Genomic DNA, 288,358 nt, shown 5'->3' with positions numbered 1-288,358 from the left:
TCACACTGTACAGTAGCACTATTGTACACACACGGGACTATTCACAATATACAGAGGACAGTACAAACTGCATACAGACAGCATCCAAGGTCAGGATCGAACCAGTGTCTCTGGCGCTGGGAGGCAGTAACTCCACCGCTGCGCAATCATTTCTGGTGGCAATTTGTTTGTGCAGAAACCTTGACTGAGGCCAAAGTCTGTAACACCTGGCACACCTCCTGCAGACTCTAGCAACTTTCAATGTAGTAGAAAGCATCAGACACTTACAATTACATTAACAGCCGGTGGGAATCAATCAGCAACTATCCTGAAAATGATTGATGACCCCTTTAAGTTGTGACACTCGAGGCTGTGAGCAGAGTATTGTTCCCCCTGTTGCTGAATTTATCTTTGACTGCCTGAGGTTAAATGAGGTGCCAGTTCAAGGGTCAAGAGCGTTTTATTGTCATATGTCCCAGATACCGAATTTTCTCCGGATTAAAGGGGGGGAGGAGGAGGGGGGAGAGCACCAGTTGCTGGTAAATTGGTAGTGGACGTAGATGATTTGATCATGTCTTGCCTCTTGACATGTATTTTGTTGCAGGAGTTATTCATAAGTTGCTTGTTTGTCTCGAGTTACAGTGGATTTCTCGACAACACTTTGGATTTCTTTGGGATGTAAAAGTGCCATGTAAATACCAATGTTTTTTTTTAAATTATATTTTGAATCATCTATTGGATGCTCATAAAGATTTATCAGTCTTGCCCCTGAAATAAATAAGCTCAAATTGCTGGGACTATGAAACTAAGAACTTTATCCCAGGGTGGGAATGCCCAACACTAGAGGGCGTAGTGGGTAAGTGAGAGGGGGTCAGTCTAATGGGTCTGTGTGGGACAGGTGTTTTACACAGAGTCGCTGGAACATTGCCTGGGGAGGTGGTGGAGGCAGACACGATAGTGGCGTTTAAGAGGCTTTTAGAGAGGTTCAGGAATGGAGCAAGGAATAGAGGGAAGATACAAAATGCTGGAGAAACTCAGTGGGTGAGGCAGCATCTATGGAGAGAAGGAATAGGTGACGTTTTGGGTCGAGACCCTTCTTCAGACTGATGTCAGGGGTAGGACAAGGGGTAGGACAAAGGAAGAAAGTAGGTGGAGATAGTGGGACTAGTGGGAGGACTGGGAAGGGGAAGGGGGAGAGAGAGCGAGAGAGAGAAAGCAAGGGCTACCTGAAATTAGAGAAGTAACCGTTCATACTGCTGGGGTGTAACCTACCCAAGCAAATACACAAGGAATAGAGGGATATAGATCATGTACAGGCAAATAAGATCAGTTCCACCTGACATCATGTTCGGCACAAACATTGTGGGCAGTAGGGCCCGTTCCTGTGTTTTGTATTTAGTTGTAGAAACACAGCACAGAAACAGGCCCTTCGGCCCATCGGGTCGGCACTGACCAGCGATCCCCGCACATTAACACCACCCGACACACACTGGGGACAATTTACATTTATACCCTACCCAAGCCAATTGACCTACCAACCCGCACGTGTTTGGAGTGTGGGACGAAACCGATGGTCTCGGGGAACACCCACGCGGTCACGGGGAGAACGTGCAAAACCGACAGCGCCCGTGGTCAGGATCGAACCCGGGTCTTTGGCGCTGTGAGGCAGCAACTCTACCGCTGCGCCACCTTGCCGCCCTGTACTGTACTGTTCTACGTTCAACGTTAGGAAATGTTTGGTGCAAGGAAACAGACAAAGTTAATCTTCTTCTTCCTCGTGTCCTGTCACGTCTTTCCGGTCGGTCAGTGATGGTGGTTGCAGAATTGGCTACGTCAGTCAGTCACTGTGGTCCAGTTTCTGATGTCAGCATCGCCCGGTGTGCGCCACGTGGAGGCTTCTGCTTGCTTCCCACAAAGTTAATGGTAGAAGAAAAATAATTAACTTTAATCCTAATTGTTTAGATATGTCAAAAGGACAAGGTTGTATTGTGACCTTGTAAACTGGATCCTTTACTATTCAACTGTGTTCAAGACTTCCTGATAAGTATTAAGTCACACACAGAGATTATATCATCTATAATCCATCTGTTGTTGTATTGAAGGCCAGTTCACTGCTCAGGTGATTGCTCTTCCCTTGGATGCCTGTCCTGAGGGTTTGTTCCATTGCACCCTCCCACTCAGCTGATAGTTACCTATGAAAGTGGACATTAAATCTGCCAAATTATCAGCACTCACCTTGCAGTCACCATCTTCCTCCAAAATAATTATTAAGTAAACATGTCCGTCTGGTTGTGTATCATTCAACACGGGGCAGTGAGATGAATTGGCAGTTCATGTTCATTAGGAGCAGAATTAGGCCATTCGGCCCATCGAGTCTACTCCGCCATGCAATCATGGCTGATCTATCTTTCCCTCCCGATCCCCATTCTCCACCCAGGACCGTAAGAAATTACAGCGAATTGTGGACGCAGCCCAGCCCATCGCACAAACCACCCTCCCTTCCATTGACTCCATTTATACCTCACGCTGCCTCGGCAAGGCCAGCAACATAATCCATGCGAGTCACACCCCGGCCACTCCCTCTTCTCCCCTCTCCCATCGGGCATAAGGTATAGAAGTGTGAAAACGCACAGCTCCAGATTCAGGGACAGTTTCTTCCCAGCTGTTATGGCAACTGAATCATCCCACCACAACTCCTGAACTATTATCTACCTCTTTGATGTCCCTCAGACTACCCTTGGCCTGACTTTGCTGGCTTTACCTTTCACTAAACGTTATTCCCTTCTCATGTATCTATACTGTAAATGGATTGATTGTACTCACGGACCTTTCTGCTGACCGGTTAGCACGCAACAAAAAGCTTTTCACTGTACCTCGGTGCATGTGACAAAAAACTAAGCTGAAACTGATTCTCCTGCCTTCTCCCCATAACCTCTGACACCTTACTAATCAAGAACCTAGCTCTTCCTGCTTTAAAAATACCACATGGAAGGACTGTAGACTATGGAAGAGTTTGCCACCACGGAGTTTAGCTGCCATGTGCCAAAAGGGGCCCACTCACATAATGCTCCTCAATGGAACAATATGTTACAACGTCTGCTTCATTGAGCACTGCTCACTGTCATTGTATAGGAAAGGTTTAGAGGTGTTTGGGCCTAGTGCAGGTTAATGGAACTAACGTAATAATTCAACAGTTAAATGGTGCTTTATTTTTTCACATGTGCGACTGCACAGTGAAATTATTTTTGCATTTATTACTCGTGTGGACTCCGCCACGTTATTCAAAGTCCAATGTCTGGTCGGCCCGATGTACTGGAGCAGTTCTCATGAACTACCATCGCTCTCCTCGCCTCGCCCGGCCATCTTTCTGTTTGAGGCATCTTGGTCGGCATGGACAAGTTGGGCTGAAGGACCTGTTTCATGCTGCCTGAATCTGTGATCAGACCTTCTGCAGCCTCACGGGTACTTGGATTGCTTGTACGACTGTAAGTCGCCATCATTCACATCCTGAGATAGACACAAAATACTGGAGTAACTCAGCGGGACAGGCAGCATCTCTGGAGAGAAGGAATGGGTGATGTTTCGGGTCGAGATCCTTCTTCAGTCCGGAGCAGGGTCTCGACCCGAAACGTCACCCATTCCTTCTCTCTAGAGATGCTGCCTGTCCTGCTGAGTTACTCCAGCATTTTGGGTCTATCTTCGGTTTAAACCAGCATCTGTAGTTCCTTCCTACACAGATCATTCTCATCCTTTTAGCCTGTGCATTGTTCCAGGCCACTGCCAGTGATCCTGCCAATACTTTGCTCTCTGCATTCGGTGAGGGAGTCGCTGAGGGAGTGTGAATACGGTTGCCAACTGTCCCGTATTAGCCGGGACATCCCGTATATTGGGCAAAATTCATTTATCCCATACGGGACCGCACTTGTCCCGTATTTGACTGCTGCTACTCGGGTCGAGGGGACTGTTGGGTTGGAGCGCAGAGTCTGGCCCCACCTCGCCCGTCCCGGCGTAGTGCAGCCCATGGAGTGCAGCAGCAGCGCCTCGCCCGTGGCCCTGTCAATCGGCACCCGGCCAGCTGCCCGACCTTCGGACCTTCGCTTACCGCCAACACCACCACCACCACCCCTCCTTCTCATGGCCGACCATCGGTTCATGAGTTGGATGGGGTGCCGGACTATGGGCGTGACAGAACACAAAGCCCAGTCGGCGGGCTAGCTGAGGCGTTTTGGCCCCGGCTGCGTGACGTCATGCGCAAAGTCTGGCGCCAGGGCCAACTCATCATTCACCCAGCCACGGCCGAGTCGGTCAACGAATTGCTGTTTGGAATTTGTCCCTTATTTTGACCGTTTGTCCCTTATTTAGAAGTGAATTAAGTTGGCAACCCTAAGTGTGAATGGGAGATACACTGCAAAGGGAATGGCAGAGGATAGACATAGACATAGACATAGACATAGACATAGAAAATAGGTGCAGGAGGAGGCCATTTGGCCCTTCGAGCCAGCACCGCCATTCATTGTGATCATGGCTGATCATCCCCTATCAATAACCCGTGCCTGCCTTCTCCCCATTACCCTTGACTCCACTAGCCCCTAGAGCTCTATCTCTCTCTCTCTTAAATCCAGGGTTGTTAGCCCTGTGCTCAACCTCCAACTTGGAGGACCAGTGGATCGCTCTTCGTCTGGCCTCTACCCTTTGACCTGTCCAGCATGGGAGACCCTAACAGGAGACGAATCTCCCGCTGGCGTAGCTCTAGGGGTCACTGAGACACACAAGCTCCCCGACCACGACAAGGTTGCAACCTAACGGGGGAGAAACTAAACGAAACCAAAATTATATTAATTCCCTGGCCGTGAGTAACACTGGCCATCACAGGGTTGCCTTGGAGCTTGTCTCTGAAGTATTTGGTTTGGAAGTGGGTTTGTTTGTGACATTACACTCCAAAACTAACTGTGTTTCTCATCAATCTGTTCCACAACAGTTACAGCACAATGTGGAAACTTACCCCAGTTGTCTCGAGTAGGGGCATTTTACACTTAGAACCGATCCAATTAACTTACAAACCTGTACGTCTTTGGAGTGTGGGAGGAAACCGGAGATCCTGGAGAAAAACCACGCAGGTCACGTGGAGAACGTACAAACTCCATGCAGACAGCACGTCAGGATCGAACCCGGCTCTCTGGCGCTGTAAGGAAGCAACTCTACCGCTGCACCGCCGTGCCAACTGTGCCACCGGGTTACTCCAGCATTTTGTGTCTTTCCTATGTTATGTAGGGTGTTCTAACAGCAATGTGGTCAACAATGTAGAAATTTGAGATCATATTAACTCATTATCGTTCAACGACCAAATCTGTCTTACCGAATGTCAACTCTAATTCCAGTATTGACTATGTTTGTGAATGATAATCCTTTATCCACTTATAGTTCCATCTGAAGGTTCTTCTGCTGTTGATTGTTGTCACGGGAATGGGAGGAACATTTCAGCATGGACTCAATATGTCTCTCATTAACGCACCATCTATTGTGAGTAGCCCCTTATATGAGTACCTTTATATGAGTGGGAGCAAGACAATGATATTAATGGCATTGGCATTAACTTGTTGGTGAAGTGGTCTTAGATTCAGGTCTAATCCTCCCTTTATTGTCAAACCCATTAGATTTGGGGATGACTTGCTTGTTCGGAGTGGAAAGATGAGAAGAATAGATCAGGTAGCACAGAGCCTCTTGCCCAGAGTGGGGGAATCAGGAGCCAGTGGACATAGATTTAAAGTGAGGGGGGGAGAGATTTAACAGGAACTTGTGGAGTACCTTTTTTACACAAAGGGTGGTGGGTGTATGGAACGAGCTGCCAGAGGAGGTAGTTGAGTGTGGGACTATCCCATCGTTTAAGAAGCAGTTAGACAGGTACATGGATAGGACAGGTTTAGAGGGATATGGACCAAGGTGGGACTAGTGTTGGCCGGTGTGGGCAAGTTGGGCCGAAAGGCCTGTTTCCACACTGTATCTATCACTCTATGATTCTATATATTTTTTATTCCAAATAAAGTATATTTTGATTTAACCTGTTCAGTGCCACCCCTGAGTATACTCATTTTGGTTTAGTTTTGGCTAAGTCAAGTCGTCCTTGCTCTACAAAATACTCGGCACTGGGTGACCAATAGTGAAAAAAAAAGTTGCCAGTGAACGGGTAAAAAAAAAAAAACCGACATTGATTTTTCATAATCAATCCTTTCCAATTCCAGTACATTAAGTATTTTATCAACGAGACTTGGCTGGAGCGTCATGGGACAGCGATGGAAGGGCAGGCAATAAAGGTGTTGTGGACGGTCATTGTATCTGTCTACCCAGTCGGAGCTGTGTTTGGAGCGTTGATCGCTGGACACCTGGCTGTTAGATACGGAAGGTAAGATCAGAGGCGATCAGGCTTTGCAACCATTACTTGCTTTTACCAGCGGTAGAGCTGCTGCCTTACAGCGCCAGGGACCCGGGTTCGACAGGTGCTGTCTGCACATTCGCCCCGTGACCTGCGTGGGTTTTCTCCGAGATCTTCGGTTTCCATTCACACTCGGAAGGCGTACAGGTTTGCAGGTTAATTGGCTTGGTGTAAATGGAAAATTGTCCCTAGTGTGTGTTGGATAGTGTTAGTGTGCGGGAATCGCTGGTTGTCGCAGACTCTGTGGGCTGAAGGGCCTGTTTCCGAGCTGTATCTCTAAACTAAACTAAACAAAACATCCCACCCATTGCAAAGATGCCATCATTACCATCCCACCCATTCTTCTTCTTGCGTATGGCGTGCACAGCCTAAAGTTGTAGGACAACTTGTTCTATTTGATCTTATTTGATTGTGCACGCCGGGTTGATTGCATTCGTCGAAACAGGGCGGACCACGTGAAGGTTGCAGTCTCCCACCCCATCCTACCCGTTGCAAAGACGCCACCATTAACCACCTACCCAGAGTGAGAACAGCACCCTGACATTGCACCCAACATGAGGTTACCATCGGACCCAGTGCAGGGTCTCCACCTGCAGCATCCCACCGAGAGCACTGACTCCCTCTCCCCGACTCTCAGTCTGAAGAAGGGTCTCGATTCAAAACGTCACCCACTCCTTCTCCCCAGAGATGTTGCCTGTCCCTGCTGGGTTACTGCAGCATTTAGTGTCTATCTTTGGTGTAAGCCAGCACCTGCAGTACCTTCCTACATGTGGCATCTTACTGTGAGAGATTAGCTGCTGAGCCGTTTCTACCATCGTTATGATCCTTTCGCTCAGTAGTAGAGCCCTTCTTCCAACAACACAGTACTGGACTATCATTTTCTCATCTGCAGTTATATTTCCTTTCTGCTGCTTGTTCAAAGCAGATGTGACCAACGGCAGTTCAACTCGTTTCTATTGACATCTGCCGAGGTGGTATTAGAGTCACAGACTGATACAGTGTGGAAACAGGCCCTTCGGCCCAACTTGCCCACACCTGCCAACATGTCCCAGCTACGCTAGTCCCACCTGCCCGCGTTTGGTCCATATCCCTCCAAACCTGTCCTATCCAGAATGACATTACGGTACATTGTGATGGGAGGTGACACTGTGGTCAATGTGAGGGGGGGGTGGGGGTCTGTGATGTATTCAGTCTGCTGAATGGACCCTTTCAAAATCCAATGCATTGCCTTGCAGGAAGAACTGTCTGGTATTCAACAATCTTGTGGCAATAGTGGCAGCTTTAATAGTGGCTTTCAGCAGGATGGCCAGGTCTTTTGAGATGATCCTGGTGGCCAGGTTCCTGTATGGAGTCAATGCAGGTACTGGCCACATTACATTCACTTTGCAAGACTTTGAATCATGCTATTTCTAATGCAAACGTTAATGTGTGTAGAGTCGTGGAGTGATACAGTGTGGAAACAAGACCCTTCGGCCCAACTTGCCCACACCGGACAACATGTCCCAGCTACACTAGTCCCACCTGCCCACGTTTGGTCCACATCCCTCCAAACCTGTCCTATCCATGTACCTGTTTCATAAATGTTGGGATAGTCCCAGCCTCAACTACCTCCTCTGGCAGGTCACCAAAAATGCTGGAGAAACTCAGCGGGTGCAGCAGCATCTATGGAGTGAAGGAGATTGGCAACGCTTCGGGCCGAAACCCGGAAGGGGTTGATGGGCCGAATGGCCTAATTATACCTCTTTCATTTATGACCTTATGATCTTATGACTCCAGGGCCACTTTCTTTCCAGTGTCGCTTTTTTTCCTGTGTTAAGGTCTGTCCACATCCCTGACCATCGCAACTCTCCATTCAGGTTAGGCCTCTGCTACAGGCAGTCACAGCTCTAACACTACAGCAACTGGCCGCTAGTACTGATGCCAGGTTCAATTCAACAAGCCGACAAGACAAGTGTTTTATTTCCAAAGATAGACACAAAATGCTGAAGTAACTCAACGGGTCTGGCAGCATCCCTGGAGAAAATGGACAGGTGACGTCTCGGGCCGAGATCCTTCTTCAGACTGCAGGAGGGACCCGACCCTAAACGTTGCCTATCCATTTTCTCCAGAGATGCTGCCAGACCCGCTGAGTTACTCCAGCACTTTGTGTCTATTTGTGGTGTAAACCAGCACCTGCAGTTCATTTTTAATGTATGTTTTATTTCCTCTCCACCTGAAGGAAATGGCATGAACATTCATTGCATGTACCTCATGGAATGTTCCCCGAAGAAGTTGCGAGGGCTTGTGACCATCACCACGGCGATATTCATATCCCTGGGTAAATGCTTAGGACAGATTGTTGGACTCAGGTCAGTCTCTTTGTGTTGCTTCAGTACGTTCAGCTGCGTAGGATTACATTGCCATCAACAGTGTGGGTGGGAGCAAAGTTCATTCACAAACTAAGGGGCTTCTGGAAGTTTCTGCCTCACAGCACCAGCGACCTGGGTTCCATCCTGACCTTGGGTGCTGTCTGTGTGGAGTGTGAACGTTTTCTCTGTGATCACATGGGTTTCCTCCTGGTGCTTCAGGTTTCTGCTCACATTACAAAGACGTGCGGGTTTGTAGATTGAGTGGGCGCTGCGCTTTGCCGCTAATCTGTAGCGAGTGGATGAGAAAGTGGGATAGCATAGAGCCAGTGTGATCAGATGGCCGACCTGGACTCGGTGGGCCGAAGGGTCTGTTTTCACGCTGTATCTCTAAACATAAAAACATAGAGACATAGAAAATAGGTGCAGGAGTAGGCCATTCGGCCCTTCGAGCCTGCACCGCCATTCAATATGATCATGGCTGATCATCCAACTCAGTATCCTGTACCTGCCTTCTCTCCCCTGATACCTTTAGCCACAAGGGCCACATCTAACTCACTCTTAAATATAGCCAATGAATTGGCCTCAACTACCTTCTGTGGCAGAGAATTCCAGAGATTCACCACTCTCTGTGTGAAAAATGTTTTTCTCATCTCGGTCCTAAAAGATTTCCCCCTTTTCCTTAAACTGTGACCCCTTGTTCTGGACTTCCCCAACATCGGGAACAATCTTCCTGCATCTAAACTAAACAGTGATACATCAAAATGGTGGTTCAGAGCAATGCGTGAATTCCTGGGCATTTAACGCCGGTTACTCCAGCGCTTTGTGTGCAGTTTTGTAAACCAGCACTTGCAGTTACTTGTCATCCCCAGACACCGATGTTTTTTTTTGTCAGAATACTACTTTCCCAACTTGTCTATTTTCCCTCCCTACTCCCCGCGGTTGGTGGCTCCTTTGCCCTCAGGAGAAGGTCACGAATGGTGACAAGTTACACGCTCCATGGATCAGGATGGCCCAACCTGGCCAGATCCATGCCCAGTAACAAGGCATTCAATGCCAGGCTCATGGAGAGCCAGTGAAAGGTACCATCTTCCCGGTTAATGGGATCATCTCCAGCCTTCTCCCTCAATGATCTGACTTCCTGCCTGGCACAGTTGCTTAATTTAGTTTATTGTCATGTGTACTGAGGTACAGTGAAAAGCATTTTGTTGCGTGCTAACCAGTCAGCGGAGAGACAACACAAGATGGCAATCGAGCCGTCCACAGTGTACAGATACATGATGAAGGGAATAACATGAATAACGTTTTGTGCAAGAGAAAGCCAATAAAGTCCAATCCAAGGTGTCTAAGGGTCTCCAATGAGGTAGATGCCAGCTTAGGACACCTCTCTAGTTGTGGTTGTTGTCTCCTTTATAACACCTGACCCAGCAGTCACACAGCAGCTGAAGAATTTAGTCTTAACTTCTAATGCAGCACGTGTTTGAAGCCACTCTGTATGTGTATGTTGAGACAAAGTTCAGAGCTCACAACCTCACCTTAGTAAGCTGACCTTCCTAAATACAAGGACGGCTAGGATGCTGCCATGCCAAGGAGGCGGTGGTGAGTGGAGCATAAATCCTCTGACCCTGACTGGGGATGACAGACTTTGGACTTTAGAGATACAGGTACAGGTAACAGGCCCTTCGGCCCACCGAGTCCGTGCCGACCAGCGATCACACTGGCACTAACACCTGCACATTAGGGACAATTTACAATTTGCTGATGCCAAGCAACCTTCAAGGCTGCACATCTTTGGAGTGTGGGAGGAAACTGAAGCACCCGGAAAAAACCCACCGAGTCACAGAGAGAGAGCATGCAAGCTCCGTACAGACAGCACCCGTGGTCAGGATCGCACCCGGGGCTCTGGCAATGTACGGGGGGGGGGGGGGGGGGGGGGGGGTGATCGGCGCGGACTCGGTGGCCCAAAGGGCCTGTTAACAAGCTGCAACTCTGAAGTCTAAATTCCCAAAGTCTAAAGAAATGGGTGCCTGGGGCAGCACTCAGTAAGTACTGTCACAGCTTAACGTTTCATGTCTTTGCCAATGTTGGTTTCACTTGAACAAGAAAATCTTCTGTGGATAGAAATGTCTGCAAAAAAAAAAAACTATTCGAGTGGTTAAATATATCTCAACCTTGTGTTGTTTGCTCTGTTTGTTTCTCCAGGGAGATTTTAGGCAGTGAAAGTGTGTGGCCTTTCTTGATGGCCTTCAATGCCATACCTGCCTTTATACAGCTCGTCATCCTGCCCTGGTTTCCAGAGAGCCCCAGATACCTCCTGATTGACAAAGGAAACAGGGATTTGTGCACAAATGGCAAGTGACAACAAGTTATCTCCTGAACCATACTTGTAAAGTCCATTACTCGACCTATCAACGGCCAAATGTTCCTACTATTCAGCATTACAGTTGAATTTGTGGTAGTCGGTGGCAAGCAGGGTGAAGTAACATTGCATTGATTGAGATTCAGTGTTTCAGGCTGCTGTGAGATTCTAGCGTCACGGCGGTGCAGCGGTACAGTTGCTGGCTCACAGCGCCAGAGACCCAGGTTCGATCCTGGCCACGGGTGCTGCCTGTACGGAGTTTGTACGCTCTCTCCGTGACTTGCGTGGGTTTTTTTCCGGGTGCTCCGGTTTCCTCCCACACTCCAAAGACGTACAGGTTTGTAGGTTAATGGGCTTGGTAAAATTGTAAATTGCCCCTAGTTTGTAGGATAGCGTTAGTGTGCCGGGATCGCCGGTAAGCATGGACTCAGTGGGCCGAAGGGCCTGCTTCCACGCTGTATCTCTAAACTAAACTAAAATTAAATAGTATTCAAAAGTGGAAACTTCAGCTCTGCTATTACCTACTAGTGCAGACTGAGTATCCAAAGATTTATTTGTAGGAAGATTGGCATTACTGATTATCTTCCAAAATCAGTACCCCGTTCCTGCTTTCTCCCCATATCCCTTGATTCCATTAGCTCCAAGAGCTAAATCTAACCCTCTCTTGAAAACATTAACTGTTAGCATCCGATGGGGTTTCCAGGAAGACTCGGGTACAGTGAAAAGCTTTTTTCTTGCGTGCTATCCAGTCAGCGAAAAGACCATACATGATTACAACCAAGCGGTCCACAGTGTACAGATACAGGATAAAGGGAATAACGTTTAGCGCAAGATAAAGTCCGATTAAAGATAGTCTGAGGGTCTCCAATGAGGTTGGTGGTAGTTCAGGACCGCTCTCTAGTTGGATGTTGCCTGATAACAGCTGGGACAAAACTGTCCCTGCATCTGGAGGCGTGAGCTTTCATACTTTTGTACCTGATTGGAGAGGAGAAAGAGGGAGTGTGAAATAGGCCTTTACAATGATAGGATGAGTCGACCATAGACACCAAAGGCAAAGAACATGTAATGTGAGTAGTTCACCATTCACCATTCTCCGTGAGAAGAAGTTTCTATGCAAGAATATATCCCTGTCTCCCTTCATACAAACTTGACACTGCAGCGGTAGATGTCATAAGGAATGGGAGTAGAATTAGGCCATTCGGCCCATCAAGTCTATTCCACCATTCAATCATGGATGATCTCCCTCCCAACCCCATTCTCCTGCCTTCTCCCCATAACCTCTGACACCCGTACTAATCAAGAATCGATCAATCTCTGCCTTAAAAAATATCCACTGACTTGGCCTCCACAGCCTTCTGTGGCATAGAATTCCACAGATTCACCGCCCTCTGACTAAAGAAAATGCCTGTGTGCCGCCACGCCAGACTCACGTCCACCTTGTCTCCCATTTGTTTCACCCGCAGCGCTCCAGAGACTGTGGGGCAAGCGGGATTTTACCGAGGAGCTTGAAGAGATGCAGGCGGAGCGCTCGGCGATAAGGGGGGAACGATCGCGGAGCGTGTGGGAGCTGTGCAGGGACCCCGCCGTTCGAAGCCAACTCGTTATCAACATGATGATGTCGTTCTTCATACAGCTCAGTGGCATTAATGCTGTAAGAACAAAGGGTGAATCTGGCACGCTGGGGGGAGGGGGGGGGGGGATTTGTGACTTTGTCAGTGCCCTTTATGGGTGACTATTTGCATACCTTGGCCAGGAATTCAACCAAAGAATTTCACTGTGACTTGTCCAAAGTATTCAATTTGAACAATTCAATTCAAGTATTCAGAATAAAAGGGAAAAGGATATGTTGCAGATTAGCTCAGTTCCGTTTATTATTGCCACGTGTACTGAGGTACAGTGAAAAGATTTTTGTTGCCTGCTATCCAGTGAGCGAAAGCACTGTACATGCTTACAATCAAGCCACCCACAGTGTACAGTTACGGGGTAAAGGGTATAAGGGTATAACGTGCAAGATAGTGCAAGATAAAGTCCAATAAAATCTGATTAAAGATAATTCAAAGGTCTCCAAAGATGTCGATGGAAGGGCAGGACCTCTGCAGGGTTGGTGGTAGGATGGCTCAGTTGCCTGATAACAGCTGGGAAGAAACTGTCCCCAAATCTGGAGGTGCATGTTTTCAAACTTCTGTACCTCTTGCCTGATGGGAAAGGGGAGAAGTGGGAATGATCGTGGTGAGACTGATCCTTGATTATGCTGGGGGCCTTGCCAAAGCAGCGTGAAGTGTAGATGGAGTCAATAGAAGGGAGGTTGGTTTGTGTGATGGTCTGGGCTGCGTCCACAATTCTCTGCAATTTCTTGCGGTCTTGGTTGGAGCTGTTCCCAAACCATGCTGTGATGCATCCTGATAAAATGCTTTCCACTGCGCATCTGTAGAAGTTGGGGAGAGTTGTTGTGATCATACTGAACTTCTAAGCCTTCTCAGGAAGTAACGGCATTGGTGTGCTTTCTTGGCCATGGCTTCGATGTGGCTGGAAGACGTTGCCTATTTCCTTCGCTCCATAGATGCTTCCTCACCCGCTGAGCTTCTCCAGCATTTTTGTCTACCTTAGTTTAGTTTAATTTAGTTTAGTTCTTCTTCTTCTTATCGAGTCCACACACAAGATTAGAAGCTGTCCAGCCAGAGCTGAACACACTTCTCGGCATCGGCATACAACGGTGTCAGTCTTGTCACTTCTTGTGCTTCTTGTGCGTGCTGGTGGAAAGATTGGTGGAAACAGAGCCGCGACGTGAACACTCTTTCCTTGACCCCAGTTTAGTTTAGTTTCGTTTAAAATAAAATATGAATGAAAGGAATAAAATTTGGAACAGTTTTCAGTTTATTTTAGTTTAGTTCAGTTTACATTAGTTTAATTTAGTTTAAATAAGTTTTGTTTAATATTATCACGTGTACCGAGGTGCAATGAAAAACTTTTGTTTGCATGCTATCCAGTCAAAGAAAAGACTATACATGGTTACAATCAAGCCGTCCACAGTGCACAGATAAAGGATACAGGTACAGCATTTAGCGCAAGCTATAACATTGAAGTCTGATAAAATGCAATCAAAGATAGTAAGTTCAAGCATTTCCAATGTGGTAGATGGGAGGTCAGGACCGCACTCGAGTTGATCAATACTGGAATCTGCAAAACAAACGCCATTTTTTGCTGTGCTCAAATATATTGTCACATTTTTAACATCACAACATAATGTAATCTAACAATACTAGCTTCTTCTTCTTCTTCTTCTTGCGTATGGCGTGCACAGCCTAAAGTTGTAGGACAACTTGTTCTATTTGATCTTATTTGATTGTGCACGCTGGGTTGATTGCATTCGTTAAAACAGGGCGGACCACGTGAAGGTTGCAATCTCCCACCCTGCTACTAGCTTCTCTGTAGGTAACAATATAATCTGTGTTTTTTGAATAATGTAAAAGGAAGGAGATGAGGAGGAATTTATTTAGCCAGAGGGTGGTGAATCTGTGGAATTCATTGGCACAGAAGGCTGTGGGGGCCAAATTAATGGATATTTTTAAGGCGGAGATGGATAGATTCTTGATTAATAAGAGTGTCAGGCGTTATGGGGAAAAGGCAGGAGAATGGGGTTAGGAGGGAGAGATAGACCCACCATGATTGAATGGCGGAGTAGACTTGATGGGCCGAATAGGCTTAATTCTTCTCCTATCACTTATGACCTAATGACCTAAAGAGGGAGAATGGGGGAATCGAAGGTTGAGAGAATTACTTTAAAAATATTTAGTGGTGATTTCCCAATGCTGTTGCAAATGATAGGAAAAGCCAAAGATGATGGTTCGTTCAATGTTTACAGCAAAAGGCATTACGGCAGAGTTTTCACTTCAAAGTATTTTATTTGTCTTTGGGTCAAGGTGTCGGGGAGAAAGAATCGTGAATATTACGAAGGAAAAACACACGACGGGCTGCAAAATAAGTGGTAGACAGTGAGGGGAGTTTGTTGTGGAAACGAGGAACTGCAGATGTTGGTTTACAAAAAAAAATGCTGGAGTTTCTCCCTGGGTCAGGCAGCATCCCTGGTGACGTTTCGAGTCGGGACCCTTCTTCAGACTGTATCCCTCTTGAGATCACTCACACCATCCCAAGCCACCAATGGCCCTACCAGGGCCCCACCCTGACGGAGGTTATCAGTTGCCTGCTCTGATCAGACCTGGTCTTTTCTCACCCCCAGCTCTACCCCCCACCACTCACTCCCACTCCCAACTTCCAGTCTGAAGAAGGGTCCCTGCCCGAAACGTCACCCACCCATCTTTTTTCTCCAAAGATCTCCTGGGGCATCTTTAGTTCGGCTCAGTTTAGTTTAGAGATACAGCACGGAAACAGGCCCTTCGTCCCGCCGAGTCCGTGCCGACCAGCGGTCCCCGCACATTAACACCACCACCGACACACACTAGGGACAATTTTACATATATATCAAGCCAATTAACCTACAAACCTGTACGTCTTTGGAGTGTAGGAGGAGAGCGAAGATCTCGGAGAAAAATCACGCAGGTCACGGGGAGAACGTACAAACTCCGTACAGACAGCACCAGTAGCCAAGTTCAAACCCGGGTCTCCGGCGCTGTAAGGCAGCAACTCTACCGCTGCGCCACTTTGCCACCCTCTGGAGAAAATGGATAGGCGACATTTCGGGTCGGAACCCTTCTTCAGTTGATTTACCCCAGCACTTTGTGCCTATCTTTGATGTTTATCTTTGTAGTTTATCACCAGTTTCAACGAGCTGAGCTGTCTATACTTCAATGAAAGAGATGGCTTGAGAAAACAATAGGTTGCTGTTTGCCATTGAAAGTCTGGGTGGCCTGACGCCATTAAAAGAGCAATTTCATTAAAATTGCTACATTTCCGAAATAATCTTAATATGATTTTTGTTTTCCAGATCTATGCCTATGCCTTTGAGATCTTCTATGCAGCAGGAATTCATGAGGCGACCATACCGTATGTATCCATTGGAACGGGGCTGATTGAAACACTTACATTGCTGATCTGTGTACGTACGATGCTGATCTGGATAACTGGTGATGAGGAAGGATAGAAGTAACCTCATACGGGTTTGTAGTCTATGATTATGAGCTGTAGGAGCTGGACTCAAGTATGGCACGGTGGCGCAGCGGTAGAGTTGCTGACTCACAGCGCCAGAGACCCGGGTTCCATCCTGACCTCGGTTGCTGTCTGTACAGAGTTTGTACGTTCTCCCTGTGTCCGAATGGGCTTCCTCTGGGTGCTCCGGTTTCCTCCCACATCCCAAAGACAGGCTTGCAGGTTAATTGGCTTCTGTAAATTGCCACTAGTGTGTAGGGCATGAAACTGGGATAACATAGAACTAGTAACCATAAACTTGATGAGGTCCAACTCGTTAGTTTATCGCTTTTGTTTTAGAAATGCAGCGTGGAAACAGGCTCTTCGGCCCACTGAGTCTTTGCCGGTGATGGTTGGTCGGCGCGGACCTTGCCAGTGATGATCCTTGCCGGTGATGGTTGGTAGGCACGGACTCGGTGGGCCAAAGTGCCTGTTTCCACGCTGCGTCTCCAAAACTAAAACAAAATGCGTTGGACCTCGTCAGGTTTATTGTCATGTGCACTGGTACAAACGATGTGTTGAGGGCCCTGGGCATATGTTCCACATGCTTGTGTTGCCCGATACATGGTGATACTCTGGCGGTACTGTCAGCATCCATTTTGTTTTTAAAATGGGCCCATTCTACCCAGCTTGAAGGTTGGGCGGCACGGTGGCGCAGCGCTAGAGTTGCTGCCTTGCAGCACCGGGGACCCGGGTTCAATCCCGACTAAGAGCGCTGACTGTACGGAGTTTGTATGTTCTCCACGTGACCACCTGGGTTTCCTCTGGGTGCTCCGGTTTCCTCCCATACTCCCTGTGACCGTGCGGGCTTTCTCCGGGTGCTCCGGTTTTCTCCTGCGTTCTAAAGAAGTGCAGGTTTGCAGGTTAATTGGCTTCTGTAAATTGTCCTTAGAGTGCTGTATAGAACTAGTGTACAGGCTGATCGCTGGTCGGTGTAGCCTCGGTAGGCCTAGGGGTCTGTTTCCACACTGTATCTCTAAACTAAACTAAACTAAAAACACCTTCAAAGCTCCACAAGATTAAGGAACAATTATTTTAACACAAGCCATGTATGAACATAGAAACATTGAAAATAGGTGCAGGAGTAGGCCATTCGGCCCTTCGAGCTATCGCCATCATTCAATATGATCACGGCTAATCATCCAAAATCAGCACTCCATTCCTGCTTTCTCCCCCTATCCCTTGATTCCATTAGCCCTAAGAGCTATATCTAACTTTCTCTTGAATACATCCAGTGAATTGGCCTCCACTGCCTTCTGTGGTAGAGAATTCCAAAGATTCACAACTCTCTGGGTGAAAATGTTTTTCCTTATCTCAGTCCTAAATGGCCTTCCCCCTTATTCTTAAACTGTGATGCATGGTCCTGGACTCCCCCAACATCGAGAACATTTTTCCTGCATCTATCCGGTCCAATCCCTTAAGAATTTTATATGTTTCTATAAGATTACCCTCTCATCCTTCTAAATTCCAGTGAATACAAGCCCAGTCGACCCATTCGTTCATCGTATGTCAGTCCCGCTATTCCGGGAATTAACCTGGTGAACCTACGCTGCACTCCCTCAATAGCAATAAGGTCCTTCCTCGACTGAACACTGAACATCTCCCCAAGCCGTAGGACTAAGGCAACCAAAAGCAGATTCTCACTGACGCTCAGTGCTTTATTCTGTAAATCTTATTACACAGGGATTCTTCGTTGAACGAACAGGAAGAAAAACTCTTCTCTGCGGAGGATTAGGGTTCATGAGTCTGTGGACGGGACTTTTGACCATTACCTTTTCACTGCAGGTAAGCAACCTCCTGTGGGGCCCAGAGACAGGGAGACACCCATGTATAGACTGATCCTTTCAACTGGCATTCATAATTATTCACGTTTGTGAACTGTGAACTTTAATAAAAGAGCAAAAAGACAGCTCTTTTATTAAAGTAGAGAGTAGAAATAAAGATTAAATTAACATTTTATTTTATGGAGGTCATAAGGTCATAGGTGATAGGAGTAGATTTAGGCTTTTCGGCCTATCAAGTCTACTCCGCCATTCAATCATGGCTGATCTATCTCTCCCTCCTAACCCCATTCTCCTGCCTTCTCCCCATAACCTCTGACACCCGTACTAATCAAGAATCTATCTACCTCTGCCTTAAAAATATCCACTGATGGCCTAAGAGTTACATTATAGGGACTTATAAGGAGCTAAGATCGCCGTGGGTTTTGCATATTGAAGAAGGATCTAATGATTGAGTGTAGGGGGTAAAGCTGTAAACCTCAAGGCAAAAGGTGAAAAAGAGATGAGGATGGTTTGGAAATTCAAGTCCTGGACTGGTGGACTTCAAAATCAGAACCAGCACCTGCCAAATATGGACTGAGAACTGAAGAAGGGTCTCGACCCGAAACGTCACCCATTCCTTCTCTTCAGAAGTGCTGCCTGGCCCGCCGAGTTACTCCAGCTCTTTGTGTCTATCTTTGGACTGAGAACTGTTATTTGTCGGTATGTTAGTATCTAACAAGAGGGGGGTCAATCAATAGTGAAACGGTGAGCGTTCAGTTCAGTTTAGTTTATTGTCACGTGTACCGAGGTACAGTGAACAGGTTTAGTTGCGTACTAACCATTCAGGGCCAACAAGTAAGGATGAATGGTGACGGTAACTAGTGCAAGGAACCCAGGATGTCTGTGGGTATAGAAGGTGGAATTAAAAAAAAAAAATGGGGGATACAGAATTCATGAGTTAAGATTCAAGAGTGTTTAATTGTCATATGACCCAGACAGAACAATTAAATTCTTACTTGCAGCAGCACTACAGAATATGTAAACATAGTACACTGTAAACAATATAATAAATGAGAAAAAAGTTCAGTATTTATGCATATGTATATAAACACTCCTATATATATATATGTGTGTGTGTGTGTGTGTACACTATGAACGCTCTTTCCTTGATTCCTATATATAAATATAGTGGCAAGTAGAATTTTGAGGGATTGAGGAGAATGTGAGGAGATTAAAATGGATTAAATTAGGTTTAGTATAAAAGAGTACCCGATGATCTTTCAGTGGGCCAAAGATCAGTTTCCTTGCTATATGACTCTTTAAGGAACATAGAAATTTTAGGGGGGGTGGGGGGTGCACACTTTTCTCTGGGATCTCCAGTGTTTGGAGCGATGGGGTGAATGAGGTCGAGCAAGGGTAGGAGGGGGGAGATGTGCCTTTTCACCCATTTGGATGCTAATCCTGTCTCCCCTCTGCAGCATCTCGTCAGCTGGATGCCCTACTGCAACCTGGTCATCATCTTCGCTTATGTCCTCAGCTACGGACTTGGCCCAGGTAAGCTGGGATGGACACTGACTCTTCCCCTTCCAACCCACTCCTGAAGCACAACCTCCAATTTGCAGCGCCGAATATTGACATACATGGCGGCCACGATCAAAGGCACATTGACACTTTGAGGGTAGAAATCCATTCTTCGTTGCGTGACATACGGTAGATCATGCATTACTTATTTTACTTAAAAGTGGATCTGATTTCAGAAGAGAAGTCTATTGTGTCAGGATCAAGAATAATTGGTGGTCTGATTAAGTTTGCAAGTTCAAGTTCCGAATTTAGAAACTTTAGTAAAAAGTTCGGCCCATCAAGTCTACTCCGCCATTCAATCATGGCTGATCCACCTTTCTCTCTCAAACCCATTCTCCTGCCTTCTCCCCATGACCTCTGACACCAGCACTAATCAAGAATCTATCTATCTCTGCCTTAAAAATATCCACTGACTTGGCCTCCTTAGCCTTCCGTGGCAAAGAATTCCTCCCTCTACCTAAAGAGATTCCTCCTCATCACCTTTCTAAAAGTATGTCCTCTTATTCTGGGGCTCTGTCCTCTGGTCCTAGACTCTCCCACTAGTGTAACCATCCTCTCTGCATTCACTCTATCCAGGCCTATTAAGGAAGGAGTTAGATTCTCCCAGACCATTAATTGAATCGTTGAAAGATACAGCATGGAAACAGGCCATTCAGCCCATTGGGTCAACACTGGCCATCATAGAAACATAGAAACATAGAAAGTAGGTGCGAGAGTAGACCACCAGGTCCGTCGAGCCCGCACCGCCATTCGCTCATGGCTGAACACTAAACAGACACACTTACCCACAAACAGTAGACACAAGACACAGAACACAAGACACTACCCTCCCCTTTATACCGCTATCACCCCTCTCCACCCCAAGAACCTCGTGATCTCCTGGGGGAGGCAAAAAACCGGATAAAAACCCAGGTCCAATTCGGGAAAAAAATCCGGGAAATTCCTCTCCGACCCCAATCCAGGCGATCGACACTTGTCCAGGAGATCACTCAGGTCTTACTATACTAACCATACCTAGGTCCATATCCCTGCCCTCTCCCCGTAGCCCCTTATCCCCTTGGCAGCTAAAAAACCATCTATTTTAGTCTTAAATATATTTAAAGTTTCTGCTTCCACTGCTCCCTGGGGCAGTGAATTCCATAAATTAACCACCCTCTGGGTGAAGAAGTTCTTCCTCATCTCAGTTTTAAAAGAGCCCCCCCTTATTCTGCAACTATGTCCCCTAGTTCTGGTTTCCCCGATCATTGGGAACATCCTCGGTGCATCCACCCGATCAAGGCCCCTCACGATCTTATATGTTTCAATGAGATCGCCTCTCATTCTTCTAAACTCCAAAGAGTAGAGTTCCAGCCTACTTAACCTTTCCTCATATGTCAATCCCCTCATTGCAGGAATTAATCTTGTAAACCTTCGCTGCACTGCCTCCAGGGCTAGTACATCCTTTCTTAAGTATGGACCCCAGAACTGTACACAGTATTCCAAATGTGGTCTCACTAATACTGTGTACAGCTGCAGCAAGACCTCCGTGTTTTTATACTCAATCCCCCTAGCAATAAAGGCCAAAACTCCATTGGCCTTCCTGATTGCTTGCTGCACCTGCATACTAACTTTTAGTGATTCATGTACTAATACCCCTAGATCCCTTTGCGTTGCATTACAACGCAGCTCCTCCTCATTTAGAAAATAACTTGCCCTATCATTTTTTTTCCCAAAGTGAATGACTTCACATTTATTAGTATTAAACTTCATCTGCCAAGTTGTTGCCCACTCACCTAGCTTATCTATATCCTTTTGCAGACTCTTCCTATCCTCCTCATCCCCTACTTTTCCTCCCATTTTTGTATCGTCCGCAAATTTTGATATATTACACTTGGTTCCCTCCTCCAAATCATTTATATAAATTGTGAACAACTGGGGTCCCAGCACCGACCCTTGCGGAACCCCGCTAGTTACCGGTTGCCATCCCGAGTATGAACCATTTATCCCCACTCTCTGCTTCCTATTTGTTAGCCAATCCTCTACCCATGCTAATATATTACCCCCAATCCCATAATTTTTTATTTTTAGCAATAGTCTCTTATGTGGCACCTTGTCAAAAGCCTTTTGGAAGTCCAAGTATACCACATCCACCGGTTCCCCTTTATCCACCCGGGTTGTTACTTCCTCAAAGAATTCGAGCAGATTCGTTAAACAGGACTTCCCCTTCACAAAACCATGCTGGTTCTGTCCGATGAAGTCATGTTTATCCAAGTGCCCCGTTAGTGTTTCTTTAATAATTGTCTCTAACATTTTACCCACCACCGATGTTAGACTAACCGGTCTATAGTTACCCGCCTTCTGTTTACTTCCTTTTTTAAATATAGGTGTTACATTGGCCATTTTCCAATCCACTGGGACCGTTCCTGCCTCCAGGGAGTTTTGGAAAATTATCACCAATGCATCCACAATCCCCACCGCTATCTCCCTCAAGACCCTTGGATGTAATCCATCAGGCCCAGGGGATTTATCCTCCTTCAGTCTCATTAATTTCCCTAATACCACCTCCTTGGTGATCTTAATAGTATTTAGCTCCTCCATTCCTACCGCCCCCTGTTTATCCAGCGTTGGAATATTTTTTGTGTCTTCTATGGTGAAGACTGATACAAAATACTCGTTTAATGCCTTTGCCATTTCCATGTTCCCCACCAACAACTCTCCAGTCTCACCCTCCAATGGACCAACGTTCACCTTAGCCACCCTTTTTCTTTTTATATAGCTATAAAAACTCTTACTATTAGTTTTTATGTTGTTCGCTAAATTCCTTTCATAGTCTATTTTCCCCGTCTTAATTAATCTCTTAGTTATTTTTTGCTGACCTTTAAATGCTTCCCAATCCTCTACCCTCCCACTATCTCTGGCTACCTTATATGCCCTTGCCTTCAGCCGAATACTATCCTTTATAGTTTTACTGAGCCATGGCTGACTGTTCTTACCCTTACCCCTTTTTTTCTTCATAGGAATAAATTTTTCTTGAAGGTTATACAGTATACCCTTAAACGTACACCACTGCTCATGTACCGTCTTATTCTTGAGTCTGCTATCCCAGTCAACTTTGATCAGCTCAGTCCTCATACCTTCATAATCCCCCTTATTTAGACTAAGCACCCTAGCCTGAGTTTCAACCTGCTCCCCTTCTATTTGAATATGGAATTCGACCATATTGTGGTCACTTGTTCCCAACGAGTCCCTAACTATGACATTTTTAATTAATCCTGCTTCATTACACAGAACCAGATCCAAGATTGCCTCCCCCCTTGTCGGTTCTGTGACATACTGTTCTAGGAACCCGTCTCTAATACATTCTATAAACTCTTCCTCTAGTCTACCCTGCCCAGTTTGGTTTGCCCAATTAATATGAAAATTGAAGTCCCCCATGATTACAGCAGTTCCCTTTTTACATGCGTCAACTATTTGCAGATTTATGTTCTGACTAACAGCGTCACAGCTATTTGGAGGTCTATAAATTACACCCACTAGTGTTTTTTTCCCCTTATTATTCTCTATCTGTACCCAAGCTGTTTCACTATCCTGATCCTTCAACGCAATATCCTTCCTCTCTATTGCCGTTATTCCCTCCCTTATTAAAAGGGCCACCCCTCCTCCCTTTCTTTCCTGTCTATCTTTCCTAATTGTCGAGTACCCCTCTATATTTAACTCCCAGTCCTGATCCCCTTGCAGCCATGTCTCCGTAATGGCCACGATATCATAACTATATATACTTAATTGCACCATCGATCACCCGTTCACACTAGTTCTATTTATCCCACTTTTTCATCAACTCCCTTCACACCAGGGGCAATTTTCAGAGGCCAAATAAAATCAGTAAAAAGATGGTGCAACTTATCAGTCTGATAAGTCTGCAGAAGGGTTTCGGCCTGAAACGTTGCCTATTTCCTTCGCTCATAGATGCTGCCTCACCCGCTGAGTTTCTCCAGCACTTTTGTCTACCGTGCAACTTAAACCATATTTATTTTTCTGTGGGGTCTCATCGAGGCTACAGAGTTGACAGAGAGAGCCCTTATCTGGAATCTGAATCCTTGGTTCAACTTGGACAGTAGCTCTACTGGCTCGGATTGGGCTGTTGAGGTTGAGGTTCAGTCCTCCAGTTGCTCTCTTCCTGCACTCTGCCGCGGTTCATGCAGAAAGAACATCCTTCCTCATTTCCCCTTTCCAAATGGAAAATTAAAAGGAGCTTTCATCAAATTGTATGATTTTATTTTTGACCGTGTCAGGCAAGCTTTTTTATCCCTTGAATCAAATTGAATGGAAAGAGACTAAACGGAAACAGGCCCTTCGGCCCACCGAGTCCGCGCTGACCAACGCACTAGTTCCATGTTATCCCACTTTCTCATCCACTCCCTACTTATTTTTTACAGTGGCATATTAACCTACAAACCCGCACGTCTTTGGGATGTGGGAGGAAACTCTTTTAGTTAGAAGAGCGCTCTTTTAGAAAGGAGGTGAGGAGGAACCTCTTTGGTCAGAGGGCAGTTAATCTGTGGAACTCATTGCCACATTGGGTTGTGGAGGCCAAGTCAGTGGATATTTTTAAGGCAGAGATTGACAAGTTCTTGATCAGAACGGGTGTCAAGGGTTCAGGGGAGAAGGGAGGAAATTCGGATTATCAGGCATGAATCAGCCATGATTGAATGGCGGAGTAGACTCGATGGGCCGAATGGCCTAATTCTACTCCAATAACTTGTGAACTTGTGAACATGGCCACAGGGAGAACGTGCAAAGACCATGCGAGACAAAAGGAGCATTTAAACGACGGAGGTTTGTGGTGAGAAGAGAAAGATATAATGGGAAAGAGAGGGCAAATGTTTTCACTCAGAGGGTGATTGGTGTATGGGATGAGCTGCCAGGCGGTAGTTGAGGCAGGAGGTATCACAGCATTTGAAAGACAAGAATGTACAAGGATAGGAAAGGTTCTTGTGAAACCGGAGCACCCGGAGGAAACCGAGGTGGCCACAGAGAGAACGTGCAAACTCCACACAGACAGTAGCCGAGGTCAGGATCGAACCCGGGTCTCTGGCTCAGCAGGGAAGGGGCTCTCTCAGCTGCGTGACTCTTCCATTCTATACTAATAAAAGAGAGGCTGTTTTTCCAGGGGGAGTAGCTCTCATATTACCTTCGGAAATATTTCTCCAGTCCGACCGACCCGCCGGCTTTGTCATCAACGGCTTCCTCAACTGGTTTGGGCTCTTCCTCCTCAGCATGCTTTTCTCCTTCATGGTGGTAAGTATCCTTGTTGCCGGGCCGTGGAACTGCTGAGAACTATATTCTGCATCTTCCTCCTTTGCTCTCTCTACCCTACTTGAGTTTGGCCTGACTGTATTTAACTCTCCATAGCGTTTGATGTGGAGAGGATGTTTCCACTCGTGGGAGAGTCCAGGACCAGGGGGTCTAGACCCACTCACTCACTGACTCTCCTCTCACTTCACTGACAGAGAACATTTACGAGGATGTTGCTGGGACTCGAGGGTCTGAGCTAAAGGTAGAGGATGAGCAGGCTGGGTCTCCATTCCTTGGAGCGCAGGAGGATGAGGTGATCTTAAAGAGGTGTACAAAATCACGAGATAAATAGATCGGGTAGATGCACAGTCTCTTGCCCAGAGTAGGGGAATCGAGGACCAGAGGGCATAGGTTTAAGGTGAGGGGGGGGGAATGATTTAATAAGATATGAAGGGTGGTGGGTGAATGGATCGAGCTGCCAGAGGAGGTAGTTGAGCAGGGACTATCGCAGCGTTTAAGAAAGAATAAGACAGGTACATGGATAGGACAGGTTTAGAGGGGTATGGGCCAAACACAGGCAGGTGGGACTAGTGTAGATGGGACATGTTGGTCGGTGTGGGCAAGTTGGGCTGAAGGGCCTGTTTCCACGCTGTATCACTCAGTGACACTCCCCCCCCCTCTCCCAGTCTCTCCATGTGCTGCACACTGACCTTTTCTTAATGGTAGACAGAAGTGCTGGAGAAACTCAGCGGGTGCGGCAGCATCTATGGAGCGAAGGAAATAGGCAACGTTTCGGGCCGAAACTGTGGGGGGGCATGTCTGGGAGTGAGAGGGGGGAGGGGGAGGGGGAGGGGGAGGGGGAGGGGAAGGGGGACAAGGAGGGGTAGGAGGAGGGGGGGCGGAGAACACAGAAAGACCCACATGGGGGACCGTCGTAAGGGGGAAGGGTCCGGGGGGGGACGAAAAAAGGTGGACCCGGAGCGAGGGGGAGGGGGGAGAACAAAGGGGGATCAGGCGTGGGATACTTTGTAACTTTGTCAACGCCCTTAATGTGGTGATTATTCGCATACCTTGGTAACGCAAAACAACGAATCTCACTGTGACTTGTTGCCCGTGACAATAGACAATAGACAATAGGTGCAGGAGTAGGCCATTCGGCCCTTCGAGCCAGCACCGCCATTCAATGTGATCATGGCTGATCATCCCCAATCAGTACCCCGTTCCTGCCTTCTCCCCATATCCCCCGACTCCGCTATTTATAATAGCCCTATCTAGCTCTCTCTTGAAAGCACCTGCCTCCACCGCCCTCTGAGGCAGAGAATTCCACAGACTCACCACTCTCTGTGAGAAAAAGTGTTTCCTCGTCTCCGTTCTAAATGGCTTACCCATTATTCTTAAACTGTGGCCCCTGGATCTGGACTCCCCCAACATCGGGAACATGTTTCCTGCCTCTAGCGTGTCCAAGCCCTTAACAACTGTAACAATCTGGACATTGAAGTGTCCATTCATTGATTGATTCATTGATTGAGCCATTTTACTGACTGACTGCCGTTGTCCCTCCCTGGTGCAGGACGGACTGGGCTACCTCTGCTTCCTGATCTTCAGTGGCGTGTGCCTGGTGCTCACTATCCTGAGTTACTTCATCGTGCTGGAGACGAGGGGGAAGACGCCGCTGGAGATCAGCGAGGAGTTCAAGAAGAGGAAGTTCTTCAAGAGGGCGACGCTCCGCGCCCCGCCCAACGGGGCCCTCCCGCAGAGCACGGTGGACATCATCATGTCCACCGCCTTCTGATCTCCAGGACCAGCGAGGGTGGACAACCTTCCCCAACTGAGCTGCAACTTGACCCCCCCCCCACCCCACCGCCCACCCACCCACCGCTACAAACACAGCGAGAGTCTTCACTTTGTTAAGAACTGTATCGATCGCTTCCTCTGCTGAATGGTGGATATCAAACCAAGGCCAACACATGGGGGAAGAGTTCTACCCATCTGTCCTACCATGTGGTGTAGTTGTATTTATCAATGTTTTTTAACATAGATTTTTATATGATAGATTTTATAAGAGGGGTGGCACGGTGGCGCAGCGGTAGAGTTGCTGCCTCACAGCGCCAGAGATCCGGGTTCGATCCCGACCACGGGAGCTGTCTGTACGATATTTGTACGTTCTCCCTGTGACCGCGTGGGTTTTCTCCGGGTGCCCCGGTTTCTCCCACACTCCAAGGACATGCGGGTCTGTCGGCTAATTGGCTTCAGTAAAGGGCCTGTCCCACGAGCATGCGACCTGCATGCGGCAAGCGCGACCAAACCAGAAGCGGGGGCCGCGCGGAGGTCGGGACCAGCTCCGCACAACTCCATACGGCTCCGGCGATCGAAGTGGGACCGGCCCCGCGAGGCCGTACGGCTCAAGCGACCACGTTAGGTCGCGCTTGCCGCATGCAGTCGCATGCTCGTGGGACAGGCCCTTAAAGATTGTAAATTGTCCCTAGTGTGTAGGATAGTGTTAGTGTGGGGGGGATCGTTGGTCGTGTAGACTGAATGGGCCGAAGGACCTGTTCGCGCACTGTATCTCTAAAATAAACTAAACCAAAATCAAGTAGTCGTTCACAGGTCTGTTAGAATAGTGGCAGGGATCTGTGTTGGGCCTGTTGCCTTGGTGACTGTGGTGTTTTGCCATATTTTATCACAACGTTCCAAGAATAGCCTCATTCCTGACGAATTACTCCCGCTAAAGCAATACTTGCCGACAAATGCATCAGGAGTTGCTTTATGTCTTAACATTTAAATAGGAGCAGGTAATATATATATACATCCCACCGCTGGCATTATTCTCATTTGTTAAATACGTGCAGTATAAATGAAGGGGCAGCACGGTGGTGGTGCAGCGGTTGAGCTGTTGCCACACAGCGCCAGAGACGTTCTGCCAGTGGCAGCGGGCAAAGATCCTATAGCGAGCAAGATAGTCCACTCGACGAAAAAGACGTAGTACGGTCATGGGCAGATTCATGGGTAATTTAAGGCCCCATTTCCATAACCGGCTTCCGTCTCCTCACCAAAGATCCCATAGGATAATAGTGCGGAGACGGAAGCCGGTTACGGAAACATCCTCGTAAAAATAAAAGTTATTTGGTAAAAATGTTCATCTCATTTTCAGAATTTAAATTTATTAACACAAACTGTTCCCCCGCAATGTTGATTACACTGCGAGTCGGGTCGGGTCGGGTCCGGTTACAGAAATGGATGAAAAAAAGGCCCACGTTCCGTTCCGTTGCGTACTACACGTCAGCCCATTGCATCTAGCAGGTGGTCTATCTTACTCCGCTATAGGATCTTTGGGCTTCCTCCGGGTGCTCCAGTCTCCTCCCACATCCCAAAGACGTACCGGTGTTGCAGGTTCCTCTGTAGACTTGCCCCTGATGTGTAGGGAGTGGGTACGTGAGTGGGACGTGCGGAACTAGCGTGAATGGGTGATCATGGGTCGGCCTGGACTCGCTTGGCTGAGGGGCCTGTTTCCATGCAGCAATCAATCAATCAATCAATAATCACATCATGTGTCGGAAGGAACTGCAGATGCTGGTTTACACCGAAGAGAGACACCAAAAGGTGGAGTTACTCAACGGGTCAGGCAGCCTCTCTGGAGGAAAGGAATAGGCGACGTTTTGGGTTGAGACCTTTCTTCAGACTGAGCCTCAGGGGAAAGGGAAAGGTGATATAGAGAGACGTAGAACAAATGAATGAAAGATATGCAAAAAGCAACGATGATGAAGGAAGGGTGGAGCCCACAATGGTCCATTGTTGGCTGTGGGGTAGGTGATAACGAGTTCTACAGACAGTGAAACTGTAGTGAATCTAGTACAACGACTAGGGTGGGGGAGGGATGGAGAGAGATGGGATACAAAGCTTTCTTTGATCACCATTGCTTTTCGCAAATCTTTCATTCATTTGTTCTATGTGCCTTCTATATCTCTCGTTTTTCCCTCCCCTCTGACTGTCAGTCTGAAGAAGGGTCCCTACCTGAAACATCACTCACGCCTTTTCTCCAGAAATGCTGCACAACCCGCAGAGTTGCTCCAGCTTTTTGTGTCTAATAACCACACCTTGGTCGTTTTGGCGGCAGGGCTGGGCTCCAAAGCTTCCGGTGAAGTCTCTTCATGGTTCGATGTGTTTGTCACTCTGTCACAAGCTCAGCCCAGCGGCTGCTTGCTGACAGTTGACAAGTGCACCACCACCAACATGTTGAAAAATGTCCACGAGAGCCCCAAGTACCGACGAGTGGCCAATACCGTAAATCTCCCAGTTCGAATCAGGGCAAACTCCGGGGAGCTCTTGGAATGAACTCGTACCGTGGGACAGGACTTTAAGTCAGCATCTGTGGTTCCTTCCTGCTGATTTGTCCCATATCTTTAACACTTCGAATGTTATCAATGGCCAGACACTTAAGTGGATCATTGACACCAGCGCAATGGTCACAAGAGCAGGGTAAAAGCTTGCTACTTCGATATGAAACACCTGATTTCTCTGAGTCTCCCCACTCTCTGCCAGGCAAATGCCAGCAAAGCAGAGAATATTCATCATCCATGTACATTTGTTTGTGTGGTTTGTTTGTTTGGAGATACAGCACGAAAACAGGCCCTTCTGCCCACCGGCTCCAGGCCGACCAGAGATCCCCGCACATTAACACAGCCCTACACACACCAGGGACAATGTTACATTTTTACACCAAGCCAATTAACCTACAAACCTGAACGTCTTTGGAGTGTGGGAGGAAACCGAAGATCTCGGAGAAAATCCACGCAGGTCACAGGGAGAATGTGCAAACTCCGTGCAGATAAGCACCCGTAGTCGGGATCGAACCCGGGTCTCCGGCGCTGCATTCGCTGTAAGGCAGCAACTCTACCGCTGCACCACCGTGACCGTGATATTGGAACAAATGCAATCAAGAAGACCAAAGTCATCTAGAACAGAGTTGTCCATTAGACTGTGTGTCTCTGCTTCTGAGCAAATTCTCCACCACTGTTAACCCTTGTCCTGGTCTGCACTCTGGATTGTAGAGATGGAGCAGGAATTTAGACTTTATGAATGCAAGTCTTGTCATGACACACATCACAGGTAACACACAGGAAACCAGGCATGAAAGCCGACAGGAGACGCAAGGAACGGCAAATGTTGGGATCTTGAAGCACAATGTGTTGAAGGAACCTGAGGGTTCTTGGTCCTCCAAAATATTCCAAATGGTATTTAAACTGGAGGTGGTGGAGGGAGGACCTAAGCCAGAAAGGGTTATTGGGAAGAAAGAGCTACTTTAAATTTAGTTGCATCTGGTTGGGTAACTATAGTTGGGTGGAGATTATTCCATGCTTTAATTGTGCGGAGGAAGAACGAATTGCTGTATACATCTGTCTTTGTAACTGGGATCACAAATTGGATCGAATGCCCTCGTCTGCTCCTAATTGGTTTGGGTTTGGTGTAGGTCTTGTAGTCTATGTCGAGCTGACCATTTAACATTTTGTAAAAACAGGTCAAACGGTGAGCTTCACGTCTGTCTTGGAGAGGGTTCCACCCCAGAGAATTCAGGAGTTTGGTGACACTCGCTTCTCTCTCATAGGTGTTAGTAACAAATCGAGCTGCCTGTCTTTGGACACGTTCGATGGAAGAAAAGGGTGTCAGGGGTTATTGGGAGAAGGCAGGAGAATGGGAGTTGAGGGAAAGATAGATCAGCCATGACTGAATGGCAGAGTAGTCTCGATGGGCTAATTCTGCTCCAATAACCCTGCTCCAATGTGGGGCGAGTCCAGAACCAGGGGCCACAGTCTTAGAATAAAGGGGAGGTAATTTAAGACTGAGGTGAGAAAAAACGTTTTCACCCAGAGAGTTGTGCATTTATGGAATTCCCTGCCACAGAGGGCAGTAGAGGCCAAGTCACTGGATGGATTTAAGAGAGAGTTATATAGAGCTCTAGGGGCTAGTGGAATCAAGGGATATGGGGAGAAGGCAGGCACAGGTTATAGATAGGGAACGATCAGCCATGATCACAATGAATGGCGGTGCTGGCACGAAGGGCTGAATGGCCTCCTCCTGCACCTATTGTCTATGTTTCTAATAACCTCTGAACATATGAATACTAGGTCAGGCAGCATCTATAGAGGGAATGTACAGACAATGTTGGAACGGAATAGAATGGAATATTTTACTTTGTTGTCACATGTGACAAGGCACAGTGAAAGTCTTTGCTTGTCTACTCAATGTATAGAAATAGTGGTCACCTACTGCCACTGACACAGTTACAAACTACCCCACCTCCTCCTTTTGTTCTCCCCCACCTTTCCCTGACGGGACAATATAGACCTGACACACAGAAACCTTCCGTTCCAGATGGATTTAACACTGATTGCCAAAGCCATCAATGATGTAGCGCATTGACTCTGAGGCATCCACTGACTGGAACTGATTATAAATGGATCTGACGTTGGTGCCAATCTGTTACCACAGACACACTGACCCCACTCTCTGTAGACATGGAATTCAAGTCATTAGATCACTTTGGAGTGAAAAGCAAATGGAGAGCATGAAACCGCTAGATTCGCGAGTGATAGGAGCAGAATTAGGCCATTCGGCCCATCAATTCTATTCCGCCATTCAATCTTTCCCTCTCAACCCCATTTTCCTGCCTTCTCCCCATAACCCTGACACCCATACTAATCCAGAATCTATCTATCTCTGCCTTAAAAATATCCATTGACTTGGCCTCTGCAGCCTTCTGTGGCAATGAATTCCACAGATTCACCACCTCTGACTAAAGAAGTTCCTCTTCACCCCCTTTCTAAAAGAGCGCCCTTTAATTCTGAGGCTATGACCTTTAGTCCTAGACTCCCACCAGTGGAAACATCCTCTCCACACCCACTCTATCCAGGCCTTTCACTATTCGGTAAGTTTCAATGTGTCCCCTCATCCTTCTAAACTTCAGGGAGTTCAGGCCCAGTGCCATCAAACGCTCATCATATGTTAACCCAGTCATCTCTGGGATCATTCTCGTAAACCTCCTCTGGACCCTCTCTAATGCCAGCACATCCTTCCTCAGATACGGGGCCCAAAACTGCTCACAATTCTCCAAATGCGTTCTCACCAGTAAAGCCAATAACCCAATCTAGTGGGCGGCAAGGTGGGGCAGCGGTAGGGTTGCTGCCTTACAACACCTACAGTGCCAGAGACCTGGGTTCGATCCTGGCTACAGGTTCTGTCTGTACGGAGTTGTACGTTCTCCCCGTGACCTGTGTGGGTTTTTCCCGAGTGCTCTGGTTTCCTCCCACACTCCAAAGACATACAAGTTTGTAGGTTAGTTGGCTTGGGTAAATATTGTAAATTGGTCCTAGTGTGTATAGGATAGAGTTGGTGTAACAGGGAACAGTGGACTTGGAGGGCCGAAGGGCCTGTTTCTGCACTGTATCACTAAACTAAACTAAACACGGAGATCGGTACACCTCCTCTCCAGGAAGCCCAGGAAACCTTCCAGGTGCAGCAGAGGATCACGGCATCTCTTCCAACTCACCCACCACATCTCGTGCTCCTGACGTTGCCTCCTTTCCATCAGCTAGACCATCTTGTGCGGGGATCACTGGTCGGCAGGGTCTCGGTGGGGCGAAGGGCCTGTCTCCGCGCTGTGTCTCTAACTAAACTAAACTAACCTCAGAAGATCAGGACATAGCACCAGATTTGTTGGAGGTAATGTCAAGCATAACAAATAGATGACGGATGGGAAGTGGACCATGGGCCCTCTAGCAGTCACTACACTATTGGGCAGAGTATATATTAAGAAGGATGCGGACTTTGCAAGCAAGGTACTGCTAACCATTTTAACTTCCCTTCTCACCCACATACGCTGTAACCCCTCTGACCCTGGCTCCTCGTCCATTGCCATAGTGAACCCACGCACAGACGGAGGAACAGCACCTCATTTTCCGCTTGGGCAGCTTACAACCCAGCAGCATTGAACATTGAACTCCCCAATTCCAGTTCTGTTCTGCCTGCCCTCTTCCCTGGTGATGCTGGTTTATACCAAAGACAGATACAAAGTGCTGGAGTAACTGCGGGAAAATGGGTTTTGCAATCCGTATTCCCCATTCAGTAAACAATGATCCATGGGTATTCTTCGCAGATAGAAGCCGTCAATGCCATCCCCAATACTCTCTTGTCTTGAGCAATTGGTGCGTAAGAAAGGAAATATTTATTGATTATTTATTTATTCCCTTCACAGCACTAAATATCCCAGAGTACTTTACAGGCAGTGATTAGTCCAAGCGACATGAAGCACTTCTAGCCTTTTACAGCCACGTGGGTTCAAGTCACTGAAGCTAGTTGTCCCACTTAACTTGACAGACTTAACATGTACGAAACAGACCAGAACTGGGGTGCCTCTGTTAATAGAGAATGAAAACAGTGCAGTGGTGAGAAATCTTCTCAGGGGTCGACCCTGACCACGGGTGCTGTCTGTACGGAGTTTGTACGTTCACTCCGTAACCTGCGTGGGTTTTCTCCGGGATCTCCGGTTTCCTCCTACACTCCAAAGGCATACAGGTTTGTAGGCTAATAGGCCTGGCAAAATTGTAAATGGTACCCGGTGTGTGTAGGATAGCGTTAGTGTGCGGGGATCGCTGGTCCGCAGGGTCCCGGTGGGGCGAATGGCCTGTATCTCTCAACTAAACTAAACTCAGAAGATCAGGACAAATCAGGAGATAATTTCAAGCATAACAAAGAGATCACGGAACAGTCACTACACTGTTGGGCACTGCATGTGTTAAGGAGTGTGATGACTTGGCAAGAACGATACTGCAAACATTGCAAGTAACTTTAATCTCAATGTAAAGACATCTAATGTTGACTGTGTTGTCCTATCACAAGGGATTAGAAGTGGTCTTCCTAATAAACGTTTCTTACCTCTCTGGTTATCTGCGTAATGTATCATTGAACAGGAATAGCTGCGTCAGATCAGGCAAAGGAGGCTTGTTGGAGGAATAGGTAAAGAAAACTTTGAGGATTGAACGTTTTCAGGATAATTTCTTGGAATATTACAATATGGAACCTACCAGGGAATAGAAGATAGGAGTTCAACCCCTGTCTCACGGTGCCAGTTGACCCACGAGGTACCCCGATTTAAAACAAATTTAACTTGTGGTAACTACGTACAATTAACGCAGCGGGAACGTCGGAACTCGTGGACGCAACTTAGCGACTCGTGGCGCTAACGGCAGGTACCCGTGAAACTTAACTCAGAGGGACAGGCAGCATCTCTGGAGAGAAGGAATGGGTGATGTTTCGTGTCAAGACCCTTCTTCAGACTTAAACCAGCATCTGCATTTCTTTCCTACACTACCAGGGAATAGGCTATTTTATGGTCATGAGACAGGATTGATTGAACCCTGGTCTCTGGCGCTGTTTTAAACTCTACTGCTGCGCCACCGTGCCGCCACAGATTAGGAGAACCCTGGAAAATATGGATGCTCTCCAGTACTTTAGAAGGTATCTCTCAGCGAAGGCAGCCATGACATTCATCATGATTTATCGAAGCCCAGTACAGACCGAGGACAAATGTGTTTGAAGGTCACGTATAGAGCCTGAGTCGAACCTTTCACATCAGTCAAAGAAAAAAACTGTACATGAGAGATGAGAGATGAGATGAGAGGTGATCTTATAGAGGTGTATAAGATCATGAGAGGAATAGTAGATGCCTCTTGTCCAGAATAGGGGAATCGAGGACCAGAGGACATAGGTTCAAGGTGAAGGGGAAAAGATTTAATAGGAATCTGAGTGGTATCTTTTTCACACAAAGGGTGGTGGGTGTATGGAACAAGCTGCCAGAGGAGGTAGTTGAGGCTGGGACTATCTCAACGTTTAAGAAACAGTTAGACAGGTACATGCATAGGACAAGTTTGGAGGGATATGGACCAATTGGTTTAGAGACACAGCGCAGTACAGGCCCTTCAGCCCACTGAGTCCATGCCGACCAGCGATTCCCATACACTAGCACTATCCTAGTGTGTAAGATTGTGTTAATGTACGGGGTGATCGCTGGTCGGTGACTCGGCGGACCGAAGAGCTTGTTTCTACACTGGTACACAAAAGAGCTGGAGGAACTCAGCGGGTGCAGCAGCATCTATGGAGTGAAGGAAATATGCAACGTTTCGGGCTGAAACCCTTCGGTGCAGCAGCATCTATGGAGCGAAGGAAATAGGCAACGTTTCGGGCCGAAACCCGGCCCGAAACGTTGCCTATTTCCTTCGCTCCATAGATGCTGCTGCACCCGCTGAGTTTCTCCAGCATTTTTGTGTACCTTCGATTTTCCAGCATCTGCAGTTCCTTCTTAAACACTGTTTCTGCACTGTATCTCTAAACACAAAAAAACCATAAAGCTAAACTGAAGGACTCGGTACTGTGGATTAAACTGGAGCCACGATTTAATCACCTTTACATTTGTTCTGCATTCTTATACTGATTAATTCGGTCACTGTGCTCCCACTTGGTTGGGCAACGATGCGCTGTAATAAAGATTCATTCCTGGTAAGGGTTATTGAATGAACCCTGATCACTGTTGGTCAAAAGCTTTGGCTGTGATCCGTTTGCCCGCGATGATTGTGCGTGCGGTAAATGTCAGGGATTGCTGCCTCGTGGACTGTAACTCATTGAAAGACGTTCCTGGGTCAGTGTTCCCCTTGGTTGGGCAACTCGGGCCCAGAGAGAGTCAAGAGTCAAGAGTCAAGAGTGTTATATTGCCATATGTCCCAGGCTTGGATAGAGTGGATGCAGAGAGGATGCTTCCATTGGTGAGAGAGTCTAGGATCAGAGGTCACAGCCTCAGAATTAAAGGACGCACTTTTAGGAAGGAGATGAGGAGAAATGTCTTTAGTTAAGGGGTGGTGAGCCTGTGGAATTCTTTGCCACAGAAGGCTGTGGAGGCAAAGTCAGTGGATACATTTAAGGCAGAGATAGATAGATAGATTCTTGATTAGTATGGGTGACTGAGTTTATGGGGAGAAGGCAAGAGAATGGGGTTAGGAGGGAGAGATAGATCAGCCATGATTGAATGGTGGAGTAGACTTGATGGGCCGAATGGCTTAATTCTACACCTAAGAAGGGTCTCGACCCGAGAGGTCACCCATTCCTTCTCTCCAGAGACGCTGCCTGTCCCACTGAGTTATTCCAGTATTTTGTGACTATCTTCGGTGGGCCGAGGGGCCTGTTTCCTCGTTGTATCTCTAAACAAAACTGAGCATGCATCTACCGTGGCAATTCCCATATGTGCTTTGTCAGTTTCACTTTCACTGTAGTTCGAAGTCAGTTTATGAATGCGGAGAAACTATGGTCAGCACCGACTGATGCCCCGACGTTCTTGCCCTGAGCGTCGGTAACGGTTCACCACACCCATCTGATGCACAGGTTAACCGGATGAGAAACCTCACTGCATGGTGTATGCCCATGTCAGCCCGCTTGCAATCCGCAACATGCCGAGAATGATGCTCTTGGCAGCTTCTGAATATCAGAGTCCAACGAATGACTCTGTAATCCTTGGCTGATGTGCAGCCAGACAGGAGGCTGGGCTGAATCCTGGTCTTGTGACTTGGCTTTATTCCACATGCCAGCTGAGCTTCGGCACGATGATCTCCCGGTGGCCAAACACTTGAATCTCCCCTTCCCATTCCCACACTGACCTCACACACCAAATGCTGGAATAACTCGGCGGGACAGGCAGCCTCTCTGGAGAGAAGGAAGAACGTACAAACTCCGTACAGACAGCACCCGCAGTCAGGATCGAACCTGGGTCATCGGCGCTATAAGGCAACATCTCTATCGCTGCGCCACCGGGCAGCCCTTAGCACGTATAGTGTGATGTTGGGTGACCTTGTTCCTTAGACCGCAAGAGGCATGAAATCATGAGGGGAATAGATAATATAAATGCAGAGTCTTTTTAGTTTAGAGATACAGCGAGGAAAAAGGCCCTTCGGCCCACCGGGTCCGCGCCGACCAGCGATCCCCGCACATTAACACTGCCCTACACACACTAGGGACATTGCCACATTTACCAAGCCAATTAACCCACAAACCTGTACGTCTTTGGAGTGTGGGAGGAAACCGAAGATCTCGGAGAAAAACCCACGCAGGTCACGGGGAGAACGTACAAACTCCGTACAGACAGCACCCGTAGTCGGGATCGAACCCGGGTCTCCAGCGCGGTATTCGCTGTAAGCAGCAACTCCACCACTGCGCCACCTTGCCGCCCTTGTACTTTTATCAGAGTAGAAGAGTCAAAAAAGTAAAGGTATAGAGAAGAAAAGGTCTGGTCTGGTCTAGCCTGGTCTGGTCTGTCTGGTTTAGTTTAGTTTAGTTTAGTTAGTTTAGTTTAGTTAGTTTAGTTTAGTTTAGTTTAGAGATACAGCGTTTAAAACAGGCCCCTCGGCCATGCGGACTACATGCCAACCACCAATCACCCATTCACACTAGTTCTACATCATCCCACTTCTGCATCCTACATACTAGATGCAATTTACCCAAGCCAATTAACTTACAAACCTGCAAGCCTAGCGATGTGGGAGGAAACTGGAGCACCTGAAGAAAACCCACTCGGTCACAGGGAGCACGGGCAAGATTCACACAGACAGGTTTGATCCTGACTACGGGCTGCTGTCTGTATGGATGGTGTGTATGATAGTTTCTAGTGTACGGGGTGATCGCTGGTCGGCACCGACTCGGTGGGCCGATGGGCCTGTTTCCGTGCCGTATGATCTAAAAATCGATTGGCCTCTGGAAATTGCCCCCTAGTGTGTAAGGTGTGAAAGTGGGATAACATGGAACTGGTACAAGGGTGATCGCTGGTCTGCACGGACTCGGTGGGCCGAAGGGCCTGTTCCGTGCTGTATCTCATAACAAAACCAAAATAAAACTAAACTAAACTAAACTAAACTAAACTTAAGTAAACTGATATAATATAATATAAAGTTTATTAATATAAATTAAACCAATATAATATTCTTCTCTGAAGAAGGGTCTCGACCCGAAACGTCACCTAATTCTTTTCTCCAGAGATGCTGCCTGACCCACTGTTACTCTCAGATTTTTGTGTCTATCTTTAATATAATGTATTACATTTTATGCATTTAAATAGGTAACATATTAGACAGGGTGCAGAAGACACTGTTGTGCTCCTGGGTCTTTGGAACCAGCTTACATACTGTTTAAAGCAGGGTGAGCTCTGGTGTTGCCTCACAGTGCCTGGAGGCTGAGCTTGGAGATCAGGCTGCACTATGCTGAAGGAGCGGGTATGACCCATTTGCAATGTGACTTCTCACTTCGATTAGTTTTAACCTGGGGCGGGACGCAGTACAAGGGGAATCTCAGCTGTTCTTTAGCTCGCGGCTATTGGACGAGCGTAACATTTGCAACACCAAGTCAGGAGCAGTTCACGGTTCCGGGGATCTCGTTCAACAAGGTTTGATATCGCTACAGATTGCAGGAGAGACGGGGGGGGGGGGGGGGGGGGGGGGGGGGGGGGGGGGGGGGGTGAAGTTTGTTCCTTAACTGATTTCAGGGCCGTGTGATAGAAGGGAAGAGATTTGAACTTATGTTTCGCCTTCTATCACAGTGAGGAATGTGGAGGAGTCACTGTGGTGGATGTTTATGTTAAAATGTATTTTGTGTGTTCCGTTGATTTTTATTCGTATGACTGACTTGGCAAATTAAATTCCTCGTATGTTATAAACATACTTGGCTAATAAAGTGTTATTGTGATTGCGATTGTGATTGTTGAGATGTTGGAACTGCATTTATCTGCAAAGTAAAACTTTATCTAAAGGAGAACTTTCTCATCGAGTGATAGAGTGATACAGTGTGGAAACAGGCCCTTCAACCCAACTTGCCCACACAGGCCAACATGTCCCAGCTACACTAGTCCCACCTGCCTGTGCTTGGTCCATATCCCTCCAAACCTGTCCTACCCATGTACCTGTCTAACTGCTTCTTATATGTTGGGGCAGTCCCAGCCTCAACTACCTCCTCCAGCAGCTCGTTCTATACACCTACCACTGTGTGAAAAAGTTACCCCTCAGATTTCTATTTCCCCTTCACATCAAACCCATCTCCACTGGCCCTCGGTTCCCCTACACTGGGCAAGAGATTCTGTGCATCTACCCTAATCTATTCCTCTCATGATTTTATACATGATTTGATGGGATGGTCCACCTTCAAGCGGAGTCCTCAAAGTGAAGTGGGTGCCAGTCTGAAGAAAGGTCTCGACCCGAAACGTCATCCATTCCTTCTCTCCAGAGATGCTGCCTGACCCGCTGAGTTACTCCAGCATTTTGTGTCTATCTTCTGTGCTATCAGAAGCCCAGCTATCCCGGTGAACAAGCTCGTAGGCCGATTTGGCAGGAGTCTTGAGAACACTGTCCATCTATGTTCCTCAACATAAATCAACGCCCATCCAATACCATGCCAACGGTTGACTTTAGATCAACAAACAAGCTGGCAAATGTCCTCAGAAAAATGTTACCGTAACTGTGGAAGCCCAGACCAGAGGGAGATACACCACCTCTCTGGCAACTTGCAATTCCATGTTAGTTTCTTCTCTATAAACTGTTCATATCGGTCATGGCAACATCAGAGAATTGACTTCAAAAAGGAGTTGTGACTCAGCAGGACAGGCAGCATCTCTAGAGAAATGGTATAGGTGACGTTTCAGGTAGAGACCCTTCATCAGACTGGATAAGAGTCTGATAAAGGATCTTGACCCGAAACATCACCTATTTCTTCTCTCCAGAGATGCTGCTTGACCCGCCGATTTACTCCAGCATTTTGTGCCTATTATCGGTGTAAACCAGCACCGGCAGATCCTTCCAACACAAAGGAGGTGGTCAGGAAAGGATTAGAAACATAGAAACATAGAAAATAGGTGCAGGAGTAGGCCATTCGGCCCTTCGAGCCTGCACCGCCATTCAATATGATCATGGCTGATCATCCAACTCAGTATCCTGTACCTGCCTTCTCTCCATACCCCCTGATCCCTTTAGCCACAAGGGCCACACCTAACTCCCTCTTAAATATAGCCAATGAACTGGCTCAACTACCTTCTGTGGCAGAGAATTCCAGAGATTCACCACTCTCTGTGTGAAAAATGTTTTTCTCATCTCGGTCCTAAAGGATTTCCCCTTTATCCTTAAACTGTGACCCCTTGTCCTGGACTTCCCCAACATCAGGAACAATCTTCCTGCATCTAGCCTGTCCAACCCCTTAAGAATTTTGTAAGTTTCTATAAGATCCCCCCTCAATCTTCTAAATTCTAGCGAGTACAAGCCGAGTCTATCCAGTCTTTCTTCATATGAAAGTCCTGACTTCCCAGGAATCAGTCTGGTGAACCTTCTCTGTACTCCCTCTATGGCAAGAATGCCTTTCCTCAGATTTGGAGACCAAAACTGTACACAATACTCCAGGTGTGGTCTCACCAATACCCTGTACAACTGCAGTAGAACCTCCCTGCTCCTATTAGAGGGGATGTTATCCATAAGTAAGTCACTTGAGCCACCTGTATCTGGGGCAGCACAGTGGCGCAGGGGTAGAGTTGCCATTTTACAGCACCAGAGACCAGGGTTCGATCCTGACTATGGGTGCTGTCAGTACGGAGTTTGCAGGATCCCCCCGCGACCTGCGTGGGAAACTGTGACATGGGGGGGAGAGAACATAGAAAGACTCAGATCTAAATCAGCTGAAAAGATACGACTTGAAATATGTAATAAAGGACAGAACTAAAGCTTTGTATTTGAATGCATGCGGTGGATGGACTGAAACCTCAAATCAAAATAGATATACAGATATATTTATGATTTAACAGCAATTAGAGTCACATAGAAACACAGAAACATAGAAAATAAGTGTTGGGGTAGGCCATTCAGCCCTTCGAGCCAGCACCGCCATTCAATATGATCATGGCAGATCATCCAAAATCAGTGCCCTGTTCCTGCTTTCTCCCCACATCCCTTGATTCCATTCGCCCTCAGAGCTATATCTAACTCTCTCTTGAAAACATCCGGTGAATTGGCCTCCACCGCCTTCTGTGGCAGAGAATTCCAGAGATTCACAACTCTCCCTCATAACCATATTCTCCTGCCTTCTCCCCATAACCTCTGACACCCACACTGTTCCACACTGGAATTTAAGGGATGATCCATGGATATGAGTGGATCCTGTCTCCGCCATCTCCTGTATTCAATGGACATTTTCCCATCTGGTTGGTACGGGTGTCAGAGGTTGTGGGGAGAAGACAGGAGAATGGGGTTAGGAGGGAGAGATAGATTGAATGGTGGAGTGGACTTGATGGGACAATTGGTCTAATTATACTCCTATCACTTATGACCTTGTGATCTGCCTTGGACTGGAGTCAAATTCAATCTGAAGCCACTTGAAGGCTAAGTTATCAATGTTTACCAGGGGCTGGTTATTGAGTGTTTAAACATTTACAACTGGCTTGGAATAAAGTGCCGTTTTCCTGGTATCACGTTTGAGCAAGAGTTCGTCAACTGCTAACAAGATGCAGCATGTGCCAAGTATACGTGGCCCGTGATTGGCTAAAATGTGGGGGGTGTTCACTGCCATTTTGCTCAGGTCACATGACCCAGATCCAGGCACAGTGGTGGCGCAGCGGTAGAGTTGCTGCCTCACGGCGCCGGGGACCAGGGTTCGATCCCAACCGCGGACGTTGTCTGTACAGAGTTTGGTACGTTCTCCCCGTGACAGAGTGGGTTTTCTCCGGGAGCTCCGGTTTTCTCCCAATTTCCAAAGACACACTAATGGTTTGTAGGTTAATTGGCTATGGTAAAAATTGTAAATCCCCCTCCAGTGTGTGTAGGATAGTCTTTGGTTGCCGGGGATCGTTGGTCGATGCGGACTCGGTGGCCCGAAGGGCTCGTTTCCATGCTGTATCTCTAAACTAAACTAAAAGGAAGCCTGACCTGCTGTGCTCCTGAACAAGGCGATGAACTGCGTACAACACTCCATATGTTCATGGGTTAAATCCATGAATGTATGATGAGTGTTTGACAGTACTGGGCCTGTACACATAGGGTCATCCAGTGTAGAAACAAGCCTTTCACCCAACTTGCCCACGCGACCAACATGCTCCATCTACGCTAGGCCCACCTGCTTACATTTGGCCCATATCCCTCTAAACCTGTTCTATCCATGTACCTAATGTGTAAGAAAGAACTGCAGATGCTGGTTAAAATCGAAGGTAGACACAAAATGCTGGAGTAACTCAGCGGGACAGGCAGCATCTCTGGAGAGAAGGAATGGGTGACATTTCGGGTCGAGAGCTTCAGAAGTCTGGAGAAGGGTCTCGACCCAAAACGTTGCCAATTCCTTCTCTCTGCCTGTCCCACTGAGTTACTGAAGCATTTTGTGTCTACATATCCATGTACCAGTTTAATTGTTCCTTAAACATGGTGATAGTCCACTCCCTCCTCCTGCAGCTTGTTCCAAACACCCATCACCCTTTGTGTAAAAAAACTTACCCCTCAAGTTCCTATTAAATCTTTCCCTCCTCACCTTAAATATATGTCCTTTGGTCCTCAATTCCCGTACTCTGGGCAAGAGACTCTGTGCATCTACCTGATCTATTTCTGTCATGATTTTGTACATCTTTATAAGATCACCCGTCATCCTCCTGCGCTCCAAGGAATAGAGTCCCAGCCTGCTCAACCCTTGAGCAGGGTCTCAAGGGTCTTGAGCTCAGACCCTTGAGTCTTGGCAACATCTTCGTAAATCTTCTCTGCACCCTTCCCAGCTTGAAAGTGTTTAGTCTTCTATGAACCCAGCGTTCCCAACATAAGCCTGCAAATTAATTCCCTACAGCTTCTGAATCTATTGTCTTTTAGAACAATTTAAAGTATTTATTCCTTGTTTGGGATCTGGGAGTTTAGTGCCCATTTAGTGCTCATCTAATTGCCTTGGAGATGGTGGTCATTGAGTTGCTCTCCTGAACTGCTGTTGTGCCTCTGGTGAGGGAGACGGTTCCAGGATTCACAGCTAATGAATGTGTTTGGACTTTACTTCCACTGAGTCATGCATTTCAGATCGATACAAACCTCTCCCTGGAATAATATCTTTGCCTCTCCTCAGGGATGTTTACCAATTATTTCAGATTCACAACCTTTCAACCATATAGTCAAAAGTTAATTTTAATGAGGAAACAAGGAACTTCTTTGTTTTCTTCCTTCTCTGCTTTCCTTTTGGTTGGAAGATTCTGCGCGTGATCAATGGATTTCTTGCTCCTTCTTTCTCATTGAATGGCCTCTTGATGATTGAGGTAGAATGCACAGAGTATTAGTGCCTGGTTCACGGAGTATTAGTGCCTGGTTCACAGAGTATTAGTGCCTGATTCACAGAGAGTATTAGTGCCTGGTTCACAGAGAGTATTAGTGCCTGGTTCACAGAGAGTATTAGTGCCTGGTTTACATAGAGTATTAGTGCCTGGTTTACAGAGTATTAGTGCCTGGTTTACAGAGTATTAGTGCCTGGTTCACAGAGTATTAGTGCCTGGTTTACAGAGTATTAGTGCCTGGTTCACAGAGTATTAGTGCCTGGTTTACAGAGCATTAGTGCCTGGTTTACAGAGTATTAGTACCTGGTTCACAGAGTATTAGTACCTGGTTCACAGAGAGTATTAGTGCCTGGTTTACAGAGCATTAGTGCCTGGTTTACAGAGTATTAGTGCCTGGTTTACAGAGAGTATTAGTGCCTGGTTTACAGAGAGTATTAGTGCCTGGTTACAGAGAGTATTAGTGCCTGGGTCACGACTGGTTTACAGAGCATTAGTGCCTGGTTTACAGAGTATTAGTGCCTGGTTTACAGAGAGTATTAGTGCCTGGTTTACAGAGAGTATTAGTGCCTGGTTTACAGAGAGTATTAGTGCCTGGTTCACAGAGAGTATTAGTGCCTGGTTTACAGAGAGTATTAGTGCCTGGTTCACAGAGCATTAAGGGGCTGTCCCACTGCGGCGACTAATTGGCGAATTTAGAAGAGTTTAAGAGAGTTTGAAAAAATGTCATGTTGAAGACCTCCTTCAACTATGTTGAAGACCTCCTTCAACTATGTTGAAGACTAGCTACGACTAGCTTCGGGAAAATTGGACACCGAATAGTGGAGAGTGAAGACGACCTCCTTCGATCTTCTTTGACCTCCCTTCGACTATGTTGAAGACTACCTTCGACTACCCTCGATTACCTTCGACTACTCTCGATTGCCTACGAATAACATGCCGACTTACTACGACCTACTTCGACTAAACCTACGAGTAAATAAAATATTGATTTTTTTCCATGGCGACCTTTTTTTACTTGCGGGCATTTTTCAGCATGTTGAAAAATACGCCGCGACCTAGCTGAGGCCTCGAGTACGCGGAGACCACTCTTGAGCATGAAGGAGAGTTACAAAGACCTCCAAGGACCTCGTGTCGACCATGCTGCGAGTATGAGGCGAGGGCAAACTCTTCTAAACTCGCCGCAGTGGGACAGGCCCTTTAGTGCCTGGTTTACGGAGAGTTTTCGTGCCTGGTTTACAGGAGAAGCTATTAACGGTTATTGTTTTCGACTAGGTCTTGTAAGGGTGGTGAATTAATTAGAACGGCCTTTGCCCCAGTGAAGCTTCAGGTTCAGTAATTTCCTTGGAAAGGGATCCCTTGATGAGCTTATTAGTCACTATTTAAATTACAATAGCAAACTGTTGACAGACCAGTGGGCGTCCACACGGATCCTCAGCCAAAAGTTCAGCCTGTTTCTGAAACTGTTTGGCATGTACTTTACACAGGGATAAAGAGACACAGGTGGGAGCTAGGCCCTTTGACCCACTGAGCCTACACACAGACCATCCAAACCCATTTTATTGTCATCGACATAACCTACCCCCATTCCACCTGCAGGTTTTGTAACTCATCGACACACTGGATGAAGACACAAAAAGCTGGGGTAACTCAGCGGGACAGGCAGCATCTCTGGAGAGCTGCAATGGGTGACGTTTCGGGTCGAGACCCTTCTTCAGACTGGTCTTCAGCTGTGCCACCTTGTTTACTCAGCAAGAGCTACCTACGATAAAGGATGTGCAGCGCTGACTTGAACTTTACAGTGGACGCCAGTAAACGATTAGGGACTCAGGAATCCGCAGTTCCCGCCTCTCAGTAAATGTAGCAGATTGGGAATTGTGCGATGGATGATGAGAATCCACTGGGATTTCATTGAAGCAAGATGGAGCTCCCAGGATCAGCAGCGAAAACAAATGGCGACCCGGCGTAGGGGGGGGGCGGCGCTGAGAACAAAGGAGGGGGGGGCAGCGTAGGGGGCATCATGAGACCAAGAGAGACCCAGCAGGGGAGGGGGGGGTGACAACATAGGGAGACCCAGCTTGTGGGGGGGAGGGGGGTGGCGCAGAGAACAATGAGGGGCCCGTGGGGGGGGGGGGAACGAAAGAGGGATGAGTACTTTTTGTAACTTTGTCGGTGCCTTTGTAGCGACTCTTTTGTGCACTTTGTATGAAAAATAAAGAATTCCTCTGCCCCTAGCTGGGAACAAGTGACAATAAAGTATCAGTATCATCATCATCATCATCATCATCCATCGCCCTGTCCCACCACCCCTAACTCAATGCCTTGATGAAAATCGGGGCGTTCCTTTACGGAAAAAGTCTTGCTGATGAGAATCCTGCTTTAGATGGGTCCACGCTGGTTATTAAATTAGCAAGCAATGTAATCTTCAGACATGTCACGGCTTCAGTCTGAAGAAGGGTCTCGACACGAAACGTCACCCATTCCTTCCCTCCAGAGATGATGCCTGTCCCGCTGAGTTACTCCAGCTTTTTGTGTCATGTTTTAGACTCGGGATCAATGATCCATCAGCAAATCCTATTTAAGTGCAGATAATTTAATGCTCATTGAATTAGATGCCACAGAAAGAGCACATTCAGCTCAACCCTTTGATAGATTACAATTTCCTGGCCCTCGGATTTAGGACATTTTTACCTTTGCCCATATTTGGTTTTTCTTTTGAAATTTAAAGCCAAATTTAAAGTTCCTGCTCCCCCTTTTCTGGCGGTCCGTCCCGGATCACAACGTTTGATGTGCAGGAAGGAATTGCAGATGCTGATTTACACCGAAGATAGGCACAAGTTAGGCTGGAGCAACTCGGCGGGACGGGCAGAGGAAGGGTCTCGACCCGAAACGTCACCCATTCCTCCCATCCGCAGATCCTCCCTGTCCCGCTGAGTTACTCCAGCATTTTGTATTCTTCTCAACATTTGATGCTGGGGAAAGGCTGTGAATAGTGCGACCCTGCACACATGGCGCACCAACCACAGCCATTCACCACCCGTATCGATAGTTTGGCTCAGAGAATCAAACCCTTTTCACACAGAGGACGGTGGGCGTATGGAACAAGCTGCCAGAGGAGGTAGTTGGGGCTGGGACTATCCCAACCTTTAAGAAACAGTTAGACAGGTGAATAGGACAGGTTTGGAGCGATATGGACCAAGCGGAGGCAGGAGGGACTTGTGTAGATGGGACATGTTGGCCGGTGTGGGCAAGTTGGGCCGAAGGGCTTGTTTCCACACTGTATCACTCTATGACTCTATGATGACGTGTCCAAGTCCACTGTCCACATTAAACTAGGCTGGATTGTGACTACACAGGAGGATATAAACATTTCAGGGGGGTCTGAGTGGGGTTAAATGACTAAAGATTGAGTGATGCCGATATCCAAATGGACGTTGTGCTTCTACCCATGTCGCAGAGGCCAACATGTTGGTACATAAGAGATACGGGCGGCACAGTGGTGCCAGCATTAGAGTTGCTGCCTTGCAGCGCCAGAGATCCTGGTTCAATCCTGACTATGGGCGCTGTCCGTGCGGAGTTTGCACGCTCTCCCTGTGACCACGTGGGCTTTCTCCGGGTGCTCCGGTTTCCTCCCACACTCCAAAGACGTACAGGTTTGTAGGTTAATTGGCTTTGGTAAGTTGTAAATTGTCCCTATTGAGTAGGATGGTGCTAGTGTAGAGATGATCACTGGCGGTGTGGACTCAGTGGGCCCAAGGGCCTGTTTCCGCGCTGTATCGTCTACACTAAAGTCTAGAGGTTGGGAGGGCAAATGGTTTGTTCGCCTTTCGTTATGAGATGGTTTGATGACAGTCAGGAAATCTTAGCAACACCTGGAACTGTAAATGCTGACATCTTGAGCAAAACGCAAAGTGTTGGAGTAACTAAATCAGTTTTAGTTTTCTTTAGTTTAGTTTAGTTTATTATTGTCACATGTACTGAGGTACAGTGATTCACCACCTTCTGACTCAAGAAATTCCTGCTCATCTGCTTTCTAAAGGTACGTCCTTTTATTTTGGTCACGTCCACTCTATCCAGGCCTTTCACTATTCGAGGGATGAGGGCCGAGGCATGAGGAGAGCTAGAGTATTCATTCATCATCGTTAGAAACATTAGCGGCGCAGTGGTGCTGGTCCCCAAAGGGAACTAAGATAGAGTAGATCGGGGCTATCCCCTTTATACTTTAGAAGCAGGAGCAATTCTACACGATTCTTAAAGGGCTTTACAGGCTCAATACGGGTTGAATGTCACCTGGACTGAGGAATGCAGGACACATTCTGAACATTAGGAGCGGTTTGTTAACGACTGTGATGAGAGTAAATTCTTCACTCAGAGAGTCATGAGCCTGTGTTTCTTTTTAAATAGCGATGAATAAATCACTGGGCATTAAGGGAATTAAAGGAACGTGAGGGGATTTCAGGAAAATGGTGCTGACACCGAAGATGGAGTGCCATATTGATGGATGGCGGAGCAGGTTCAAAAGGCCACATGCTGGTCTCAGCACTGGTTTATCATTGCCTGTTTTTATTCGGCTCTCAGCAACAGCCAGTTTTGTTTTAATTTGCAGTTTCTGCGAGGGAGGTTTTTCCTGTTCATCTTCGTGGTGGGAATCGGTGGAAGCTTCCAGTTTGGATTCAACGTCTCTGCCATCAATTCGCCGTCAGAGGTAAGAAGGGCGTTTGGTAAGGTCACAGGTAATAGGAGCAGAATTAGGCCATTCGGCCCATCAAAGTCTACTCTACCATTCAATCACGGCCGATCTATCTCACCTTCCTAACCCCATTCTCCTGCCTTTTCCCCCCTAACCCCTAACACCCGTGCTAATCAAGAATGTATCTACGCATTAAAAATATCCATTGACTTGGCCTCCACAGTCTTCTGTGGCAATTAATTCCACAGATTCACCACCACACGTGTACTCTCCTACTGACATCCTCCACTGGTTTAGTTTAGGTTAGTTTCGAGTCCGCGCCGACCAGCGATACCATACACTGGCACTGTCCTATACACACTAGGGCCAATTTACAATTTTACCAAAGCTAATTAACCTACAAACGTGATCACTAAACAAAACTAAACTACTGTCATATCGCAAAAAGCCATTTTGGTTGAAGTGCATCATTTAGGAACAGAGGCTGTCCACTGTGAGAACACGCAAACTCCACACAGACAGCATCCAAGATCACGATTGAACCCGGGGTCTCTGGCGCTGTGAGGCAGCAGCTCCACCAGCTGTGCCACTGTGCCGCAATTAGCTCAGCTTAAATGTTTTTAAAAATCGGTAAAATACAGATGTCGGAAATGTAAAACCTGCAAATGGTGGAAACACTCCGCAGATCAGGTATTCAGTGTCTTCAATAGAGACTTAAACTCTTCTTCTGATTTTAGAAGAATGTGGGGGGACCTCATTGAATCTTACCAAATAATGAAAGGCCTGGGTAGGGTAGAGTGGATGTGGGGAGGATGTTTCCACTAGTGGGAGAGTCTAGGATCAGAGGCCACAGCCTCCGAATAAAAGGACGCACGTATAGAAAGGAGATGAGGAGGAATTTCTTTAGTCAGAGGGCGATGAAACTGTGGAATTCATTGCCACAGATGGCTGTGGTGGCCAAGTCACTGGGTATTTTTAAAGTGGAGATTGACAAATTCTTAGGTACACAAAAAAGCTGGAGAAACTCAGCGGGTGCAGCAGCATCTATGGAGCGAAGGAAATAGGCAACGTTTCGGGCCGAAACCCTTCTTCAGACTGATCGGAGGTGGGGAGGGCGGGGAGAAGAAAGGAAAAAGGAGGAGGAGCCCGAGGGCTGGGGGATGGGAGGAGACAGCAGGAGGGCTGAGGAAGGGGAGGAGACAGCAGGAGGGCTGAGGAAGGGGAGGAGACAGCAGGAGGGCTGAGGAAGGGGAGGAGACAGCAGGAGGGCTGAGGAAGGGGAGGAGACAGCAAGGACTAACAAAATTGGGAGAATTCAATGTTCAAATTGACAAATTCTTGATTAGTACAGAGTGTCAGGGGTTATGGGGAGAAGGCAGGAGAATAGGGTTGAGAGGGAAAGATAGATCAGCCAAGATTGAATGGCTATGATTGATTGATGGGCCAAATGGCCTAATTCTGCTCCATGAACTCATTAACATGATATTTCTAATACTGATACCCTCACCAATAATCATAGTGGTCTTAGAAGGTGCCTGAAATTATATTGCCGTTTAATGGAGGACCCGGCGGGTGGGGGGGGGGGGGGGGGGACCGCGGTGAGGGAAGGTGGGAGAACAAAGGGGGGGCCGGTGTGTAGGGGGGGGGGGGGGAGGGGTTGACTCTGGTTTTAGAATCCTCTGCCCAGGGGATAAGTCTGTGTTTGTTTGTTTGTTCGTTCGGGTTAAGGCGCTGTGCACACGGCAGCCAGCCAACACTCGCTTGACTTTTCCTCTTTCTTTTTTCTCCTCACTTTTAATTTAATTTTAACGTCAAGTTTTCGTGTACCTTGCTGTGTGTTGTGACTGTTGGCAGACCAACTTTCCTCCGGGGATGAATCAAGTTTGATCGCGACGCATCGTATCGTAATGTCGATCTCCTGTGCCTTCTTACCTCTCCTTCCAGTATATTAAGAACTTCATCAATGAAACGTGGATCGATCGATATGAAACTCCGCTGCCGGAGTATTCATTAATGCTCCTGTGGTCCTTCATTGTAGCTGTGTACCCAGTTGGAGGATTGGTGGGGGCACAATTTGCTGCCGTTTTAACGGTGAGATATGGAAGGTAAGATCACCAGTTGTGAGGCCATGTGGCCGGTCATGGCACCACATGCTCTGAATTTGTCTCCTTTTAAAACCCACCTTCGTTTAGTTCGGGCCGGCATGGCACGGCGGCGCAGCGGTAGAGTTGCTGCCTTGCAGCGCCAGAGACCCAGGTTCGACCCTGACCACGGGTGCTTGCCTGTACCGAGTTTGTACGTTCTCCCCGTGACCTGCGTGGGCTTTTCCCCATGATCTTCAGGTTCCTCCCACACTCCAATAATAATAATAATGGATGGGATTTATATAGCGCCTTTCTAATACTCAAGGCGCTTTACATCGCATTATTCATTCACTCCTCAGTCACACTCGGTGGTGGTAAGCTACTTCTGTAGCCACAGCTGCCCTGGGGCAGACTGACGGAAGCGTGGCTGCCAATCTGCGCCTACGGCCCCTCCGACCACCACCAATCACTCACACACATTCACACACAGGCAAAGGTGGGTGAAGTGTCTTGCCCAAGGACACAACGACAGTATGCACTCCAAGCGGGATTCGAACCGGCTACCTTCCGGTTGCCAGCCGAACACTTAGCCCATTGTGCCATCTGTCGTCCCAATGACTAAACTAAACCAAACAAAGGTCTTCATCAGGTGCCCGGCACAACTTGCCCACACCGGCCAACATGTCCCAGCTACACTTGTCCCATCTTGCCTGTGTTTGGTCCATATCCCTCCAAACCTGTCCTATGCATGTACCTGTCTAGCTGTTTCTTAAACGTTGGGATAGTCCCAGCCTCAACTACCTCCCCTGGCAGCTCATTCCATGCACACACCACCCTCTGTGTGTAAAAGCTACCCCTCAGATTCCTATTTAATCTTCAGTATGTAATCAACCTAAAACATGTGCCTTTCTGCTTCAGGAAGAAATCGCTGCTCTGTAATAACCTAGTGGTGATTGCATCAGCACTCATAATGGGATTCAGCAAGATGGCTAGATCATTCGAGATGATTGTAGTTGGACGGTTTCTCTATGGAATTGGCACAGGTAATGGCCTATTTTGTTTACGGTTCTAAAAAGCTTTGTCTTCAGAAAGCACAACGATAGCCATCAAGTGTTATAAGGTTATAAAATCATAAGTGATAGGATAAGAATTAGGCCATTCGGCCAATCAAGTCTACTCCGCCATTCAATCATGGCTGATCTATCTCACCCTCCGAACCCCATTTTCCTGCCTTCTCCCCAGAACCTCTGACACCTGTAATAATCAAGAAATTATCTAACTCTACCTTAAATATATCCACTGACTTTGCCTCCACAGCCTTCTGTGGCAAAGAATTCCACAGATCCACCAACCTCTGACTAAAGAAATGTCTCCTCATCTCCTTCCTAAAAGAACGTCCTTTAATTCTGAGGCTATGACCTCTTGATCCTAGACTCTCCCACTAGTGGAAACATCCTTTCCACATCCACTCTATCCAAGCCTTTCACTATTCTGTAAGTTTCAGTGAGGTCCCCTCTCATTCTTCTAAACTGTAGCGAGTTCAGGCCCAGTGTCGACAGTGTTGAGAAGGGAGACAGGAGACTCTGTCTGGGTCACCGGTGCTCAGCCTCACGTGGCTGCCTCACGATCTTGTGATGTACTGTACTTCAACCCGCGGCATCTTCGGGTAAGGTTAGAGTCGGTGGGGTCTGCTTTCTAATCAATACCTCTCAGCGCTCAGACACGCCGATCCTGGCGAGCTCCTGCTCCCTGTACCTGGGGCACCTGACTGTGAAGTGCCGTCCCTACTACCTTGGGCGGCACGCTGGTGCAGCGGTAGAGCTACTACCTCACAGCGCTAGAGACCCGGGTTCAATCCCGACTAGGGCTGCTTGTCCGTACAGAGTTTGTACCTTCTCCCCGTGACCTGCGTGGGTTTTCTCCGAGATCTTCGGTCTCCTCCCACACTCCAAAGACGTACAGGTTTGTAGATTAATTGGCTTGGTTTAATTGTATGAATGTTAAATTGTCCCTAGTGTGTGTAGGGTCGTGTCAATGTGCGGGGGGTCGCTGGTCGGCGCGGACTCGGTGGGCTGAAGGGCCTGCTTCCGCGCTGTACCCCTAAACTAAACTAAACCTGCTGAGGGAATTCACCTCTGCTATCCCTCCCCAAACAGACACAAACAGCTGCAGTAACTCAGGCAGCATCTTTGGAGAAAAGGAATAGGTGACGTTTCGGGTCAGAACCCTTCCTCAGAGTCTACGGAGTTGGAAGAAGGGCCTCGACCAGAAACGTCACCTATTCCTTTTCTCCAGAGATGCTGCTTGACCCGCTGAGTTACTCCAGCACTTTTTAAACCAGCACCTGCAGTTCCGTCCTATACTAAACACTCCACACTTAACACGGCATATTCCTTTGGATATGTAGAAGCCATTTGGTGGCACCAATGTTCAATATTGCGGATGTACCATTGCCCACTCTGTTTCTTTGTGAAAGGTATTGGGTTGGTTGCCCACGGCTTGTACCTTGGAGAAACGGCACCAAAGGAATTTCGAGGAGCTGTGTGTCTGACCCGCGCTGTATTTAACGCCATTGGGAAGTGCACGGGCTTGGTGGTTGGGCTCAGGTAAGTCTTGAACCATTGGTTTAAATGACCTCACCGTGCATGACTTGGCATTGGTATTGTATTGGTGCATCATTGTCACGTGTATCAGGGGCGGCGCGGTGGCACAGCTGGTAGACCCACAGTCTCACAGCACCAGAGACCCAGGTTCGATCCTGACCTCAGCCCCTGCCAGCATTCCCTTTGCACATTATCCTGATGGCCGTGTGGGTTTCCTCTGGGAGCTCCGGTTTCCATCCACACCCCAAAGACGTGTGGGTTTGTAGGTTAATTGGGCCTCTCTGTACATTGTCCACAGTGGGTAAGGAAGTGGGGTAATATAGAACTAGAGTGAAGCAGTGATCAATGGGCACCGGAGATCCGGATTTGATCCCGACTACGGGTGCTCTCCGGACGGAGTTTGTACGTTCTCCCCGTGACTTGCGTGGGTTTTCTCCAGAATCTCCCGTTTCCTCCCACACTCCAAAGACGTGCAGGTGCAGTGCGAATGGCCAACTCCTGCACCTATTTTCTATGTTTTTATGTTTCTATGTGTGTAGGTTAACTGGCTTGGTACGATTGTAGTGAGTACATGAAGGGGCGGCATAACACACAGCGGTAGAGTTGCTACCTTACAGCGCCAGAGACCCGGGTGCGATCCTGACTACGGATGCTGTCTGTACGGAGTTTGTATGTTCTCCCCGAGACTGCGTGGGTTTTCTCTGGGTGCTCCGGTTTCCCCCCCACACTCCAAAGACGTACAGGTTTGTAGGTTAATTGGCCTTGGTAAAGATTTTAAATTGTCCCTCGTAGGGTGTTTAGGATAGTGTTAGTGTACGGGTATCGCTGGTTGGCGTTTGTACGTTCTCCCTGTGACGCGACTGGTATTTGATGGTCGGTACAAGCTTGGTGGGCCGAAGGGCCTGTTTCCATGCAGTGCAACTGTGACAACAATGTCAGATACTCATCTCCTTTCCTTTAATATTTTCTGTTCACTGTTAGCTGTAATGGAATGAATTTGCTTTAATTCTCTGCTCTGTAATATGCATTTGCTGCAGGGTTATGCAATTTCAAATGTGCAAAGACAGCTCCCCTCCATGTAGAGGTTTGCTCTAATGAAGACTTTCCCATAATGAAGGTAGACGTGATAAACAGGGACGTGCGATATCATGTAAAGTGTTTGTGGGAGTATTGATGACCAGAATGTAATTCCACTAGTGAGATCATGAAGGCTGAGTTGCACTTTCCTTGGTGAGATATATGCCATGGGACAGAGGCCAAGATTTTAAAATGTTTGGAAGAATGGAAGGTTGAATTTTGTTTATTTTCAGATGTATATTCCCTCAAGCCAACATAACCTCAACATAAACTGAAGTGGACAATAGACAATAGACAATAGGTGCAGGAGTACGTCATTCGGCCCTTCGAACCAGCACCGCCATTCAATGTGATCATGGCTGATCATCCCCAATCTAAATGGTGGCCGACTAGGAAAAGGGGAGATGCAGCGAGACCTGGGTGTCATGGTACACCAGTCATTGAAAGTGGGCATGCAGGTGCAGCAGGCAGTGAAGAAAGCGAATGGTATGTTAGCTTTCATAGCAAAAGGATTTGAGTATAGGAGCAGGGAGGTTCTACTGCAGTTGTACAGGGTCTTGGTGAGACCACACCTGGAGTATTGCGTACAGTTTTGGTCTCCAAATCTGAGGAAGGACATTATTGCCATAGAGGGAGTGCAGAGAAGGTTCACCAGACTGATTCCTGGGATGTCAGGACTGTCTTATGAAGAAAGACTGGATAGACTTGGTTTATACTCTCTAGAATTTAGGAGATTGAGAGGGGATCTTATAGAAACTTACAAAATTCTTAAGGGGTTGGACAGGCTACATGCAGGAAGATTGTTCCCGATGTTGGGGAAGTCCAGGACAAGGGGTCACAGCTTAAGGATAAGGGGGAAATCCTTTAAAACCGAGATGAGAAGAACTTTTTTCACACAGAGAGTGGTGAATCTCTGGAACTCCCTGCCACAGAGGGTAGTCGAGGCCAGTTCATTGGCTATATTTAAGAGGGAGTTAGATGTGGCCCTTGTGGCTAAGGGGATCAGAGGGTATGGAGAGAAGGCAGGTACGGGATACTGAGTGGATGATCAGCCATGATCATATTGAATGGCGGTGCAGGCTCGAAGGGCCGAATGGCCTACTCCTGCACCTAATTTCTATGTTTCTATGTTTCTATCAGTACCCCGTTCCTGCCTTCTCCCCATATTCCCTGACTCCGCTATTTTTAAGAGCCCTATCTAGCTCTCTCTTGAAAGCATCCAGAGAACCTGCCCTCTGAGGCAGAGAATTCCACAGACTCACCACTCTCTGTGAGAAAAAGTGTTTCCTCGTCCCCGTTCTAAATGGCTTACTCCTTATTCTTAAACTGTGGCCCCAGGTTCTGGACTCCCCCAACATCGGGAACATGTTTCCTGCCTCTAGCGTGTCCAAACCCTATACAATCTTATATGTTTCAATGAGATATCCTCATCCTTCTAAACTCCAGAGTGTACAAGCCCAGCTGCTCCATTCTCTCAGCATATGACAGTCCCGCCATCCCGGGAATTAACCTTGTACTGACCTTGTACTGTAACCTTGAACCTTGGAGCCACTCTACGGACCTGTAATTCATTAATACAAACACTCTCAGGGATTTCCAATCAACTTATCCTCACCTGTATCCACCTATCACTCGCCCAGCTTTGTCCCCCCCCCCCCCCCCTTCCAGCTTTCTCCACCTCCCCAGGTTAGATTTTTTTTAGTTCAGAGATACAGCACGGAAACAGGCCCTTCGGCCCACCGAGTCCCCGCTGACCAGCGATCCCCGCACGCAAACACTATCGTACACACACTGGAGACTATTTATAATTTGACTGAAGCCAATCAACCTACAAAACTTGTACGTCTTTGGAGTGTGGGCGGAAACCGGAGCACCCGGAGAAAACCCCATGCAGTCACGGGGAGAACATACAAACTCCATACAGACAAGCACCCGCAGAATGGATGGAACCCGGGTCTCTGGCGCTGTGAGGCAGCAACTCTACCGCTGCGCCACCGTGCCGACCTCAAGCAGCTGGTTTTCGTGCTGTGATCATATCTCATCGGTTTTGAAGTATCATGGAGCAATCTCAAGTTATAGAGTCATAAAGAGACACAGCGTGGAATCAATCCCTTTGGCTCTCCCAGTCCATCACACTGACTCAGTTACACTAATTCTACACTAAATAAATCCAATGTTGTCTCCATTTTGTGAAGGATGCTTCATTAGCGGAGTTGATAATCGCAACCTTAACAATCCCCTTATATTTTGTCCCAGGGAAATTCTAGGTGATGAAAACAAATGGCACTTGTTGCTGGCCTTCAGTGGACTACCTGCCCTCATTCAACTGGTCAGCCTGCCCTGGTTTCCAGAGAGCCCCAGGTATCTACTCATGGAGAAAGGGGACAAAGCTCTCTGCATAGATGGTGAGTGACAATGCAGCAGATCAGACTTTGTAGACCTATTGACATGGTGGGCAAACCTCCATTGTTTTATGTAGGAAGGAACTGCAGATACTGTTTAAACCAAAGATAGACACAACAAGCTGGAGTAACTCAGCGGGACAGGCAGCATCTCCGGAGAGAAGGAATGGGTGACGTTTCAGACTGAAGATCCGAAACGTCACACTTTCCTTCTCTCCAGAGATGCTGCCTGTCCCACTGAGTTACTCCAGCTTTTTGTGCCTATCCCAATCGTTTTCTCACCTTCAAAGAGTGGTTAACGTAAGAGGAGAAAGATTTAATTGGATTTAGAGGGGTAACATATTTGCACAAAGGGTGGTGGATGTATGGAATGAGCTGCCGGAGGAGGTAGTTCCTATTAAATCTTTCCCCTCTCACCTTAAATCTATGTCCTCTGGTTCTCGACTCTGCTAATTTGGACAAGATACACCATGCATTTATCCGATCTATTCCTCTCATGATTTTGTACACCTGTATTGCACATCTACACAACTAACTCAAAAACCCCAATTCCAAATTAAAAACCTTTTTTTCCCATATATATAAACATATAACAATTACAGCACGGAAACAGGCCATCTCGGCCCTTCTAGTCCGTGCCGAACACTTATTCTCCCCTAGTCCCATCTACCTGCACTCAGACCATAACCCTCCATTCCTTTCCCGTCCATATACCTATCCAATTTATTTTTAAATGATAAAATCGAACCTGCCTCCACCACTTCCACTGGAAGCTCATTCCACACAGCTACCACTCTCTGAGTAAAGAAGTTCCCCCTAATGTTACCCCTAAACTTCTGTCCCTTAATTCTCAAGTCATGTCCTCTTGTTTGAATCTTCCCTATTCTCAATGGGAAAAGCTTATCCATATCAACTCTGTCTATCCCTCTCATCATTTTAAAGACCTCTATCAAGTCCCCCCTTAACCTTCTGCGCTCCAAAGAATAAAGACCTAACTTGTTCAACCTTTCCCTGTAACTCAGTTGCTGAAACCCAGGCAACATTCTAGTAAATCTCCTCTGTACTCTCTCTATTTTGTTGACAACTTTTGTTCCCTCGCTTTTTTCAGCAAAGAATTGAAAGGTTAGGCTTTTTCTTTCAATCAATGTGAAAATGTTACTGGTGGAAGGTCAGCAAACAGCTTATAAACATTTGTCAAAGGAACTATAATGAGGAGTTATTGTTCACTCAGGAAGAAAGCATCACAGATTGGTTTGGCAACAGTTCTGTCAAAGACAGCAAGAAATTTCCGAGAGCTGTGGATGTAGCCCAGTCCATTACAAAAAAATGACCTCTCCCCCACCGACTCCAATTACCCTTCACTCTGTCCGAGGAACTCAGCCAACATAACGGCAGCACGGTAGAGATGCTGCCGAACAGCGCCAGAGACCCAGGTTCAAACCTGACTACGAGTGCTGCCTATACAGAGTTTGTACTGTGCGTTCTCCCCGTGACATGGGTTTTCTCCGGGAATTCCGGTTTCCTCCCACACTCCAAAGACGTGGAGGTTTTTAGGTTAATTGATGTGGTATAAATGTAAAATTGTCCCTCCTGCGTGTAGGGTAGTGCTAGAGTACGCGTTTAGCTGGTCGGCATGCCAAAGGGCCAAAGGGCCAAAGGGCCAAAGGGCCAAAGGGCCAAAGGGCCTGTTTGTATCTCTAAATCTCTAAACTAAATTAAAATAAAGAAATTAATCAGGGGCCATTTACACTCCCCATAATTCCCTTTACTTCCCCTCTCCCAACCAACAAAAGATAGAGGGTGGTGAATCTGTGGAATTCTTTGCCACAGAAGGCTGTGGAGGCCAAGTCAGTGGATATTTTTAAGGCAGAGATAGATAGATTCTTGATTAGTGCGGGTGTCAGGGGTTATGGTGAGAAGGCAGGAGAATGGGGTTAGGAGGGAGAGATAGATCAGCCATTATTGAATGGCGGAGTAGACTTGATGGGCCGAATGGCCTAATTCGGCTCCTATCACTTAAGATCTTATGATACATAATACTGCAACACTATAATTGCACTCTGGCATTTTTCTCTTTTGCACTGTTGTGCTTGTGTTCGGCGAGATTGTGTTGTATGATTTGACTGGATAGCATGCAAACAAAGTTTTCACAGTACCTTGGCACACGTGACAATAATAAACCAATAAACCAGTAATACGCTGCCTGAAATGGCAACTTTTGGACCATGTTACATGAGGAACAGATTGTCTCCCTCAAACCTGTACGCCATTCATCTTGGAATGAAATACTGGATTGGTACTTGAAGAATGAATTTTTGGACCATTACGGAAGAGAGGGTGGCATGGTGGCGCAACGGTAGAGCTGCTGCCTCACAGCGCCAGAGACCCGGGTTCGATCCTGACAATAGACAATAGGTGCAGGAGGAGGCCATTTGGTCCTTCGAGCCAGCACCGCCATTCAATGTGATCATGGCTGATCATCCACAATCAGTACCCCGTTCCTGCCTTCCCCCCATATCCCCTGACTCCGCTATTTTTAAGAGCCCTATCTAGCTCTCTCTTGAAAGCATCCAGAGAACCTGCCTCAGAGAATTCCACAGACACACCACTCTCTGTGAGAAAAATTGTTTCCTTATCTCCGTTCTAAATGGCCTACTCCTTATTCTTAAACTGTGGCCCCTGGTTCTGGACTCCCCCAACATCGGGAACATGTTTCCTGCCTCTAGCATGTCCAAGCCCTTAATAATCTTATATGTTTCAATGAGATTCGCTCTAATCCTTTTAAACGTCTGACTACGGGCGCTGGTCTGTACGGAGTTTGTACGTTCTCGATGTGACCTGGGTGTTCTATGGGATCTCCAGTTTCTTCCCACACTCCAAAGTTGTAGGCTAATTGTAATTGTAAAATTGTCGCTAGTATATGTAGGATGGTGCTAGTGTATGGGGTCAGCTGGTCGGCACGGACTCGCTAGGCCGAAGGGCCTGTTTCTGCACTGAATCTCTAAGCTAGGCTAAAAGGAAGGATTGAACTAAGTGCATGGCCGCTATAAAGATTCAATATGGCCATGTTGGCCTATGTTATATAATCAGCCATTAACATGCCTTCGCTTGGAGCAAACTGCCCATGCAGATGTGAAGCAAAAGAAGTATCCCTTCCACTACATGCAGCACTCCATGTTCACTCCCATTTACCTTAGTAACAGTCTGGTATAGTGACGTGAGAAGAATTGGTCTTCAAAGGCTAAAACATCTCACTCAAAATGCATTTCCTATAGATGAAGAATTAATCGGGCCTATTTTCAGGGTTCAATCTCATCTGTGGATTTAGATTAATACATCTATTAATCTAAACTTCTCCAAACTTTCACCATTATTTATTAATTCATGGTTCCTTGTTCCGCTTATAGCTTTTTTTTCTCTTTGTGACAATATAAACAGTATCATGAATGTAAACAAGGTTCCAGGTAAGGTACTACCAAAGCAGAGTGCACTACTGTATATATGGAGATCAGATTAAACCATGTCTAAAACCATAACGTACTAACAATTCTTTAAATTGCTTTGTCGCAGATATTAAAATTAAATGAGAGATGCCTCTCTTATTCCCTGTCTCTGTGGAAGTTTAGTTTAGTTTAGTTTAGTTTAGTTTAGTTTAGTTTAGAGATACAGAGCATAAACAGGCCCTTCGGCCCACCGAGTCCGTGCCGACCAGCGATCCCCGCTCACTAACACTATCCTACACACATGAGGAACAATTTACAATCTTTACCAAGGCCAATTAACGTATTTGGAGTGTGGGAGGAAACCGGAGCACCCGGAGAAACCCCACGCGGTCACGGGGAGAACATACGAACTCCGCACAGACAGTACCCGTAGTCAGGATCGAACCCGGGTCCCCGGCGCTGTAAGGCAGCAACTCTGCTGCTGTGCCACCGTGCCAAGTCTCTGTACTATTTCACTTACTTGTTGTGAATATTATAAGTAGATCACTTATACTTTGTTTTGTCGGTTCAGTTGTTGAACTGATTTGCCAGGTCTTTGCCCAAATTGTACGGGCACTAAGGTCGTGGATATTATTTTAGTTTAGTTTAGTTTAGTTTAGTTTGGAGATACAGCGCGGTAACAGGCCCTTCGGCCCATCGAGTCCGCACCGACCAGCAATCCACGCACACTAAAACCCCTGTCTTAAGGTGCGAGTCCACCCACGAGTGATCCCCAGTTAAAAACAAATCAAACTCGTGGTAATCACGTAGAATTAACGTAACGGGAACATCGTAACGCTAACAGCAGGTACTCAGGAAACTTGTTAACTTGTGAACATTTTTCAACATGTTGAAAGATTTCCAAGAGTCAAATTTACTCCTGACACTACCCTACACGCACTAGGAACAATGGTACATTTATACCAAGCCAATTAACCTACAAACCTGTACGTCTTCGGAGTGTGGGAGGAAACCGAAGATCTCGGAGAAAACCCACGGGGAGAACGTAGAAACTCCGCACGGACAGCACCCGTAGTCGGGATCGAACCCGGGCCTCCGGCGCTGTGAGGCGGCAACTCTACCGCTGCGCCACCGTGCCGCACAATGCATAGTAAAAGTTGAAGGATACTGCATCACAATCCTGATTGCCCGCGTAGTTTGTTATTGAATGTGCTAGTGCCTTGTAGAAAAGCGCTCGCTGCAGTCCATTCACCGCATGGTTTCTGTTCCTTGAAGCTCTCCAAAGATTGCGGGGTCCGGGTGATTTCACTGAGGAAGTTGATGAAATGATGGCGGAACGAGCTCAAGTACAAGGAGTTACCAAAAGCAACCTTGTACAGCTCTTCTCAGACAAAGCGGTGCGGTGTCAACTCCTAACTGGTATTGTGGTCAGCGTAGGCATGCAGCTGAGTGGCATCAACATTGTGAGTATCTTAACAGCTTCATTTGTTTTTTTCACCAAAAATAATTTTGATCAACTATTTACAAAAATGATACGTACAGTACAAAAATACAAACAAACCCGCCACCACAATACAAAATAAAGCAAATATTCTTAAATACTGAATATTAAATCACTATTTCCCCATCCTGATTGAGGGTGCATTGCACTCCCCGCGATGCCCAGCGGTCCTGGAAATCCCCGTGGACAGTGTGTAGTCCCTCTCTAATATCACCCGGGCACGGACGTAACCCTGGAAAAGGGGCAGGCAGCCGGCTCGGGCAGAGCCCTCTTCCGCATGGCGCCGTGACTAGCGGATGGCCAGCTTGGCCTTCTCTGCTTCACGTGTGGGCTCCAAGCAACAACCACTTCAGTCAATTCTGTTTAGTTTAGCATCAAGAAAATAGTGTTACAGTGTTAAAAATCATTTGTATCTTTTCCCGGATGGGAGAGGGGAGTAGAGGTAATGACAGGGGTGTAAATGGCCCTTGATTAATTATTAATTTAGTTTAGAGATACAGTGCAGAAACAGGCTCTTCGGCCTAGCACTATCCTATGCACACTACAGGCAATTTACAATCTTTACCCAAGCCAATTAGCCCATCCCCGTACATTGACACCATCTTACACACACTAGGGACAATCTTTACATTTACCAAGCCAATTAACCTACAAACCTGCACGTCTTTGGAATGTGGGAGGAAACCGGAACACCCGGGGAAAACCCACAAGGTCACGGAGAGGATGTACAAACTCCGCACAGACAGCGCCCGTAGTCAGGATCGAGCCAAGGAACTCTAGCGCTACACCTCCACTAAGTTCGCAATAACCAACCTGATCTCCCGGTGGCTCAGCACTTCAACTCCCCCTCCCATTCCGAATCCAACCTTTCTGCCCTGGGCCCCCTCCATGGCCAGAGTGAGACCCACCATAAATTGGAGGGGCAGCACCTCATATTTTACACCCCAACGATATGAACATTGACTTCTCCAATTTCAGGTAGTCCTTGCTTTCTCCCTCTTTCCCCTCCCCTTCCCAGCTCTCCCACAGCCTACTGTCTCCGCCTCTTCCTTTCTTCTTCCCGCCCCCACCTCAGTCTGAAGAAGGGTCTCGACCCGAAACATCACCTTTTCCTTCGCTCCATAGATGCTGCCTCACCTGCTGAGTTTCTCCAGCATTTTTATCTACCTTCAATTTTTCCAGCATCTGCAGTTCCTTCTTAAACTAAAGTACCAATGACCCCCTACAATTTGCTCACAAGAAAATGGTTCTGAATTGAGGACGGCACACAAAAAAAGTAGCGATCTCTATAACCAGAAAACATGTTTAATCCAGAGGCTATTTATGAATAACAGGATCAATTCTTCAAACCTGGCTAAGCTCTAACTAATGAAGCTCATATCACTAGATCTGAAAAACAAACAGATTAAGGAAGTGAACCCTTAACCTACTGCCAAATTAAAAATAATAATGATAAAGATGACGATAAAACTGTATTCATCCCCGGAGGGAAATTGTTCTGCCCACAGTCACAACACACAAGGTACACAAAAACTTGCCATTAAAAGTTAAAACTAAAAGAAAAAGACAAGCGAGTGTTGTCTGGCTGCCGTTCGCACAGCACCTTCAACGGACCAATTGAATGAACAAACAAACACAGATTTATCCCCTGGGCAGAGGGTTCTAAATTAGAGTCCCCCTCCCCCATCCCACACTGGGTCCCCCCCCCTTTGTTCTCCCACCATTCCTCAGGGCGGTCCCCCACACACCGGGTCCTCAATGTCTTCCCCTCCCCCCTCACACTCATCGACCGCGAGGCCAAAACGTGGCCAATGAGTAATATTTCCGTTTATTTTGGTTTAGTTTTGAGATGCCGTGCGGGAACAGCCCCTTCGGCCCCACTGAGTCCGCAACAAGCAGTCATCCCGCACCCGAACACTATCCTACACACCCACGAGGGACAATTTTACATTTATACCGAAGCCAATTGACCTACAAACCTTGTACGTCTTTGGAGTGTGGGGGGGAAACCGGAGATCTCAGAGAAATCCCACGCAGGTCACGGGGAGAACGTACAAACTCCGTACAGACAAGCACCCGAAGTCGGGATTGAACCCGTGTCTCTGGCGCTGTAAGGCAGTAGCTCTACCGCTGCGTCACCGTGCCGTCTAAGGTAGTAGGGGCGGCACATCACAATCAGGTGACCCAGGTACAGGGAGCAGGAACTGTAGTCAGGATCGAACCCGGGTCTCTGGCGCTGTAAGGCAGCAACTCTGGCGGGCCGCCCATTTTGTTTAAAGGAGTGGTCTAAAGCTGCATTTTATGAGTTCTTGAACAAAATATTTTAATCGACCTTCCTATTTTCCAGATCTATTTTTATGCAAATGAAGTTTATCAGCAGCTGGGGATTCCCAAGGACAAGATTTTATACGTGGGGATAGCAGCGAGCGGAATTGAAATAGTGACTTCAGTAATATGCGTAAGATCAGCCTCAATCTTATTTGTGCCTCATCAATGGTTGAGCCTATTTCTGTATGCCAAAGAAATACCAAAGGCACTCTGAGGACATTTACTCCAGCATTCTGTGTTCTGCACAGGATTGCAGCATCTGCAGTTCCGTGTGTCTCTGAGATAGTTAGAGACTTCAAGGGGAGCAAAGCCTGGTGAACTGGACACACACACACATGGTAGATGCAAGCTCATGAGGCTAAGTGTTAATCCACGGGATGGTGGGACTGACATATGATGAAAGAATGGATCGACTGGACTTGTATTCGCTGGAATTTAGAAGGATGAGAAGATCTTGTCGAAACATATAGAATTCTTAAGGGATTGGACAGGCCAGATGCAGGAAAAATGGTCCCGATGTTGGGGGAGTCCAGGACCAGGGGTCACAGTTTAAGAATAAGGGGTTGGCCATTTAGGATTGAGATGAGGAAAAACCTTTTCACCCAGAGAGTTGTGAATCTGTGGAATTCTCTGCCACAGTTGGCAGTGGAGGCCAATTCACTCGATGTATTCAAGAGAGTTAGATTTAGCTCTAAGGGCTAACGGAATCAAGGAATATGGGGAGAAAGCAGGAACGGGGTACTGATTCTGCATGATCAACCATGATCATATTGAATGGTGGTGCTGGCTTGAAGGGCCGAATGGCCCTATTACTGCACCTATTTTCTATGTTTCTCTGACACACTTTGGGAGAAACAGCATGAAGAGACAACAGGCAAAACACAGTCTGAAGAAGGGTCCCAACCCGAAATGTCACCCATCCTTTTTCTCCAGAGATGCCAGCACTTTGTGTCTATCTTCATAAAGAGACAAGGTTTAGTTTAGTTTGGAGATATAGCGCGGAAACAAGCCCTTCGGTCCGCCGAGTCCATGCTGACCAGCGATCCACCACACATCAACACTACCCTTCACGCACAAGGGCCAATTTACATTTATGCCAAGCCAATTAACCTACAAACCTGCGCGTTTTTGGACAGTGGGAGGAAAATAAAGATCTTGGACAAACCCACGCAGGTCATGGAGAGAACGTACAAACTCTGTACAGACAAGCACCTGTAGTCAGGACCGAACCCGGGTCCCTGGCGCTGTAAGGCAGTAGCTCTACTGCTACGCCACCATGCCGCCCAATGTTGTCGGGAATATTGAAAATCATAAGGAAGATGAGTTGTTTGCAATGTGTTTAACCTTGGAGCTTATAGACTGGGGAAGCATGAGAGGAAAAATGGTCAAAGAGGGAACCCATGGATGTTACTGAGGCAATAAGTAGATGTGTCCTGGTGCCAAAGGTGTGCCAAAGATCTCGGAGAAAACCCACGCAGCTCACAGGGGGAACGTACAAACTCGGTACGGACAAGCGCCCGTGGTCAGGATTGAACTCGTGCCTCTGGCGCTGTGAGGCAGTAGCTCTACCGCGACACTACTGTGCCGCCCACTTTGTGGCACAACTGTGTCCACCGCACTTTACTGAGGACATCAAGCCTTAAGGCTGTCCCACGAGCATGCGCCTGCATGCGGCAAGCGCGACCAAACCGGAAGCGGGGGCCGCGCGGAGGTCGAGTGATCCCCGTACAGGGCCGGTCTCACCAGCATGTGCCTGCATGCGGCGAGCGCGACTAAACCAGAAGCGGGGGCCGCACGGAGGTCGAGTGAGTGACGTGAAGTTCGAGCGAAGTCCGCGGAAGTTCGCGCGTGACGTACGGCATCAAGACGCTGCGTACTGCGTCGAGACGATGTGCAAGGCGTTGAGGCGGCTGCAGGCCGGCAGGCCGTTGCCGCGCGGAATTTTTGAACACGGTCAGTTTTTCGGAGCCCCGCGCGATGTTGGGACCAGCTCCGCACAACTCCATACGGCTCCGGCGATCGAAGTGGGACCGGCCCCGCGAGGCCGTACGGCTCAAGCGACCACGTTAGGTCGCGCTTGCCGCATGGAGTCGCATGCTCGTGGGACAGGAAGAAAGGAAACCGAGGGTTGCCTGATGTCAGAAATGGGACAAACTTGCAAAAGCTGAAGGCCGGTGAAAGTGACAGGACACACAAGGGAAACGTTCAATAGAATAAGCCTATTTTTGAAAGGTCGTGAATCTGAAATAATTGGCAAACATTCCAGTGGAGAGGCAAAGATATTATTCCACGGAGAGGTTTGTATCGATCTGAAATGCGTGACTCAGTGGAAGTAAAGTCCAAACACAATCATTAGCTGTGAATCCTGGAACCGTCTCCCTCACCAGAGGCACAACAGCAGTTCAGGAGAGCAACTCAATGAGCACCATCTCCAAGGCAATTAGATGAGCACTAAATAGGCACTAAACTCCCAGATCCCAAACAAGGAATAAATACATGAAAATTGTTCTAAAAGACAATAGATTCAGTAGCTGTAGGGAATTAATTTTCAGGCTTATGTTGGGAACGCTGGGTTCATAGAAGACTAAACACTTTCAAGCTAGAAAGGGGGCAGAAAATATTTACGAAGATGTTGCCAGGACTCGAGGGCCTGAGCTATAGGGAGTTGAGCAGGCTGGGACTCTATTCCTTGGAGCGCAGGAGGATGAGAGGTGATCTTATAGAGGTGTACAAAATCATGAGAGGAATAGATCGGGTAGATGCACAGAGTCTCTTGCCCAGAGTACGGGAATCGGGAACCAGATGATATAGGGGTAAGGTGAGGGGGAAAGATTTAATAGGAATATGAGGGGTGACTTTTTCACACAAAGGGTGGTGGGTGCATGGAACGAACTTCCGGAGGAGATTGTTGAGGCAGGTGGTATCGCAATGTTGAAGAAACATTTGGATGGGTACAGGGTTAGAGAGATATGGTCCAAATACAGGCAGGTGGGATTAGTGTAGATGGGACATGTTGGTCAGCATGGGCAAGATGGCTGTAGGTCCTGTTTCAATGTTGTGCCAGTCTACGACTGTATGACCAGTTATACAGCGTGGAAATAGACCCTTTGGCCCATCTTGCCCATGCCGACCAACATGTACCATCCACACTAAGGTTGTGGGAATAGACTGGGCAGTTTTTGCAAAGGTTTCACACGGCCACATTGGGCCAATTGCGTGAGATTTACAGCTTTATGTTGAGAACCTCGTGGATTCAGAATTCATCCACGAGCAGCGGTTAGTGGCAGATTCAAAGTCTGAACTTGGAAGTTCTTGGATTGAAGCTCTCTCTCTCTCTCTCTCTAATAATTCTTTTGCACAGGGATTCATTATTGAACGAGCTGGAAGGAAGGTCCTGCTCTGGAAAGGGTACACCTTCATGGCCATGTGGATATTACTGTTGATTATTACACTCAGTGTGAAGGTGAGCTTCATTGAAGACCTGTCCGCCATTTGTAAGTATGACCATGCAGAGGTCCAATATGCTGTTTCTGGTGGGTGTGGATTCCCTATGTGGCATTTGATTCACTTTAATGGATGGATGCATGTTTTAGCACATCCCCACGGCTCGCAACATCTACACATGACCCGTACAAAGCATTTGATCGGGGACGCACCACAACATGGTTTAGGAACAGCTCCACCCGAGACTGCAAGGGCTTGCAAGGAGTTGTGGACGCAGCCCAGACCATCGCACAAACCAACCTTCCCTGCACTTCACGCTGCCTCGGCAAGGCCCCAACCATTCTAGAAAGGCGCTATATAAATCCCATCCATTATTATTATTATTATAATCAAGGACCGGTCTCATCCCAATCACTCCCTCTTCTCCCCTCTCCCATTAGGCAAGAAGTTTGAAACCACACACCTCCAGATTCAGACCCAGTTTCATCCCTGCTGTTCCATCCCATCCCGTCCTCTCTCCGGCTAAAGAGTGGCCCTGACCTTCCATCTACCTCACTGGAGGCCTTTAAACTATCTTGAATCCGACTTTATTGAACTTCACCTTGTACTAAACGTTATGCACTTTATCCGGCATCTGTACACTGTGGACGCCCTGATTGTAATCATGTATATCTTTCCGCTGACTGGATAGCCGTGCAACAAAAAGCTTTTCACTGTACCTCGGTGCACCTGACAATTCTAAACAAAGACTTTGTAATGGAGCAACATTGGGTTGCTTTCACAGTCAACCTCATATTGACGGAGAAATTCCAGCTGTTTTTTATTGAAGACCACTGTTGGAGTTGGTTAATACTTCCCAATTGGGATATAGTCCATGACCTGCGCGGAGTCAGTATATCCCACAACAGAAGGGGGAGGATTTGTACGGTTTGATAGCCACAGAGGAAACAGATCTCCTGTGGCGTTCTGTGCTGCATCTTGGTGAAACCAGTCTGTTGCTGAAGGTGCTCCTCAGGTTGACCAGTGTGTCATTGGAGGGGGTGAGCTGTATTGTCCAAGATGCTCTACAGTTTGAGGAGCATCCCCCCCTCCAACACCAACCTCCCATGAATCCAGCTTTCCTGATGAGATTGTTGATCCTGTTGGCGTCCGCGACCTTTGCCCTGCTGCCCCAGCACACGGCAGCGAAAGAAGATGGCACTGGTACCACCGATTGGTAGAGCATCTCTGTGTGGGGATGGGCAAGTGGGGCCAAAGGGCTTGTTTCCATGCTGCATGACTACATGACTCCTCAACTCCACGAGAAAGTCTTGGATAATCAGGTCTTCCTTCATGAGGGTAACAGTTTGATACAATAGAGATCTTTACAAGCAGAGACCGAAGTTTGGTTCCTGTGGTCAATAGGTTTTCAACATGGAGTTACAAATGTGAGTAATCTAGTATAGAGGCAGGGGTTCAAGAATTGAAAGCCTGCGAAACGGTTGAAATTTTAGTTTAGAGATACCACGCGGAAACAGGCCCTTCGGCCCATCGAGCCACCCGGACACTAACACTATCCTACACACACTGGGGACAATTTACAATTTTACCAAAGCCAATTAGCCTACAAACCTGTACGTCTTTGGAGTGTCGGACGAAACCGGAGATCCTGGAGAAAAACCCACGCAAGTCACGAGGAGAACGTACAGACTCCGTACAGACAGCGTCCGTAGTCAATATCGAACACGGGCCTCTGGTGCTGAGAGGCAGCAACTCTACCACTGCGCCACCCTAACATGGAACCTGACGAGATATTTAGATGACTATTCCCTAGACTCCTACGTGAACCACGGAATTGTGAGACTTAATCTGCATTGTTCTTCCTGTTTTCTGCGCGAAAGCTCAATGTAACGGACCATTGAGCCTATCTACTCCTGTGCATCTTTACATGACCCCACAGCATCAGTGAACTCCAGAGGCTGCAACTCCAAGGCCATGTTTGGTTGAAAGTGAAATGCTGTCACGTTCAAGATAACTCCAAAGACGTACAGCTTTGGTAAAATAGTTAGTCGTCCCTAGTGTGTGTAGGACGGTGCTGGCGTGCGGGGATCGCCGCTCAGCATGGACTAAGTGGGCCGAAGGGCCTGTTTCCACACTGTATCTCTAAACAAACAGCAAACTAAACCAAACTGGTGTAAATGTGTGAACCTGAGAGTGAATATGAGCAAGACAAAAAAATAAGCCTGCACTAAAACATGTGCAGCCCGTCTATCTTTATATATCATCAATACTAGTTCTATTTAATTATAACTTAAACTAAATAGAACTTGCATAGACGATATACCTACCAGTACATCATTTATACTTATTCGATTTAGTTTATGAATGCCTTAAATGTGTGTTTCCCCATCAACATCTCTTTGTTCACACATCTAATGTCTCTTCTTTCAGGAATACTTCACCTGGATTCCATATTGCAGCCTGGCCTTCATCTTCGCTTACATCTTCACCTTTGGGATCGGCCCAGGTGGGTACCATCCACCGACCCTCCTTAAACCCTGCTTGCTACCTGCTCGAGCTTTGACATTTGAGTTTTGAGTTTAGTTTCAGCGAGATGGCGAGGAAACAGGCCCTTCGGCCCCACCGAGTCCGGACCGACCAGCCAGCCATCCCCGCACACTAACACTACCCTACACACAATTTGACATTTTATACCGAGCCGATTAACCTACAAACCTGTACCTGTCTTTGGAGTGTGGGAGGAAACTGAAGACCCCGGGAGACGGGGAGAACGTGCAAACTCCGTACAGACAGCACCCGTAGTCAGGATCGAACCCGGGTCTCTGGCGCTGTAAGGCAGCAACTCTACCGCTGGGCCACCATGCCGCCCATAGAGCAGTGAGTTTTCATTTCCCCCTGCGGCTGAGACTTACGTTGGTGAGAAACAAATTCCATCGTTGGTTTTACACCAATATTTTCACGGAAGCCGGGTATTAAGGTATTAACTTCCCTGGTTCCAGGGGGCATTTTCCTGACATTGTATCTGGGATTAATCATGTATAGTCTTTCCGCCGACCCGATAGCACGCAACAGCACAGCGGCGCAGCGGTAGAGTTGCTGCCTTCCAGCGCCTGAGACCCGGGTTCGACCCTGACTACGGGTGCTGTCTGTACAGAGTTTATACCTTCTGTCTGTACAGAGTTTATACCTTCTCCCCATGACCCGAGTGGGTTTTCTCCGAGGCCTTCGGTTTCGTCCGACACTCCCAAGGCGTGCAGGTTTGTAAGCTAATTGGCTTGGTAATTGGATAGAGAACTGGCTGGCAAACAGGAAGCAAAGAGTAGGAGTAAACGGGTCCTTTTCACAATGGCAGGCAGTGACTAGTGGGGTACCGCAAGGCTCAGTGCTGGGACCCCAGCTATTTACAATATATATTAATGATCTGGATGAGGGAATTGAAGGCAATATCTCCAAGTTTGCGGATGACACTAAGGTGGGGGGCAGTGTTAGCTATGAGGAGGATGCTAGGAGACTGCAAGGTGACTTGGATAGGCTGGGTGAGTGGGCAAATGTTTGGCAGATGCAGTATAATGTGGATAAATGTGACGTTATCCATTTTGGTGGCAAAAACAGGAAAGCAGACTATTATCTAAATGGTGGCCGACTAGGAAAAGGGGAGATGCAGCGAGACCTGGGTGTCATGTCATTGAAAGTAGGCATGCAGGTGCAGCAGGCAGTGAAGAAAGCGAATGGTATGTTAGCTTTCATAGCAAAAGGATTTGAGTATAGGAGCAGGGAGGTTCTACTGCAGTTGTACAGGGTCTTGGTGAGACCACACCTGGAGTATTGCGTACAGTTTTGGCCTCCAAATCTGAGGAAGGACATTATTGCCATAGAGGGAGTGCAGAGAAGGTTCACCAGACTGATTCCTGGGATGTCAGGACTGTCTTATGAAGAAAGACTGGAAAGACTTGGTTTATACTCTCTAGAATTTATGAGATTGAGAGGGGATCTTATAGAAACTTATAAAATTCTTAAGGGGTTGGACAGGCTAGATGCAGGAAGATTGCTCGATTTTGGGGAAGTCCAGGACAAGGGGTCACAGCTTAAGGATAAGGGGGAAATCCTTTAAAACCGAGATGAGAATAACTTTTTTCACACAGAGAGTGGTGAATCTCTGGAACTCTCTGCCACAGAGGGTAGTCGAGGCCAGTTCATTGGCTATATTTAAGAGGGAGTTAGATGTAGCCCTTGTGGCTAAGGGGATCAGAAGGTATGGAGAGAAGGCAGGTACGGGATACGGAGTTGGATGATCAGCCATGATCATATTGAATGGTGGTGCAGGCTCGAAGGGCCGAATGGCCTACTCCTGCACCTAATTTCTATGTTTCTATGTTTCTATGTATAAATATAAATTGTCCCTACTGTGTGTGGGATAGTGTTAATGCGCGGGGATCGCTGGTCGGCACGGATTCAGTGGGCCGAAGGGCCTGTTTCCCGCATTGTATCTCTAAACCAAACTAAACTGGACAAAAGAGATTTTCACTGTACCTTGCTGGGTACACACGTGACAAAACACTGACGTCAAGTGTCAAGTAAGCTGGACATTGCTTCTGTTAAAAGTTTATCCACGTGTCCTGCCTCGTAACGTGCAATATGATGATTCATGGTGCCTTTGTTCTTGCCCCCAGGTAGTGTTAGCGGAGTCTTGCCATTGGAGATATTCACTCAGTCTAACCGCTCGATCGCCTTGGTGGCGGCAAACAGCCTCCAGTGGCTGTCTCTCTTTGTCCTGGGACTCGTGTTTCCCTTCATTGTTGTAAGTACGGGTTCGAATCTTAAGAGTGAACAAGAAAGGGCACCAGGGAGGCGCAGCGGCGGAGTTGACGCCTCACAGCGACAGAGACCCGGGTTCCAGTGCTTGTCTGTGCGGAGTTTGTATGTTCTCCCCATGAACTGCGTGGGTTATCTTTGCGGGCTCCATCTACACCTCGTGCTGCCTCGGCAAGGCCAGCAGCATAATCAAGGGCGAGTCTCTCCCCGGTCACTCCCTCCTCTGCCCTCTCCCAGCAGACATGAGGTACAGAAGTGTGAAAACGCACACCTCTAGATTCTGAAGTCTGAAGAAGGGTCTCGACCCGGAACGTCACCTTTTCCTTCGCTCCATAGATGTTGCCTCACCCGCTGAGTTTATCCAGTATGTCCCTCTAGATTCAGGAACAGTTTCTTCCCAGTTGGCATCAGGCAACTGAACCATCCTACCAACCAGAGAGCAGTCCTGAGTTAGTATATACCTCATTGGAGACCCTCGGTTTCCTCCCACACTCCAAAGACGTGTAGGTTTGTAGGTGAATTGGCTTGGTATAATTGTAAATTGTCCCTAGTGTGTGTACGATAGTGTTAGTGTGCGGGGATCGCTGGTCGGTGCTGTCTTGGTGGGCTGAAGGGCCCGTTTCTGCTCTGCATCTTTAAACTAAACTAAACTAAAAAAAGGTGATGGGCAGGGCACATCAATGTGGAGAGGAGGGGGTGGGCTAGAGAGAGATGGATCCACTGACTTCATCTGGTACACATCTTCACAAGTAATTACACCTTTAGTTTCATGGAGATCTAGCGTGGAAGCAGGACCCTCGGCCCACCGAGTCCGCGCCGACCAGCGATCACCCGTACACTAGTTCTGTCCTACACACTAGGGACAACGTACAGAAGCCAATTCACCTGCACGTCTTTGGAATGTGGGAGGAAACCGGAGCAACCGGAGAAAACCCACACAGGTCACGGGGAGAACGTGCAAACTCCATACATAGAAAATAGGTGCAGGAGTAGGCCATTCGGCCCTTCGAGCCTGCACCACCATTCAATATGATCATGGCTGATCATCCAACTCAGTATCCTGTACCTGCCTTCTCTCCATACCCCCTGATCCCTCTAGCCACACTGGGCCACATCTAACTCCCTCTTAAATATAGCCAATGAACTGGCCTCAACTACCTTCTGTGGCAGTGAATTCCAGAGATTCACCACTCTCTGTGTGAAAAATGTTTTTCTCATCTCGGTCCTAAAAGATTTCCCCCTTATCCTTAAACTGTGACCCCTTGTTCTGGACTTCCCCAACATTGGGAACAATCTTCCTGCAGACAGCAGCCGTAGTCAGGATCGAACCCGGGCCTCTGGCGCTGTAAGTCAGCAACTCTACCACTGCGCCACCGTGCAGGTCTCTCAGACGGAGATTTCGGATGAAATTTAAACTTCACCTGAATCTGTGTTTTGCTTGTGTCCTGGAATCTAAAGGTTTAGCGATGATTTAATCAAAGTTTTCAAGAAGAACTTCTCTCTGCACTCGTTGGACAGCATTGGGCCCGTACTCACTGGAATTCAGAAAAATGAGGGGGGGGGAACCGCATTGAAACGTACAGAATAGTGAAAGGCTTGGATAGAGTGGATGTGGAGAGGATGTTTAGGACTAGAGGTCACAGCCTCAGAATTAACGGGCGTTCCTTTAGGAAGGAGATGAGAAGCAATTTCTCTAGTCAGAGGGTGGTGAATCTGTGGAATTCATTGCCGCAGACGGCATTGGAGGCCAAGTCAATGGATATTTTTAGGGCAGATATAGATAGATTCATGATGTGTGCGGGTGTCAGAGGTCATGGGGAGAATGGGGAGATAGATCAGCCATGATTGAATGGTGGAATTGAATTGATGGGCCGAATGGCCTAATTCTCCTCCTAGGATGGAGGCCAATTTACCACAATTGGCGTACTGCGCATATTGTTCCATTGTTTAAAAAGGGTTCTAAGAGTAAACCTAGCAATTATAGACCTGTTAGTCTGACTTCAGTGGTGGGCAAATTAATGGAAAAGATACTTAGAGATAATATATATATAAGCATCTGGATAAACAGGGTCTGATTAGGAACAGTCAATTCTTCTCCTACTTATGACAAACGCTGAAGTAATCTCCCACTTTCCCTTTGCAGGAGGTCCTGGGACCATTCTCCTTCTTCCTGTTCTTTGGAAGCTGTGCCTCGGTGGCAATCTTCATGTTTTACATCCTCCCCGAAACGAAAGGAAAAACCCTTCTCCAAATCAACGAGGAGTTCAGCACCCTGCGCCAGGCGAGGAGGGGAATGTGCCCCTGCCTCTGGAAGGCAGCCGCTCCGAACCACACGGCGGCTCTGTCTACAAGACTGTAATCCAACGGGTGAGGCAGCAGCCTCCAGACAGTGTAGGCCCAGGGTACCTTCCACACTCGGGCCAATCCTCACATTTACACCAAGAACACCGTGCTGGAGGTACACAGCGGGCCGGGCAGCATCTCTGGAGGACGTTTTGGGTCGGGAGCCTTCTTCAGAATGATTGCACTGTGGTGGGGAGAAGCTGAAAGAGAGGGGGGTGGGTGAAGCAGGACAAGTGATAGGTGGATACAGTTCATAGAACGACAGTGTGGAAACATGCCCTTCGGCCCAACTTGCCCAATACCGGCCAACATATCCCAGCTACACTAGTCCCACCTGCCTGCGTTTGGTCCATATCCCTCCAAACCTGTCCTATCCATGTACCTGTCCAACTGTTTCTTAGTCGAGTTGAACTGTTGACGGCAGATGGGTGGAAACCCCCGAGAATGTTTGTATTAATGAATCACAGGTCCCGTACAGTGACTCTATTTCAATTCATGTTGAGGTTATGTTTGCTTTGGGGAATATGCACCTTCAAATGAACAAAATACAGACTGTTTGCGAAGTTACTCCAGCACTTTGTCTTCTACGCAAGATTCCAGCATCTGCAGTTCCTTGTGTCTCATTTTCCGCTTGGTCCACCACGTCAGGGGAAGGGTCCTCTTTGACACTGCAGGCTGAGCATCAGCAACAACTTTAGTCCCACCGCCTCCCTCCATGGCTGGCCAACGGACACAAGAGCAAATTGGAGGGAGCTGAGCCAAGAACGTGTAAAATTATAAAACGACTGGACAAGTTAGATGCAAGAAAAATGTTCACAATGTTGGGGGGGGGGGGGGGGGGGGGGGGGGGAGAAGAGTCCAGAACCAGGGGCCACAGTCTAAGAATAAAAGGGAGGCCGTTTAGAACTGAGATGAGAAAAAAACTTTTTAACCCAGAGAGTTGTGAATTTGTGGAATTCTCTGGCACAGAAAGCAGTAGAGGCCAATTTACCACAATTGGCGTACTGCGCATATTGTTCCATTGTTTAAAAAGGGTTCTAAGAGTAAACCTAGCAATTATAGACCTGTTAGTCTGACTTCAGTGGTGGGCAAATTAATGGAAAAGATACTTAGAGATAATATATATATAAGCATCTGGATAAACAGGGTCTGATTAGGAACAGTCAACATGGATTTGTGCCTGGAAGGTCATGTTTGACTAATCTTCTTGAATTTTTTGAAGAGGTTACTAGGGAAATTGATGAGGGTAAAGCAGTGGATGTTGTCTATATGGACTTTAGTAAGGCCTTTGACAAGGTTCCTCATGGAAGGTTGGTTAAGAAGGTTCAATTGTTGGGTATAAATGCAGGAGTAGCAAGATGGATTCAACAGTGGCTGAATGGGAGACGCCAGACAGTAATGGTGGATGGCTGTTTGTCAGGTTGGAGGCCAGTGATTAGTGGGGTGCCACAGGGATCTGTGTTGGGTCCACTGTTGTTTGTCATGTACATCAATGATCTGGATGAAGGTGTGATAAATTGGATCAGTAAGTATGCAGATGATACTAAGATAGGTGGTGTTGTGGATAATGAAGTCGATTTCCAACGTCTACAGAGAGATTTAGGCCATTTGGAAGAATGGGCTGAAAGATGGCAGATGTAGTTTAATGCTGATAAGTGTGAGGTGCTACATCTTGGCAGGACAAATCAAAATAGGACGTACATGGTAAATGGTAGCGAATTGAGGAATGCAGTTAAACAGAGGGATCTAGGAGTAACTGTGCATAGTTCCCTGAAGGTGGAATCTCATGTAGATAGGGTGGTAAAGAAAGCTTTTGGTATGCTAGCCTTTATAAATCAGAGCATTGAGTATAGAAGTTGGGATGTAATGTTAAAATTGTACAAGGCATTGGTGAGACCAATTCTGGAGTATGGCGTACAATTTTGGTCGCCCAATTATAGGAAGGATGTCAACAAAATAGAGAGAGTACAGAGGAGATTTACTAGAATGTTGCCTGGGTTTCAGCAACTAAGTTACAGAGAAAGGTTGAATAAGTTAGGTCTTTATTCTCTGGAGCGCAGAAGGTTAAGGGGGGACTTGATAGAGGTCTTTAAAATGATGAGAGGGAGAGACAGAGTTGATAGAGTTGATGTGGACAAGCTTTTCCGATTGAGAGTAGGGAAGACTCAAACAAGAGGACATGACTTCAGAATTTAGGGACAGAAGTTTAGGGGTAACATGAGAGGGAACTTCTTTACTCAGAGAGTGGTTGCTGTGTGGAATGAGCTTCCAGTGGAAGTGGTGGAGGCAGGTTAGATTTTATCATTTAAAAATAAATTGGATAGGTATATGGATGGGAAAGGAATGGAGGGTTATGGTCTGAGTGCAGGTAGATGGGACTAGGGGAAAATAATTGTTAGGCACGGACTTGTAGGGCCGAGATGGCCTGTTTCCGTGCTGTAATTGTTATATGGTTATATGGGGAGAAGGCAGGCAAGGGTTACTGATTGTGGATGATCAGCCATGATCACAATAAATGGCGGTGCTGGCTCGAACGGCCAAATGGCCTCCACCTATTTTCTATGTTAACAGCAACTTCAGAAGCCAAAGAAAGTAGTTGAGGCAGGTGTGATAATAGCATTTAAATGACACTTGTACAGGTCCATGGATAGGCTGGGTTTAGAGGGATGTGGAACAAATGCGGGCCAATGGGAGTAGCTTATTTGGGGCATCTTGGTCGGCATGGGCAAGATGGGCTGAAGGGCCTCTTCCCCTGTTGTTTGCCTTAGTCAATAATTCCAGCCCCACGTGATGGCATCTGCAGCAAAGCCAGCTTTCTCCACATTGGGAAGCACTGATATAAGAAGAATAAGTACAGTTGCTGCCTTACAACACCAGGTGTGATCCTGACTACTGGTCCTGTCTGTACGGAGTTTGTACGTTCTCCCTGTGACCGTCTGGGTTTTCTCCGGGAGCTCCGGTTTCCTCCCACACTCCAAAGACGTACAGGTGTGCAGGTTAAATGGCTTCGGTAAGAATTGTAAATTGTCCATAACGTGTAGGACAGTGCTAGTGTACAGGGATCACTGGTCGGCACGGACTCAGTGGGCCAAAGGGCCTGTTTTCGTGTTGTATTGCTAAAAAATCCATATAAGAAAGAGAAAAAAAAGAGTAATGAGAGAGCAGATTGGTCCCCTAGAGAATCAGCTTGGTCATTTATGTGTGGAGCTACAGAAGATGGTGAGGTGTTAAGTGAATATTTCATGGGAATATTTACCATGGATTATGTGCTGGAAAGGAAAATCACAATGATCCATTGGAAAGTATCCACATTCCGATGTGGGAGGAGCTGGCAGTTTTAGAGCAGATTAAGGTGGATAAATCCCCGGGGCCTGATGAATAGTTTAGATTAGATTAGTTTATTATCATCGCGTATACCGAGTTACAGTGAAAAGAAAAGACTAGACATGATTACAATCAAGCCGTCCACAATGCACAGATAAAGGGCGGCACTGTGGCGCAGTGGTGGAGTTGCTACCTTATGCCCCTGTCCCACTTAGGAAACCTGAACGGGAACCTCTGGGGACTTTGCGCCCCACCCAAGGTTTCCGTGCGGTTCCCGGAGGTTGCAGGTGGTTGCCGGAGGTTGCAGGTAGTGGAAGCAGGTAGGGAGACTGACAAAAACCTCCGGGAACCGCACGGAAACCTTGGGTGGGGCACAAAGTCTCCAGAGGTATCCATTCAGGTTTCCCAAGTGGGACAGGGGCATATTATATTACAGCGCCAGAGAACCGGGTTCGATCCCGACTACGGGCGGGTAGCTGCGGGGATTCACAAGGTATGCAGAGTTGCCACGCATAGGGCGCAGACAAAGTTGCAAGCGTTCAATGTAGTCCCCAAATAGTCCCTCTTTGTTCTCCGCAGCCCCCTCCCCTCCCCCACACCGGGCCCCCCTTTGTTCTCTCGGCGCCCCCCCCCCCCCCCTCCCCCCCACACAGGGTTCGTCTTTGTTATCAGTGGTCCCATCCCCCACCTTATTGGAATTGTTCCTGACTGGAATCAATGCTGAAAGGTGCATGCAAAGTAACAACTGTGCAGGAGAAACAAGGAAGACTATTTTATGTAATCACCACATGAAATTATTATTATGTACTTTATTCCAATCAAAAGTTTGAGATCTACTGCTATCAACATTCAGCAGATGACGAAGCATCTCATCTGTGGAGCAGGAAGACTCTAGTCAGAAGAGGCACTACTGTAGCAAGGAGATAATCAGGTTTAGAAAAAGGCTGAAATTGTTCTATTTTTTAACTGCGAACCTAACAAACAAAGCTGTTCCAAAACACGTGGAGTGGCCGTGAGACGTCTACCGCCGCTGGTCACTGGAACAAGCTGCATCCGGCCCTGCAGTCCCACCTCAAACCAAGATGGCCGCCGGCAGCAACATTAAGGTTTCCTCACAACGGCCAACGTCACACCTGCCATAATTCCGTCCGCAGGCGCAAACGGTAACCTGCACCGCAAATTCCGAGCCCAAAATTCCTTCTCGATCTCCACGAAGGTCTTGTTCTTAGTCTCGGGTAAAACCACGTAGACAAACAGCGAGACAAGGAGGCACGCAACGAGGAAGATGAGGAAGCAGTAGTGCTGCATGGTCTCTTGGCAACAAAGACAATGGTTCAACGGTGTTGTTATTGTCACATAGTCATAGAGTTAGACAGCGTGGAAACAGGCCCTTCAGCCCAACTTGCCCACACCGACCAACATGTCCCAGCTACACTAGTCCCACCTGCCTGCATTCGGCCCATATCCCTCTAAACCTGTCCTATTCATGTACCTGTCTAAATGTCTTAAATGATGCAATAGTCCCCGCCTCAATTACCTCCTCCGACACCCACCACCCATTGTGTGAAAAATGTACCCTTCAGGTTCCTAGAAAGTTTCTAGTAGAAACATAGAAAATAGGTGCAGGAGGAGGCCATTCGGCCCTTCGAGCCAGCACCGCCATTCATTGCGATCATGGCTGATCGTCCCCTATCAATAACCCGTGCCTGCCTTCTCCCCATATCCCTTGACTCCACTAGCCCCTAGAGTTCTATCTAACTCTCTCTGAAATCCATCCAGTGTCTTGGCCTCCACTGCCCTCTGTGGCAGGGAATTCCATAAATTCACAACTCTCTGGGTGAAAAAGTTTTTTTCTCACCTCAGTCTTAAATGACCTCCCCTTTATTCTAAGACTGTGGCCCCTGGTTCTGGACTCGCCCAACATTGGGAACATTTTTCCTGCATCTAGCTTGTCCAGTCCTTTTATAATTTTATATGTTTCTATAAGATCCCCCTCATCCTTCTAAACTCCAGTGAATACAAGCCTAGTCTTTTCAATCTTTCCTCATAGGACAGTCCCGCCATCCCAGGGATCAATCTCCTATAATCTTCCTATAAAACTTTTCCCCCCCTCACCTTAAACCCATGTCCACTGGTTTTCAATCCCCCTACTCTGAGCAAGAGATTCCGTGTGTTTACCTGATCTAATCCTCCCATGATTTTGTGCATCTCTATAAGATCACCCCTCATCCTCCTGCGCTCCAACGAATGGAGTCCGAGCCTGCTCAACCTCTCCCCATAACTCAGAGCCCTCGGGTCCTGGCAACATCCTCGTAAATCTTCTCTGCACATCCTCGTAAATATTCTCTGTACTGAGTGTTAACACAGTGAAATTCTTTATCTTACAAGCAATCCAGCAGAATATTGCCAGACCCCATGATCCCTGAAGGATGTGCTGGCTCTGGAGAGGGTCCAGAGGAGGTTTACAAGAATGATTCCAGGAATGAGTGCGTTAGCATATGATGAGCGTTTGACAGCACTGGGCCTCTACTCTCTGGAGCTTAGAAGGTTGAGGGGGAACCTCATTGAAACTTACAGAATAACGAAAGGCATAGATAGAGTGGATGTGGAAAGGATGTTTTCACTAGTGGGACAGTCTAGGACCAGAAGTCACAGCTTCAGAATTAAAGGGTGCTCTTTTAGAAGGGAGGTGAGGAGGAACTTCTAGGTTAATCTGTGGAACTCATTGCCTCAGAGGGCTGTGGAGGCCAAGTCAGTGGATATTTGTAAGGCAGAGCAAGACAAATCTTTGATTAGAACTGGTGTAAAGGGTTATGAGGCGAAGGCAAGAAAATGGGATTAGGAGGCAGAGATCAGCCAGGATTGAATGGCAGAGTGGCCGATGGGCCGAATGGCCTAATTCTACTCCTATGACGTGTGAACTTGTGAACATTAGCGAGTGTACAGTCTACTGGGCCCCGCATGTTTTGGCGCTCCTGTTCTAACGGGTGGTGCCTGTCCCAGGCCAATCCCAGGCTGTTGCGGGGCTTCCAGCCATCACCATCCTTGGACGCCATGTCCCACTGCTCACCCATCCACCTTTGTTCCCCGTGGAGCTGAGGTCAGACACTGGTTGGGACAGAGGGCAGAGGCAAGTCCGCCCTCCCGCTCAAGTGCAAACCCTTCCCTTCCTCACTACACGGGTTGGGTGGGTGGAACGTTGGTGGGGACGGGGGATGCATTGGGTTCACTGGGCTAACAGCAACTTACCACAATCAGGGGGAAGGTCATACTGACGAGGAAGAAGCTGAGCCAGCTAATGGCGCCACTGGCCATGTAGGCTGCTGGCCGGGCCTTCTGTGTGAACAGCTCCCCCGTCATCGTGTTGGTCACTCCCCCTGGAGACAGACAAGCGACTCGGTGAAGCGCACATGTGGGAAGGAACTGCAGATGCTGGTTTAAATCGACAGTAGACAAAATGCTGGAGTAACTCAGCGGGACTGGCAGCATCTCTGGGGAGAAGGAATGGGTGATGTTTCGACCCGAAACGTCACCCATTCCTTCTCCCCAGAGATGCTGCCTGTCCCGCTGAGTTACTCCAGCATTTTGTGTCTATCTTCAGTGAAGCACATTTAGATTTCCCTCCCCTCCCCCCCCTAGTCTCCAAGACGTATTGACCTGGCTTTACATTGCTGGAGACCTTCAGTGAAGAGCTACCGTTCCCTCCTGTCCCCATTATAACCAGGCGTTCAGGGAACCAAGAGCTACAGGAGGAATCCAGGTGGGGCCAGCTTAAATTGAATTCCAGACTCCACGAAGTATGGGGAAACCATATCACGAGATTAGTTTAGTTTAGAGATTCCGCCCACTGAGTCCACACCGACCATCGATCGCCCATTCACACACGTGCTGGTGCAGGATTCACAAACGTCAGTTTGCAAGTCGAATCGGTAGTAAGGAAGGAAAATGCAATGCGAGCATTTGTTTTGAGAGGATTAGAATATAAAAACAGGGAAGTAACGCTGAGGCTTTACAAGGCACTGGTCAGATTGCATTTCTTCACAAGTAATTACACCTTTAGTTTCATGGAGATCTAGCGTGGAAGCAGGACCCTCGGCCCACCGAGTCCGCGCCGACCAGCGATCACCCGTACACTAGTTCTGTCCTACACACTAGGGACAACGTACAGAAGCCAATTCACCTGCACGTCTTTGGAATGTGGGAGGAAACCGGAGCAACCGGAGAAAACCCACACAGGTCACGGGGAGAACGTGCAAACTCCATACATAGAAAATAGGTGCAGGAGTAGGCCATTCGGCCCTTCGAGCCTGCACCACCATTCAATATGATCATGGCTGATCATCCAACTCAGTATCCTGTACCTGCCTTCTCTCCATACCCCCTGATCCCTCTAGCCACAAGGGCCACATCTAACTCCCTCTTAAATATAGCCAATGAACTGGCCTCAACTACCTTCTGTGGCAGTGAATTCCAGAGATTCACCACTCTCTGTGTGAAAAATGTATTTCTCATCTCGGTCCTAAAAGATTTCCCCCTTATCCTTAAACTGTGACCCCTTGTTCTGGACTTCCCCAACATTGGGAACAATCTTCCTGCAGACAGCAGCCGTAGTCAGGATCGAACCCGGGCCTCTGGCACTGTAAGTCAGCAACTCTACCACTGCGCCACCGTGCAGGTCTCTCAGACGGAGATTTCGGATGAAATTTAACCTTCACCTGAAGCTGTGTTTTGCTTGTGTCCTGGAATCTAAAGGTTTAGCGATGATTTAATCAAAGTTTTCAAGAAGAACTTCTCTCTGCACTCGTTGGACAGCATTGGGCCCGTACTCACTGGAATTCAGAAAAATGAGGGGGGGAAACCGCATTGAAACGTACAGAATAGTGAAAGGCTTGGATAGAGTGGATGTGGAGAGGATGTTTAAGACTAGAGGTCACAGCCTCAGAATTAACGGGCGTTCCTTTAGGAAGGAGATGAGAAGCAATTTCTCTAGTCAGAGGGTGGTGAATCTGTGGAATTCATTGCCGCAGACGGCATTGGCTGGGCAAGTGATAGGTGGATACAGTTCATAGAACGACAGTGTGGAAACATGCCCTTCGGCCCAACTTGCCCAATACCGGCCAACATGTCCCAGCTACACTAGTCCCACCTGCCTGCGTTTGGTCCATATCCCTCCAAACCTGTCCTATCCATGTACCTGTCCAACTGTTTCTTCGTCGAGTTGAACGGTTGAGGGGAGTTGGACGGCAGATGGGTTGAAACCCCCGAGAATGTTTGTATTAATGAATCACAGGTCCCGTACAGTGACTCTATTTCAATTCATGTTGAGGTTATGTTTGCTTTGGGGAATATGCACCTTCAAATGAACAAAATACAGACTGTTTGCGAAGTTACTCCAGCACTTTGTCTTCTACGCAAGATTCCAGCATCTGCAGTTCCTTGTGTCTCATTTTCCGCTTGGTCCACCACGTCAGGGGAAGGGTCCTCTTTGACACTGCAGGCTGAGCGTCAGCAACAACTCACGACCACACCAATAAATAATAATAATGGCTCTTACTTGCTTTAGTTGTGACCCGCCTTCACTATGAGTTGTGGCATCATTAGTCCCACCGCCTCCCTCCATGGCTGGCCAACGGACACAAGAGCAAATTGGAGGGAGCTGAGCTAAGAACATGTAAAATTATACAAGGACTGGACAAGCTAGATTCAGGTAAAAATGTTCACAATGTTGGGGGGGAGAGTCCAGAACCAGGGGCCACAGTCTAAGAATAAAGGGGAGGCCGTTTAAAACTGAGATGAGAAAAAAACTTTTTAACCCAGAGAGTTGTGAATTTGTGGAATTCTCTGGCACAGAAGGCAGTGGAGGCCAATTTACTGGGTGAATTTAGAAGAGTTAGATAGAGCTCTAGGGGCTAGCGGAATCAAGGGATATGGGGAGAAGGCAGGCAAGGGTTACTGATTGTGGATGATCAACCATGATCACAATGAATGGCGGTGCTGGCTCGAAGGGCCAAATGGCCTCCTCCTCCACCTATTTTCTATGTTAACAGCAACTTCAGAAGCCAAAGAAAGTAGTTGAGGCAGGTGTGATAATAGCATTTAAATTACACTTGTACAGGTCCATGGATAGGCTGGGGATAGTTTAGTTGGGGCATCTTGGTCGGCATGGGCAAGATGAGCTGAAGTGCCTCTTCCCCTGTTGTTTGCCTTAGTCAATAGTTCCAGCCCCACCTGATGGCATCTGCAGCAAGCCAGCTTTCTCCACATTGGGAAGCACTGATACAAGAAGAATAAGTACAGTTGCTGCCTTACAACACCAGGTGTGATCCTGACTACTGGTTCTGTCTGTACGGAGTTTGTACGTTCTCCCTGTGACCGTCTGGGTTTTCTCCGGGAGCTCCGGTTTCCCCACACACTCCAAAGACGTACAGGTCTGCAGGTTAAATGGCTTCGGTAAGAATTGTAAATTGTCACTAACGTGTAGGACAGTGCTAGTGTACAGGGATCACTGGTCGGCACGGACTCAGTGGGCCAAAGGGCCTCCTTTCGCGCTGTATCACTAAAAAATACATATAAGAAAGAGAAAAATAAGAGTAATGAGGGAGAAAATTGGTCCCCTGGAGAATCAGCTTGGTCATTTATGTGTGGAGCTATAGAAGATGGTGAGGTGTTAAGTGAATATTTCCTGGGTCTTTTTACCATGGAGAATGTGCTAGAAAGGAAAATCACAATGATGCATTGGAAAGTATCCACATTCCGATGTGGGAGGAGCTGGCAGTTTTAGAGCAGATTAAGGTGGATAAATCCCCGGGGCCTGATGAATAGTTTAGATTAGATTAGTTTATTATCATCGCGTATACCGAGTTACAGTGAAAAGAAAAGACTAGACATGATTACAATCAAGCCGTCCACAATGCACAGATAAAGGGCGGCACTGTGGCGCAGTGGTGGAGTTGCTACCTTATGCCCCTGTCCCACTTAGGAAACCCGAACGGAAACCTCTGGGGACTTTGCGCCCCACCCAAGGTTTCCGTGCAGTTCCCGGAGGTTGCAGGTGGTTGCCGGAGGTTGCAGGTAGTGGAAGCAGGTAGGGAGACTGACAAAAACCTCCGGGAATCGCACGGAAACCTTGGGTGGGGCACAAAGTCTCCAGAGGTATCCATTCAGGTTTCCCAAGTGGGACAGGGGCATATTATATTACAGCGCCAGAGAACCGGGTTCGATCCCGACTACGGGCGGGTAGCTGCGGGGATTCACAAGGTATGCAGAGTTGCCACGCATAGGGCGCAGACAAAGTTACAAGCGTTCAATGTAGTCCCCAAATAGTCCCTCTTTGTTCTCCGCAGCCCCCTCCCCTCCCCCACACCGGGCCCCCCTTTGTTCTCTCGGCGCCCCACCCCCCCCACTGGGTTCGTCTTTGTTATCAGTGGTCCCATCCCCCACCTTATTGGAATTGTTCCTGACTGGAATCAATGCTGAAAGCGGTTGGTGCATGCAAAGTAACAACTGTGCAGGAGAAACAAGGAAGACTATTTTATGTAATCGCCACATGAAATTATTATTATGTACTTTATTCCAATCAAAAGTTTGAGATCTACTGCTATCAACACTCAGCAGATGACGAAGCATCTCATCTGTGGAGCAGGAAGACTCTAGTCAGAAGAGGCACTACTGTAGCAAGGAGATAATCAGGTTTAGAAAAAGGCTGAAATTGTTCTATTTTTTAACTGCGAACCTAACAAACAAAGCTGTTCCAAAACACGTGGAGTGGCCGTGAGACGTCTACCGCCGCTGGTCACTGGAACAAGCTGCATCCGGCCCTGCAGTCCCACCTCAAACCAAGATGGCCGCCGGCAGCAACATTAAGGTTTCCTCACAACGGCCAACGTCACACCTGCCATAATTCCGTCCGCAGGCGCAATCGGTAAACCGCACCGCAAATTCCGAGCCCAAAATTCCTTCTCGATCTCCACGAAGGTCTTGTTCTTAGTCTCGGGTAAAACCACGTAGACAAACAGCGAGACAAGGAGGCACACGACGAGGAAGATGAGGAAGCAGAGGTGCTGCATGGTCTCCTGGCAACAAAGACAATGGTTCAACGGTGTTGTTATTGTCACATAGTCATAGAGTTAGACAGCATGGAAACAGGCCCTTCAGCCCAACTTGCCCACACCGAACAACATGTCCCAGCTACACTAGTCCCACTTGCCTGCATTCGGCCCATATCCCTCTAAACCTGTCCTATTCATGTACCTGTCAAAATGTTTCTTAAATGATGCAATAGTCCCTGCCTCAATGACCTCTTCCGACACCCACCACCCATTGTGTGAAAAATTTACCCTTCAGGTTCCTAGAAAGTTTCTAGTAGAAACATAGAAAATAGGTGCAGGAGGAGGCCATTCGGCCCTTCGAGCCAGCACCGCCATTCATTGCGATCATGGCTGATCGTCCCCTATCAATAATCCGTGCCTGCCTTCTCCCCATATCCCTTGACTCCACTAGCCCCTAGAGCTCTATCTAACTCTCTCTGAAATCCATCCAGTGACTTGGCCTCCACTGCCCTCTGTGGCAGGGAATTCCATAAATTCACAACTCTCTGGGTGAAAATGTTTTTTCTCACCTCAGTCTTAAATGACCTCCCATTTATTCTAAGACTGTGGCCCCTGGTTCTGGACTCGCCCAACATTGGGAACATTTTTCCAGCATCTAGCTTGTCCAGTCCTTTTATAATTTTATATGTTTCTATAAGCTATATTATATGTTTCTACAGCTATATTAATAGCAAAAGGATAACGAGGGATAAAATTGGTCCATTGGAGAAACAGAGTGGGCAGCTATCTGCAGAGCCAAAAGAGATGGGGGAGATATTGAACAATTTATTTTCTTCGGTATTCACCAAGGAGAAGGATATTGAATTATGTGAGGTAATGGAAACTAGTAGAGTAGCTATGGATACTGTGAGTTTCAAAGTAAAAGAAGTACTGACACTTTTGAAAAATATAAAAGTGGATAAGTCTCCAGGTCCTGACAGGATATTCCCTAGGACATTGAGGGAAGTTAGTGTAGAAATAGCCGGGGCTATGACAGAAATATTTCAAATGTCATTAGAAACGGGAATAGTCCCCGAGGATTGGCGTACTGCGCATGTTGTTCCATTGTTTAAAAAGGGTTCTAAGAGTAAACCTAGCAATTATAGACCTGTTAGTTTGACTTCAGTGGTGGGCAAATTAATGGAAAAGATACTTAGAGATAATATATATAAGCATATGGATAAACAGGGTCTGATTAGTAACAGTCAACATGGATTTGTGCCTGGAAGGTCATGTTTGACTAATCTTCTTGAATTTTTTGAAGAGGTTACTAGGGAAATTGACGAGGGTAAAGCAGTGGATGTTGTCTATATGGACTTTAGTACGGCCTTTGACAAGGTTCCTCATGGAAGGTTGGTTAAGAAGGTTAAACTGTTGGGTATAAATGCAGGAATAGCAAGATGGATTCAGCAGTGGCTAAATGGGAGAAGCCAGAGGGTAATGGTGGATGACTGTTTGTCGGGTTGGAGGCAGGTGACTGGTGGGGTGCCTCAGGGATCTGTGTTGGGTCCTTTGTTGTTTGTCATGTACATCAATGATCTGGATGAAGGGGTGGTAAATTGGATTAGTAAGTATGCAGATGATACCAAGATAGGGGGTGTTGTGGATAATGAAGAGGATTTCCAAAGTCTACAGAGTGATTTAGGCCATTTGGAAAAATGGGCTGAAAGATGGCAGATGGAGTTTAATGCTGATAAATGTGAGGTGTTACACCTTGGCAGGACAAATCAAAATAGGACGTACATGATAAATGGTAGGGAATTGAAGAATACAGTTGAACAGAGGGATCTGGGAATAACCGTGCATAGTTCCTTGAAGGTGGAATCTCATATAGATAGGGTGGTAAAGAAAGCTTTTGGTATGCTAGCCTTTATAAATCAGAGCATTGAGTATAGAAGCTGGGATGTAATGTTAAAATTGTACAAGGCATTGGTGAGACCAAATCTGGAGCATGGTGTACAATTTTGGTCGCCCAATTATAGGAAGGATGTCAACAAAATAGAGAGAGTACAGAGGAGATTTACTAGAATGTTGCCTGGGTTTCAACAACTAAGTTACAGAGATAGGTTGAATAAGTTAAGTCTTTATTCTCTGGAGCGCAGAAGGTTAAGGGGGGACTTGATAGAGGTCTTTAAAATGATGAGAGGGATAGACAGAGTTGATGTGGACAAGCTTTTCCCTTTGAGAATAGGGAAGATTCAAACAAGAGGACATGACTTCAGAATTAAGGGACAGAAGTTTAGGGGTAACATGAGGGGGAACTTCTTTACTCAGAGAGTGGTAGCGGTGTGGAATGAGCTTCCAGTGGAAGTGGTGGCGGCAGGTTCGTTGGTATCATTTAAAAATAAATTGGATAGGCATATGGATGAGAAGGGAATGGAGGGTTATGGTATGAGTGCAGGCAGGTGGGACTAAGGGAAAAAAGTTGTTTGGCACGGACTTGTAGGGCCGAGATGGCCTGTTTCCGTGCTGTAATTGTTATATGGTTATAAGATCGCCCTTCATCCTTCCAGCCATCACCATCCTTGGACGCCATGTCCCACTCCTCGCCCACCCACCTTTGTTCCCCGTGGTGCTGAGGTCAGACACTGGTTGGGACAGAGGGCAGAGGCAAGTCCGCCCTTCCGCTCAAATGCAAACCCTTCCCTTCCTCACTACACGGGTTGGGTGGGTGGAACGTTGGTGGGGATGGGGGATGCATTGGGTTCACTGGGCTAACAGCAACTTACCACAATCAGGGGGAAGGTCATACTGACGAGGAAGAAGCTGAGCCAGCTAATGGCGCCACTGGCCATGTAGGCTGCTGGCCGGGCCTTCTGTGTGAACAGCTCCCCCGTCACCGTGTTGGTCACTCCCCCTGGAGACAGACAAGCGACTCGGTGAAGCGCACATGTGGGAAGGAACTGCAGATGCTGGTTTAAATCGACAGTAGACAGAAAATGCTGGAGTAACTCAGAAACGTGTCGAAACGTCACCCATTCCCTCTCCCCAGAGATGCTGCCAGTCCCGCTGAGTTACTCCAGCATTTTGTGTCTATCTTCAGTGAAGCACATTTAGATTTCCCTCCCCCCCCCCCCCCCCCCCCCCGTATTGACCTGGCTTTACATTGCTGGAGACCTTCAGTGAAGAGCTACCGTTCCCTCCTGTCCCCATTATAACCAGGCGTTCAGGGAACCAAGAGCTACAGGAGGAATCCAGGTGGGACCAGCTTACATTGAATTCCAGACTCCACGAAGTATGGGGAAACCATATCACGAGATTAGTTTAGTTTAGAGATTCTGCCCACTGAGTCCACACCGACCATCGATCGCCCATTCACACACGTGCTGGTGCAGGATTCACAAAACGTCAATTTGCAAGTCGAATCGGTAGTAAGGAAGGCAAATGCAATGCCAGCATTTGTTTTGAGAGGATTAGAATATAAAAACAGGGATGTAATGCTGAGGCTTTATAAGGCACTGGTCAGATCGCATTTGGGGTATTGTGAGCAGTTTTGGGCTCCATATCCGAGGAAGGGTGTGCTGGCTTTGGAGAGGGTGCAGAGGAGGTTTACAAGAATGATCCCATGCATGACTGGGTTAACATATGATGAGCGTTTGATGGCACTGGGCCTGTAGTCGCTGGAGTTTCGAAGGCTGAGGAGAGGGAGGACCTCATTGAATTTTACCAAATAGTGAAAGGCCTGGATAGAGTGGGTGTGGAGAGGATGTCTCCACTAGTGGGAGAGTCTAGGACCAGAGGCCACACAGCCTCAGAATAAAAAGACGTACCTTTCGAAAGGAGATGAGGAGGAATTTCTTTACAGAGGGTTTGGTGAATTTGTGGAATTCATTAGGCTGTGGAGGCCTAGTATATGTGAAACTACACACACACACACACAGCACCGGGGGTCGGGTTTGAATCCAGGGTTCTGGCACTGTGAGGCAGCGGCTCTTTCAATTGAGCCACTGTGTCGCCCCTAGCTGAAGCACTGTGGTGCATCTAAACAAGATGTTGCTTCTAAATCCTAAACCTCTGCTCCAGTGGGATTGGGAACTTAATAACAAGCAGACTCTGAGACACCCCGACATTCTTGAAAATGAACACAGATTATTTGAAGTTGTTTAGTTTAGTTTACAGTTTAGTTCAGAGATACAGCGCGGAAACAGGCCCTTCGGCCCTTCATGTCTGCGCCGGCCAGTGATCCCCGCACACCAACACTCTCCTATACACACACTAGGAACCAATTAGCCTACAAACCCGTACGTCTTGGGAGTGTGGGAGGAAACTGAAGATCTCGGAGAAAACCCACGCGGGTCACGGGGAGAACGTACAAACTCCGTACAGACCGCACCCGTAGTTGGGATCAAACCCGGGTCTCTGGCGCTGTAAGGCAGTAGCTCTACCGCTGCCCCTTCGTGCCCCCATTTTGCTAATATAATATTGTATCATACTGTAAGTACCATATTGATAATTGAACAAGACCGATTTCAGAGGTGTAGTCAGATACACAAGGACATCTGCTGGAGATATTAAATGGACTGCAGAATCAAACTGATGGAGAATAAAAGGTAGATGACCCAAAGTTATCAAACGGAAACAGTTGTATGTCAACACTTTTTAACTTGAGGTTTAATATAAATATACTTACCTGGTCCCAGGCCAAAGCTCAGAATAAATGCAAACAAAAACGTCATTGTCATATAGGGCACCAAGAAATAGGAATCCTGCAAACACAAATGTCAAATCATGTCAAAGGCAGATCATGCAACGTGATACTGGAGAATCTCTGCACAGGTTCGAGTCGGGGATCCCAATCTCTACTGGATGTTTATTTTGAGTCTAGTTTAGAGATACAGCGCAGAAACAGGCCCTTTGGCCCACCGAGTCCGCACTGACCAGCGATTCCCACACAATAGCACAATTACACACAGTAGGGTCCATTTACAATCTTTACCGAAACCAATTAACCTGGAGTGTGTGGGGGAAACAGGAGCATGTACAAACTCCGCACAGAAAGCACCCGTAGTCAGGCTCACACCCGGCTCTCTGGGGCTGTGAGGCAGCAACTCCACTGCTGCACCACCGTGCCACCCATGTTCTATCTTGTGTCTGTGTCTATCTGCACTGGGCCACAAGCAAAGCCAGATTCAGGGTACTGCTAGAACACTACATTCCTTCCCACACTATCTATGAATTGTTGATGTCAGTGGTTTATGGGAAGGACATGTCGGCTCACGGAAATGAAGATGCAATGGGGTTCATAAGGTCATAAGGAATAGGAGTAGAATTGGGCCATTCGGCCCATCAAGTCTACTCCGCCATTCAATCATGGCTGATCTATCTCTTCCTCCGACCTAACCCCATTCTCCTGCCTTCTCCCCATAGCCCCTGACACCTTGCGGTTGTGGACGGTGGTTTGATTCTTAGCATTGAAGATGCAGAGGAGTCTGTTTCCACGCTGTATCACTAATCTAAACAAAACTAAACTAAGATATAAGGAGTTACCAGAGAGACTCGTGCAACTCACTGCTGGCCCACATCACGTTAATAGGTTAAAAGTCCAGCTTTGCCAACTTTCAAATGATCAGAAAGATTGATACTGAGAAACTCCAGTCCCAGAAAACTGATACCCATGCATGGGTAGAGATTGATTAATGTTGATATTTGTCATATACAGGTCATTCCTAAGACACCTCACGTTATAGAAAATGGTTATAAAAGCAATAATATCAATAGGGAAAGAAAAGGTGGTTAGGGTGAGAGTTTCTGACTCGCAATAAGAAATTTATGTTTCTTGCAGGGATTTATATTCAGGTACAGGTTTAGGTTTATTCTATCACAGGCTACCAGAGGCCGATGGCTACCTAAAGTCCCTCCGGGCAACCTAAAAGCCATGTCATTTTGCCAGGCTTGGCCCCACTCTCTATCTCTCTATCTCTCTCCGTCTCCGCCTGCCATCTGTGTCCGGGCCGCCGAGTCTCCGCTCTCCGGCCGTTCCTCATCCGCCAGCACGGCTGGCCGCCCTGCACATGCGCACAACCCCCCCCCCCCCTGCACACGCGCACTGCCGCAGCCAGCCACATGTCTTGATTGGTGAATATGTTTAGTTTGTGACTTCATTTGATGCAGAAATAATATGTGAATGCTTCGTTGAGCATAATTCCGACTGGTAACTACGCACTTCGTCCGAGCAGATTATCGTACCTGGCATGCAAGCCGTCTTAAATGACCACCTAAACTGTCATTTGGCAACCTAAAAAGCTGCCTAGGTTGCCCGGCTGGCATCAGAGAAAAAAAGTTAAGTGAGAGCCCTGAGTGCACGTCGACCAATCGCTCGCTAGCTCTGTTTTACCCCACTTTTGCATCCACTTCCCACACATCAGGGGTGATTTTTCAGAGGCCGATCAACTTAGAAACCTGCACGTCTTTGAGATGTGGGGTGAAACCGGAGCACACGGTCACAGGGAGAATGTGCAAACTCATCACAGACAGCACCCGAGGTCAGGATCAAACCCAGATCTCTGTCTGAGAGACAGCAGATCCACTAGATGCGCCTCTGTGCCACCTCTTAATTCTACCTCATTGAATTATTCCATGATTGTACTTTACTAATATTCTTTTGTACTGTTCAGATTTATTTTTGCACGACAATCATGCACCATTCTTCTCTCTGCACTCATCATTGTGTATTGTTGTATTACTGTAAGTAACTGTTTACTCGGGGAGCTTCATGTGAATAGGGATTTCACTGCACTCTGGTGTATACGATAATAAACTAATTTGAATCTGAGCTTGGAGTTTAGGTTATTGTCACGTCTATCAAGGTATAGCAAAAAGATTTAGTTGCGTGCTAACCAGTCAGTGGAAAGACAATACATGATTACAATATTTGCAGATACATGTCAAAGGGAATAATGTGAATAACGTTTAGTGCAAGACAAAGTCCAGTAAAGTCTGATCTAAGATAGGCCGAGGGTTTCGAGTGAGGTTGATAATAGCTCAGGACTGCACTCTGGTTGTTGGTAGGATGGTTCGAAGAAACTGTCCCTGAATCTGAAGGTGTGCGTTTTCACACTTCTATATCTTTGACCCGATGGGAGAGGGGAGGACCCTAACCCTTGATTATGCTGCTGGCCTTGCCGAGGGGGCGTGCGGTTTTAAAGGGGAGGGAGGTTGGAATCTGAACCAATAGACAAGCCTTCTTACCTGGTAGGTTAGTGTAATGGTTATTACGGCACACCACACAGCCATGAGGAAATAGCCACCGATGATGAGGACCCGCCTGCCGAGCCATTCAATCAAAAGGCTCTGGAAATGAATGACACCATTAACAGTGTCTCAGAGAGACTCGGGAAGACTCAACACTCAGTGTACTCAGGTACATTTAAGCTGGAAAGGTGCAGAGATTGTAGGGTTTGGCCATTAAGCAGGGAATTATGGCGCGGTGTCCAGCAGTCGTTTAGTTTAGAGTTACAGCACAGAAACAGGCCCTTCGGCCCACGCCGACCAGCGATCCCCGCACATTAACACGATCCTACACCCACTGTGGACAATTTTTTTAATACATTTTCCAAGCCAAGTAACCTACAAACCTGTACTTCTTTGGAGTGTGGGAGGAAACCGAAAACCTCAGAGAAAACCTGCGTAAGTCATGGGGAGAACGTACAAACTCCGTACAGACAGCACCCGTAGTCGGGATCGAACCCGGGTCTCCGACGCTGCATTCGCTGTAAGGCAGCAACTCTACCGCTGCGCCACCGTGACACCCTAGTATTGCTGCCTTACAGCGGCAGAAGCCCTGGTTCGATCCTGACCGCAGGTGCTGTCTGTACAGAGTTCGTATGTTCTCCCCACGACCTGCGTGGCTTTTCCCCGGGTGAACCTGCTTCCTCCCAAAGACGTGCAGGTTTGTAGGTTAATTGGCTTGGTGCAATTGTAAATTGTCCCTAGTGTGTGTAGGATAGCGTTAGCGTGCGGGGATCGCCAGTCGGCGCGGACTCGGTGGGCCGATGGGCCTGTTTCCGCGCTGTATCTCTAAACTAAACTAAACTAAAGATTTACGAGGATGTTGCCTTTAAGCTGGAGAGGGTGCACAGCAGATTTATGAGGATGTTGCCCGGACAAGATCCTGATTTATAGGGAATTGAGCAGGCTAGGACTTTATCCCTTGAAGCGCAGGAGGATGAGGGGTGATGTTATAGAGGCGCCTTGGCCTTCATCAGTCAGAGTATTGAGTATTGAAGTTGGTAAGTCATGTTGCAGTTATACAAGTCGTCGGTGAGGCCATATTTAGAATATTGTGTTCAGTTTTGATCACCATGTTATAGGAAATATGTTGTCAAGATGGAAAGGGTGTAGAGAAGATTTACAAAGATGTTGCCAGGACCCGAGGGCCTGAGCTATAGGGAGAGATGAAGCAGTCTAGGACTCTATTCCTTGGAGAGCAGTAGGATGAGCGGTGTGGGAGGAAACCGGAGCACCTGGAGGAAACCCACATGGTCACAAGAAGAAGGTGCAAACTCCACACTGACAGCAACCGAGGTCAGGATTGAACCCAGTCAATGTATTGAAGACCTCCTTGACCACCCTATTTACCTGCGATGCAACCTTCTGGGAACTATGTATCTGCACTCCTAGATCTGTCTTCTCTACAACACTCCCTATGGTGCTACCATTCACTGTGAAGGTCCCATCCTGGTTTGACTTTCCAAAATGCAACACCTTGCACTTATCTCCATTGACCTCCATAATCTGCATTAACCTCCATTGACCATTCTTCAGCCCACTTTCCCAGCGTCCCGCCTCACAGGAATAATGAACTTTTATCATCCGCACCTCTTCACACACAAGCAAACAGCATTTGACATTGGCTTAAATCTCGTCGCAGCCCGAGGCCGTTCAGCCCATCTTTGACATTTCAGCCCACCCTTCACTGCGTTTGGTAACTTGTTCTCAAGACCTTAGTAATATAAAATGCAGGGCTTCGCTAATTAGAAGCTTCCTCGTTAACACGTGAGGTTCAAGGGGCTGCACGGTGGCGCAGCGGGGGAGGGAGGGAGAACGTGCAAACTCCGTACAGTCAGCACCCGTAGTCAGGATCGAACCCGGGTCTCTATTGCAGCAAGGCAGAGACTCGGGTGCTGGAAGGCAGCCATTCTACCGCTGCACCACTGTGCCGCACTTGTCCTGCACATCTCCTTTAAACTTTCCCTCTCTCACCCTAAAGCTATGCTCTCTAGCTTATGACATTTCCAGCTTCGGCAGACAATCTGGCTGATCACCCTATCTATGCCTCTGATAACTTCACAAACTTCTATCAGGTCTCCTCTCAGCCTCCGACACTCCAAGGAAAACAATCCAAGTTTGCTCAACTTCTAGAGTCATAGAGTGATACAGTGTGGAAACAGGCCCTTCGGCCCAACTTGCCCATACCGGCCAACAATGTTCCAGCTACACTGGTCCCACCTGCCTGCGTTTGGTCCATATCCCTCCAAACTTGTCCTAACCATGTACCTGTCTAACTGTTTCTTAAACGTTGGGATGGTCCTCCTCTGGCAGCTTGTTCCATACATCCATCACCTTCTAATAAGAATAAGGGGTAAGCCATTTAGGACTGAGATGAGGAAACACTTTTTCACCCAGAGAGTTATGAATCTGTGGAATTCTCTGCCACAGAAGGCAGTAGAGGCCAACTCACTGGATGTTTTCAAGGGAGAGTTAGATTTAGCTCTTAGGGCTAACGGAATCAAAGGATATGGGGAAAAAGCAGGAACGGGGTACTGATTTTGGATGATCAACCATAATCATATTAAATGGCGGTGTTGAGTCGAAGGTCCGAATGGCCTACTCCTGCACCTATTTTCTATGTTTCTAATGCGGGCAACATTCAGGTCAACCTCTTCTGTACCAATCTGCAATGAAAATAACCTCGCTGTTAGCTGCTAGATTGATTTGGTTTTGGTGGGTTTGCAATTATCTTCTACTTACACAACATAACGCTGAGAAACACTCACAGACTCCCGTCCCCATGGTAACATAGGGGATGTAGGCCGGTGCTATTCCAGCAGCACTGAATATATAAGTGGCATAGAAGTAGATCTGAAACAGAAAAACAACTTTCTCATACAACAGCCATCAACTGAAAGGTAGTAAGTAACATGCTGTAAATACACTTTCTGATGTCGTTCATCAATGCTATCATTGGAGTCATGTGTTTGATTGTGGCACCTTGCACTGAAAAGATATTTCAAGTTCTAAGTAGGCGAATGCTGCAAACAGGCTAATTCACTGTTTCCAAAGCAGTAGAGTTGTTTTTCATACAATGACTATAAACTAAAAGGCACTACGTAGCTGCAGGGGAAATGGTCCCAATGTTGGGGGAGTCCAGAACCAGGGGTCACAGTTTAAGAATAAAGGGTTAGGCCATTTAGGGCTGAGATGAGGAAAAACTTTTTCACCCAGAGAGTTGTGAATCTGTGGAATTCTCTGCCACAGAAGGCAGTGGAGGCCAATTCACTGGATGTTTTCAAGAGAGAGTTAGATTTAGCTCTTAGGTCTAATGGATTCAAGGGATGTGGGGAGAAAGCAGGAACGGGGTATTGATTTAGGCTGATCAGCCGTGATCATATTGAATGGCCGGTAGTGGGTCGAAGGGCCAAATGGCCTACTCCTGCACCTATTTTCTTGTTTCTAACATGTTGTAAATTATGGACTTCCATTTCACCATCGAGATAAGTTCTCTTTTAATACCAAAACTCCTCAGGTGCGGCACTGTGACACAGCGTTAGAGTTTCAGCCTTACAGTGCCAGAGACCAGGGATCGATCCTGACCAGCAGGGCTTGTCTGTACGGAGTTTGTACCTTCTCCCCGTGACCGCGTGGGTTTTCTGAGATTTTCGGTTTCCTCCCACAGTCCAAAGACGTACAGGTTTGTAGGTTAATCAGCTTGGTATCAATGTAAATTGTCGCTAGTGTGTGTAGGATGCCGTTAAAGTGCGGGGGTCGCTGTTCGGTGCGGACTAGCGATGCACGTGGCACTGGGCAAACCTAGCACTGGCACAGTGGTACAGCTCGTAGATCTGCTGCATCTCGGATTCGGTGACCTGGTTCAATCGTGACCTCTGATGCTGTCTGTGTGGAGTGTGCACGTTCTCCCTGTGAGTGCGTGGGTTTTCCCCAGGTGCTCCCTACTCCTGCAGACATGCTGGTTAGTCGGTTAGTCGGGTACCAGAATCGCAGCGTGTGTGGCAGCATCATCAGGAAGGAGGGGAAATGATATGAATGTGGCGGAAAATAAAATGGGATCAGGGTCAGATAAATGCAAATTGGAATGATTGCTCGATAGAACGATTCAGCATCAAGTTCAAACCAGCCATCAGTCACCAGTTTACACAAAGATAGACACAAAATGCTGGAATAACTCAGCGGGCCAGGCAGCATCTCTGGAGAGAAGGAATAGGTGACATTTTGGGTCGAGACTGAGAGTCAGGGGAGAGGGAGACACAGAAATAAGGAAGGGTTAGGTGTGAGAAAGGAAACATCAAAAGAGTTATCACACAAGTTCTATATTATCCCACCTTCCCAACCAGTCCCCACACACCAAGGGGTAACGGACAGAGGGCCATTAACCCTACTGACCCGTGCGTCCCTCTGCAAGACACTCACCCCAGGGGAAACGCAGAGGGTTACAGAAAGAACATGCAAATTCCACACAGACTGCAGGATCAAACTCAGATCACTGGAGCCATGGAGGAGCAGCGTTTCCATGCAGCTTTTAACAGGCCTACTATCCATTGCAGACAGGCATGAAGATTGTTCCCGATGTTGGGGAAGTCCAGCTTAAGGATAAAGGGGAAATCCTTTAAGACGAGATGAGAAAAACATTTTTCACAGAGAGAGTGGTGAGTCTGTGGAACTCTCTGCCACAGAAGGTAGTTGAGGCCAGTTCATTGGCTATATTTAAGAGGGAGTTAGATGTGGCCCTTGTGGCTAAAGGGATCAGGGGGTATGGAGAGAAGGCAGGTACGGGATACTGAGTTGGATGATCAGCCATGATCATATTGAATGGCGGTGCAGGCTCGAAGGGCCGAATGGCCTACTCCTGCACCTATTTTCTATGTATTCTATGAAAAGGTAATTTGGATAAAATGACCCTTTGGACCCATGAATTTCAAATGCAAGCTGATATAAATAGACCCACCGTGATCTCATGGACACGCGACTAGTTTAACGATTAACACTGGGCCACGTCTGGTTCAATGGTCAACCTTACCTTATGATTATACATTTACTTTTAATCTAATTCCAATGTTAAGGCTGCAGCCCATGAGGTAATGTGCAGGAAGGAACTGCAGATGCTGGTTTAAACCGAAGATAGACACAAAAAGCTGGAGTAACTCAGCGGGACAGGCAGCATCTCCGGAGAGAAGGAATGGGTGATGTTTCGGGTCGAGATGGGTCTGAAGAAGGGTCTTGACCCGAAACGTGATCCTGCTATCACAATTCACCAAATAAACCGCCACTGTTATTGCCAACCGATGGAAAGACGTTTAGTTTAGTTCATTGTTATGTGCATCGAGTTGCAGTGAAAAGCTTTTGTTGTGTCCAGTCAGCAGAAAGACAATACATGATTACAATCGAGCCGTTTACAGTGTTCAGATACATGGTCAAAGGGAATAACATGAATAATGTTTAGTGCAAGATAAAGTTCAGTAAAGTCCAATTAAAGATAGTCCAAGGGTCTCCAATGAGGTAGCTCAGGGCCGCTCTCTGGTTGTTGGTATGATGGTTCAGTTGCCTGGGAAGAAACTGACCCTGAATCTGGAGGTGTGCTTTTTCACACTTCTGTACCTCTTGCCTGAAAGGAGAGGGGAGAAGAGGGAGTGGCTGGGGTGAGACTAGTCATTGTTTATACTGCTGGCCTTGCCAAGGCAGCCTGAGGTGTAAATGGAGTTGATAGAAAGGAGATCGACACAAAGTGTTGGAGTAACTCAGCGGGACAGGCAGCATCTCTGCAGAGAAGGAATGGGCGATGTCTCAAGGGAGGTCGGTTTGTGTGATGGTGTGGGCTGCGTCCACAATTCTCCGCAATTTCTTGCGGTCTTGGATGGAGCTGTTCCCAAACCATGCTGTGATGCATCGCGATAAAATGCTTTAAAATGTAGAAGGTTTGTTGGGAAGTGAAGAGTCAAGATTGTTTAGTAGTCGTGCATACTGCAAATGGAACAGTGAAATTCTTGCTTGCAGCGGTCACGGTGGCGCAGCGGTGGAGACCCGGGTTGGATCCCGACTACGGGCGCTGTCTGCACGGAGTTTGTACTTTCTCCCCGTGACCTGCGTGGGTTTTCTCCGAGATCTTCTTTTTCCCCCCACACTCCAAAGAAGTACAGGTTTGTAGGTTAATTGGCTTGGTAAATGACAAAATGATCCCTAGTGGGTGTAAGATAGTGTTAATGTGCGGGGATCACTGGTCGGCGCGGACCCTGGTTCACTAAACTAAACTAAACATGACAGATCTGTAAAGTCAGTGCTCAATGACAACACAAGAACAAGTTCAATCATTTTTTTTAAATAGTGCAAAATAAAAGCCCCAAGTCCCTAGTGCAACCAAGATAGTCCGTAACTCGTAGTAAACCCTTAGATTCATGTAGCAGTAAGATAATGTCCTGAGCCACAAGTAGCAGCAGCAGAATGCGGACAAAGGTACTGTACTTTGTTGAATACCAACACTTGTAAGAAGAAAAGACACAAAGTGCTGGAGTAACTCAGCAAGTCAAGGAACATCTTGGGTGAAGATGGATAGGTGACATTTCGGGTCGGGGCGTTTTTTCAGATTAATTGTGGAGGCCACACACAAAGTAAAGGAAAAGAGGGACAGTGTCGGGGGGGGGGGGGCGGGGTGGGGCCCGAAAATAAAGGGGGTCCATTGGGGATTACTTCGTAACTTTGTTAGCGCCCTATATGATGTAAGACGTCGTCTTGCCGAGCCTGTCGTTCGCACTTACAACATTGATGCCGCTGAGCTGCAGACCTGCGTTCATCACCATCACAGTGATGAGCTGCCATCGAGTCAAGCGGTCTTTGAGGAGGCCCCACAGCCCCTTTGACGGCTGCAGATGTATCACCATCCACTCTTTCTCCATGTCCTCTAATTCACTCAAATAAGAATTAGCACCGTGCAATTGTTTGAGGCCTGAGGAAGGGAAAGGCAGCAGTTATTTTCCAAATAGACTTCATATAATACGTTAGATTGATGAGGAGGGACCTCATTGAAACTAACCGAATAGTGAAAGCCTTGGATAGAGCGGATGTGCACAGGATGTTTCCACTAGCGGGAGAGTCTAGGACTAGAGATCATAGTCTCAGAATTAAAGAACGTTCCTTTAGGAAGGAGATGAGGAGGAATTTATTTAGTCAGAGGGTGGTGAATCTGTGGGATTATTTGCCACAGATGGCTGTGGAGGCCAAGACAATGGATATTTTTAAGGCAGAGATTGATAGATAGATTCTTGACTAGTACAGGTGTCGGGGGTTATGGGGAGAAGGCAGGAGAATGGGGTTAGGAGGGAGAGATAGATCAGCCATGATTGAATGGCGGAGTAGGCTTGATGGGCCGAATGGCCTAATTCTGCTCCTGTCACGTATGACCTCATGAGCTCAAGCCAGACCATCTTATAAAATGGCCAAAAACCCAGCTTGCAAAGTGGACACAGCAGGCAATTAATCTCAACAGAAACTCAGAGGTGAAATTAAACCCTAACGGGCCGATACGATGAGCCAGTCAGAATGGCAATGCAATCAATACACAAGGATTAAATCAGCAGTGTTGGTGAAACACCCATAGCAATTAAATGGAGCAAAGAGTACAGCACAGGAACAGGCCCTTCAGCCCACAGAGTCCATGCTGAGCATGATGCCAAATTGACCTCATCTTTCTGACTCCAAGTAATCAAAACCATATAACCATATAACAATTACAGCACGGAAACAGGCCATCTCGGCCCTACAAGTCCGTGCCGAACAACTTTTTTCCCTTAGTCCCACCTGCCTGCACTCATACCATAACCCTCCATTCCCTTCTCATCCATATGCCTATCCAATTTATTTTTAAATTATACCAACGAACCTGCCGCCACCATTTCCACTGGAAAAGCTTGTCCACATCAACTCTATCAACTCTGTCTATCCCTCTCATCATTTTAAAGACCTCTATCAAGTCCCCCCTTAACCTTCTGCGCTCCAGAGAATAAAGACCTAATTTATTCAACCTTTCTCTGTAACTTAGTTGCTGAAACCCAAGCAACATTCTAGTAAATCTCCTCTGTACTCGCTCTATTTTGTTGACATCCTTCCTATAATTGGGCGACCAAAATTGTACACCATACTCCAGATTTGGTCTCACCAATGCCCTGTACAATTTTAACATTACATCCCAGCTTCTATACTCAATGCTCTGATTTATAAAGGCTAGCATACCAAAAGCTTTCTTTACCACCCTATCTATATGAGATTCCACCTTCAAGGAACTATGCACGGTTATTCCCAGATCCCTCTGTTCAACTGTATTCTTCAATTCCCTACCATTTATCATGTACGTCCTATTTTGATTTGTCCTGCCAAGGTGTAACACCTCACATTTATCAGCATTAAACTCCAGATCATAGGATCATGAGACATAGCTCCTTACAGCTCAGAAAGCTGGAGTAACTCAGCGGGACAGGCAGCATCTCTGGAGAGAAGGAATGGGTGACGTTTCAGGTCGAGACCCTTCTTCACACATCTCGACCCGAAACCATCACCCATTCCTTCTCTCCAGAGATGCTGCCTGTCCCGCTGAGTTACTCCAGCTTTTTGTGCCTATCTTTGGTTTAAACCAGCATCCGCCATTCCTTCCCACTCTTCTCCTTAGAGCTAATACCGTCTGGTATTAGCTCTACCGCTGGGTCTGCGTCGACCAGCGATCCCCGCACATCGACACGCTCCTACATTTACATTTACCAAGCCAATTAACCTACAAACCTGTACGTCTTTGGAGTGTGGGAGGAAACCGAAGATCTCGGAGAAAAACCCACGCAGGTCACGGGGAGAAGGTACAAACGGCGTACAGACAGCACCCGTAGTCGGGATCGAACCCGGGTCTCCGGCGTTGCGTTCGCTGTAAGGCAGCAACTCTACCGCTGCGCCACTGTGACCGCCCAATAATGGGGCGAGCAGACGTGAACATGAATCTCCAAACGTAGCCTCTAAACCAGAGCCCGACAAAGCTGCAACATTTCTTCCCGGCTCTTATACACCATGCCCCGAATGATGAATGCAAGCAATACGTACTCTGGACGGCTTCAGCTTCCAGTCCTTTGTCAATGAAGAGGTAGCGGGGACTCTCAGGGCACCATGGCAGCATCAGGAGCTGGATCAGAGCTGGGATACAGATGGTGGAGAGTAGGATATGCCAGTAATGTTCCCCGCCCAGTAACTCCCTGCGAGCACCAGAGGCAACAATCAGAAAACCAGCACACCATGAAAAGCACAATGCGTCAGGCCAAGTGTGCCTTATTTTTAGTTTCGTTTAGAGTTACAGGGTTTAAACAGGCCCTTCGGCCCACCGAGTCTGGGCCGACCAGCGTCCCCGCACATTAACACTACCCTACACACACACTAGGGACAATTTACAATGATACCAAGCCAATTAACCTACAAACCTGCACATCGTTGGAGTGTGGGAGGAAACCGATGATCTCGGAGAAAACCCACGTGGTCATGGCGAGAACGTACAAACTCCGTACAGACAGCGCCTCTGGTTGGGTTCGAACCGGGGTCTCCGGTGCTGCAAGCGCTGTAAGGCAGCAACTCTACCGCTGCGCCACCGTGCCGCCCACTATATCAAGATCGTTCAGCAGCTAGCGCCACTTGGGCACCAAACCATCCATTATCATTCAGGGTTTTTATGCCAGGTACATTTTATTCATTGAGAAACAAGAAACTGCAGATGCTGGTTTACATAAACAAAAAGACACAAAGCACTGGAGTAACTCAGTGGATCAGGCAGCATCTCTGGAGAACGTGGATAGGTGACGTTTCGGGTTGGGACCCTGGTTCCAACTCAGGTTCTTCAGAGAAGGCCGTCTGTAGAACAGAACCAACCCAAAGTGTCGCCTCTCCATGTTCTCCAGAGATGCTGCCTGACCCACTGAGTTACTCCAACACTGTGTCTTTATTTTACATGTGTTCAGTATCATGGTTAATCTCAATTCCCTAGCACCTCTACGGCTTTTCCAAGTCAATATCTGGGAGGATTAAACTAAAAGGTCTCGACTCATCTTCCTAACCAGTCTGGTAGAATAATTGAATGCGTACTTTCAAAGTCAATATCAGGTTTTGGTCTTAATATAAATTAACAAAATGTTCCATAAAATGTGATATACGGGTAGAACATGAATGGTTGAAGGGTGACCGGACAGAGTCTTTTAAGAAGGTTTTCTAAAGTTGACTTGAGGCGGTTATTTAAACCCACAGAAGAAGAATAAACCTGGAGGCCATTCATTTAATATGTGTAGGAAGGAACTGCAGATGCTGGTTTAAACTGAAGATAGGCACAAATGCCTAAAAAATGCCTAAGATAGACACAAAAAGTTGGAGTATCTCAGCGGGACAGGCAGCATCTCTGGAGAAAAGGAATGGGTGACGTTTTGGGTCGAGACCCTTCTTCAGACTTTTTCTATTCTGACTTTTTTTAAGAAGGGTCTCGACCCGAAACCTCACTCATTCCTTCTCTCCAGAAATGCTGCCTGTCCCGCTGAGATACGCCAACTTTGTGTGTCCATCTCTGGCCATTAATCTAAGATGACCATCAAGAAATCGGGAATTCTAGCGACTTGCAAGAAATCTGAGGATGGGTTCCGACCTGAAATGTCACTACTCCAAGGATGCTGCTTGACCTGCTGAGTTACTTCAGCTGTTTGCGCCTAATTTGAAGGGTAGACATTTTTGTTGAGCTAATTTCAGTGTGAACATCATCACGGCATCTGCCGCACTTATAATAAACTTACAATAAATGTAATAGGGGACTCAGAAATAATAACAGAAACAGTCGTCATGTCAGGCATCGTCTGTTGACAGAGGTTTTAGTTTAGTTTAGTTTAAAGATTCAGCGCAGAAACAGCCCATTTGGCCCACTGAGTCCGCACCGACCAGCAATCCTCGTACACTAACACTATCCTACACACCAGGGACAATTTACAATTTTACCAAAGCCAATTAACCTACTAACCTGTACGCCTTTGGAGTGTGGGAGGAAACCGGGGCACCTGGAGAAAACCCACGCAAGTCACGGGGAGGATGTGCAAACTTGGTACAGGCACTACCTGTAGTCAGGATCGAACCTGGGTCTCAGGCGTTATAAGGCAGCAACTCTACCACTGTGCCACCATGCCTTACCAAAAGGTCTGGGACCCTCCATTATAACAAAATCAAAGTGCCGCAGTAACTCAGCAAGTCAGACAGCATCTCTGGAGAATATGAATAGGTGACGTTTCAGGTCGGGACTGAACAAGGGTCTTGACATGAAACATTGCCTATCCATGTTTTCCAGAGATGCTGCTGAGTTTCTCCAGCACTTTGGGGCTTTTTCTGCCCAAGATTCCAGCTTCTGCAGTTCCTATGTCTACTTCATCAGAACTGTTGTTTAAGTGTATTTCAAGGTGCAGGGAGGTGGAGATGGGGAGGTGCAGGGTGAGATCAGTAATGAGATATTCATTGGTAATGAGTCTTTGGGATGTGGGAGAAAACCAGGGTACCTGGAGGAAACCCACGTGGTCACAGGGAGAACGCCCACCTCCAGATTCAAGGACAGTTTCTTCCCAGCTGTTATCAGGCAACCGAACTGTTCCATCACCAACTAGAGAGCAGTCCTAACCTACCATCCACCTCATTGGAGACCCAAAAAAACAATCTTTAAGCGGACTTTACCTTGCACTAAACCTTATACCCTTTATCCTGCATCTACATACTGTGGAGGACTTGAGTTTAATAATGTATGGCCTTTCTGTGAACTGGATAGCAGGCAACAAAAAAGCTTTTCACTGTACCTCGGTACACGTGACAATAAACTAAATTAGACTATCTAAACTAAACTAAACGTGCAAACTCCACAAAGACAGTACTCAAGGTCAGGATCTTTGTGTTTTGATCAATGAGTATGTGGAATAGGTAGGAATCTCACATCAGATTCTGAGATTCACTAATATATTTAGAACGGCACTGTGGCGCAGCAGTAGAGTTGCTGCCTTACAGCGCCAGAGACCAGGGTTCGATGCTGACTACGGATGCTTGTCTGTACAGGGTTTGTACGCTCACCCCGTGACCCGTGTGGGTTTTCTCTGGGCGCTCCGGTTTCCTCCCACATTCCAAAGACGTACAGCTTGCACGCGAATTGGCTTCGGTATAATTGTGAATTGTCCCTAGTATGTGTGTAGGATAGTGTTAATGTGCGGGTTTCGCTGGTCGGCACGGACTCGGTGGGCCGAAGGGCCTGTTTCCGCGCGGCATCTCTAAGCTAAACTAATTGCCTGAAAATGATCTTGCCATTAAAATATATGATGACAGGGTCAAATGTTTAGTCTTACCTCAGTCCCATTATCTGTCCAACGAGGATTCCTAAAGTAAGGAACAGGGAGGTTCCCATGGAGATGACTCCTCTCCAGACCTTGGGTGCGATCTCTCCCAGGTACATGGGCTGCACACACAGGCTGGCACCTGCACACAAGCCCAGGAAAAAGTAACTGTTAGTGTTTGATCAGTGAATGGGTCTTTCTCAGTCGCTGCTGTATCTATCATTATTCTCCGGAAACGCTGCCCAGTCCAAACTCTGCATCAGTTTAGCTTTCGTTTAGAGATACAGCACGGAAACAGGCCCTTCGGCCCACCAAGCCCGCAACAACCGCACATTAACACTATCCCACACACACACACGAGGGTCTGTTTTACATTTATACCAAGCCAATTAACTTACATACCTGTATGTCTTGTGAGTGTGGGAGGAAGCCGAAGATCTCGGAAAAAAACCCAGGTGGATCACGGGGAGAACATACAAACTCCGTGCAGCCAAGTATGTTTTGCAACATACGAGATATCCTCTCATCCTTCTAAATTCCAGTGAATACAAGCCCAGTCTTTCCAATCTTTCCTCATATGTCAGTCCCGCCATCCCGGGGATTATCCTCGTGAAACTACGCTGAACTTCATTAATAGCAAGGATGTTCTTCCTCAAATTAGGAAGGACATTAGTGGTCTCACCAGGGCCCTGTGCAACTGCAAAAGGACCTCTTTACACCTATACTCAAATCCTCTGGTTATGATGGCCAACTTGCCATTAGCTTTCTTTACTGTCTGCATGTTTACTTTCAATTCATGTTTAGTTCAGTTTAGAGATACAGCGTTGAAACAGGCCCTTTGACACACCGGGTCTGCACAGACCAGTGATCAACCCATGCACAAGCACTATCCTTCACATTAGGGACAATTTTACTAAGTCATTTAACCTACAAACCGGCGCACGGCTTTGGAGTGTGGGAGGAAACCGATGCACTCGGAGAAAACCCAAGCAGGACACAGGGAGAACGTACAAACACTGTACAGACAGCACCCGTAGTCAGGATAGAACCCGGGTCTCCGGCGCTGTAAGGCAGCGACTCTAACGCTGCACCACCGTACCGCCCCTATTGAGCATGAATGCAGTCCCCCACTACCACAAGTCTTGCCGGCGAGTTGGTGAGGTGGTGCAGTGGTAGAGCTACTGCCTCACAGCGCCAGAGACTCAGATTCAATCCTGACCGGATATCTACACTTAACCCCCTTAGTGTGGTTCAGTCAAACTCTGGTTCCAAAACCTCACTTTATTGAAGAACAAACTGCATGGACGGTTGCCGATCCACCCACGCAAGACAACAATATCACGTGCGAACAGAACAGAGGTCACATTCAACCGACACACCCCAAAGAATTACACACCCTCTTATACCCCTCCAAACTAAGGGCGTGACATTACTTGGGGGGAGGCAACCCCAACAAACCAATCACACATATTAATTATAACAGTACAATATTGAGTTCCTAACCCAATAATACATTGTATAAGAAAGAAAGCTCCAGAAGGCAGCAAACAAGAACAAATGTTGAAACATGTGCCCTGAGATTCAAAGTTTCTCCAAGGCTCAACAGTTCGACCAATCATCGATTAACAGGATGACCGCATTTACAATTATTTACAAAGTGTATGTCTGGTTTGCATTCATTCAATCCTTTCTATGCATTTTGCACCTAATTGACAGGGTCTGCAGAAGTTCCCATGCCCTTCCTGCAGCTTGGATCTAGGCTGTAGACAAACTGGCATCACTCTGCAGCTTGTCGCAGTTCCACAGAGAGCACTTTCAAATTGACCAAATATCCCAGCAGCCCTGAAGCCTTTCCCAATTTTAATAATAATAATAATAATAAATTTTATTTAATGGGCGCCTTTCAGACATCTCAAGGACACCTTACATAGTAATCGGAATAACATATAATCGGAATATAACAAGTAATAAAGACATCAGAGACACAAATTAAAAACAGAATTCAATCCAAAAACAGAAAATCAAAAATACAGTGTGAAGAGGGAGCAGCGGCAGCCAAAGCGCGCCAGCGTCCACTCTCTCTTCACGGCAGCCATCTTGGACACAGACCTACAGGACTACAATTAGACAAAAAAATCATCCCCCCACAGTGGATAGCACTGTGGGGGAAGGCACAATGTCCAGTCCCCACCCCATGTTCACCCCAAAGTCAGGCCTATTGAGGCCACCGCAATTGCCTCTACGGAGGCCTGATGTCCCTGGCCGTTCTCACCGGGTGGTCTTGCCCCGGCGTCGGGAGAGTCCTTTCGGCGGCTGGGCCACCTGGAACGGCCGCTTCCTGGTTGGATCCCGCGGCTGCCGAAGCCGACAAGGCCGCGCCGGTTTGGAGCTCCCAAATTTCCCAATTTTAGAGTCCTATCCCCTCCAAACTGGCCAGGATTAACGTTCCTTCCTTTTATCATATATGATAACCCATAATTTATGATAACCAAATAGTCCAATAATCAGCTAACCAGATATACATAAGTGTGTCCATTACATTTCCCATCTATCAGCAACACAAGATATCCCAGAATCTTATCAAGCTTCCCGAGTTTTCGAGGGTGCAAATTCCCTCCATCCGTATTGTTGCCCATTCTTCCATCCCTTTTCATTGTCGAACCTATAACCTAAAATTCCTGAAAAACTTGGGACAAAGCAAGTTACCATCATGCACCCATGCTTTCCCATACAATAGACAATAGGTGCAGGAGTTTGGCCATTTGGCCCTTCGAGCCAGCACCGCCATTCAATGTGATCAAGGCTGATCATCCCCAATCAGTACCCCGTTCCTGCCTTCTCCCCATATCCCCTGACCGCTATTTTTAAGAACCCTATCTAGCCTTCTCTTGAAAGCATCCAGAGAACCGGCCTCCACCTCCCTCTGAGGCAGAGAATTCCACAGACTCACCACCCTCTGAGAGGACGAGTGTTTCCTCGTCTCCGTTCTAAATGGCTTACTCCTTATTCTTAAACTGTGGCCCCTGGTTCTGGGCTCCCCCAACATCGGGAACATGTTTCCTGCCTCTAGCGTGTCCAAGCCCTTAACAATCTTATATGTTTCAATGTGATCCCCTCTCATTGAAACAAAGCTACATTAACTTTGATGTCTTCAGCCCGTTCTCAAGGGGTCTGTTTATTCTTTACCTCACTCCCCAGATGATGTTGTTGATAGGTAACACTGTCCTGGAGGCCTGATAAAACTCAACAACATTTCAGTTGGATATATTTGCTCTAATTGTTCGGGTCTGCCACAATAATTGCCCGTCTCCACTATTGCTCCTAATAGTCTCCTTCCTCTGCTGGTTCTTACCGGTACCTCAGTGAATCCTACAGCTCCCTCCTCTTCTCTCAACTAGTGCCAAATTCATATTCCCATCGAGTTCCGTTATTACTCCTTGATTTCTCTTACACTCTGCTCTACTTTGTCTTCTTGCTGGGCATTCCTTGCTCCAGTCACCTTGCAGGCCACCATTAAAGCAAGCGTCCAACGTTACTATTCTGCTGACTTTAAAAGGTGGTTTGGGGGAGACATAGGGTTGGCTGTAATTGCTCCATGGTTCTGGGGCACCTCTCGGTACCTCCTTCCGTGCGACATATTCAGTCTTTATCACAACTACTGGCTGCTTCTCTTGTTCTCCAATATCCCTCCAGTGATACCTCCCGGAAGTGGCGGCGCTGCCCTGGCAGCAGCGGCTCACCTGCAGTCCCGTTTGTTTGTGTTTTTTTGTGTTGTTTTTTTCGTTTTGGTTAGTCTAGTTTTTGGTTTTTAGTTTGTGTTTTGAGGGGGGGGGGGGGGTTGAAACAAGGCTTGCTGTCTCTCCCTGCGGGGGAATGCGACTTTTTTGTCGTATTTTTTTGTCGTATCTGCTTCCTGTCTCTTCATTGGTCATATATCTAGGATTCTGGCTCAGTATCGACTTCTGAAGAGAACTTGCAAGGGCAGTTTTAACCTCTTCCAATGTTGTCTCCACAGATCAATGAGTTTCCCATTATCAAAAACTCCTAGGACTTAACAAGTTTGCTCACAAAATAATGGCAAGATTCCTAACAACTAGCAAGTCTCCCATACAAATCTAACTTCTTTCAAACGGGTGCCCAAGAACCAGTCACACAAATCCTACAGGTGTCCTTGAGACTCTTGAAAGGCGCCCATAAATAAAATTTATTATTATTATTATTATTATTAAAGACACAGAGATCCACACAGACTTTTTAAAGCGGTAAACACACTTTGAATCCAGGTGGGTACACAAAAAAGCTGAAGAAACTCAGCAGGGGCAGCAGCATCTATGGAGCGAAGGAAATAGGCAACGTTTCGGGTCGAAACCCGGCCCGAAACGTTGCCTATTTCCTTCGCTCCATAGATGCTGCTGCACCCGCTGAGTTTCTCCGGCTTTTTTGTGTACCTTCGATTTTCCAGCATCTGCAGTTCCTTCTTAAACACTTGAATCCAGGTGGGACCACCTTCACAAAAGTACAAGCAAACGCAATACAGCAGCACTTATACATTTGGATTCAAACAAGAACAACACAAGGGCAACATCACACTCTAACTAGAAATAATAAGGCTAATAGTTATAATGCATAAACACACTGTAATATGAAATATAAGCATTCAATTAAAATACAATTCTAAGGTAAATACTAGATCACACAATTCAAGCAAACAGTTCTAACAATACAGGAGCCGAATTAGTTACATTACCAGAACAAAATCAGTTACATTGCAAGTACGTACGTATATTACCAGAACAAAATCAGTTACATTGCAAGAACAGAATATCACAACTCAAATAAGGCAGAGAAGTACAATTTAAGCAAACAGTTTTTTAAAGAAAAGTATTTACACAATTCTAAGCAAGTCGTAATTATACAGTTATATAGGGAGGTTTCACGGCAGTCGGGTCACGACCCATGACCCGTACTGTTGCTACGCTACGCCAAGTGGAGTACACGCGATGAATTGCAGGTAGGCACTTACCATTGTTTCCAGTGTAGCGGGCCCGTTAAAACTCGCCGAAATGGTCATTTTTAGCGCTGTAAATAATTATGGAAATCGGGATAAGCGTGTGAGACATTTATCCGACTTCAGAATTCCAAAAGTGAGGAGAAATGACGGTAGATAGAAGCGAGAGCTGAAGGGCCAACAACAGTCAAAGTGCTTGGCGAATATTGGCCATGCAGATATCTAATTGAAAATATTGGGAATTATCACATTTGCTCACTGCATTTCATCAACAGTAAGACATTATTTGTGTATTTTCTTGATTCCTTTGGCATCTAAAAAGTTTCAGAAGTGATAAATCTGGCTGTAAAATTTTAAAACCGCCCATGGTTCTCAAGTGGGTTTTCACATACAAAAAGAAAACGCCTCTGAAGCAAAATTTATCATTTAAAAAAAAAAAAAAAAAAAAAAACAATTTTTTTAAAATCGCAAATCATACGTGGGTTTTGAATTACATTTTACTCAGATGTAAGCCAAGGAATGGCATAATTGTTAGCTGTTAATTGGACATAATCAACCTCAGCAAATTGACAATATCCTATTGAAAGGGAGTGGATGTTTAAGCTGTCAGGACATTTTATTATTTGCCAAAATATACATCTCAATAGCATAATGATAGAAAACGTACTTTTCCACACACCACTCCTAAGTCTGGAGATTTTTTTAATGATAAAATTTAGCTTCGGAAGCGTTTTCTTTTTGCATGTAAAAACCCACATCACAATTATTTTTTTTAATTTTACAGCCAGATTTATCACTTCTGAAACTTTTTAGATACCAAAGGAATCAAGAAAAAACACAAATAATGCCTTTCTGTTGATGAAATGCAATGAGCAAACTAGAAATGTACGCCAAGCACTTTAGCTGTTGTTGACCCTTCAGCTCTCGCTTCTCTTTACCTTCATTTCGCTTCACTTTCGGAATTCTGAAGTAGGATAGATCTTTCTCACGGTTACCCCGACTTCCACAATTTTTTACAGCGCAAAAATTCACCATTTTGGCGTTTTTTAACAGGTGGGAAAGTACGCGTTTCGCGTATTAACAACACATACCGGAAGCTACGATGTCCTCCAGATGGATTGAGCGGCTCTGTGCGTCAAGCCCTGTGACCCGGTGACCTTACGTGCAACCCCCCTATACAATTACGGAGCTATTTTACATTTTTAACAAGATCTAGATCAAAACGGATATTCAATGTGAACACCTCAAATTTAGATCACGGTTCAGTGACTTAATAACCTGTCAGTATTGTACTTTAAGGTAAGTTGCCAATGGCTTACCACAATACTCAGCCCTCATATATTGACCCAACCCTCATATATTGACCCAACCCTCATATATTGACCCAGCCCTCATATATTGACCCAACCCTCATATATTGACCCAACTCTCATATATTGACCCAACCCTCATATATTGACCCAACCCTCATATATTGACCCAACCCTCATATATTGACCCAACCCTCATATATTGACCCCCAATAATACCCTCATAATTGACCTGAATACCGTCCCCAGAGACTCGAACCAGCTGCTGACATATCCACAGACAGCTAATCAACCCTCCCCAGAGATTCGAACCCTCACGAAACCAGAGTCTGCCAGGCTACTATTCTCTTATCTCGTCGGGATCCCCAACACAAGTATGCCAATGATTGATTCGTCCTGATAAGCGAAGCGGGTGAAATCAATGCGAAAACCGCACCGCGGTGCCGATTTCACCTCTCGCAATCTGGAACGACTCAACTCCCTGACCGCAAACTTATGTCTGGGGCTCCGTTGAGATCCTGGACGACACCCCCAATGTAAATTCCAGTATCTGCACTTACCCCCTTAGTCTGGTTTAGTCAAACTCTAGTTCCAAAACCTCACTTTATTGAAGTACAAACTGCATGGACGGTTGCCGATCCACCCACGCAAGACAATAATATCACGTGCGAACAGAACAGAGGTCACATTCAACCGACACACCACAAAGAATTACACACCCTCTTATACCCCTCCAAACTAAGGGCGTGACATTGCTTGGGGGAGGCAACCCCAACAAACCAATCACACATATTAATTATAACAGTACGTTATTGACATTTCCCTAACCCAATAATACAGTAGCTAATACATTGTATAAGAAAGAAAGCTCTAGAACCTGGGACGGAGACCGAGAAGGAGTCGCAGGCTATCCATGGAGATAATTGCAGATAAAAGACATGCAGACCTTTCTTTTGTTGACATTAAGAACCTGAAGTAGATTAAAAGCTGCACGCTGGAGTAGTTAACCAGCCTTGCGTCGATAGTAACTGACTCTGTAGTCCCAGTGACCAGGGTTGTGGCATTTAATAATGCAGTTTAATTCTCTGAAAGGGCTTTCTGGAAATCTGTGCTCAATATTCTGCACGCTGTTGAATAACCGCACTAACAGTTGGCTTTCAACAATTGCAGGGATACCTTCATCCACACCGCACGCTGCCTCGTCAAGGCCAACAGCATAATCAAAGACAAGTCTTACCCCGGTCACTACCTCTTCTCCACTCTCCGATCAGGCAAGAGGCAGAGAAGTGTGAAAACGCACACCTCCAGATTCAGGGAGAGTTTCTTCCCGGCAATTATCAGGCAACTGAACCGTCCCATCACCAAGTGGAGAGCGGTCCTGACTTACCGTCTACCACATTTGTGGCCCTCGGACTCATCCTTAATCGGACTTCGCTGGAATTCATCTTGCACTAAACGCTATTCCCTTTATCCTGTATCTGTACACTGGGGTATGGTTTGGTTGTAATCATGTATTGTCTTTGTGCTGACTGGAGAACACGCTACAACAATGCTTCTCACTGCAGTTTTGTACACGTGACAATAAACTAAACTAAACTGAACGAAACAGGGTGGGAGATTGCAACCTTCACGTGGTCCGCCCTGTTTCGACGAATGCAATCAACCCGGCGTGCACAACCAAATAAGATCAAATAGAACAAGTTGTCCTACAACTTTAGGCTGTGCACGCCATACGCAAGAAGAAGAAGAACTAAACGAAACTAAACTAAATTAAACTAACCTGAACTGAACTGAACTAAACTACAAGAAAACCTTGAAACCACAAAGTCGCTGAAACGCAGGAATTTGTCGACAGCAGATAATTTAAAGCTTTGAAAAACCGTGAAACTGATTCAAACGAAATAAAAACCCGACTCAAACACCACACAGGGGACAAATAGTTCTGAAACCATGGAGGGAGTATCACAGTTTTCCCAGTACCTGCATGTAGTCCCACAAGAAACCTGCCCACTATTAGAAGCTCAAAGATGCCGGCCGGTTTGCTCGCTCCCATGAAGACAGATCCAGCCAGGGTGAAGACGTTGGCAAGCAAGAGGGTCCCTTTCCTGAAACACAGAAACAAATTGCATCAAGACTCCAACATCTGCGGTCTCGTTTAGTTTAGAGAAACAGCGCGGTAACAGGCCCTTCAGCCCTCCGAGTCAGCACCGATTAGCAGTTCATTCACACTAACACTTTCCTACATACACTTCTTCTTCTTCTTTCGTGTGGCGTGCACAGCCTAAAGTTGTTGGACAACTTGTTCTATTTGATCTTCCGTTTGTGCACGTCGAGTTGATTGCATTAGTCGATACATGGCGGACCACGTGAAGGTTGCAATCTTCCACCCCCTACACACACTGGGGACAATTTACACTTATACCAAGCCAATTAACCAACAAAGCTGTAGGTCTTCAGAGTGTGCGTGGAAACTGAAGATCTCAGAGAAAACCCACGCGGGTCACAGGGAAAATGTACAAACTCCGTACAGACAGCACCCGTGGTCAGGAACGAACCCGGGTCTCTGGCGCTGTGAGGCAGTCGCTCTACCCCCGCTCCACCTTGCCGCTGCCTTTGTATCTCTAAACTAAACAAAACTAAAAGGGACTGCAGGTGTTGGAGCCTTGAGCAGAAAAACTAATTGCTGGAGGAAGTCGTACAGCTACTATAACAGCATTGCCTGCGTGTTTCCCACCCTAACGCACAGGATGCAGGTCTACTCAATGGAATAATCACCAAGTTAAAACTATGCGCTCCCAGCACAAGTGGGGGGAATGTGGAATGAGCTAGCGGAGGAGGTAGTCGAGGTGGGGACTACTGCAACAATTAAGAAACTATTAGACAGGTACATGGCTGGTTGAATGCCATGTTGTCGTTTTCCCCTCACCCAACAAGAAACTATTCCACGTTTCCTTATCTACCTGCTTTGATCTGTCGTTTTCACACCTGACCCTTCCATATCTCTAGATTCCCTCACCCCTGACTCTCTGCCTGAAGAAGGGTGAGAAAGTTATCAAAATGGATTCAGCTGTAGATTTAGAAGCAATAAAATGAATGCTTTCACCTATTACACTAGCAAGGCTACAGCATCATCACTAAAATATTTTTGCCCTTCTTCCATAACACTAGCGAGATAACAGCACAAATACATTCATGCATTCATGTTTTTGCTCTATGATATAAACAATCAGAAGAATGCTCAGACAACAGTTCTTTCCCTCTGCTCTACAGATTGAATCTGCAAAAAAAAATCAGCTTTTTCAGCATAACCACATATGGGCTAACCTTTCCTCTAACAGAAGAACCTGTCAACCCTAACTGTAAGATAAAGTATTGCTGAATTGCTGAATATTGGGGTATAAATATATCTGATTGAACAGTACATCTTTGTGTGGGGATAGAGTGAATCTATAGCCTGTATATTACATACTGTAAAAGTTTACTGCCACACCCACCTGGGCGAAATAAAGATTTTAATGCGTTTTTACTAATTTATGTGTTGTTATGTTTGAAGTGAAAACAAACCTTTACATGGGTCTCGACCCGAAACGTCACCTATTCCTCTCCCGAGATGCTGACCGTCCCGCTGAGTTACTACAGCATTTTGTGTCTATCTTAGGTACATGGATAGGACAGGTTTAGAAGGATATGGGTCAAAGGCAGGTAAGTGGGACTATTGTAGGTGGGACATGTTGGGCCGAAGGGCCCGTTTCCCCACTGCATGACCCTGTGACTTTATGACTGTAAGATTGACACAGCAAAATTGTGGAGACTTACCGACCAAATTTGCCAGCCATGTATCCTCCTAACCACGTCCCGAGGAATCCACCAAGGGTGAAAACGGAAACGATTACAGACCACAGGAGCTTGAGCAGCCCGCTCTGCAGATTGGTGCCGTTCCGAATGGTCCACGTTTCATTAATGAACGCCTGCACCTCCTGCCGAGTAGACATGAAGCAGCAATTGAGAACAAGATCCAAAAACAGCTAACCGACAAAATTGCCCACAAACTATGGAGGCAAATTAGTAGCTGGAGTCTGCCTGTCAGTTCCACAGTTCACAATGATGTACCTCCCCCACCCGGACTCACACCTGTCTCTAGCCAACAATCGGACCGTCAGGGAACCTCCTCACCCCAGGTCATCTGCTGCCAGCACTGATTGTCCTGGATTTTTGTCTTGGCTTCCAGCCTACAATGCCTGTGCCAAGCATGATGCCAAGTTAAACTCATGCTGACTAAACAGCTCATCAACACTTGGGAAATGAATGCCACATTGTCCAGGCACTGGAGGGTGACCAGTTGGCATCTAGGAATCTCCAGCTGACCAAGGAAATGGGCAATAGTGTCACTTGATGCCATTGGACTGCACAAGGTGATGGGAGGCGATGATATACATCAAGGGAGAACGCACACTAGGGACAATTTACACTTACACCAAGCCAATTAACCTACAAACCTGTACGTCTTTGGAGTGTGGGAGGAAACCGAAGTTCTCGGAGAAAACCTACCCGGTCCCGGGGAGAACGAACAAACTCCGTACAGACAGCATCCGCAGTCGGGATCGAACCCGGGTTTCTGGTGCTGCAAGCGCTGTAAGGCTGCGCCACCGTGGCCCTCCCCCGGCACATCCTGCAGCATCAGCCGAGATTAAAATAATTTGATTCACATTCATACGTGGTCATAGAGGATAAAGCACAGAAATAGGCCTTTCGGCCCGTTGAATCCACACTGACCACCAGACACCCATTTACACTCATCTCACCCATTTTATTCTCCCCTCGTTCTCATCAACACACTCATTGACACACGAGGGGTACGTTACTGTAGCCAGTTAACCGACCCACCCGCACGCCTTTGGGATATGGAAGGAACCCACATGGTCACAGTGAGAACGTGCAAACTCCACACCAACAGCACCCGAGGTCAGGATCGTCACAGGTCTCTGAAGCCGTGAGAAAGCGGCTCTACCTGCTGCATTACTGTGGTTACAGCACATTTACTGGGGGTTTTAAGTGAATGAGACAGCAGGAAAAGAGTAGGCAGCTAATCTTCTGACACTCTTGGGCTATTTAATCTTCTAATTTATTGTTCTGTCAGTCCCTAACTTCATGCTGGCAGTCGGGCCCCTCTCCTTCACATTGTAAGTGCGGCAATGTCCAAATTCAAACTCGCTGACCCAATGATCGTGTGACAACCAGTGAAGGCAGTGTTGGCCAGACCCATCGCCCATCCCACCCCCAACCCACCCCATCCCACCCAACCCCCACCCCACCCATCCCACCCAACCCCCACCCAACCCCCACCCAACACCCACCCCATCCCACCCAACACCCACCCCATCCCACCCAACCCCCACCCCACCCATCCCACCCCACCCAACCCCCACCCCACCCCACCCCCACCCCACCCACCGCACCCCCACCCAACACCCACCCCATCCTGTCCCTACCCACTCCACCCCGTCCCACCCATCCCATCCCATCCCGACCCCACCCCCACCCACCCACCCCACCCCACCCATCCCATCCCACCCTACCCTGTCCCACCCAGTCTCACCCCAAACCTGTCCCACCCACCCTATCTTGTGCCATCCCACCCAACCCCAACTCCAACCCACCCCAATCCAATCCACCCCACCCCACTCGTGGACAACAGCTATGGAGCATCTCCTGATCTGGTGCCCTGACCTGGGTAACTCAAACATCAGCAGCCTGACATCTTCAACGTGTGCAAGTGAGGTGAATGGAAAGGCAGCACTCACCATGGTGGGAGCATTAATGATGGACGTGTTATATCCAGTCTGAAACGATCCTCCAATCCCTGCAGAAAACATGGCCATCACAATGGTCAAGGAGGGCAGCTGTGAAACAAACACCGGTCTGGTTATTTCCAACATCTATGCAAGGTGATGTCCTGGACCAACCTCTGTATGTTCCAAGAATATTCTCAAAATGGTTCTCAAACAACCTACGACCGTACACCCAAGACAGACACAAAGTGCTGGAGTAACTCAGCGGGACAGGCAACATCTCTGGAGACAAGGAATGGGTGACATTCCCAGTCGAGACCCTTCTTCAGATTGAGAGTCAGGGGAGAGGGAAACTATAGATATGGAGGTTTAGTTCAGTTTAGAGATACAGCGCAGAAACAGGCCCTTCGGCCCATCGTGTCCGTGCCGACCAGGGATCACACTAACACTATCCTACAACGTGGGAGGAAACCAGAGCACCCGGAGAAAACCCACACAGTCACGGGGAGAACATACAAACTCCGTGCAGACAGCCACCGTTGTCAGGAACGAACCTGGGTCTCTGTCAGCAACTCGACCACTGCGCTGCCCACTGTGGAAGGTTGCAAAGGGAATATAAGGTGTGAAAAGTACAGATCAACACAGGTGATGATCAAGGAAATGTAGAACGGTTCATTGATGGCTATGGGGAAGGTGACAACGAGGCCTACACACACACACACTGTAAAATTAATCAGGAGGAACGTGAAATTGGTCAGAGAACGAGGGTGGGGGAATGGACGGAGAGAGAGAGGGAAAGCAAGCGTCACTTGAAGTTGGGGAAATGTGGTCTTTACACCACACTCTTCCGTGTGTCCCGGGGGTCCCAGATTCTGAACATCCTCATGCATTGAATCGTGCACAGACTACAATTCTGATGAACATTCTCGTAGAACTCTTGCTGAAATAGTAATGCAGAATTTGAAGACATTCTGAGGACATTCAGAATTCAGGGGTAATGGGGAGAAGGCAGGATAGTGGAGTTAGGAGGGAGAGATAGATCAGCCATGATTGAATGGCGGAGTACACTTGATGGGCCAAATGGCCTATATCTGCTCCTATCACTTACTTATGACATTAACATCTTGTGCTTCTCACCCAAATGTTGTCAGTTCCACTGATAATGATTGGGCAGCTCACAACCTAATGGTATCAAAATTCAATTACCTAAATTGGTACCTCAACCCTCCCTGAGATCACACCTTCCCTTGTCAACAATCCTACGAGGCATCGCTCTGCCTGAGGTGACCCGGTTGGTCCCGGTCTTTACTCCCTTCCAGCTCTTCAACCGCGAGCCCCTCCCACCCCCCAAACCCCCCCCCCCCACCTAACCCCCCACCCACCTCTCACTCCTCACCTCCGACTTTCATTCTGAAGAAGAATTCCGACCCAAAACGTCACCACTCCTTTTTTCTCCACAGATGCTGCCTGACCCGCTGAGTCACTCCAGCATTTTGTGTTTTTTTGTTTGTAAACCAAATCTGCAGTTCTTTATTAAGTGACCTGCGTGAGTTTTCACCGAGATCTTCAGTTTCCTCCCTCAAATCGAAAGACGTGCAGGTTTGCAGGTTAATTGGCTTGGTATAAATGTAAATTGTCCCTTGTGTGTGTAGGGTAGCGTTAATGTGCAGGGATCGCTGGTGCCTTGTGGACTCGGTGGGCCTGTTTCCATGCTGTATCCCTAAACTAAATTAAACTGTCACTGTCCTACACATTCGGGACAATTTACAATTCTTACCGAAGCCAATTAGCCTACAAACCTGCGCTTCTTTGGAGTGTTGGTGGAAATGGAGCACCCGGAGAAAACCCACACGGTCACGGGGAGAACATACACACTCCGTACAGACAGCACCTGTAGTCGGGATCAAACCTGGGTCTCTGGCAGTGGAAGGCAGTAAAGCCCCTGTCCCACTTAGGAAACCTGAACGGAAACCTCTGGAGACTTTGCGCCCCACCCAAGGTTTCCGTGCGGTTCCCGGAGGTTTTTGTCAGTCTCCCTACCTGCTTCCACTACCTGCAACCTCCGGCAACCACCTGCAACCTCCGGGAACCGCACGGAAACCTTGGGTGGGGCGCAAAGTCTCCAGAGGTTTCCGTTCAGGTTTCCTAAGTGGGACAGGGGCAATACTCTACTGCTGCGCCACCGTGCCACCATTAACAAACTCTTGCCACTAGGCTGTCTCAATGCTCCGGGCCAGTGCAGTGACTGAGCTGGTCAAGCTCTGTACAGATGCTTACAGACGTCACTCAGACGCTGCAAAGTTGTACGACTATCACCTCAAAGGAACTTGAAGTTTTCATGTTGTACCCGGGTTCAAGACCGCTGGGTGGAAGGTGAGGCGCGCCAAACATTTTCCACGTTAAAGAGTAAACAGAGGGTAAACAAGTCAGCTGGTGGTCAGCGAGCTGGAGAAGAGCATGACCATCTCCTGTTTAACATTTAACCAGCTCCAAGCTTGGACTTTGTCCCTGGGTCACGGGGACAAGTTTTTAGTTCAGTTTCGTTTATTGTCACCTGTACCGAGGTACAGTGAATAGCCTTTTGAGGCTGGCTATCCAGTCAGCGGAAAGACAGTACTCGATTATAATCGAGCCGCTTACAGCGTGATAAAGGAATAACGTTTAGTGCAAGGTAAAGCCAGCAAAGTCCGATCACCAATGAGCTAGAGAGTACTTCAGCACTGCTCTCTGGTGGGATGGGAAGGTGGCCATGCACTGTGGCTGCCTACATTGTCAGAGTCTGCACTATCCAGCCCAATGGTTTCTTAGCGACAGTGGCTGTAAATGGAGATGTCTCCTTGCCCTCTCTGCCCCTTGCTCCACTCCTGCTTCCAGTGATTAGCGAAACATAGAAAACAGGTGCAGGAGTAGGCCATTCGGCCCTTCGAGCCAGCATCGCCATTCAATATGATCATGGCTGATCATCCAAAATCAGTGCCCCGTTCCTGCTTTCTCCCCACATTCCTTGATTCCGTTAGCCCCAAGAGCTAAATCTAATTCTCTCTTGAAAACATAGAAACATCAGAGAGAAACATAGAGCAATACAATGTGGAAACAGGCCCTTCGGCCCAACACGCCCACACCAGCCAACAATGTCCCGGCTACCCTAGTCTCACCTGCCTGCGCTTGGTCCATAGCCCTCCAAACCTGTCCTATCCATGTACATGTCCAACTGTTTCTTAAACGATGGGATAGTCCCAGCCTCAATTACCTCCTCTGGCACCTTGTTCCATAGACCCACCACCCTTTGTGTGAAAAAGTTACCCCTCAGATTCTTCTATTAAATCTTTCCCTTTCACCTTAAACCAGTGGTTCTGAACCTTTTTGGCCCCACGACCCCATCAGACATTCTTGGTCAGTACCGTGACCCCCGAAACAAAAATTGAAGAAAAAACCAGCCCGATTTATTAAAACATGTCTGCCAATACACAGTCAATGTAACGGCTGGAATTGCTTTGCAGCCATCAGGCGATCAAAATGAGGAGGAATGCTGGACAGGCCACACCTCACGTCAGCATCGGTCACAAGCCTATTGTGTGCCTTCGCTTTCAGCGTTACCATGGTTGAGACTCCAGCCTCACAGCGAAAGGTTGAGGGAACTGGACCAATTGGGTCAGGGCCCTCTTCGAAAGAGACCTAGCCCACTCAACCTCTCCCTAAAGGGCCTGTCCCACGAGCATGCGACCTGCATGCGGCGAGCGCGACCAAACCGGAAGCGGGGGCCGCGCAGAGGTCGAGTGAGTGACGTGAAGTTCGAGCGAAGTCCGTGGGAAGTTTGCGCGTGACGTACGGCGTCATGACGCTGCGCATGCCCGTCGAGGCGGTGTGTACATCGTGGAGGCGGCTGCGGGCCAGCAGGCCGTTGCCGCGCGGAATTTTTGAACGAGGTCAGTTTTTCAGAGCCCCGCGCGGTCGGGACCAGCTCCGCACAACTCCATACGGCTCCGGTGATCGAAGTGGGACCGGCCCCGCGAGGCCGTACGGCTCAAGCGACCACGTTAGGTCGCGCTTGCCGCATGGAGTCGCATGCTCGTGGGACAGGCCCTTAAAGCTCACACCCTCCAGTCCTGGCAACATCCTTGTAAATTAATAGTGATTCATTGTAGAAACAAAGAACATGCAGATGTTGGTTAACAAAAAAAGTGCTGGAGTCAGGCAGCTTCACTGGAGAACGTGGATAGTTGATGTTTCCGGTCGGGGCCCTTCTTCATTCTGTAGACCCGTAACCTCACTTATCAATGATCGCCAGAGATGGTGCCCGACCTGCTGAGTTACTCCAGCACTTGGTGTTTAAAAAAACCTAGTTCATATGTGATAGGAGCAGAATTAGCCCGCTTGGCCCATCAAGTCTACTCCGCTGATAGACACAGAAAGCTGGAGTAATTCAGCGGGTCAGACAGCATCTCTGAAGGAAAGGAATAGGTGTCATTTCAGTACGAGACCCTTCTTCAGACTCCGCTATTCAATCAAGGAGTTGTTTCAACCAGAGCATCATTATACTTTGAAAAAAGAGGTCTGCATTTATGTATCTCCTTTCACAGCCTCTAGACTTCCCAGCACACAATTCACACCCATTGAAGCATTGCGAAGCTCAATCACCACTGCATCATTGGAGAGAAGGCAGCTCTCTACATCGCCACATTGACCAGGTATCCATGATTTGTGCTGTGTAGACTTGCTTCTTTAATAGATGAAGCTATGATGCTTACCCGAGCAGTTTATGTAACGTATTCTGTTTGTGGCAAGGCTCCGTTGTGACTAGCACAAGACGACACGTTCACACCGAGTTAGAGTTCAAGAGCAAGAGCCCGTTTATTCTGCAATCACTGCCTTTTATCTTGAAGGTCACTTGACCTCAGTCACGAGGCTCATGCACGGGTTTCTGTTACATATATCACATTACAAAGACATCACATCTCCCTCTTTACTTTAAAGACTTTACAGGCACTTGTATTTACATTATATACATATTACATTTATTACATAACGTACCAAGACATCACAGTTTAGTTTACTTTAGTTTAGAGATACAGCATGGAAACAGGCCCTTCGGCCCACCGAGTCCCCACTGACCAACAATTACCTTACGCTAGTTCTATCCTACACACTCAGGACAATTTACAGGAGCGAATTAACCCACGAACCCGCACGTCTTTGGAGTGCAGGAGGAAACTGGAGCACCTGGAGAAAACCCATGTGGTCACAGGGAGAACGTACAAACTCCGTACAGACAGGACCCGTAATCAGGATGGAACCCGGGTCTCTGGTGCTGTCAGGCAGCAGCTTTACCGCTGTGCCACCGTGCCACTCAGCAGCTAGCACGGATAGTACTGAGATTATATACAGTAAGTTCCAATGTTGTAACGAGTTGGGTGGCACAGCAATAGATTGCTGCCTAACAGCGCCAGAGACCCGGGTTCGATCCCTACTACGGGCGCTGTCTGTAGGGAGTTTGTACGTTCTCCCCGTGACCATAACATTAGAAGATATTTTTGTCAGTGGAGTTATCCATGTTTAAATATGTCTGATGCTCATTTAAGGAAAATACATCAAATGTAGTCACATGACATGAATCACACGTTGACTGAAGCACGAGGTACGAGAAATCTTTTAGGAACGAGATGAGAAAAACATTTTTTACACAGAGAGTGGTGAATCTCTGGAATTCTCTGCCACAGAAGGTAGTTGAGGCCAGTTCATTGGCTATATTTAAGAGGGAGTTAGATGTGGCCCTTGTGGCTAAAGGGATCAGGGGGTATGGAGAGAAGGCAGGTACAGGATACTGAGTTGGATGATCAGCTATGATCATATTGAATGGCGGTGCAGGCTCGAAGGGCCAAATGGCCTACTCCTGCACCTAATTTCTATGTTTCTATGTTTCTACATGGATGAAACTGTTCACAGGTTCCAAAGTTAGATAGACACTAAAGATAGACACAAAAAGCTGGAGCAACGCAGCACCTCTGGGGAAAAGGACTAGGTGGCGTTTCGGGTCGAGACCCTTCTGCAGACTGAGAGTCAGGGGAGAGGGAAGCGAGGATACACTGACGATCATTGTAGAGTGATATAGAACAAATGAAGGAAGGATGTGCAAAAACATAACGATGATGAAGGAAAGGTGGAGCCCACAATGGTCCATTGTTGGCTGTGGGGTAGGAGATAACGAATTATGCAGACAGTGAAACTCAACAGGACGACAGCGAAACTAGCAGAATGACTAGGGTTGGTGAGGGATGGAGAGAGGGGGCTACCTGACATTAGAGAAACCAATACTCATATCACTGGGTTGTAAGCTGGCCAAGCGAGGTGAAATCTTTATATCACCGTCTATATCACACGTTCTGACTTTTCCCTTTCCCCTGACTCTCAGTCTGAAGAAATGGTCTCGACCGGAAACGTGCTCCAGAGATGCTGCCTGACCCGCTGAGTTACTCCAGCGTTTTGTGCCTATCTTTGGTTTAAACCTGCATCGGCAGTTCCTTCCAACACATTTACAAGTTCACAAGTTATAGGAGTAGAATTCGGCCCATCGCATTTACTCGTCCATTCAATTATGGCTGATCTCCATTTTCCTGCCTCTCCCCATAACCCTCAACACCCATTCTAATCAAGAATGTGTCTATCTCTGCCTTAAAAATATTCACTGACTTGGCCTCCACAGCCCTCTGTGGCAATGAGTTCCACAGATTAACTATCCTCTGACTAAAGAAGTTCCTCTTCACCTCCCTTCTAAAAGAGCGCCCCTTAATTCTGAGGCTGTGACCTCTAGTCCTAGACTCTCCCACCAGTGGAAACATCCTCTCCACATCCTTTGCACGTAGGCACAAATGACATTGGGAAGAAGAAGGTTCTGCAATGTAAATTCAGAGAGTTAGGAAGACTGAAAAGCAGGACTTCTAAGGAGGTTATCTCTGGATTGCTTCCAGTACCTTGTGCTACTGAGGACAGGAACAGGGAGATGGGGGATATGAATGTGTGGCTGAAGGGCTGGTGCAGGGAGCAAGGATTTAGATTTATAGACCACTAGGATCTCTTCTGGGGTAGGGGTGACCTGTACAAAAGGGACGGGTTACACCTTAACTGGAGAAACATTCTGGCAGGCAAGTTTGCTAGGGCTACACGTGTGGGTTGAAACTAAATAGTGGGGGGGATGGAATGACAAATTGGGAGTATAAAGATGGAGTTGAAGGGGAAGTGAGTACAGGAAAAGTTACAAAAGATTCCAGAATTAATGGGAAGGAAAGTTCGAGAAGGGATAAGAGAGTAAAGTCAAGGCCAAGGTGCGAGCGGTGCGGGAGGTGAATACCGAGGTCAAAGTGTTGTATATGAATGCGCGAAGTATAAGAAATAAAGTGGACGAGCTTGAGGCTCAGTTAGAAATTGGCAAGTATGATGTTGTGGGAATTACAGAGACATGGCTGCAAGAGGGCCAGGGCTGGGAACTGAATATTCAAGGATATAACTCCTATCAAAAAGACAGACAGATGGGCAGAGGGGGTGGGGTAGCTCTGTTGGTGAGGAATGAAATTCAGTCCCTTGCAAGGGGTGACATTGAAACAGGAGATGTGGTCAGTATGGATAGAACTAAGGAATTGTAATGGTAAAAAGACCCTAATGGGACTTATCTACAGGCCCCCAAACAGTAGCCTGAATATAGGGTGCAAGTTGAATCAGGAGTTAAAAAGGTAATGCCACGGTTGTTATGGAAGATTTCAACATGCAGGTAGACTGGGAAAATCAGGTTTGCACTGGGCTCCAAGAAAAAAGAGAAAATGCAGAGAATTGTGGACGCAGCCCAGACCATCACACAAACCGACCTCCCTTCTATTGACTCCTTACACACCACTTTGCCTCGCAACGGCCACCAGCATAATCAAGGAAGAGTCTCACCCAGGCACATCCCTCTTCACCCCTCTCCCATCAGGCAAGAGGTGTAGATGTGCGAAAATGCACACCTCCAGAATCAGGGATAGTTTCTTCACAGCTGTTATCAGGCAACTGATCTACCATCTACCTCATTGGAGACCCTCAGACTATCTTTAATCGATTTGACCGGACTTTATCTTGCACTATTCCATTACTTGCATTACATTATTCCCTTTATCATACATTTGCACACTGTGGACTGCTTGATTGTGATCATGTCTGCTCTTTACGCTGACTGGATAACATATACCAAAAAGCTTTTCACTGTACCTTAGTACACGTGACAATAAACTAAACTTTAAAAAAAAACTAAGACTGTCTAGTCAAGTCAAGTTTATTCGTCACATACACATACGAGATGTGCAGTGAAATGAAAAGTGGCAATGCTCGCGGACTTTTGTGCAAAAAGACAAACAAACAACCAAACAAACACAATCACATATTCTTTTACATTTTAAATATTGTGGGCGGAAGGAAAAACGTTCAGTAAAGGTAGTCCCTGGTGAGATAGGAGTTTACAGTCCGAATGGCCTCTGGGAAGAAACTCCTTCTCAGCCTCTCCGTTCTCACAGCATGGCAACGGAGGCGTTTGCCTGACCGTAGCAGCTGGAACAGTCCGTTGCTGGGGTGGAAGGGGTCTCCCATGATTTTATTGGCTCTGGAGTTGCACCTCCTGATGTATAGTTCCTGCAGGGGGGCGAGTGAAGTTTCCACAGTGTGTTCGGCCGAACGCACTACTCTCTGCTTCTTGTCATGGGCAGAGCAATTCCCAAACCAGATGGTAATATTTCCGGACAAGATGCTTTCCACCGCCGCTGAGTAGATCTACATGTGGTTTCAAAAAACTTTCTTAGATACCTGGATAAACTTAAATCCTGTCCCATCTAATCCCATTACCACCAAGGCATGCTCAAGTCAATGTTCGGGTTATTCAAATCCCTTATGATCACAACTCCATAATTCCTGCACCAAGCTGTGCTTTCTTTATAATATTTTCTCCTCTAATTTCTGCTAACTATTGGGGAGGCCTACAGTATAATCCCCTCAAAGTGGCGCAGCGGTAGAGTTGCTGCCTTACAGTCTCGGGTTCGATCCTGACCTCAGCCAGCGCCTGCCTGCCTACCTTGCACCGCTGCTCTTTACACCGCGGCAAGAGACGCTGTACTTCCATTCCTACAGCTGCTGCAATCCGCCCCTGCGCTTCTTCATTTTATCAGGCGCCCGATATCACGAAGCGATCTAACTTCGATCTTTATTGGACGGGAAAAAAACCCATCCAGCTCAATTTATTCGCGTCCGGGACCTTTTTTTAAGGAAAAGAATCGCTCCATTCATTACTCTACGCAAGGACACTTAATTTCATCAGGAACTGGGAGACATGAGCTAAAAGTCGGATGAAATATTAAAATTTCTGTCCTACTGCCAACCACTTCATGGGCTTTAACTGTCCAGTATTTTTGTGTCTATCTTAGGTGTAAACCAGCATCTGTAGTTGCTTCCTGCACGTTTAACGGGCTTTGATTGTTAGTGCAATTAGACATTAACCACCAGCTACCGTGGCCAGTTGCTCTCTCTATGTGAATGCACTGGTACAAATATATTGGCCGCTTCCCTCCCCACATACCTTTATGTCGCGGAGATTCTCAGCACTTTCTGGAGAGTCCATCTCCGAAGAGAATGTTCTGTACATCACGAGCGTAACCGGTTTACATTGATGCTCCTGAACTTTTGATCTGAACTTGGCCGCGGAAAAAAACCCCACCCTGGGTTCCACTAATTGGCGGAAGCTGACTTTTGCCACATAATAATACGTAGCGATTAAGAATCAACTCTGTCCTCGACTGGAATTTTTTTGGGGGGGGGGAAATTACCATATTGTGTGCTCTCTGTTGGATAATGCTCCCGTTAACAAAAAGCTTTTTCACAGCAGGGTGCGCGCTATACTGGTCATGCCTCACGGCCACTGAGAACAGTTCGATCTATAGTGCACTCCATCATATTTTGGACAAAGGTAGCAATGTTACAACATTTTGAGATTTTAAAAATCAAGCCTGTATTTTATCCCATCAGATAAAGCATAAAAATAAGTTTAATTTGACACCTAATTCATTTTCATATCTTCAGTATTAAAAAAGTTAGGCCATTTTCATACTCGGAAATTAGCATCTTGTTCCCTATTGCTTTTCCATTAACTCAAAAGCTGTGATCAAGGACAGTCAAAAGCCCATAACTTTCTTAAAAATTATGAGAACTGAATGAAATTTTCAGTTATTATAGATTGAAGCACTCTGAAACAAATATGAAACAATCTTACTTGGATGACCTGAAATTAAAGCATATAATTTACCTAATTGTAGCTAATTACATAATTCAATTACTGGATCTAAACATCTATCAATTTCTTAAGAAAAGGTTAACATTTTTAAATAGCCTAAGTGTCCAAATAACATTCACATAAGAATTCACAATATAACATGATTTTTAAATCTCATTGTCATTAATTTATACGCCAATTGTGTTTAATTCCCGTAAATTAATGGCCATTTAAATCATCTTGCGAGTGGGATTTTGTGAAATGCGATCGTTTGGAACGTTGCGGTTGCGGTAAATTTAAACCCCATATCGGCAGGAAAAATACTGCCGGTTCGTATGGGTCCTAAGTCACCTTTTCGCAACGTAAAATTTTGATTAAAGGCATCCTAAGAAGCACGTTTATATGTAAAATAAATGGCTTTCCTTTATCTGTCCCGTACGTGAGATCCGTCCCCGTTGTCGGTGTTGACGGCTTTAGAAGTTGATTTTAAAATTACTCCAGCAATTAAAATATCCAGTGCAGTTTAAAAAAACGTAATAAAACCGATGTTGGAGCGATTATTCTTCAGCAGCTAAACAGCCTGACATAAATCGATTTCATCAGGCTGGCAAAAAAACGCATTTTAAACCCGCCCCCCTCTCAAAGGTGCCAAAGTCACGCACACGGGCAGTGGCAGAACTGCAGCGCCGCTGAAGGTAAGTTTTGTATAGTACCTAACAAAGGCCCATCATTTATTTATTTGCCTCTATTATACTCCACAATTTGAGATTTGTAATAGAATAAAATCACATATGGTTAAAGTGCACATTGTCAGATTTTATTAAAGGCCATGTTTATACATTTTGGTTTCACCATGTAGAAATTACAGCAGTGTTTATACATAGTTCCCCCCATTTCAGGGCACCATAATGTTTTGGACACATGGCTTCACAGGTGTTTGTAATTGCTCAGGTGTGTTTAATTGCCTCCTTAATGCAGGTATAAGAGAGCTCTCAGAACTTAGTCTTTCCATCACTTTTGGAAACTTTTATTGCTGTTTATCAACATGAGGACCAAAGTTGTGCCAATAAAAGTCAAAGAAGCCATTATGAGACTGAGAAACTAGAATAAAACTGTTAGAGACATCATCAGCCAAACCTTAGGCTTACCAAAATCAACTGTTTGGAACATCATTAAGAAGAAAGAGAGCACTGGTGAGCTTACTAATAGCAAAGGGACAGGCAGTCCAAGGAAGACCTCCACAACTGATGACAGAGGAATTCTCTCTGTAATAAAGAAAAATCCCCAAACACCTGTCCGACAGATCAGAAACACTCTTCAGGAGTCTGGTGTGAATTGTCAATGACCACTGTCCACAGAAGACTTCATGAACAGAAATACAGAGGTTACACTGCAAGATGCAAACCACTGGTAAGCTGCAAAAATAGGATGGCCAGGTTACAGTTTGCAGTTTTTCAAAGCTAAAAAATGGTCAATTCTTGAGTGGCCAAGTCAATCACCCAAACTGAACCCAATTGAGCATACCTTTTAAATGCTGAAGAGAAAACTGAAGTGGACTAGCACCCAAAAAGTTAAAGATGGCTACAATACAGGCTTGGCAGAGCATCATTGGAGAAGACACCCAGCAACTGGTGATGTCCATGAATCGCAGACTTCAAGCAGTCATTGCATGCAAAGGATATGCAACAAAATACGAAACATGACTACTTTCATTTACATGACATTGCTGTGCCCCAAACATTATGGTGCCCTAAAATGGGGGGACTGTGTATAAACACAGCTGTAATTTCTACATGGTGAAACCAAAATGTGTAAAAATGGCCTTTATTAAAATCGGCCAATGTGATCCACATGTGATTTTTTTTCTATTACAAATTGTGGAGTACAGAGGCAAAGAAATAAACGATGGGTCTTTGTCCCAAACATTATGGAAGGCACCCTAGGATCTCAGATTTTGAACAGAGCTGGGTTCATACAGTAACTTATGCTATTTGCGTGTCTGTCGTGAGGATAAAATAAAACCAGACAATTTCTATGTAAAGATATGTAAATTGATGTTAAATTTATTTAAGCATTTTCATGGAAAATGAGTCACCAGAAATGCGACTCAAATTTTATTCTCGTGAGTCGCATATTCACAGAAAGCGGTACAAAGAGAAAAATACAGGAATATCACAAAAGTAGGAACACTTCAAAACTGGCGATGTTCGACGCAGGTCATTGAAACAATATACAAAAATCTGCCGTAAACTGTGTTTGAATGAAGGTCTGTACATTAGGGCAAAGCAGCAGTGCAAGACAGCAGAGAATAAAGATTAAATCGCCACGGGCTATAGATTGTTACAAAATATATAAAGTTCTGCTGCAATTCCACGTTCAGTTCCTCTTCATAACCTTTGTATAAAATTTAAGTAACGAACTGTGCGCAGTTAATAACCAATACATCTCTGGTTCAAACTAGCATATCCTTTGACTATCTACACAATCTTCACTGGGGAAAAAATTAAAAGAATCTGCAAGATGAACAATCTTGAAAAATGCAATGAATTTTCTCCAGTTTTGTACAATTAATTTTGCACCCACAAATCTTACCCCCACAAATGAATGCACAAATCACATTCCCTTTCGTCAATCTTAGATTGCGAGCAGCATTTAGATTATAATTAATGCCCCACCCTCCCATTCCCTTTGTGACGAAAGCAAATAAATGTGCGACGTTTTAATTTCCTTAGCCCGAGAGGCATCTCCTTCTGTTGGAAAAGTGGATGCACATGCCTCTTCATCTGGAAGACATCGGTGGCTCATACAGCAGACTGGTCCCAGGGCTGTTAAATACAAACAGTTTAGTGTTAATGCCCAAGGATAGACACACAGTGCTGGAGTAACTCAGCCAATCAGGCAGCTTCTCTGGAGGAAAAGGACCTTTCTGCCCTCGGCCTCCTCCACTGCCAGAATGAGGCCACACGCAAATTGGAGAAACAGCACCTTGTATTTTGCTTGGGTAGCTCACAACCCAATGAACATTGAATTCTCTAATTTTAAGTAACTTCTACCAACACTTTCCCATCCCTCCGTCCCCGCCCCTAACTCCAGGCTTGAGTCGAAGAAGGGTTCCAACCTGAAACCTCACCTATTTCTCTAGGTGGGCCAATAGTTGGCTAGGGGAGGTGTGATCTCAAGAGGGTTACAATGTGGTGAATTATGGAACTGGTTAAACTACTTGGGTGAAGGGAGGAGGAGAGGGGAGTGTTCGTGGCAGTTATTTAAAATAAGAGAATTCAAATCGTACCGTCGGATTGTACCCAAGCAAATTATGAGATGTTGTTCCTCCAATTTGCATGTGGCCCTGGAGGAAGGCCTGGGACAGAAAAGTCAGTGTGGGAATGTGAAGGGGAGTTAAAATGGTTGGCAACCGGGAGATGTCAAAACAGGAATGGGAAGGGGAGTTGTCAGTATGGGAATGGGAGTTAATGCCAATCGCAATGTAGGTAAGACTAAGAAGAATTAATATATGGATATGATTAGGTAATCTTAAATTCCAACCAATATTTGGAAGGTACCTTTGTAACTGGAGCTCTTGTGGACCCTGCTGGTAACCGCATGCCACCTCCTCTGCCCTCGTCCAACATTCTTCCTGGTGACCTCTCCCTGCCGCTGTCCAGAGGTCTGCCTGGAGACTTCTCCCTCTCCAAGGCTCGCCGTGGCGATTTGTCCCTTCTCGTCTCTTGCCTCCCTTCTCTGTACCTCACCGACCTGTTCAAATCCTGTGGCGAATTTTCTCTTGGGCAAGGCGCCAACTTCTTTGACATGTGCTCATTGTAGGAGGGAAGTCCTCGCTTGTTCGGACTGCTGCTGGCCACATGGAAGGGAAAAGAGAATTGCTCAGGCATTTAAACTAGTTAGTTTTAACAACATGGCATTGAGAGTATTTACACCATTAGATCCCCCTTTTCAAACCTTTGACTTCTCTGCGACCCCATAGCTAGAAGAAAAGGTGACTAAAGCCCAAATCAATTTCAGTAAAACTGTCACTTCACTTTCACGATCAATGGCATCAATGTTGAGACTCGTCATGAGATGCTGCCTGACCAACTAAGTTAGTCCAGCACATTGTAGGAAGTCGTGATGCAGCTTCATATGATTTTGATAAGCCACATTGGAGTAATGCGTACAGTGCTCGTTGCAGGAAGGTTGCAATTACGGGAAGGGTGTTGAGGCTTTGGACAAGACGCAGAGGTGGTTTATCAGAGTGATGCCTGGATTAGTAGGTATTAACCACAGGGAGAGGTCGGACAGACTTGGATTGTTTTCTCTGGAACGCTGGAGGTTGTGGGGAGACCTGATAGAACTATATAAAATGATGAAAGGCACAGATAGTGTAGGCAGTCAGACCTGATTCCCAGGATGGAATAATCAAAAGCAAGAGGACATAGCCTTCAGGTGATGTGCGGGACAGGTATTTTTTTTAAACACAGAGGGGGAACACATTTTAACACATGAAGGGGAAGCCTGATCAGGAACTAAAAAGGAAACTATGGAAGCAGAGGGCTGGTGGAGACGATGGTATGAGTATATCAACAAAGAATGCCGCAATGGCAATAACAAATAGAATAAAATTAGATCAAGAGATGGCATTTGAAGAATTGACAGCCTTCATGCAGAAGTATCGCCTGCACTAGATTTATCTGAGATTATGGAGGAAGTTGTGAGCAGGATCTTCCACTCCTTGTTGCAGTTAGATGGATGATGCTAGGACATTGGGCTGTTGGGAATGTTGGGCTGGATAATCCAACCCTCGTTCCTGCAGTGCCTAGGAGAACTGCTGAGGTCTACCTTTGGTGTACAGATTGGTGGCGGGGCTTGCCAATGGCCGAGTTGGACAGCTTTGGCTTGCTGATGAGCACAGTCTCGTGCCCCGCCACCAGACCACTGCAAACTCTATCTTTTACGTTGGCGGGCAGCCTCCATCACTTAGCGATCCTGTTGATTTTGTTTGGGGTGAAACGGGACAGCTGAATAGTGGGAGGTCTCTGACATTTTATCCATGGTATTGATTCCCTTGGAAACAAAGTGATATAATCAGTACATGTGCGAGTTGGGCAAGTCACTTCCCCCATTCACTGATCAATACTGAGTGCTGCAGGGGGGGGCAAGCAATTGACCTTCAGTACAATGTTCTAATATAGTGATCATTGTTCTCTGCAGGAACTCTTGACATGTGCTTGAAAAAGGTTCCATTTAACCATTTTACTCAAAGAACGAGGAAGACTTTATATTAACGAACTTTCTGAAGAGGGGTTTTGACCCGACATGTCACCTATGGCTTTGCACCAGTGATGCTGTCTGACCCGCTGAGTTACTCTAGCATTTTGTGTCTATCTTTGGTGTACTCCAGCATCAGCTGGTCCTTCCCACACATTACATTTATTGCAGATGTAATAACAATATTTAACATTTAGAGACAGACAAGCCTCTGGTTTAGAGGCAGCATTCTTGCCTTACAGTCAGAAGGTGCACAGTTCAAAGCCCCACCAGACAATCCTTGCAAAAGGAGCTCCATTTCTGAATCCTGCATTGTCATGCTGTTGTAACCTGTATCTGATGGATGTGGGTGACACTCAACCACATCATATGGATTGTGGGCATACATAAAACTAAAACTTCTGTTGATCTGAGACAACGAAGGTGAGGAGAATTCATGTGGTGCTTGTCACACTATTAATTAGCCCATTCCCCTTCACTATTCTTTAAAGAAAAATCACAGTGGCACGAAACACCAATCAACAACACCAGCCATTTGCACAGACGTTGCTTGTCTGTACAGAACATATATGCTATTATACATATATATGTAGATGTTACATATATTCTACATATTATTCACATCCTCATGGGATTCCAAAGAATTAGAGTGAATCAAATACTGGGAAATAAAGTCATTATTGTTTGTTAATCAATCTGTTGGTTGAATGATGCCAAACTAATGTTTCAGGGCTCTATGGAAGTTGAAAATGTCAGAACATTAACAGAATACGAACAAATTCACTAACGAATAGTGAAAGGCTTGGATAGAGTGGACGTGGAGAGGATGTTTCCACTAGTGGGAGAATCTAGGACTAGAGGTCATAGCTGCAGAATTAAAGGATGTTCCTTTAGGAAGGAGATGAAGAGGAGTTTCTTTAGTCAGAGAGTGGAAAATCTGTGGAATTCTTTGCCACGGAAGGCTGTGGAGGCCAAGTCAATGGATATTTTTTACGGCAGTGATAGATAGATTCTTGATAGATAGATTCCCATTCAATAAAATTACCATCACTTGACTATCTTTAACTTCATTTGAATCCATCTTTAAGGCAGAGGCAGAAAGAGTCTTGATTAGTACGGGTGTCAGGGGTTATGGGGAGAAGGGGAAGGTAGGAGAATTGGGTTAGGAGGGAGAGATAGATCAGCCATGATTGAATGGCAGAGCAAACTTGATGGGCTGAATGGCCTAATTCTGCTCCTATCACATGACCCTGTAATACCATGCTCCTCTTGGTACAGAATATCGGCGCCTGCATGTGTAAATATGCAAAACATATTTCACTGAGCAGTTGAATGTGACAAGGAAAGCACCGTTGAACCATTGAATTACATTCAAATGGAAACACAGAACATTATACTCTGACAGACAACACCTCCAACAGTGTGGCACTCCCTCAATTGTACAATTTAGACTCTGGTCAATTCCTGTGGTAAGGCTTGAATCCACATCTTTTTCAGAGAAGATCTCACATTGTGATGCAAACATAGATCTTGTAGTCTCCAATGTAAACAGATTAGAGGTGGGGAGAAAAAGGTTTGACTGGGAAATCAGCCCTCGGGAACCCATCATTATACAAACAAATAAGCAAAGTAGAGTATAATGAAGAAAACACTGAGCGCCACATGTCATTGGGATTGGCACTAACGCACACATTATGATGGTGGATGGTGCGAGACAACTGCAGGCACATATATGCCAAGGACACGCTTTCACACAAAGAAGCAGTTACTGCCTTGTGCACTCACGTTGCTGCTTGTTGAACGGGATCCATGTTGTGAGAAGGGGACCTAGAAGAGAAAGAGAATATGCGCTGCACATATCTCAGATACTGCTACAGTCATTAGAGATAGATAGAGATAGAGAAAGAACATGCTCGGGATCTTTTTGCAGTAATTGGATCAGCCTAGGTCAACTCGGTCTCAGAAACTGATCACAGCCCCGGCCCGAACGGAAGAAAAGCAGGAAAACTAACAACCCCAAGATTCCTCCCACTCCAAAGACGTAAAGGTTTGTAGGCTATTTGGCTTGGCATAGTTGTAAATTGTCCGTAGTGTGTGCAAGATAGTGATAGTGTGCGGGGATTGCTGGTCGGCGCGGACTCGCTAGGCTGAAGGGCTGATGGCTGGTGATACAACTGCTGATGGTAGTAGCATATTGAATTCTGAAGTCTATAAACACATCCCATCTGCTCGTTCAAACAAATGCCTCAATTGGCCGGCGGTTCATTCTACAGCAAGACAATGACCCCAAACATACTGCTAAAGCAACAAACTAGTTTTTCAAAGCTAATAAATGGTCAATTCTTGAGTCAATCACCTGATCTGAACCCAATTGAGCATGCCTTTTATATGCTGAAGAGAAAACTGATGGGGACTAGCACCCAAAACAAGTGTAAGCTAAAGATGGCTGCAATACAGGCCTGGCAGAGCATCATCGGAGAAGACACCCAGCAACTGTTGATGTCCATGAATCACAGACTTCAAGCAGTCATTGCATGCAAAGGATATGCAACAAAATACTAAACATGACTACTTTCATTTGCATGACATTGCTGTGTCCCAAATATTATTTTGTCCTGAAATGGGGTGACTATGTATAAACACTGATGTAATTTCTACAAATTGTGAAACCAAAAATTATAAAAATACCCTTTATAAAAATCTGACAATGTGCACTTTAACCACGTGATTTTTTTCTATTACAAATCTCAAATTGTGGAGTACAGAGGCAAATAAATAAATGGTGGGTCTTTGTCCCAAACATTATGGAGGGCACTGTGGATAAAAATGCACATCAGCATTATTACTTATTATTTATCTTTCTGACAAGCGAAGCGTGTGATTTTGTACCTTCACACTGAATATGCACAGTGAATATTTGATTAATTAGCAGCCAAGGTCAACCATAAATCAACGACATAAACCAAGGAAGATTGCTCGAGTTTTCTTGTTTGCTTCAGTTTTCTGGTACACTAGGAAAGGTGGATAGATTGCACCTGATCTGGAATTGGAGGAACGGACAGTCAAATTGCATCTATTTTAGTGCAGGACGATTAAAGGAGATAAACTAAGAGTTTATCACAAATGCTGTGATTTTAGTTTAGTTTAGAGACACGACATGGAAACAGATCCTTTGTGCACTAGTTCAATGTTATCCCAGTTTCGCATCCTACACACTAGGGGCAATTTGCAGAAACCAATTGACCTACAAACCTGTACGTCTTTGGAGTTGGGAGGAAATCGGAGATCCCGGAGAAAACACACATGGTCAAGGGGAGAACATACAAACTCCATATAGGCGACAACCGTAGTCTGGATTGAACCCGGGTCTCTGACGTTGTAAGGCAGCAAATCTTCAGCAACCATGCCACATTTAATATCTAATTCCAAACCCAGATTTCAGCATGCAGCTCCAAACAGGAATGGCATAGGTCCCACTGGAGTGCGTGAAATGGTGTACAAAAGACCATTAACATCACTAAAAAGCTGTTGATGCTTAACCCAGTACACATTTAGCAACTCAAAAGAGGACAAACTCTACTTTCTAAGCAGATGGATTAACGGCTTATTTACCTGCGGCTGGAGATTGCACTTTGCACGTCATTGCTCGCCTCCTTCACCAAGTTGCCTTTACAGCAGATGATTCGCTGTTTATTCTGATAGGACGAGGCTAAGTAAATGGCTCCAGATGACATTGCAGGGCCGAGATACCTGGGATTCGGGATGTCCAGGTGAGCATGACTCAAAACGCTGCCAATAAAGGATTAGATGAATGTTAACTTGTTGAACATGGTTTCATGGAAATGTGCCGTTCAGTTTAGTTTATTGTCACGTGTACCGAGGTACAGTGAAAAGCTTTTGTTGCGTGCTATCCAGTCAGTGGAAAGACAATACATGGTTACAATCGAGCCATTTACAGTGAATAGATACATGATAAGGGAATAACGTTTAGTGCAAGGTAAAGCCAGCAAAGTCCGATCAAGGGTAGTCCGAAGGTCGCCGAAGAAATAGATTGGTAATTAGATTCAGAATTTGTAATTAGAGAGCTTGCCAAAAGTCTGATCTGCTATTCCAATGAATTGTTAGTCTGATCATGCAAAACTCAGCATAAAGATTGCATGCAATACCTATGTTTCCCAACCCACTAAATTATTTTTCATTTCTTTGTGTGAAGATTGTGGAGACAGTAACTATGCATTAATCGTGCTACCCATTAATTGAATTGTTTAAGTCCTTTCCTGAGTGCACTAAGAGCTAGCCATGTTCGTTGGAATTGTGTCTATGAGCCCTGCCTAGTCAACCCCTCTGCCTCAGTTTCTCCTCATTCCATTCCTCCACCACAGTGCCGGTACAATTTCATAAGTTCATAAGTCATTAGAGCAGAATTAAGTCACTCGACCCATCGAGTCTGCTCCGTCATTTAATAATGGCTGATCTATCTTTCCCTCTCGACCCCATTCTCCTGCCTTCGTCCCACAACCCTGACACCCGTACTAATCAAGAACCTGTCAATCATCACTTTAAAAATACCCAATGTCTTGGCCTGCGCAGCAATGAATTCCACAGATTCACTGCCCTCTGACTAAAGAAATTCCTCCTTATCATCTTTCTAAAGGTACCTCTTTTTTATTATGAGGCTGTTCCCTCTGGTTCTAGACTCTCCCATTAGTTTAACTACTCCCCCTGACAAATACGCCAACAAGAGCGGCCATAACTGCACCATCCAAAGTCAGTCTGAAGAGGACCCAAACCGAAACGTCACCAATCCAGATTCTCCAGAGGTGCTACCTAACACACAAAGTAACTCCAGCAATTTGTGTCCTTTCACAGTCTAATTCCCTCACTAACATTCCCTTCTTAAATATCTCTGCCTCACTTTTCTTCTTCACATTCCTTCGAACTGTATGCTCATGTTTATCTTGTCATAATAACTCCGTACATGGGAAACTAGTAGATCCAAGACTTACCTGACTGTGTTATGACCCTGGATCTCAATAACCTCCAGAGAGTTGAAGTGAGTTACAAATAGGTACGGCTCTCTATAAACTGAAACAATCACAAATAAAACACAAATTGAAAATTAAGCTCACAAGCAGGTTAGCAGAATGATGATCCTGAAATCACATGTATTTTGGTGTGAAATTTTGGATTATCACCATTACATAACTAATTTCTGACAACTATCAATCTATATATAAATTTGCATCCAATAGCTTTGAATTCCTTCTCTCCAGAGATGCTGCCTGTCCTGTTGTTACTCCAGCATTTTGTGTCTAGCTTTGAATGCTTATTGGATACAGACTGCGATGTTTATACAACAGTGCATGCAATTACTATTAACTATGGGGTAAAACTGATAGTTATATATCTTCATATAACAATTATTTTTACTTTATAACTTGATTACCTATTTACATAGCAAATATTTAAATCTGGCTACAAAGCGTGGCATCTTGAGCATGTTACTGTACAGCAGTGAAGCTTGGATGACTTATCTACATCAGGAACAGAAATTGAACTATTTTCATTGCTGCTGTCTTCATCGCATCCTAGGAGTCTGGGGACAGGACAAAATCACCAATGAATCCGTCCTCTTCCTGACCAACATGCCCAGCATCCTTGCGATCCTCAAGCAGGAGCATCACTGCTGGCTTGGACATGTACACAAGATGAAAAATGGACGCATCCCGAAAGATGTGCGCCAAGGGGAGATCGCCAATGCAATCTCCCTTTATAATGGAAGATAAGAGGGAAACTATAACAGACCTGCTTCTATTTTAATTACATGTTTGAGGTCAAACAAGTAACCTACTCCAGAAAGATGGGGTAGTGATTTATAATAAATTAATAAAACTATGATACCCAGTATTTCAGACCTTTAATTGGTCTGGATCAGATTTATTTTTAAGCAAAATAAAATTTATTCAGAATCAAAAATATATTCAAAACAAGAACTGTGCAAAAATTCTTCCGACGTTCTCAGCAGCGATACATACATTCATTAGCGTTTTATATGGAAGTTTTCACAGAAATATCATTATACCTGGCACCCTTGCCACTCATGTGGCCCCCAGGGATGATATCCCTTCCCTTGTTTGAGGGGCGTCTCCACCGCGCCCTGTCCCCCATGTCCAGCAACAAAGGTTCCCCAGACTGTGGTCCTCCCCCACAGAGCCTTGGCGTTGGCTGCACTGAGCTTCAGCGTGTCCCTCAGCACGTACTCCTGCAGTCTGGAGTGGGCGAGTCAGCACCATTTTTAAGGCAGAGATTGACAGATTCTTGATTAGTATGGGTGTCAGCATTTATGGGGAAAAGAATGGGGTTGAGAGGGAAAGATAGATCAGCCATGATTGAATGGTGGAGTAGACCTTTTGGGCCGCCGAATTGCCTAATTCTGCTCCTATAGCTTATGAATAAACTTCAGAAGTACTTCACTGGGTGTAATGTATTTTGGGATGTCTACAAAACTGTAACTCCTTCATTTAATCTGACAGCTATAAGGAGGAAATAGGGTATCAGATTGTGCAGGCTGCCTGCATTCATAGCCACTGGGCCTTCCCTCCATCCTTGTAAATATCTGGGTCATGCAGTCTGAAGCCCAGAAACAGGTCATTTGGCCAATGGTAGTTCCATGTTTAATGCTCTAATTGCGCTGTAATCAATCCTGTCAGTATATCCTTCATGTGTTTACGAGGAAGCTAAATAAACAAATTTGTATTATTCCCACGCAGCAATTCCACAAACCACTCTCAGCAAAGACATTTCAGCTGGATTCCTTTTCTATTATTAACACCAACCCTTTCCCAGTGATTCCTAATTTTGGTCTCCTTGACAATCGGTGCCATCTCCTTTACGCCTACCTTATGAAATAAAGCTTCATCCTGTTGTTTTTCCTGAGCCTTTTAGCTTCAGAGTTCAGTTATATTACAGATTTCTTGTGAATTTATACCAGTGGTTCTGAATCCTTTCATAATATGGAGAGCTGTAACATGCACAGAACTCTATGTGTGGTTCAGCCTGTGGTTCAATGCACTGTAATTATTAGCCTGTTCTGCATATTTATTAACTTGAATTGTATTACAATCTTCTTTATAATTTATAATTATCGCAATTTTAAATTGGAAGCAAATTTTAAAAGGATGCGTACATCCAATTTTCAAGTCAAAACCATTATAGTAAAATCAGACTAACCTTTGAATGCCTCCAATTTATGGAAATCTGTTCCAACAAAATTGAATGCAGAAATGCAAAAAGATGCTGTAGGCTGTACTTACCAAATGCCAAGGGCAAACGTTTCCACTTCAAGTCGTCAGTGCGACTACGTCTTCCGTACGAATCAACAATAACTCCAAATTCTGTTGCAGCCAAAGATAAAAAAAAATAACGTCAAAAATGATGAAATTGTCCCGTGATGCTGTTAAAGGCAGGCAGTAGAATATAAGAAACATTAGACCTCAGATGAAACAGAATACCACATTATGTTCATGCCTATCTATAGCCTTAACAAATGTTGATTATTCAGATGTATCACCAAGTAAACTGACATCTTGGAAAGTCAACAGAAGACTCAAAGTGCTCCAGTAACTCAGCGGGCCAAGGAGCGTATTTGGAGAACATGGATAGGTGAAACGTCACCTACCCTTGTTCTCCAGATGCTGCCTGACTTGCTGAGTTTTTCCAGCACTTTGCATTATATTTTTGTAAACCAGCATCTGCAGATCCTTGTGTCCCCGTGTTGAACGGTCATGTCAGCAGTAAATTGTACATTCAATAAGCCACACATCAGCTTCATTGGTGTGTGAGATGTGGGCCAGGTGCATTAAATTAATACAGCATTTAAGGAAATATTTGCTTCCCAAGGATGAACACCTATAGTTTTGCTTCAGCAGAAATGTTTCATTAATCTATTTGTTTGGAAGCTGGTTGGACTTGTCACATAAAAGGAAAACAACTTCAGGAATATAAATATAAACCATGTCATAAAATATTAAAGGCAGCCATCATTACACGCAGGCAATGGCTATATTACAAGCTCGTTACTTACCATGGAAGCAGAGCAGAAACTCATCCGTTTGCCCACTGCTATTCACCTGGGCAATGGCAATTGGGAAACTGTAGGATGAAGCAGCAAAAATAGCAGAAGCCAACGTCATATCGTTCTTATCCAGAAATTCTGCAGTGCGAGAGACAGAGGCACCTGAGATTGGTAACTTTCAATGATACGGTCACATTGCCAATTACATTAGGTTAACGGTGAGCAGGTTCAACAATATATACAAGCTTATCAATGGTCTCAAGTCAGAACATTTGGTAGTTTGCTAATATAAACATCCACTAGTTTACTTTTAAATATTACTCAAGTACACAAGGGTTTACTTTAAACTCAAAATGTTTAAATAATTAGCTTACAGTCCAGAATTTACAACCCATCAGTGGTAATCTCTTCCCCAGTGAAAAATGGGCCATTCTGGGCTCTACCTGTCCTCAGTCATCTGTTGCTGGCCCTGTTTGTTCTGGTCTTTTCGCACCTCCTGATTCTCCCCCCCCCCCCACACCTCTACTTTTAGTCTGAAGAAGGGTTCTGACCCAAAACGTCACCTATTCCTTGTCTCCTGAGATGTTTCCTAACCTGCTGAGTTACTCCAGCACTTTTATGTCTATCAACCTATCTGTGGTACTTTTATCCACTTGAGTTAATCCTTTTCTTCTCACTCCATGTAATTTTTTTCTCAGCTGTGGGAGCTTCCAAATGATTTCCTGAGGTTGGGAAATAAACAGAAAGAAATGCAGGCAGGAACCCTCTTCATAGCATTTCTTGCATGCCCTGTGGAAAGCAGCTGTCAGCTTTGACTATGATGTTCCATAAGGGGAAATAGTCTGCCAGTAGTCATAGTCGAAACCTGACAGCGGCCACTTGTCACAGATGTGTTTCTGGTGCTCAAGTCCTGCATTGTAGAATTAATTTGCAGTTGCATGTGAGAAGGCAGGCAAATGTAAGGCTTGATACTTTTCATCAAAAATGTACAAAGAATGGGAGATAGATAACAAAATAAAAATAATATTTCAGTACATTAAGTATTCATGTCAGTATCAATCACTCCGTAGTCGGGCATCATACAGGCAAGATGCAACTGAGACCACCATGATGGGCGGCACGGTGGCGCAGTGGTAGAGTTGCCGCTGTACAGCGCTAGAGACCTGGGTTCGATCCCGACCTCGGTTGATGTCTGTGACCACTTGGGTTTTCTCCAGGTGCTCCACTTTCCTCCCACACTTAAAAGACGTGCAGGTTTGTAGGTTAATTGGCTTCTGTAAATTGTCTTTCGTGTGTATGATAGAACGAGTCACAGAGTGATACAGTGCGGAAACAGGCCCTTCGGCCCAACTGGCCCACACCGGCCAACAATCTCCCATCAACACTAGTCCCACTTGCCTGCGCATGGTCCATATCCCTCCAAACCTGTCCTATCCATGTACTCAACTCCCCCTCCCATTCCCAATCCGACCTCTCTGTCCTGGGTCTCCTCCATTGCCAGAGTGAGCACCAGCGGAAATTGGAGGAACAGCACCTCATATTCCGTCTGGGGTCCTTGCGTCCCCTTGGCATCAACATTGAATTCTCCCAATTTGGCTAGCCCGTGCTGTCCCCTCCCCCCCTCCCCTTCCTTCACCCTCTAGCTGTCTCCTCCCATCCGCCCGCCCTCGGGCTCCTCCTCCTCCTCCCTTTGTCCTTCTTTCTTTCCCCACCCCCTATCAGTCTGAAGAAGGGTTTCGGCCCGAAACGTCGCCTATTTCCTTCGCTCCATAGATGCTGCTGCACCCGCTGAGTTCCCCCAGCAATTTTGTGTACCTATCCATGTACTTGTTTCTTAAACAATGGGATAGTCCTAGCCCCAACTACCTCCTCTGGCAGCTTGTTCCATACACCCGCCACCATTTGTGTGAAAAAGTTACCCCTCGGATTCCTATTAAATCTTTCCCCTTCATCTTGAACCTATGTCCTCTGGTCCTCAATTCCCTTACTGTGGGCAAGAGACTCTGTGCATCTACCCGATCTATTCCTCTCATGATTTTGTACACTTCTATAAGATCACCCCTCATCCTCCTGTGCTCCATGGAATAGAGACCCAGCCTACTCAACCTCTCCCTATAGCTCACACCCTCTAGCCCTGGCAACATCCTCGTAAATCTTTTCTGAACCCTTTCAAGCTTGACAATATCTTTCCTATAACATGGTGCCCAGAACTGAACACAATATTCTAAATGCGGTCTCACAAACGTCTTATACAACTGCAACATGGCCTCCCAACTTCTATACAGTGTACAGGTGATCACTGGTCGGTGTGGAATTGGTGGGCTGAAGGATCTGTTTCCACGCTGTATCTCCAAAACTATTCAATGCTCCTGTTTTCCAACGACTGTTCTTACCGTCCAGTGTGTAGTTTTTCATTTCTATCTCATAGAACTTGTTGGTACCTATGATGATACTGTATGTCGTAAACTGTATACAGCTACAGGGCTCTGATGTGTCAATTTCCTGTGGGAGATATTGAAGCGGATGATGTTAATGGCCCAATTCACTGTGACAGATTACACACACACACACACCCATAAATAAAATGCTGGTGGTTCTGCCATTACACAGATTGGTGTAGATTAGAGGACACCTATTGAAGGTAAATACAGCCCATCTTGCTGTAATGAGACTTTCTATCATGCAAAGGTTCTTGGCAATGTAACTATTGCATTATAGCAGAACTACCTGTATTTTGTTAGACTTACCTCAAGTGTATAGCACTTGGGCCAATTTTGATAATTCTATGTAATACAGATATTCTAAATCATACACCATAGCATAAATCAGCCATTGTGTTACAGGAAAACACTAAAGAATAGTAGGTAGCGAAAGGCGAGGTAAATGAAGTAATCAGTTCTATTCTAAACAGGTGTTTGTGTGCACTGCATGATCACACTCACCTTGCGTATGCCAAAGCTGTCAAGCCCATCATTATAACGGAGGATGCAGACTTTATTTGACATTGCTGCACAGGTACAAGGTATACCCTCAATCTATGAAAAAAATACCACAACTGTTAGTGTCATAAATTGATATTGTGGATTTTGTGGTTGATCGTGTGTCACCCATGCTCACTACTGACCCATAGGAAATCTTTGTTAACCTTGTGTGGATTTCCTGAGGACAATTCAAAGGTGGTTCAAGGTGGTGGGAGGCCCTTTGTCATGACAAGACCTTCAGTTTGCAAACCCCTATATTCACTGGAATTTAGAAGGATGAGAGGGAATATTTTAGAAACATATAAAATTCTTAAGGTGTTTAAGAATGTCTGAAGAAGGTTTTCGGCCCGCAACGTTGCCTATTTCCTTCGCTCCATAGATGCTGCTGCACCCGCTGAGTTTCTCCAGCATTTTTGGGTACCTAAAAATCTTAAGGGATTGGACAGGCCAGATGCAGGAAAAATGTTCTCGATGCTGGGGGAGTCCAGAACCAGGGGCCACAATTTAACAATATGGGGTAGGCCATTTCAGACTGAGATGAAGAAAAATGTTTTCATCCAGAGAGTTGCGAATCTGTGGAATTCTCTGCCACAGAAGGCAGGGGAGGCCAATTCACTGGATGTTTTCAAGAGAGTTAGATATAACTTAGAGCTAGGAATCAAGGGATATGGGGAGAAAGCAGGAACGAGGCACTGATTGTGGATGATCAGCCATGATCATATTGAATGGCGGTGCTGGCTCGAAGGACCGAATGGCCTACTCCTGCATCTATTCTCTATGTTTCTACGTTTTAAGGAGGGATGTGCAGGATATATAAATGCTTACATTTTTTGACAGCAAGCCTAAATTACATCCTATTGTTTGGTCAGATGCTTCTGACTCGCAAAACATCTAAAAATACAAAAGCTCAAATACTGAAATTTTTCAAAATGGTCACAAATCATAAACACGTTTAAATGTGCTTGAAAATAACTAATAACATTTAATTTAAAGAGTTTGCAAAAACGGCAATGATCTAAACCTGGTCTTGGTTCCTTCGCCATATGAATGGGTGGAGATGCTGTCCGAGCACAAAGGTTTACTGTGGTTTAAGTACACAGGTGAATGATGTGGAAGTGGCATACCTTCACACTCAGTGTGAATGGCACACTGCCGTTCCTTGTTTCCCCAAAGAATAGTGTCAGGAAGTTGGCAAATTTTATCACGGAACTGAGAATGATATGTGAACAGGCAATATTACCAGGAAAACCCAGTCTGTTATATTCTGGGGAACTTATTAAATTAGGTAACAACGATTTCCATTCTCAAAACACTGCTGCAGAGAATCCAAACCACAAACTGGCAGGACAATCTTTAAATATAAGAAACTTGGAACATGTACAGTGACCTCCATGATGTTTGGGACAAAGACCCATCATTTGTATAAATGTATATGACCAAAATGTATAAAAATGGCCTTTATTAAAATCTGACAATGTGCACTTTAACCACATGTGATTTTTTCTATTCAAATCTCAAATTGTGGAGTACCGAGGCAAATAAATAAATGATGGGTCTTTGTCCCAAACATTATGGAGGGCACTGTAAACACTGAGAAGCAATGTCTCGTCTTTGAAGAGTTACGACTGGGCTAACCTTAGCGTTCAACAGTAGCAACATCACAGTTTAAATTAAAAATTGATTTCAATTTGTTCATTTTCATAAAGGAGCAATGAAAAAATATTGAAACAATCCCTCTAAATCTAGTCTGTCCAAATTGATGTCCAGGTTAAACCATGAAAGGCTAATAATTTAATAGTTTCAGTACATATTTTAACTAAATCGATTTTGCCACTATTATTATGACAGCAAGTATTGAAGATATGAAGGGAAAGTCTTATTTCACTGTGCAGTTTGTTATGAAACATGGAATCAAATGTAAAACTATCTTATAGAATTACAGTACTCGCGTACAAAAGGCATTTGTTAAATGAGTATGACAAGCAAGACGCAATTAGAAATACATAAAATATCCTATGATTTGGCATGCACTGGGCCTGATGTTCACGAGGTAGGGCACACAGTTTGGGAGCAGATGGAGGAATTCAATGCTTCTTTCATGTTTAATAACTGACCTCAGTATGATTATTTTTCCATTCTCTACTCGATCAACCAACTTGTAAAGCTGGCTAACTGCCAATTTGGGGGAATTTAGCCTCAGGAGGCTACAGCCAGGGATCCTTTGGAAAGTTGCCAGCCAGGGGGAGGAAGAAATGAAACGGCTAGGATTTGACCAGGGAGTTTGCTGATCACAGAAGGGAGGTGGTCAGATCGGTATTGTGGGTTATTGATGGCGGTGGCCATGATTGGCGAAAGGGAATATGATGATGATTTTGAGGGCATCTGCTCACCCTTCTCCCTTGCAATGATATGGCACTTACTTTGGAAGCTCCTCCCTTCCTTTTGATTTAGACATACAGCGCGTAAACAGGCCCTTCGGCCCACCCGGGTCCGTGCATCCATCGATCACCCCGTAAACTAGCACTATCCTACACACTAGGGATAATTTACAATTTACAGAAGTCAATTAACGTATAAACCTGCACGTCTTTGGAGTGTGGGAGGAAGCCAGAGCAACTGGAGAAAGCCCATGCGGTCACATGGAGAACATACAAACTCTGTACAGACAGCACCAGTCAGGATCGAATCAGGGTCTCTGGCACTGTAAGGCAGCAACTCTACCTCTGTGCCACTGTGCCACCCTATATTGCTGCCGAGCTTTCCCCCGTGCTGATATTTAAAATATATAAATCTGGTCCTCAATTATCAAGTGAGTCATACATCTGTTGCTTGCCACCCTTGCCTTAAAAACTGCAAAAGACACATGAAGTGCTGAGACTAATTCTCTATTTAAATTTTCTCTTCCTTATTTGAACATGAGGGAAAACATAATTATGGACAAAAAGGATAACTTGATGTTATTTGATTTACCATTGTATATTGTGGTTCTGGATTTTGAACTAAGTGGAATAACCCAGCATACAAGAAGATTTCAATGCTACTGATTGTGGTAAAATTCACATCCTCAAACAGTGAACATTTAACACAGAGAGCTAACACTGATTAAAGACTGTTGTTGTGCTCACTTTCCCCGTTGCAAACAGGTGACATCCTTTCAAGTTGTCGAAAACTGTAGGTACAAGGTCTGGCTGGCCAGGCAGGTGGGATTGGGCTAATGACAGCTTCACCTTCTTAATATCCACATAACAGAAGGCTCGCTCTTCTCCTGTCAAATAGATAATGAAATGCCATTCACATTGACTCTGACATGAAGTGTCCCCAGAAAGCACAACAATGTGAACGTCTGTAGCAAAAAATAAATCTACATTTCAATCACTTCCAAAGGAAGCTATAAAATTAGACCCTTCAAATGAAAGATGTTATGGTGCAATGGCAGTTATTGCTGGTAAATACATTTCAGCAAGTCCATAATAACCTGCAATCATGACGAGTCGATCAAGCTCCTTTAGGATATGAAGCTGGAACACTGATCCCACACCTGGGATGTGCACAAGGGAGTTCTTCACGACATTTAATGCATATAGGCCTTCCTCTGTCCCAACCAGCACAATCTGTAGATGCATAAAAGTGAGCTTTCCTCAGATATAATAATATTATAAATAGATACTCTGATAATTTAATGTGTCCTGCACAGGTATAATCACATCATTGGCAAGAATGTGTACAAAACCTTGTGTGCTTCAGATTCATCAACACCCCCCCTCCCCCAATAGAAAACCATGTTTATGGACACAAGCTACATGCGTGCATCCACAATGGGATAATACATACAATAATATATAAAATCCCTCACACCTTTTTCAATATAGTGTGAAATAATAGCCGATGGACAATCTAAAGCAATATATCAGCCTTTGTTCCATGCGATGGATAAAAACCTATCAATGTGAGAATTAAAATTACGGCAGCTCTTCCTTCAAACATAAACACTCGCTAATTCAATTGAGGCAACCATATCATTGTAGTGCTTTCAAATTATCCTTCTATCTTCTCGGCATATGACCAAGGTAATATTTATAAATTGAGTTTGGGGTCCCTAAGCCATTGTACAATCATTCTGGAGAGGTTTCATTTGAACAATATTGCCATTGAAACTGTACCGTCAGGATGTGACAGTGCAGTCCATTGATTGATCTGGGTTACTGCAGTCATGTGCCGAGGAGGATTTGATTCTCCAGTGAGCATTAACTGGCTACATTTCCCATGTCCTGCTCAGAGCCTTTTATATCTGCCTGTGGTATTTTGAGGCTGAGGAACCACAAGGAGCTTTGTTGCTGGTCTTGGTCAGACAGTGCTTTTGGCCAGAGGATTGCAAATATTTTTGGAAACCAGCAAGAGGTTAAAAAAAAGATTTATAAAGGGGGAGAATGAAAGTGTATTAAATAATACAAAAAACACAGAATGACACAGCATTCAACACCATAAATGCTCATTCTCTTCAACACTGGTGCAACACATTCCACCGGGTGGCGATGTCAGCTTCGCCAACGGTCTGTCTGTCTTTTCGGTTTTTTTGTTATTTTAGTGTGTTAATGTTCTCTGGCTTGTTTTATGTGGGGGGTGGGGAGGGGGAGGGGGAAACTTTATTTCAATCTCTTACCTTGCCGGAGATGCGATTGTTTTCCGGATCGTATCTCCGGTCGCTCTGGGGCCTAACATCATGGAGCTGGAGGCCTTGTTTGAGACTGACTTTGAGCCCCACCGCGGGGCCGTGGACTTACCATCGGAGCTTGCGATACCTTGCCTGGAATCGACGCTCCAACCGCAGCCTGCGCATTCCATCCTCGAGGAGCTTGCAGGCTCGGATAGAGACTTATGTCGGGAAGCTCCAAAGTCGCAAGAGGTTTGCCCAGTCCCGACTCGGGGTCCGATCGCCCGGCGTGGGGGAGCTGAGATCCCCTCCCCCCGATGCGGGAGCTTGATCACCCCGAACCGGAGGGCCCGACCAGGAGCCAAGATCGCCCCGTCAACGGAAGGCTCGAGGCCCCCGACCGCGGGAGAACAAAGAAGAGAAGAGATTGAACTTTTTTCCCGCCTTCCATCACAGTGAGGAATGTGGAGGAGTCACTGCGGTGGATGTTTATGTTAAAATGTTACACTACCACCACTTTGAAATACATTTCAATTCCTCTGTTTTCCTTGGTTAGAAAACCTGGAACACCCTCAACAGCTTAGTTGGAGTACCTTCACCTGAAGTGCCTGCACTGGTTCCAAGGGAGGTGACCACAATCTCATGAGGGTAATTAGAGTCGCCCAAGTAAGTGCTGACCTTGCCTGTGATGTGAACATTGCAAATTATGAATAAATAATAAAAGCATTGATTTCCACCGTCTTAATTATCGAAAACCTCACACTCTATTATCCATGTCTGTGAATTCAATTAAAATGTTCATTATGTCAGCATTGTGTAATTGAGAATTGATTTTTTCCATGAGCAAAACCTGATACCAACCACTTCTCTGTCATTTGATGTTACTTGGAAAATTTGACAGGGTACTTCTTGTCCTTAGTTCCCTTTACAATCTTGGTAAAGTAACTAAGTCAAGGATGTATGAGATAATATAATTACACACAAGGCCGGATTTACGTATAAACTAGGCAAGCTTAAGCTTAGGGCCTCGAGATCTAGGGGGGCCTACTCACCTCGCTGCCTCACCGGACCCGTCGAACCTCACCGCCCCACCGACCATCCGCCCACCGGGACCTCCTACTCTTAGCCTGCTGACCTGGCCACTCCACAGCCATCCAGCAGCCCGCAGCCACCGCCTTACCTGCAGCCTGGACTCAGCACTGGGCCTGAAGCTTCCACGCTGCAGATTCCCACTCCACTGGGCAGGGCCGGATTTAGATGAAGAGGGGCCCTAAGCTATTTCACTTGTGAGGGGTAGTCATGGTCCTCTAGTCGTGGGGGTGAGGGATTGGGAGGGGGGGGCCTCACAAGTGAAATAGCTTAGGGCCTCTCTGCATCTAAATCCGGCCCTGATTACACACGGAGTGTTCTTTTTAAGCATTTGCAGGAACACTTGTAGTACGTTGTGCTGGAGAAGGCCATTGTTGGCAGCCCAGAGACTCATGCAATGCTCATATAAGATCCCAGAAACACATTTATCCACACGCTTTGATTCATAGAGACAAGTACCGTAGTCAGGATGAACCTGGATCTCTGGCACTGCATGGCAGCAAATCTACCGCAGCGCCACTGCACTGCCCCAAAAACACACCATCTCTCCACAATCCCAGGAAGGCACACTTGCCATTGCTTAGCAAGTGGGCCACTGATCAATGAGGGAAATTCCATTCATTTCATTTTCCAACATACCTGCTCAGTGAGTGGTAATGTGCAGTTTATATCCAAACGGTCATCTCCCTCCAGCTTCAGCAATGAATTTCCCAGTAATTTCTGCAGAATTAAAGTCATATTAGGGTGTGGACACAGTGAAATGCTTCTTACTGCATACAATGAATTTGCGCAAACTCAGCTTACAATTTTAGTTATGGATTTTCTTCTTAATTAATCATTCATTCCAACATTGACAACAAGACTACACATATTCAACATTATAGGACTATTAAATGTAAAATAGTTAATTTTGAGTTTGATGGCAAGCAATGGTTAGCAAAGCTTTCCGATGCATGTGTCACTACAAATGTGGAAAGCATCAAAGTACGAACATTGTAGCCTTTAGGACTAGACAATCTAGAATCATTCTACTTTAAACTGTGAAGGTTACAGGGATTTTATGGCAGTGTCCAACATCATGAAGAGTTTTGATGGAAAGGATAGGAATTTACGTTATTTTTACGGACAGGAGAGTCATTAGTCAGTGAACAGGAATTTCAGATAGATACATAGAAATAAGTGTTGTCATTTAGTTCCTCAAGCCTGTTCCACTCCTCAAGAAGACTATGACTTCAGATTCATATCCTTTCATTAACAAACATCAATACACGATTTTAAATTGACAACTGGCCTGCTGTAATTAATTCCTCGAAAGAGTTCCAAACACTAATTGTTACCAGTCATTAATTGGAAAACTGTTTCTACATTAGGCAAGAGTCAAGAGTGTTTTATTGTCATATGTCCCAGATGGGACAATTCCTGAAAAGCAGGCACTAAGTTATTGCTTATTGCTAACGTTGTACTGTCATTTACGAAGGGAATCAAGGACAAGACCTGCGAGGCTGACGTCAGTTGTGGGAATTCTGAGGGAACGGATCTACCGGCATTTGGATAGGTAGGAGCTGATTAGAGGAAATCAGCATGACTTTGTACACAGGAAATCGTGTCACATAAATCTGACAGTGTCTTTTTGAAGACTGATGAGGGTAGGGCAGTGAACATTCTCGACAAGGACTTTAGCTAGGTTGCGTGCCATGGGCTGGTATGAACGGTTAGATCACACAGAATCCAAGGTGAGCTTGCAAATTATATTCAAAACTGGCTTGGATGAAAAATTCAGAGGGCAGTTATGAAAGGTCGATTGGATTGGTGCTGGATCCACTGTCGTTTGTTATCTACATTAACAGATGGCAATGACAACATGGTTAACATTGTGGGTACATTTGTACATGACATCTAAATTGGTGTATACTGGATGGTGTGGAAGAATATCTAAGCTTATAATAGGATCTAGATTAGTTGCGTGGGCGGATCAAGGAATTGAAAATTGAATTTAACTCTGACAGGTATGAAATGTTGCATTGATATGTCAAATGAAGGCAGGACTTGCTCAGTAAATGGTAGATCTAGGAGTATAGGTGATACAAAAAGCTGAAGTAATGAGTATAGGTGCATGGTTACCTGAAATCAGCAGTGCGGGTAGACGGAGTTTGGCAGGCTTGCCTTCATTTGGAAAGGTATTGATACAAAAATTGGGACATCATGATACAGTTGTCCAAGTCATTGGTGAGACCACTCTTGGAGTACTAGATGTAGTTCTGATTTCCCAGATATAGGAAGAATGTCATTAAGTTGGAAGGAATGTAGAGAGATTCACCAGGATATGAACCAGGCTTGAGTTTATAGGGAGATGCTGGATAAACTTTTTTCTTTGGAACATATGAGGCTGAAGGGAGACCTTACTGAAGTTTACAACATCATGAGTGACTTGGATAAAGTGAACACTCGCAGTCTTTTCCCCAGAGTAGAGGATTCTAAAACTACAGGACATAAACTAAGGTGAGAGGAATGATACATTTAAATGGGATTGCAGAAGCAACCATTTCACTCAGAGGGTAGTTCTTATCTGGAACGAGCTGCAAGAGGAAGCTATAGAAGTGGATACTATCACAACTTTTAAAATACATTTGTATACATAGGTGGATGGTTTAGTGATATGGGTCAAATGCAGGCAAATGGGACTAGCCCAGAATGCAAACTTGGTCGCCAGAGATGATTTTGGCCAAAAGGTCTGTTTCTGTGCGGTATGTCTCTCTGATTCTCTCTACTCTTGATGTTCAATAACATCATCATGACTGAGTCACTCTTTATCAACATCCTGAGAGTTACCATTAATGAGAACCTAAACAGATTGGACACATTGGTCTTGTGACTGACTACAAGAGCGGATCAGTGGCCGAGAATCGTCATGGATGACTCACTTCCTAGCACCCCAAAATCTTTCCACCAGCTACGAGACACAAGTGTGACAGAACTCTCTCCACTTGCCTGGAGTAGTGCGCATACAACAACACTCAAAAGGTTCAACACCATCCAGAGCAGAGCATTAAGAATGAATTGTAAATGAGCCTGTTTTGCATTTCTACTTGTAGAAATGGAAACCATTTACCACCATTTGCTCGTCATTCTGCTTGCATAGCCTTCAGCTTTGTGGTTTAGTGTGGATGCTTCTAAATCCAGATGTAGTTTGCATAGCATCCACAAACAAATGAGAATATGGCAAACATTTGCAAACAAAAGTGATTGATGTTTGGCAATGCCTCAAATCATCTGCAGCATAAATTAAGAGAAAGAAAACCCACTACTTTCTTTAGAAGATTCTTTAGACTTTAGGAAGATACAGCACGGAAACAGACCCTTCGGCCCACTGAGTCCGCGATGTCCAGCGATCACTCCATTCACTCGCAATATCTTACACACTAGGGACAATTTACAATTTTACCAAAGCCAATTAACCGGCAAACCTGTACGTCTTTGGAGTGTGGGAGGAAACTGGAACACCCGGAGTGAACCCACGGGGTCACAGGGAGAACGTACAAATTCCGTACAGACAGCACCCATAGTCAGGTTCGAACCTGGGTCTTTTGTGCTGCAAGGCAGCAACTCTACTGCTGCAAGGCAGCAATTCTACAGCTGCACCGGCTCAAAGTCCTGGATCCTAGATGCCCAGGCACAATCTGGAGTTTGCACATGGTTTCTTAGAAAGATGAAACTTTTTCCAGATGTGTAAAGCATATATGTGCTTGAGTAAAGCTCAAGAATGGGTATTTTATTCCATTAATTTGGGATGGTTAGAGGACCTGGATGTTTCATTGAAGCTACAATAATTAATGTTAAATGTGCCATGTGAAACACTTGAAAACAAACGATTTATTTCTGAACATTTTGCTAGGCAGGAATTTTAGGTTTTGCCATCGTGAAAGCTTGTGTGTTAATAAGGCCCAAAAGATGAAAAGCAAGTCTGAAAAACACGCTCTGCAGTAGCATGCAGCTCAAGCGCAGGACAAACATAGTTAATTGTGTAAATGTTTTACCTTCACCAACAGGGCAAGATTATCGCTCTGGGCCACTTCAGCCTATCATATGTTGACAAGAGGAGTCATTTCAGGCTATAGCACATGCTTAGTTAGAAATATGAACTACCAATGGCAAACAAGTCAAGTTACACAGATCACAAAGGACAAACTGTATCTCAGGGTATTTTGGATAAAACTAAAAGTGGACGTTGTGTCATCTAAATACTGGCACTTACGGCAGCTGTCTCTGCTTTTTCACACGATTTTCGCCCACAAGCTGCCACGGTCTCCAGCACATTGACCCAGCGCTGTTTGTCAGGGAAGCTTGGAGCAAGCATGTAGAGTGTCTGGCCAGGCCAGCAGGTTGTGTGCGGCTGTGATTCCAACTTCAGCACATAAGGCACATCTATGAGGAGAGGAAAGAGATCAACAGTGGAATATGAGAAAAATCGCAGACCACTGTAATGTCAAAATTATGGCCATCAGCTTTAAAATACTACCAAGCCATTACGAGGGAACAAAAACGCTGATAAAATCATGATGTATGGGATCCCCTCTTTAGACCATTTCCCCCCAAAAAGTGAAACATTTATACTCTACATCTTATAGTTACCCACCTCTTTTGAAAATAATCATCCTTCACATATCAGCAGTGAGAAAGGTCATAGATACCAGTCTAGTTTGTTTGTGCCTTGACATGTGTATTGATCAATAGTGCCTCCATTGATCAAGAGTTGATTTATTAGAAGATGCAACTTTATAAAATCTTTGACAATTAGGATCTTAAAGATTTAGGTCAAAGGAGAAGGTCATCCAAGCCATTGTGACGGTGCAGACTAAGAGTAAAGCAACTTCCAAGTTCAAAATTCATGGTCTTGCAGTTTATAGCACCTAGTGTATTTGGGCATACTTAGAGACTTTTGAGATACAGCGCCGAAACAGGCCCTTCGGCCCACCATGTCCATGCCGACCAACGATCACCTCATACACTAACACTATCCTACATACTAGCACCAATTTTACAACCTACCAAAACCAATTAACCTACAAACCAGTGCGTCTTTGGGATGTGGGAGGAAACCGGAGCACCCGGAGGAAACCCACGCGGCCACAGGGAGAACGTACAAACTATGTACAGATAGCACCCATAGTCAGGTTCGAACCCGGGTCTCTGGCACAGAGGCAGCAACTCTACCATTGCGCCACTGTGCCTTTAACAGCGATGTGGATTTCTGCTATGGTCTTTCACTCGGGTGGTAATTTTCAAATTCTCAACATTTCACAATCCTTTTACTTTAAATCTATTTTCTTCCCTAAGGGAAATAGATCTTTCTATTTACTTGGCTGAGGCCTTTCACAATTTTATATATTTCAATTACATTCCCACTTGGCCTCCTCTGCCCCAAGGAAATGAACGGCAGCTTATCAGATGCAGCTAAAATTCTGGCAATATCCTTTTAAATCTCCTCTGTGCCCTTGCCAGAACTACCCCATCCTATCTATCATTACGTGTGGGAAAGAACTGCAGATGCTGGTTTAAATCGAAGGTAGACACAAAATGCTGGAGTTACTCAGTGGGACAGGCAGCATCCCTGGAGAGAAGGAACTCTAGCTGTGGTCCCATTTGCTTTGTACAACTCAAGCATAAAATCCCTTTGCTCTTCTGTGGTATGTCTTGGTCATTAAAGTAGCTAATGCCTGCTTAGATTGATAAAATATCGACTGTTTCTCTTTTCCTTTTAATATTTTTGGTAACCTCCTTACCTCATTTGGTTGGGTTGTCTGGAATCTAGAACTAATTGCAGAAATTTCAGATAAAATCACAGTGGCACCCTGCTGGAGTGCATTACTAATGACCCCGCTCCTAAGATGTTCTGTTTTTGAAATAACTTACAATCAATGTTCACTTCATGCTAAATGCTGAGGATTAAATCAAAAAATCAAACTTGTGCCAAAAGTTTTTTCCTTACAGATAATAATGGTCAGCAAAGATGTTGATAATGGCAAGTCAGATTCCAGGGTGGATTAGTCAATGCTCTAACCCTGCATGGCGAGGCCCATGAAAAGCATCTTCCTCAAACGCTTCCATTGCGGCACGCTGCAGCCTTCTAGACTCGACAATCAGCGAGTTCATTCATGGTATTGACAACGTCTATACGGAATGGCCAACCTCACATCCCCACACCACCACCCCAACCCCACCCCGCCCCCTCCCCTAAGCGAAAATTCACCTACCTTAAGGAATTGAGGGACTGCTGCTAGCTCCGCTTCAGATGTGGGTCACATATTCAAGATGCCGGCAACGAGGGAGAGAAATGGTACCGGTACGTGGGCTGGGGGCTCACCTCCCGCAACCTTGGAGGCGCTCATTTGTTACATATTCCACCCTCTGCCAATTACCCCACCTCCCTGTAACCACTCATTATTTGCCAGGCTTTGCCCCACCTCTGCCCCTCTTTTCCAGCTCCCCCACCCCCACTACAATCAGTCTGAAAGAATCCTGACCCAAAACATTGCCTGTTCATTCCCTCCAGAGATGCTGCCTGACCCACTGAGTTCCTCCATGATTTGTTTTCATCTTATTTCAAACTCACCCCACTTGTTTCCCCTTTCCAAATGCACCCGTTCATATTTGCCCACTTTGAATTGTATCTGCAGTATTTCTCTTTCCAACCAATTTGCTAATTAATATCTTTGAAAAAAAATGTATTCCTCACTATTAACCACCTACATTTATGTTTAATAATATGCACTATATGGAATAAACACGTGATCTGGCACTGAGCCGCACAGAAGCCCAATGTAAACAGCTTTGCCGATAAAACACTTGTTGACCATTCTCTTTATACTCTGTCACTAAGCCAGTTTTGGATCCTGCTTGAACTTTGCTTTTGATTCCATAGCTAATACTGACAGAACAGTCTATTACATAGGACTTGGCACAAACTATTTTAAAACAAAACAGATACGGTAGTTATCACCTTGCAGGCCTCTCCAGCTGGCCACTAAATATGGGTGTGTAATAAGATAATTTGCCAACATCTAGTATCTTACTCGCAGTCATAGAGTTACACAGGTCATACAGGCCGTTTGGCACAACTTGCCCATGCTGATCAAGGTGTCCACCTGACCTTGCCCCATTTGCCTGCATCTGGTCCATATCACTCTGAACATTTTCCATACATGTACCCACCCAAATATCTTTTAAACATTGTAATTGTACCCATCTCTGCAGCTTCCTCTGGAAGCTTGTTCCATATTCCCATCACTACTGTATGGAATTGTTGTCCCTTAGCCTCTTTTAAATCTTCCCCCTCTCATCCTAAATATGCGCCCTCTAGTTTTACACTCCCCTATCTAGGGGAAGAAGACCGACTTTATCTTCATTTTAGATAGCTCAATAAGGTTACCCCTCATCCTCCTATCATGCTACAGGGAGATAAGTCCCAGCTTCCCGCAATGTCTTAGGATAAACTTGATCAGGCTCCGGGGATTTATCCACCTTAACATGCCTTAAGATCGCCAGCACCTACTGTACTTTTTTCTAATGTGAACATGCTCCCACACATCACTATTTGTTTTCCTTAATTTCTTAGCTTCCATGATCTTCTCCAAAGTAAATACAGATGGGAAATATTCATTTAATATCATACCCATCTCCTGTGGCTCCTCACAAAGACAACCACGTTGATCATTAAGAGGCCATTCTTTCCCCCGTTACTCACTTGCTCTGAATACACCCGTAGAATTTCTTAAGATACACCTTCATCTAATTTGTCACGCTATCCCATGTTCTCTTTCTGCCCTTCTGATTTCCCTTTTCACATCCCTTATACTCCTTGATCCCAGTTGCATGTACTTCCCCCTTTATCTTAACCAGTGACTGAATATCCCTCATCAATCAGGGTTCCCTACTCCTACCAGCCTTGCCCTTCACCTGAACAGAAATTTACAGTCCCTGAACCTTCCTGTTTAAATTTAAAAGCTTCCCACTTGCCAGACCTCTCTTCACCTGCATAGAGTATCTCTTAATCAACCTTTGCAAGTTTCTGTCTGATACCTTCAAAATTCTTTCTGAAACTAGAGACCCACTTTGAAGAAAATGCCAATATATTTTGAGCCGGTTGGTAAAATATAAGCCGCGCCCTCATACATATGTTTTGTTAGACTCCCTCTCCGGTACATTTACAAAATATTTTAATCAGTTAATATTATTACAGGGTTGATATAAAATTGAGTTTTATGTTTTTTCTCAACCATCACAATTCAGTTCTACCTGTCTTTGCAGTGTTTGCAAGTTCAGAGGCTCCAACAGCCCCATGCACAGTCACATCCCCATCGGGCAGGCACAGTTCAAACTCATCAATCGGTCTTTGCCCTGTCAAAAATGAAAAACAAAATCATTTGTTTAGTGTAGGAAGGAATGATCGACTCGGCGATCATTTCGCTGAACACCTCCGCTCGGACCACCTAAACCTCCCTGATCTCCCGGTTGCTAAACACTTTAACTCCACCTCCCATACCCACACTGACCTTTCCGTCCTGAGCCTCCTCCATTGTCAGAGTGAGACGCAGCTTAAATTGGAGGAACAGCACCTCATATTTCGCTTGGGTAGCTTACAACCCAGCGGTATGAACATTGACTTCTCTAACTTCAAGTAACCTCTCTCCCCATCTCTCCCCCTTCCCAGTTCTCTGACCAGTCTGACCGTCTCTGACTGTTTTCACACTTCCTAATCTCTGTATTTTCCTCTTCCTTGACATAAGTCTGAAGAAGGGTCTCAACCCGGAAAGTCACCCATTCCTTTTCTCCAGAGATGCTGCCCGTCCTGCTGAGTTACTCCAGCATTTTTGTGTCTATCAGTTTAGTTTAGAGGTACAGTGGTGAAACAGGGCCTTCGGCCCACCGTGTCCACATCAGCAAGCGATGCCCGCACACTAGTACTGTCCTACACACTGGGAACAATTTACAAACTTTACCGAAGCCAATTAACCTATAAGCTTGCAGGTTGAGTGTGGGAGGAATCCAGGTACTTAAAAGAATAAGAAGGCTTTTAAAGGCAACATATTAAGTATCGGTGCTGCTATGAGTGAATTTAGTATTATTGATCAGGAATGAATTTCCAGACATTAAAATTTAACATATAGTATAATACAATAAATCATAAAGTTTTGGCCTCCCCTCAATCTGAGGACAGATTTTGCCTGAATTAGGTAAAAATAGCATGTCTTTTTTTCTTTCAGTACCCTCTAAATGCATTACAGTGACTTAACGAATTAGATTAGATTGTTGGTACACAAAAATGCTGGAGAAACTCAACGGGTGCAGCAGAATCTATGGAGCGAAGGAAATAGGTAACGTTTCGGGCCCAAAACGTTGCCTATTTCCTTCACTCCATAGATGCTGCTGCATCCGGAGTTTCTGCAGCATTTTTGTGTACCTTTGATTTTCCAGCATCTGCAGCTCCTTCTTAAACACATAAATAAATAGATTAGATTGCTCTTCCCCAGAAATCCCATCAGGAATTAGTAACAGCTACAGGATGAAGTATAACCCAGGTTGTATATTAATATGCCTAGAACATTACTCACAATGTTTATTACTTACCATCTATTGAATCATTCTCATAAAGGAGAACTTTAGATCCTTCCAGGACGATATACTTCCGTTCCCATCCCTGTTGCCCTCGTTTCCCATTTCTACCAAAGGATAAAACTATAAGATGACAGAATACGGAGAACAGCCACAGACATAAGACATTATTTAGAGATGACATATTAATAAACCATTTGAGAGCCAAAATGTACGTGGCTCAATAGTTAACCATCTCCTGGAGACAGCCGAGTTGTCAGAAAGAATAAGCGACTGTGCGAAGGACCCATGAGTGATCTCTAAAGAAGAGGGGGGTTTGGGGGGCGAACGGCGAGTAACGTCGTGATGTTTGAAATTAGAATTGAAGGATTGTAATGGCAAAGGAGGTGGCCATTCAGCATTTTGAGACCGCAGCATTTCCAGGTAGAATAGCTTATTCCTCTATTCTTCCTCGAACAATGAGAAGACAAAGTAAAGGAAGGAGAAAGAGAGCTCAGTAACATGGTATCAAAACACCAGCACCCCCTCAATGTCAGCAAGACGAAGGAACTAGGTTACTGACTTCAGGAGGAGAGGTGGATAACACGCCCCAATGAACATCGATGGTGCTGAAGTGGAGATGGTCAAGAACTTTAACTTCTTGAGGGCCTGTCGCCAGGTTGAACAACTCTATGGTTCTGCACTAGTCCATTGAAGAACGTTCACCTGGGAACTTTCATCCAGCCTTCCAGCCGCACGTTTGATGTGGGATCCTTTAGTTGCAAGCCAGGCGAGTTCATTTTGTCGCGGCAAAATGCTTTTGTGAAGTGTGTAGCATATTCTGCAGGGAGCCCACATGTTGCTGGTAGACACGAAGAGCATTTAGGATGGCAGATCACTTGGCATTCTAGGTAGAGAAAATATAAAATATTTAATAATCTCAGATAAATCATCCAGAACCTAAATGGAGCTAATACAGAGTATTGAGGGCAAACTAAATGAGCCTGCATTTCTAACACAAAAATGTACCAGCATGAAAAATATGCTGATGAACGGCTATGATGACTTTTTGACTGTGCTGGTAACTCAAGATGGTGAATTCATGATGAGGTTGCAATATGGATTAGGGAGTTAGGACATTTACTTGTATAGCTCTACTTTATTATGCTGCTGTACATACTTTGGCATTTAAAAAAACAATTGTTCCATTTTAAATGTATTCTACAAAATTAAGGCATCAGCTTAAAAGTATATTGGCCGGCACAGCTCACCTGCACACTTTGCTGCTTGGCGTCCAAAATGTACCGTGTCCAGACAAACGGCACATTTTATAGCCCTCATGTTCAGGCCCACGGTGAAACGATGTGGAATATTATGATGCATGCGTTCCTTCAACTGCCGACCAAATTCTGGGGGAGAAAACGGAAGACGGAAATGTGACCATGGCTATTTACTGCTGTGTCCATTATCACTGGAGACACAGACAAATTCCCCAGCATACTATCATCCCACCTCATAATCAACCATCCTTTCAGTTCCACATAGCCATTCCACACAAATGCATTACACTTTCACCTATGCTGATATTGGAACATAGAACAGCACAAGTTTAGGCCCTTCAGCCCACAATGTCTGTGCCGTCCAAACCTGATGCCAGGACCATCACTTGGGTTCCATAACATGGGTTTGGTGCAGGTGGGTAAGTTCCGTGCATATTAACAGCCTATCCCAACCTTTCAAATGCCGCTAACTGGTCTGTTTCAATCACCAGTTGCACATTCCAGGCACTCATCACCTTCTGTGTAAAAAACTTGCCTCGCACATCTCTTTGAAACGTTGCACCCATCACCTTAAAGCTGCCCTGTCTAGTATTTGATTTTTCCATCGTAGGAAAAAGAATCTGACCATCTACCTTATCAATGACTCTCATACTTTTACACACATCTATCAGGTCTCCCCACAACCTCAGTCGTTCCAGAGAGAACTATCCAAGTCTGTCCAAACTCTCCTTGTAGCTAACATCCTCTAATCCAGGAACTATTCTGATAAACCTCCTCTTCACACTTTCCAAAGCCTCTGATCATTCCTGTAGTGAGGTGACCAAGACTGCACTGATGCTTCAAATGCAGCCTAACCAAAGTCTATTAAAGCTTCTTTATGACTTCTCGACTCTTATACACAATGCCCAGACCTATGAAAGCAATCATATTGTTAAATCAATCCAGTTCCAAGCAACATGGGGTGAGGAGGGCGAGATTGATCAACCATGATTGAATGGCGGAGTAGACTTGATTGGCCGAATGGCCTAATTCTGCTCCTATCACTTATGAAATTATGAACATTCAGGCACCCTTTGTAACTTTGCCTGTCATATCCAAGTAAGATCATTGAAACAGCCAAGATTTCAAATACTGTAGCTTTTTCATACTCCAGGGTTTGAAAGTCACTTATTCTGAAAACTACTGTCAAAAGTATTAATTTTCACTCAATTTGGCTTTCAATATCATATGCTAAATATACATTTAACTCACTCTTTCTGGTAATACTTTAACCTTTCTTAGAGCTTATATTTGAAAGGTGGTTACAATTACACAATTATATTAGTCACCACTTCTTTACCCTCAGGAGTAGAAGATTCCTTCCGGTTGCTGGAGGGCGCAGCGAGCAGGCTGATAGGATTTGGTTGATGCTCTGGGGAGCGAACAATTGCAGACATGAGAATCTGGTGCCTGGCTGTAGCTGGCGTTGATTGTGGCTGGTGATCCACGGTTTTTAAATGAGCAGCTTCAAGAAAAAAGGAGAGAATTAATTGCTGAGAGTTTCAGGAGGATGATTAGCTAAGGGGGGCTATTAGCACTCGAGTCAGTATCAACGTAGTGCAATAGACATTGCTTGAAATACAGAATTTTATTACCAGCAACATAAGCCCCTGTCCCACTTAGGAAACCTGAACGGAAACCTCTGGAGACTTTGCGCCCCACCGAAAGTTTCCGTGCGGTTCCCGGAGGTTTTTGTCAGTCTCCCTACCTGCTCCCTCTACCTGCAACCTCCAGCAACCACCTGCAATCTCCGGGAACCGCACGGAAACCTTGCGTGGGGCGCAAAGTCTCCATAGGTTTCCGTTCAGGTTTCCTAAGTGGGACAGGGGCATTACTTCTTGCCCCAACTGAAGCCATTAACCATAACACGTTAACCAGTAAAGATCAGTGAAAGCATGAGGGTCATCAAAGCATCTTGCAAGTAAAGTCAAAGATAAATCTTTAATATTATTCTACAAGAAATAGAGATGATCCTAGACTCAAATATATGTCCCTGATAGCCTCACATTGGTTTGTTTATTATTTGTTATAAGCAACGATACAAATTTATCTCTCTAGGCCATCACAATGATCTAATAGCAGCAAAGCAATTAAACAGAAGTGAAAAATCCATTCACTCAGACACATGGCATCAGTTTCAAATACAAAATAATGTCATGCAGATTTACTGTATCTTCTCCTCTCTTGATTCCTAAGCTGTGTATCAATTGTCAATCTGTGCAGCATTCAGTATAGGATAAGCAGAAAGTTTGAGAAAACTGAACAAAATCAAACCACATCACAAATTCCATTCCCACTCTGTCCCTCAATCCCACAATAAAGGAGACCATTCAATCCATCGTGCCTAGGCCAGCTTCGCCTAAATGAACGATCTCGACCTGAAATGTCAACTGTTCAATTCCCTCCATAGATGCTGCCTGACTTGCTGAGATTTTCAGCTACTCTTTCTTTTGCTTCCCAGTACCAATTCCATTCAACAATTCAATATTTATTCTCTTATTTCCCTGCAGCTCTGCCACCCATTATTTCTCACGTTTGGTGGAAGAATAGACAAAGACAGATCTGAAACCATTACCGGTCCTTGTGGTACAACACCAGCAATAGGGAAGCTTTTCATCCTGTTCTGTTGATGTCTAAATTAGCCTCATCATCTCCAAAAGATTTCCATCCAGGTCTCCCTGCTTAGCAATTAATCACACTGACAGATCTCACTGTATGAGGCTTTTCACTGTACCCCGGTGCACATGACAATAAACTAAACATAGAAAATAGGTGCAGGAGTAGGCCATTCGGCCCTTCAAGCCTGCACCGCCATTCAATATGATCATGGCTGATCATCCAACTCAGTATCCTGTACCTGCCTTCTCTGCATACCCCCTGATCCCTTTAGCCACAAGGGCCACATCTAACTCCCGCTTAAATATAGCCAATGAACTGGCCTCAACTACCATCTGTGGCAGAGAATTCCAGAGAATCACCACTCTCTGTGTGAAAAATGTTTTTCTCATCTCGGTCCTAAAAGATTTCCCCCTTATCCTTAAACTGTGACCCCTTGTTCTGGACTTCCCCAACATCGGGAACAATCTTCCTGCATCTAGCCTGTCCAACCCCTTAAGAATTTTGTAAGTTTCTATAAGACACCCTCTCAATCTTCTAAATTCTAGCGAGTACAAGCCGAGTCTATCCAGTCTTTCTTCATATGAAAGTCAGTCTATCCAGTCTTTCTTCATATGAAAGTTAAGATGGTCTCATGTTTAGAAAAGTAGTCAGTTGAAGAAGGGTCTCGACCCAAAACGTTATCCATTCCTGCTCGTCACCCAGGATGCTGCCTGTCCCGCTGAGTTACTTCAGCTTTTTGTGCCTACAGTTGAAAGATTGTCCCTCAGACTAATTAAGCTGCTTCTTTTTCATTTTTTCTTACAGCCCAATGACTTGTGATGGGGTTTCCTGCTGCGGACAAATACGACTCTACACATTTTCAATAATTTCCTTTAGTATTTCAACCGTGACCATCTACCATTTCATTGCCCCTACCTTCTTCGCGCACACATTTCAGCTCGACACGGATTTTCTGTAATGCATCTTCGAGCTCCATATTTCGACATTTCTCCTTATCCAAGGCCACTTTCAAGTCATTATACTGCAGGGGAATCTGGGCAGGAAGAGTAGGGTCCTCACGCCGGCGTCCAAATAAACTCTGCGTGCAAGGAATGGCTTCTTGATCAGAACAACCTGCTCAGCAGCTGAACACCACATTAAATGTGCAGAGATCGAAGGAAATGCAAAACTGATGAAATCAAACCGTGGCAGTTTCTGTAATAAATTGTAATCCTCAGACGGATTTCTGGCACTGAAATCAACAACAGCCGAAGACCATTTACAAAAGAATACATAGTGTGAAGGAGTAATCGATTGGAAACAAAATAATTTCCATACGGAATATAAACAATCAACTCCTTTGCTAAGGAGTGATAATTGGTAACCAATAAATTCCAGTCACTAATTTTATTAGTGGAATGAATGACTCCAATTCAGAAGATGGCCAAGGCATGGGAGAATAATTTTATATATGCAGAATGGAAAGATCGATGAGGTTGTGGTACAGTTATGATTGGGGAGAGGATGGGTTGGGGGAAAGGAGTCTTGGGAGATGATAGGATAAAGGAGTTGAAAAGGAACCATGAATTTGGGTGTTTTTCATTGTAACTGTATCTCACCCTACTTGTGCATTTGGTAATAAACCCAATTTGATTGTATGTTTATAAATCTGCCAAATCAAAGACAGCATTATAAAACAGAAATACACGACAAAATGTATCAGCAAAACACAATTATGTGGACGCACGCAGTTGCACAACAGGGCCTTTGAAACAGCTCTGGAATGTTCATAGATGACGTACTAAACACAAGTTAGGTACTTTTCTGTTTAATCAATTGCAACCCTACTAGATTTCAATCTTTAATGTAGACTACATTTGTTTCATCTGCCTTAAAAATCAGATTTGTCTCCCATGGCAGTTGAGAATTATCACATTACAAATGCAGCATCCTTAAAAAAACTGAATTTTCAATCCTCAATGAAATCAGTCATGTTTAAGTGCCATTTAACCACTCATTCTAGTGTCTAAAAGAATTTAGTTTGTCTCAAAACATCCTGAACATAGAACAGTGCGATGGAGAAAATATATACACTGATTTTATATTTGAAAACAAGATTATTTCTTCAAAATTTGACTCTGAAATAAATCTACCTTTTACCTTTGGCTGTGTTGAGACCCTCCCAGATAATTTTGTAGATTTCACAAGGGTCGAGGAACAAAATCATTCAAGTGAGCTAGATAGTAAGAGAATCAAGGGAAATGGGTTTTGTACTGGAAAGCGATGCTGTTTGGAAGGCAGCACAGTAGCGCAGCAGTAGAGTTGCTGCCTTACAGAGCCAGACACCTGGGTTTAATTCCATACGGAGCTTGTACATTCTCCCTGTGACTGCAAGGGTTTTCTCCAGGTGCTCTGGTTTCCTCCCACACTCCAAAGATGTATAGGTTTGTAGGTTAATTGGCTTAAGTAAAATTATGAACTTGTCCCTAGTGTGGAGGATAGTGTGATCGCTGGTTGGTGCAGACTTGGTGGGCCGAAGGGCCTGTTTCCGCGCTGTATCTCTAGTCTAAAGTTGAAAGAAAGGTGAAGGAGTGAAGGAGCTACGATCTGTTTTATTTTTATAGTTTTTTATTCTTATGGCCTGCTAAAAAAATGTTAAACAGATATTTTGTTTGCATGATGCGAACAACCAGCTAGAGTTTGCATTCACATTTAACTACCTTCTTCTTTTTAATTGACTGGTCCATCTTTGATTGGAGGAAATCGATCAATTTAGACTGTTGAGAGATAGTACCTTCCAGCTTCACTCGATCATGAGAGAACACCATCTGTGAATGGAAAGAATGAAAGCACATCGGGTTCTTCTTCAACTGTCTCAATACAAACCCCAATCAAATGTTATTTCATCAAGAAATATTTCACCTTTGAAAGAATATTTTTTCTTTGATCTTCCAAGAATACTTTCATGTTTTTGGCTTAGAACCACCTAATTTTTCTTCAGACAAATACACATGTTTATTTGTCAGATCATTTTTAGATTGCTCCCTTTGTAAAATTACCATAATAATAATAATAATTGTCAGTAATACCAAATTGGCTGAGTCATTTTCCTTCCCAAAACAACTCTGCCAGTGAGAAGCATTGGTGTAGAAACTATAATACATAGCTGGTAATTGCAAATCATGCGAAAAAGGCCACGTTTTGGACCTTATGCTACAAACCTGTGGGACTGGTGGTACAAGATCTGAGTGCAATTGAATGGGCGTTATTGAACAAAATATGACATTTAGAAATGAAGCTGAACCTGGAGTGGTTGATGGGAGGACTGGACATTGGTCCATTTGCGCCCTTTGGCGGGGTTTAATTTAGTTTATTATTGTCACATGTACCGAGGTACAGTGAAAAGCTTTTTTGTTGAGTGTTACCCAATTAACGAGAAGACTATACATGATTCCAATCAAGCCATCCACAGTGTACAGATACAGGATAAAGGATTTGTTATTTAGTGCAAGATAAAGTCAAATAAAGTCTGTTTAAATAGTTCAAAGGTCTCCAATGAGGTAGATAGTAGGTCGGGACCGCACTCCAGCTGGTGAGAAGACAGTTCAGTTGCTTGATAACAGCTGGGAAGAAACTGGAGCTATGAGATTTCAAACTTCTTCACCTCTTGCCTGATGGGAGAGGGGAGAAGAGGGAGTGAGACTGGTCCTCGATAATGCTGGTAGACTTGTCAAGGCAGTGGGAGGGAAGGGGAGTGCAATAAGATAATCGGGTCTGGGGTGGGAAGTGATCTAGGTTTTCATTGGTGTTAATACAGGGCACAATATAAATGAGGGCCTGAGAATCATATGTAATGAAGAAAATACAGAATCAGGACAGACTTTAATCTGCATGTAGACCAGAAAAAAACAAATTACCAATGCCAGAGAGGATAATTGATAATACAAACATAAGATGGTTTTCTAGATAATATGTTGAGAAACCAAGTCTAGTTGTCCACCATTCGAATGGTTAATTAATAATCTTGTGGTTAAGCAGTTCTTCAGGATGATTAGTATTTTAGGATACAAAAAAAAAAAAAATGTCAATTCACAAAGTCAGGGACCTAATATAAACAATGATAATTATGAAGGAGGCGTAAGCTGGTGATGGTGGATATTATATTAAAAGACATGACAATAAATGACTAATAGCTAATGTTTAAAGAATCAATAAACCTTTAAAACAAATGTATGATTCATTTTAAGAGATAAATAAAACAAACAGATCATAGGTAGCAAATAGGTGCTGGAGTAGGGCATTCGGCTCTTCGAGCCAGCACCGCCATTCAATATGATCATGGTTGAGCATCCAAAATCAGTATCCCCTGGCTTTTTCCCCCATATCCCTTGATTTCCTTAGCCCTAAGAGCTAAATCTAACTCTCTCTGGACAAGAGAGGTCATTAACAAGGAGAATTTAAAGATAGTATTAGATCGAATTAAATTAAAAATTAATTTAACGTAATAAAACTGAACCAAAAAAAGTGTCAGAGGTATTAATAGAAGCATCATCCAATAATCCAGAAAATCTGCTAGTCCATCACCACCAGAGTCACAAATGTGCCCTATTATCGGAGTTTAAATGCAACATGAAAATTGGATCTGATTTTCTTTGTACTTAATGCTCACCTGCATGTTTGCAATCTGATACTCCAAATCACTCTGCTCTGTCTTTAACAGATCAGCCTGGTCCAGGGCTTCTTGTAGTCCTTGAGTTAGACGGAAGATGTGTGTCTTATGCATGTCCAACTGCTGCTGCAGTTTTGTTTGCTGAGTTAGGTGAATAACCACAAACACATACAAATTTAGAGACAGACCAAAAGAATAAAATGAATTATGTAAGTTCAGTTGGTTATTAATTTCATTCAGTGTTCCCAACTGATTGGGAACAACAACTTTGACTAACACTGTCAAAATGCTAAATCTCTGTTCAATTTAGGAGTGCAACAAATGATCACCTGATATATTTCTCCAGGAACAACATTCTTCACTTTGGTTTTTAGCTTGACATAATCTCTTTTAACATGGAATTGTTAATGCTGATATATGATGTGTTCCATCAGACTTCCATTTTTGAAAAATAATTGCTTACAGGATCAAAGCATTACTGACACGGGCTGTATTTATTGTCCTTTGAATGGACTGACTTATTAGGCCATTTCAGAGACAAGAATTAAGCAAATTGGATTCAACCATATGTGTTACTCACAAGTAGATTTCTTTCCTGATCCTGATTATTTTTTAAAAAAACTAGGCGCTTCATGACAACTGTTAGTGACATTAACTTCAACATAGAAGTTGGCAATTTTCACCAAAGAACTAATGACATTTCATTTGATTTTAATCTAACAACAAACATTTAACTTAACAGCCAAGTATTTTACATAAGAAAAATGTCCAGTGTTTCGAGGAATGATCTCTAATATTTGTTTACCTCTTCAATTAGTCTGTGTTTTAGCTCTCGCTCTGTCTCCAGTTTCTGCTGTAGGCCACGTGCATTCATCTCCAGCATTGTGTGTTTTTTCTCCAGGTCACTAAGCTGTGAGCAAGAATAAACAAAAAGAAAAACTGATGCAATTGCATTGTACAGTGCTGTACTGCTGCAGTTTTGCAGTGCATCTGATTGAATGAATAATCTTGTAATTCATGCAAAAAAAGGTTTTAAGATAAGGCAGGCACGGGTTATTGATTGGGGACGATCAACCATGATCACAATGAATGGCGGTGCTGGCTCGAAGGGCCGAATGGCCTCCTCCTGCACCTATTTTCTATGTTTCTATGTTTCAATTACACAGCTCCCACTTGTTATTTTCATGACCTTACAGCATCCAAAAAGGGCCACACTGCCAATGTGGTATTCTGAAGTGTAGTTATTGTTATTGTATAAGAGAACAACAACAGTCACTTTAGCAGTTTTGCTGGCGAATTAGATATTAGGTTAACAAATCAAATAATTTCAAGTCATTAGAGTCCTTCCACGGTAAGACTGACATGATATGCTACAACACTGGCTATTTATCTTTGCTGCTCCATGTACATATTTGCCTCCCATGCTGCCTAACTATCATTAAAATGCTCTGTAGGAGTTTCTGTAGGACAAGTCTCCTCTGGCCAGGATATTCACCAGAATCACTCTGGGGGTAGAAAGCAACTCAAAAAGGCAAGTGGCAATGACGAAGCAGAAACAGAAACAGAAATATATAGCAAGTCATGGAGATCGGTGCGGAGCGTAAGAGTTCATGTTTTGGTTGATAATCTTTCATTTTCTGTTTATATTCTAGATACACATTTACAGTCATTTTATTTTGAAAAATTGTTTTTATAAAAGCATAATGGATTTATAATTTCATTTGGTGATCCATTGGGTTTATGCTCCCCTTTGAGATCACAATTTACGGACAATTATTTTTCATGAAGTTACAAGAAGCATATATTTATATTCCTGAAGGAATTTTTGTTGGCAAATATTAGCTTATTTGCTTTTGTTCATTTTGCACAATCATTTCTTTTCATATACTACAGACTAAAAATGTTTTTATCAGACCAGACATTTTTAATGTTTTTTAATAAATTATGTATTATGTATAATATTGCACAATAAATATTTTAAGTTATAGGACTGCTTTGTAACTGGATGTTTGAGTGGACCCAACTTGCAGTTAACCAACACATGCAACTTCCTGCTGTTATTTGCCTAGAGAAGGCAAATTATCTTGCCTTAATAATTTGCAGGGTACGATTTTCACAGTAATTGCGAAAAGTTACTTTTCACAGTAACTATCAAGAAATGTGTACGAAAGAACTGCAGATGCTGGTTTAAATCGAAGATAGACACAAAATGCTGCAGTAACTGGTCCAGTCTGAAGAAGGGTCTCGACCAGAAACGTCACCCATTCCTTCTCTCCAGAGATGCTGCCTGACCTGCTGAGTTACTCCAGCATTTTGTATCTATCAAGTAATAGTTTTTTACTTGATCAAGTAATAGTTGATTACTTGATCAACTATCACAGTAATAGTTGATAGTTTTATCAACGATCACAGTAATAGTGATACTGCTACTGTAACAATCAAGTAATCCGCTATGTGGAATATCTTTAAATGAACCTGTCACCACCAAAAAATAATATTCAATTTTAAGATCATATCTTATAATCACCTATCTAATGGATAGATTATGAGAAGAATGACTCGTATCACACAATTATTGCGCAAATTAGGCTATTTATTAATCTGCTCAACTGAAGCACAATGATAAGAGTCAGTTGGGATGAACATCCTGCTTCTGCGCTGCACATTCTATATACAGTAACATTTCAATAATTCATTATCAGATTACTCAGAAATCAAGATATCTGTCTCCTGAGGTGATACTTGTCACTCTCCCTTTCTGCTCATTGGAGTTCCAGACTCTTCAATCCCTGAGGCTCCAGTTTCTCTGTTCTGTTTCCACTCATTGGGGCCCTGGCTCCTCTGTTCCCTTTCAACTCCCTAGGACTCTTGCATTTCCTTGCCACTTCCTTCCAGCAAGTTGGTGCCAGAGCACAGCAACTATTGTGTGCTGCCTCCCAGAAGAGGATCTACTATCATCCATTACAATCGCTCAGCTCTTTTACATCTCTCATCCAAGTCTAGATCTATCATGATTTCTAACAATATTCTCCTTAATCTAAGGGTGTAATCACAATCTACTTGTAGCCCATGTACTTTTTTTTAAATCTGCACTTTCTCTGTATGTAACGCTATATTATGCACTCTGTTTATTTTTCTCATGGTGCGATCTGGTCTACTTATGTATGGTTTGATTGTACTCATGTAGGATAATAATAAACCAATAATAAATTAATAATGAACCCAGCTGGCTCACTGGAAAATTTATCAAAAATACTGTGTTACATCTAAAAAAAGTGTGTTCGGGGATGAATAAAAATAACGTCCAACAGTCCAGTAAATATACCAATAGTCCAGCTGCACCAGCATCTGCGGTTCCTTTCTACACAGTCCTGTACATCTGTCAGACTAGCACCGATCTTCAAGGTGCTGGATTATTGGGGTTTTGCTGTTGCTATTAATGATGGTATTTAATGTTTCTGCCTGTTATAGCCATGTTATTAGCCATAGTCAAAGAGGAACAATGAATGCATGGTATTGATTATTACAAAATAAGCCATCTGTAAGTTGCATAATCATTTGAACAGTCTTGTATAATTCCACCACAGCATTTGCCATTCAATTACATACATTTTTGATCTAATTTCTACTAACCATTTGCTGTCAAAGGGCACCGTGTTACAATATTCAATTTCCTGTCTCACTGTTTCCATTTCAGAGATTAGATACAACCAAGGAAGAACAACCAATGGGGTAAATTCAGCATAACCTTTATAATGAACTGAAATATTACACTACAAATAAGAGAAATTAAAATAACCTGCAACAAGTTCTATTACAAGTGCAGTATTCACTGTAATCATCAAATAGTTATACAGCATGCCAACAGGCCTTTCGGCCCACCAACATGCCCCATCTACACTAGTCCTTGCATGAAACTCATCTGCTCTTTAATCTGTTGCCTCACTCCCTGTATTCTCCCTATCTAAGACCAAGGTAGAGTCAAAAAAAGAAAAACAGACTTTACCTTATCTTGCCGTCATCCTCAGGAGTCGAAGCCTCTACACTTACCCTCAAACACAGCACCATCTCTACACACAGGCTGATCTGCTGGTGCTTGGCTTCCTTTTATACACCACCAGGAGCAGTCACTCTGGGACACTAATCTCTCACATTGCTTCTCCCCTCAGCTGCTCGTTCGCAGCTGAAACTAACCTGATTCGTTGTAGTAAGGCAAGTCAAACTTTGCCTCTCAGATACACCTGAGATTAACTTAATCCTGACATAAGAAATAACCCCGGTTCCCATCACTAAGGAGAAAAGTTGTGGACTAATTTGTTTGTAGGTGAGGGAAGAAGTGTGAGGTTGTTGAATATATGAGTGCATGCTGTGAGCGAGATCTCGGGACTACTCCTGGGAACGGGATCTGGAGCTGTGCCAGGCTCCTCGTGTACTCTACGCCAGACCGCTGTTAAGGAGTCCGCAGTATGCAAAAGAAATGAGTGAGGCTCGTTGCTACCAGCTGCTCGTATCAGTGAAGACCCAACAAGTCGCACACTGTTCTGCTTATTTCATTTGTTACTGATCCTTTTACTGCCATTCACTAGACTTGAGTACACTTCGTTTCTGTGTAACCTTGAAGTAAAGAGAAGTGGAATTTTCAGGCACACACTAACCGTATCAGAAAGGCTCTCTGCCTTCAGTTTCTGTTCCTTTAAACAGTGTTGTAAGGATTGAATTTCAGACTTATGTTCCTTCACAGCCAATTCCACAGCCTGGCGGGATTCATTTCCACGCTGGTCCGCACGCATTCTGTGAAATTAAGAGAAGTTATTTCAGTAAAAAGTGTGGCTATTTTATTATATACATAGCAAAGCCACGTTAAACATGGAGTTATTATAAATAATGAGAGGCATAGTAATAGACTGCAACAGATATCAATATCCCAGTAGTGTGAGTATCAATGGGCGGATGAAATTTAATGGAGAGAAGTGTAATTCAATAGAAAGGTAATGATATTTGTCAGAAAAAGATCGAGGTTTGTTGTGCATGCATATGGCTCATGGATCAGATCCAGCAAAAAGCATAGATTCTTGTTTGTGAGCTCTTATTATCCTATCTGGCCATTGACATACCCTTACGATGTTGACATAGACCTGCCAACGGTATAACCACAACAACTTAAAAGAAGCAGCCTGTGACAGAAACACACAAGATGCTGGAGTAACTCAGTGGGTCAGGCAGCTTCTCTGGAGAACATGGATAAGTGGCGTTTTAGATCGGGACCCTTCTTCAGACCCAAGTCAGAAACATGCTCACCAAGAAAGATTTTACTTTTTATCCAACCCATGTCTTGCTGCCTCTCAGGGTTCTGGAACCCACTCAATTCTAGATTCAGGAACTAGACAATGGGCGAAGGTGGATGGCTTGATTGGAATCATTTGTTGAGTTGAGTTTAGCTTATTGTCATATTACAGTGAAAAGCTTTTGTTGCGTGCTAACCAGTCAGTTAAAAGAATACATGATTACAACCGAGCCATTCACCGTGTACAGCTACATGATAAAGGGAATGACGTGAATAACATTTAGTGCATATTAAAGCCAGTAAAATCCGATCAAAGATAGTCCGAGGGTCTCCAATGAGGTAGACAATAGTTCAGCACTGCTCTCTAATTGTAGTAGGATGGTTCAATTGCCTAATAACAGCTGGGAAGAAATTGTCCCTGAATCTGGAGGTGTCCGTTTTCACACTTCTATACCTTTTGCCCGATGGGAGAAAGGAAAAGAGGGAGTGGCCAGGGTGCGACTCGTCCTTGATTATGCTGATGGCCTTGCCAGGGCAGCGTGAGGTATAAATGGAGTCAATGGAAGGGAGGTTGGTTTGTGTGATGGTTTGGGCTGCGTCCATATTGTCCACGTATTGTCTTTCTGCTGACTGGTTAGCGCGCAACAAAAGGTTTTCACTGTACCTCGGTACACGTGACAATAAACTAAACTCAAACTCAAATCAGCAGCATTTGATTCAGTGGATTGCTTTACAGATGGCTTGCATCAATGTGATAAGCCGAATAGCCCCCTTCTGTGCCATAATGTTTTTATGATCGCACAGGATAAATGTATTTAATTATTTCAGCTCCAAAAGCTGTACTTCAACAACCAACAATGACTGTCATTGTGACCGAGACTTTTATGCAATTTCAACATAAAGGAAAACTCATGAGCAGAGATTTATTCATGAATCACGACCAGACACGATGTAATCTATTTCTAACAGTACTATCAGGATTTGATTTGAAAATAATAATAGTAAATTATTGCTCTTGCATTTTTGAGTTGAAAACAATCAGTTGAATCATTCAAGAGATGTCATCGTCAGGCCCACCAGCTTTTAAATTCATTTCTCACAATCTGGGTGTTGTTGACAAGGTCAACAGTAATAGTCCATCAATAATTGCTCTCGAGAAGGTGGTGGTGAGCAATTCTTCTGGCGAGGGAGCTTGCACGATGCCAGTGGGGAGTTTGTTCCAAGATTTAGACCCAACAATATACTTTCACATCAGTGGGGTGTGCAGTTTGGAGCAACACCTGCAGGACATACTCCATATGTCCAATACTCTTTTTCCTTGATTATTGTTTTGAAAGTACTCCTAACACCGAACTAAACTGATTGGAGTTTAGCTTTGTAAATGTCTATGGCTAAATGCCCTGAAGAAAGCAATCCCCGTTTTAAAGCTAATTAGGGTGTGAGAGGATTTCTGCCTAATGTGGACTTAGGAACAATGATATACTACCTAATGCATGTGAAGGAATAATGATATATATTTTCAACTCAGGGCAATATGGGAAGTTACCATAAAGAGCAGGTGGCAATGGTCCAATGTGCCTGTTGTGCTTATTTGTCTAGCTGGTAGAAGTCATCGGTTTAGAAGTTGCAGCTGAAGAAGACCTGGCAAGTTCCTACAATGCATTTTCTACATAGTACAAATTGCAGCCTCATGTGTTTTAGATTCTGGTGATGTGCCATTCATGCAAGATGTTTGGCCTCAATGGAGTGAAGTTCAAAAGTATTGTTGGAGACAGGTAAATGGAAAACAATCCTTCACACTCTCGACTTTCTTTACAGGTGATGGGAAAGCTTTGGGGGAAATCAGCCTGCAAATCACACAAGGTAGAATAGTTATCACCTGATCTGGCCTTGTAGCCAGAGTTACTATGACTCATCTAATTAAGTCTGTGCTCATCGGTGTCCTGCAAAGTTATGGTTGATTAAGTGACAGGGATGATGGTGATGGAGTTAAATACAATAACGGCATTTAAAAGGGTTTTAGAAAGGCATATGGACATGCGGTGAATGGAGAAATATGGATAGTGTGCCGGCTGATGAGATTAGCTTAGCTTGGCATCATGTTCGGCATAGACATTGTGAGCTGAAGTCCCCGTACCTGCGATGTTTTCTATGTTCTTGGTTACACAAATACCAGGGACCAACCATCTCCAATGGGAGAGAGCTTAACCAGCTTATCTAGCCATTCAAGATCAATCCCTAGCAATGTTACAACATTTTGAGATTTCAAAAATCAAGTCTTTAATTTATCCCATCAGATAAAGCATAAAAAGAAGTTTAATTTGACACCTAATTCACTTTCATATCTTCAGTATTAAAAATGTTATGACCATTTTCATACTCGGAAATTGGCATCTTGTTCCCTATTGCTTTTTCATTGACTTAACACAAAAGCTGTGATCAAGAACATTCAAAAGCCGATAACTTTCTTAAAATTTAAGAGAACTGAAATAAATTTTCAGTTATTATAGATTGAAGCATTCTGAAACAAATATTAAACAATCTTACTTAGATGACTTGAAATTAAAGCATATAATTAGTTAGTTACCTAATTGTAGCTAATTACAAAATTCAATTACTAGATCTAAACATCTATCCATTTCTTAAGAATAGATTAACATTTGGGATTTTCTGGAACTGGACCATTTGGAACGTTCAGGTGCGGTGAATTTAGTCCCCCATATCGGCAGCAAATACACTGCCGGTTCTTCGGGGGGAAAAATCACTAAAAGTATCCTAATTTGTATCAGCTACGACACTATTCTGTGGAGCGTTTTCCCTGCTAACTCTTCACTGATGTCTTCATCTTTCACCCTCTCCTGTAGAACACATTTCTTCTTTCCTATATTTGGCCTAAGGACATAATGCTGCCTGGAACCAAGTGGAATTCAAAATGAGTATGGTGAGCATGTAAGTGGCGTTTAAGTGGTATAAATGACACCTCGCTATCACTTTGCTGATTTGCTCTGGTTTGTATGACTGGACAAAACAGTATTCTTCCACTTGTCAGGATAGATGGCTTTCTGATCGATGGTGTCATCCTGTGAATTATATTCTGTGACATGAATTTCACTTACCTGGTTCTGATGGCTAATAATTATCACAGAATCTATTGTATTAATTGATATAAACATAGTATTGGTTCCTTGGTGCGGCACCGGCATATTCACTTCCCACTTTAGTACTTAGTTATTCAACGCCCTGCACTATCAGTCAACACTTTTTCCTGCAGTTCAGTACCTGCTCTGCTTTTCTATATCTAGCAGCCTCTTCATTTCTTGGACTCGCCGCTCATGTTGCGCTTTCTCTTCTTCAAATTCTGATCTCCAGTTTTCCCATTGGCGTTCTTTCTCTAAGAGTTCATCGTTCAGCGTCTCCAGGTCCATTACCTGCTCTTCCAGCATTGAACAAGTTGTCTTTAATGTCTCTATTGTCTGAAATAGGAATGAGTTACAAAAGAAAAGGTTAAGCATCCTGATCAAATGAGGCTACAAGTGCAGGCTACAGTAAAGGAGACACAGAGTGTAACAATTTTCAACGCTCAAGTATTTCAGGATATCAGCCTTAAAATGTTTCATTACTTCCAATTCCCACTCTTCAGTCAGAATTAATACAACACTAATGAAAACCAGATTGATTGGCATGGAATTCATAAGTCTTAGGAGCAGAGGTAGGCCAATCGGCCCATTGAGTCCACTTCGCCATTCAATCTATCGAACTGATAGCTGATCTATCTTTCCCTCTCAACCCCATTCTCCTGCCTTCGTCCAATAACCTTTGTATACCTTACCAGTCAGGTATCTGTCAATCTCTGCCTTTAAAATACCCAATGACTTGATCTTCACAGCAGTCTGTGGCAATGGATTCCACAGATTCACCACCCTTTGACTAAATATATTAGTTAGAATTCATTAATTGTTCAACTTCATAAATATCTCCAGTTGCTCTGCATCATTGCCAAGAGCTCCTCAATACTTGTGCAGAAGAACTCTGGGTCTGCCCAAATCGGATTGAAATATATTACTGGAACACATTTCAAAAATATATGTATAAACGTAAATTAAAACTTTGGTGGACAATGTAAACATTAGATGATTTGAAGATGAGTTTGAGGCTAATTGTTGACTGACAGGGTTGTACTTACCTGTTTTTGGTTACTAAGCTGAAGCTCTTGGTCAGATAGTTCCTGGCGCATTCTCCCCATTTCCTGGCGAAGATGGGCTCGTTCATCGCCGATGCAAGACAACTCTTCGACCTGCTTAGTCAGGAAATAGTTTTGGCTGTTCATCTCTGCATTTTCCTGACCCAGCTGGTTTAACTGGTCCTCCAGGTCAGAGATAACCTGTGCAAGGGCAATAAGAACACACAATCCAAATCTGTTGTTTGTTGCATACAATACCTAAACAATCGCTCCCAGTGCCTCAGCACGTACATTATGAAATTGGATCAGATAATGCTTTCCATCACTATGAAAATGTTCAATATTAGTGGGAACTGACATGACATATACTCAAACACACAGTATATATATTTCAGCTGCTTAAATGCATTTTATTAAAATGTAAGTTCTTAATCAATGCGTAAGGATGTTTTACATCTGCGCACACAGCAATAAATGCCATGCAAGTATGAGGGTACAGTAATCATAGTACCGAATAAGCAGACCAGGTAGCCAGACACAATCAGGAGAATATTACTGCAACAGTCATAGAAAATGCAAGATGTAGCTTGAACGCACAAAACATCCATAGCTGATACAGTTTTCTTGCGATGTTGTGGGGTTGGAGGGGGGGGAATAAATATTGTAAAGACACCAGTGTTAACTCATGCTCTTAGAATGATTCAGCAAGGAAAAAGGCTCTAAGACTTGTCATCCTTACCGACCAAAATGTCCCATCCCATCCAAACTAGTACAATTTACCCGCATCTGTCCTACATCGCTCCAAACCTTTCCTATCCATGTTTCCGGCTTAATGGCATCTCTCCTATAATAGGGTAATCAAGATTGAACACTATAGCCCCAGTACGCCCTCACTAATGTCTTGCCAACTGTAACATAACATCCCAACTTATATACTTATTACCCTAAGTGATGAAGTCCAGCATGTCATAAGCCTTCTTTCACCAACCTATTTACCTGTGACACCACCTTCAGGGAACTATTTACCTGTACTTCACGATCCTTCCTCTCAACAACACTCCCCAGATCGCTATTGTTCACTGTGAAGGTCCTACCCTGATAGGGAGGCACGGTGGCGCAGCGGGAAAGTTGCTGCCTTACAGGGAATGCAGCGCAGGAGATCAGGGTTCGATCCTGACTACGGATGCTGTCTGTACGGAGTTTGTACGTTCTCCCTGTGACCTGCGTGGGTTTTCTCCGAGATCTTTGGTTTCCTCCCACACTCCAAAGACATACAGGTATGTACGTTAATTGGCTTGGTAAATATAAAAATTATCCAAAGCATGCGTAGGATATAAAAATTGTCCCTAGTGTGTTAATATGCGGGAATCGCTGGTCGGTGCGGACCCGGTGGGCCGAAGGGCCTGTTTCCGCGCTGTATCTCTAAACTAAGCTAAACTATGACTTCCCTAAATGCAACACCTTACACCTATATGAATTAAGCTCCATTTACCATTCCTCGGTCCACTTGCCCAGATGATCGAGGAACCAATTCTTGATAATAATTTTCACCGTCACAGTGTTACCCTAAAGCTACTTCAGCTGATCAACGGAGGCGGCAACCAGGTGGAGGTTTCCTTGCACACGTTGGACCTGATGCTATGTAACATTTGAGAGTCTGAACTCAACATAGAGGACTACCACAGCTAATTTCTCCCAGCCCTATATCACCACTATGTTTGGTGGGTCTATTCTGCCAGTGGGACAGGGCATCTACAGGGAATGTGCTGAAGTCTGGAAGGTAACTTTCTGTATTCCGAGCACAAAGACACTCAAATTCTTTTGAAAGTGAACACACTTTCTTGCCCACCTTCCTAAAGATGAATTTCTTCTATTCTCTCTGCTGAAATGGATAATTTTACACTTCTCCAATTTACGAGAGCATTTCAATATTCCTTTTCTCTGTATTAATATCCCTTCAAAACTATTCTTGCTGCTGCACATCCAAGACCCAGGTTTGAATCTAGTCTGGTGTAAATCTGACCTGTAGGGTGACGTCCTAAAACAGAACCTGCGCCTGTAAAATATGCTCGAGTACACTAGAATTGTTAAGAGAAATGGAGCGATTTACACTATAAAAAAATCAAACTTTATGAAAGCACATAGTTGAACAGACTAATTCTTTATCTATTCCATTCTCTGGAATAGTCAGTCTTTAGGATTTGTAGGAAGGAATTGCAGGTGCCGGTTTATACCAAAGATAGACACAAAATGCTGGAGTAACTCAGCAAGTCAGGCAGCATCTTTGGAGAAAAGAGGCGACGTTTTGGGTCGGAACCCTTCTCCATCTATAGCTTTCAAGATTGATCCAATAATTCAGCGAAATAACATTAATAGTTTGTATTTTAAATGCTTTCAAAGGTAATTGTTTCATGACCTCAGTACATACTGTGCAACTTTCTCGAAGGGTTTCAAACTTGTTGTGAATTTCATCACGGTGAGCCTGCAGAAAGAGAGAGAAAGTGAAACAAAATAACGATAAAACCAAGCATTCTGTGGATAATGTTTCTGAATAGATTCACAAAATGATGAAGGCATGGACTTTCCGCAGTTAACAGGAAAGCGCGGATACCTCTCAGGCTATTGACAATGACATGAAGGTTGCATGATATATCTCTGGAGTAGTTGACCATTGTATAATAACAACTAGGCAAGTTTCAGCTTTCCGGCCCACACACACAGCAATAGATGGCTGACTTCATGAGACGTGGATAGCAAATGCATGAATACCAAGGACATAATGTACACATGTTAAAGCAAAACTACTTTAACATTGAAAAGTCTATACTGGTTTTCCATATGTTTATGCATTAAATTCACTGGATGGAGGCAGACACTTTAGCCTTTCCTCCAATTTGCCAATATGTCGCTGCACTCCAGCGACTATAATTGAGATACTCATCTGTAGGCAATATTCATACAATGATAAAAGCATAAAATCAAGGTACAAAAAAGGATGACTCTTTTATGCAAAAATGCAGTGTTTCCTATTTATCTTTAGGACAATGTAGCAATTTAGTCAAAATCTCCCTCAAATGCAGGCGATAATTTCCGTCATTGTGTAGTTCTAAAGACATTCCTTGTTAATGTACACTTCATGCCACGTCATGCCCCCACCCGTCTGTAAATAAATTGCTCAGACATTGTTTCCTTGGTTACATCACAAACGATGACAAAGTGTACTTTTCCTCCCACTACATACAGTTGCTCTTGGAGAGCCCAAAAAAACATAGTCCAAAATGACTTCTAAAACTAAACATGCCAACTCCACTTAGACTAGGCACGATGGTGTTACTGACCCTCAAGGACTGAATCTCTTCCTCTGCCTCGGCTGTGGTCTCCTCCAACTCCGCCTTGGCCATTTGCAGTTGGTTTTCCAGGGCAGTTTTTGTACTTTGCAGACTTCTAATCTGAGCCTCCTTCTCTTGCAGAACCAGCTGCAACTCATTCCCCTGTTTCTTCAACTCCAATTTTTGTTGCTCGTGCTCCAGGCTGGCCTACAGAATGCACAAAAAGAAAATCTTCTGTCAAGCACATTTTGCGGTACTGATTTCAAACCTACTACATTTGTACTGCAAGGTCAAACAAGTTGAATGAGTTCATTTATCTCACCACCAGATGGTATATTGTTTTAAATTTTCCGTTTCATACACCTTTTCTTTGAACTGGTTAAGAAATTAATGGTTTTGCATGAGCATTGTGTCAGTTTCCAAAATCACCATCACCAACAATTCAGACTCGTTATTCAACGTTATTAACAACCTCAAATTGTATTCATGCAATGCTTTTAACACTGCAGAATACCTCACTGCAGAGTTATCAAAGGAACTTCACACTGAGGCACATGAGGAATTGTTCATACATTCATCGATAAGACTGTCTTCTCAGGAATATTCTGAAGAGAGGTCGAGAATTCCAAAGCTAATGGGTCAGAGCAACTTCTGCCTATGATGAAGCAGCGAAAAATCAGTAGAATTGGAAAAGTCCTCTGGGAGAATTGCAAGGCCAGAGGAGGTTACAGTATTCAGTAGGACTAAAACTATTGAAAACATTTCAGTATTTTAATTTGACAGTCGTTTCAGTATTAGAGTCATATAGCATGAGAACAGCCCCTTCAGCCCAGCTTGCCCATGCTGACCAAGATGCCCCATCTAAATTAGTCCCTCCTGTCCACGTTTGGCCCATTTACCTCTAAACCTTTCCTATCCATATACCTGTCCAAAGGTTTTTTTTAAATGTTGTTATAGTACCTGTCTCAACTACCTCCACTGGCAGCACATCCCATACACCCTCCACCCACTGTGTGGAAAAAGTTGCCCCTCAGTTTCCTATTAAATCTTTCCCTTCTTACCATAAATTCTCAAACTTTAGTTGCAGGCGTATTGTTCTCGAAAATTGTACATTTGGCAAACAGTTTATCAATTTGGAGGCAGCAGAGAATGTGCAAGAGTAGATGGCTAGGGCAAAATTGAGCATCTTTTGTAGTCACAAAGACTTGATGCTATATTTTCAGTGATGCAGCCAAGGATACCATTGATATGGAGCAGGGCAAAGACCTTGGGGGGAATAACGGAAGCACCACCAGTTGGGCAGAATGTACACATTTTACAATTTGCTTCCATCGTTTTAATGTTCTCACCTCCCTGAGTTTAGTCTCCAGCTCCGGTAGCCTGTTTTTGCTGCTCTGTTCATCCTGGCTGATTTTATCCATTTGTTCCTCCAGTTTTTGGTTGTGAGCATCCAGCTTCCCCGCCTGTGTCTCCAAGTAAAACTTCTGCTGCCTGAGTTCCGCAATCATCTCTTCCTGTGCCTTCCTGTCATGAAATTTAGACATTACATTTATGGCTGTACGCAACGCTGCTTAAGGTTACTAGTCAGGCCAAGTGGCAGTGGATGCCCAAGAGAGCACTAGGCAGAAGACTTGCTTATGAATTAGCCAAACTGCATTTTGTTTAATTATTTTGTAGACTTCTTTTTGACAGTCATTTATTCCATGTTCTCCTATTGTAAAATTCTTACTTGCTACTTAAAGATAAAGGATAAATAGAAAATTCTGCTATATTATATTTTGGAAAATTGCATGTTTGGCAGGTTGGGGGATGTAGGGACTAAAATTTATCTTTATCATTTCCAAACTGCACTGCTCATAACAAGATTTCCCATCCTTCACTGTCCATTAACTTCAACCTGCTCAAGACACTACGCCAGGTATGCTGGTGCGCATGAACTCAGTTCATCCCTCAAACCTTTCTCATCAGGCTACAGAGGCTGTCCATTGACTCAACATATTCAAAACAACATAACACCATCTTGTCACTATTAGAACAATCTTTAGCTGCTCCACTCCCAATTTTTAAACTCGTTCCTCAAAACACCTTTGCAATTGTGCCACTCCTATTCAATTCCTTTTCCCTTCTTTCAGTCATGGTACCAACTTCCATTAAAAAAAATATTCTCTTACTGAGACATGCCACAAGTAGTCTGCAGGTGATATCTCTAGAGGGAGAAATATATTTAATGTTTTGCATTGAAGGTCTTTCATCTAATCTGAAAATGAGATGCCAAAGAGGGAAGGCAAGAAAGAAAACAAAAATACATATTGCCACAGGCTGACGGGATGATAGTGCAAGGCAAATGACATGAAACAAAAACTGGATCTAAAGAAACTGCAAGTAGAAACACCGGAGGCCCTTTTATGAAACTGTTCCGAAATTGTTTAACTCATTATTAATCCTGGAATAATGCCTCGTATAATGCGTGGGTTGAACTTCACTGGAATAGTGTAGGAGATAGGACAGAGATCTGATCGAGAATGGGAGTGGGAGGAAAATTAACAGGCACCCAGAAGAATAGGGTCACGCCGTAGCAGATTGAATAAAGATATTTCACATAGTGATCCCCCACTCTGCATTTGATTTCCCCAGTATGGAGCAGATCACTCGGTGAGCTCCAAGTACAGTCTGCTACATTTTTTAAAGTATATGAAATTCACTATTTTAAGTGCAAAGCAAGTTTGGAAACCTAAACTGGGACGGGAGAAGGATTAAAAAAAAAAAAAGACCTGTTATTACATTTCCTGCAGTTGCATGCACAGGTGCAGGGAAAGGTAGATTATCATGGGTGATTGAGCAATGTATCAGAATGTTGCACAGGGAATGGCCCTTTCTGTATGCTGGAGAGAAGTAAAGACGTGTTCACTAGGTGCAAGAAAGGGAAGAGCGTGAATTATTAAATGTTGAGGCTGATGGGGTAGAAGGAAACCATCACAGGAACTTAACAGTTGCTCTTGGGGGGGAGAAAGAGTGACATGGAAAATGGAACAGGGATTAAAGATCCTATCAGCTACGGTCTTGGTGGATCCTCATCTGGAGAAAAGTACATCAGAAGTACTGACATGGAAGGTAACATTGTCAGAACAGACATGATGGAGATAGAGAAACAGCGAGAATAGAAAGAAAATCCAACAGGAAGTAGGATGGGAGAGAATGTGCATCTGGTGAATATCAGATACTAGTTTATCCACTGAAATTGAGGTAGAGAAATTGAGGAAGCAAAGGGTTGAAGGTGCGCCTTAGAGCATTTGTTTCATCAATTCCCATGAGGATCAATGACAATATTTTTTCATTTTGATGAAGTGAAAGGAGTCAAAGTAAAAGATGTTTCATTGGGAATGTTCAACCAGGAGGATGGAGGTGTACAAGGATTAGTTTGGATGTTCACGGTAAAAGTGTGATTTCTCCTACCATCTTGGTGAGAATGAAGGTGTACATGCATTGAATGTCAATAGTGAAATAGGAATGGCTAGGACAAGGAACTGAAAACTTTTAAAGTTTAAGAAGACACTGGTTTGTTGTGAAAGTTCGATGGCAATACAAGGGAGGGAGAAAGTAGTAGAGATACGATCCATGGACAAGAACAAACAGAAAATATTTCTGCCTTCTATTATGGGAAGGAGGTAAAAGCTTTAGTGGTTGGTGGCAATGAGACTGGATGCCATGAAAACATTTCAGAAAAGATAGTCAGTGAAGATGGATGTCTAGGGGGAAGCATAATCAAGACTCAGAATGTCTAAATCCATTATAAATTCATAGACATCCACAGCTCCTCCCAGCATTGTGATTTATCGCCCACGTAACCCAGTGTTCTAACTTAGTTACAATTTTAGCAAAGTTGATAAAATGCAACAGTCTAATACTATTCTTATTTTCATCACTTGTCACATAATGATTACTGCAAAGTTGTGAATTTTAAATGGGTTGTTGTCGTCAGGCAGTAACCATTTACTGTTTGAAAACAACATAAATCTCAAAAATGCAAATATCTTGCAGCATAGGATTTCTGCGCTTTTAACAGTAATTTTTGCAATTTTGTTCATTTTTTATTAGGTCCATTACCGGTGATAATTAAAATCATTTAACCATTAAAATCATTAAACTCATTTGATTAAACCAAAAGCATATCATTACATTACTTCCTGTGATTTCTTAGTTCTTAGTTTAGTTCATTGTCATGTGTACCGAGGTACAGTGCAAAGCTTTTTGTTGCATGCTAACCCATCAGCGGCAAGATTATACTTGATTACAATCGAGCCATCCACAGTGTACAGATAGAAATACTGCGGTTTGGAGTAGAGGTTTAAAAGAGTGGAGCGATTGTAATAAGTGATTGCAGATCCACGTCTGGGACCAGCACGCAGAGGGTCGCCTTGCTTGGGCGCCATCTTGGAATCTCTACATGTTCTTTAGCAATCACATGCAATGATCCTGTCCATTTTTTTATAAAAGCATTAGAGATACAAACATTAGCTGCATCAATTATTTTTTTAAAATGGGTTGAGAGCACATCAAACTCATTCCATGCAATGTTCTTACCAAAATTATGCTCATCACCTTGATTTAGACCAGACAAATCCAGCTGGTGAGAGCTATAGGGTACTAGTCCCTCTCACCTAACAAATAAACCTCTTATTTCATTATCTTCCTCTGCCCATTTTTTATATCATAATTAATTTGATCATCATTCTCCAATTTTCTTGGCAGGTTTATCCATACATATGAATTATAAGTTATCCTAAGTATAGTTTTAGGAAACAACATGTATAAAGCGGCACGGTGGCGAGGCTGTAGGGTTGCTGCCTTATGCCCCTGTCCCACTTAGGAAACCTGAACGGAAACCTCTGGAGACTTTGCGCCCCACCCAAGGTTTCCGTGCGGTTCCCGGAGGTTGCAGGTGGTTGCCGGAGGTTGCAGGTAGTGGAAGCAGGTAGGGAGACTGACAAAAACCTCCGGGAACCGCATGGAAACCTTGGGTGGGGCACAAAGTCTCCAGAGGTTTCCGTTCAGGTTTCCTAAGTGGGACAGGGGCATTACAGCGCTAGCAGCACCGGAGACCCAGGTTCGATCCCGACTTCTGTATGCAGTTTATATGTTCTCCCCGTGACCTGCGTGGGTTTTTTCCGAGATCTTCAGTTTCCTCCCTCACTCCGAAGACGAACAGGTATGTAAGTAAATTGGCTTGGTAAATGTAAATATTGTCCCTCGTGTGCAGGATAGTGTTAATATGCGGGGGTCGCTGGTCGGCGAGGACTCGGCGGGTTGAAGGGCCTGTTTCCGCACTCTATCTATAAAACTAAAAACTAAAACAAACTAAGAACAATGTCCCAGGAAGTTAAATACGTGAATTAATCTATTCAACACTAGATCCATGCATTTAATGGGGTCCAGCACTCACATGCTTCGTTGAGTAAAAATGCTGCTGTTTGCTGCAAGTTTGTTTGCTTCAGAGAGCTCTGCTACTCTCTGCTCCAGAGATTTAATTTTGGAATCCATAGCATTCATCGTCTGAAATAAGAATTTAATTAAATCAGATTAAAAGCAGCATAGGCAAAAAACAAATCAAAGAGGAGGCTTCCAGCCAAAAAAACAAATTATACAAGTAGCCTTTTAATAGGTCTTTTGCCATAAAAATGCTGTAAACTTTATGCTGAAACGGAATTTTTATAATATTGATGACCCCCTCCATTACGTTACTACAAAACATTTTATATTGTTGCATTCCATAATGAGAAGCTGCATTTTCTGCACCTGCATCTAAAAACACGTTGAAAATAAAATTGTGCCGATTAACATTTTTTTCTCATAAATTCCAAGAGCAAATTTTATTCCGTATCTCAAATTTTTGAATCATGATTTGTGAATTTTCTCGAGGGCAAATTTCCAACATCTGAATGACCATAACATAGGGGTCACTGATAAAAACTATTTGGGTTTTTTTTTTTTTTTTTTTTAAATCATAGCTAAGTATTTCAGTCCTACAATGCCCTACTTAAGATAGTTTTTCACATACCGCTTTCTGATCATTGATCAATTTGGACTTTTTACGTAAATCTTCTTCATGCTTGAGACGACAATCTTCCAGTGATTCCTTCATTGCAATGCCCATCTTCACTTCTGCTTCCATAACCTGAGAGAAAACAAATCAAAGAAGAATAAAAGGTGAGTAGCCTTCTGAAAAGAATACTTGGGCAAAACAGGACTTGGGGTGAAATGTTTATATATGTTGGCAAAAGGGCGGCACACAGTGGCGTAGCGGTACAGCGCCAGAGACTCAGGTTCGATCTTGACTGAGGGTGCTATCTGTAAGGAGTCTACACGTTCTCCCTGTGACCACGTGGATTTTCTCCGGATGCTCCGGTTTCCTCCCACACTCCAAAGATGCACGTTTGTATGTTAATTGGCTTTGGTAAAATTGTAAATTGTCACTAGTGTGCGGGATAGTGTTAGGGTATGGGGTGATTGCTGGTCGGTGATGACTAGGTGGGCCGAAGGGCCTGTTTCCGCACTGTATCTCCAAAGTCTAAAGCCGAATGTCTACTATTCAATAAATTCCTTTGTCCCTCTTTTCTTTATACCCATTTGTTTCTTCATCGTAACTAATAAACAAACATATTCATGGTCATTTTCAACTCATGTACATACTCTACATTTAAGATTAGTATATTGACTGAAAGTCAGATGAAAGATGCTGAGGATAACTAGGAGAAATTATGGAATAATTACTCCTCATGCACTAAAATGTTCTAAGCAAGTCTGATGGCCGCATCAGCCTGATATTATTTGAAAATCCAACCTCATATATTTATTGCGTTGGAAGGAACTGCAGATAGGCACAAGACGCTGGAGTAACTCAGCGGGTCAGACAGCATCTCTGGAGAAAAGGAATAGGTGACATTTTGGATCGAGTCCCTACTTCAAACCTGCAATCAGGAACTGCAGATGCTGGTTTACACCAAAGATAGACACAAAAAGCTGGAATAACAGACGTTTACCTTCATTTTGTCCTCATACAGTTGTTGTTTCTGTTGAAGGTTGGTTTCCATGCGTTGTGCTGTTGCTTGGGCCTCACACCAACTTTCTTCCAACTCCTGGTTTGGAAAGGAAATTAGAATAATTGTAAATGGCGTAATAAATAATAACTAATATATTTGTTCATAAGCTCACATCTCATATCAGTTACATCTTTTCCAGAATCTTTGTGGAACTAAAACGCAGCGATTAGCCAGTCTTTGTGCAAAGAAAACATCAACCATCAAATCTTAGCCAGAAATCTGTTTGTATTCTGCATTAACATCTAAACTAATCAGTGAAGGCTTTAATCTCCCCAGATAACATGTTCTCTCATCTCCTTAGGCAGAATATAGTTTCAAATTGAACAACCAAACCCAGTGTGAGGCAACTTTATCTGCTCAGTAGAGGGTAACAAAATTAAATTGCTGCATTTAATCACAATGGGACCCCCGAATCAGATTAAAGAACAGGATGTTGTGTTAAAGAAGGAATTGCAGATGCTGGAAGATCGAAGGTACACAAAAATGCTGGAGAAACTCAGCGGGTGCAGCAGCATCTATGGAGCGAAAGAAATAGGTGACGTTTCGGGCCGAAACCCTTCTTCAGAATGGATGTTGCTTTTCGCAATTGCAACATTGGAGTCAATAAAATTCATTTAGGAGATCTAGGTCTTTTATATGTTTCAACGTGGACACTTGTCATTTTGTCCCCCCATTTATTCCTATTTACACCTCTTCATTTAGGAATGTGTCTGATATTTAGAGTACGAACTAACTCCATTGTAAGGCAGACAATGCCTCAAGGTAGCTCTAGAAACCAAGTTGCAAAAGTAGTTCAGAATATTAATTATCTTTATAACAAAACTCCCTAGTTTACCTTCTTTTTTGTAGGGGGCGCTGCTCTGGCAGCAGCCATGTCAGCAGCGCGTTCGTTTTTTCAACTTTTTTAATTTTTTTAGTATGTTTTAAAATATGTTTTTGATATTTCTCGGTGTGTTTTGTGTGGGGGGTGGTGTGGGGGAAACAGCTTCGGTCGCCTCCTCCATGGAGAGGCGACTTTTTCCAGGTCGCCTCCCCCGTGGCCTAACATCAAGGATCGGCGCGGCCTTTCCACGGAGACGCGCCCGGGACTTCAGCGGCGGGCGCAGCGTGGACTCTCGGCGTGGAGCGGGTGAGCCTTCGCTGGGGCTTGCCGGAGGGAGCGCTCGGTTTCGCAAGCCGCGATCTGCAGAGTTCCAGCTGGTGCGGCGTCTACAGCCCGGGATCCCTCGTGGGGGACCCGGGGGGGGGGAAGAAGAAGCCACCACTGCCGGCCCGCGGCCAACTTCTACCGCGGGCCCGGCGTGAACTTAACATCACCCCTGGAGGGGAGCTTCGACCGCCGGCCCTGCAGTCTACGGTGCTTCTGGCTGCGGCGGAGACTTTAAATCTCGACCGCCGGCCTGCGGCCTACACCAACTTAAAGCCGCGGTCTCCGGTGAGGAAGAGCCGATCCTGGACTGACTCTGGACTCTGGTCCTGTCCACGGGGGGGAAATGGAGGAGGACTGGCCAAATTTTGTGCCTTCCACCACAGTGATGAATGCTGTGGTGGATGTTTGTGTTACATTTTTATTGTGGTTGTGTGTTCTTTATTATTGTACCGCTGCTGATAACCCAAATTCCACCGACCCTGGTTGTGTGACAAACAAATTCAATTCAAATTCAATTCAATTCATTCTCAACGTAACCATTTAGAACTTGTTCATTTCACGATCTTCACGACCAATTTCCACCCTGTCCTCAAATTCACATGGACTATGTCTGATGCCTCTCTCCTTTCTCGATCTCAGTCGATGGACGTCTAGCAAAACTATCGACGGACGTCAAGCAAAACCCACCGAATCCCACTACCTTGACTTGCATCTCCTGCCTCTTGCAAGGATGTTCATCTGCTCCAAAAATAAGCCTCTCCACTCGCGTACATCTGAAATTTCCTCTTCCTTTAGTAAACATGCAGTTGTGGACCAAGCCCTCATCTGTATCTCCTATGTCTCACAGTTCTGCTCTTGTTCCCCCGCTTCCCAGACAGAACAAGCCTTCACATCTCACCTGCCTCCACATCCAACACATCTTTCTCCAACATTTACGCCTCTTCAATGTAATCCCACCACAAGCAACATCTTCCCGACTTCACCTCTTTCCGTCCAGACCACTGCCTCCTTGCCATCCTTACCACCCTGTACAACCCCTCTCCAGGCACTTTCCCCTGCAACCGCAGAAGATGTACCATCTGAACCAACGCTTCCTCTCTCACTTCCAACCAGCATCCCCACATACCGCTTGACTAACTTATAACACGAGGGTGTGAACATTGAATTCTGCAATTTCAAGTGTTGTCCCTTACCCTTCTCTCTTACCGCTGCCCCTTCCCACCCAGAGTACATTAATTTCTCCTACCACCTCCCTCCAGTCACCTTGCACGTTCCTCTCTTGTACTTTTGTACGTTATTCTCCCATCCCTGAGTCCCACATTTGCCTTTCTTCTTTCTCCCATATCCCTTCCTCCGGCTTTCTATTTCATTCTTCTTCTTTCCTTATCTGAAGCCCTTTTGTCTGTGTTTCACTTCTAGTCTTTGCCCCTTACTTCCCCCCACCACCATATCTGTATGCACCTATCACTTGCCAGGCTTTGATCCACCCCCATCGCTTTCTCCCCCCTACTCCAATCAGCTTGCAGAAGTGTCTCGACACAAAATGTTGTCTGTCCATTCCCTCCACATATGCTGCTTGGCCCGCTGATTTTCTCTGGCTTTTAAAAAAAAGCTTTTCCTAGTTTCACACAGACTAGATTTCCACAGCAGAAAAATAAAATAGCAATTCAACATTTTGCACTTGGCACATATCCATCATATTCTACACCATTAAGCTGCATCCCAGGCTCAGGTAGCATTACATGAACCACCAGTGGTAAAATCAATTATTTAACTTCAATTCAATATCTCTCTCTCATCCTCTCAAACTATCCCCAACAGCATAACTTCACCCTCACCACCCCCCACCCCCTCAAGCATTTGAGATATAGGAATTAATTATTACCAGGCCACTGTCATATGTCTTGCCATCTAAGTTACACTACCATATCACGTGAGGAAGAGATCAAGCTATCTGGCTGCCCGGACAGACAAGGTGGGTGGCCCTGTAAAGCTATTGTGACTGATGGTAGAAAGAACAATTTTAACAATTGTTCAGAATCTAACAACATAAACTAATTATACGTACCAGCATTTTCTGAGCCATTTGCTGCATCTGCTGAGATTTTGTTTGCAAATCCTCCTTGAGCTTGTTTTCTCTGCGCTCCACCATCTCAAGCCGCTTCACTTGATTCTCCAGAGACTTGCGACGTTCCTTCAATTATCAACACATCAGAAATGTTTACTGCTCTCGAGTGATGATTATTTGGGGTATTAAGACCCTAGTACCTTATATACCAAGATAAGTGGCCACTTGCCAGTCCTTTTGGCTCGTATCAAAACTGGTTTAAATACATATGATGGACAACAACAATAACATGGATATTTCAAAATGTTATTAATACATCAAAACCATTAAGGAAGTGCCCACACATCACACTTATGTAAAGTGGTTTGATTATATTGCTATGCCTTAACAAATTCTCTATGATTAAATAGAAAATATACTTATAGCTATTGTCAGCTTACAACAGAAAGATTTTTAACAGAAAGAAACATCGATGTTTCTGAAGAACTCTACACTTAACAGGAAAATTATAATGGATGGCATAAGTTCTAACATAGAGAACTTTCATAAGAACAAACTAATACAAGGATTGAAAGAAGCAACACATTGCATTTATAGGTTACAGTATAATACCTTGCTATTTCCAACGCATACCCCAATATTAAATCAATTAGGTGCAAGTGGAGTTGATAAAATATAATTCCATAGATTTAGACTGAAGGAAAAGAATATACTAAACATATTAAGTGATGAAAGATTTGGTGATATATTGACTGGTCATTTGGGACTTTGGCGTGTTATTTCTATGCCAAGCCAGAGCCTGCTTGTTACCCTTATATAAAAAAAAAGAAAGTGTTTTGAAGCCAGCAAAATCCATTTGAAATGTAGATATTGTTGTCGCATTGAAAATGGTCCTGCTCGATCAGAAATGTCCAACATGTAATCGTTACTGGTTTAGAATATTTGGGGTGTGTTGTGGTGTGAGGGATTAGTGTGCTTTAGGAAAGGAAATCTAGAGCACAGGCCCAAAAGGATGAATAAATGTGAAGGGACTGGACTATTAGAGATGGATAACTCAGATGTGATTATAATCCTGAAGAGAATGAGAGTGATCAGTATAGGGCACTATCATGAAGGCAAAGTCATGTGGGGAGAGGGTGTGGAAAGAGGAAGGAGTCAAGGATGGATACTGAGAAGACATGGTATAACAAGAGAAGCTATTTCCTAACATACCCCAACATCAAATCAATTAGGTGCAAGAAGAGTAGATAAAATATATTTCCATAGATTTAGATAATAAAAACACTGGAGGAAAAGAATGTGGTAAATGTATTAATGACTGTAGTGATGACAGATTTGGTGATGTATTGATTGGCCATTTGTGACTTTGGCTTGCGTTATTTCTATGCCAAGTCAGAAGCCTGCTTGTTAAGATTTACATGGGAGACAACAGCTTCAAGATCTTTTGAAAGAAAATGGGGATTGGAGAAGGGGACACAATTACAAAGGCAGGAGGGTGTTACTGATAATGGGTGGGAAGGGTTCTAATTGTGAATGGTCCATCTGTGGTCTGATGCAGCTTGCGTCAGCCAGGGTGTGAGAGTGTGGAAGGTACAAATATTGCATTCGGTTTGTGGAAGCAAGTGCTCAATGGCGATCAGGATAAGCTAGTAAGCGTGGATTGCAGATATTTTTAATGGTATACAATTCACAGAAGAAAGTGGGTCATTTATAAAATATAACATTAGCTAAGCTATGACACTTTAAATCATGCAAGACTCGCCACTTCCATAGCTACTGTATGTGCCCCTGATCTACACATATAGATTGGCTAAGGTGGGACTAAACCAAATAGCAATAATATGGTGAAGGAGGAACCGCTGGATTGTATGCAAGTTGATTTTCTGCACTGATACATTAGAGGTGTATTGCGCAGAAACGGGTTCTTAAACCCATAATATTCATACTGAATTAAGGATACTACATTAAGCATATTTGCCCACACTAGGTCCATATCCTTCCATGCTTTACCTATTTAAGTCCCTGTCCAAACACGTCTTGAACATAGTGACAGTATACAATTCCTCCGTCTCCGGCAAAGATTTCCAGATGTCAACTGCTCTCAGTGTAAAAAGAGAATTACCCCTTGGATCTCCCATTAAACTCATTCCTCGCTCCTTAAATCTATGCCTTGCTGTTTTTGATAGTCTACCGTGAAAGCAAGATTCTGACTTTCTACCCTATCCATGCCGCCTAATAATTTTATATACCTCTCTCAAGTCACCTCTTAGCCTTCTTCACTCCAGAGAAAACAAACCAAGCCTATGTAATCTTTCCCCATTGGACAACCCCCCTATATAGACAGCATTCTGGTGAATTTTCTTCGCACTTTCTCCAGCATATGCACAACATTCCTACAGTGCGGCAACTAGAAATACATACAACAAATCCGGTCTAAACAATGTTTTGGAAAGGTGACACATAACATTCTGACTTTTACATTCTCTGCTCTCAACGTTGAGGCAAGCATGTGATACATCTTCTTCACCATCACAGCTACCAGTGTTGCCACTTTTCGGGGAATTATGAATTCGAGCCTCAAGTCTCTCCGTTCATCAACATTTTTAGTGCCATACCATTTACAGTAATTATCCTCAGAGAACCAATTAAGTCATCCTAGATTACGCATTGTGTAATGAGAAAGAAATATTAAGAATAGTTAATTGTGTTCACCAACTTAATTTTCATCATACCTCCGATTCCACCAGTTTCTTCCTGAAGCTTTCACTCGAGTTCTCGCGGCCCTGTAGCTTCTCAAGGTCTCGCTCCGCGCGTTCTTTAGCCTGCCGGACATTCTGTAAGAGATCTGTGGCTTCAGAACTGGCTTTCACCGCCTGCAACAAACACAGGAAAATAAAAATACAACTGCAAGATACGTTAGAATTATTTTGGGGTTTAGTTTAGTTTAATTAGAGATACAGCGTGGAAACAGGTCCTTCAGCCCACCAAGTAGCAATGTTACAAAATTTTGAGATTTAAAAAATCAAGTCTGCAATTTATCCCATCAGATAAAGCATAAAAATAAGTTTAATTTGACACCTAATTCACTTTCATATCTCAAGTATTTAAAAAGTTATGGCCATTTTCATACTCGGAAATGAGCATCTTGTTCCCTATTGATTTTCTATGGACATAACAAAAAAGCTGTGATCGTGAACAGTCAAAAGCCCATAGCTTTCTTAAAAATTAAGAGAACTGAATGAAATTTTCAGTTATCATAGATTGAAGCATTCTGAAGCAAATATAAAGTAATCTTACTTGGATGACCTGAAATTAAAGCATATAATTAGTTAGTTACCTAATTGTAGCTAATTTCAGACTTCAATTACTAGATCTAAACATCTATCCATTTCTTAATAAATGATTAACATTTTTAAATAGCCTAAATGTCCAAATAATATTCACAAATAATTCACAATAAAACATGATTTTAAAATCTCATTTACATTAATTTATAGACCAAATGGAAGGAATTTAGTGTTCAATTGCTGTAAATTAAAGTCCATTTAAATCAGCTTTCTAGTGGGTCGCTGTGGAACGCGCTGGTTTAGAACGTTCACATTGCGGTAGATTTGTGCCCCCAAATGCCGAGAAAAATACTGCGGGATATAATGGGCCCAAAATGAGCTACTCGCAATATTAAACTTTGTATAAAGGGATCTTTAGAAGCCCTTTTTAATGTAAAAATATACAGCTTACCTTCAATTGTCTGCTTTATGAGACCCTGCGGTTGCTGGTGGTCGCGGGTTTAGAGATTGATTTTTAAACTACTATAACTATTATTTAAGGCCTTTAAAACTAATAATAGCTTTTGCGACGGGGTCTTTCAGCGATTTTTCGTTAATATTTTACAAGGCTGAACATCTTCGATTGGAACAGCCTAGAGAAAATCGCGTTTTAAACCCGCCCCCTCTAAACGGCGCCAAAATCGCGCACACCCGCAGCGACAGATTTTCAGCGACGCTTCAGGTAGGCTTTGCAACATACCTACACCAAGTATTCAGTATTCACTTTAATGTCATTTTAACTGAGTACTTACATACACAGATGAAACGAAAACATTGTTTCTCAATCAGTTCCCATCAGTGCGGTTAATAAAAACAGAATAAATACATATAACTTTAAAATAAAACTCACCATATCTAAAATAGGCCTAAAAATGGAAATAAAAACAGACATTCAGACCGAACAGTGGCTTTGCTTTGACAGGTGCCTAGCTGTCAAAGTATGGGCCAACCAGCGATTCCCGCACACTAACATTCTCCTACACACACTAGGGACAATTTACATTTATACCAAGCCAATTAGCCTACACACCTGTACGTCCTTGGAGTGTGGGAGGAAACCGGAGATCCCGGTTTACCGCTACCGCTGCGCCATCATGCCGCCCTTAAAATCAGACATTTTCTAGAAATTTGCTTTTATAATTAACTGGGATTTGTTGCTGGGATCAGCCATAAATTCAGACCCAAACGATCAGAAGTGAAACTTTATGGAAATTTCAAACAGCATATTTGAACTTTATCATTTGAATCTGGCACGTGGGTGAAAGGCTGGCTTCCTCCACATTTTACAGAATTACATTTCCAGCTTAGATTGGCATCCTCCAACAAAGTAAAGGATCAATAACAGAGTCTGTACGGAAGTTTCAGTTTGCCTGAACTGTAATTCTTCATCTCTCTCCCACTCTAACCTTTAACTGGTTGAACAACATCCAATGTCAGCTTGAGGAGAAAAGTTTCACTTCTGACTCTGCACATCATACGTGTCAGGACTTAGCTTTGAATTCAACAATGTCAAATAACCAACCATTCCATTTTCTGTTAGCAATGACCAGTTCCGATAAAGGTCATCAACCTGTAACGTTAACTCAGTTTTTATCTCCCCACAAAAGCTGCCTGTGCTTTTGGGTATTTCCAGCATTCTCTTTCACTTCAGATTTCCAACAACCCCAGTGTTCCACATCTCACAAGTATAACTTGTGCTTTCAGTTACTGGAGGGCTGAAGTTACAAGAAGAGTTTGGAAATGTTTGAACCCTATGACAGTAGTACTAATCAAGAATCTAGCTATCTATCTCTGCCTTACAATTACCCACTGACTTAACCTCCACAGTCCTCTGTGGCAAAGAATTCCACAGATTCACCACCTTCTGACTAAAGAAAATTCTCATCTCCTTCCTAAAATAATGCCCTTTAATTCTGACGCTATGACATGTAGCCCTAGACTCTCCCACTAGTGGAAACATCCTCTCCACATCCACTCTTTCCATGCCTTTCACTATTCTGTATGTTTCAATGAGGTACCCCCTCATTCTTCTAAACTCCGGAGAGTACTGGCCCAGTGCCGACAAACACTCATCATAGGTTATCCTACACATTCCTGGGATCATTCTTGTAAACCTCCTCAGTACCCTCTCCAGAGCCAGCACATTCTTCCTCAGATATGGTGCCCAAAATTGCTCACAATTTCAGTCAGCACAGCGGCAGAGTTGCTGCCTTACAGCGCCGGAGACCCGGGTTCGATCCTGACTATGGGTGCTTGTCTGTATGGCTGTATTCCCTGACATGAAGGAGGCTGACCTTACAGAAGTGTGTAGAATTATGAAGGGGATAGATAGGAGAGACAGTCACAACCTTTTTCCCAGGGTACGGGAATCTATATTTGAGGGCATGGGTTTAAGGTAAGATGGGAAAGATTTAAAGGGACATCAGAGTGATCTGAGTTGTTTTCCCCTCACTCAGAGGTAGTGAGTATGTGGTACAAACTGCCAGAGAAGTATCCAAAATGTTAAGAGGGATATGGGCCAAATGCATGCAAAGGGGATCAGCCCCACCTGACTCAATTTGGCCATCATCTCCCTCCTTACGTGGCTCTACCCTTTGCCTGCCAGCCTCTGCATCACCCCTTGTATAACCCGTTGACAAGTTCCATCCTACATACTATCTCAGACAATGGAGGGGTAGAATTTTCACCATCCAAAATAAAAATAATTATTCGTGTCATATTAAATATTTTCATCCCACTCCTGTTGTTTTATCATTAAATCAACTCCACTCCCCTAACACTGGGCATTGCTAACATTTAACCGCGGATATCTTACCTTAGCAAGCTTCTCCTGCAAGTCCTGGATTTTTTTCTGCTGCTCTGTGTTCATCTGAAACACACACATCAGTCATGACTCAGTCCAAATATATTAGAGGTAAAAGTACTAAACCCCAGAAAGATTTATTTTGACTTCACAAAGCTTGACTTTCACCTACGATCAATTAATTGGCCAAGAAATGTTCTGAAGCACCCTCTCTGAAGGACCTGGCTAAATCCCAAAGACCATAGCCGCCAAAGTAGGCTTACAGCAGCTGCATCAATGCGAGGGATAAGCATGTTTGATTCTTGTTAATTTACCTGTTGCCGATGCATCTATCCACAACCATACTTTTGGAACTCACCACACCACACCACAGAACCTACTGAAGCAATAACAGATACTGAAGATAGACTGAAGTGCTGGAATAACTTAACAGGTCAGGCAGCAGCATATCTGGAGAAAATGGATGGGTGACGTTATGGTCAAGACCCTTCTTCGGATTGCTGCCTATCTAGTTGTGTGTTACCATCAGCATGTTAAATTCAATAGATTTAGGACAGAAAAAAGGACAAAGTCCTTTTTTCTGTCCTAAATCTATTGAATTTAACATGCTGATGGTAACACACAACCAGGAAGGGAGCAATCTAAAGAAGGGGCCTGACCATAACAGGCCATCGTAAGAGATTTCACTGCAATGTGTAATCTCATAAACCACATCTAATTCATTACATTATTACCATGAAGCCGGGGGATCAATTCTTGTTCAACGAAGAATGATGTGCAGGAGCCTGGCAAAATCAGCATTAACAATGACTAAAAATGCGATGCCAACCCAATGAATCTAAAACACTTGCTAAAGAGCAGAAGCACCGCACTATAAGTGGAAATAAGTGTAAATTCTGCTCCACATAAGCATTCCGACACCTCTACTTTCTCAGAAGACTAAAAGAGTTCACACATGTCTCCAATGTGTCGGACCAACTTCTGCACAAGCACCAGTGGACACATCCCATCGAGAAGTATCACAACTAGGTCTGGCAACTATTTTGCCAAAGACCACAAGAAATTGGAGAGTTGTGCACGTGGCCGAGTCCTTCACACAAACAAGCCTTCCCCACTTCACCCACCAACGAATGACTCCATGAATACTTCACACTGCCTCTGAGAGCGACCAATATAATCTGGTCATCCCTATTCTCCCCTCTCTTGACAGGCAGAAGATACAACTTGAAAGCATATACCACCAGATTCAGGAACAACATCTTCCCCACTATTATCAGACTATTAAATAGTCCTCAATAACATAGGATGTAGTTGTGATCTTCCAACCTAGCTCATTACTGATCTTGCCGTTTTTTAAATATTTGCACTTTCTCTGTAACTGTAATGTTATAAAGTTATATTCTGCACGAGTATTTTTCTCTTGGCTCTACCTGTTTCTTTTGTGTATGACACCTCACAAATAAAGCTTTTCACTATATCTCAGTACACATGGCAATAGTAAATCAATAACTAATAACCACTGCAACCCTTGCAATTTAAAAAAATCTATAATTTCTCAGAAACAGTAACTGTAATGTTCTGCATTCATTATATTTTATTTTTCCCTTTGCACTGCGTTTAGTTTAGAGATACAGCATAACAACAGGCTCTTCAACCCACCGAGCCTACCCCGATCATCGATCACCCATTCATACAAGTTCTATGTTATCCCACATTCACATCCACTTCCTACACACTAGGGACAATTTACAGAGGCCAATTAGGCTACAAAGAATAGCACATCTTTCACAGCCAACAATGGGTCATTATGGACTCCATCCTTCCTGAGGTCATCTGTTGCCGGCCCTGTTTTGTTCTGACTTTAGAGAAGGTCTTTCAGACTAGCGAAGGGTACTGACCCAAATCGTCACCTGTTCCTTTTCTCCAGAGATGCTGCCAGACCCGCGGAGTTACTCCAGCATTTTGTGTCTATCCTCAATTTAAACTACAATTCAGTGAAGGAATGTTAATTAAAAATTAAAAACCTTTTCCAGTTTGCTGTATATCTCTCCAACCTCAGCTTTTCCCTGGTCTCTGGTCTGTGAATGGAAAATCAGATTTTATGTCAAAAACTCGGTTCAGATCATGGCTTAGCTTCAACACTGCTGACAAATTGTGCTGAATCTAGTCTTAACATATGTAGAGACTGTGCCAGAAATATCAAATAGCAATGTTAATTCAGTCACTAAATAATGTCTGACCATCAAGAAAAAAACCCAAAAACCTGTCGGCAAAACTAAGACAAGCAGTCACAATTGTAAAAAAGTGCAGTACATGATAGGCACCCTTCACTATCCTTAATAAACGCCCAAAGGAGAATTTTGGAGAGATTTCTTAGAGATGTAACTCTGTGGATCTGCTTAGCCTCAAATTTCCATCATGGAAATGTTTATTTGACCCGAGCATGGCCAAGATATCAGTCAGATCGTGAAGCAGGAAATTTAAAAGGTCAAGATTTCAGTTGGTAGCTTTATTAAACTCTGCTCAATTGGTCAGTCAAAGATAGTTAGGCCCAATGTGTTTAAGAAGGAACTGCAGATGCTGGAAAATCGAAGGTACACAAAAATGCTGGAGAAACTCAGCGGGTGCAGCAGCATCTATGGAGCGAAGGAAATAGGCAACATTTCGGGCCGAAACCCTTCTTCAGGCCCAATGTGACTACTACTTAAAATAATCCAGAGGCCTCTACTCGCTGGAGTTTAGAAGGATGAGGGGAACCTCATTGAAACTTACCGAATAGCAAAAGATCTGGACAGAGTGAATGTGGAGAGGATGTTTCCACTAGTGCGAGAGTCTAGGACCAGAGGTCATAGCCTCAGAATTAAAGGACGTTCCTTTAGGATGGAGATGAGGAGGAATTTCTTTAGTCAGAGAGTGGAATTCATTGCCACAGATGGCTGTGGAGGCCAAGTCAATGGATATTTTTAAGGCAGATATGGACGGATTCTTGAGTAGTAGGGGTGTCAGGGGTTATGGGGAGAAGGCAGGAGAATGGGATTAAGGGGGAAAAGTAAAACGGCGGAGTAGACGAAGTAGGTGGAGCTAATTCTACTCCTATCACCTATGAACTTATGAAGCCGTATAAAAATCACCACATACAGAACATCTTGATGCACAACAATTCATTTCATCACCTTACTGCCTATTCTTCACTGTCCTTCTCTCCACACAATTGGAACACATGTTCAAACCAACCTTCTGTAGTTTCTGCAATTTTGCTAGCCCTTGCTGTCTCCTCCCCTTCCTTAACCCTCTAGCTGTCTCCTCCCACCCTCCCGCCCTCGGGCTCCTCCTCCTCCTCCCCTTTTCCTTCTTTCTCCCCCCCCCACCCCCCATCAGTCTGAAGAAGGGTTTCGGCCCGAAACGTCGCCTATTTCCTTCGCTCCATAGATGCTGCTGCACCCGCTGAGTTTCCCCAGCAATTTTGTGTACCTTCTGTAGTTTCTGTTGTGAGTCGGCTGCTTTCCGTCTGTATTCATCGGCCGTAATTCGGGTATCCTTCAGTTCGGACTCATAAAGATCAGCCCGGCGGCGTGCTGCAGCAAGATCCTCTTCCAGTTGTCGCACCGTCACTTGCATCTCCTCCATCTGAGCCTGAAACTCCTGTTTACAAGTGAGGGGGAAACAAATATCACAAAGTGGGTGTAGAGGAGACAGAACATAACTGTATATAGATTCATAAATAGATGTATAAATAGATAGTTATATAAAGTAATTAAATCTTACACAAGATTATATTTATTCATTTTATTCTACTACTTACAGAAAGTGTGATAAAAAGATGAACAGTACGGAGTTTGTTGTCACATGTGCAAGTACGGTGAGGAACAAGTACTCTGAAAAGCTTCACAGGCACAGGCATAAAGACTCAGACAACACACTGCGTAAATTGTACAAGATGGGGAAAAGAAAATGTGTACAAAATAAGAGATTTGTGCAAAAACATAATTCATGACATGAAAGAGGGCACAGCCTGAAGGTTGGGCACCCTTGATGATAATAGAGGCCACCTTTTGAGGTGGCATCTGATGTAGATGCCTTTGATAGTGGGGTGGGCTGTGCTTGTGACGGACTGGGCTGAGACCACCACTCCCTCGGTGTTCCTGTGCATTAGAATTTGCATGTCAGGGCATGATGTAACCAGACAGTACTTTCTGAAGTGCATCTGCAGTGGTTTGTTAGAGTATTCAGTGACATGCTGAATCTTCTTAAACTTCAAAGAAAGTTTCTGAAGAGTTGATTCACGATATATCCAATCTCTCAAAGTACTTCATTATGGTGGATGTAAGCGCTACCATACAGCCATCATTGAAGCATGTCACCTTGCTCTTCTTGGGCACCGGTACAATAGATGCCCTTTTGATGCAGTTGGGAAGCTAAGGCTGCAGAGTGTGTGGTCAAAGATATCCAGGAATATTCCAGCCTGTTGGTTTCCACGGATCGTCCGCACTTGGCCAGGTGCACCATTTGGGCTCGATGCTTTGTGTGCAGTCACTCTCTTGAAGGCCACTCATGATGTTGGCTTCAGAGACTGAGAAGGGTGGTATCAGGAACTGTGGTGGCTCATGTAGGTGTTGTTTTTATTCACTCTTTTAAAAGCATTCATAAGGGGCATTGACCTCATGTGGAAGTGATGTGGCATTGCACGATGAGTTTGTCATGAAGACACCACCCCCTGATCCGTGCAGCCATTGGAAAACCCCTAAGGCTGGAACACAATGCCCGGAAAGTTGGGGGCGAGACGTGTATCTGTGAAACAGGAAAACACAGCAATCTCTCATATGCGTCTGATAGAGCAGTCTTGCTCCTAGGTCTTCGTTCTTGTTCTTCAGCGACCATGTGGGATGGGCGGGAGTTTGCATACACCAACACCTCATTCTTATCCCAAGTCCTCTCCAGCGATCATGTTAAGGCAGAGATAGATTCTTGATTAGTACAGGTGTCAGGGGTTATGGGGTGAAGACAGAAGAATGGGATGAGGAGGGAGAGATAGATCAGCCATGATTGAAAGGCAGAGTAGACTTGATGGGCCGAATAGCTTAATTTTGCTCCTTCACATGAACAAAATGGAGGCCTCCCCCACAGTGCCAGGTGCTGAGCTTGTGTTCTGTGGGTCGTGTCTGCCGGATGATTAGAAGTTTGCAAGTGTATTTAAATGGCTTAAAAGCCTGTTCCTTATGGCTGTAACTCTGCCTGCAGAATTAAAACTTAAAAAAGTCAAAGCTCAAGTATACAAGCGTTTACCTGCATGCGGCCTGCAAAATGTTGCCTCTTCCTGGCGCCAATTTTGATCAATTTATCACCTAAGCATTCAAATCCCACAGACAATTACTCCTCGTTTAAAGAGAAATATCAGAATACAAAACAGATTATTTTTAAATTGTTACTAAGTTGTTTTAGGAATAGCTCATTGTCTTGACCAATTACCTGAGCAGAAACCTTTTGGGACCCTCAAGCCAAAGATGTATTTTACACATTCATGGAAATTATTTTAATCTTGTAAGCACATACCCCAATCAGAAATAACCACGCTTTCCTGATAATATTTTGTGCAAGGATGCAGATATGTAAACTAGCAGCAGTCATTCTTCAAGTTCTTGTATTTCCCTTTGTGAACCAGGGTGCTTAAACAATCAGCTCATTCATGGATGAACCATGTTTAAGAATAGAATCTCAAAATGATATTCAGTCTTAAGGAAGTCACTCAGCTGTTGAAATATTTAGAAGCAGAATAGAAAAGAGTCTTCCATCAATTGTACTTAGAATTACAGCTCAAATACAGCACAAAATTTGTGGTAGAGAGATGAATGGCTCAACTGTATTATCCTCTCAGACAGGCAATAATAGTGTTTCATTTCTAATAGGAGTCTTCATTGACATCATATTTGGTATCAGGTCAAGAGGTTTGCCAGATACCTTTGAAGTATGATTGCACATAAAGTCATAGCTGCTAATCACCACAGTGGGATACTATTTTCAATTATCTCCTAACTACCACTATTCTTCTCCACTACGCCTCTCCAATCTCCACAGAAGTTTTAGTTTTGGAAATACAGTGCGGAAACAGGCCCTTCAGCCCACTGAGTCTGCGCCGACCAGCGATCCCCGCACATTAATACTACCCTATGCACACGAGGGACAATTTTACATTTTATAGCAAGCCAATTAACCTACAAACCTGTACGTCTTTGGAGTGCGGGAGGAAACTGAAGTTTTCGGAGGAAACCCACGCATGTCACGGGGAGAATGTACAAACTCCATACAGAGAAGTACTCCTAGTCAGGATCGAACCCAAATCTCTGGCACTGTAAGGCAGCAACTCTACTGCTGCGCCACCATGCCGCCCCTATAGTGTATAATCTATAGGGCAAAGAACCGTCTAAAAGAACTGCAGGAACACAATCTATATGAACAAAGATAAATTCTACCAGATTCTCAAAAACCCCCCCAAAAAAACCAGAATCGTGTCTGGACAAGAGGATGCAAGTATTGAAACATTGGAAAGATTATATGTGTGCATTAACTTCAGCTCAGCTAAATTTATACTGGCTGTAAACTATATCATACCATCCTAGTCATCCATCATACGCTGTAGATTTATGAGATTCCACCCACTGGAGCGTTTGATCTTCCCCATCACTAAACTCTTTCAGGTCTAATACCATCTCATTCATCTCTCCATTGCATGATTCTGACCACACATCCAACCACTTCAATACATCTCATAATTGCAGGCCATACCTTCAGCTGGGCACCTAAAATTCCTTTGCTAAATTACTCAATTTGTCTGTATCTCCCCGAATATTTTTTACACAGAAATTTATAGGAGGGGTAACTTTTTCACGCAAAGGGTGGTGGGTCTATGGAACGAGATGCTGGAGGAGGTAGTTGAGGCAAGGACTCTCGCAACATTTAAGAAGCAATTATATAGTAATGTGGACTGGACAGGATCAGAGGGATATGGGCCAAATGCAGGTAAACGCGACTAGTGTACATGGGACATGTTGGTCGATGTGGGCAGGTTGGCCAGAAGGGCCTGTTTCCATGCTGTATGACCCTATGACTTTACCAGTATAGATAATCCTCTAAGATCTACTTTTCGAATACAGTTATGCAAGCTTTATTTTCATTAAAGTTAATTTTTGTCATTAAAGTTATTATAAAAATACAAGCTGCTGTTGTTGGATTGTAACCAGAAATCCAGGAAATTTGTTACCAGACCTTTCTACCTTTAAAAAAAAAAAGTTAGGCAGTTAATTGTTAAGCCATTGCAGAAAGCTCATGATTCCACAGGAAGGATATAAGCCACTCCCAGAGAATACATTCCATCCACCAACTATAATCATTGTCTTGCAAAACAAAGTTTCACCTGAAAATAGCATTAACCTGTGATTAACAGAATCAGCTGGATATATTGTACAATATGTTCAACTGTTAAACCTACTTGACATGGAGATAAACAGAGATGGGTCACCAGAAATATTGCAGATAGAAGAATAGAAAGCATGTTAAGTGCATTGCACGAGAATCGGGAACACAAATAAAAATAATTAAATTTTAATAATTAAAACCGGATATCCTGGTTACAAAGCAACCAAAGGATTTAATGCAGAGTTTGTGCGAGGAAGGGGAAGGGACATTCTTGTACTCACTATAAACATATTGTGCTATAGTTAAATAAACAAAAATCTTTTTTAATGTTCCTATTACTGTCAGATCCCGAGTATGCTTTTGATTCTTCACCGGGCGTTCCACTTGTAATCTAGTTGGACCATCAAAATTCAAGTTCCCAATTTTTACATTCAGCAATTTTCTTAGATAAACTGCAAAGGAAATCATTCAGAAGCTCAGGCTAACTTGCAAATGTTAAAAATAGTTAATCAATGAAGCGCTGAATATTTTTAAGATATTGTTTTATAACACAATTTTACAATCATTTATATCGGAGGTTCAAGTGCCAACTTTGATGTTGCCATGGCTACTGGTTCACAAGTATGTTACTATAGTAACCGCTACTTGAAAATATAATTAAACCACTGCAGAACTGCACAAATTATCTGCCATGTCTAATAAAATGATACGACATCTTTGTTTTCAGTTTAACCTGGAAACAGTATAGCCCAGCAAACACAATATACCTTTTCTGCCCAAACATTTAAGAGATATTGACCAGATTCAGAATGATAATCAGAGCTCAAGAAATACAAGCAGTTGTTCATATTTATACACCCTCAATCTTGCTCCATCATCCCTTATATTCATATAATTGCTCTAACTATTAATCTAATTTCCATTTCTCCATCTAATCCCATAACCCTAGATTCTGGGTCGTCAAAAAAATCTTTCTCACCTTTCAATATACTGAATGACATAACATTCATTGCTCTTTAGAATAAAGATTTCCAAAGATTCACAATCTTTGAAAAACAGAAATTTCTCCTCATTTTCGCCCAAAATGAGATGTGCCCTACCTCCAAACTTGTCCACCAGGAGACACATTCTTACATTCTTACATCATTAATCCTGTGAAGCCACTTTGGAGTCTCATGTGCTTCAGTAAGATCGCCACTCACTCTCCTAAGCTCCAGGCAAATACAGGCCTAATTTAAACAATCTTTCCTCATTATCGAAGCACTTTAACCCCACAAATCATTCGAGTGCGACTTACCTGCCGTGCCACAAGGTTCCCTAAAAATGACAAATGTACTCAGAACTTGAGTGTAGTCTCACCAAACCTGTGCAGTTCTAAACCTTCCCTACTTTTGCACCCTGTTCCCTTTTCCTTCTTCTTTACTTGCTGTTCCTGCAAATGAGAACCTCCAAGCTCATATCAAGAGCTACGTGATCATTATTCCACAATTAACCACTCAGTTGTGAAGTTGACAAAAAACAAAAGGTACATAAAATAAATAAGCATTCTATAACCAAGAGATTGGGGGTGGGAGATATAAAGAAAATCAAATTATGCAAACTCTGGGAGGTAACACGATAGAGAAAATTACTAGAGTAATTGAAAAAGGCCTTAACTACCATTATCATTTATAACCAAAGGATTATAATTCCAAATCTCTCTGTTTACAACGGTGTGCTTGGTGACTTCAGTTCCTCAATCTCTTTCCTTTGTGTGCTTTTGATTTTTACTGCAATTTTAAAAGAACTGCGATATTTCCATTTCACTATTCTCCAATCAGTCCAACTTCATGACATAATTTGGTTCAACAGTGTTTTATTGTCATATGTCCCAGATAGACCAATGACATTCTTATTTGCTGCAGCACAACAGAATATGTAAACATAGTATATGATATGATAAACGAGAGAGAAACGAAAAGTTCTGTGTGTATATATATACACACACATACACAATACATATATATTTAAATATATGAGCTTATATGAGGTTGTTGTGTTAGTGGCATGATGGCTGTAGGGAAAAAGCTGTTCCTGAACCTGGACGTTACAGTTTTTCAGGCTCCTGTACCTTCTTCCTGATGGCAGTGGTGAAATGAGTGTGTGGCCAGGATGGTGTGGGTCTCTGATGAAGTTGGCTGCCTTTTTGAGGCAGCGGCTCCGATAAATCCCTTCAATGGTTGGGAGACAAAAATGTTTAAGAAAGAACTGCAGATGCTGGAAAAATCGAAGGTAGACAAAAATGCTGGAGAAACTCAGCAGGTGAGGCAGCATCTATGGAGCGAAGGAATATGTGACGTTTTGGGTCGAGACCCTTCTTCAGACTGATGTGGGAGTGGGGGAGAGGGGGGTGAAGAAGAAAGGAAGAGGCGGAGACAGTGGGCTGTAGGAGAGCTGGGAAGGGGAGGAGAAGTAGGAAGAAAGCAAGGACTACCTGAAATTGGAGAAGTCAATGTTCATCTGTCACCTGATCACCTGCTGTCCTTCTACTCCTGGCTTACAATCAGAAACTGAAGAAGGAGCATCCGGTACAGAAAATCGTGTAGTGCTGGTCCAAAGAAACAGATGACATCCCTCGCGACTGCTTTGAGTCAGTGGACTGGTCTATATTCAAGCAATCTGCGCCTATCCTAGATGAACATGCCACTGCAGTCACAGACTTTATCACCAATTGTGTAGAGGATTATGCACCAAAGACAACGATACGTGTATTACCCAACTGGAAGCCATGGATGAACCACGTTCCACTCCCAGGTGAAGTCGAAGTTTTCCGAATTCAAGTCAAACGATCCCGAATGGTACAAGAAATCTATCTCCGACCTTCTCAGAGCCATTAAGAATGCCAAGAGGGAATTCCAAGCTGAGACGGAGTCTTGAGGCAATGACGCGGATACCCGTAGATTGTGGCAAGTCTTGCACGCTATAACAGTCTACAAGGTGAAGGTAGGCAGAATTGCTGGCAAAAATGGGTCCCTCACTGATGAACTCAATGGATTATATGCCCACTTTGTACAGAAGGTTGTTGGTGGAGTGCCATCTGCCCGCCAGTCTCCAGACCACCTGTACTAACGGTTACGGAGGCAGACGCAAGATCAGCCTTCCTGAGAGCGGGTCCATGGAAAGCAACCGGATTGAGTCTCTTGCCGCGTCTTCAGGATCCGTGTGGATCAGCTGGCAGAGGTATTCGGATATCTTTAACCTCTCACTACTACATTCGGAGGTCCCTACCTACTTCACAAAGGCTCCTATCATTCCAGTGCTGAAGAAAAGTATGGTAATGATCCATCAGGGGCGCCGTATGATGGCAGCCTCTGCCTACAGTCTGTCTGTTTTTTCATCTTTTTGTTATTCTTAGTCTGTTTAAAAAGTATGTTTTGGAGGTTTCTTAGTCTTTGTATGTGGGGGAGGTGGGGAGGGTAAGGGGGAAACCATTTCTCAGTCACTTCCGTTCCGACGTCAGAGTTCCGATCATCCCGGCGAGAGGGCCTAAAACGTCGGGCCGCCATAGCGGCGACTGCGGAGGGCTCGGGAGGCCCAGACCACGGGTGAACAGAGAGGAGGATGACTGAACTTTGTTGCCTTCCCTCGCAGTGGGAAACGTTGATTAAACTGTGTGGGGATGTTTATGTTAAATTCTATCGTGTGTTGTGTTCTTTTATTATTCGTATGGCTGTATGGTAACCCAAATTTCACTGTACCAATTGGTGCATGTGACAATAAATGTAAACTTGAACTTGATGTAACTTAATGGCTACCATCCAGTGACTCTGACCTCCACCATCATGAAGTGTTTCGAGAGACTGGTGATGGTGGAGGTCAATAGATCTCCCTGGCCCTAAACCCATCTCTAGAACACCTAAACAAAAATCTGCCTTCAAAGCCATAATCCCATTCAAACTCATCTCCAAACTCCTGGACCAAGGAATCAGCAAAAAATTGCAGAGTTGTAGATGTAGCCTAGTCCATCGCAGACCAGGTTTCCTACCATTGACTGTTATCCAAACTGCCTCAGAAAAGCAGCCAACATAATCAAGGACTTGTCCGATCCTGGTCATTCCTTTTCCCTACTCCAATCTGACAGAAGGTACAGAAATTAAAAGCGCACACCGCCAGACTTGGGAACAGCTTCTTCCCCTCTGTTATCAGGCATCTGAACAGTCATTCTGTAAGCTAGGGTACTATTCAATTCACCTCTATCCCATTGAGAACATTTGGTGCACAACAATGCTGGGAACTATATTCTGCACTCTATATCTTCCCATTTGCTCTATCTATGACACTTAGTAAGTAAGTAAGTAAGTAAGTAAGTTTTATTTATATAGCACATTTTAAGTCAACTTGCATTGACACCAAAGTGCTTTACATAAAATAGATAATAAGTTTCCATACCATAGAAAAAGGTTTAAAAAAACTTGAGTTTGAACTGTTGGATATCCTGCAAAGCTTTTCACTCTACCTTGGTACATGTGACAATAATAAACCTAATCTAACATTTTATTGACCTCTTCTAATAGAGGTATATTTACATTGTGCAATTTCTGTCAGTCATGAGATGCTGCATAATAGCATAATACTGCTACAAACAATGATGAAGGTGTACATTCATGAAATAATGTAACAAGATGACCCGAGGCCCAAAACACGCAAGTTGACAAATTTGTGAGACACGCAAGAAGTAATTCAAGTTGATGAATCTGCTGGTAAAATAGCTACAGGGCTTATAGGGAATGCCTTAAAATAATTGATATGTACAGGCATGGATAGATTAGGGAAGGTATTCCGGAACTCAGCGTTGGGAGTTGCCAATAATGGATGAATTAAAAATCAGGATTTGAAGTAGCATAAATATTTCACAGGGTAATAAGAATGGAGGAAGGGAATGCTCAAATAACCAAGATCATGTAACACTTCTATATACTTTTCAAAACGGATGGATTTTGCAGAAGAAAGCTGTTGTAATTTGCACATACACCATTTTACAAGTCAGATAGCAATAATCCAAAAAAAAAGCTGGGTAGAATGTCAGCTACTGAAGCAAATGACATGGCTCTCAAAATCCATTTTGTGCTTTCGACTGCCTTTTTCCATTTTCCATTTATACCCAAATGCAAACTCTTTGTGAAATGGGAAAGCTTTCAGACAAATTGTCTTTTCAATTGTTGAAAAATAAGAGAGTAAGCACAAGAATTCAGGAATGGAAACAAGCAATTATTTATTGATACCATCATGCTCGACTAAAAATAAGACAGCAGTGAAACCGTGCTGATAAAGTGCAAGTCTGAATACCAAAACAAAATTGTTTGCACTCAAAGCTCCAGGATTGCTGAAGAATACAGTCTTATCAATGCTTAAAATTCCATCATATTTAATAGGACCGAGAGAACACCTTACTGAATCAAAGTGCTCTAATATAACTTCCTTCAATCCCATTTATATACACCAGTTACCTGTTCTTTGATTTCCTGCATTCTCTGACTCTGCTCCTGAATTTCCTGCAGCAGTTGGAGTGCTTTGTCATCCTCCTGAGATACTTCTACACGTGCCTGCTCAAGGCTACGCTTCAGGCTCTGAAGAGATAAAGCAGAGCATTAGACAACTGGGAAACCCATCCACATTACTGCTACTTTACAGTCAGAGATGGATACACATTTTGAATACTTTGAGACAACTTAATATATTTAGTAATGCTCCTTCAAAATTAGACTCCCATACACACCATCAACAGTGATCTGATAGCAGACATTTTGAATGACATCTGCCTACGCAAAATTGAATAATTTCAATCTACCAACTTGTCTCTTCATTTTCATGTTATCACTGACTGCTATCAGTGCTTCAAGTGATGGAAAGCATGCATCATGAACAGCTCATGAACTTTGCGAAAGCAAGGACAAATTAGACAATAAGGGATAAAATAGGAGGAATGGTGGTTGCTTTGTTTAGTCAAAATCAGCAGCACAGTTGCGCATCTGGTGGAACAGCTGCCTCACAGGTGCTGGTGACCTGGGTTCAATCCTGACCTCAGGTGTTGTCTGTGTGGATTTTGTACATTTCCCCCTGTGACCCTGGTGTGTAGGGAAGTGGGATAATATAGAACCAATGGGTGATCGATAGTAGGTGTGGATTCAGTGAGCCGAAGGGCCAGTTGCCATGCTGTATCTTTCTATCCTTCAATCAATTCAAAAATGTGTACATCTGCACTCGATCTCCAATCAGTCTAATCTAAGCTCTCATCAGTCATTATCTTCAATAACTCCATGAAAAAAAATCACCAATGATCCACAACATTTCAAATGATATTTTGCAAGCAAGAATGAAATCCACAATATGTATAATTAATAAAATAATTAAAATGTGTATAAATAGGCTAAGAAATTAACAATTTATACAAAAGTCCCATTCTTATCTTTTGTCCTTTAGTGCCTAAATACTCACAAACATTGTGCCTGGGGCTTGACAGTCACTGAATTACAAATATTTTCCTTTGTGTGTAAAGGAAAATATGGCATTCGGTTCTCAGGCAAGTCCAGAGAGGTCAGTGTCAGGGGAAGAGGGGAAAAAAACATACCACCAGCCTGAGGCCTGCTCGGTACCTGGAGGCAACTTAGAGGGTTTGATAAATACTCTGTGGGGAGTTGTAGATTTGATAGTTGGGGATCGAGGAGTGAAGGGGTATCTTAACTCGGTCCAAGGGGTGGGTTATGGTCAAAAGATAATGTTGGGCGAGCAACCGGAGGTCCAACTATGATTCGGTAGGCGTTGTTTCCACATCAGGGTTCCAACGCGAGTTGTGTAGGTGGTGTTGGACATCTGGGCCTCAATCAGCAAAACATGGGAGGTACGGTGGAGGAAGGAATTATACTAGGTCAGTATAAGGAAGTGAAGGGAATTATACTGGGTCAGCGAGATCAGCGAGTTGGGGGTTGGCCAGGGGTTGAGCCTAAATTATTATCTTTATATTACTGGAGTCCCTCCTGGAGCAGTACAATGCCCAAAATAAAACTGATTAATTTCCTCTGCAATGATCCAAACGGAGCATTGGATAGAATCGGAGAGGTTATTGACATCTTTATGCAGAAATTGCACTATTATAAGCATGTCAAGACTGTAGGAATGAAATTTCGTTCAAACCTTGTCTGTTTGAATGACAATAAAAGGCATTCTATTCTATTCTAAAGACACCAGGAAGAGGTAGTCTGGCTTAGTTTAGAAATAGAGCATGGAAACGGGCCCCTTTGGCCCATCGAGTCCGTGCTGACCATCGATCACCCATTCACATTAGTTCAATGTTATTCCACTTACCCACTCCCGATAGAGGGGCAATTTACAGAGGCCAATTAACTTACAAACCCGCACACTAGCTTTCTGATGACCTGTTTTGTTACCGTGTTGTGCTCCACAAAAGTCAAATTTTAAACAAGTCATGCTGAAATAAATATCATCACAGAGTCAAACCTCTAGCCATTATATTCAGACAGTCAAGTAATCTAGGAAGAAAAATGTAACTGTAACCAAATGTAAATGTTGATATATAAGTTAGGGTGCTAGGAGGATGAAATCAGGCAACATCTGGCATTGTACGGAATCCTGCTATCCAAGCCACTAAATCAAATTACTTTGCAATCTGTTTATGTGGTTTGCATTTGCTTGGCATGGAATGCATCCATACAGTTCAAAAGGACTCATGTCCTAATTATCTAGCTCCAGAAAATTCAGTTTGGCTGGAACCAAAAGGGCCTGTCACACTGCGGCGACCTAATTTGCGAGTTTAGAAGAGTTTGCCCTCGACTCATACTCGCAGCATTGTCGACACGAGGTCCTAGGAGGTCTTTGTAATTCTCCTTGATGCTCGAGAGTAGTCCCCGCGTACTCGAGGCCTCAGCTAGGTCGCACCTTTTTTTTCAATATGCTGAAAAATGCCCGCAAGTAAAAGACTTCGCTATGGAAAAAAATCAATATTTTTTTACTTGTAGGTTTAGTCGAGGTAGGTTATAGTAGGTCGGCATGCTTTCCGAAGTAATCAAAGGCAATCGAGGGTAGTTGAAGGTAAAGCTCGTTGAGAAAAAAAAAGGTAAGTAAACCGGACGCTAATGTTAAATGCCCGCTAAACTTTATTAAACGTTGTCTGGCTTCCTAAAAGTGTCTCCACTCCTTCTCCCCACCCCTTCTCTCCCCCTCTCTCTCCCCCCTCCCCACCTCCGCTCTCTCTAAAGGACTTACCGTAACTGTGCCAGCCGTCTTTTACCTTCCTGTTCATCGCGGGTGTGAATTTCAGACAGCGCTCCCCCGCTTTCCCTGGCCCCCGACTTTGCTTTGTGTGTGTGGTGTGTGGTGTGTGTGTGGGTGTGGGTGTGGGTGTGTGCGCGCGTGTGCAGACGGTCAATCCGGCTCGCGGTTTCATCGCTGACGGTCGATCCAGCTCGAGGTTTTTCAGGCGAGTGCCTTCGAGCTTGTAGGTCGAAGACAGTCGCTGAAAGGTCACGTCAGTGAGACAGGCCCTAAAGTTCACATTTCCTCAGATAAACAGTAACTGCTAAATACTGTTTATCTACCCAGCTCACCAGCTGAGATGACTAGCAGGTTTCAAGCAGACTTTAGAAACATAGAAAATAGGTGCAGGAGGAGGCCATTCGGCCCTTCGAGCCAGCACGGCCATTCATTGTGATCATGGCTGATCGTCCCCTATCAATAACCCATGCCTGCTTTCTCCCCATATCCCTTGACTCCACTAGCCCCTAAAGTTCTATCTAACTCTCTCTTAAATCCATCCAGTGACTTGGCCTCCACTGCCCTCTGTGGCAGGGAATTCCATAAATTCACACCTCTCTGGGTGAAAATGTTTTTTCTCACCTCAGTCTTAAATGACCTCCCCTTTATTCTAAGACTGTGGCCCCGGGTTCTGGATTTGCCCAACATTGGGAACATTTTTCCTGCATCTAGCTTGTCCAGTCCTTTTATTACACTCTATCCTTTCCTACTCTTAACTGTTACATTTCAGTGATACAACGCACCGTGTAGACAATGATAAACTCTGTAACAAGTCTGAGCTGGTCGATTCAAGGCACAAGGGAATAACAGACCTGGTTCAAGTAGAAAACCTAATTAGCCACAGTGATAAGATTAGCCCCTGATATCCATTACCATGTTGAAAGTCAGAACAGATCGTTTTTACCTAACTTCTAATGATAGACGGGCATTCATTGGATAACTAACAAACATGGTCTCTGGCTTTCACTAATTATTAAGGTGAATGCAGATATTCACGCATCCCTTCCAACTAAACCCTTCCCCCCATCTCTCCCCCCTCCCCCCTCCCCCCCCACCCCCCCCCCCCCCCCCCCCCCAGCCCCATCCCAGGACCTTTCCCCTGCAACTGTTGGAGATATAACTGTCCTTACACCACATCTCTCACTTCCATCAATGCACCATTTGCCATTTATACACCAAACTTTTTTCCTAGGCCTCCTCCATTGTCATAGTTAGCCATATGCAAACTGGAGGAACAACATCTCATATTCCACTAGGATAGCTTACAACGCAATGATATGAACGTTGAATTCTTCAGCAACATGTAACATCATTCTCTACCCCCTTTCTCTCCCATACCCCACCCTAGTGCACTTCTATTGTTCCACCAGTTCCCAAAACTGTCCCCCCTATCAGTCCTCCTGCTCCATTCCCCTCCTTCGTACACTTAACTACCATCCTCGTGTCCCCTTTCCCCTCCGCATACTTTGTGTTTTGATCAAGATTCCATCATCTGCTGCTTCTCGTGTCTGCAGACATTCATTCGCATTTGTCGGATAAACCATTACAAGATCAGTGCAATCGTACACAATTACACACCCACCTACCAAACCCCACAACAATTGTGGCTTCAATTATCCAAAGAACTAAAGTTCTGCAGCAGCACTTGCTCATCTCATTGTCTTTCAGCCAAACTGAGCAGAAAATATGTGAAAGAGTCTCCGTTCTTTAATCTAGCTGCAGACTAAACCTCAACATTTCCAAATCAGCTATTAAACAGACATCTGCTGTCACCATAATAGGTCTCAGTAGGATGTACTAACAGCTTGATGTTGAAAAACAGTGTTATATAAAAGGTTTGCTCCTTATTAACTATTTAACCCAGGTTTTCATGCAAAGGCAAAGGGATAACATGAATGGAAATTGTGCACACTTTACTGAGCTACAAACCTTTACAATAGCTCTACCTCACACAATTTGTCTTAAAGCTGGGCCAAAGCCACAAGGAAGCGTTTCTGATGTATTTCATAACCAGAACTTTTTAGATGTTTTCAGAGAAAAGTTGTCAGAAACTAATTCCAATGGCTTGTATGTGAAGGAAGAAATGACAATTAAAATGAGCATTCATGGAGAACATTTAACATAAGAAAACCAAACCAAGTTGTAATAGATTTCAGCCAGATCCTGATAAGTAGAATCTATCCATTTTTGAGCTAAAAATCAATGTTCTTCTGAGCTCTGGTAGCCCCAAAACTAACAAATATGATGATTAGTGCGACCAGCGAGATTCCTAACTAAACAGAACAATATAAAGCAATGTTAATATTTGAGCCATTTTCTGAAGAAGTTATTCACTGATCTATGTCAGACTAGGTCTGGAATTTGGTGCCAGAGTTGAGACCTACTTTCTGCACTCTTCCCATTTACATGTTGACGTCCCGCAGATATATGTTGGTTTCCTCCAGGATGGCATCAAATGAAATCCAGCCAGCATCCATATATATATATATATGGTGATTGGCTGGCTCTCCAAGGAATTTTCCTCCTCGAAGAATGTAATATTCATATAGATGCAGATGGTTACGCAGTTATGAGGCTTAGCAAGTTTGTTAAATTTAGGGATCCAGGAGTTATGTGACTAATGGATTAAATTATTATTCCGATGGAAAGAATACTATCCTATGTTGTACTGACAGTCAGAACTGAAATACTATTTCAAATTTCCACGGTGGTTGCTAACGTTGGAGGCAACAGCCACTTGGGAACTTGCACGAATCCCATCTCGATCATCAGTAACACTCTCATCATGAAGAGTACATTCAAGCATAATGACGGAACTCAGTCATTTGGGGACATTTGAAGCTTCACAATTTAATTGTATATGCTTTATTCTGCTGGTTGCCAGAATGGCCTTACATTGCTGGGTCTGGGTTAACTCTGACTCAAACTGAGAGAGCATAAGCATACAGAATCTGGAACAGTGGTCTGCTTGGGTACCAAAGTAAAACCCAAACTAACAAGGTTAATGCAAAGCCAGAGAAACATAAGTATTTTGATGCCTGATCTGACTCAAATCTTGTATGCATTGACTGTCTCGACAAAGCTAGGGTCACACACTAGGTTCGACAAAGCTAGGGTCACATAGCCAAACACTAACCTAGAACTCAACATATACACACATTGAGTACTGACCCAGTGTATACTTCATAAACATTTGAGAGATCATTCCCTGAGCTGGAGTTTATAGTTTGATTATTCCAGAAATCATAATTCGTAAGAGTTGATTTGGAAAAATGCATTACCAATGACAGCAATCACCAGGGGAAATTTGAAATAACATTTCAGTTTGAGACGCCAAGTCAGTACAATAGAGGTTGCTGATGCCTGGGGATCATTAATGGCAGTTCTCTTAAATATGAAAAACAACTGATGATATTACCAAAGGTTCTTAAAGAAAATGTTCATAAATTTACCACATTGCATACAATAGAATAATGCAGTCAAAACTTTCCTGGTTCAATTCTTAGGTCCCCCCAGAACCTGGGGCCACAGTTTAAGAATAAGGGGTAAGCCATTTAGAACGGAGACGAGGAAACAACTTTTTCTCATGGAGAGTTGTGAGTCTGTGGAATTCTCTGCCTCAGAGGGCGGTGGAGGCAGGTTCTCTGGATGCTTTCAAGAGAGAGCTGGATAGGGCTCTTAAAGATAGCGGAGTCAGGGGATATGGGGAAAAGGCAGGAACGGGATACTGATTGGGGATGATCAGCCATGATCACATTGAATGGCGGTGCTGGCTCGAAGGGCCGAATGGCCTACTCCTATTGTCTATTGTCTATCCACAGTTAATCCCAACAGAACGCCATCTGGACTTAACATGCTAACATTATAAAAAATACAAAAAGGCAGAACCACATTACTGCTCCCAATGGAAAAATATCAGTGGATTCTGGGAGAATTCTATTGCAAAATAAAAAGGCAGTTGCTGTGATCGCTCCCGCTTTTACGTAGACCATAGTTATTCTCCCGATTCATACATGAGAAAGATCTCTGAAATGAGGTACGAGGCCATAATTTTACCCACTTCCCCCCCCCAAAAAATACTCATACCCAATAAAAACAAGAGAAAAGAAAAAGCAAACAAAGACAACATTTCATTATAAACACACAGAAATAATAACTGGACAGATTTATGTTTCAAGGCACCAGGATAATCGCATAAAGTTGTTGGCCGAAATCTAAAAACCTTTTTACATGGTCAGTTATATGTTTGTTTGTTCCAAAGTTGGAAATAAAAATAATTAATACATTTTTCCAACAAATACAAAGGAAAGAAACAGTGTATTATGAAGCACTTCAACATTGAATCCAAGTACATTTGCATATTGAGCGCAGGTAAGGGCTGGTCCCACTTACGCAACATGTCGCGGGGTGACGCCTGTTTGGTGGTGAGTAGTCGCCCAAAGAGTTGTACCTTTTTCTGGTCGCCGCTGGATTTTCAACATGCTGAAAATTTTCGGCAACCTGCCGCAACTACGACGGGTGCTGGCATGTGGCTGAAATAAATCGCGTAAGTGGGACAGGCCCTACAGGTACCTACTTAAAGGGAACAACATTAAATGCAATTTTAATGTATATACCTGTACTTATTTTCAGAGTGTATGTTTTATTATCAGACTACTCTTAAGTTAAACTACTTATTTATCTCCCTAATTATATTATTCATGGAATAATTATATATATATTAGATTAGATTTTATTTCATTTGCAGGAGCATTACAAAACCCTTGCATAGATATAAACATCATGACTGCTTGCATAATAATCCCAGCAATGCAAGATAAAGCAGCCAGGTATTTAGAAACTAGTATTAAAATCGAGGGAATGGTAGATTATAAATGGGGATTGAATTACTGAATGCTTTGGAACTATCAATGATCAGAGAAATGTAGCAGGGATTTGTTATGAATATATCATGCAACTCAATACATTTCTCTGAAGAGATGACTAAAATCCTGGCTAGGGACAATTCTACATAAATTATTTATACAGACATCTGCATTCAAACACAGTAAAAATTCGTCACAGAGGTTGTTGGGCAAGTTCAAGAAAATTGAAGGCCTCAAGGAAATTGGCTGAGGGAGTGAGAAAACAGAGATAAAAGACAACGACTCATATTGGCATGGTACGACTAGCAGGATCCTACAAGCATCTCTGTTGGTGACACAAATATCCACTGCCTTTGATATTTATATATAGAATACTTGATCCTGCTATAATTTCCAGCCTGCAAGTGTCTATGGCAGAACCAAAAATGTAGTCCGAAGGTATCTCTTCCATTTCCCTGTCAAACCATCCAAAATAGTAGTGAGAGTGCATACAACTCATTGAACTAATGGTGAGTGTGCATACAACTCATTGAACTTGGTGAGATCTGTTCCCAATCATAATATAGACACAAAATGCTGGAGTAACTCAGCGGGACAGGCAGCATCTCTGCAGAGAAGGAATGGGTGATGTTTCTGGTCGAGACCCTTTATCAGTTTGAAGAAGGGTCTCGACCCGAAACCTCACCTATTCCTTCCTTCCATAGATGCAGCTTCACCCGCTGAGTTTCTCCAGCATTTTTGTCTGCTTCCTATCTCAAGGCACTTTCTCAGGAAATCCAAGGGGTTATGACCTGCCCTTTCATGTCTTCCTTTCCCGCCATCCAAGGAGCCAGATATTCCTCAAAATGAAGTAGCTATTCATATGCACTTCTCCAAATCTAGTATACTTCATACAGTGTCCACAATGTGGTCTTCTGCAGATTGTGTAAAAGTTTAAAGACCAGTCTTTCAGTGAAACCTCGAGTTTCCAGTTTCCTGCCACTTTAATTCTCCATCCACCATACTCTGACCAATCCGTCTGTAGCCCCTTGTACTATTACAATAGGGTTCAACACAAGCATGAAGAATACTTCATCTTCTTCATCACAAGTTGCAACCTTTTGGAGCCAATATAAAATTTCCAACATTTGGTAACCGTTCTTTATTTCTGTCTGTATCAAACAGACTTTTGGAAAGCATTTGATAAGGTCCCACGTCGGAGATTAGTGGGCAAAATTAGGGCGCATGGTATTGGGGGTAGAGTGCTGACATGGATAGAAAATTGGTTGGCAGACAGTAAAGAGTAGGGATTAACGGGTCCCTTTCAGAATGGCAGGCAGTGACTAGTGGGGTACTGCTAGGCTCGATGCTGGGACTGCAGCTATTTACAATATATATTAATGATTTAAATGAAGGGATTACAAGTAACATCAGCAAATTTGCAGATGACACAAAGCTGGGTGGCAGTGTGAACTGTGAGGGGGATGCTATGAGAATGCAGGGTGACTTGGACAGGTTGGGTGAGTGGGCAGATGCATGGCAGATGCGGTTTAATGTGGATAAATGTGAGATTATCCGCTTTGGTAGCAAAAATAAGAAGGCAGATTATTATTATCTAAATGGTGTCAAGTTGGTAAAAGAGGAAGTACAACGGGATCTGCGGTCCTTGTTCATCAGTCAATGAAAGTAAGCATGTAGGTACAGCAGGCAGTGAAGAAAACAAATGACATTTTGGCCTTCATAACAAAAGGAGTTGAGTATAGGAGCAAAGAGGTCCTTCTGCAGTTGTACACGGCCCTAGTGAGACCACACCTGGAGTATTGTGTGCAGTTTTGGTCTCCAAACTTGACGAAGGACAATCTTGCTATTGAGGGAGTGCAGCGTAGGTTCACAAGGTTAATTCCCGGGATGGCCGGGACTGTCATATGCTGAGAGAATGGAGCAGCTGGTCTTGTATACTCTGGAATTTAGAAGGAAGAGAGGGGATCTTATTGAAACATATAAACCTGCACATATTTTCTAGGTTTCTGTAAGATTATTAAGGATTTGGACACGCAAGAGGCAGAAACATGTTCCCGATGTTGGGGGAGTCCAGAACCAGGGGCCACAGTTAAAGAATAAGGGGTAAGCCATATAGAACGGAGATGAGGAAACACTTTTTCACACAGAGAGTTGTGAGTCTGTGGAATTCTCTGTCTCAGAGGGTGCTGGAGGCCAGTTCTCTGGATACTTTCAAGAGAGAGCTAGATAGGGCTCTTAAAGATAGCAGAGTCAGGGGATATGGGGAGAAGACAGGAACAAGGTACTGATTGTGGATGATCAGCCATGATCACATTGAATGGCTTGAAGGGCCGAATGGCCTACTCCTGCACCTATTGTCTATTAAAAGCAGCTATTTTGTAAGTCATCCATGTGGCATATTGACTCCGTTTTTTTCTCTCCATTAGTACCGGCTGACCTGTTGGACACTTACCACAGCCCTGCTTTTACCAACATCTAACAGAGACAATAATGCACAATCTGCTTCTAACTGCTACATGAATCCATCCTGAATAGGGGTGGAAGAGGTACAAGTGTCTGTGCGGAATCTTGTTGGGAGCAGGTAGAAATTGTTGAGCTGTTTTGACAAATCAAACATGCAGTTAATGCCAAAGTGTGGAGCTGAATATTACAATGAAATAAATGATAATTAATTGTGAAGTTACTCAATAATGCTGGAAAGACTGAAAAGAGTGCAGAGATATTTGGGTTGAAATACCCGTCAACAGCTGGCCAAAACAAAATAGACCTCTTGACGAGGTAAGCAGAGATGCATAAACATAAAACATCTGTCGAGTTTTTCTCTCTGTCTACTTGCACCTCTCACTCACCTGCCTCTCCCAACTCCAGCCCTTCCTCTCCTTCGCTCATCGTCTACTGACTCCTGCTTCACCACCATCTTCTTTCTATATTGACTATCTTCCCTCTCCACCATGTTGTCCTGCAGGATTGTGACCCGAATCAAGACAATTCATCCCTCCTCCCCCCATCCCAGAAGCTGCTCAACCCACTGAGTTCAACCAGCAGTTATATATTACATCACATTAATTACGTTAACCCTCTGGCATCCAAACGCAATCTAATCGTGCCTAAGCAGATACAATTGGATCCTCGACTCCCTCATCCACAGACCACAGTCTATTCGAATTGGAGGAACCACTTCATCCTCAGCAACAATTAGTACGGGAGAACCTCAAGGCTGCGTGCTCAGCTCCCTGCTTTACTCACTCTATACCCATGACTGCGCAGCCGGTCATAGTGCAAACTCCATCATCACGTTCGCCGATGACACCAGTGGTTGGACGAATCACTGATGGGGACAAGTCAGAGTATAGAAGTGAGATCGACCGACTGACCAAATGGTGCCAGCACAACAACCTGGCTCTCAACATCAGTAAGACCAAGGATCTGATTGGGGACTTTAGTAGGAGAAGGATGAGGACCCACAATCCTGTTTATATCAATGGGACGATGGTGGAGAGGGTCAATAACTTCAAATTCCTGGGCGTGCATATATCAGAAGACCTTTCGTGGACCCAGCAATTGTAAAGGAGGCACATCAGCGACTCTACTTCCTGAGAAGATTATGGAGATTCGGCATGTCGAAGAGGATTATCCTAAACTTCTACAGGTGCACGGTAGAGAGCATTCTGACTGATTGCATCGTGGCCTGGTTCGGCAACTTGAATGTCCAGGAGCGAAAAAAACGATAAAAAGTTGTGACCACTGCCCAGCCCATCACCGGCTTTGACCTCCCCCACCGTCGAAGGGATCTATCATAGTCGCTGCCTCAAAGGCAGTCAAAATCATCAAGGACCCACACCATCCTGGCCACACACTTATCTCACCATTGCCATCAGGAAGAAGGTACAGGAGCCTGAAAACTGTAACATCCAGGTTCAGGACCAGTTACTTCCCCACAGCCATCAGGCTATTAAACACAATGAATAATCTATGAGCTCTGAACAGCAAAAGACTATATTACTATTTGTTATTTGCACTATATTTGTTATTTATTGAACTTTTTCTTTTTTTCCCCCGTTATATACAATGTTTACAAATTCACATATTCTGTTGTGCTGCAGCAAGTAAGAATTTTATTGTCCCGTCCGGGACACATGACAATAAAACACTCTTGACGTCAAAGGAGACGTAATTGCTCGGGTATTTGAAGAGTGGTGAGACTCTTATGAAAACTAGATTAATAATCACTAAAAATGCACGTCAGGAAGATTAATTGTCCTTTACTAAAAAACAGGAAATATTTTCTCCAATGCATAAAGTGAGATGGCACATATAAAGAACATGTACTTTGAAGTTTTGCACAACATTATGTACCTGTGAATTTATTCAGATTGCAACACATGGGCTGTTTACCATAGCAACCGTTTCATGTGTTTCAAATATGATAATTTACTTTTTAGGGGAAAAAAGAAAGCGAACAGATGAAATGATAATTTACATTGTTGTCAGCAGCACTAAAAGAGGCTGCAAACACAACGCAAGTTATAATTGCACTCACTGAAACCCACACGTCTGAATGGCCACAAAAAGGGATGCAGCCTCATTAAGGAGCAGCCAAAGCACAAAGTACACCATTTGGTGCTCTGACAGCTTCCAGGGAGGGCTGGTAAACTCTGCCACGCACCAACATGGGACGATTGCATAAAGCTGAACATCATATGGAAGACGGGAGGGGGTGAGAAATGATGATCCATATGCATCTGAGTTTTAATAAATATCTCAGATGATAGATTGCAAGTATGCAAGCTTGCTGAGGACACTTAATTGGAAGCAGCGCAAGTGGCAGCATTAAATTAAAGATAGACACAAAATGCTAGAGTAACTCAGCCAGTTAGGCAGCATCTCTGGAGAAAAATAATAGGTGACATTTTAGGTCAGAACCCTTCTTCAGACTGCTTTTATTTTATTTTATACCCTCTCTAGATCTTTTCATTTCTAAATGCCGGCAGGATATCAACCGCCTTAACTTTTCGACTCATCTACCTACTCTAACCTCACCCCCTCTGAAAAGTAGTGTGAGGAAGAGTTCCGACCCGAAACGTTACCCATTCCTTTTCTCCAGAGATGCTGCCTGCCACTCTGATTTACTCCGGCATTTTGTGCCTATGTTTAGTATAAACCAGTAAATGCAGTTCCTTCCTACACACCAAGCATTAAATTAAATGTATATATTGGTAGAAAGTGAATGTAAACTCTGATCAAAGTTTTCATGGTTTTCAAAGGAATCGATAAAAAGGCGAGCCAACAGAAATTTCTGCTGGTCAGGAAATCAAAGACATCATGCAAGAATAATGTCGAACCTTTCATCAGCAAAGTTACAAAACCCTTCCGTAAAGATTTTTAACCAACACAGGGAAAAGGCAGTTATGCAGAATGTAGTTCAATCAATCATGATTTTGGTCAATGAAAGGGCAATTGAGAGGTCAAAAGCATTTCCTCTTACAGTATGAAGAAGGGTTTCGGCCCGAAACGTCGCCTATTTCCTTCGCTCCATAGATGCTGCTGCACCTGCTGAGTTTCCCCAGCAATTTTGTGTACCTCCTCTTACAGTATGTTTTGAATACTCTCTTGCCAGTGTGTCCATCAGTTGCATTCATGATCCAATAATGGAACATCTACTTACACTACATTCTGTAATGTACGTTGCCAAATCTTGCTCCAGGATTGATTTCTGGTTTTCAGAAGACTGAAGTTCCATGTCCTTTTGGTCAAGCACGGTTTCCAGCTCACAGACTTTACGTTGTAAATGGGTGACTTCTTGATCCATCTGAAAAAAAGATCTTTAAAAAATCAAATAAAGCTATCATTTAGTGTAATTAACACAGATGCGTCCAAAACCTCTGGTTAAATAACATTTCAGGCTCAATAGAAACTGGTCATTTCATGTAAAAGTTAAAAGACAACAACAGAGGAAAAAAACTGATTGAAAATAAAGCCTTTCGACCTCCTTCTTTACAGTTTCAAACAATCTCATATATCTATTTTTACCAAAGTATTGCCACTGATCATGTAAATCAGTGATATTTTCACTGCAGCCTATGTCAATCCTTTATTCGGGCCTCAATCCTTTACATCGTTTTGCACTCACACAAAAACCCAAATTTGCAAATTTTCTGGTTTAGACACGTAATAACTACGATTTCACATGTGAAGCTTCAAGTAAGAAACAAATTATTTTAGAATTGCTGAGGTTTTTATGAATATTCTTTATACTTTTTCTATTATGAACAATTTTAGCCATCATATCGAATGTGCTATTTATGCCCTAGATTGTCATATACTTTTTTTCCCCCCAAGCATCCCTGCAGTTCAACAAGAAATTATTTGTATTATTGAATAGGAGAGTCCAACAGACCAGTCATTCAGCCTGTTATGTATGTCCAGTTCTTTGGAAAGAGCTATGATCTTTCACCAAAGCAAAGAGTGGAATTCTCTGCCACAGAAGAGAATGTTCTGGATATCTTCAAGATAGAGTTAGATTTAGCTCTTAGGGCTAACAGAATCAAGGGATATGGGGAAAAAGTTGATCTGTCACCAGAAACAGGTCTTCCTTATTTATTCTACAAAAAACCCTGTTTATTCATGATCACCTTCGCTTGACATTCTCTACTCTCAGCAGACCGACCAAAGTTTTTCCATTCTACAGGTAATGTTTTTCTTTCTGTCATTCTTCTACTAAATTATATTTGTGTCTTCTTAATGGCCTTAACATTCTTTCCTAAAGTCTAACCAGTTTCCAGCTAAGGCCAGATCAGTGTTTTATAAAAAGGGATTACCATAACTCTTGTACATTTGTGCACAATGCCTCTGTTTACAAAGCAAAGCAAGTCATATGTCTTTTTAATTAATTTTCCAATGTGTTCACACAGCACAACAAACAGGGACAGCGACAAACCCATCATCGTCCGTTTTTACAATCCCTGAAAGTTATACCAAGGTCACATGGCCAGCATCCTATCCCGATGCATCATATCTTGGTTTGGCAACTGCTCTGCCCAAGACCGCATGAAATTGCTGAGAGTTGTAGATGCAGCCTAGTCCATCATGCAAACCAGCTTTCCCTACCAATCAACTCTATTTGCATTTCATGCAGCTTTGGGAAAGGAGCCAAAATAATGAATGACCACTCACCCTCTGTTCCTCTTTCCCGTTGGGCAAAAGACACAAAGGTTAGAAATTACATACTGCGTGATTCAGGAACAGATTTCCCCCCCCTGTTATCAGACTATTGAATAGACCTCTCATAAGCTAAGGGTATATATAGTTTGATAACCCAGCCAACCTTGTTGTGGCCCTTGCACTTTTTTTCTGTACTTTTTCTACACTGTCACACTACATTTTGCATTATTTTTCTCTGCACTACTGGTTATACATGTGATCGTACTCATGCATGATATGATTTGACTGGATAACATGCAAAACAGAGATTTTTATTGCACATGTGACAATAATTCATAACCAACCAAGACATAAAAAATAGCAAAACATTTCTAGAGAAATAGCAATAGATATTTACAAAATCTTCTTTATCATGTCAATTAATTGTACAAAACTATTTCCTGTAGAAATGCAGGAGGGCACGTCACTTATAAATATCAGTGAACGTGAAGATAAATACTACTCTTAAAGATTTACTCAGTAGCTAAATAGCAACAAAAGAGTTCTTAGAAAAATAATTAAAATACTACAGATACTAGGAATCTGAAATAAAAAGCAGAAATTGCTCGATATACTCAGTAGGTCAAATTGTATATGTGGGGAGGGGAACAATTTAATGATTCAGGTCAATGTTCTTTCATTAAAACATTTCTGTAGGGTGACAGTCAATAATCATTTTTGTTCATTGATGTCGCCTGACCTGTTAATTATTTCCAGCATTTCCAGTTCTTTCCCTGCAGAGTTCTCAGAATCATTTATCTATTCTTGTCATTACATAATTGGCCAAGGTAGTGGTCATAAGATTGGGCAACTGAGATTTTGCAATTTAAAAAATAAATAAATAAATGCCAGTATTCAACAATATAATTATAAAATCTGACTGTGCTGAACAATTACAATCCAGCTGCCGTTACTATTTACGTTCTGTTTCTAAAAATTAACATACAAGTTTTTCTCATTAGTTGTGTTCTTCAAATAAGAGAGTATGTATTACTAGTTTTACATTTTTGAAGAAACATACGGTGAAGTAAAATTTCAACTTTATGGATTTTGTAAGTTTCATTTTAGGATAATGAAAAGATATCAATGACCTTTAAGTATTTTCACCAACCAAATTGACTAAAATATACAATGATTTGTTAATTATTGATTTGTTCAAATTATTCTTAATCTACGTTGGTTTTACATTTTGTATAACAATGGTGTGGCGCAATGGCACAGCGGTAGAGTTGCTGCCCTACAGCGCCAGAGACCCGGGTTCGATCCTGACTACGAGTGCTGTTTGTACAGATTTTGTACGTTCTCCCTGGGACCATGTGGGTTTTCTCTAGGCGCTCTGGTTTCCTCCCACACTCCAAAGGCATGCAGGTTTGTAGGTTAATTGGCTTCTGTAAATTATCCCTAGTGTGTAGAATAGAACTAGTGTAACAAGATCACTGGTCAGCATGGACTCGATGGGCCGAAGGGCCAGTCTCCACACAGTATCTCTAAACTAAACAAGTTCTAGTGGAAGTTCAGGCATAGAAACCATTGGAATATTTGCACAGAAATTTTGTTCATTGTGGAATAATATCTGGGAAAACGAGATCCACAAAATTTCCGATAAATACATCAAACAATTTTTATAATAAGATTCAACAATCATTATAGTAAGATTTACAAATATATATATATCTAGCTGTGAAATTGTACAAAGATTTAATCAGAAAGATACTGGTTACCAATTTCGTATACAATTTCTGAGGATTAAAAATATGTAGTGTTGTTAATGTGAAAGATTAATAATAATTAATATGAAATATACCACATTACTTATAGGAATACAACATCAAGAAATTCCTTGCTGATTTTGTCCATCATATACCTTATGACATGTGTCCTGAGTCTCCAACAATTCCTTATTCTTTAACATAAGCTTTTTTTCCAGAGAGTTAGTCTTGGCTGGTGAGTCCATCAATGAAGTTACAGATCTGCAAAAATATTTAGATTATTTTATTAATATCACACACCTTGAATGAAACCAGAGTAGTTGCCAAATTTACTTATTTTGTGATGTTATATCAAATTATTCACATATAAGTGAGTTGAACCACAATACTTTATTGTCCATAGAAATTTTCTTTCCAAAAAAACAGAACACTAAATTATTTAGGATGCCTCGTCATGTATGAGATTTAGAGGATTTCAAAATTAAAACATGAACATAAACCTTTGTACAACTAGATTATTTGTTAGTTAAAAGAAGGTTGTTCTTTAAATGTGTTGCAATTAGGGTATTAGTCCTTTACACACAATGCATTCTTTATATGATCCAACGGGTTTTTACAGACAATGACCATGTACAACAAGACAGGGTCCAATCACCATTCCCTATTCATGAATGGCATTATTATTGCTAAGTCCCCCACCATGAATACACTATGGGGCCATCAGCAGTCTGTTGCTGTTAGAGTGGCCTAGGCAGGTAACTAGTGTGCACTTTTTTAATATGGTATACAACTGCCACTGTGTGTAGGGGGTAGATACAATAAACGTTTAAGGTAAGAGACAGAGTAGGCCGGTCAACCTTGTCCTGGATAATAGAACTGTGTTTGAGCATTGTTGTATCTGCACTCAGCTGGGCAAGTAAAAGCGCATTCCACCACAGTCCTTGTTAAAGTCCTGAAGATGGTAGAGAGGATGTCACATAGAACAAGGTGAATCATATGGTGCAATATATACAGCATACATTCTGGATTCACAGGCACAATTATTTACGTGGTTGGTCTAACCGTATTTTCAGCCCATGGTGATTGTGTCGTTACCGAATGAGAAAGGGCCTATTTTGTCCCGTGAGAAGATATGTTTATCTTAGCACTCAGCAAAAGTGTAACTCCTAAACATTGCACTCTTGTACTGGAGTATTCTGAAACTTCATCAGAAGTACAAAACCTGGTCACATGAACAAAAACTAGGAAAAATACAAAGTACCAGATAGCATGCAGCAATTCATCCCGGTTCTATGGACTCTGATTCAATGCTGACCTTGGTTGCCGTTTGTGTGGAAAATGCACCTTATCCCTGTGGCCATGTGGGCTTCAACTGGCTGCTCCAATTCATTTCCACATCCCATATATGTGCTGGTAGATCAATTGGTTACTGAACATTACCCTTAACATAGATAGGTGGCAATATGACCAAAAGCGGGTTGGATAGACATATCACGGAGAATTAGTTGTGGGGCTGGAGTAACATGAGGAGTGGGGGACCAGCTCAATGAGCTGTGTTGGGGCGAATGGGATTTGTTGCATTGTGGTAAGTATTAATACATCAAGGTAATATAATTCCTCAATTCAATTTGTGTACAAATGGATTCCAGTTAAAAAGTAACACTGATTCAAAGTTTGTACATATCCCAAGGCAATCATAATTAAATTGTCACATAATTGGCCATCCCCTTCGGGTAGATCATGATACAAAGGATTAAATGTTGCAATGCAACAAACCACAAAATTCTCTTCATTACTGGTTCAGGTGCTGCAGGTGGTATCGCAAGTCTGATTTATTGTCACCTAAGCTGCCACTCCACCTCCACCTTTCTTTCCTTTCCCATATTTCCAGAAAGCCTCGTGTCTTTATATCTAAGAATATTTAGAACCCCTCTCTCTTTTTTTAAGCCAAGGTTATTTGACTGCCATTGCATCATAATTTTTTGTGATTAACAACATAATGTAATCAACCTTGTGTTTCACAGTTCATAGGCATGCAATGTCAGTATCTCAGGCATTTGTGTACTTACACTTAGCCTGGTTTCATCTATTTTGTTCCATTTATCTCTCCCTTTGCGTTGTGTGCCATTTTAGCTCATCGGCGCCACTATCTGATGCCCAACCAAATCAGGTTGGGCAACCCCTATAATGCGAGTGAATGACCCTGTAAGGACATTGGTTCCAGCTCTGTTGGAATGTAACCCATTGGGCCCATATGGGTCCCACCTCCCCCAGAATTGGTCCCAGCGTTTCAGGAATCTAAAGCCCACTCTCCTGCACCCATCTCTCCAGCCAATCATTTATCTACACTATCCTCCTAATCCATAAGATCATAAGTGATATGAGTAGAATTAGGACATTCGGCCTATCAGGTCTACTCCACCATTCAATCATGGCTGATCTAGCTCTCCCTCCTAACTCCATTCTCCTGCCTTCTCCCCATAACTTCTGACACCTGTACTAATCCATCTAATTTACTCCACAGGCACAAGGTGTCATCAGCCAATTAATTTGAGGTCCAGTTTCTTAATCCCATTCTAAACCTTTTAATAACCCATTTTCTACATATGCCACTGGCACCAATATGGATCTCAACCATTGCATGTTCACCCACCAGCAGATTTTGTTGTATCATTAAGAAGGTAACATGCTTGAGGGGACAATACTTGTCGGACTATTTGGGAAGAGTAAGCAGATGTGTGTGATTAATGGGCTAGCTCACAATTATGATGGACCAATCAACCTCTTTCCTTAATCATTTGATCTTTCTATTATCTCGCAAGGAGGTTAGTTTGTAACACGTTGAGTCGTGATGACCGTGGATGGAAAGGGTTAAACAGACCTGTGTCAGATAAAATGGAGTTGTCAGCAAACAGCCATACGCATGCTTTTCTGCTAAATTAACAGCACCATATTCAAGCAAGCAGCTTTCTTAGAAGAGCAATTATATGTTTCGGAAGAATGCTTCGGCCAACTTGGAAGGACTTGTTCATGAGGCCACCTGCAGGGTCACCAAGATAAACTTCTGCCTTCCCAGAAGCATCAAAGATTAGCTTGGTGCTTAGTGCGAGAAATAACTCTTGTGTACCACACTAAAGAGGATCGCTAATTTGAAAGCAAAGTACCAACTGTTTTTTTAGATTAGGGTAGAAGCTCAAACTTTTTGGTATAAAAATGCCTGTTACATACAGAATGAGCTTGTGGGACATTGCTTTTGAACTGGGTCGCAAGTGGTGCCAAGGGAAAACTGCGAGCCATGCTGCACACAGAGCCGCCTGCCACTGACTGAGGGGCCACCTGACATTGTTAAGTATAAGTTGTTACATATAGATGCGTTGTCCACAAAAAATCGTGCATTGATTAATACCTTGTTTGTACAGTATCTGATTCTGAAACCAAATAGTTGCAATCAAAACAACTAGAATAAGCACTGCTTGGTGCATTACATACCTGCATGAATATCTGCAGTGTACAAAATCATTCTGACCAAAAATTTTAATTAGAGATGCTGTAACAAATAACCTGAGAGAGACTTACCTCCGCAACTGACAAACAGAGACAATTCCTGACAAATAGTTTGCAATCAGTAAGGATAGGTGACAAAACATCCCCAACAATAATTCTAAACACTGGTCCCTTGCAAGGCAGGGTCCTGTATACTCTCGTTACACTCACAACTGTGGGGCCAAGTTTTGCTCTAATTCCATTTACAAGTTTGCAGATGACACCACTGTTGCGGGCTGGGCAGCAAACATTGATGAGATGGAGAACAGGAAAGATAGATGGAGATAGCATGATATCAAGTCAATAACATATCCCTCAATGTCAGCAAAATGAAGGAGTCGTCATGAACCTCATGAAGCAGGTTGGAGTACATGTCCCAGTCTGCTTCAATGGTACTGGAGTGGAGAGAGTTGAGCGCTTCAAGTTCCTAGGGGTAAATATCACCAACAATTTGACCGGGACCAACCATATCTGCATGGTCTGCATCCTAGGGTACTCAAGGAGGTGGCTCTAGAAATCATGGACGCATTGGTGATCATTTTCCAATGTTCTATAGATTCTGGATCAGTTCCTGTGGATTGGAGGATAGCTAATGTTATCCCACTTTTCAAGAAAGGAGCGAGAGAGAAATCGGGGAATTACATTAATTGCCGGGATGGTGGGACTGTCATATGATGAAAGAATGGAGCGACTGGGCTTGTATTCATTGGAATTTAGAAGGATGAGAGGGCATCTTCTGGAAACACATACAATTATTAAGGGATTGGACACGCTAGATGTAGGAAACGAGTTCCCGATGTTGGGGGAGTCCAGAACCAGGGGCCAGTTTAAGAATATGGGGTAGGCTATTTAGAATTGAGATGAGTAAAGACTTTTTCACACAGAGAGTTGTGAATTTGTGGAATTCTCTGCCACAGAAGGCAGTGGAGGCCGATTCACTGGATAGATTCAAAAGAGAGTTGGATAGAGCTCTTAGGGCTAGCGGAATCAAGGGATATGGGGAGAAGGCAGGAACGGGGTACTGATTGCAGATGATCAGCCATGCTCACATTGAATGGCGGTGCTAGCTCGAAAGGCTGAATGGTCTACTCCTGCACCTATTGTCTTTGTATCCATGTATGTCAATTATACAGCCAAGACTGCACACCAATGCCTCTACATCCTCAGAAGACGAGGGAAATTTGGCATAACTTTTACTAATTTCTACAGATGCATCATAGAAAGCATCCTTTCCGAATGCATCACAGCTTTGTATGGTAAATGATCTGTGCAAGAAAATACACAGAGATGTGGACCCAGCCCAGCCCATTACACATACCAGTCTCCCCCTTATTGACTCCATCCACACTTCACGGTATCTTGGGAAAGCAACCAACAAGGATCAAGGACCGGTCATTTTTGTTTCTCCCCTCTCCTCTCAGGTAGAAGCTTGGAAGGACATACCACCAGATCCAAGAATAACTTCTTCCCACTTGTCATCTGAGTCTTGAAGGACCTCGCATAAGGATGTATTCATGATCTTTCAATCTACCTTGTCGTGGCCCTTGCACATTTTGTCTATCTGTACTATTCTTGCAGCTGTAACACTATATTCTGTACTCTGTTTATAATATTTGTTCTATCCATTGTACCCATGTGTGGAACGATTGCAGTCAAATGGTATGATCTGCCCGGATTACATGCAAAACAAAGTTTTCACTGCATCTCGATGCATTTAACAATAATAAACCAATACTAGAAGCCAAATTGAATAAAATAGAGAAACTCTTATTCAGAATAGCCAAAAAGCAGCTCGAGGGCGTGTAGAAAGGAATTGCTGATGCTGGTATATACCGAAGATAGACACAAAGTGCTGGAGTAACTCAGTAGGTCAGGCATCATCTCTGCAGAAAAAGCCAGAGAGAAGAGTGAAACTCAGTCTGAAGAACGATCCCGACGCGAAACGTCACCTGAAATCCTTTTTCTCCAGAGGTGCTGCCTGACCCATTGATGTTACTCCAGCACTCTGTGTTTATCTCTGGAGGTTAGAGCGCCCCAGGTATGCAAACGGATAAAATCCGCAGATGAAAACAATCAGTAAAATATATGATTGATTCATGCGCTGTGAACCACTAAAACTGCTCATCAGCACACTCATCCAACTGGCAAATATCACACTGGTAATCAGACTCAAGTGCATGCATCTATGAGCTAAAAGTAGCTTGCACATGATGCATGCAACTCAGGGAACTGCTGCGTGACCCCGAGCAATAGTCGTGTTCAAAGCACAGCGCTGGGAAAAGAACATCCCTGTTGACATGAGGGAGACAGTTATCTAATGACTCCTTTCATTCTGACGCGCTTAATATCACAAAGAGTACACAGAGGAAACAAAATGAGAGCTTTGCAGAATTAAACATTTTTACAGCATACAAATGATTTGCCCGAGCTGTCTGCAAAAGGATTAATGAAGAAAAACAAGCTGGTGATTAAAATTTATTTAGCTTTCGCTAAATAAACAGTTCAAAAATTGACTGTTGTGGCAGACAATGAGGAAGAAAGATTCTTAGTGTGTCGAAAGGAACTGCAGATACTGGTTTATACCGAACATGGATAGGTAAGGGTTCCCTACCCAAAACATCACCCATCCTTTTTCTCCAGAGATGCTGCCTGACCCAAGAAAGATTTAGACTTGAGCAAGTCTGTATCAATGGACCAGTCAAACGGACATAAAGTAACAAGTGAAGTTCAATCCAGAGAAATAATGATGGTGCACTTGAAGACGACAAAATAGGCATGGGAATTAACAATAAATGGAACACTGAGAAATAGAGGAGAATAGAGAGTGCTTAGAGTGCTTAGAGTGCCTGTCCATTAATCTCTGACAGCAGAGGTATATATGCAAGGTGGTTCAGAAGGCAAATCGATGTCCTCCAAGGCATGTAATACAATAGTTAGTTGGGTCACAGTTAAAGTACCGCGTACGATTCATGTCATCATTTAACAGAATGGATGTGACAGCATCAGTGTACAAACGAGGGTCATTACTCTGACTGGAGATCTTTTATGATATGATGACATTTTGGCTAAAGTACAGTTCAATTATTTGAGAAAAAAGGAAACTGAGAACTTTAGACGATAGAGATAAAGTGCGGAAGCAGGCCCTTCGGCCCGCCGAGTCTGCGCTGTTCAGTAATCACCCCGTACACTAGCACTGTTCTAAACACTAGGGACAATTTACAATTTTGCCTAGTGTACGTCTTTGGAGCTTGGAAGGAAACCGGAGCACCTGGAGAAAACGCACGTGGTCACAGGGAGAACGAACAAACTCCGTACAGACAGCAGCCATAGTCAGGATCAAACCTGGGTGTCTGGTGCTATAAGGCAGCAATTCTACCGCTGCGCCACTGTGCCGCCCCTGTACCGAAAAGTGGCTTAAGTGAGGTATGTAACGAGAGGCCTAGAAGGAATAAGAATCAACTTCCTCAAGCAGGAGAGTAATGGCTGTGGACGAAGGCTTATTATAATAGGTAAAGTGATTACAGGATTGAAGGGAAAAAAAAGATTCTGAAAGATGAGGAGAAATTTGGATTTCACAACCTGTAAAAATGGCAGAGACAGACCACCGATCATATTTAAATAGTATTTGATGAGCATTTGATGAGCTGGTGTGGACCAAGAACTGGATAGCTTTGCTTGACCAGCATGGAACATTGGACTCCTCCTATGCCATACACATCTACGATCGCAAAAGTGTAGAACCATGAAGTAGTTCAAATCTTGTCAAAAGTAGCGGCTGCTTACAAAATGTGAGAACCAAAAATAACATTCAATTATAATCTCACCCACCACAGACATATACTGCAGCTCAGGCTCAAAATATATTGCGGATGCAAATATAAAGGTTTGCAGTGCATAAATGGTTATAAAGAGTATTGCCATTAAAATAAAAGTTCAATACCATGGGAACAACTACTCCTTTAAAACAAGCAACTGTCCTTTTTTGATATGATGAGGTGTGATGATATCTATAAACAGATTCTATCTAATATTTTATGTACATTTTTAATCCAAATTTATGACACATGCCACATAAAAGCAGAAGCAAGGCTGTACATATGTCTTGAGCTTCCTAACTCACTCCTATTTCATCCTTTTCCCACCTATTGTCTTTGTATCCATGTATGTCAATTATACAGCCAAGACTGCACACCAATGCCTCTACATCCTCAGAAGACGAGGGAAATTTGGCATAACTTTTACTAATTTCTACAGATGCATCATAGAAAGCATCCTTTCCGAATGCATCACAGCTTTGTATGGTAAATGATCTGTGCAAGAAAATACACAGAGATGTGGACCCAGCCCAGCCCATTACACATACCAGTCTCCCCCTTATTGACTCCATCCACACTTCACGGTATCTTGGGAAAGCAACCAACAAGGATCAAGGACCGGTCATTTTTGTTTCTCCCCTCTCCTCTCAGGTAGAAGCTTGGAAGGACATACCACCAGATCCAAGAATAACTTCTTCCCACTTGTCATCTGAGTCTTGAAGGACCTCGCATAAGGATGTATTCATGATCTTTCAATCTACCTTGTCGTGGCCCTTGCACATTTTGTCTATCTGTACTATTCTTGCAGCTGTAACACTATATTCTGTACTCTGTTTATAATCTTTGATCTATCCATTGTACCCATGTGTGGAACGATTGCAGTCAAATGGTATGATCTGCCCGGATTACATGCAAAACAAAGTTTTCACTGCATCTCGATGCATTTAACAATAATAAACCAATACTAGAAGCCTTAATAAACCAATACTTCACAATCCTTAATTTTCTTTATGCCAAAAATCTACTGATTCCATTACTGTACATATTCAACAACTGCAGTAGGTGGGTATAACTTGAAATCGGAGAATTCAATGCTTATACCAGTGGGTTGTAAGGTACCCAAGCAGACTATGAAGTGCCATTCCGCCATATTGTGTGCGGCCTCGCTCTGGCAATGGAAGAGGACAAAGACAGAAAAGTCATTATTTGGACTGGGAAAGTGAACTAAAATTGTTGGCAACCGGGAGATCCAGCAGCAAATGCAATTCAACATTTCAAAAAGACAAGTTTAAAATTTAATTTAAAATTCTTAAGAGGGCAGATGAAGAGCTAATATTTTCCCTGACTGTGGTGTCTGGAACCAAGAATCACAGTCACAAAATAAATGATCAGCCATTCAGGGAAGACAGGCCTTTATGAGGAGGGAAGTCAACCTTCGCGATTCTCTATCAAAGATAATGATGGTGGATCAGTTTCTGAGTTTATTTAGAACAAGATAGATCAGATTTGAATGACGCAGTAGACTTGATAGGCCGAATGGCCTAATTCTGCTCCTATAATTTATGAACTTATATTGCCCAGTGTTTTATACAAAATACGAAATCTATACTTCCATGCCACATCCCATTGTTATGCTGCATACGAATCTATACACATTGTCACATGAATGTTTTTGTTTATCCGCTGAAATTATTATGTCCTATTTATCCCTGCTCTTTTGTGAGACACGTGGAACATAGTTTCCACCTACACTCCTACTATTCCACTAATCCCTCTTCATTAGATCCAACCCCAGGAAACAAAAATGCAGCAAGATCCATTGAATTGCGTCACACAAGTGCCCAGCAATAACAATCCCCAACAGAAAGAGTCTACTCTCCATTAATAGCATGACCATCATTAAATATTCACAACTTGGGGGGGGGGGAGGTTACCATTTACCAGAACATTAAATGGACTAATCGTTCAAATACCACGATTACAAGATGAATCATAATTTATAAGGCATTAATCATGGAATATTTTCCACTTGTATAGATGAGTGCAGTTACAAATATACTTAAAGTTCGTACAATGCAGGACAAAGCAACCTGTCACCAGTGCATCGTGGCTGCAGTGTGTACCATCTACAACATGCACTGCAGTTATTGGCCAGGAATACTCCAATAACACCTTCCAGTGCAAGAATCTGCACCACATAGAAAATCAAGGACAGCAGTCTCAGGATTGCAGCCACATGAGAATGTCAACCCCCTGCAAATTCCTCAAGAGACAGATCATCTTGATTTGGAACTATTTTGGTGTTTCTTCATCATTACAGGGTTAACATTCTGGAGCACTCTACCCAAATGCATTGTGCCAAAAGAACTTCCCCCAAAGTGGTTCAAGAAGGAGATCTGCACTGTCTGAAGAGCAATTAGCAACGGGCACCACAAAGTTTATCATGCCATAAATAACAAAATAGTAATCCTCGCAGAATCTTGTGTTTCACCCAGATCACATCTCAAACTTCTAATCCCCAGGGAGCATTGGGCAATCGTATCCCATCTCTCCTCGCAGGTCTTGAGCAGATATGGCAAGTATAATACATGGGTGATGGCTCTCTAAAGAAATGTGTGCCACATGGCTAACTGCTCTTTGCTACAATGGCTGGTTGCTACAATTGCCACTCTCTGCCTCTAGGAAGTGACCCCCTCCGTGTACGGGAGGGGGCACACAATAAAAAAGTGTTGCTTCGCAAAATATGAGACCTTTTATAAATATCTTTGTATGTAAATAACCAGCTACTCTCCATTATCTTAGGTAGTGAATGAGAGTAAGAGAGACAAAGTCAAAGTTAATAGCTTTCTGGCACCATGTGCCCTGTTAGTTATTTACACACCCCTGCTTACCAAATCATATCCTTCACATTCATGTACACTCTTCCCATCCCTGGTGAACATTTCCAATAATTTATTTTTACTGTATTTTTCTAGAATTTCAATTCCATATTAAACCAAAACCACATATGTCCATTCCATTCATTCAAACAAACATACTGGGGGAGTACTTCAAAGTGGATTAGAGTTTTCCCGTAGGGAGGAACTGCAGATGCTGGTTTACACCGAAGATACAGGGAGATACAAAATGCTGAATCTCCCTGTTGGTGTGTCTGAAGAATGGTCTCGACCTGAAACGTCACCCATTCCTTCTCTCCAGAGATGCTGCCTGTCCCACTGAGTTACTCCAGCATTTTGTGTATATCCAGAGTTTTCCTGCTGCCCTTGAGAATATTCTTTCCACATCAAATCAAAGGTAAACTACAGCCATTTGTCCCGCTGATGTTTGTGGGGTCATGCTGCATGCAAATACTCTTCTACTGTTCTTTACATAACAATTGCTGCACAATTAATAATGTTATTTTAAAGTACTGAGATATCTAAGACATAACAAGGTGCTGCAAAAAAAAGCAGTTTTTTAAAAAACAGACAAGATACTTCCAATGCAGTTATAATAACTGAGCTAACATGAAATATATTCTCAGATTACTATTTCCCCACAATATATTCAGTTATTAGCTGTATGATGCTATCACATTATTGAAGTTATTTTTAATATATCCATTAAAGTAATTGCAATGTAATCTGTCTACATCTATCAACTGAATAAAAATAGGATGGATAATTCTGTCATCAAATTAGCCCTCGAATGTACCTGAACAAATCATCACAATTACCAGAATTGGGTTGATATTCTTAGAAACGGCCATATCAACTTGCATTGTAGAGTGTTACTTATGTAGGATCAGGATACATACAATTGCTGCTTTTTTAATGAAGTTAAAATGCCAATTGTGATTTCAAAGTGTGTAGCTTGATGTTACTCTAGGGTACGATCATCAAAAGATATAGCTAATAGCTTTACTACTAAATATATAGCTATACATTAGAACAACCAACAGAGAGCCAAACAACAAGGCCCACAATAAGAGAACTAGGCACAGGCTGCACCATAAGACTGTGCTCAAATGCTAACTGTGGTGGTACTGCATTTTTTAATCTTAAGACTAATTAACAAATGTTGAAATAGCAAAATTCTCAATGAGTTAACTCTGTTGGGACACTTTGAAAGTCAATGATTTTTCTGTGAAGAAATCTTTATAATTTCCAGGTGAGTTAAAATGTCAACATGTAACTATCTTGTATGGAGATTTCAAAACAGAATTGCCTGACTTCATCTGCACATTGAAACACTCTGCCACTTTCTTGTTCTACTTACACTTACTGTTAAAGAGTTAACTCGTGATTACACTTACTCTGAGGGAGAGAGTGCAGCCAGTGTCTTGGTAAAGGACAATCCTACGAAAGGCAAGTCCTCCCCTGTAAAACCCGATTTGTTCAGCTGCGGTGCCTTTATCATGGGGCGTGATATTTTCTCTGGCTCATCGAAATTGGACACATCATCATCAGTTTCCAGGGTGGGTACAAATGGAGGTGGAACTGCGAGGGAAACACAAGATATGTTGAAATTCAGCAATAGAGGGGAGACCAAAGAGGTAACAGTCGGCATGTATGCTTCAATAAATATGGGAAGTGAGTCACTATTGAAGCAGTCTGTTCAATAGGCTGTCACAGCTTATTACATCAGTTTGAGGTAAAAGTGGTTCTTACACAGATAACCTGACAGCCGTAAAGGTTGGTTCTAATACAATCCTGTAATTGCGTTAAATAGCTCATTTGCAATATATTTTCAATGTATTTACATGAAGACACATATACAGGTGGAACATGATAAACAGTAATCTGGACTCTACCCATTCCCATGTTTACAAAACACATACCTTATTCCATGTCAAAGAATTTCTGACAGTAAATAAGTTCATTATACACATATATTTGTACAACACATTGTTATAATTAAGAGCTAAAATAGTTACATTATGGATTTCTTTTCATTAAAATCCAGAACACAGCAATGAAGAGTCAGGCTCCAAAGATCATTACTTACATAGCATCCTGAAAAACACTGTTACCATCAATTTATTCTGGTAATCCTCACTTCCTCAAGACTCCTCCCTGAAAATGACTAATCGGATACTGCTGCAAAGCCAACTGACGGTGGCAGATTGCTGCCTGCAGAAACTTTCTTTCTGCACCGCAAGTACAATTTTTCGATAATGAATATGCCAGCAGCTAAATCCAGTCAGCATTGCAGTACTTGTGCCAATCTACTTCTGTAAGACTGCAGGTTTAACCATGGCAGTTCTGAGCTGGAGAGTCTTGCAGCAAAGCTTCCACACAGGATCACATTGCTGACGCCTTCCCTACAACACCACCACTGGCAATTAGCCGATGGGAGCCTTTCAATGGATATAATGGTAATCTGCTGTGATGTAAACATAGAGATCAATGAGTGCTACAGCATTCAGGCACACAATCGATTTGAACCACTCAATACTGTGATTTTGAACCTTACAATTTTGGTTGGACTGTACCATTTGGCAGAGCAGTAATACTCATGACAAGAGAGTGGGCAGGCCATATTTTACACGAACTAAACAGCGTTGTCCTCTATAAAGTATTCCACAGCAGATGCCAGGCCATTTGATCAGCAACCTACATTGTCTCCTAACATTACCAAAACTATGCATGGTTTGGTCAGTTTACAGACCAGGATTAAAAAGTTTAATGAGGAAGTCTGGAAATTAAGGGAATATTTAAAGTCTACATAGCCTATAGCAAATGCTATGATTACATTAATCTTGCATAAGTCAGAGGAGACAAATACACTACAGAGGATCAAATAGTTACACAAGGCATTAAAGCCTTCCTGGCACATTTTCAGTTTCATTAAGCAGCAAGAATTAGCAGATTTGGGAAATTTGAGATACAAAGACAATGCCGGATATGTTCAGAAAACCAACTGAATTTGATTTCTCACACATATGCAATTTGGCGATGTCTCTGTTCCACTTTTCTTTGATTTACTTCCACAGAGAACTGAGGTTATTGTTTTCTCTTAATTGATTGCCTTTCCTCTTAGACATTACAGAAATCATAACATGGCAACTAAGATAGATGGGCAGAAACGATATCAAAATGTAGGTTGTGGAGTCAACCCAACAAGTTCCTCAGTTTCATTATTGTTTAGTTTCAAGATTAAACATTGAAATTTCTTTTGGCTCAGTGAGTCCATGCCAACATTCACATAGTTCCATGTTATCCCACTCTCACATCCACTCCCTCCACACTTGGGCCAATTTACAGAGGCTAATTTACCTACAACTCTCCATGTTTTTGGGATGTGGGAGGAAACCAGAGCAACCGGAGGAAACCCACAAGGACACAGGGCGAATCATAGAATCATAGAATCATAGAAAGTAGGTGCGAGAGTAGACCACCAGGTCCGTCGAGCCCGCACCGCCATTCACTCATGGCTGAACACTAAACAGACACACTTACCCACAAACAGTAGACACAAGACACAGAACACAAGACACTACCCTCCCCTCTATACCGCTATCACCCCTCTCCACCCCAAGAACCGCGTGATCTCCTGGGGGAGGCAAAAAAACGGATAAAAACCCAGGTCCAATTCGGGAAAAAAATCCGGGAAATTCCTCTCCGACCCCAATCCAGGCGATCGACACTTGTCCAGGAGATCACTCAGGTCTACTATACTAACCATACCTAGGTCCATATCCCTGCCCTCTCCCCGTAGCCCCTTATCCCCTTGGCAGCTAAAAAACCATCTATTTTTGACTTAAATATATTTAACATTTCTGCTTCCACTGCTCCCTGGGGCAGTGAATTCCACAAACTAACCACCCTCTGGGTGAAGAAGTTCTTCCTCATCTCAGTTTTAAAAGAGCCCCCCCTCACTCTGCAACTATGTCCCCTAGTTCTAGCCTCCCCGATCATTGGGAACATCCTCGGTGCATCCACCCGATCAAGGCCCCTCACGATCTTATACGTTTCAATGAGATGTGCAAGCTCCTTACAGACAGCACCCGAGATTGGGATTGAACCCAGGTCTCTGGCACTGCGAGGCAGAAGCTCTACCAGCTGCATCACTGTGCCACACTTCGCAGTATGTGGTTCCGAGAAATAAAAACAAATTAGTGGAATTAGCAAAGCCCACTAAACAAGTTCGGCACTCAGAAAAGATTACTATAAATAAACCAAAAAGAGTTCAGCCCAAAACAAACTATCTCCCCCTTAGATAGACACAATAAGCTAGAGTAACTCAGCGGGCCAAGCAGCATCTCTGGAGAGAAGGAAAGGGTGATGTTTCGGGTCGAGACCCTTCTTTAGCCTCCTCCTTGCATCTTAGCCCAATGTTGCTTGTTCAGCCCAAACCAAACAGGCATCTCCTCCTTTTTCTTAATTCAATTTTTTTTTCTGCATTCTGGTCATTGTAATTTTGCAATTGTAGCAACATGAGCAGTGACAAGCTTAATGCCAATTGCTACTGTATTTGCAGTTCCAGTTTTTTTTCCTCTCATAACCTATTTCGCTCGCTTTTTGCTTCCCTTCCTTCCCTCACCATGCACCATTTCCCAACTGAGACGGGTTTCAGTAAATGCTGTACTGCAACCAACCACCAGATGGCATGAAAGTGCATCTTTGGAGATATAGCGTTCTTCCTGCAGACATTTCAATCGTCACCCATTCCTTTTCTCCAGAGATACTGCCTGACCTACTGAGTCACTCCAGCATTTAGTGTCTATTTTCAGTGTAAAACAGCATCTGCAGTTCCTTGCTACATTTTCCATGTTCTGGATTGGAAATCACTGGCATTCCCAATACAGTAAACCTGCATTTGGCTCCATAAATGTAGTCATTCCCAAAACAATGTATTCACTCATAATCTACAATAACTTTGCAATGATATGCGTTTCAAAGTCCAGTATATGCAATCTAATGGCTGTTGGCATTTTGGGTTCGGTTTCCATGTTCGTTTTCACATTATTTAGCATTCAAATAGTTTTAATACAGAGGTTATGAATTGTTCCATGACCGTGAAATATGCTCAACCTACCCTAAAGAAAAATGCATAAGATGCAACGCTGAGGCAGTCAGACAAGAATACAAGAGGATGAAATGGACAGGGATTTTGATATTTAGTGCCAGGTCAACCATTCAATAAGATCATGGTTAAACATTTTTTTCCAATCTCACTTTTCTGCACTAATCCCGTATATCATAAATGGCCCAAAATGGCCTCTCTCTTTGCATCCATTTAGCGTATGAGTTTTCTAACATGTCTGGGTGTAAGATACCAAAGATTCACACCATTTGGTTGAAGAAATTTCTCATCTCTATATTGAATGATTGACCCCTTTTTTTAGGAACATAACCCCTGATGCGCTGGATAGGGGAAACATCTACGTAACATCTCCCGGTCACGTCCTTAAAAATGTACATTTCAATGAGATCGCCTCTCATTTATCTACGCTCAAGAAAGTATAAACCTACAATTCTAATATTTTTGCATAAAGCAAATCTGTCATTCCAGGAATTAATCTGCTGCACCTTGACCACACTCCCCTCTCCTTTATTATGTAGGGAGACCAGACGTGTACACAACATTGCAGATGCGCTTCAACAAGTTTTGAGGTTCAGCTCCTGATTGTCGAAGACAAATATTCCATCCAAAAGGACATGAAAATTGATCTCAAAACCTTTAGTCTAGAGGGAGGAAATAACAATCACCTGGAACACTCTTGCTTGACAACCATCTACTGATGAATGCTGTAAAATTAGCAAATACTACCCGGTTCCTGTTCAGAAAACTCAAATCAGTCGAAAAGCATTCAAATGTTTGCTGCCAAGTCTTGAATAAAATTGATCTTCTGGATTACACCCTGGAGGGCTGTAAACAATTGTCAAACAGCAGAATATACAAGTCACTAGCTTCGAAAGAAGGGGCCAATAAAAAACAAATCAGTGAGGCAAATGGATTACACAAGGACGTCTCAGTGCTTTCACTTCATATTTACAAAGTGGAATCAGTATTAAAGTATTATGACCGAAAATATTTCATTAGCAGAAATTCATTAATTTATTCTAGAATATTTGGAGCTGTTACGAAAATAGATTAGGTAATAAAACAAATTACTAGCTAGAGTTCAGTTCTCAGCTTCACTTCACCCACGGCATTGAAGGGGTTAAAAGCTTGGAGACGGTAATTATGCTGTAGATCAATGTGAACCCATCCTTCAGAGGGATGGAACACCTACACACTGATCGTGTACTGTAGCACTGCTTACACTGGCAATCCCGTTTCCATGGCATCCTATTCCATTCAGACATTAACGCTGCGTTATATAGATTCATGAAATAAACCAAAACATGCTTACATCTCTGCAATGCAATACCATCCCTCCTGAACAAGATCAACATCAGATATAAATCAACCTGTTATGGAAAACAAATAACCAGCATCCACAATCCAGTTATTTAATTAATCTAAATGAATCCAAGTTGACTAATGACCAACAGCTATTTTCTTGTCATCAGAGTCCATAGCAGGTTAACATATCAGTAAAATGTATCTTATTTGAGTAGTACTGTATTAGATATTGACTCGTCACATTACTGGAGCAACAGTACACATTACCCATTTCTGAAGGGAAGAGCTCACTGGTTCTGCTGTGCCATGTAGATTTTTCCTCATTGCATAACCATCTATGTGCGACTCATTCTAAAGTCCCTGTTACGTCCACAGAATAGGTGGTGGGAGAGATGTAGAAGCAGAACGCTCACCAAATGTCAAATAACTTTTAACACAAATCTGCACGTTTTTGATCATTGAAAAGAGGATCAATATTAGTCTCATTATGCTCCAGAAAAAAAATTGGTCATTTAATCCAAGGCTACTGTTACAAAAAAAAAGGGCTTTTTTTAGCTTTCATTTTCAGTTCAGTTCTGGAGTGGGTTTTTCTCCCCACTATCGATGTTTGGCAAAATCAATTTTTAGTTACAAATAAAAACTTTAGACGATTGGATCAATTTCCTATTTCTACTAAGTTATTAGCAAATGATATTAACAATAATAATGCCTGCACATTCAAAGCAGGTCATTGCCATCGGCATTTTCACTAATCTGGGTTTTCCCTAGCATATCACTGGTCAATGGATTATATGAAGTATCCACAAACAAAGGCGAGTGGCCAGAGATCAGTGTGCAATACCCACATTTTAAAAGCCATTGCAGATTGACTGTAAAAAATATTGCCAAAACATGGGTATAAAATAATTCTTTTTGGAAAATAGGTCTTCGACAGAATTTCGAGGATTCTTATTGTAAACAAAAACAAATGTAGAAACTAAAGGACCGCTTCAACAATAATCAATTAATTCATTGAACAGTGAGCTATTGAACACTACAAATTATGCAATTTATTTCAATTCAGAGAAACTCCTCATACAAAATAGTGGCAAGTTATATATGGGATAAATTAGGACCATACACTGAAGCTCATAACTAGTATATGGGGGACTAAAACGTTTTGGATGACTTTAATCTATATGTTGCACTGCATGCTCTAATAACATTACATAGGATAAGACCACTGGTGCTCCCTTCCTATGGAACGCTATTATTTAAAACCCAAAAGCACATATTCGTCTATATTAAAACATCCCTCAGTGTTGTTCACCTTAGACATTTCAACTGGTTTTGAATTAGAACCTGAATGTCTTGAGCTTCTGCCACGTTCTAAACAGTTGCTGCCTCAGATAAACTGCGGATTTAGCAGATGGCATCCCAACCTCCCCCAGAATCAAAAAGCTGCGACAGTAGAGTAACATGCAATGCAGAAACAGGTTGTTTGGCCTATCAAGTCAGCACCTATCATCAACTACTCATTTAACATTAATCCTGCAATAATCCCTCGTTTCCTTCAACATTCTCTTCAATTTCCCCTAGATTCTACCATTCACCTATACACTTGGGGCAATTTACAGTGGCCAGTTAACCTAGCAACCTGTACATCCTTGGGACATTGAAGAAAATCAGAGCACCCAGAGGAAACTCACTTGCGATCACGATTGAACCTTTGGGACTGAGAGGTAATGGCTCTACTAGCTATGCCACTATGCTGCTCGAGTAATATTTGCCCCAATACCAGAAGCAAGATCCTCTTGCCTAACAAGTGGCATAAAGACCGGTCCTGTTGCTCAGAAGGGTAAGGAAAAGAAGAGATGGGCAATTGTAATAGGGGACTCTATAGTCAGGGGGTCGGATAGGTGATTCGGTGGACGCAGACAGGAGACCCGGTTGGTAGTTTGCCTCCCTGGTGCCAGGGTCAGGGATGTGTCTGAACGGGTCCAAGAAATCCTGAAATGGGAGGGAGAGGAGCCTGAGGTTGTGGTACATATAGGTACCAACGACATAGGTAAAAAAAGAGAAGAGGTCCTGAAAGAAGAATTTAGGGAGTTAGGTAGAGAGTTAAGGAGAAGGGCTGCAAAGGTAACAATCTCAGGATTACTGCCTGTGCCACGCGACAGTGAGAGTAGGAATGGAGCGAGGTGGAGGATAAATGAGTGGATGAGGGACTGGTGCAGTGGGTATGGATTCAAGTTTCTGGATCATTGGGACCTCTTTTGGGGAAGGTGCGACCTGTACAGAAAGGACGGGTTGCACTTGAACTCGAGGGGGACCAATATCCTGGCGGGGAGATTTGCAAAGGCTACTGGGGAGACTTTAAACTAGTATGGTTGGGGGGAGGGACTCAAATTGGGAAAGCTAGCAGTCAGTGTGTGAGGCAGGAGGCAGAGAATGGTAGCACTCTGAGGCAAAATGTAGGGGAGAGAGAAGAAAAAGACAATAAACAGAGAATAAGAGAGGGTGGGTTTCTTAAATGTGTATATTTTAATGCTAGGAGCATTGTAAGAAAGGTGGATGAACTTAGAGCCTGGATTGACACCTGGAAGTATGATGTTGTGGCGATCAGTGAAACATGGTTGCAGGAGGGCTGTGATTGGAAACTAAATATTCCAGGATTTCGTTGCTTCAGGTGTGATAGAATTGGAGGGGCAAGAGGTGGAGGTGTTGCATTGCTTATCAGGGAAGATATTAAAGCAGTGCTTTGGCAGGATAGATTAGAGGGCTCGTCTAGGGAGGCTATTTGGGTGGAACTGAGAAATGGGAAAGGGGTAGCAACACTTATAGGGGTGTATTATAGACCGCCAAATGGGGAGTGAGAATTGGAAGAGCAAATATGTAAGGAGATTGCAGATATTAGTAGTAAGCACAAGGTAGTGATTGTGGGAGATTTCAATTTTCCACACATAGACTGGGAAACACATTCTGTAAATGGGCTGGATGGGTTGGAGTTTGTAAAATGTGTGCAGGATAGTTTTTTGCAGCAATACATAGAAGTACCTACTAGAGAAGGGGCGGTGCTGGACCTCCTGTTAGGAAATGAGACGGGTCAGGTGGCAGAGGTATGCGTTGGGGAACAGTTCGGGACCAGTGATCACAATACCATTAGTTTCAATATAAATGGTTTTAAATCCAAGAACATGATTTTAAACACTGGTGTCCCCCAGGGTTGTGTTTTATCACCGATTTTATTTTCCATCTACACAAACAACATAACAAACAATAACAGTGACATTTCCCTTTTTAAGTATGCAGACGATATGGCCCTGGTGGCCCACATCAAGGATCACACTGTTCAAAAGGGAACTGCAGATGCTGGAATATCGAAGGTACACAAAATTGCTGGGGAAACTCATCGGGTGCAGCAGCATCTATGGAGCGAAGGAAATAGGCGACGTTTCGGGCCAAAACCCTTCTTCAGACTGATGGGGGGTGGGGGGGGGGAGAAAGAAGGAAAAGGGGAGGAGGAGGAGGAGCCCGAGGGCGGGCGGATGGGAGGGTGGGAGGAGACAGCTAGAGGGTTAAGGAAGGGGAGGAGACAGCAAGGGCTAGCAAAATTGGGAGAATTCAATGTTAATGCCATAAGGACGCAAGGTCCCCAGACGGAATATGAGGTGCTGTTCCTCCAATTTCCGCTGTTGCTCACTCTGGCAATGGAGGAGACCCAGGACAGAGAGGTCGGATTGGGAATGGGAGGGGGAACCTACCTGAACTCCCGGTGGCTCAGCACTTCAACTCCCCCTCCCATTCCCAATCCGACCTCTCTGTCCTGGGTCTCCTCCATTGCCAGAGTGAGCAACAGCGGAAATTGGAGGAACAGCACCTCATATTCCGTCTGGGGACCTTGCGTCCTTATGGCATTAACATAGAATTCTCCCAATTTTGCTAGCCCTTGCTGTCTCCTCCCCTTCCTTAACCCTCTAGCTGTCTCCTCCCACCCTCCCATCCGCCCGCCCTCGGGCTCCTCCTCCTCCTCCCCTTTTCCTTCTTTCTCCCCCCCCCCCCACCCCCCATCAGTCTGAAGAAGGGTTTCGGCCCGAAACGTCGCCTATTTCCTTCGCTCCATAGATGCTGCTGCACCCGCTGAGTTTCCCCAGCAATTTTGTGTACCTTCAAGGATCATACTTCTCTGGCTGCCTACTATCAGCAGGTCAACACCCTGATGCTGTGGATCAAAGAGAGCTCTCTGGAGCTTAACATCTCCAAGACCAAGGAGCTGTGTTGTGGGGGGAGGCGAACATCTTCCCCCCAACCTCTCTTTGAACCTCTGAGGCGGAATGGGCATACAGTAGAGCAGGTAGAGGCCTTTAGATACCTGGGCACAGAGATTGACACCCGCCTGTCCTTCTCCCAGCACACAGACTCTGTGTACAAGAAGGCACAGCAACGCCTGTTCCTGCTGAGGAAACTCAGGAGCTTTGATGTCAGACAGGACATTTTAACAGCTGTCTATAAATCACTTATAGAATCTGTACTCATCTTTAACATCACATCCTGGTTCACCCTCACCTCTGTCAAAGACAAATCAAAGCTTTCCCGGATCATCAATCAAGCAAGCAAAATAACTGGCAAAACTCAAAATCAATTATCAGTACTCCACACCCAGGCAGTTAAAAGGAAAGCCAACCTCATTACACAGGATCCCACCCACCCCCTGCACAAGTCCTTCCAACTTCTGCCATCAGGCCGCCGATATAAAGTCCCCCTATCCAAGAAAAACATCCACAAAAACTCATTCATACCCATTGCCATAAACTGCTTAAATAAAAAATGAACAAGGGACAAATTAACCCTGACGCACTGTCACTTTACACGTATCCACAACTTTTATCTTGTCTATTTTTATAGTTTCTAATCTTTATACTTGCTTTTAAGATCTATACACACTGTGTGTGCTCGCAGAAATCTGTGTTGTATGACTGCTTATCAGTACATTGTCCTGGTTGTATGTTGAGCCACGTCAAAGAAGATTTTCTGTTACGACAGACAATAAAGTTTTCTGAATCTGAATCTGAATCTGAATAATTATGGAGAGGGTCAGAACTGGACCTATGGTTGAGATTTTTGATTGGAGAAAGGCTAACTTTGAGGAGATGCAAAAGGATTTAAAAGGAGTAAATTGGGACATTTTGTTTTATGGGAAAGATGTGGAAGAGAAATGGAGTACATTTAAAGGTGAAATTTTAAGAGTACAGAATCTTTATGTCCCTGTTCGGTTGAAAGGAAATAGTAAAAATTGGAAAGAGCCCTGGTTTTCAAGGGAAATTGGACACTTGGTTCGGAAAAAGAGGGAGATCTACAATAATTATAGGCAGCATGGAGTAAATGAGGTGCTTGAGGATTATAAAGAATGTAAAAAGAATCTTAAGAAAGAAATTAGAAAAGCTGAAAGAAGATATGAGGTTGCTTTGGCAAGTAAGGTGAAAGTAAATCCAAAGGGTTTCTACAGCCATATTAATAGCAAAAAGGATAACGAGGGATAAAATTGGTCCATTAGAGAGTCAGAATGGACCGCTATCTGCAGAGCCAAAAGAGATGGGGGGAGATATTGAACAATTTATTTTCTTCGGTATTCACCAAGAAGAAGGATATTGAATTATGTGAGGTAAGGGAAACAAGTAGAGTAGCTATGGAAACTATGAGATTCAAAGAAGAGGAAGTACTGACATTTTGAGAAATATAAAAGTGGATAAGTCTCCAGGTCCGGACAGGATATTCCCTAGGACATTGAGGGAAGTTAGTGTAGAAATAGCAGGGGCTATGACAGAAATATTTCAAATGTCATTAGAAACGGGAATAGTGCCGGAGGATTGGCGTACTGCGCATGTTGTTCCATTGTTTAAAAAGGGGTCTCAGAGTAAACCTAGCAATTATAGACCTGTTAGTTTGACGTCAGTGGTGGGCAAATGAATGGAAAGGATACTTAGCGATAATATATATAAGCATCTGGATAAACAGGGTCTGATTAGGAACAGTCAACATGGATTTGTGCCTGGAAGGTCATGTTTGACTAATCTTCTTGAATTTTTTGAAGAGGTTACTCGGGAAATTGATGAGGGTAAAGCAGTGGATGTTGTATATATGGACTTCAGTAAGGCCTTTGACAAGGTTCCTCATGGAAGGTTAGTTAAGAAGGTTCAATGGTTGGGTATTAATGGTGGAGTAGCAAGATGGATTCAACAGTGGCTGAATGGGAGATGCCAGAGAGTAATGGTGGATGGTTGTTTGTCAGGTTGGAGGCCAGTGACTAGTGGGGTGCCACAGGGATCTGTGTTGGGTCCACTGTTGTTTGTCATGTACATCAATGATCTGGATGATGGTGTGGTAAATTGGATTAGTAAGTATGCAGATGATACTAAGATAGGTGGGGTTGTGGATAATGAAGTAGATTTTCAAATGTCTACAGAGAGATTTATGCCAGTTGGAAGAGTGGGCTGAAAGATGGCAGATGGAGTTTAATGCTGATAAGTGTGAGGTGCTACATCTTGGCAGGACAAATCAAAATAGGACGTACATGGTAAATGGTAGGGAATTGCAGAATGCAGGTGAACAGAGGGATCTGGGAATAACTGTGCACAGTTCCCTGAAAGTGGAATCTCATGTAGATAGGGTGGTAAAGAAAGCTTTTGGTGTGCTGGCCTTTATAAATCAGAGCATTGAGTATAGAAGTTGGGATGTAATGTTAAAATTGTACAAGGCATTGGTGAGGCCAATTCTGGAGTATGGTGTACAATTTTGGTCGCCTAATTATAGGAAGGATGTCAACAAAATAGAGAGAGTACAGAGGAGATTTACTAGAATGTTGCCTGGGTTTCAGCAACTAAGTTAGAGAAAGGTTGAACAAGTTAGGGCTTTATTCTTTGGAGCGCAGAAGGTTAAGGGGGGACTTGATAGAGGTCTTTAAAATGATGAGAGGGATAGACAGAGTTGACGTGGATAAGCTTTTCCCACTGAGAGTAGGGAAGATTCAAACAAGGGGACATGACTTGAGAATTAAGGGACTGAAGTTTAGGGGTAACATGAGGGGGAACTTCTTTACTCAGAGAGTGGTGGCTGTGTGGAATGAGCTTCCAGTGAAGGTGGTGGAGGCAGGTTCGTTTTTATCATTTAAAAATAAATTGGATAGTTATATGGACGGGAAAGGAATGGAGGGTTATGGTCTGAGCGCAGGTATATGGGACTAGGGGAGAATACGTGTTCGGCACGGACTAGAAGGGTCGAGATGTCCTGTTTCCGTGCTGTAACTGTAATTGTTATATAAGTGGAAATTAGTATTGTATTACATGGTGGAATATGATCACACTAACCAAGTATTGCTCAGGTAATTTTCCTAATGTTTCTAAACTTGATTATGTAATTAGGGCTAAATTTACCCTCCAGATGAAGTGTGTTTCTGTTTGTGTAAGTTCTCAAGTTTTACAATAAAAATTTCTGAGTTAGGGGAAAGCCAGAAGTTTGAGTGGGGCGCAGGAAGAACTACATGGGAAGGGACAATTATTGATGTGGGGGAAGGGAGGTGTTTGTAGAAGTCACCTAAAAGTAGAGAATTCAACGTTCATACTACTGTGTTGTAAGTTACTCAAGCGAAATACGAGGTGCATTGCAGTGATAAATGATAAAAACATCAAGAAACCAGATTAATTGGACATCTGATTCGCTTCCTCACTCTTTAAAATCTACCAAAATCTCAACAAAGTTCAAATGTAAGAGAAATATAGACGATTCCTCTGGACGGTTGTATCTACCAGCAGTTCAATACTATATAGGTCAGAACAGTTACGCCACTGTACTTGATATCCATTCCACCATCACTTTAGAGTAGATACTGGTTGTCATGGGTACCAGGCAAAGAATGCAATCAAGCAGCTCACAGTGGCTAATTTATTAGTGCCTCTTTAACCTGTACAGAGAAGGAGAAAAGCAATTCTTCAGGATGCCTTCCCAATAAAACAGCATACAAAATTCCATTACCAAATCTTAAGATATTTCCAGGATCTCTGAGAATTCCTGGCAAGGCCGATATTTATGGTTCATCCCTAGTTGCCCGGCAGAAGATGATAGTGAAATGCCTTCCTAAATCACGACGGGCCTTCTGTTAAAGTTGCGCCCACTGCGATGTTGGGAGGAAGTTTCAGGATTTAGATCCAGCAACAATGAAGGACTGGCAATATATTTCCAGGTCAAGTTGATGCACAACTTAGAGGAAAAGTAAAGGTGGTGGTATTCCCACCACCCTGATGCCTTGTCCTTCGTGCCAGAATATCTCACAGGTTTGGGAGGTGCCATTAGAGTAGCCTGGATAGTAATTCAGGCATGCTGTAGAAACACATGCTGCAGCCACCGTGCAGTGATGGCAGAAGATATGAATGTTTAGGGTAGTTGATGGGGTATCAATCAAGAGTGCTGCTTTGTCCTGAATGTTGAGTTTCTTGACAGTTTTTGGTGCTGAATTCATCCAGGTAAGCATCTGAATTTTGAGGGTGCCTTTGATTAACTCAGCGGATCAGGCAATATCTCTGGAGAAAAGGAATAGGTGACATTTCGGGTCGGAACCCTTCTTTAGACTCATTATTATAATGTAACAACATTATCGTTGTTCCTTGGCCAGCACATTAGCAAAATCATTATGTGGATCTCCCAGTCACTTTTATGGCTTTTTATACACGGTGCAGGAGGGAATTTGATCTTTATACAGTACTGCAGTGCAACAAAATATTAGGATACTTGCAACATTCAACAAAGATAACTTACTGTGCCTGATGTTGTTCCAGTTAATGTTTGTGAAGAAAGGATGGCAGATGAGTCCCTCATAATTCAAACGCTCCTTTGCTTCACACAGCAGACTTTGCACCAAATCTAGAAACTCCTTACTTGTTTTTGGCTCATCTGGAAATTTCAGAGATCTCTACAATAAGAGAACAGCATGTATATATTAACATATAATTAAAAACTCTGAATCAACATCACATGACATGGGGAAATCACTACCCAGGAAACATGCATAGTGAGCTTCTTTTTAGATCATATTGATCAGGATAAAGATCTCACAGATCTAGTCCAGTATCTCTAGTCAAAATAATTATGACAACGTTTTAAATTTTTTTTTAATTGTCCGATCCATTATCATGTTTGTTCGAGACACATGAAAATATATTTTATACATTAAGAAAAATCAAGACATATAGGATTATTGGAGGAAAAGTGCCTCTGAAGTAAAATATCAGCTATCATCTTATTAAATAGTGGAGCAGGCATCATGGTTCCGAAGGTCTTACTATTTCCTTATATTGACCCATTCCTCAATTTCCTCAGGAAAAGCCATTCCCTGGAGAAATATTATTAGCCAACTATTTAAATCATTTAAAAATGTAACTCATTTGCTTTGGATTTCTAAATATAAATAGCCTATATGAATTGAAAGAACTGTGTCTCCAACCTAATAACATGAGCATCCTGATGTTTACAACCCTCCAGTTAATCCCTTTTTGATTCCCAAAAATGACATTAATTCTTTACAGAGTTTAGCTGAATGTCATTGCATGGAACATTAGCAACTTTAATTATTTTAAATGGCTCACGAAAAACCCATTTTACACGCACTTTACAGGCAGGGTATGTCTCTAAATAAAACGTTCCCGAATTTCATCCCTACAACGGACCCTGACTGTTTGCCTAATAGTTTCATCAAATTGTTGAAAACATGAAAAGACACTGCATCTCCCGGTTTCCCATTATTCAACCTGTTACATCAGCAAAGAATTCTCGCATATATATATATCAAACATCATTTATTTTTGAAAAATATAAAATACGTTGATTCTGCATGATTGACATTTTCTAAATGTCTTGCTTAACAATGGATTCCAGCATTTTTCCAATGACAAGTGTGAGGCCAACTGGCATAAAGTTTCTTGCTTTTCATCTTATTTCTTGAGTAGAGGTCATAGGGTCATACAGCATGGAAACAGGCCCTTCGGCCCAACTTGCCCACACCGGCCAACATATCCCAGCTACACTAGTTCCACCTGTCATTGTTTGGCCCATATCCCTCCAAACCCGTCTTATCCATATACCTGTCCAACTGTTTCTTAAACATTGCGATAGTCCCTACCTCAACTACCTCCTCTGGCAGCTCGTTCCATACATCCACCACCCTATGTGTGAAAAAGTTACCCCTGTAGATTGGTTATTTCCTACTAACCAATTGTAGTGCTTGTAGTGCACCTTCCCTCGCCTATTTTGCTTTGGAGTTACCCGTAAAGCTCACGTGTGATGAGTCCCAGTACGGACTTGGTGCTGCTTGCCTGCAGACCACTGCCGATGACGACTGCAAGCCCGTTTCATATGCCTCTCGCACACTAACTGATACTGAACAACGTTACGCCCAGATTGAAAAAGAATTACTTGCAGTGGTTTTTGCCTGCACGAAATTCAAAGAATTTATTTTTGGGAAGTCTGTGACTATAGAAACAGACCACCAGCCACTGGTCACCATCTTGAATAAACCCATTCACGCTGCTCCGGCTCGCCTGCAACGGATGATGATGCAGCTGCAGCGTTTTGATTTCAACATTGTCTATAAAAAAGGCAAGGACATGCACATAGCTGTCACGCTATCAAGGGCTGCACTCAAAACCAGCGAACAACAACTCTCTGAACCAGACCAGTTCTCAGTACTGAAGGTATCGTATGTTCCTACTGATTGCTTAAGCAGCCTGGCAGAGCACACGGCTACTGACGAGACTTTGCAATTGCTGTCCGCAGTCATCCGGCGTGGCTGGCCGGATAAACAACACAACACCCCGCTCACGATCCGCCCATACTTCCTGGTTCGCAACGAACTGGTGTTACATGATGTGATTATAGTCAAGAGCCACAAGGCAGCTGTCCCAGCTGTCCTCCAGGGCAAATACTTTGACGCCGTCCACTGGGGCCGCCCCAGCGTGGAGGCAACCTTACAACGGACACAGAGCATGTTTTACTGGCCTGGTATGACCAAGTACATACGTGACAAAACTGAAGTCTGCGCCATCTGCAAAAGCCTGACGCCACACCAGCAGAAGCAGCCCTTACTGCCGCACCCGGTTCCTCCTCTACCGTGGTCCATTGTCAAAAGATAAACCAAACATAAATACATTAAATACAATACCAAACGACAATACAAACCTGAAAGTTCTTGATGTTGCTGGAGGTTTTGACCGAAGTTCCCTCAACGAATGGAGACCTTTCATAAATCATTTCATAAGCAATCACTCCCAAGGACCACCAGTCGCACTCCACCCCATATGGGGAACATCCATCTCCGTTCATCACTGTCAATACTTCAGGAGCCATGAAATCTGGTGTGCCAATTGGTAGCTTTGTGCTCACCTGTTAGAGATGTAATGGAAAATACGCACATTAAAGATACAAGATAGATTTATTCATCACATGTGCCAGATGGCACAGTGAAATGAAATTCCCATACAGCCATACAATAAAAAAAGGGACACAACACAATATAGGGTTTGACATAAAACATCCCCACACAGCAGAATCAAAGTTTCCCACTGTGTGGGAAGGCACCAAAGTCAGTCTCTTCCTCCATTGTTCCCCGTGGTCAGGGCCTCCCCGTGCCCTCCGCAGTTGCCGCTACGGGCGACCCGATGTTCAGGACCGCTCGCCGGGGTGTTGTAAGTCCGACGTCGGGGCAACTATATACATTATGCTTGGAGCAAGTACCTTGGAGTTTACCTGGACAGTAAACTGGACTGGTCCAGGAACGCTGAGGCACCGTATAAGAAAGGACTGAGACGTCTGCAGTAAGATGCTGCAGATGTTCTTTTTCGCTGTCGTGTGCTGGGGCAGCAGGGTAAAGGCTGCGGACGGCAGCAGAATTAACCAGCTCATCAGGAAGCCTGGCGCCGTCCTGGGGGTGAAGTTGGATTCACTGGAGGTGGTCTTGGAGGGGAGGATGGTCCTCAAACTGTGGAGCATCTTGGACAATACAGCTCACCCCCTCCATGACATACTGGCCAACCGGAGGAGCACCTTCAGCAACAGACTGGTTCCACCAAGTTGCAGCACAGAACGCCACAGGAGATTATATTTGCCTGTGGCTATCAAACTGTACAACTCCTCCCCCTTCTGTCATGGGGTAGACTGACTCCCCTTAACCCCCCTTCTTCCCCCCCCCCCCCCCCCCCCCCCCGCCCAATCTTTGCACATCCCCAATCCTGGACTTTCCACTCATCACTTTAATTTAATGTTTCATGTATCTTGTTGTATTTTATGACTGTTGGCAGACCAATTTCCCTCCTGGGATCAATAAAGTTCTATCGTATCGTAATCCTACAATTAGTTAGGCATTTTCTTTCATTCTCCATTATTGTAAAAACTATCAAGACATGGTCGGTTTTATACTGTAGATAGTTAACTGAAAACGTGAAATAACACGAGATTGAATTTACATTACATAATAAGTTTGGTGGGTGACATCAGAATGTATTTTCCGCTTTTAAAAACAGGAAATTACTACATCAAAAATTTTTAATTTGTTATTTTTAGTCAATTACAGTTTTAACGCATAGTAATGAAAGGCAAATTTATTTGAATGGCAGGCAAGTTATTTTAAATACTTAAAACTCTACCTCAACATTGAACATCATTCCACCATTCTTGTTTCTTCCATAGTGACAAGATTTAAATGGCTACAGTATAATTACTGCAGTAAATAGAGTTATCTTAAATAGCTCAACGCACAGTAATTTTGAAAACTGCAATATCTGCCAGTGCTAGTTCATGCCCCCTTATTGACCTCATGATTTCTTCTTATGATCCTCAATCCCCTGTATTCTACTCAGGATACACTTGATCCCGCTGCTTAATCCTGACTCATGCCTCCTTCCTTATCCTGACAAGAGCCTCAATTTCTCTCATCATCAATGGTTCCTTATGCCAATCTGTCTTGACCTTCACTTTGAGGAATTTGCAAACCTCTCACTATCATACTTTTAAAAGCATCCCATTTCTAGACGTCCCTTTGCCTGCAAACAATCCACTCCAATTAACTGTTGTAAGTTCCTCTCTAATACCGTCAAAGTTGACCTTGTCCCAATTTAGAACTTTAACTTGTGGACCAGCCCTGTCCTTATCCATAACTATTTTAAAATTAATAGAACTGTGGTCCCAAAGTGCTCCCATTGGCATTTCAGTCAATTGCCCTGCCCAATTCCTTCTGAGTATGTTCTTGGAAAGTTAAATATATATAATAAAACAGAATGCCCATGTGTCCCGTGCATAGCTCAGTAACAAAACAACTTTGAAATCTGAAATTCTGACATGTAAGTTAGGTTTAGCATAAGGATGTGCGCTAAACTCCCATAGGAGGCCCTCTGTCAAAGGGGGCCTAATTTTAATTTTCCTCATATAAAATTAATGAGTTTTATTTTGAATCTAGGACAAGAGCAGTGAAGCATCAGATCAAAATGCTGCAAGATCTTAGACACAATAATAAATTAATGGGAGGTGTTATTTTAGTGCTAGCTGGAGATTTTTGTCAAATGTTATTAAAGCAGATGAATTGAAAGTCTGCATTAAAGCTTCACATATTTGGGAAAGAGTGAAACAATTGCGCAAGAAAATTAATAGGCAAGCGCATCTGACAGACAATCCATATGCGAGAGAGTTTGTTTTGAGTTGATTCAGATCAGGAAATAGGAAATAGGTAAATTAAACATGAAAACTTAACAGGAATGATTTCAATGAAATACTTAGGGTCAAATTGTTGCATCATTTAATGATCTGTTGAAACTATTATCATTCAACACGATTCGAATTACCAATGGATTTTGTGAAAGACCAATTTTAACTCAAAATAAAAATGACAGCATGGGCCACAAGTAAAATATTTCTTTCAACGCTTTCCAGACTGCCTGTACAATTTAAATCTAAGGACAGTGTGATAGGCTTTGCTGAAGTTGTACATTTTCTTGCTGAACTTGTAAAATCTCTGTCATCACTTTGCCATCACATAAGCTTGAACTAAAAGGAGCTCCAAACTTGCTCCTCAGAAGCTTGGACCCTCCAATACTCTGTAACAGCAGACAATTATCTGTTCAAAACTCACAGACACGTACAATTAAGGCTAGCATGACTGGTAATACTTTTGGGGAAAATGTCTTCATCCCTTGGATACCAATTATTCCATCTGATCTGCCTTTTCAATTCAAGTGACTTTAGTTCTTGGTTCAGCTTAGTGTTGCTATGAGCATTAACAAGACACAAGGACACTCACTAAAAGTTAGAGAGAGAAAAAAGAGAGTACAGATGCTGGAATCTCAGGCAAAAAACAAACTGTTGGAGGAACTCGGATCTGGCAACATCAGTGGAGGGAAATGGTCAGAACCCTTCTACAGTAATGGAGTGGAGCAGAAATAGCTGGTGGGAGGTGCAAATTCCAATGCTTCTCCCATGTTCACCAATAGGTTGGTTTTTCCAGAGATGGGATATAAATGTATACATTTTACACCAGTTGCAAAAGAATAAATCTAGTGTATTTAAATCTTAACAATAAAATTAACACTCAAGTTAAACTACATAATTTTAACCCCAAATTATATTATTCGTGGAAAAATTATGTATTTAATTTAGATTTTATGTCATTTACAAGGAGTATTATAAAATCCAAGTGCATGGAAATAAAGGCAAATCGTGTTTGCAGCAGAATGACCCAAGCAATACTGGGTATAGCAGCAAGTGCTCAATAAAAGCAACACTTTGAAAGCCTAATAAAGTTTCATAGTCACAGCACCAGGTTGATGCCTTGCTACATACTACAGAACTATATACTACAGATCTCCTAATATCCCTTTTTGTTGTTTGAGAAAAATGTATTTTCCCAAGATTGAGAACCAAAATATATGATGAGAGTTTTATTGTTATACTGAAATCTCCAGACATCACAAAAACATATTTTTAATTTATGAATATAAAAGTGCTTTTAGGGTACAGCTCTTTTGATGGTTTACAGAACCTTCCTGCAATGTATACCGATCACTTATTTAATGCTTTACAGTGTTTGCCATTACATCTGACTATATACACTCCATTGAGGATAAATGGGGATCCTGTGGATAGGGTGAACTGTTTTAAATATCTGGGAGTCCACATCTCCGAGGATATGACATGGGCATCACACGCCTCAGCACTCGTGAGTAAGGCAAGGCAGCACCTTTACCACCTCAGGCAATTGAGGAAATTCAGAGTGTCTCCGAGGATCCTCCAGTGCTTCTACGCAGCGGCGGTGGAAAGCATCTTGTCCGGGAACATTACCATCTGGTTTGGGAATTGCACTGCCAAGGACAAGAAGGCTCTGCAGAGAGTAGTGCGTTCGGCCAAACGTACTATGGGAACTTCACTTGCCCCCCTGCAGGAACTATACATCAGGAGGTGCAACTCCAGAGCCAACAATATCATGAGAGACCCCTTCCACCCCTGCAACGGACTGTTCCAGCTGCTACGGTCAGGCAAACGCCTCCGTTGCCATACGGTGAGAACGGAGAGGTTGAGAAGGAGTTTCTTCCCAGAGGCCATTCGGACTGTAAACGCCTATCTCACCAGGGACTAACTCTACTGAACGTTTTTCCTTCCATTATTTATTATGTAAAAGAATATGTGTGTTATGATTGTGTTTATAGTTTGTTTGGTTGTTTGGTTGTTTGTCTTTTGCACAAAAGTCCGCGAGCATTGCCACTTTCATTTCACTGCACATCTCGTATGTGTATGTGACAAATAAACTTGACTTGACTTGACTATAGCCTAACAGAGCCTCAAAAAAATATGGTATCTGAAAAACATGATTGTGAAATAGGAATAATTTTGGGAGGTGAAGAATTAAGACAGCCATTTAATTTGCAATCCATGGGCAACAACTGATCTAAAAAGCAAAAGAAAACTTGAGTACCAAAAGCTGTTTCTTACGTAATGTTTTCTATTCTCCCTGCAGACTTTAGCAGTTCTAATAACAGTTGGATTTGCCATTCTTAAATGGTCAACATAAATAAACATATTTTAAACTCAGAATCGTCAAATATATTTGCAATCTCAATCTACACTCCTTGAGAAGCATGCAATATTTTTAAGAATTTTGAAATATGAATACTACATGGAAGGAAGCTGGAAATCACTTTGCAAAACCAAAATTAAAAAGTTAATGCGATGAGGTAAAAGTGAATCACTGCTTCATTTGGAATGAGTTTTGTGTTCCTGAATGATGGGCAGGGAAGAGGCAAAAGGAATAGTTGTTCCTGGGGATGCCTGGAAAGGTGCCCGAGTAAGAAAGTGAGTATTGTTCGAGATGGAAGAGCAGCAAAGGCAGCATGATGGAAATAGTCCTATTGGAATGCTGGAAGGGGAGGGAAAGATACACTTGTGCCAGATTTTAGCATTCATAATGTAGTCTCAACATTGGAGAATCTTAACACAGATTCCACTCAGAATACAAAGATAAGCCTGAGCTACCAGTTACGTCACTTTAAATCGCCATCACATTTCCAGTCTTCTGCCTTTGTTGTCTTACACTGTTCCAACCAAGCCTAGCACAGACTTGAGGAACAGCATCTCAGGAACCAGAAGACATAGGTTTGAGGAGAGGGGGGAAATATTTAATAGGAACCCGAGGAGTAACTTTTTCACACAAGGGTTGGTGGGTGTGTGGAACGAGCTCCCGGAGAAGGTAGTTGAGGCAGGCACTATCGCAAAGTTTAAGAAACATTTAGACAGGTACATGGATAGGACAGGTTTAGAGGGATATGGGCCTATTGCAGGCATATGGGACTAGTGTAGATGTTGATCAGGGTGGGCAAGTTGGGCTGAAGGGTCTGTTTCCTCGCCGTATGACTCTATGGCTATGTTTAATTTGTGGTCAACTCTAGCCACTTACAGGATTTCACAAAAACATAATGCACCAAGGAGTCAGATTGTATTGCTAGGATTAAGCATACTTCAACATCAATGTACAGACTAACTTCAATGTTCTGGGGGTCTTTGTCATACCGTTTTGTTTGCTGTCAGTTTGGCTGCCGATCCAAAATCAGCCAATTTAATGTGCCCTGTTCGATCAATGAGAATATTCTCAGGTTTGATGTCCCTGGGATAAGACAGAAACCATTTAAGCATTCTTTCAAATGACAATATATGTAACTACAATGCTATTTAATGTGTTATTAATGGGTGATTTTAGAGTTACACATAAAAGTGTCAGGATAGGTTATTAATAACATTCTCATCCGAGTCAGGATGTAGACAAGACTCATTACAGCATTGAGCACATCAGCATATAAAAACAACAGAGCAGGAAAGCAACATAAATTGGCAGACAGAGGAGCTCTTCTATTATCTGCATTGTCCTTCTACAGTATAATACCTGTATAGTTAACCGTGGTAATCATACTAAACAAACAGCAGACACCAAAGTGAAATATATCACAAAACTAATATACCACCACTACGAAGTTTTGGAAACCCCAAGCAGTCTTGCATTAGGTACATAAAGCGGCATCCATGATTTGTAACTTCAAAGCTCTGTTTGTCTTTAGTCACCATCCTACCATTAGAATATGACATGGCTGTCTATTCAGTATTTTCTGCTCAGCTGATATGGTGTTCACTTAACGGAAAATGATCTGTCAAGAGAACTGGATTCGACGTCATGCACATTAACCAGATTGTCGTTGGCTTGAATTGGTTTACGAAAGGGAAGCCATGTATGCCGAATTGTCCTTTTTTAAAAAATAAATACAACATATGAATCATGAAGACAGTTGAGTAATTCTAGTGGAATCAGCTGAGCGATGGAAGGGCCTGGGGACTGAGTCATTGGGTTGGAAAAACTGGAAGATTAAGGTTTGTTGTGCAATAGCAGTGAGAATAAAATACCAAAGTGTAGTATCAATGAGACTGGGGGATGTGGGATTAAGATTGGCTGGTACGAGGAAGGATAGGTGCTAGAGATTGATAACTATAGATGTGATGCTACAGTCCGGAAAACACTAAGAGGAGGTATCTAGGTACCTTTGGAAATACAGCATTAGCTCTTTGATATTCTCCCAGTGACCATGTGGATTTCCCCCCGGGTGCCCCGTTTTCCCCCCGCACTGCAAAGACGTACAGGTTTATAGGTTGACTTGGCTTCGGTAAAAAAAAACTGTAAATTGCTCTTGCGTGTAAGATAGAGCTAACATATACTGGGATCGCTGGTTCGGCGCGGACTCGGTGGGCCAAAGGGCCTGTTTCCGCGCTGTATCTCTAAACTAAACTAAACTGCAACCCATAATGGCAATCGCTGCACATTACCTTGTTGGCGCACTTGATCAGGAAAATGACATCAGTGAGATCATTCATTGTGCCAGCAGGGGGAGAGCCCTCAACCAAATTCCCAGTATTGCTGTGTGCTGATTATATTAGTGTTCTCCTTCATAGAAATGCATCCTGAATACTATGAGGCACCTGCATCATACGCAGTGGCCACATTGTAGAAATTGCCCCACAAAGCATTAAATCAATGTGTAGTGGATTTTTTTTAAAGTAAATGCACTAAATAACACAAACCATACTGCAGGTTTAGTTTGGCAGGATTTCAACTATAGGTTTTCTCACGAGAAGGCAACAGCAAGAAATGGGGCAAAGCATAGTCTACCCTCCACCCCCACAGCCATTTAAAAATAGAATGCGATGCTTTCATCTATATTACTAAAAGTCTGTTCTTGACTGGTTTTGGCCTTCTGTGCTGTGATTTCCGAGAGATCGCCGCCACCTACGGCCGTCATTTTTGGCCACCTCGCTCAGAGCCCCCCTCCGCCGCATGTGTGCCGAGGATTTTTCCCGTCGATGAAAAATGACAGAGATATTAATGTTTTTACAAAATTCCCCATTCTCTCTGCTGCCCCTGCTGGAGGGAGGGGGAGGGACTATAAAACCAGGAAGTGGTGTGCCTCAATCAGTCTCTGCAAGTGGTGTGCCTCAATCAGTCTCTGCAAGTGGTGTGCCTCAATCAGTCTCTGCAAGTGGTGTGCCTCAATCAGAGCTCTGAATGACACTGAACAAATGTCTCTACAGCTGTGAGTACCCATAATGTGGTTTGAAAATGAAAATATGGTTAGTTTGAGGGGGAAAAAGCACTGCCTGCAAATGGTTGTTTGGGGGGTTTGGGTAAAAAGGCACTCTCTCTCTCTCCCCTCCTCTCTCTCTCCCCTCCTCTCTCTCTCTCCCCTCCTCTCTCTCTCCCCTCCTCTCTCTCTCCCCTCCTCTCTCTCTCCCCTCCTCTCCCTCCTCCTCTCTCTCTCCCCTCCTCTCTCTCTCCTCTCTCTCTCTCTCTCTCCTCTCTCTCTCCCTCTCCTCTCTCTCTCTCTCTCTCTCTCTCTCTCTTTCTCTCTCCTTCTCTCCTCTCCCCTCTCTCTCCCCTCCTCTCTCTCTCCCCTCCTCTCTCTCTCCCCTCCTCTCTCCCCACGTCTCTCTCTCTCCCTATCCCTCTCTCTTTCTCTCTCTCTCTCCCCCTGTCTCTCTCCCTTTCTCTTTCTCTCCCCCCTGTCTCTCTCCCTTTCTCTCTCTTTCCCCTCCTCTCTCTCCCCACCCCCCCCCCCTCCCCATCACCCCCCTCTTCTCTCCCCCCTCCCCCCCCTCTCTCCCCCCTCTCCTCTCCCCCCTCCTCTCCCCCCCTCCTCCACCCCCTCCCCTCCTCTCCCCCTCCCCTCCTCTCCCCCCCTCCTCTCCACGTCTCTCCCTATCCCTCTCTCTTTCCCTATCCCTCTCTCTTTCTCCCCGTCTCTCTCCCTTTCTCTCTCTCCCCCCCCTCTCTCCCTCTCTCTCTCTCTCTCTCCCCTCCTCTCCCCACCCCCCCCCTCCCCATCACCCCCCTCTCCCCTCCCCCCCCTCCCCTCCTCTCTCTTCCCCCCTCCCCCACTCCCCTCTCTCTCCACCCCTCCCCTCTCTCTCCCCCCCTCCCCTCTCTCTCCCCCCCCTCCCCTCTCTCTCCCCCCCCTCCCCTCTCTCTCCCCCCCTCCTCTCCCCCACACCCCTACCCTCTTCCCTCCCCCCTCCCTCCCCCTCCCTGCTCCCCACCTTTCCCCCATCACCCACCCTCCCTCTTCTCCTCCTCTCCACCCCCCTATCCCTCATGCCCCTCTCTCTGTCTCTGCCCCTTCTCTCTCTGCCTTCACTCTCTAACCCCCCCCCCCCCCCCCCTCCCTCTCTAGATGTGACTGCAAGTTGGGGGCTATACGTCAGTAGATAGGGTGGTTATGGGGTAAAAGGAGCAAATTAATAATATTAATATAATATCAAGGGGGGTAATTAGCGTGAGTGCGGGGGGGGATAGCTAGTGTGTGTGACGCTGCATGCCGCCTCCCCCCCACAACCGCACGTTGGGGGAACAGACTCTGCACTTGGTCTAGTTTTACATATAAAAGCAACATCCTGAGGGAGGGCCAATGCCGCTTTAATTCCCACACATGTCCCTAATTTCAGCATGACGTGCACCTTGTTTTCTTATTAAGTTATTTACAAAGATCTCAAGTCATGGTCTTTCACTTTAACTTTGGTGGTTAATTATTTAAAATTAGCTCTGCACATTGAAGAGCAAGAAGTACAAATGGGAGATAAAACATGCATTAGAATAAAATGCAATAGGAAATGCCAATCCAATTTCCAAATGGAAAGGACTTTAACAGGAAACAGCACAGATCATCATCCTTGGAATATGGAAAGCAGTTCATCAATCTATATCCAATTGTGCTTTTGCTCTTCTTTACCATTTAATCAATCATTCTCAAAAACTGGCTTTTCCATTCCAATGTTAGTCTGAGATAAGGTGATAACTGACCATTTATAAAGGCAAGGAACACACAGAGGAAGGTTGAGCAGCTACATTTCACTTCAGCATCTGTACATATTAGTAACATTGATCAACTTCCAGTATTGTGCACAGTTGCTAACCTGTGAACGTAACCCATCTGATGAACGCTATGAATGGCCAAAACTAACTCAGCCAAATAAAACTGAGCCATACTCTCATCAAACTGATCATCGTAACGATTCAGGAGCGCCAGCAGGTCACCTCCTGGTTGGTATTCCATGACCTAGTTGAAACAAAAACCATACTAATAAATATTCTACAATTCCAATCAAAAACCAGTTCTGAGAGTATTAGCTTTACGAGTAATGCAATACACCTCCATCTTCTAGACAATATTAATGTGGCCTACCCATTCAGAGGCCAGTGCTGGAGGGAAAGGGATACAACTTTACTGCCTGGGTACTAAAGTTGTCTGGCATGGTGACAAAGATTAAGGCTTAACTTGCATAACATATTATATCTACATCACCATGCCAGACAGATCCGATCTGTGCAACAGAGGATGAGATAAGAAATACCAGAAAGCCTTCGATAATTGGAGATAGTTGGCCTGTTCCTTGTAGCATTATCATGGTAACAAAGCCTTAAGTGAACAAAGGAATCTTTAACTAAGCATGAAAGCAGAAGACTCTGGCCAAGAGCAGGAGTCTACAAGCATAAGTGACCATGCTGGGACAGTGATGTCCTAAGCACCTTCTCATCATAGGTAGGTCAGGTGGTGATAGCTGAAAGATTAAGCAAAAGTGCAGTAGAAAATGTGTTCGCTGGAAGCAGCCCACTCCCCATCCAAGCCAGTTCTGCACCTAACTTCAGGAAGGAGATTGGGTGGATTCAGACCCCAATTTGTCTTAAATCCTTTGGCCATGGCTCCCGCACATGCTTATAAGTGGAGTTAAAGGATAATTAAAGACGGAAAAAAGGATCCACATGAAACGTCTTACAAACATATTCTCTACATCCAGCTGTACAGCAGGGTAGAAAAATCTGAAATAAATGGTTTCTGTTGCAAGCAAGGCCCATGGTCAGCCATAAACCAAAATAGATTTAAAATATTTATATTTATTACTCAACTAATACTCCCAACAATTTCTATTAATAACCCTTCAACTACATTTAAGCTGGTTCAGGAACCCTGGCGAGAGAATCCAAGACAAATTAGAGTCTCAATCCACAAAAATATCAATATTTGTTGATTTGTTTAAGAAAGAACTGCAGATGCTGGTAGGAAATCTTTGTATTGTTTAGGCTGACTGACAGATCATGCTTTTGAAGTTTACATATAATAGTCTTCTACTAGAGTGCGGTCCTGACCTACCATCCACCTCATTGGAGACCTTCGGACTATCTTAAATCAGACTTTACTGGACTTTATCTTGAACTAAACGTTATTCCCTCATGCTGTATCTGTATCCACTGTGGACGGCTTGATTGGATTCATGAATAGTCTTTTCGCTGATTGGATAGCATGCAACAAAAAGTTTTTCACCTTGGTACACGTGACAATAATAAATTAAAACTGAAGCTCTCCTTTTTACTGTACACACCCCAAAATAATTCCAAATATCTAGTCACTTGAATCAAGCAATGCTATATAGAAATAATATGCACCAATTCAAAAGATCACTAGTGACACCCCATGGTACAATAGGGAAGCTACACTTAGAAAAGATAACATCAAATTGACAACATCGTTTATTTTAAAACCTAATGAAGGGAACTGAACCATAACAAATCCCTAGCATTTTAAAGCCTAAAATCTGGTGTTCTGAGCAAAGTGGATAAACAAAACACATTAATGTGTATCTCCCAAAATTCTCCAATTTCTGGAATGGACCAGGTAGATTGGAAGGAACCAAATAACACTGCTTTTAAAGCAAGGGGGGGGGGGGGGGAGAGAGAATATATGTGTCTACAGACCAGTTGAGGAGATGGGTTTGAATTCCGGTAGTCAGAGGGTGGTTAATCTGTGGAATTCATTGCCACAGAAGGCTGTGGAGGCCACAAATTGATATTTTGAATGCGGATAAAAATAAATATTCAACAGATATAAATGTTATAAGTGAATAGCAGGGTAGATGTGGGTTATGTTATACCATTAAACTATCTAAGTTAATGTATTAAGAATAATATCATCTATCATGTGTGACAACCTTATCAAATATCATTTAAAGATCAGGGCATCTACAAAGTCCGAGCAGATTATTAAATTAAAACAATTTTTTACTTTACGTATACAACAAAACTCAGTTCCTTCCACAAAGAAAGTCTTTCCAGGTTTTCCAGATCTTTTGAAGAAACCTGATCATTTTGCTGGATTGATCTCTGTGACTATACTTGAGAAGCATTACAAAGAAGAAAATCTACACTGAGATTTTGAATAATTTGCCATACTTCAGATGTTCAGCACAATGTGTTCTTGGGAAGGGGCAAAAGAGAAATCCATTATTTTCTGAGAATGGAGGCAATAGATTTGAGATTCCACATCCTATTGGAGTTTTCTCCAGCTTAGTTGATAAGTGACAAATTAGGTGGGAACATCCAACTCTTGTGTTGTGTGCGGTGAGTAAAACGATCTTGTACGACCATTAGAATGTACTTACTCCCAAGGGGGCCGGGTTTAGGAGAAACGAAACGAGGCAATTTAGTGTTTTGTATATTTTCTACAAATACAAATCTACACCCTTCACAAGGAAAATAAAATAACTTTTTGATACTGCCAACCATGGATTTGGAGGAAGATCCTTGGCCCATGAAAGGAGGCTTAATTGGATATTCAGCAAGGGAGACCACGCAGCATTCATGCTGAAGTGACTCAGCCAACTGTGACCGCATTATGAATTTTGGGGTTGAGGTTTGGTGTGAAAAACATGAAAAGAAAATCAAATTTGCGCTCCCTCTTGGTTTGCCATCTTCCTGAGCATACATGTGTGATGATTTCCAATCACCCGCTTCATGCACAACTGTTGGCAATAAGAGCATTTCCACACTTTTCCCCAGTTTATGTCTTGCTGTACTTTTTCCATTTACTCACCAGATAGATACAAGTCTTGTCCTGGAATACATACTGTAATGAAGGCAGCCAGGGGCTGGTGCTGCGTGATAGGATACTACATTCTTCTTCAAAAAACACCACCTAAACAACAACAAAAATCCAAGTGAAAGTTAAAATACATTTCTCACAAGGTTACTATAAACAACCATAAAGCAGTGCCTGGCAACTCTGAATTACATAAATTGTATATCATAATTTACTGATTTCTGTTAAATTCGCACACACAATAAATCAATAGGCACTTCACCAACTGTACTTAGCAACGTAGTTGCTCAATAAATTATTTTCTCTGCTTTTAACTCCTTTATTTCACTTTTTGTCCACCCCTCCCAATTTTACCCCCTTTATTGCAGCCAACTAAAATATGACATTTTAACCAGTGAAGCACGAACAGTATGATAACCAATTATTCCTCAGTACAATTTCCGGAGTGATCTGTTGAGTCAATCTAACAACTACAGTGAGTTGTGAGACATTTCCCCACCCACCATACCTTCGTACCTCTACAATAATCACAGTTTACTGTGAAACTGCAAATACTGGAATCTTACACAAAAAAAAAACCAAACTGCTGGAGAAAATCTGTAAGTCAGGCAGCATCTGTGGAGGGAAATCGACAGGCGACCTTTCCAGTCAGGACCCATTCGCTGTAATGTCATAGTTTACACTTTTGTTTAAAACTGATCCGAACAAAAATTATACTTCTTCAAAACAGATCTGAACCAAGAACTGAACTGATCATCCAAATATTGATAATATTGAGTACAGATGGGAATAATTGAAGAATAATTCTGTCATGTTAATGTGGGAGAATGAAACGTCCTGAAATGTCTACTGTCTAACCCGCTGCTACTGTCTAACCCGCTGAACTCCTCCAACAATCTGCTTTTGCTCAAGATTTTGGCATCTCTAGTTTCTTGCGTCTCCAGAAAAGGGAATGTTGTTTGACAACACCACATTATTCAATTCCTTCCTCGGGAAATATAGCAGTTATATCTCGATACAGGAAGATCCAGCCAATACTCAAGCAATATATATATATTTAATCAATAGACAGGAACATTTCTGCCATATAGATGCCTGGTAATTATCATATTTAACCACCATATCGATGATATGCAACTCCAACACACTGGTGACTAAATTTACCTCCTGGCTTCCAAGGTCTTTCCACCATCGTACTCTAAATATGATAGCACTTTAGCCTTATCAGAAGCCGTTACTTGCCCTGGGTCACTAGCATTCAGGAAGAGCACCACAACGTAGAAATTAAATGAGAATCCAGGTAATTTGCTTAAGAGAATATCACAACATGATCCCCAACTACAAACCCAGAAACATGCTGGAAAGAAGCCTCATATCAATAATTTCTCATGTGAGACCACCACATAATTAATAGCTTTGCTTAACTAAAGTTCAGATCAGTTTATAGTCATATCCATCAGGATGCAATGAAATTCCTTGTTCGTACAAAATGCAGTGTAAACTGTATACATGGTAATGATACTGAATCATTTTAAGAACAAGGGGTAAGCCATTTAGAACGGAGATGAGGAAACACTTTTTCACACAGAGTTGTGAGTCTGTGGAATTCTCTGCATCAGAAAGCGGTAGAAGCCGGTTCTCTGGAAACTTTCAAGAGAGAGCTAGATAGGGCTCTTGAAAATAGCGGAGTCAGGGGATATGGGGAGAAGGCAGAAACGGGGTACTGATTGTGGATGATCAGCCAAGATCACATTGAATGGCGGTGCTGGCTTGAAGGGCCGCATGGCCTACTCCTGCACCAATTGTCTATTGATACATACAACAGTAAATAGAACAATAAATGCAGAGCAGCAGAATGTTGCAAAGATTGTAGTGCAATCTAAAGTACAGCAAACCTGATGTGTAATAATGGAATGACCCAAATGAGGTTGAGGTAAGAGTATGTGGTTACATCTCCATGAAAGGGATGCGTAAAAGATGATTGGTTCAGGAGTCTGATAGCTGCAGGGAAGAAGCTGTTAAGTTTGAACATCTGTTTTTTCAAGCTCCTATATCTTCTCCCAAAAGGTAGAAGAGAGTAAAGGGAATGGCCAGCATGGCTACTATCCTTCATGATACTTCCAGCCTTCCTAATGCAATGCACCGTGCAGATGGACTTGATGGAAGGAAGTGGCGAGCCTGTGATGGACTGGGCACTATTCACCACTTTCTGCAGATTCAGGCAGGCAAGGTCAGAGCAGTTGCCCTACCAGGTTGAGATGCATCCCAGGTCAAGGTTAAGGCAGAAGGATACTTTATCTCACATCTGACTTACGATGCATCCAACACTGAGTGCCTAAGCTACAAAGCATACCCTTTCCCTGTCACATAAATCCCATCCAGTTAAGCACAAACCCAACACTGAATGCATCATGCAAAGGCAGCAACAGATTAATCATCCGTGGATGTGTCGCCCCAGAATATGAACGAACCAGCTCCCCCTGTGGGAAAAATAGTATCACATACATTGATTGTTCAGCCTTAAAATATAATTTGATTAAAAACTTGCAATAACTTCAAATTGTATTGAATTTGATGTTTTAAAAACATGGATTTGTCCCCCAATAATCAATAAGCCACCAATGGATAAGCATCAGCCTAGTCAATCCATGGGACCTGTAATGACAGCTCTTTACACAAAATGAATCTCAGATCAAATCTGGATTAATAACATGTCATCTTACATTATCCTCTCCAATCAGCGCCTGCTTATTCATCACTTTCATCGCATAAACATCGTTGGTGGCTCTCTCACGGACGACCTGTACTTCCGCAAAAACACCGCGGCCAATCACGTTTTTCACCTCAAAATCGCCAGCGCAAGGTTGCAACTCCCGAATTTCATTCAGGGTATTTTTGTCTACAGACAGAAAAGACAGTTTGAATCTACTGACAAAAAAATACAATTTAACAACATATGTATGCTAAAGGTTACCTGGGCTCAACATCATAAAATCTGTCGGTATTATACTGTCTGAATGATTCACTGGATTGGCACACTCCATGTGGGGCAAACAAGGTCCTGGGGAATTAGTACTGGATAGAATTGCTCTGCTTACGAACAGCAGGGTGTGAAAGAGGAAGATCTCCCTTTCTCTCCCTCGAGCACATAGACAGTCTGTTGCTGTTGGATCACTTGCCTGTGTGGATGAGTGAGAGAGAGAAAACACCCACACACTTTCCAGTTTCCAGCACATTCCATTTGATCTCTCATTGGTTAGGTTGTGTCCTGTTTTTTTGCCTACATATTATCAGATTATCCACTCCCTTTCTGCCCAGCACTGACTGATAAGTAACCTTTAAGCTATTTAAATTGCATTTATTAATTTGTATTTAGTATATGTCATTCTAATCATAACATGTTATTCCAACAAACATATTAGTCATTAGAAATAGGAACAGAAAACAAAAACAGACATATACACTTATCAGGGGAAGCAGAAATTGGTGCTCTTTTCTCCTGCAAAAGTAATCTTACATAAGTTTTTTTAAATAAAGAGAGGGTTTCAATAAGTAGGGACCGAAAATCTGTCGGTATTATACTGTCTGAATGATTCACTGAATTGAAGCACTCCCAAACCAGAGGTAGAGTTGCTGCCTTACAGCACCAGAGACCCACATTCAATCCTGACTACGGGTGCTGTCTGCATGGAGTTTGTACGTTCTCCTTGTGACCGTGTGGGTTTTCTCCAGGGGCTTCGGTTTCCTCCCACACGCCAAAGACGCACAGGTTTGTAGGTTAATTGGCTTTGGTAAAAATTGTAAATTGTGGGTATGATAGTGCTAGTGTACGGGATATCGCTGGTCAGCACAGACTTAGTGGGTCGAAAATCCCGCTTCCCCTCTGTATCTCCAAAGTAAAAGAGTCACTGTTAAATCCTGTCGAGAAATTCTTCAACCAAAAAAAGAGTAGGTGAAGGCAAAAATCTGCCTCACAAGTGTGGCTATACTGAATGGCATATGTGGTCTGCGGCATATACAGTACGTTGTGTAATTCTTGACTCCACACGTGCAACAAATAGACAAATCTGAGAAGGGTGGAAATTGGGTGATGAGTAATATTAATTCTCAGTTATCATTGTGTGGATACTTCATCATATTCAGTTTAGAAAAATATAATCTACCAAATTTCTCCAATAACTGGCATCTCCAATTTTCCTTTGCAATCAACTTTTTATAATTCAGAACAGGAAATAAACAGCCCATATCCGTATGATATCAAGACTGGAAATAATACAACACACGCAGTACTCCATACCAAAGATCTTATAGCGGAGCTCCGCTATAGGATCTTTGCTCCATACCAGGATAGCTGCAACCAAGTTAGGAATGGTATCTCATTTACTGAAATGTAAGTTTCATTACAGTTACACATTTCACAGGCAATTTACAATTTCCTTCAACATTACAATACCTGATTATCACTACTTTTTAAGTTATAGTACCAGCTACTGCCTGGAGTGCACAACCAACTAAAATTCTGAAATAATTTAACTTACGTAATAAGCACAATAATGCTGGAGAAAGGAAATTAGAATACTCACACTTTTTCACAAAGTTGGCAACATGCTTGATTTTCATCAACTCAGGGCTGGTACATTCATCAAAGAGAACAAGAATCGCATCAACAAGTCCTTCTCTGGTCAATAAACAGGAAGACTGGTCTTGTATTCGACACAGACGCGAAATCTTTCCCTGTAAATGTATTACAATTAATGTCAGGGAATTCTACACAATTTCCACTTTGACAAATGCATATAGAATAGAATAGAATAGAATAGTTTCTTTATTGTCATTGTAACATGAACCATGTACAACGAAATTGTAAAATGTCAGCCAGTCAGTGCACCATTCAAAAATTTCTAAAAGCTAACGATACATACAAGGTAAAATATTTAAAAAAAGATAAACAACTAAAATAAATATCATGAAAATAGCACGCATAAACACCCAGCCCTACATCCTTCTGTCGATTTCACAGTCTCTTAGTATGTATCGCCCCTGCGTTCCTTGGCGGCTACATTTAGTGCCTTTATAGCAGTGGGGTAAAAACTGTTTTTAAGTCTGTTTGTCCTTGTCCTTGTAGATCTGTACCGTCTGCCTGACGGTAACAGTTCAAACAGGGAGTGTCCGGGGTGGGAAATGTCCTTTATAATACTCTGGGATTTTTTGATGCAGCGGGAACTGTGTAAGTTCTCCAAGGTAAGGAGAGGGCAGCCGACAATCCTCTGGGCGTTGTCAATGGCCCTCTGGAGCGCTTTCCTCTGAGCCGCTGTGCAGCTGGTGTACCATACGCATACACAGTATGTTAGGATGCTCTCAATGGAGCACCGATAAAAGGACAGCAGCAGTCTCTGTGATGTTATTCTTCCTGAGCACCCTCAGGAAGTGCAGTCTCTGCTGGACCTTTTTCAGCAGCGCAGAGGTGTTCACGCTCCACGTCAGGTCCTCCTCAATATGGATTCCCAGGAAGCGGAAATCCGCCACTCTCTCCACACAGTCCCCTCTGATAGTTAATGGTACCATGTCGGTTTTATTCTTTCTGAAGTCTATTATTATTTCCTTTGTCTTTAAGGTGTTGAGGAGCAGGTTATTTTCTCCACACATATGAATGTGATAACATGCATTTTTATAGCACTTTTATCATTACAAAACACATTGCATTAAAATAAGAAGTGCAGGTTAACTGGCCTCTCAAGCCTGCTCTGATATTCAGATTTAGCTCCTACTCTCGACTCAAAGCGAAGTCTAGCTGTGGACCAGGTCAGATGCACAGACATTGCAATACAGAAATCAAGATTTTTTGCAAGGAACATCCAAAACAAAGCTTTGCATTGTACTTTGGTAGATGTGACAATAATAAACCTAAACCTATATATTTTTTTAATTTAAGATTATTAATGAATTTAAATTTTAGACCAGACATTGATTTCAGGTCCAGGCCTCCTGATTACTCCTCCAGCAAGGTAGCGCAGCAGTAGAGTTGCAGCCTTAAAGCGCCAGAGACCCGGGTTCGGACCTGACTACGGGTGGTGTCTGTGCAGTTTGTGCCTTCTCCCCGTGACCTGCGTGGATTTTTCTCCGAGATCTTTGGTTTCCTCCCACATTCCAAAGACGTACAGGTTTGTAGGTTAATTGGATTGGTATAAGTGTAAAATTGTCCCTAGGATTAATGTGTGGGGATCACTGGTCAGTGTGGACTCGGTGGGCCGAAGAGCCTGTTTCCACACTGTATCTCTGAACAAAACTAAGCAACTATTGTGCCACACTAACATGCACTGACTAAAATTCAATACATTCATACCCAAGGCCAAATCCAACCAGTGCAACATTGTCACAAGCGCAAGTGTTAATTCTTTCACATTCATAAGCTTTTCACATATCTAATTCTAGCATATTTCGCACTGTGGTTTTGTTCCCCCGTTTTTCAAGCATCAATCAGCAGACTCACTAACCTGGAAATACAGGTTCAGTCTGGAACAACGATTGATGATTGGTTCACCTGCCCCATTGTCGATAAGACCACGGCCTCCATATTTAAACTTCAACATCACTCTGGTATCACTGAGGAAAAATAAAAAGATTCTACTTTGTTGGTACAGTTAAAGATATTTATTTTTCTTCTAATCGGTTTCTAGTAAACTGTATAAGGAGGGAAAAAGTGTTCCATTTCTCTGCAATTTGAAAATCAAGTCATGAATATTTATTTGTCATATGTATCGGTTATACAACAGGAACAATGAAATTCTTAAGGGCCTGTCCCACTGTAGGAGGTAATTCAAGAGTTCTCCCGAGTTTCCCCTGATTCGAACTCGGAGAATTACGCTAATAGCCGCTCGTAGGTACTCGGGGCTCTCGTGGACATTTTTCAACATGTTGAAAAATCTTCGCGAGTTTACCACGTTTTCCGTGTACCTGCCGTTAGCGTTACGAGCTGCTAAGAGACGTCCCGAGCTCCAATGTACCCGCTATGTACATTCTATGTACTTACCACGAGTTTGATTTTTTTTTTAAACTCGGGAGAGCTCTTGAATTACCTCCTACAGTGGGACAGGCCCTTTACCTGTTGCTGTTTTACAGGCACATTCCATGCAACAACAACACAAAGTATGCAATGAATTAACAGTTATTCTAAGTAAACAAGACCATCACAGTGCAAAATACAAAATGTATACAGCAATCACAATAGTGCAGATTTTGAAGTTCTTCTGAAGGGTCTCGATCCGAACGCCACCTATTCCCTTTCTCCAGAGATGCTGCCTGATCTGCTGAATTACTCCAACTTTTTGTGTCTATCTTCAGTGTAAACCAGCATCTGCAATTCCTTCCTACACAATCACAATAGTGCTTTGAGGCTAATGTAAAGTTAGGGTTGTACAGGTTTGTTCAAGGACCTGAAGGTTGATGGCAGCAAGTTGTTCTTGAACCAGAGGGCAATGGTTCTCAGGTTTTTTATGGTACCAGCAATAAAAATGCATGGCGGTGTGGCAAAAATCTGCCTCACAAGCGTGGCTATAATGAATGGCATATGTGGTCTGCGGCATATACAGTACGAATAAACAGCTGTTTCAAGTGGAATGAGTGTCTGGAACCACGGACAATAGGGAGAAATGAGGTAAAAGGGCAAGTGTTTCCTCTGAATTTGCATGGGAAACTGAGTTGCAAGAATGAACTATTGTATCCTAGAGGAATGGTCCATTTGGAATTCTGGAAGAGGAAGAGAAGCTGCATCTGGTGATAGAATCATGTTGGTGACGTCATATATTGCAATTGATAATCTGTTGAATTCAAGAGTTGGTAAGATGAGCTATAAGAAAAGGAAATCAATTACAGCCCTGAGTGTGCAAAGACAGGAATTTGTGCAGAAATGCAAACACATGAATAGACACAGTTTAGGGCACTATCACTCAGGATGAAGAATAAGGAAGTTAAATTGTATACCAGTAGTTATCTGAAAAGTTGCTTCAAAAAACTCGCAGCAATTGAAATTGGAAAAAAGGAAAGGACATTATAGAAAGCTGTTTAGAAAGAGATATAGTCAAAATGACTGTGGAAATCAGCGGACTTGTGGGTACCAAATCTTTGGCTAACCTGCCACATAGATACCGAGAGATCATGGAAGGAAGAATGGGAAATAGACAATGTGAAAGTGAGTGCAGCCAAGGACATAATGCTGAGAGCAGAAATTACGTGCAGCACATCCATGGTTAGGGGTACTAAACTGAAGAAAGATATCAAAAGTATCACACATGTAGGGACTAACAAAGAGGGGGGGAAAAGCAGACATGACGGAGAAAAAAAGATTTCTTCGGGTCATGTACAGGCTGAAACAATCAGTCTCCTGGGCTAGTCCTAATTGTGGATGTTAAGGGACAAGGTATTGGTGTTGGCTTATTATTGGTAATGTAAGCCATTTATGATGAGCAGCTATGAATTTGCGAGCTATGAGGAAAGGATCACTAGATAAAATGACGTCTGAAATATAGTGGCCCAAGAACCAGCATTAACATTGGTGCTAAACTTGTGAACAAGATCGAGGCGGCTGCGGTTTGGTAAACTAATCACAAACTTGCAGAGGTTGAATGCCAGCTCTTAGTAGCTCCTCAAGTCGTCCTCTGAACGACGATCTCAAGATCAAACATTAGGTTTCCAATGACTTAATTCCCCTCCCGCCACCCTTCGCAATTCACACAAAGGTCACATCCTATCTAGCATTTATTTTGTTCTCCAAGACTGCTTGCATGTCCTTCACTTCTTCCTTAAAGGGACTAACCCGTCCCTCCACCACCTGCAGCTGGTTTAACTTGTCCCCAACCATAACATCAGTGTCTGTTGGCTACATTTATTTCCTTCAATTAAAAGATGTTGCTACGGGAACCAGAATGAGTCTAAACTATGCAAGTCTCTCTGTGGGATGTGTGAAGAATTTTCTATTTTAGTCCTTCTCAAGTCCCTTCCCTCATCTTTTTTCCACTACATTAATGATAACATCAGTGCTGCTTCCTGTTTTCATTGTGCTAGAAGATTTCATTACATTTCCCCTGAATTCTCACTCTTCCCTCACATGCTCTCTGACTTCCCTTTCTCAATTTATCTATCTCTACTTCAGGGAATAGCCATTGACCAGTATCTACAACCGTTGTTTTGATTGAAACAATTACTTACATCATTCTTCCTTTCACCCTCCTTTTTGCAAGAACTCCAATCCATTTCCCAATTTCTGTCATTATCACATCTGTTCTGAAAATGTCACCTTCCATACTAGTGCTTTAATCCCGAATTATTTTTCACCATTGGTCACATGGCCCTCAACAGTGAATCTTCAGCATCCTGCACTTATGCTCTCATTCCACTGCGTTCCTACAAGTAGAATAGGTTTGTCTGTCCTTGCACACAATTCTAATAGAGCTCAATGCTAGTTCGGAAAGGCATAGGTGATGTTTTAGGTTGGAACCCTTCTTCAGACTGCAAGATTGAGAAGGCCAGAACAACATGGGGGCAGCAACAGATGACCTCAGGAAAAGCATGATATTAACATGGCTTTTCTAGTTCTTGAAACTCACGAGAGAAATCAAGCTTGGAACACGATGGCAATTAAGGAGGTGGAATACACAATAGAGAAGAATGACTAAGTAATGAAACCTCCTACTTGTGCACAAAGGTAGAACTGTATGCCTGGTAACGGCTTTGATATGCAGATCCATTGGATCAGCGTAGGGGCTTCACTTTTTTCTTGAAACTCAAACATGGAGCCATGTACACATTGCAAGAGCAACAGAACTGCCATATGCTACATCTCATACATTTTCAGCTCAAAATCAGAGCTGATCGGCAACAGTTGTCATTAATAGGAGGCCACACAAGGTGTATAGGCAGAGCATAAATGCCCTGGTCCTGTCAAAGCACCAGTGCTTGTGGAGGCATATTTTTGACACTTTTGCAGATGAAACTATATTCACTAACATGTACACCAATAATTATGTTGCGCCAGTAGCAATAAAAGTTGCCACCAACCTAAAAATATTTGCTCCTGTATCTTACTGTGGGGTCTGCACGAGACCTAGAGAATCTCACAGCTGTGTCCCTGTAACGTATGAAATTGGGTTAACACCTGTCTGGTATCGCTCAGGCACAGATACACATAGAATCATTCAGCACAGAATCAGGCCCATCAGCCCAATACATCCATGCCAAACCAGGCGCGCCATCTAAGCTGGTCACATAAGCCCACGTATACCCCATATTTCTATAAACCTTTACAATCCATTTACGTGTCCAAGTGTCTTTTAAATGGTTATAGTATCTGCCACAACTACCTCCTCTGGCAACTTGTTCCATATACCACCCTTGTCCAGATGAAACTCCATCTGCTGCTTCACTCAAATGTCCAATTGATCCACATCTTCTTGTATCATTTGTCAATCTTCCTCACTACCCACAATTCCATTAACTTTCAAGTCATTTTCAAATTTACAAATCCGACTACCTAGGTTTTCATCTAAATCATTAATATATATTACAAACAAAGGGGTCCCAAGAACCGATCCTTTTGTAAGATCAGACTCAGAAAATGTATGGTTACAGACATCAGAAAACCATCCCTCTACCACCACCTTCTGCCTTCCATGACTAAATCAATTTTGGATCCGATTTACCAACTCACTATGGATCCTATGTGACTTAATCTTCTGGATCAACCTACCTTGAGCATCCTTGTCAAATGCTGTACTAAAATCCAAACACTGTTCTAACCTCAGCAATCATCTTCATCATCTCCTCAAAAAAGTCAATCAAGTATGATACAGCACCCACCCCACATAGAGCTATGCTGATTATCTGTAATATGTCTATGCATTTCCAAATGTGTGCAAATCCTGACCCCAAGAATCTTCTCCAATAATTTCTCTACCACTGATGTAGAGCTCACCAGCCTACTTAAAACAGTACAGCACAAGAACAGACCCTATGGCCCATAAGGTTTGTGCCAACCATGATGCCAAGACCAACTCTTATCTGCCTGCAAATAATGCATATCCCTCCATTCCCAGCATATCAAAATGCCTATCCAAAAGGTATTGTATCTGCCGCAACCTCCACCCCTCGTCAGCTCATTTCAGGCACTCACTATTTCCTGTGTAAAAAACTTGCCAAGCACATCTCCTTTAAAGTTTGCCCCTTTCACCTTAAAGCTATGTATTCTATGCACCTCTAGTATTTGATTTATCCATCCTGGAAAAAAGGTTCTGACTGACTGCAATTTGCTGGTTTGTCTTTATTGCCGATCTTAAACAAAGAAACAACATTGGCTATTCTCCAGTCTTCTGGAACCTAACATAGCTAAAATGATGCAAAGATCTCTTCAATACCCTAGCAATCTCATCCTTTGATTCCGTCAATATCCTGGGATAGATCCCAATAGGCTCTGGGAACTTATCCACCTTAAATGCTTTACAAGGCTTTACTCACCATCTTAATATCAAGATGCCAAAGAACATTAAGTATGCATCCCTAATCTCACCATTATCCATGTCCTAGTCCTTGGTGAATACCAATGCAAAGCATCATTCAGGATCTCGTTACTTATTCTGGCGCCTACTCCTACATCTCATATGTTCTTCCCCTCACTGAGTTGCCCCCCTCCCCCCCCCCCCCCATGAAACAGCGCCAGCTGAATAGTCTGAAATGTTTTACACCCTCTATTACGAATTAATATTATTTCCATCACTATGTGCTTAGTCATGTGACATCCAATTTAGTAGGTAAGCTTGTGCACTCATTTTCATGCATCTGTGGAGGACGGACATAGAGGTGCAAAGAATGCTGGATTAAGAGCAATGGATCTGTTTTCAGGGTATATTGGTATGAAAATGAATGATCTGGGGTAGGCTTAAGATGGCATCTGCAGTAATGAAATGATCTGTGGATGTTGGTAATGCGTCTCTTTAGTTACGTCATTAAAACTGTTTTTGATATTGAATCCCACAAGGGTGACATCACTGTCTTGCAACTGGCATCCTTGATAGTGTTGAGCCACGCCTGCATTGTTGAGATTCTTCTTGATTCATTTGCACCAGTTCTTTGGCTCTCCATGGCAACATAAACTGTTTCAAGTTACATATTTTGAACATATCTTGAAAGACTGAATCTGTAATCAGTCCGAGGTATCATCATGCCCACTCATGCCAATTGAATCAGAAACCCTGATTAACATGATAATGCAGTGGTTACATTCAAAAACGCACTGACAAATGTAGTCTTGCAATAGGAAACACCTGTTCTTACTGCGTGTGAAAGTTACAATCTAGCCCTATGCTCCCTTTACGAAGCCAAGCATTTAATACGTTTCTTTAAAAAATCATGGTCAATCTTCATGAAATTCCATCCAGGTCTCTTTTCCTAAAATTGAGCGCTACTTGCTTTATGTTTTGGCATTTTCCTACACATCCCTACATTAAATTCATTTGCCACATTTATGCTCAAATTAACAGTATCCTTTGTCTTGCTGAATTTAATCTGTTAGTCAAACGAGAAATTGTTGATGGTAAAGGGTAAGTTCTGCCAGGTAGAGGAGTGTTAGTAGGAAACAACTACTTCTCTTTTGACTCCTCTCACTTTCTTCAAATTAAAGGAGTAGCCAAGGGCACTGACATCAGTCCCAGCTGTGCCTTCCTTGTTCCAAATGCAAGCTGGCACTATCTCCCCCCACCTCTTTCTCCACTATATCAATAACTGCATCGGGGATGCCCCCTGCACAGAACTCATTGACTTTACCACTAACTTCCACACTGCTCTCAAATTGACTTGGGTTATCTCCGACAGATCTCTTCCCTTTCTTTATTTGTCTGCTTTCATAACAAGGGACAGACTATCAACTGATGTCTACTGTAAACCCACCAATTCCCAGTTATCTGGACTACACCTCCTCCCAACCTGCCTCTTGCAAAGACGCTAATCCCTACTCTAAATTTCTTCACCTCTAAATTTCTTCACCTCAAGGAGGAGGAGCCATCTTGGTGAACGGCTGCTAGCCAGCAGCCGTCCGTTTTAATTCGTTTTTTTTAATAGTTTTTAGTGAGTCCTGTTTTTCGTTTGTTGGGGATATGGACTTTTTAATGTGGGGGGTAGGTCTCAACTTTATTTCTAGGTCCCTACCTGGTCGGTGAGGCAGCTTCTTCTCCGGGCTGCCCGTCGATCCGTCCTCGTGGCCTACCTGCGGGCTTGGAGCGCCGTTTCCTGGCGGGAACCGCCCAGCACCTCGGCCTCGGCGGCAGCACAGCATCGGAGCGCTGGAGCGGAGCGGGCGATCCCTTGCCTGGGGCGACGCGCTGGAGCTCTGGCGAGCTGGACCGCCGAGAGCAACAACTCCGGGCTGCGGGTTTGCGGAGCGCAGAGGCGGCGCCGACTTCAACAACGGGAGCCTGGGTGCTCCAAACCGGCGCGGCCTTGTCGGCTTCGGCAGCCGCGGGCTCCAACCAGGAAGCGGCCGTTCCAGGTGGCCCAGCCGCCGAGAGGACTCTCCCGACGCCGGGGCAAGACCACCCGGTGAGAACGGCCAGGGACATCGGGCCTCCGTAGAGGCAATTGCGGTGGCCTCAATAGGCCTGACTTTGGGGTGAACATGGGGTGGGGACTGGACATTGTGCCTTCCTCCACAGTGCTATCCACTGTGGGGGAATGATTTTTTTTGTCTATTTGTAGTCTTGTAGGTCTGTGTCCAAGATGGCTGCCGTGAAGAGAGAGTGGACGCTGGCACGATTTGGTTGCCGCTGCTCCCTCTTCACACTGTGTTTTTGATTTTCTGTTTTTGGATTGAATCCTGTTTTTAATTTGTGTCTCTGTGATGTCCTTATTGTTATATTCCGATTATATGTTTACTATGTAAGGTGTCCTTGAGATTTTGTATGAAAGGCGCCCATTAAATATAAAATTTATTATTATTATTATTATAACATCTGCTCCCAAGATGAGGCTTTATATTCTAGCACATCCGAAATGTTCTCTTTCTTTGTTGCTGCCTCAAAAAGGCTGGCAGTATCATCAAAGACCCACACCATCCTGGCCACACACTCATCTCCCTGCTACCTCCAGGTAGAAGGTACAGGAGCCTGAAGACTGCAACGACCAGGTTCAGGAATAGTTACTTTCCCACAGCCATCAGGCTATTAAACCTGGCTCGGACAAAACTCTGAACATTAATAACCCATTATCTGTTATTTGCACTTTATCAGTTTATTTATTCATGTGTTGTAGTCAATGCCTACTATGTTCTGTTGTGCTGAAGCAAAGCAAGAATGTCATTGTCCTATCAGGGACACATGACAATAAACTCACTTGAACTTGAACTTTGTGCTCGGTCCACCAAGGCCTACCGGATCTCCCGGTTGCTAACCATTTAAACCCGCCATCCCATTCACAAACTAACATTTCTGTCCTGGGCCTCCTCCAAGAGGCCACATGCAAACTGGAGAAACAACACCTCATATTTGCTTGGGTAGAAAACGTCACCTCAAGGTCAGTTTATTGTCACCTATTCCTTCCCTCCAGATGCTGCCTATCTCGTTGAGTCACTTCAACATTTTGTGTGTAAACCAGCATCTGCAGTTCCTTCCTACACATAGAAACATAGATACATAGAAATTAGGTGCAGGAGTAGGCCATTCGGCCCTTCGAGCCTGCACCGCCATTCAATATGATCATGGCTGATCCTCCAACTCAGTATCCCGTACCTGCCTTCTCTCCATACCCTCTGATCCCCTTAGCCACAAGGGCCACATCTAACTCCCTCTTAAATATAGCCAATGAACTGGCCTCGACTACCCTCTGTAGCAGGGAGTTCCAGAGATTCACCACTCTGTGTGAAAAATGTTCTTCTCATCTCGGTTCTAAAGGACTTCCCCCTTATCCTCAAGCTGTGACCCCTTGTCCTGGACTTCCCCAACATCGGGAGCAATCTTCCTGCATCTAGCCTGTCCAACCCCTTAAGAATCGGGCAGAATCGACTGGAATAGTGGGGGAATCGAGAACCAGAGGGCATAGGGTTAAGATGAAGGGGGAAAGCTTTTATAGGAATCTGAGGGGTAACTATTTCACACAAAGAGTTGTTGAGGAGGTAGTTGAGGCAGGTACTATTGCAATGTTTAAGAAGCAATTGGACAGGTGCATGGATCTGACAGGTTTGGAGGGATATGGGCTAAACACGGGGAGGTGGGACAAGTGTAGATGGGGCATGTTGGCCGATGTGGGCAGGTTGGGCCGAAGGGCCTGTTTCAACCCTGCATGACACCATAAATGGGACAGAGCTGCTCCCAGCACTGGAAGCCAAAGATACTAGAGGAGCTCCTCTACTAGTATATTTGCTGGCAGCATTCCTCGCACCGCACCCTCCCACCTGGTTACCTGACGACCCCCCCGGGCAGCGGCGGCTCCAGTCACCAGTCACGGACTCTGGCTTCGGATCAAACAGCATTGGCAGCGCCACGTTGCCGTATCTCGGCTGTGGGTCACACAAAGTCTTCCTTCTCTCTCTTCTACTTCTTCCCGCGCGTCGCCAACGTTTTCTTCCCCTTCCCCTTCAAACTTCGCTCCGACGAGTGATCGCGCGCCGGCGATTGGGCAGCTGCGAGGCCCCGCCCTCCCCCCCTTCTCCCCTCCCCCACGTGACGTCAGATGATCGGCGGGAATGGGCGGAGTGGCGAGCGCGCGCGCGGGCCGCTTGGCGGTTACGGGTAACCATGGCGACCGAGGCGCGTTCGCTCGCTCGCGCGCGCTGAGGGGGGGGGGGGGGGGGAGAGTGGGCGGGGCCGAGGGGGGGGGGGGGAGAGTGGGCGGGGCCGAGGGGGCGGGAGGAGACAGACCACTCCACTCGCTGGGAGGTTGCGCCCATTGCACGGCCCCGCGGGTAGGTATGTAATCTCAGTTAACGTTTCACCTTCATGGCCAAACTACCCTGAAAAGTCAGGATGGAGAAACAAGGAACTGCAGATGCTGGTTTAGATCTAAAGATAGACACAGAGATGCTGCCCGTCCCGCTGAGTTACTCCAGCTTTTTGTGCCTATCTTCGGTTGAAACCAGCCAGCATCCGCAGTTCCTTCCTGCACAAAGATTAGTCACAAAGTCAAGAATGTTTTATTGTCGTGTGTCCCAGATGGGGCAATGACATTCTTACTTGCTGCAGCACAACAGAATATGTAAATATAGTATATAACGGGAGAAAAAAAGAAAAAAGTTCAGTGTGTATTTATACACACATACACACACATACACTTTTTTCTTCTCCCGTTATGTACTAGTATGTTTACATATTCTGATGTGCTGCAGCAAGTAAGAATGTCATTGTCCTATCTGGGACATATGACAATAAAACACTTGAGTCTTGAATAGGTGACGTTTCGGGTCGAGACGCTTCAGACCCTTCTCAACCCGAATCGTCACCTATTCCTTTATCTCCAAAGATGTTGCCAGATCCGCTGAATTACTATAAAACATAATCTGTAGTTCTTCCCTATACATAGAGCAGATGAATGAAGGATATGCAAAAGATGGGGATGATGGGGGAAACTGGCCATTGTTAGCTGTGGGCTAGATTAAAACAAGTTACAGACATTGTCTACATCTCTCGTTTCCCTTTCCCCTAACTTTCAGTCTGAAGAAGGGTCTTGACCCGAAACGTCACCTATTCCTTTTCTCCAGAGACGCTGCCTGACCCGCTGAATTACTCCAGCATTTTGTGTCTATCTTATTTACTTCATGTTACCGTTTCGACCACGGCGAAAGTACACTGAAAGGCACTCAGTTTCAGTAATTAATATCAGGAGAGACAGAGGTGGGACTTTATTTTAACGATTGCGTTTTCTTTCCAATAAAATCTAATCGAGTGAAAGCCCTGGTCACTGGATAGGAGAAAGGCCGACAATGAAATAATAAATGTGCAGGAAGGAACTGCAGATGCTGGTTTACACCGAAGATAGACACAAAATGCTGGAGTAACTCAGCGGGTCAGGCAGCATCAAAGATACTAGAGAATCTTTGGGCAGCATCTGGGGAGAAGGAATAGGTGATGTTCCTAGACAAGTCTGGGGAGAGGGAGTTTAGAGATTTGGAGGAGTAAGTTGTGAAAACGACAGATCAAAGTAGACGATGGTCAAGGAAATGTAGAATGGTTTATTATTAGCTGAGGGGAAGGTGACAATGATGCATACAATCAGTAAGATTAATCAAGAGGACAGTGAAACTGGCCGAACTAGGGTGGGAGAGGGACGGAGACAGGGGGAATGCAAGGGTTATTGGAAGTTAGAAAAATCAATATTCATACCGCTGGGTTGTAAGCTGCTCAAAGAAAATATAAGGTGCTGTTCCTCCAATTTGCATTTGGTGCATTTGACAGTGGAGGAGGCCTAGTACAGAATGGTCAGTAAGGGAATGGGGTGTGGAGTTAAAATGTTTGGCAACCATGAGATCGCATAGGCCTAGGTAGACTGAGCAAAAGGTGTTAAGCAAAATGATAGCCAAGTAGACTCTCCCATGACTCTCAGACTGACAAAGGGTGTCGACCCGAAATGTCATCTATTCCTTTTCTCAAAAAATGCAACCTGACCATCTGAGTTATTCAAGCATTTTGTGTTTATCTTCAGAGTAAACCAACATCTGTAGTTCCTTCCTACACTTCAAAATTGGTGGAGTTGCTGATAATGAGGAATGCTGTCAAAGGATCCAACAGGATTTAGATCAGTTGCAGTAAAGGGTGTAGAAATGGCAGATGGAGTTTAATTTGAGCAAGTGTGAGGTGTTTCACTTTGGGAGGTTGAATATAATGAAGAAGTGTATAGTTAATAGCAAGACCCTTAACAGCATTGATGTACAGAGAAACCTTGTGGTCCAAGTTCATAGTCAATGGAAGTGTCAACAGAATGGTAAAGAAGGCATATGGTATGTTTGTCTTCATCAGCCAAGCACATTGAATACAAGAGTCATTACGTTATATTATAGCTTTATAGGACTTTGGTTTAGCTGCATTTGGAGTATTGTGTGCATTTCTGGCTACCCTATTACAAGAAGGTTGTAGAGGCTTTGGTGAAGGGCAGAAGAGGTTTGTGAGAATGCTGCTTAGAGTAGAGAGTATTGGTTATAAGGAGAGGTTGGACAAGCTTAGATTGTTTTCTCTGGAGCATCAGAGTTTGAGGAGATCTGATAGAAGTATATAAAATTATAAGATGCAATGATAGGGTAGTCAGAACCCTTTTCCTAGGATGAAAATCCTATCCAAACAAGTCCACAATGGAACAATTCAGTGCATACTAATAGAAACATAGAAATGTAGAAAATAGGTGCAGGAGTAGGCCATTCGGCCCTTCGCGCCTGCACCGCCATTCAATATGATCATGGCTGATCATCCAACTCAGTATCCTGTACCTGCCTTCTCTCCATACCCCCTGATCCCTTTAGCCACAAGGGCCACATCTAACTCCCTCTCGAATATAGCCAATGAACTGGCCTCAACTACCTTCTGTGGCAGAGAATTCCAGAGATTCACCACTCTCTGTGTGAATGTCAAGCAAGGCTCCAATAACACCCGTATCGTTTTTCATTCTATCTTGCCATATTGTAGCAACAATATTATAGTGGGAGAGTCTAGGACGAGCTCATAGCCTCAGAATTAAAGGACGTTCTTTTAGGAAGGAGTTGAGGATGAATTTCTTTAGTCAGAGGGTGGTGAATCTGTGGAATTCTTTGCCACAGAAGGCTGTAGAGACAAAGTCAGTGGATATATTTAAGGCAGAGATAGATAGATTCTTGATTAGTACGGATGCGAGAGGTTATGGGGAGAAGGCAGGAGAATGGAGTTAGGAGGGAAGGATAAATCAGCCATGATTGAATGGCGGAGTAGACTTGGTGGGCCAAATAACCTAATTCTGCTCCTATCACTTATGATCTTATGAACTCACCTCCAACAGTCTGAAGAAAGGTCCCAACCCGAAATGCCGTGCATCCATGTCCTTCAGAGATGTTGCCTGACCCGATGAGTTACTCAAGATCTTTGTGTTTCATAGCAAAAGGATTTGAGTATAGGAGCAGGGAGGTTCTACTGCAGTTGTACAGGGTCTTGGTGAGACCACACCTGGAGTATTGCGTACAGTTTTGGTCTCCAAATCTGAGGAAGGACATTATTGCCATAGAGGGAGTGCAGAGAAGGTTCACCAGACTGATTCCTGGGATGTCAGGACTGTCTTATGAAGAAAGACTGGATGGACTTGGTTTATACTCTCTAGAATTTAGGAGATTGAGAGGGGATCTTATAGAAACTTACAGAATTCTTAAGGGGTTGGACAGGCTAGATGCAGGAAGATTGTTCCCGATGTTGGGGAAGTCCAGGACAAGGGGTCACAGCTTAAGGATAAGGGGGAAATCCTTTAAAACCGAGATGAGAAAAACTTTTTTCACACAGAGTGGTGAATCTCTGGAATTCTCTGCCACAAAGGGTAGTTGAGGCCAGTTCATTGGCTATATTTAAGAGGGAGTTAGATGCGGCCCTTGTGGCTAAAGGGATCAGAGGGTATGGAGAGAAGGCAGGTATGGGATACTGAGTTGGATGATCAGCCATGATCATATTGAATGGCGGTGCAGGCTCGAAGGGCCGAATGGCCTACTCCTGCACCTAATTTCTATGTTTCTATGTGTTCAATGCAAGATTTCCTTGTGTCTCCAACACCTTTCTCAATGGAATGGAGCCAATGGTACGTTGTCCAATGGCTGCATGGCCAATGGTAAACTGTTAAACCATGTTGTTTGCACTCTGGAAATAAAGTTAACCCAACTTCAATAATCAAGCTGCAATGAAACTTAGATGTCCACTTGTCGGGAGGCAAACACCAGGTCATCAACCACAAGCACACCAAAACATTTGAGATGGTTAACCTTATATTCACCTTGCCCTTCTATATCTTCTCCCTTCTGACAATAAAGGTCCATGACAAGACCATGGAAAACAAGGAGTTCTTCCCATATATAGACACAAAATGCTGGAGTAACTCAGCAGGTCAGGCAGCATCTCTGGTGAAACGGAATAGGTGACGTTTCGGGTTGGGACCCTTCTTCAGACTTAAGAAGGGTCCCAACCCGTTACTCCAGCATTTTGTATGTATCTTAAGTGTAAATCATCTGCATTCCCTTCCTACACAGTTCTTCCCATGTATGGTCTCCATACAGTATTTAAGGAAAAAGTTCTTGCATTGTAGAAAATGCAGGGAAGGTTAATTTTGACTTGTGAGACAAAGGAGTTGACATGAAACAAGCTAGAGCTGATTGGGTCTATATTCATTGAACAATGCAAAGTAATCTTATTGTAATATAAAGTACCTAGAAGGAATTGACAAGCTGGTTGCTGGGGAGATGTTAGTGGGGGCATAATAGAAATGGAAATAGAAATTGTTTCAAGTTAAGTGGTCACATATTTCAGACAGAGATGAGGAAGGATTTCTCTCATTCATGATTTTTTGAAGTTCTCTAAACTCAGATACCTGGAGGTCTATAATCTTTGAAGGCAGAGAGACTTAAAGACATATATTGACCATAAGGGAATCAAGCGCTGTGAGGAGGTGGTAGGAAATTAATTTTGAGACTGAAAATGAATTAACAATGATCTTAGTGAATGGCAGAGTACGGTCTAGGGGTTGTTGGCCTCCTCCTGCTCCTATGTCTTATGTTTGTTGACCACGAGCCACCTTGCAGCCAAGGCAAACATCATTGATGAAACTCACATTGCCTTCAATGGATCAGCACATTCATTGGCATCTGAAGAAAAGAGCAGTTGAAGATAAAGACCTTAACCAAACACAAAGCTCACTGTGTACAAGGCAGCCATGAACCCTGCCTTCTGTATTGTTCTGAGACTTTGAAATATTGCAGTAAGCACCACAAATCCCCAGTAGAATACTGCCACAAAATCCTCCAAATCCACTGATACAAGAAACAAACTAAGGTCAGCATTAATTGGCAGCTAACATACTCAGCAAGGAGGCCCTAATTACATTAATGGGCTCCATTTGGCAGGCAATCCCACGCATGCCCTATGCCAAACTCCCAAAACAGACACTGTATTCCTTGTTTTGTCAAAGGAAGAGATTATAAGGTATTATCAGGATGTTCTCAAAGTTTTCTTGTAGAAGGGCCACAGAAAGAGCATGTGGATGGGTATTAAGAACTTTGGTTCTCTGCACTGGGAGCACAAAAGAACCCAGTTTAAACAAGGAAACAAGCTCCCTATACACAGATATTTCCTTTATTTATCTTCCATTTCTCGTGAATCTTTTCTAACTCCATCTGTGGCCGACTTCTTGCTCTTGACCATCTGAATTAGAATCATATAGTGTGGAAACAG

At 44.0% G+C, this 288,358-nt stretch overlaps 4 protein-coding genes across 10 annotated transcripts; 2 read left to right on the top strand and 2 right to left on the bottom strand.

The window, feature by feature from the left end:
* The first annotated feature begins 2,256 nt into the window (after positions 1-2,256).
* LOC116987172 (solute carrier family 2, facilitated glucose transporter member 11-like) lies at positions 2,257-26,665 on the top strand. Its single transcript, XM_033043048.1, has 12 exons — positions 2,257-2,292; positions 5,401-5,499; positions 6,219-6,379; positions 7,645-7,769; positions 8,628-8,757; positions 10,957-11,105; positions 12,577-12,764; positions 16,056-16,166; positions 17,939-18,040; positions 19,497-19,572; positions 24,749-24,876; positions 26,444-26,665. Exons 1-12 carry the CDS (start codon positions 2,257-2,259, stop codon positions 26,663-26,665), a joined length of 1,527 nt encoding a protein of 508 aa, XP_032898939.1.
* A 5,947-nt stretch (positions 26,666-32,612) lies between these two features.
* On the top strand, positions 32,613-73,962 carry LOC116987171 (solute carrier family 2, facilitated glucose transporter member 11-like). The gene is made up of 12 exons (XM_033043047.1): positions 32,613-32,705; positions 47,826-47,924; positions 49,854-50,014; positions 50,912-51,036; positions 52,470-52,599; positions 55,930-56,078; positions 60,794-60,981; positions 63,367-63,477; positions 66,709-66,810; positions 69,222-69,297; positions 71,462-71,589; positions 73,747-73,962. The coding sequence occupies exons 1-12, from the start codon at positions 32,613-32,615 to the stop codon at positions 73,960-73,962; spliced, it is 1,578 nt and encodes a 525-aa protein (XP_032898938.1).
* Positions 73,963-84,707: 10,745 nt separating this feature from the next.
* Positions 84,708-126,708, bottom strand: LOC116987170 (solute carrier family 2, facilitated glucose transporter member 11-like). Its single transcript, XM_033043046.1, has 12 exons — positions 126,643-126,708; positions 117,066-117,164; positions 115,081-115,241; positions 113,245-113,369; positions 104,959-105,088; positions 101,666-101,814; positions 99,343-99,530; positions 95,327-95,437; positions 92,546-92,647; positions 89,988-90,063; positions 88,087-88,214; positions 84,708-85,342 (listed from the first exon to the last, which is right to left on the bottom strand). Exons 1-12 carry the CDS (start codon positions 126,706-126,708, stop codon positions 85,130-85,132), a joined length of 1,548 nt encoding a protein of 515 aa, XP_032898937.1. The 3' UTR covers positions 84,708-85,129.
* Positions 126,709-129,369: 2,661 nt separating this feature from the next.
* Positions 129,370-282,598, bottom strand: cit (citron rho-interacting serine/threonine kinase). Of its 7 annotated transcripts, none has more exons than XM_033043633.1 (48): positions 282,428-282,581; positions 273,440-273,548; positions 271,529-271,679; positions 269,669-269,844; positions 266,940-267,041; positions 263,989-264,131; positions 260,053-260,146; positions 254,185-254,388; positions 251,770-251,923; positions 237,944-238,127; positions 226,447-226,552; positions 223,048-223,191; positions 209,697-209,816; positions 200,272-200,442; positions 198,825-198,878; positions 196,813-196,866; positions 193,404-193,544; positions 190,672-190,797; positions 187,394-187,489; positions 186,412-186,528; positions 185,797-185,906; positions 181,706-181,880; positions 180,366-180,563; positions 179,444-179,509; positions 177,031-177,228; positions 176,127-176,320; positions 172,219-172,354; positions 168,369-168,473; positions 167,564-167,704; positions 165,615-165,722; positions 163,831-163,993; positions 161,597-161,761; positions 160,249-160,386; positions 159,704-159,884; positions 159,014-159,105; positions 157,682-157,783; positions 153,642-153,811; positions 150,029-150,109; positions 147,125-147,260; positions 146,775-146,914; positions 143,611-143,703; positions 143,062-143,170; positions 140,678-140,806; positions 139,908-139,988; positions 137,601-137,679; positions 136,207-136,383; positions 130,893-131,184; positions 129,370-130,157 (listed from the first exon to the last, which is right to left on the bottom strand). In XM_033043633.1, the coding sequence occupies exons 1-48, from the start codon at positions 282,448-282,450 to the stop codon at positions 130,134-130,136; spliced, it is 6,252 nt and encodes a 2,083-aa protein (XP_032899524.1). In that variant the 5' UTR covers positions 282,451-282,581; the 3' UTR covers positions 129,370-130,133. The 7 variants fall into 7 exon arrangements, with proteins under 7 accessions (XP_032899524.1, XP_032899528.1, XP_032899525.1 ...); XM_033043637.1 differs by having other exon boundaries at positions 282,417-282,580; XM_033043634.1 differs by having other exon boundaries at positions 130,893-131,181; positions 282,428-282,580.
* Positions 282,599-288,358: the final 5,760 nt, after the last annotated feature.

The sequence above is a fragment of the Amblyraja radiata genome, chromosome 25 (genome assembly GCF_010909765.2).
Source record: "Amblyraja radiata isolate CabotCenter1 chromosome 25, sAmbRad1.1.pri, whole genome shotgun sequence".
Lineage (NCBI taxonomy): Eukaryota > Metazoa > Chordata > Chondrichthyes > Rajiformes > Rajidae > Amblyraja > Amblyraja radiata.
The sequence above is the reverse complement of the archived record's forward strand: the minus strand, read 5'-3'. Positions and strand labels throughout refer to the sequence as shown.

Coding starts and splice junctions, on each gene's coding strand:
- LOC116987170 (XM_033043046.1), bottom strand. CDS start 126,708: ATGTACAGAACATTCTCTTCGGAGATGGACTCTCCAGAAAGTGCTGAG. Junction 101,815..104,958: donor GGACAGATAATGGGACTGAG/GTAAGACTAAAC, acceptor TGGTGCTCGCAG/GGAGTTACTGGGCGGGGAAC. Junction 88,215..89,987: donor GAGCTTTGGCCTGGGACCAG/GTAAGTATATTT, acceptor GTCTGTCTCCAG/GGGGAGTGACCAACACGGTG.
- LOC116987172 (XM_033043048.1), top strand. CDS start 2,257: ATGTCCGTCTGGTTGTGTATCATTCAACACGGGGCA. Junction 8,758..10,956: donor GGACAGATTGTTGGACTCAG/GTCAGTCTCTTT, acceptor TTGTTTCTCCAG/GGAGATTTTAGGCAGTGAAA. Junction 19,573..24,748: donor CAGCTACGGACTTGGCCCAG/GTAAGCTGGGAT, acceptor CTGTTTTTCCAG/GGGGAGTAGCTCTCATATTA.
- cit (XM_033043633.1), bottom strand. CDS start 282,450: ATGCTGTTTGATCCGAAGCCAGA. Junction 223,192..226,446: donor CTCAGGACACATGTCATAAG/GTATATGATGGA, acceptor TCTTTTTTTCAG/ATGGATCAAGAAGTCACCCA. Junction 172,355..176,126: donor GATATAGAAAAGCAGAGCAG/GTACTGAACTGC, acceptor TTAATTTCACAG/AATGCGTGCGGACCAGCGTG.
- LOC116987171 (XM_033043047.1), top strand. CDS start 32,613: ATGACGGATGGGAAGTGGACCATGGGCCCTCTAGCAGTCACTACACTA. Junction 32,706..47,825: donor ATGCGGACTTTGCAAGCAAG/GTACTGCTAACC, acceptor TTTAATTTGCAG/TTTCTGCGAGGGAGGTTTTT. Junction 69,298..71,461: donor CACCTTTGGGATCGGCCCAG/GTGGGTACCATC, acceptor TCTTGCCCCCAG/GTAGTGTTAGCGGAGTCTTG.